At 48.5% G+C, this 286509-nt stretch overlaps 3 protein-coding genes across 10 annotated transcripts; 2 read left to right on the top strand and 1 right to left on the bottom strand.

The window, feature by feature from the left end:
- Positions 1–440: 440 nt before the first annotated feature.
- Positions 441–43955, top strand: Kif3b (kinesin family member 3B). The gene is made up of 9 exons (XM_021150026.2): positions 441–521; positions 27493–28960; positions 31584–31685; positions 31888–32010; positions 32094–32212; positions 34055–34168; positions 34782–34887; positions 40156–40334; positions 40642–43955. The coding sequence occupies exons 2-9, from the start codon at positions 27557–27559 to the stop codon at positions 40736–40738; spliced, it is 2244 nt and encodes a 747-aa protein (XP_021005685.1). The 5' UTR covers positions 441–521; positions 27493–27556; the 3' UTR covers positions 40739–43955.
- A 12038-nt stretch (positions 43956–55993) lies between these two features.
- On the top strand, positions 55994–117374 carry Asxl1 (ASXL transcriptional regulator 1). Of its 2 annotated transcripts, XM_021150019.3 has the most exons (13): positions 55994–56148; positions 62546–62628; positions 64755–64757; positions 67131–67239; positions 105127–105247; positions 105323–105420; positions 106451–106544; positions 106967–107119; positions 107241–107404; positions 107499–107595; positions 110121–110226; positions 110777–111401; positions 112607–117374. In XM_021150019.3, exons 1-13 carry the CDS (start codon positions 56092–56094, stop codon positions 115439–115441), a joined length of 4545 nt encoding a protein of 1514 aa, XP_021005678.1. In that variant the 5' UTR covers positions 55994–56091; the 3' UTR covers positions 115442–117374. The 2 variants fall into 2 exon arrangements, with proteins under 2 accessions (XP_021005678.1, XP_085689319.1); XM_085833193.1 differs by lacking the exons at positions 55994–56148; positions 62546–62628; positions 64755–64757 and adding an exon at positions 101152–101228 and having other exon boundaries at positions 67171–67239.
- Positions 117375–122004: 4630 nt separating this feature from the next.
- Positions 122005–243086, bottom strand: Nol4l (nucleolar protein 4 like). 7 transcript variants are annotated; one of them, XM_021151050.3, is made up of 12 exons: positions 204647–204929; positions 204120–204196; positions 196104–196259; positions 190500–190611; positions 183383–183492; positions 148941–149082; positions 133738–134015; positions 131089–131274; positions 130817–131008; positions 130493–130615; positions 129774–129975; positions 122005–125208 (listed from the first exon to the last, which is right to left on the bottom strand). In XM_021151050.3, exons 2-12 carry the CDS (start codon positions 204141–204143, stop codon positions 124991–124993), a joined length of 1743 nt encoding a protein of 580 aa, XP_021006709.1. In that variant the 5' UTR covers positions 204144–204196; positions 204647–204929; the 3' UTR covers positions 122005–124990. The 7 variants fall into 7 exon arrangements, with proteins under 7 accessions (XP_021006709.1, XP_029330166.1, XP_029330167.1 ...); XM_029474306.2 differs by lacking the exons at positions 204120–204196; positions 204647–204929 and adding an exon at positions 242238–243086; XM_029474307.2 differs by lacking the exons at positions 204120–204196; positions 204647–204929 and adding an exon at positions 242238–243086 and having other exon boundaries at positions 133756–134015.
- Between the last annotated feature and the right edge of the window lie 43423 nt (positions 243087–286509).

Here is a 286509-nt window from a genome sequence, read left to right as displayed (position 1 = left end):
AAAAGTGGAGAAAATCAGGAATATATGAAAGGCAGACTGTGGGACTCGATGGCCAAATGAAAGTGACAGGCAGGGAAGATTTTCCTTCATCCCTGGGTGGCCTTAATTGGGAGCCACTCAATACTAATCTGAGACCCAGATCAGAGAACTGACCTGAAAGAGCTTTCAGAAGGGGAGGATGAAAGCGCGTAGTGTGACCAAGATACTGGGCTCTGTTTCACAACTGGAGAAACTGAGGCACCCGAGACCAGAGGACCGAGTCCGGGTGTCTAGGAGGGTCAGAGTGTCGGCGCGCGCTGGGAACCTGGGAAACGCCGAGGCACTCCAGGTTCCGCCCCTCGGCGGGCTCCTCGCTTCGGAGGCCCAATAAAGTTATTGAAATTGACGCGGTTGCTAAGGAAGTGGGTCGCCGAGCCGGGTTGCTAAGGAAGTGAGCGCCGCGGTCTCTCCCCATCCGGGGCAGCTGGGAATGGCTGAGCCCCGGGTTCGCCGCCGCCGCCCGTTCTCGGCTGCGGCCGCAGGTGAGTTCGAGATGCGGGGTCCCCGCGGGGCGCCCAGCATTATCCCGGTGTCGTTGCTCTGCGAGCCGCAGCATCCTTTGCCCGGCCTCTGTGGTATCTCTGACCACCCGGCTTCTTCTCGGGCGCGGCCGGTACGACCCCCCAGTCTCGGCCGCCGGTGCTCGCTCCTCACGGTCGGTCCGGGGCCACAGTCCCAGGCCCTGGCTGGAAAGGCAGCTCAGGATGCAAGAACCTGAGGTCCGAGCCTCAGGGCGGTGCCTGGCTCGCTGTGTGACCTTGGACAAACCCCTTGCCTTCTCTGGCAGCAACAGACCTGTCTGCCCATTGGGGTCTTGACACTTGCTGAGGAGACGTGTATATGAAAGGGCTCCAAGTGGGAAGAGGGTGAACGGCCAGGGTACTCTATGTGGAGACCAAGAGAACTGTTTGAAGTCTGAGTGCTTGAGTTTGAGGCTGGATAGCGTGGCGTTGAGTCTTCTCATCTGTAAATCAGATCATGGGATTGCCCTTCCGTGGGAAGCAGGGCGTCTGGAGTAGCTTGGGACACGATGTTTAAAAAACAAAACAAAACATGTTAATTGCATATAACGGGTTTCATGATGACGTTTCATCCGTGTGTATAATTTATTTTATTCGTGCTCCGCTCCCACTGACCCTTTCCCTTCACTTTCTAGTCCCTTCTAATTCCATGCCCTAGCGCAGTTTACAAGAATTCGGTTCTTTTCAGGAGCATGGGCGTTTTACCCGTGGCTACACTACAGAAGAAAATGCCTGCTACTCCCTCAATCACCAATAACTCCTGTGAGGTGTTAGGTTTGGGGGTGTGGTGGTGGTGGGGACACAGCACCTCAGTCAGGAGTGGGTGGCTGTGTTGTGAGCCCCTCCCCCTAGCAACCGTTAACTGCCCATAAATCCTCGTGTAGGGGTGGGTCCTGGTGAGCCCCTCCCCCTCCACAAAACACGTGGTTAAGAACTACTTATCACTAATGGGATGGAGCCTTTCAAGAAGGGGAAGATGGCTTGGAACCAGAAGGACTTAGGTGTATAGCTTGCCAGCGCATATGGGTATTCTAGACACCCTGGCCATTCCCCACCCACAGTTTTACTTTGTAGTCTACTCAGAGGAGGGAAGTTATTGACCTCTTAAAAGGTTCTGTACTTGTGCCATGCCTGTCACCCGGTATATTCATAACAAGAATAGGGGTATTTATCTCTTCTGAGAAGTGCTTAGAGCAGTAGCGATCATTTGCAACTTGATGCTTAAGAAGTTTTTTGAGACGTATTATCTCATTTAGTCTTCACAGACTGTGTCAGGCAGCTGGTGATGTCTCCCACTCTTGTAGATGAGGAACCTGTGCCTGAGAAAAGTGAACGGCTTGCCTAAGACTCTGAGGCTTAAGGTGTGATGGAGCTGGACGGCATTTTACTCCCCGCTCCCTGATGCCTCTGCTTTCTCAACAGTAACTGCTAGAAGGCCACAAGGGTATTTTGGGTTGCTCTAATTGCTTTGGCTAGAAGTTGTTCTCCCAATGGCACGGAAACAAGATCTCAGAAAAAAAGCTTTGCATGTTCTAGTTTGTCCCTAGCATATATTAATTTTATCTGATAAATTTGACTGACTTTTTAAAAATACCATTACTGTAGTTCGTGTGTGTGTGAGTGCCAGCCTGTGCTGTGGTGTGTGGAGGTGAGAAGTCGGCTTTGTGGAGTTGACTCCTTCCACCTTTCGGTGGGCCTTGGGGATCAAACGCCGTAGACTCAGGTTGTCAGGCCTGTGTGGCCAGTGCTTTCCCCGCTGAGCAGTCTCCCCTGCCCCATGTGATGTTTACATTCGTGTGTATGTGTGTGTTTTGAGCATACTTACCCTCCCTACTCCTGCTGATACCCTCTCTTCCCACATTGTCTCCCCTTCCACAGCTCCCCACTTTGATGACCCAGCCAGTCTAATTAGGACGGCTTATGGGAACACACATGAGGATTTATTTATAAGAGCACAAGTAACTTACTAGTGTTTCCATAGCTGAAGAAGTGCCTCTTTCTCAGTCACCATGGACTGCCTGTAAGTCCTCAGAGACCTTATGAAGCCCTCCCCACCCCTGTGACTAAATATTGATGGGCTCAGTCTCATAGACTTCTGCACAGATAGGCACAGCTGCTAAGAGTTCACAGGGCCACAGCATGTCCTACCCAGAGGCAGCATTCCACACACGCCACTCCCCTCTTCTGCCTCTTACATTCTTTCTATCCCCTCTTCTATGATGTTCTCTGAACCTTGAAGCGGGTGAAATGTCCCCATTTAGACTGAGCGCTCAGTAGTCCACTACTTCCAGCACCTTGGCCACTTATGAGCCTCAGTAGCCACCGCCCACTGCAAATGAAGCGTCTGTGAGCAAAGCTGACTCCATTACTAATCTATAGGCATAAACCTAAATATTTAGAAAGCAGTTTGACAGATACATCATAGCCATTTAGGAGCTCAACAGCAGTGACTCCCCACTAGGGCCTGGGTCTTCTCCACACGGGCTTTGACTAGGCTATAGGAATTGCTGTCTATGGAGAAGGCCGCAGTGCAAGCTGTTGGTTAGCCTGTAAATGTCCTGGCCCATCTTGCTGGGCAGGTCGTTACTGCAGGATGAAGCATCCACAACTGAGTGACACTGTTGATGGGAGCTCTTCCTTAGCAGGCTGCATAGCATCTTCTGCCCTGTGAACCATGGCCAGCAGCGGGGAAGCGTCCAGCTGAGTTTCAGCTTGGTTTCTCTTTGTCATGAAATCAAAGCTTGTACTGTCTTCAGCAACAAGTTCTTACATCTCATAATGGTGGGCAACCAACAGCAGTTGCGATAGCCTGTTTGGAGTACCTCGAGGACATCCCTGGTGATTTGAATGAGACCACTGAGACATCCAGCCCTGTGGGTTGAACAGCTGCCTGCTTCTTGGCCTGTACAGTGAGTGACAGCCGTTGGTGGACTACTGCATCTCCTTTTAATAATAAATCCCCTTTTATAAACGCTCTGATCCTCCATTCTGTCTGTTCCTTTAGCAAACCCCGACCAACAAGACATAGTAAGGTAGTCCACCCCTGGCACTAACATTTTCCTATAATAATTTGTGGCTATGAATCGCTCGGCACATTTGATAAATGTTAGCTGTCATTATTTGGGCTTAACTTAGCACGTGTACTGTATTTTGCATTCTGATCGTGGTTGGTGAGTGAGTATAGTGTGTGCTTATAATCTCAGGTCTGTCAGTCTTCAGAGATGATCAGAAGCATGAAGCAGTTGCCATTGTGGCAGTGTGTGACTGTGGTGTCATTGCAGGATTTCTCCATGAACTAGGACCTCCTTACCAGGATGGGTACAAGGAAAGGAGAAATCTGGTGCAGCGGGATGTGCTCAGGCAGTAGAATGTTGCCTAGCATACACGAACCCTGGATTTCTCCTCTAGTGCCAGGTAGACACTGGCATGGTGGCTCATGTCTGCAGTCCCAGAACTCGGGTGCCGGAGGTGGAGTTCAAGGCCACCTTGCCTGTATATCAAGTGTGGGGTCAGTTGGAGACACTTGAGGCCCTGCTTTTGTTTTAAGGAGGAAACTGGCTAATTGGAGGTTTTGTTGTTTGGAACCAAATTCAGTAAATGTTTATTACATTTCTCTATCCCAGGGATATACAGGATACTGTATCTTCATGGCCTTCAAGGAACCCCGAGTTTAACTTGCAAATAACTTCATTTGACAGTATTTGATCTGCCTGCCCATTGGGTGTCAGGCCTTGCACATGCTAGGGCACCCCACTAACCAGCCCACCTCTGGCCTCTTGGTTTTTGTTTAAGGCCGACTTGTTGCTCTGGCCAGCCTCTAATTCCTAGGCTCAAGTGATCTTGTCACCTTAGTTTTCTGAGCAAATGAGACTGTAGGTGTATGTTAACACATTTGCCTTGACTTGTCTAAATGGATTCATGGATTGTGTTTGTGTTGGCCATAGAGTAAAGCCTTACTGTCTTCTGCTGTGTCCTGAGATGTCTGCTAGGCACCCGGGTGGGAGCTAGTAGTGGGGTGGTGGGGGAGTGGGGAACCTCAGATTGCTCCTACATCTTTTTCTTTCCCTGTTATCTTTCCCTTCCCCCTCCCTTTCCTTTCTCCTCTCTTTTTCTTTTTCCATTATTTTTAAAGATTTATTTTCTGTGCACTGGTTTGCCTGCATGTATGTCTGTGTGAGGGCACCAGGTCCCCTGGAACTGGAGTTACAGTTGTGAGCTGACATGTAGGTGCTGGGAGTTGAACCTGGCTCCTCTGGAAGAGCAGCCAATGCCCTTAACTGCTCTGCCATCTCTTCAGCTCTCTTTCCATTTCTTCTTGTCTTTCCGGGGCCTTGTTATGTAGCCTAGGTTGGCCCCCTGCACTTGCTCTCCCGAGTGCCAGGTTCATACACATTTCAGGTCACCAAGGAAGAACCTTGTCTTGTGACAGTTGACACACTGCTGTCTGTATGGATCTTGATGCTCTGGAGTTCTGAATTGGGCCTTTATTTGGTCTCACTGGTACCCTTGAGGAAAGCAAGGTGCAGATTAAACTCTCCAGTGAACAATGGCAGAACTCCTAGGAAGAGAAGCCATGCTGCCGGGCAGAAGCACACCTCACACTGGTGTCCAGGTCTTCAGACGCCAGGCACAGTGCTCTTGTTGTGTTCCTGTGGCTTCGTTTGTGGGACATTTGCTGAGCAACAGGTATTTGCTGTGCAGCCCTGTGCAGCCCTGTGCTGCTATGACAGCAACGAGATGGCTGAGGTCCTTGTCTCACAGCGTTCAGCAGGTGCAAACCCAAAACCAAAAAGTAGGCAGACAGGATTTGAACTGGAGGAGCACAGTGGGAGCAGTGGCGCAGTAGTATGCTGGAAAGGCATTCTCCAGGGATGGGGAGGACACTGCTGTGTTAACTGGGGGAGGCGGTGACATTTTTGTTGAAGTTTGATCTCAGGAAGGGGCTCACTGTTTGAAGGTATACCAAAAGGATAAAGACTTCAAGGTGGTCCTGAGCTAATTCCAGAAACTGCAGGAAGTGGCTGTGATGGGGTGAGTGGAGAGGTGGCTGGGAGCAGGGGGAGTCTATTCTAGAGGAGTCTACACGCCATGGGACCACTGGAGGCTTCTCAGAAGGTGTCATCATCTAGGTGTTTTTGTTGGTGTGTGTGTGGATGTTTTGCCTGCATGGATGCCTTGTGTCTACAGAGGCCAGAGGGAGTGTCCAATCTCCTGGAACTGGAGTTACAGAGGGGTGTGAGCTAACATGTGTGTTCTGGGACCTGTGGAACAATACCTACTGAGTCACCTTTCTTTCTCTTTTTTTTGGGGGGGGGGGGTTGTTTTTCTTTTTTTCTTTTGTCTAGATGAAAAAGCTCTTTATCTCACAATAATAACATACAGTAGGAACAATTATGAAATGATTATAAAAATTACTAGGTATGTTACATTCCAAAAGCCAAATCTGTTTATATTTGGCAATTTAGATACAGTATTTTATCACCTATCCTATCTTAATGAGTTTACAATTCTGTATCTAAATCATTTTCTATTTTAATTTGCATTACCATCCTAAAAACATTTTTTCAGGCCTAGAACATCTTCAGGTGTTCTTTCAGACATATATTTTTTTTAATTTATTATTTTTATTTTTTATTATATATTTTATTTTTATTTTTTTTATTAATTTTTTAAAATTTTTTTTAGCCACTGCCCAGCCCTGAGTCATCTTTCTAGACTTTAGAAAACCTTGTTGGTTTAAATAAGTAATTAATTTTTAAGACAGGGCCTATTGTAACCTAGGTTAACCTGATTAAGGATGGACTGGAACTTCTGATTCTTTTGCCTCTCTCCTGTGTACTGGGGTTATAAGTGTATGCTACCATACCAGATCATGTGGGCCTAGGGACTGAATTCAGAAATTTATGTATGCTGGATAAGGCCTCTACTAACTGAGTCACATCCCTGGCCCCTAGTTTTCTGTTTTTTTTTTTTTTTTTTTTCTTGTTGTTTGTTGTTGTTGTTGTTGTTTTTTTTTTTAAGATTTATCTATTGTTATATGTAAGTACACTGTAGCTGTCTTCAGACACACCAGAAGAGGACATCAGCTCTCATTATGGATGACTGTGAGCCACCATGTGGTTGCTGGGATTCGAACTCAGGACCTTCAGAAGAGCAGTTGGTGCTCTTAACCGCTGAGCCATCTCGCCAACGGTTCTGTTTTGTTTTTAAATCACTCTGAGGGCTGATGATAAGGTTCAGTGTAGAGTGTTCTCACTGTGTGCATGTGCCCTCCGTTCCAGCACCAGTGTCACAAAAGGAGGGCAAAAGAAAGTGAAGTCACCTGGCCTCTCTGGATTGTGAGTTTGAGAGAGCTTTAAGTGCCAGCCAGACTAGGTAGAAGGTTAGTAAAATGGTGGTGACCTTTTAGGGTGGTGGCAGGGGGTGGCTATGTTTTGGAGGTGGCCAGTAGGGTGAAAGGATTAAGGGTGACTCCCAAGTTTTTGGCCCAAGCAGTTAGGTAGATTTAGAGGTGCCATCTGCCTCTGAAAGGATTAGAGGTCTCTGGTGAGGGGCCCTGAGAGGAACAACTGAATTATTCCAAGAGGCCCAAGGTACTACCAGTGCCTTAGCCCCTGCTGAAGGAAGACAGCCTGGAGGGTCTTACAGTGTCCACCTAGGGCATCCAGGTCTGCTTTTTCCAGGCTGGCTCGATGCCTGTCTGTGGAGCAGTAAGTGGGCGCTCTGATGGGGTCCTGCTTACCTCTCTCTGGCTGTTTCAGTTGCTGTCCTAACCTGGGGATCTTGGCTGATAGAGGTTGGAAGGAATCTAGCCAGCTCTGGGGGAGAGCATAGACTCACTAACACAGCTCACCCCCAGCACCTCAGATGGCCATGCTCTCCCTGCCAAAATGCCTCTTTCCTGGCTGCTGAACAGTAGGTCTTAAGGTTCAGAGCTTTTTAGACAGGGGAAGGCTTTATAAAGCTGCTGTATTCTGCCAAAATTCCTAGAGGACTCTTGAACGTAGTAGCTCATCCAAGCAAGGGCTCCAGGCCTCATTTCCCATGTACTAGGAAAGGCCTTTGTGCATTTGGCCATCAGGGAGGCCTGTCAGCATTGTGGGACTCACAGCTGCACACACTACGCCAAGTAGCTCTGGTGTTTTCGTTGTTCCTTCTTGAGTCTCATGAGCAGATCCTCAGTCAGTGGTGGCCACATGGAGTGTGGGTTGTCCCAGGCTTCAGGTAAGGACATGGAGATACCTAGAAGTCAGTCCTATTTGCTAGTGTATTCTGTACCTGCTAGGGGTTAAGGTAGGAAGATTCATGCTGGTTTAAGTGTGCTGCGCATGACAGAAGCACTTCTTTTTTTTTTTGATTTATTTATTTATTATATGTAAGTACACTGTAGCTGTCTTCAGACGCTCCAGAAGAGGGCGTCAGATCTCAGTACGGATGGTTGTGAGCCACCATGTGGTTGCTGGGATTTGAACTCCGGACCTTCGGAAGAGCAGTCGGGTGCTCTTACCCACTGAGCCATCTCTCCAGCCCCCAGAAGCACTTCTTGAACATGCATAGTCTAAGCCTAGATTGGAAAAATCAGGGTCTGGATTTCACCAGGATCCACTCACCCAGATCAGAAGCGATGGTCTCCTTCCATTTCCCTCCAGTCAAGCCACAGAAACCAAAAGCAGTGCAGCAATGGCTGAGAAAGAGGAGCTACTGAAAGTGCTGAGGGTGGGTGAATTATGGGTGGAGCTGTTCAAACAGCTGGATGATCTCAAGGTGGAGCTGTCCTAGCTGCAGGTCACTAAAGTAACTGTTGTTAGCATCCTCTGTGTAGTCAAGATCTGAGCTGTCAAATCGAACTTTTGGGGTCACCTTTCTTAACCTTTGGAGAGAAAATCCTACAAAGACAAGAAGTACAAGCGCCTGACTTAAGACCCTAGAAGACAGGGGTCATGCAAGGGCAAGAAGCCCCTCACCTAGGCCCCAGAAGACAAGAGACCTACACACCCCTTACCCCCTTCACCAGGCCCAGAGCTGAAGACAGTGCAGGAGCTGCAGGAGGAGCTGTGCCTGCACACAGCTCGAAGGACACAGCCAAGGCCTGAGGTCACCCCAACAGTAAAACACGAAGCTGGCTCAGAACAACACCCCCACCCCCCAAGACTTGGTGCTAACAGCAAGCTGATAGTGTGTTGCGATAGCTAAGCTAAGGCTTGCTGAGCCCAGCTTGCAAGCCCTGCTTTCATTTGGTCTTCAGCAGTCTTTGTACAGGAACTGTTCCTCCAGTTCCCAGAAGAGGGAAGTAGAGACTGTGAGAGGCAGATACTTCCCCAGAGATGCTGATCCCGCATCCACCGCTCAGCCTACTATTCACTTCTCTAAGAAAGTTATTTATTAATTACAATTGTGCATGTTTGTGTGTGCATGGTATGTGTACATGAGGACATGTGTGCCGCAGTGTGCCTGTGAAGGTCAGAGGACTTTTGTAGAGTCAGTACATCTCCTACCTTTCTGTGGGTTTCAGGGGTCAAACTCGGCCATCCACTGAACCATCAAGCTGGCCTTCTACTGCTCCCTCCCTCCCTCCCTCCCCCTGTTCCTTAGAATGCAGAGCCTCTTGCACGATAAGCACATGCTCCACCACTGAGGGACATACTCAGCCCCATCTGCTGTTTTTCAGATGAGCAGTGACCGCAGCATCCATTTGTCCGAGGTCTTTCTCTTCTGTGCCTGGGTAACTAGTTTGAAATGCAAATAGCAACCAGGTGCGGTGGGACTTGGTTATAATCCTGAGTGCTACTCAGGAGGTAGAGGCAGAAGGGTCAGGAGTTGTTTGGGGTTACACAGTTCCTTTGAGGTTAGCGGGCATTATAAGAGACCCCATCTCAACAAAGAAACCAACCAAAAAGTGACTTCAAAGGATGTTTGAGGAGATGGGAAACTCCTTTGACTGTTTTAGAGTAATGGTGAATCTTCTTCAGTATTTGATGGATGAGGCTACAGACCCAGCTTTGGGCTAGATAGGCAGGCCAGCCTTATCCTTTGAAGTAGTCTAGCTGCTGCCGGCCTCACACAGCTGAAGCTGGAGTCTTGAGCTTCTTTTCCCAGTCACTTAACCCTCAACTCACTTAGTCCTGCCTGTTACATATACACGAAAGAGGGGAGGGTACAGAAGTCCTTCATTCAGTGCCTTTAGAAAGCTTCTTGGTGGGCCGGGCGTGGTGGCGCACGCCTTTAGTCCCAGCACTCGGGAGGCAGAGGCAGGCGGATTTCTGAGTTCGAGGCCAGCCTGGTCTACAAAGTGAGTGCCAGGACAGCCAGGGCTACACAGAGAAACCCTGTCTCGAAAAAACCAAAAAAAAAAAAAAAAAAAAAAAAAAAAAAGAAAGCTTCTTGGTTAAGGGCTGATAAGATGGCTTAGCTGATAAAGGTGCCTGATGGCCTGAGTTCAAGTCCAGACACACAGTGGACAGAGAGAATCAGATCCTGCAAGTTGTTCTCCTACCTCCACACATGCACTGTGACCTTCACCCATGGGTGCACAACAAAATAGATGAACACAGTATTAAAAAAAAAAGGCTGTGGCTCAGATCTTTAATCCAGCACTCAGGAGGCTGAGGCAGTTGGATCTCTGTGAGTTCAAGCAGTCAGGGCTAAATGGTAAGACGCTGTCTGAAACTCATCCCCCAAATTAAAAAAAAATATATATATATATATTTAAGAAGATCTATTGGTCAAGCCAATGCTATCACAGAAAATTCTGTCACTTGTATTGTGACATGGGGAAATCAGTCAACCTGCCTGGACCTCAGTGTCTGTCTCTCTCTTAGTGTATGTTTAAGTATGTCTGTAGCTGCATACACAAACACATGACTGGGCCTTGAGGTGGACATCTTCTCCCTTGGTGCCTCTATGCTGGGCTTTCTCCCAGACTTTCTGGGTGGGGCGCTCAGAGCGTTTCTCCAAGCATACAGTGAGCCCTCTTGTTAGTACCACAGGTCTGCATTGCTTCTTGAGGTGGGAGTGTTTAAGGATCAGTTAATCCTGGTGACACATTGTGTCTCTTCACTCTGTCACCTGATTGCAGACACTGAGCTCATTGCCGGCAGATCTATCTTTAGTATACTGATGTAGTTAAATCATAATTTGCATTCGAGATCTCTCTCCCACCAGTGATAATGGGGTGGGGTTGGTTGGTTTTTAAAATTTGGGCCTGTTACAGCACTTTCATTTTCTCATACTAGAGCACAGGATAGATGTGGGTGTGGTCCAGGTGAAGTAGAAAGACAACTGAGGTTTGGGACATTAATAAACTGTCACTCATGCTGGAGTCTGCCATAGCACCTTTGCACAGGTTTCAGTGGGGCTGTGTGGGCTTCAGTGTAGGAGACACGCTGGGCGGAATAGGAGCTGCCTCTAGCAGCCCAGGGGTGGGAGCAGTCAGGACTCTGCTGACAATCCTGGAAGCTGAGCGCAAAGCTCGCTGGTAAATTGTGGAACATATAGTGTCAGCCCAGGTGACTAAGATGATTATGGGCAGGTGGTCTTCGGTTTTGCAGGCTGAGCGGGAAGGAAGTGGAGATGCTCTGACAGGCACCATCTCCCCTTGCTGATGCTCGCTCTGCAGCCCTTTTTAAGGGGAAATTTTCCTGTTTAAGAAAATAAAATTTCCAGGAGGTGGTGGTGCACGCCTTTAATCCCAGCATGTGGGAGACTGAGAAAGGCAGATCTCTGAGTTAGAGGCCAGCCTGGTCTACAGATCAAATTCCAGGAAAGTCAAGACTAGACAAAGAAAACCTATCTTGGGGGTGGGGGAGAAGGAAAAAAAATTCCAATAAGGAAAAGTCAAGGAAATCATGGTAAGGTCCTACCACTAAGTTCCTCTTGGACTCAAGCTGGCCTTAGCTTCCCAGCATGCTTGACTCAGCCTTCCCAGGAGCTTGAGTTGGTAGTAGGTATTTCAACCATATATATTTCAACCATAATTAAAAGAAATTATTCAGTGAGAAGCCAGAGAGTGTTTTTTTTTTCCTCCTTTCCATTTTGGAAATCTCAAGCACCATGACCGGCACCCCCAGCCTGCACTAGCATTAGGACAGTGCCTTCACCTTATCCCAATGTTCTCAACCTGTGGGTCTCGACCCCTCTGGGGTGAACCGATCTTTCACAGGAGTCACACACCAGATATTTATATTACAATTTATAACAGTAGCAAAATCACAGTTATGAAGTTGCAATGAAAATGATTTTATGGTTGGGGTCCTCACATGATAAGGAACTGCATTAATGGGTCACAGCATTAGGAAGGCTGAAAACACTGTTTTAACGTCATCTACTGCATGCTGATTATTTTGAAACAAATTATATATGCATAACTTTACCTGAAAATTCTCGTATCTATCTTAAAAAATAAACTTTTTTAAAAATTTATTTATTTTTTAAAGATTTATTTATTTATCTGTAAGTGCACTGTAGCTGTCTTCAGACATTCCAGAAGAGGGCATCAGATCTCATTACAGATGGTTGCCAGCCACCATGTGGTTGCTGGGATTTGAACTTAGGAGCAGTCAGTGTTCTTAACCGCTGAGCCATCTCACCAGCCCCAATAAACTTATTCTTATAATATTTTTATGTGTATGTGTGTGTGCCTGCATCATGTATATATGTGCAGCACATGCATGTGAAGGTAGATGTCAGACCTCCTGAAACTAGAATTACAGGTGGCTGTAAGCCACCTAATATGGAAGTAATGGAGAGGCTCTCTGATTTTCACCCCCATAGCCATGCACCTCCCCCCCACCCACACACACACACAAGAAGTAGAGAACATGCCAGGTGTGGTGGTGCACATGTGTAATGTCAGCACTTGGGAAGAGAATGGAGAAAGGCCAGGAGTTCAAAGCCATCCTTAAGCAGGGCATGGTGGTGCATGTCTTTAATCCCAGCACTCGGGAGGCAAAGGCAGGCGGATTTCTGTGTTCGAGGCCAGCCTGGTCTACAAAGTGAGTTCCAGGACAGCCAGGGCTATACAGAGAAACCGTCTTGACCCCCCCCCCCCAAAAAAAAAGCCATCCTTAGGTACATAGCTCGTGATAGCTATCCAAGGCTATATGAGACCTTACCTTAAAGGAGAAGGAGACATGAGGTGGCTATGAAGCCTTGTAGGAAATTTCTGAACGTTTTACTGTTAGATTCAAGAGGGGTCTTCTGCCCCACTCCCAGACAAACGCTTCTGTGACAGGGGGTAGGTACCTCTTTGGATTCAGGGCTGACTATTTAAAAGAACATGGTACTTGCAACATTGGGGGAATGAATAGTAAGATCAGGCACTGCTGATCTTACTGGGATGCTCTTTCACGTCACTCTCTGACAATATGTCTGTCTTCAGATGCTCAAACCAAAATCAAGCCTTGTTTCCTCAAGCAGGGAATGGCTTTATTGCTTCTTTTCTCCTCAGTTATGTACACGAACCCATCAAAAAATCTGAAGAAAAAGGCAGACAGATAAAAGAAGGCTTACAAGCTCACTAACCAGAGAGCAGCATGGCTTCCAGTCCTGTTGCCCCACTCCTGGGTATCATTCTTCAGGGCACCCATTCTTCTTCAGGGCATGCTTTCTACCAACCAGCTTCACTTGACAGAAGAAACAAAGACTTATAGAACTTTAGTTTTATAGACAGGTTCTAAAAGAGGCAGCACTTGGCTGGTGAGATGGCTCAGTGGGTAAGAGCACCCGACTGCTCTTCCGAAGGTCAGGAGTTCAAATCCCAGCAACCACATGGTGGCTCACAACCATCCGTAACTAGATCTGACTCCCTCTTCTGGTGTGTCTGAAGACAGCTACAGTGTACTTACATATAATAAATAAATAAATCTTAAAAAAAAAAAAAAAGGGGGGCAGCACTGGCTGGGTTGTCACCTCCTCTGTAGGTCAGACTGGCCTCAAATGCACAGAGATCCAGCTGACTGCCTCTCCTGGGATTAAAGGTGTGTGTGACCCTTTACATGAGATTCAGACAGAGCTGTGGAGTACCAGAGCAGGTGCTCATTTTTAGGCCTATCAAACGCTAAGGGTCAGGCTTTGATTTTTTTTTTTTATTATAGCAGGCAGTTTTCTAGATTTATATTTATGTGTTTGTTTTGCCTACACGTGTATGCCTTGTACCTACAGAGGTGGTATATCCCTGGCATGGGGTTTACAGGTGGTTGTGAGCTGCCATGTGGTTGCTGGGAACTGAACAAGGGTTATTGGCAAAGGCAAGTGCTCTAACTGCTGAGCCATCTCTTCAAATCCTACCCTACATTAAAAAAAAGATGGATTTTTATTTTTATTTGTGTGTGTGTGTATGAGTGTATGTTTAGTTGCCTTAAAGAGGCCACAAGAAGGAGGTAGTTTCCTGAAGCTGGAGTTACAGGCCATTGTAAGTTGCTGTGTGGGTTCTGGGGACTGAACCTGTGCCCTCTGTAAGAACAGGCAGAGTGCTCTTAACCACTGAGCCCTCTCCTCAGCTCCCTAATTGAATTTACTAGGTAATCCATTAACATTATTCACAGATGTTTCTGAGATAGGGCTCATGTGTCTTGTGTGTCTTAGCCAGCTCCTAATCCTGTGTAACTGAGGATGTCTTTGAATGCTGGCCCTCCTTGCCTCCCCCTCCCGGTGCTGGGGTTGTAGCTGTGTGCCATCATTTCTGGGTTTATTTGGTGCTGTGAATCAAACCCAGGGTTTCTTTTATGCTCAGCAAGCTTCTACCAACTGAGCCGCATCTCTAGCCCATGATTTAAAAAGGTCGATTAGATAACATATCACGTGATTTAAAACCCAGTAGCTTTGAAAGTGCAAACAATGAAGTTCTTTTTCTGCCTTGGCCCTCAGCCACTTGGCTCATTTAAGGAAAAGCAGTCTTACCTGACAGCCACTACTGCTGTCTGGCTCTTGCTCTTCCCTCCTATAAGTAGAGGTTGGATTTTGCTGTTACTTTGGTATTTTGAGACAAGATGACCAGGTGTGGCTCAGGCTGGCCTTCAAGTTACCATTGTTTTGACTACAGGTGATACTACACCTGGCTTCTTTATTTTATTCACTCATGAGAAAATGCAAAATTAGCCAGGTAATGGTGGCACAGGCCTTTAACCCTACTACTGAGAGGCAGAAGTACTTAATGGCTGTGGGTTCAAGACCAGCCTGGTCTACAGAGCTAGTTCCAAGACAGCCAAAGCTATACAAAGAAACCGTGTCTCCGAATCAATCAATACACTGTTGCACAGCTATAACCCCAGCACCGGGAGGTGGAGCCAAGGAGGGCAAGCATTCAAAATCATCCTTAGCTACACAGGGCTGGAAGCTGGCTAAGACACACAAGATACACCAGCCTTACCTATCTCAGAGAGAGGTAAGTAGGTGGGGAGTTGTGGTTGGGTGGGGGGGAGAGAGAGAGAGAGAGAATGAGAATGAGAATGTAAATGTAGAATTATTCCCTCAATGCAAGTATTATGTTCTTTTAAATAGTCTGTAAGGTATGTTTTATATCTTTTATAACTAGAGATGAATAAATTCCTCTGTGTGTATGTGTCTACCTTTATTTTTCAACAACAAAGTCTTACTACCTTATACTGGTCTTAAATCTCTGAGCCCTGGTGGTCCTCCCGGCTCAGCCTCCCTAGTGCTGGAGTCACAAGTGAGCCACTGTTCCCATCTAGAAACATTATAACTCCCGTTGTGATAATGGCATCCTGGGCACCAGGGTGCAGAATGTACTTTCGGGCTGGTGTGCCCCAGGATTTCAGCGTCCTTATACAGAGACTAATGCTCCCCTTGAAATCCCCTGTGGAGGATTTCAGAGCCCTGATATGGAGACTAATGCTCCTCTAGGTGAAGTCGGCCTGTGGAGGTGGCTTAGGCTGGTGAAATTGTTGCTTTTCTCTCCTTGTGGTGCTTTTCTGTCAGAGCACATGATCTATGACACAGGCTGCATTTCCAACACTCCGTCCTTGAACTCTGGGCCAATCTGTTGGCTGGCCATTCCCTGGGCTCTTAGAGGACCTGAGTTGCGGTGTATTGATTAGAAATGTATTAGTGTGCACTCTGTGTGTCTGTGACTGCTTCTTGCAGAGCTGTTCCTGTAGATCTGCCAGACATTTATTTTTATCCCCGTTTGAAGAGGCCACACACCCATGAGAGGAGGACTTGGGAGATACAGCTATGTTGGAAGAACAGGAAAATCTGTATTCCTATCACTGAAGTGAACCACGGCTGATGTTTTGTTGAGTGTTTATCTATAATCATGACAACATGAAACCAATGTAATCCTATAAACAGCTTTTTCATGTATAACCATTTTCTAGTCATTATAGAGCCTTGCTAAATGTCTTTTTTCTGCTTTAATTAGACTTTATTATGCTTTATTAGACTTTTTTTTTTTGATAAAACTGCGTACTTGTAAGATAAAATAAATGTAAGTCTTCGTTATATTTTGGAGGTATGAGGAGACAAACTCTTACCGTTTTGTCCAGACTGATCCTAAAGTCAAACTCAAGTGGCCTCTGGCTGGGCATCTGGGGTCAGCCAGTACTAAGTGTCTTTTAAAAGATGGACCAGTGTAGTGGGCTTTCCTTTGCTTTGCTTTTTCCTTTTGAGACGGTTTTACCATGTAGCCGTTGTCTTTCATGGAACTTGTTTTGTGACTCCCTCCCAGTGCTAGGGTTAAAAGCTTAGCTGGGGTCTCATTTGCTCTTTTTAGGTTTAAAAGAGAAATGATCAAACATTGCAGGTGAAGTTGAACCTGTCCTCCCCTCTAGTTAAATTGTCTCACTTGTTCCCTCCATTGTCCAGTCTGGACAGCTGACAGTCATCCTCTGGTTTAGACTGTTATCTATAACATGAAATTGGTTGTTTGGTGTTTTGGGGGACAGGATCCCATTTGGTGGGTGAGTCTGGACTAAAACTTGTCAATTCAAGGACTGGCTAACTTTTTCTACAAAGGTCTAGATGGTAAGTATTGTGGGTTAGGGGGTAGGGAGCGTATTTTCTCTGTTAAAGCCACTGCACTGCTGATTTGTAGTCACCACAGCGCCAAGCATATGCAGAGTAGTCTCACGGCTGTGTGTCAGTGAGCTGTGTTTACAGAGATGCGTGTGGGCCTGATCTGGGCTTTGTAGACCTCTTATGTATTACTTTGTGTGTGTGTATATATATATAATTTATTTATTTTATATATGTGAGCACACTGTCACCTTCTTCAGACACACCAAAAGAGGAACATTGGATTCTATTATAGATGGTTGTGAGCCACCATATTATTGTTGGGAATTGAACTCAGGACCTCTGGAATAGCAGCCAGTGCTTTTTCTTCTTTTTCTTTTTAAAGATTTATTTATTATTATATCTAAGTACACTGTAGCTGTCTTCAGATGCACCAGAAGAGGGCATCAGATCTCGTTTCAGATGGTTGTGAGCCACCATGTGGTTGCTGGGATTTGAACTCAGGACTTTCAGAAGAGCAGTCAGTGCTTTTAACCGCTAAGCCATCCCCCCAGTCACCTGTTTTGTTTTGTTAAAAAAATCTTCAGCCTTCTTTTTTTTTTTTTTTTGGTTTTTCAGAAAATTTCAGAAATCTGCCTGCCTCTGCCTCCCAAGTGCTGGGATTAAAGTCATGCTCCACCACTGCCCGGCATCTCCAGCCTTTTTATTTATTACTTTACTGACTGTTGTTCTGGACTATCTGCAGTGTGGATGTACTATATTTTAATTTTTGATTTCCCAATAAACGGATGTGAGGGTGTACATTTTGTTTTCTGTTATAGCACTACTGGGGGCTGCAATTGTAGCTTAGTTGGTGGAGTATTTGCATAAACTAGACATGGTGGTAGTCAGAAGTTCAAGCTGACCTTAGTTAGGTAGTGAGTTGAGGCCTTGGCTACATGAGACCCTATCTCAAAAGCAAAAAAGAAGCATCGTTTCTGTTTGTTTCTGCACATGTGCAAGGTTCCATCAGGACAGGACTATGTACAGAATTTGTAGTTGCTGAGGGCTTTGATGCTGCAAACTGAGCCAGGAACTCCATGTGTTAAGGACAGCACCACTGGGCTGGGTTTTTTGTTTGGTTGGGTTTTTTGAGTTATATTCATTTATTTTGTATGGGTGTGTTTGTGAATATGTGTGTGAGAATGTGTGCATAAATGTGCCTGTCATTGTGTATATGTAGAAGTTGAGACAACCTTTGGGAGGCCATTCTCTCATCCTACCAGAGATGAAAGTTGTCAGACTTAGCAGCAAGCCATCTCACTGGCTGTCCCTGATTGATTGATTGATTGATTGATTGATTGATTGATTGACACAGGGTCTAACTGTGTAGCTCTGACTGAGCTGGAGTAGACCAGTCTGGCCTCAAACTCACAAAGATTCGCCTGCCTCCACCTCCTGAGTGCTAAGAGTGTATCAGTGTGCTGTGCTGGCCGCTGCCCTTGTGGGTTTTGTTTGTTTGTTTGTTTTTGTTTTTCAAGACAGGGTTTCTCTGTATAGTCCTGGCTGTTCTGGAACTCACTTAGTAGACCAGGCTGGCTTCGAACTCAGAAATCCACCTGCCTGTGCCTCCCAAGGGCTGGGATTAAAGGCGTGCGCCACCACTGCCAGGCTCTTGTGGTTTGTTTTTTGTTTTGTTTTTTGTTTTTTGTTTTTTCCAGACAGGGTTTCTCTGTGTAGCCCTGGCTGTCCTGAAACTCACTCTGTAGACCAGGCTGGCCTCAAACTTATCCTCCTACCTCTGCCTCCCGAATGCTGGGATTAAAGGCATGTGCCACCACACCCGGCTGTTTTTGTTTGTTTGTTTGTTTGTTTGTTTGTTTTGTTTTTTTAGCACCACCCTGGTCAATAAAATGTGAACTGGGGGCTGGGAGTGTGGTTCAGTGGTAGAGTGCTTGTGTGGCATATACAAAGCTGTGGTCTCAGTGACCACACTTACACTTTAAAAAACAGAACTCACCTAATGTACAATGTGACCAGTTTGTGACCTCTGTCCTAGTAACACACAGTTGCTCAGAATGCAGTTGACACCAAATTCTAAACTCGGAGGTGAGTCTCCATGACAGCCAGCAAGGGCAACATGAGTCCCAAATGAAGTACTTAGGGAAGAGTGTGGAAGACTATGGCTCCCCTGAGAAACACATAGCTGATCTTCTCAGCAGGCACAGGCCACAAGGTTGGAGAACTTAGCTTGGCACAGCCAGCCAGTGGGCATTTGCCCGGGACGCAGGTTCTGCCAGACAAGGTCCCCAGGAAGCCGGTGGCTGGTGGCTGACCCAGCTGCTGGGTTTCTCTCAAGATTTATCACTGTGATTAGAGCTGCAGGAGAACAGAGGCAGGTAAGAGAGAGTGCAGCACGGTCCTGAGAATGCCCTCTCTTCGGAGGAGGACCCAGACCAAGATGCGACGCCCCAGAGGCAGGAAATTGAATTGAAATAGAATTAGTCTTCCTGAAGTAAAACATCAATAATACATGGCTACCAGCCTAGCAGGGTGAGCTCAGAAAAGAAATGTGTTCAGAGTTGAGGAGATTACAGAGAGGACTCATTATGAGGCGTTTCTTCCCTGGTTAGGAGTTTGGAAGATGAATGCGGATCATTAAACACTTCCTTCGTTTATCATCATACTTTACAGCTCAAAAAGTAGCTGTAAGGAAGTGGGCAGGCCTGTAGGTCGTCTTTGCAGGGGAGTTTTATGAAACAGACTCAGGCCACGTGTTTTCACAGGTGGGAGTGGGACAGGCAGACTGCATCCTCAGGAGGACTCCACCCTCCTCAGGAGGAGGCCGTGCACAGGAGCCTGTCTGCTCATGCCCAGCCCTTCACCCTCCACACTCTTCTCTCCCTTATAGCATGGAGGTTCTCTGTCCAGCTGCTGGGTGCTACATCTGAAGCTTTCCCAAGGGAGGCTCTGAGGCCACTGTTTGCCTTGGTACCCACACCAGCTTGCTAATCTAGAGAGATGTAGCAGGTCCTAGTTTGCTTTGTGTTGCTGTGCTAAAACACCATGATCAAAGTAACTTGGAGAGGCAGGGGGATTGTTTGGCTTATAGGTGACAGTCTGTCATGAAGGAAAGCTAAGGCAGAAACTCAAGGCAGGAACCAGCATGCAGGGCCGTGGAGGGACTCTGCCTACTGACTGCTCAGCCTGCTTTCTCATACAACCCAGGACCACCTGGCCAGTGATGCCACCAGCCACAGTGAGCTTGCAAGTCAGTCCTAGGTCCTGAAGATGCCCCTAGGCTTGCCTTCAGGCAGATCTGATGGGAATTTTACTGGTTGAGGTTTCTTCTCAGATGAATGTAATTGAAGAAAACTAGCCCCCTAACCAACACAAGAGGCGACTGGGCACAGTTAGAGCTGGGGACATTGCACAGAAGGAAGAGCCATTCCAGCACTTGTTCTCTGTTTTCTTTACTTTTTTTAATTAGATATTTTCTTCATTTACATTTCAAATGCTATCCCAAAAGTCCCCATACCCTTCCCCTCCCTGCTGCCCAACCACCTACTCCTGCTTCCTGACCCTGGCATTCCCCTGTACTGGGCATATAATCTTCGCAAGACCAAAGGCCTCTCCTCCCAATGATGGCTGACTAGTCCATCCTCTGCTACATATGCAGCTAGAGACACGAGCTCTGGGGGTACTGGTTAGTTCATACTGTTGTTCCACCTATAGGGTTGCAGACCCCTTCAGCTCCTTGGGTGCTTTCTCTAGCTCCTCCATTGGGGGCCCTGTGCTCCATTTTCTTTATACCTTTTAACTGAATTCATCAGTTAGTTTGTTTGACCTGACTCACCTGGAAAACTCTATGTAGACCAAGGTGACCATGCTGGTCTCTCTCTCTCTCATAGAGATCCACCTGCCTCTGACTTCCAAGTGCTAGGATTAAAGGTGGATGCCTGAGGCCCACAGAGACCAGAAGAGGGTGAGACATCATGGAACTGGAGTTATAGATGGACATGAGTCACCATGCGGTTTCTGGGGGCTGAAACCCCGTGCTCTACAAGAGCAGCCAGTGCTCTTAACCTCTGAGCTGCCTCTTCAGCCCTTTTATGTTGGAGACAGGACCTCAGTCTGTAGTCTTGGCTGGCCTCCAACTGCCTTCGCCTCCTGAATGTTTTCTTTATAGATTCTTGGTTCCATGTGATAAAATTCCCAATTTTGACTAAAAGACTATAAAGAATGGACTAGCCTTGTGCAAATTTCTTTAAATGGCATGAGATTTAGTTCTTAGTGAGTACCAGTGGGTATTCGATCTCATTTTTTTTTTTTTTTGGTTTTTCAAGACAGGGTTTCTCTGTGTAGCCCTGGCTGTCCTGGAACTCACTCTGTAGACCAGGCTGGCCTCGGACTAAGAAATCCACCTGCTTCTGCCTCCTGAGTGCTGGGATTAAAGGCGTGAGCCACCACGCCCGGCTGGATCTCATTTTTTTTAAATGGAAAACTACAAAATAATTAGTAGAAAATTGTTGTTTAATAGACAAAATTAAAGTTTAACCGTATAGTCTCTGCACATAGGGACTCTACACATATAGTCTCTGCACATATAGTCTCTGCACATAGGGACTCTGCACATATAGTCTCTGCACATATAGGGACTGCACATATAGTCTCTGCACATATAGTCTCTGGACATATAGACTCTGCACATAGGGACTCTGCACATATAGTCTCTGCGCATATAGTCTCTGTACATATAGTCTCTGCACATACAGACTGCACATATAGTCTCTGCACATAGGAACTACACATATAGTCTCTGTAGATATAGTCTCAGCACATATAGACTCTGCACTCTGCACATATTATAGTCTCTGCACATATAGTCTCTGCACATGTAGTCTCTGCACATGTAGTCTCTGCACATGTAGTCTCTGCACATATAGCCTCTGCACATGTAGTCTCTGCGCATATAGTCTCTGTGCATATAGTCTCTGCACATGTAGTCTCTGCACATGTAGTCTCTGCACATGTAGTCTCTGCACATGTAGTCTCTGCACATATAGCCTCTGCACATGTAGTCTCTGCACATATAGCCTCTGCACATGTAGTCTCTGCGCATATAGTCTCTGTGCATATAGTCTCTGCACATGTAGTCTCTGCACATGTAGTCTCTGCACATGTAGTCTCTGCACATGTAGTCTCTGCACATATAGCCTCTGCACATGTAGTCTCTGCGCATATAGTCTCTGTGCATATAGTCTCTGCACATGTAGTCTCTGCACATGTAGTCTCTGCACATGTAGTCTCTGCACATATAGTCTCTGCACATATAGTCTCTGCACATGTAGTCTCTGCACATGTAGTCTCTGCACATATAGCCTCTGCACATGTAGTCTCTGCGCATATAGTCTCTGTGCATATAGTCTCTGCACATGTAGTCTCTGCACATGTAGTCTCTGCGCATGTAGTCTCTGCACATATAGTCTCTGCACATATAGACTCTGCACATGTAGCCTCTTCACATGTAGTCTTGCACATATAGTCTCTGTGCATATAGTTTAGTCTCTGTGCATATAGTCTCTGCATATGTAGTCTCTGCACATGTAGTCTCTGCACATATAGTCTCTGCACATGTAATCTCTGCACATGTAGTCTCTGTGCATATAGTCTCTGTGCATATAGTTTCTGTGCATATAGTCTCTGCACATGTAGTCTCTGCACATATAGATTCTGCACATATAGTCTCTGCACATATAGACTCTGCACATGTAGTCTCTGCACATATAGTCTCTGCACATGTAGTCTCTGCACATGTAGTCTCTGCACATGTAGTCTCTGCACATATAGACTCTGCACATATAGTCTCTGCACATATAGTCTCTGCACATATAGACTCTGTACATGTAGTCTCTGTACATGTAGTCTCTGCACATGTAGTCTCTGCAGCGACCACTGATGACAGTGTCAGAAGAACTTTCTGTTTCTCTCTTTGAAATTCTGAGAGTTGAAGCCATGGTATCCCACATAGTAGGCATGTGCTCCTCTGCTGAGCTCCACCTCCACCCCCAAGCCTGTAATACTGATTTTGACCCATCATCATTGCAGCATACAGATACAGTAGAGATGCTGTAAGTACCTTTGCCAGTTACCCTAAAGAAAGGCAAATGACTCCTGTTTTTGCAGAACTTACAGAAAACACTTTCAAAAAGAGTAAGAGATATTCTAGTTTTTCATTCTAATTTTTAAAAGAATTATTTATTTATTTTATGTATATGAGTACACTGTTGTTGTCTTCAGACACACCAGGAGAGGGCATCAGATCCCATTACAGATGGTTGTGAGCCACCATGTGGCTGCTGGGAATTGAACTCAGGACCTCTGGAAGAGCAGTTAGTACTCTTAACCACTGAGCCATCTCTCCAGCCCCCTCATTCTAATTTTTAAAAAAGGTTTATTTATTCATATGTTTCATGTATATGAATGCTCTGTCTTCATGCACACCAGAAGAAAGCATCAGATCCCATTACAGGTGGTTGTGAGCCACCATGTGGCTGCTGGGAATTGAACTCAGGACCTCTGGAAGAGCAGCCGTCTCCTAACCACTGAGCCATCTCTCTAGCCCCTTCATTCTAATTTTTATTTTTACCTTTTGTGTAATAGTTTTCCCAATTCTTTGAGAACACCATGCAGTGTACCTTGACCGTGTTCTTTCCTAACTTTCCCTCCTTTTATTTTCTCGCAGATCTCCCTTCCTCCATCCCTCCCACCTTCTTGGTCTTTTCTCTACTTTTTGTCTTTTTCATAACCCACCAAGTCCAGTTAATGCTGTTTGTATACTGATGGATGTGCCCATCCACTAGAGGGCGAGTGACCTAGCAGGGCCAGCACTCAGAGCCGACTCACGCTCCCCAAGCCCTCGACGGGTCAGTCAGTGGTTCCTCAGTAGGGTTCTAGAATGCTGGCCAGCTTGATCTTGTGCAAACCACCAGAGCTGCTGTGAGTTCCTGAGTGTAGAAGTCCTGTCAGGTCCAGACCTCCTTCATTCCTGCCTTCCCTGACCTCTGTTCTTTACTGTCCTTTTGCCTTTTCTTGCATAATGGTCTCTGAACCTTGTGCAGGGAAGGGGGATGTAGAGGAACCATGTGTGGCTGAGCACTCCACAGGGGCTGCTTATTCTCTGCACCTGACCATTTGTGAGTTTCAGCATTAACTGACATCCCTTGCCCAAGGGAACTTCTCTGAAGAACTGAGAGCTGTGCTCATGTATAGATATGTAAATTCAGAGTGCAGACATTATGTCCACTTATGCAAGTAGGGGCAGTAGGTTCACTCCTGTGGAGTGGGCCTGAAGTACAGCTAGAAATTATTTGGCCATTCCCATATTTTTTTGTGCCACTGTTGTACTCATGGACGCGGTGCCCCTGTAGTCTGCAGGGGTCGAAGCTGCAGAAGACTGCTGAAGCTCCCCACCCTCCCCCACCCCAGCAGCCTTACAGCACTGTGAAAGCCAGCCTGCAAGAAGCAGCTTCCTCATCAGCACCACTTGATTTCCTCATCCCCTGTGACTGAGTGTGTGGTGTCTTCAGAAGCAGGCTCTTAGCATTCAGTTCTGGTGGGCAGCCAAGAGCACTGACAGTAATCTTCACTATTTGTGGGTCTCTGGGACACCCTGATCAACCGCTTGAGGGAGGTATCCCAGGCGTGGCACTGGACGTTTCTATTTGTCAACTGTCATCTTTTCAGGATAGCTCCAACTCTTCTCTATGCTGCAGTGTCTACCAAGTACATACATGCTTTACTCAGCAATTCAACCTCTTGGGATTTATTTTTTTATGTATATTTGTCTACATATGGAATAGTTGTGTGTCCTAGGTTTTTCAGGGTGGACTATCAGGAACAGGTAAAGTGTATGTATTTTTTGTTCAAGACAGAATTATGTAGCCCAACCTGGCCTCAAGCCCATAATCCTCCTGCCTTTACTGAGTAAGTGCAGGGATTACAGGTATGGACCACCGCATCCAGCAACTTAAGTGCATTTATAGCATAGAGGTTAAATAAGTTATAATGTATCTATACAATGGAATACCATGCTGCAGTCATTAAAAGATAAAGCTCAGCCGGGCGTGGTGGCACACGCCTTTAATCCCAGCACTCGGGAGGCAGAGGCAGGCGGATTTCTGAGTTCGAGGCCAGCCTGGTCTACAAAGTGAGTTCCAGGACAGCCAGAGCTACACAGAGAAACCCTGTCTCGAAAAACCACAAAAAAAAAAAAAAAAAAAAAAAGATAAAGCTCTATTTGTTGAGGGAACAAACTTGAAGGTAAGTTGCAGCAACATGCAAGCCACTGTGGATTACTGTCCATAAATAACATCATATTGTTGAAAATTATGAGATTAAATATCTAGTAATGGGTCTAGAGAGATAGCTCAATGCCTTAAGGGAACTGGAAACTCTTCCAGAGAACCTGAGTTCAATTCCCAGCAAGCACCCTTACAGCAGCTTATAGCCATCAGTAGTAACTCCAGCCCCAGGGGATCCAGTGGTGCCTTCTCGCCTCTGCAGGCATGTGATGCATAGATAAATATGCAGGCAAAACCCCCACACATACATATAAGAACAATAATGAAGGGAAAAGATATAATAACATTTGTGTGAACAGGAAAGCTGGGTGGCTGGAGAATGTCAAGGGAGAGATAACTGCCTCTAAAAGGATTTTTGAATAAGAATTTTAAAAACATGAATCTATTATTTAGAAAATTCCCTGCCCTAAGATTATCAGGAGCCCGAAGTCCTGTGTCTCTTGGCTTTGATCTGGTCTCTTCTAAGGACTCATCCAGGCATGTGTCCTCTGCCCTCTGAGTTTCCAAGCCGCAAATGAGCTCGTTTTTCTTTTTCTTAAAAAAACAAACTTGTGTTTACCCTTTTCCTCCTTGCATTCAGAGTCTACTAAGCTGACGGCTGGATTTAGACACTGCTTCACAGCCTCACTTATGAGCACATTTTGCATAAGCCACCTCTTATTGATTCTTAGAATGGAGAAGTATGCCCAGCTCAAGCTAAGGTATTCAAGCATCCAGCCCAGAGCACCGTGAGTCTTCTCTCCCAAACTGAAGTGTGTGGCCAGACAGCTCCCATCAAGACTGTAATACTGGATGCCCATCGAGCATGTTCCATGCATGCCCCCCATTTTTGTGGTGCTGCGGGGTAGAACTCACAGTCTTGTACATGCTAGTACTGTGCCCTGAGCTACCCTAAACAAGGTCTTGTTATGAAGCGAAGACTGGCCTCTACCTCAAAACCATCCTGCTTGAGCCTTTCAGACGCTAGCATCCCAGGCTACCTCTGTGCCCAGCTTTTCCCCTTCCACTTGTTTAGTTCTTTACTTGTTCATTTTCTTGTGTACCTTTCATGCATTTATGTTGGTGCTGGGTTTGACTTAGCCTTTGTTTGCTAGCATTTACTCTATTGTTAAGCTGGACCTCAAGATTTTCCATTAGGGTTCACTATTTTTTGGGGGGTTCACTCTTATGTCCCTTGTTTAAGCTCATACTGTGTAAACTACACACTGTGCTTCACTTATTTAATTAATATATCTTGGTATGAATTTACTTAGGTCACATTAAAAACTATGCCAGATTCCTCTGTTTGTATTTAATCACCCTCTCTTGATGGAAACTGGAATTGTCCCCACTCTCTGGCTATCACAGTGTCACAACAAATTACCTGAAAGAGATATGTCTCTACATAAGACACTTACCTGTGGGATAAAGTCTTAGAATTGTTTAGTCAAAAGGGCTATACATTGAAAAATTGAAAACAATTTTTATTACATTTTATTTGTATATATGCATATGTGCACAGTTGTGGAATATACCAAGATTAAAGAATATCATATTGAAATTCTACCATGTGAGTCTTGGGAACTGAATTCGGATCCTTAGGCTTGGTGACGGGTTCCTTAGGCTTGGTGACGGGTTCCTTAGGCTTGGTGACGGGTTCCTTAGGCTTGGTGACGGGTTCCTTAGGCTTGGTGACGGGTTCCTTAGGCTTGGTGACGGGTTCCTTAGGCTTGGTGACGGGTTCCTTAGGCTTGGTGGTGGGTTCCTTTACTCGCTGAGTCCTCTTGCTGGCCCTTGCACATTAAAATTTTTGATAGTTTCACCTTGTTGTCCTTAGGGATTTAGTAGTTCATAAATAGAAGGTCATCCAGGCTTTTAAAAGACTTCCAATAAGGGCTCGAGAGGTGGGTCAGTGCTTAGGCTTGGTGACGGGTTCCTTAGGCTTGAATGCTTGATGCTCTTCCAACAAAGCAAAGTTCAGTTTCCAGTACCCCTGTCAGGTGGCTCAGAGCAATCTGTAACCACAGCTTCAGGGGATCTTACAACCTCTTCTGGCCTCTGTGGGGTCTGCAGTTGTGCACCTTTCCACACAGAAACACACATACACATAACTTAAAAGTAAAGTCAGTCCTCTGGAGTGAGGGAGTGAGGGAGGGAGGCACACGCCCTTTAATCCCAGCACTTAAGAGGTAGAGGCTGGCAGATCTCCGAGTTCCAGGACAGCCTGGTCTACAGAGTGAGTTTTAGGACAGTCAAGGATACATTGAGAGACCCTGTCTTGAAAACTAAAAAAAATCTTAAAAAGAAAAGAAAAAAAAAAAAAAAACCAACAACAGTGGCAATAAAACAAAGGTGTGATAGTTCAGGCTTGAAATCCTATCACTTGTAATCCTATCACTTGTAAGAAAAGATAAAAGCATCCTGTAGTATAAAATATTGATTGAGGGTGAATACAAATTAATCTTAGTGGACCGGAGTCTTTACTGCTGAAGCTGGCTAAAGTCCCAGAAGAAATGCCTAGTGTACTAGAGTAACTAAATATGGCTACCAGCAAACCTTCGGGTAAAGATTGTGTGCCCACTGCTGTCAGGCAGACCCTAGTAACAAGTGTACTATGCTCACTACTTTTGTCTTTTTTCTAGAACCTTAGCATCCTGAGCCATTTTGGATTTGTAGCCCTTGAGGCTAAACTGGTCAGAGTTCATCATGTCCAAGTTAAAAAGCTCAGAATCAGTCCGGGTGGTGGTCCGCTGTCGGCCCATGAATGGCAAAGAAAAGGCTGCATCTTATGACAAGGTGGTAGATGTGGATGTGAAGCTGGGGCAGGTGTCTGTGAAGAACCCCAAAGGCACATCCCATGAGATGCCCAAGACCTTCACCTTCGACGCTGTGTATGATTGGAACGCTAAGCAGTTTGAGCTCTATGATGAGACGTTCCGACCACTCGTGGACTCTGTGCTGCAGGGTTTCAATGGCACAATTTTTGCCTATGGACAAACAGGAACTGGGAAAACCTATACCATGGAGGGAGTTCGTGGTGACCCTGAAAAAAGAGGGGTCATCCCCAACTCCTTTGATCACATCTTCACCCACATCTCTCGGTCTCAGAATCAGCAGTACCTGGTCCGGGCGTCTTACTTAGAGATCTATCAAGAAGAGATCCGAGACTTGCTTTCAAAGGATCAGACCAAAAGGCTAGAGCTCAAAGAGAGACCGGATACAGGAGTGTATGTAAAGGATTTGTCTTCTTTTGTCACGAAGAGTGTGAAGGAGATAGAGCATGTGATGAATGTGGGAAACCAGAACCGGTCTGTCGGTGCTACAAACATGAATGAGCACAGCTCACGGTCGCATGCAATCTTTGTCATCACGATTGAATGCAGCGAGGTGGGCCTGGATGGTGAAAACCACATCCGGGTAGGAAAGCTGAACCTTGTAGATCTTGCTGGCAGTGAGCGGCAAGCCAAGACTGGAGCTCAAGGGGAAAGACTGAAGGAAGCCACCAAGATCAACCTGTCCCTTTCCGCCTTGGGTAATGTTATCTCTGCCCTTGTAGATGGCAAAAGCACCCATATTCCATATAGAGACTCAAAGCTGACCAGGCTTCTCCAAGATTCCCTTGGTGGCAATGCCAAAACTGTGATGGTAGCCAATGTGGGGCCTGCCTCTTACAATGTAGAAGAGACCCTGACCACTCTGAGATATGCCAACCGTGCCAAAAACATTAAGAACAAGCCAAGGGTCAATGAGGACCCAAAGGATGCTCTGCTTCGAGAATTCCAAGAAGAAATTGCTCGGCTCAAGGCCCAGCTGGAAAAACGTTCCATTGGCAGGAGGAAGAGGCGAGAGAAGCGGAGGGAAGGTGGTGGCAGTGGTGGGGGTGGGGAAGAGGAGGAGGAGGAGGGAGAAGAGGGTGAGGAGGACGGGGATGATAAGGATGATTACTGGCGGGAACAGCAAGAAAAACTGGAGATTGAGAAGCGGGCCATTGTAGAGGACCACAGCTTGGTTGCAGAGGAGAAGATGAGGCTGCTGAAGGAGAAGGAGAAAAAGATGGAGGACCTGCGGCGGGAGAAGGATGCTGCAGAGATGCTGGGTGCCAAAATCAAGGTACTGTACCCTTCCGCAGTCCTTTCCCTTTCAGTTCCTTTTTTCTTAGATCAAAAATATTATACAGTAAGACTTTGGCATGATGACAACCGCCTTTAATCCCTACACACTGGAGGCAGAAGCAGGTGGATCTCTTGTGAGGCCTATATAATAAGTTCAGTACAGCCTGCTACAGGGTGAGACCACCTGTCTGCAATAAAAGTCAAAACCTAATTACATGTATGATAATTGTCATGTATGTGTGCACTTTATGAAGACCAGAAAGAAAACCAGTGCCCAGGCATTATTGCTTCCATTAAGGAATAGGATAACTTTTTCCACCACCTGCTCCTCTTCTTCTCCTCCTCCTCCTCTTCTTCCTTCTCCTCCTTCATCTTCCTCCTCCTCCCCTCTCTCTTTCTCTCTTTTTCTCTTTAAGAGCATTTGTATTTTAAATTTTTTGATATTTGTTTATTTTTTTGAATCAGGGTTTTTCTGTGTAGTCCAGGCTGGCCCTGAGTCACAGCAGTGCTCCTGTTTTAGCCTACTCAACAATAGAGTACTATGCCTGGCATTTTTTTTTTAAGGTAGGGTGTTGTGTAGCCCAGGATAGCCTTGAACTTGATAGTAGCTAAGAATGAACACAGGCATGTGCCACCATGCATGTTTTATGTGGTGCTGAGTATCACAGCCCTAAGTGCATGTGGGACAAACACTGCCACTTGAGCCACAGCCTCAGATGCTCCCCTCCCCCAGGGCAGTCATCAGGAAGCCAGTGTTTGTTGTTCCCTTGCTTGTCTAGTTTCACGTGGGCTGTTACTTAGGTGCTACCGCAGTTTGCTTTTACTTACCAAACTTCTGTCCCTACGAACCTGTACTGATGCCTGCTGTGTGGTTGTGTTCATCACTATTACTGCTCCAAATACTCTGTGATGTTCGCTCCACTTTCCTCTTAATGTGGGCTATTTCCATGTTTCCTGCAACCATTCTTGTGCTTGGCTCCAGGAGACTATGTACATGCAAGAAATTGCTGGTACCCTTATATTCTACAGTGAGTATTTTTAAAGAATTATTTATATTTTATGAATATGAATACACTATAGGCTGTCTTCAGATACTCCAGAAGAGGATATCAGATCTCATTACAGATGGTTGTGAGCCACCATGTGGTTGCTGGGAATTGAACTCAGGACCTCTGGAAGAGCAGTCAGTGCTCTTAACCACCGAGCCATCTGTCCAGCTCCCTCAGTCTCAAGAGACTCTTGCTCCTGCCTCATCCCGCTCCCTTGCCCATGCCCTGCTGCACAGCAGCTTCCTGCCAGGGCTTCAGCCGCTGCTCTGCTGCTCTCGTCCAGGAATTCCTCCTGTTGCAAGGGTGTGGTCCTAAAGCAGTCTGGCTGTGCACTCCTGTTTGGCATACTGTCCATGCTCCCTGAGGCTCTCAGGGCCATGCCTGGTTTCCTAACTGGGATCTGAGGCTTTTACTCTACTCCGACCTCTCTTGGCTTTGTCAACTTCCGAATCCTACTCCTGGGCTAACAATGGGGGTAGGAGGCTGGTGAGATGGCTCAGTGGGCAAGAGCACCCGACTGCTCTTCCGAAGGTCCAGAGTTCAAATCCCAGCAACCACATGGTGGCTCACAACCATCTGCAACGAGATCTGGCGCCCTCTTCTGGAGTGTCTGAACACAGCTACAGTGTACTTGCATATAATAAATAAATCTAAAAAAAAAACAAAAAACAAAAAAAACAATGGGGGTAGGAGTGTTTTCTTAGTAGATTTTTATTTTTACTTCAGCTTTTTGTGTAGCTGTCCCTTCAGACAGGAAGCTGTCCCCAACTTCCTCTGAGAGCTTGACTCCTCGACCTTTAGTGTGCCTCTCCCCTTAGTTCCTCACACTTCCCTCCTGAGGGCATCCCAGAGCGTCTGGTCCAAGCCTGTTTACCTGTCTATGTCTCGGTGGGCTCCGAGCCTCACAGTCCAGCCTCACTGCCAGCAGCACCTCGGTCTGGAGCACACCAGCTATGTTTAGTTTGTGTACAGTGGGGTTAGTGCTGTGCATGAACAACCCAATAAATGACTCGGTTAAACAAAAGCCCAAACCCTGAAAAGCACATGTTTCAAGCTGCCAGACCTTCAGTGTCGTCAGATGGGATCCCATCCTGCTATGGGCAAGGCAAATGTATTTTCCCCCAGACTTTTTTTTTTAAGATTTATTTATTATTATACATAAGTACACTGTAGCTGTCTTCAGATGTGCCAGAAGAGGGCATTAGATCTTATTAGGGGTAGTTGCGAGCCACCATGTGGTTGCTGGGATTTGAATTCAGGACCTTTATGGAAGAGCAGTCAGTGCTCTTACCCACTGAGCCATCTCCCCAGCCTCAGACTGTTTTTTTGCTTGTTTGTTTTTGGGGAGGTTTTGGTTTTTTTGTTTTTTGGGTTATTTTTGGACAGGGTCTCAATATGTCCCCTGGGCTGGCCTGTAACTTGCAATCCTCCAGCCTCAGTCATATGTATGTTGGGAGCACAGGCATGGACCATTATGCTTAGCCAGGCATGAGCCTGTCCTCTAGGTCTTCCTGTGAGGGGTTATGTTCTGGGATGGACCACAGGATGGATTTTGCTTTGTTCCTCACTCAGGCCATGGAGAGTAAGCTGCTTGTCGGAGGAAAAAATATAGTAGATCATACAAACGAACAGCAGAAGATCCTGGAGCAGAAACGCCAGGAGATCGCAGAACAGGTAACCTTGCATTCTTGTATGGGGAGGAAGGCGTACACTGACATCAGGCCACAGAGCAGACAGCCGTGGGATGAGAGCAGCTCCAGAGGGAATGGACAGGAGCTGTCAGCCCATGCTAGCCAGAGCCGACTGGGCGCATCCAGCCCATAGTGTGTAGACATGGTCACTAGGGCAAGCTGATGGATTTTGTGGTGTTGCTCAGAAACGTCGAGAAAGAGAAATCCAGCAGCAAATGGAGAGTCGAGATGAGGAGACTCTGGAACTGAAAGAGACTTACACCTCCCTGCAGCAGGAGGTGGACATCAAGACCAAAAAGCTCAAAAAGGTAGGAGATAGGTGCTGGGAGCCTGGGGGAGGGGCGCGCCTTCCTTGGTCAGCCTTTCCTCAGCTGTGTCTCTCCGGCTCTAGCTCTTTTCCAAGCTTCAGGCCGTGAAGGCCGAGATCCACGACCTCCAAGAAGAACACATCAAAGAGCGGCAGGAGCTGGAGCAGACACAGAATGAACTCACCCGGGAGCTAAAGCTCAAGTGAGTACCTGGCAGGCTCTGCCGGCGACCAGGTTCAGGAATGACCGTCCTGAGGACAAGCCGCCTGCTTGCCAGCTCACCCTCAGCCACCCCACTGTCCCCTGCTTGGTCCTGACAAGGTCCTTTTTATTTCAGCCTACTTTCGTGAGGTCACCACACAGTCTCCCTGTTCCTTCTCCCTCATCTTCTTGCCCCTTTATTGTAAACTTTTTTCTCCTGATCTAATGACATCTGAGTACTCATCAGCCAGAGTACTTTAAGACCATTCATTGTTCTCATGAAATCGATGCAGTTTCCTGTAGCCTAGTCTGGCATCAGATTTGTTGTGTAACTGCAGCTGGTCTTGAACTCTGGATGCTATATGCCATCACCTCAGTGCTGAAGATCAAGCCCAAGGCCGCATGCAAGCACTCCTATTGAGCCATGAGCCCTGGCCCCTGAGCAGTGTGTTTTAATGCTCTGTAGATGATAGAGTGTCACAGCATGTCATCTCAGCACTTGTAAGGTTGAGGCAGGAGGATCACAAGCCTAGCCCAGACCACACAGTGAGATCTTGTCTTAAAAATAAACAACAATGAAAAGCCAGCTCTGTTGGTGATTTTAGTGTTTCTAATAAGCCAACAAGATGGATCTCTGGATCTTTCTTTCTTTCTTTCTTTCTTTCTTTCTTTCTTTCTTTCTTTCTTTCTTTCTTTCTTTCTTTCTTTCTTTCTTTCCTGAGACAGTCTTATGGTGTAGTCATGGCTGATATAGAGCTTACTAGGTAGACCAGATTAAACTCACAAGAGAGATCCTCCTGTCTCTGCCTCTGCCTCCCTCTGCTGGGATTAGATTTTTTTATTAATCAAGTTTTAACTTTCGAACAGAGCAATTAAAATTCAATGTGCATAAGGCTGTTTAAGAGATGACTCAGTAGTTAAGAGCACTTGCTACTCCTACAGAAGACTGGGTTCCCAGCACCCACATAGTGGTTTATAACCATTTCTAACTCTAGTTCCAAGCAAAACAAACAAACAAACTCATGCATGTAAAATAATCTAAAAAAGTTCAGGGGGAGGGGCTACAGAGGTAGCTCAGCAGTTGAAGGTGCGCAGAGTGCAGCCCTGGTGACTTGGGTTTGATCCTTAGAATGCACAGAAAGGTGGAAGGAGAGAATTTACTTCACAAAGTTGTTCTCTGACCTCCACACACACTCTTCTCAGGAATCATCTTTATTTTTTATGTTCAATTCTTCTTACTTGGATGATTAGAACGGACAGTGTTTTAGCTTGGACAGCAAGTCGCAAGGGTGAGCGAGCTTCCATCCCTAACTTACATTCAGCATTGTAAAAGCCCATCTACTTTGGGTAGTAAATATTTGTTCTAGGATGACTTCTATGTCACCTTCCCCAAACACACACACACACACACACACACACACACTCACATCCTTATTCTGCTCGTACCTGAGTAGGAATGACCTGTCCATATTCCTGGGACAGACCTGTCATTTCTGTACTGCAGTCTCTTTGTATCAGTTGAGGACCAGGTGTCTTTCATGTTTGTATTTCAGCTCTGTGTATGATACTGGCCTATAGTACTTGCTCAGTAAATGTTTGCTGAGTGACTTGACTCTTGCCATATATAGCTCCATATATTCATGTTCACAGATAGTCAGCACTTTGACTTATTTTGTTATTGTTGTTTTTGGAAAACGAATTTCACTCTAGCCCAGGATGGCATCATAGATTCATGGGAACCTCCTCCCTCAGCATCCCAGGTAGCTGAGACTGTATGGGTATGTGCCATTGCCTGGCTCTATGTGCAGTTTTCATCTGTATTCACCTATGTGTATTCTTACAGGCATCTTATTATAGAAAACTTTATTCCCTTGGAAGAGAAGAATAAAATTATGAATAGATCCTTTTTTGATGATGAAGAAGACCATTGGAAATTACATCCTATAACCAGACTGGAGTAAGTCATTGTGGACCTAAAGTAGACTTGCTTGTGGGAAAACAAAGAATGTTGCCAAGTGGACTGGGGCACTGGGGTGTGGGGAGAGTGCACTAAACCTGGAGCTGGCCTGCTCATGTTGTAGCACCACAGGCCCAGGAGGTACAGGCCTGGGTACTCATTTTAACATTAGAAACCAGGAGGCTTTGTCACTCATGAACTAGTTAGGTATAGCGTTTCCCATGATCTCAAATTTTCTTGTCCCCTGTAAAGTGAAATGTGCTAGGCCACAGGACAGGGGTTATGCTGTATGCTACCTGTCAGGGATGCAGGAGTGGTAGTACTGGTAGCTATGCTTGTCTGCTGTCTGAGAACAAGATAGTGACTGGGGTCCTTTCCAGGTTGAAAGAAACATGATGCTCACATCTGAGTCAGATGGCACCTCAAGCAAAAAGCTAAGCAGTTATCGTCAGGCATCGTCTATCAAGCCTTGGTCTCAGGAGTTCCTGCTTTGAGTTCTTACTCTAGCTTGGAGTACTTATCAGAGTACTCACTGAGTGCTTAACCCCATTGGCCTTGTCTTAGGCTGTGGGGCATAGTCCAGCAGGGCCTCAACATTGTCATCTGTTTTCAGAAACCAGCAGATGATGAAGCGGCCTGTCTCTGCTGTGGGATACAAGAGACCTCTGAGCCAGCATGCACGGATGTCCATGATGATTCGGCCAGAGCCCCGGTACAGGGTGAGGAGACTGTTGGTTGATTTTAAAAAGTTGTTAAAATTACATTCATTGTTTTAATATGTGCATGTATGTTTGGGGGGAGGGGAATGCATGCACATGCCACAGCAATAGTCCAAAGACAACTTGTGGACATTGGGTTTCTTCTTTTTCCACAATATGGGTCCCAAAGACCAAACTCTGTTGTCAGGCTTGGCAGCAAACACTTTAACCCACTGAGCCAGCTCACTAGCCCCAGTGTTTGTCTTTCTATGTTTTTTCTTCCAGAGGAATTTAGGTTTGAGAAGTCCTCAGACACCATCATGCCAAGTCACAGGGATTATATCTGACTTTCTCAGAGATTTGAGGACGTGTACACTAATGAACACAATGATACATGATGTAACAAGTAGATGATGGAAACTAAACGGAAAGGCAGGGGGTTGGGGCTTACTCCATAAAGTCCTTGTCTTTTGAACAGGAGGACTTGGGTTCAAGCCCCAGAAACCACATAAAAACGCCAGGTGTGGTAACAGACACATTCTCACTACATTGTAGTGTGTGTGTGTGTGTGTACATGCACTAAACCTACATTGACAGACTTGATAGCACACATTTTTCTCTTTAGCCATTTTGCCAGCTGTGGCAGTGTATCTTTGTAACCCCAATACTGGGGAAGTAGAGACAAGAGGACCTGGGTCTCACTGGCCAGCCAGTTTAGCCCAGTTGGTGAGCTCCAGGCCACTGAGAGACCACGTCTTAAAGGAGGCTGGCAGCTTTCCTGAGAATGATGCCTGGGCTGCTCTCTGGCCTCTATAGGCAAGTATACATGCCTGCACCTGCATTTTCACACACAGTTACAACAAGAAAGGTGAAGCAGAGTGAGATTTAGAACTTCAGGACAACGGAGGAGTGGGGAACAGGTACATGAGCAGAGAAGGATGCCCTGGTGGGCAAGTATATGAGAACGTAGAAAGATGCAGGTTTAATGGTGGGATATGGGCCTTTGCTAGGGAACTGCTACAGCCATTTAACATTTGTGTCAGTTGCAAGTCACTGAAAGTGACATATTGAGCACTGTTTAACAACCCCAAAATATCTTGCAATAAAATGCTGCAGATTTTCTATTTGCAAACACTTTCTGTGTGCTAGACCTATACCTGAGGTCTGATTGAACTCTGCCGAGGTCTCTGTCTCCAGTCCTGTTGTTTAGAGGGTAGGTAGGTGGCAAGTGATGGACTGGGAGGCGAGGTCTGTTATAAAACAGTTTTACAAGCTGGGCATGGTGTCTCACGCCTTTAATCCCAGGCACTTGGGAGGCAGAGGCAGGAGGATTTCTGAGTTCGAGGACAGCCTGGTCTACAGAGTGAGTTCCAGGACAGCCAGGGCTACACAGAGAAACCCTTTCTCGAAAAACAAACAAACAAACAAACAAACTAAAACAACAAAAAAAACCAGTTTTACTATTCCTGAGGGCACATATCTGCAATCCAGCATGCAGGATGCAACTAAAGGTCAGCCTGGTCTATAAATATAACATGATTCAGGCCGTCCAGGGTTACAGATGAAAACCTTATCTCAACAACAATAGCAAAAAAATAAAAAATAAAAAAGTTGGTGCTAGAAGAATATATATGAATTAAAAATCTGGTGTGTGAAATGCATGAGCATTGAGCTACTTACTTCTGAGCAGTGAGAGTGTGCTCAATTTAAAGTTCCTTCATTTTACTTAATTGTATTCTGCAATTCTTTTTTTTTTTAAATTTATTTATTTACTATATATAAGTACATTATGGCTGTCTTCAGACACACCAGAAGAGGGCGTCAGATTTCATTACAGATGGTTGTGAGCCATTATGTGGTTGCTGGGATTTGAACTCAGGACCTCTGGAAGAGCAGTCAGTGCTCTTAACCACTGAGCCATCTCTCCAGCCCCTGTATTCTTTTTATAATGAAGATTTTTACAGGGTCACATTCTGTAGCTTAACCTGGCCTAGTATGTAGTTCAGAATAGCTTCAAACTTAGGCAGTCCTCCTGCTCCAGTCTCACAAGCACGGAGAATACAGATGTGAGCTATCATAACTGACTTCACTTAAAAATTAAAGAAAACAATACAAAACAAAACTCTCCTTTCAAGCCAGAGCCAGATGAACTGGGTGCTTTTTTTCCTCCTGGTGCTTAGTCATTTAAAATAGAGAAAGGAAATGAAAACGTGCTTCTTGTGTGGGGTTTACAGGGAGGAAGAGGGGCGGGGGCAGGCAGAAGCCTCTGAAGCATGTTTCTAGCAGTTTCAGATGTGCAAAGTCTGCCAGGTTTTTGTAACTGAGTCAAGAAGATGTTTTTAAAGTGCCCAAATAAAATGTGTGTCTTTCCAGGGCACAGGTATGACCAAAAGTGGGATTGAAAGCAGTAACTCTCGATGTTTAGTAATCAGCCGGCTTTACTGGAGAAATTCTGTGCACTGTCTGGATATTTAAAGCTGATGATTGCGGCCCATGACCCCCACCCTCACCCACACCCCGGGCGCAGCCGTCGAGTGGCGCAAGGACGCACCCTCTCTGTATACAAGTTGTCTTCAGAGTTAGGCAGGGCTCATTCACCGGGTTGCTCTGTGATGGAGGCAGAAGCGAGTCCTTCAGTGGGGCAAGCACATGCTTGTCCTGCATTCACTTCCAGGGACACAGATGCTGCTGCCTGCAAACAGCTGGAACATCTGTGTAAGCCATTAGTGATGACTTTTTACCTTTTCACATCTTGTGGGAGATATGTTTATTGCAAAGAACAAAAGCAGAAAATCAGGGTAGAAAATTAAAAATCACCCATCTTAATTAAGTATGATGAGTCACACCTGGAAGGATGAGGCAGGAGGACTGCCATGAGTTTCAGGCCACCTTGTATACACAGGATAGAAGGATCTCTCTCTCTCTCTCTCTCTCTCTCACACACACACACACACACACACACACAGAGAGAGAGACAGACTGACAGAAAGACACTTAGAATAATAATCTATAAGTAGCATAAGGCAAAACTGTTATGTTATAAAGATGAACATTATATAATCATAAAAGTTCCAAGAGAGTACTAGCAGTTACAGTCTGCAAAGCCCAGAAACATGAAGCAAGACTGGATGAACTGAAGGGAGAAAAGGACAGGTCAAATATAATTGTTGGCAACTTCACTGCTACATTTTCAGTAATGGATAGAACATCTCAACATTAAAAAAAAAGGGGGGGAGGCGGATAGATGGCTCAGTGGTTAAGAGCACCGACTGCTCTTCCGAAGGTTCTGAGTTCAAATCCCAGCAACCACAACCACTACCATTCATAATGAGATCTGACACCCTCTTCTGGTGCATCTGAAGACAGCTACAGTGTACTTAGATATAATAATAAATAAATCTAAAAAAAAAGAAAAAAGAAAAAAGAACATCTCAACATGTAATTAAGGAAAAAGTAGATCTCGTCAACATTAAAGACAAACCTAACAATCTGTAAAACACTTGTCTCCTTCACCCCCCCCCCAATAATTCAAAACATGCATTATCTTAAGTACACACCAGATGTTGTGTTCACACCAAAGAATTCAAAGCACATGTTGTCCTACTCAGCCATAATTGTCAACGTGACACAACCTAGAATTGTCTGAGAGGACAGTTTAGAGTGAAGAACTGTCCAGATCAGATTGGCCTATGGGCAGGTCTGTTGGGAGGTATCTTGATCATCAGTTGATACAGAGGGCCCAGCCCACTATGGTTGCCATCATCCCTAGGCTATATATAAGAAACCTAGCCAAGCTGGGCGTGGTGGCACACACCTTTAATCCCAGCACCAGGAAGGCAGAGGCAGGCAGATTTCTTAGTTCGAGGCCAGCCTGGTCTACAAAGTGAGATCCAGGACTGCACAGAGAAACCCTGTCTCAACCCCACCCCACCCCCCCACCCCCAAAAAAAAAGATTTAAAAAAAAAAAAAGAAAGAAAGAAAGCTAGCCAAATATGAACCAGTGAGTGAGCTAGCTGGTCAGCAGCGTTTCTCTATGGTTCCCATTGTCCTCAAATTCGTGGAAGAGCAAGCAGGCCTGCCTTCAGGTTCCTGCCTCAACTTTCTGCCTTGAATTCCTTCAATAATGGACTATGATCTTGAAGTGAAATATGGCTCTCTCTCCTCTCTGTCTCTCTCTGACCCTCTCTTTGTTTCTCTGTATCTGTCTCTGTCCCGGTCTTTGTGTGTGTGTGTGTATATGTGTGTGTGATCTCCTTCTACCCTTTGTATACAAGGTGGCCTGAAACTCATTATAATACTAAATACTACTAAAGAATTTTACATAAATCCTGCCCCTCCCACCCAGGTTATTTTTGGCCATGACAGTTGTCACAATAATAAAAAAGAAAGTAGGACACATGTTCACACAAAAACTTGCACATTGTCAGTGCAGTTTTTTGTCCATTATTTAAAAGTCAGAACCAATCAAATGTCTGTCAGCTGATGAATGTACATGAATTGGGATATTTATGCAGTAACTTTTATTGGCCATAACAAAAGGAATGAAGCACTGACCTGGATTGCAATACAGATGACTCATAAACATAAATGAGAGCTCTGAGTTTGAGGCCAGCCTCATCTACAGAGTGAGTTTCAGGACAGCCAGGGCTACACAGGGAAACCATGAAACAAAACAAAACAAAACAAAACACCCAAACAAACAAACAAACAAACAAATCCCTTTCAGACCTACCAGGAAAAAATTTGTAAGACATATTTTCTGGGGTTTTGAAGATGGTTCAGTTGGTAAGCGCTCTCCTCCATACAGCCGCGAGGACTTAAGTTCAAGGACTTACCCATAAAAGAAGCTGGGAGCTGCAGGATGCACCTGCAGTCCTGGCGCTGAGGTAGGCAAGAGGACCTCCAGGGCTTGCTGCCTCCAGTCCAGCTGACTCTGTAACCTCGGGTTCACATCACTATCCTGTCTCAGAAAACTCAGCTGACGTGGATGTGGTGATGATGCACTCCTGCAGTCCCAGCCTCTGGGAGGCACAGGGAGTTGGGAGTGAGTTTGACATGTGTGTGCAGATCAGAAAACAACTTGTGGGAGTCAAATCTCTCTCTCTACTCTGTGGGCTCCAAGGATTGAACTCAGGCCATCGGGCTTGGTAGTCGGCATCGTTAATTGCTGAGCCATCGTCTTGCCAGCCTCCCTGGGAGGCTCTTAGTGGCAGTAGCTTGCAGTTCTGTTCTCAGAGGATGTCTGGCTCCCTTGCACCTGCTGGTGACCGCTGTGCTTCCTGCCACAGGCGGAGAACATCATGCTCTTGGAGTTAGATATGCCCAGCCGGACAACCAGAGACTACGAGGGCCCAGCCATCTCTCCCAAGGTTCAGGCTGCGCTGGATGCAGCTCTGCAGGATGAAGATGAGATACAGGTGGATGCCTCATCCTTTGAAAGTACTGCCAACAGAAAACCCAAGGCCAGGTAAGTAGCTTCAGGGACCTGTGTTTGAAAGAACATTTGAGCTAGGTGTAGTAGTGAATACTTTAATCCCAGCTCCCAGGAGGGCATGGGCCTAGTCCTTGTTTATTTTGGCCTGTACTTGCTGAGCACCCCAAGTCCCTCCTTCCAGATTTCACACTTCTCCTGGCAGGTGGGTTGGCCAGGCCCAGAGGGCCTTGTTAGTTTAGTGGTTACAGTTCAAAGACTCCTGGTTTTCACGCCATTGAGGAAAGGCCACCTTGGAACGTGCATAACCATTGGTAATGTCCCATGTGTTTGACTTTTGCAGGCCCAGGAGTGGCAGGAAATCAGGATCCTCCTCTTCCTCCTCAGGAAACCCTGCATCTCAGTTTTACCCACAGTCTCGGGGGCTGGTGCCCAAGTAGCCCAGCACCCGCTCCCAGGATGGGAACAGCATTGTCTTCTGAGAGAAGAGCGAGCACAATACTGCAGACATGACTTGAGCCTAAACGCAGAACCATCCCCCCGAGGAGGAGTGATAGCTTCTTTGCAGATTAGTTAACTTAATCTGCCCGAACATGCTGGTCCTGGTGTGGCACTCAGTTCCTCTGGGAAGTGTCCTTTAATTAGCATCTCAGAATGCATGGGTAAGGTAAACTGCAAAGTCCAAGTGGACAGCAAGAGAATGACCATGACCTTGCTTTCCTTCCCTTCCCACCCTCCCTTCCTCTCCTCTTCTCTAGCCTCTTCTTCACACCAGCCTCCCTTCTTGTTAAACAATATGGAGTCGAGGCCTCCTTAGGACTGTGTGTGGAGCCTCGGCCTAAAGTGGCAGTGGAGCTGAGAAATGAAAGCCCTAGAACTTGAATAGGTGCCTGCCTCTGTCAGGTGAAATGAGATATCTCACTTGGAACCAAGCCCAGGATGGCACGATGAGCGAGCGATCCAGCTTCCGGGCTCCTCAGTAGGAGTAGATCTACCTGGAATCGGTTGAATGGGGCAGTGGCTTCCAGATCCTGTTCCAGAAGGACTTGGTGTTGGAAGCAATAGAAAAGACATTCCCTTTGTCTCCTGGGAGAGTTTGGGGAAATAGCTTTTTTAAAATCTCAAAACCATGACCATCCTGTTAAAGACCTAAGTCTATAAACCAGTGCCATGTCCATCTACCATGTCACTTTACTCATTTGTCACCGTCTTTCCCCACGTACACATGCTCTGTCTGAGTGGACTCATGTAGACCCACCTACAGAGTGCGCCTGTAGAGTGTGCCTGGAGGTGGAAAGGGGAAGCCAGCTCTGCCTTCTCTGATGGGAGCTGAGTTGGGGGAAGGCATCAGCAGGGCACTTGTGAATTGCCCACAAGGGTCCATACTGTCCTGGGAGCAGAAGAGTGAGGAGGCAGATGCAGACTAGCAGCAAGAGACTCAGCAGGAGGAAGGGCAGGTAGCTGTGGAAGCAAAGGAATCCTGTCTGCCTGGAGCAGAAGCCACTGACTCCTGCGAGTGTGGCTCCCCTGGGTGGAGAGGAGCCCTAGGTGCTGGCAAGAAGAGGCTCTGAGTAGGCTCAGAGGGGAGTCCACACCTCCTGTTTACATAGACTAGTTTGGTTTATAAGTTTTAGTTTTTCATGTTACGGCACCTCAAGCTTTGCTTTATGTTGGTCATTAGGTGGCAGTTACTCATTTTCCCCAAGAGAAATAAATGCATGAGTGTGTGGGGCTGCCTGTGCACATTCGTGCCTGTGCTCTGGGTGTGTCTCTAAGAGAGACTGAAAACTTGCCCGGTTTTAGAAATACTCCAGCGTCCAGTGTTTGCCTTTGTCTGTGTGAAAGGCCCACAGAATGACTAATCCAGGCTAGAAGCACGCACGCCCCATGAAGTATCTTTGAGTCCATGATCCAAACCTGAGGGGACAGTCTGAGTCCTCAAGTCTGCCACACTGGTGTACCTTGCTGGCATGGTGCCTCAGGAAGATGGCAACTCAGGTGGCTTTGAGATACGTTTTAACTCAGCTACTTGGTCTCCAGGTACATTTCTGGACAGAGCCCATGGAAGGAGGAGTAACGTGCAATGTCTTGGCATTCTTTATCACATCACGGAGATCCATGGATCTTCTTGGTAGCTTCCTTTCTGAGCCCAGAGCCCTATTCAGTTCCTAGGATGGAATGGAACCTGTCTCATCTTTTCTTGATCTCAAACCCTGCTTCTTCCTTGGGTCCTAAGAGTTTGCTTGTTTGACTAGGAACCAAATGAGGAGACGTGTGCTCTAAGGTGGCTGTTTGCTGGTGACACTTGTCTCTTACATTTCCTCACAGCTAGTCTAAATTCTGTAGGCTGAAAACATTTGTGTACCAAAACAAAGGATTGCAAACTTCAGGTACGATCATACCTTAATGCTGGTGTCGTGAAGTGGTTAATGTGCTAGTGGCGGGGGTTAAGTGACACATAGAACTTTTCCAAGAAGACAAAAGGAAAAAAAAATCTGGAAGACATGATTATTAAAGCAAGCCTGCCCTGTCGTCTGCTGGGTTCCTACAGTGGTCTGTGGACACCAAGTGGAAGGCCAGCCACGTGGTGATGAAGCTGTCCCTTCCCCGACAGCGTCTGGTGCTTCTCTTTTCTCAATACGGATCCGATACTGAAGAGAGCAGATGGTAAAAATGTCTTGCTGTCCCCAGAATGCTGCTGCTCTGAGTTCTGAATTGAGCCAAGAGTCTAGAGGATATGTCAAGCTCACTGAGGGACCAAAGCTTTATGCTGTTAGTTATCTAGCTGAGGTTCTGGAAGGCCTCCATGCCTGCAGTAGCTACTGTAGTCTAGAAGCAAATCTTTAAAAGGATCTAAGAAGACCATCTGGGAGGAGTTTGAGGCTGCGCATACAATCCTCTTGGGACTCTCTTCCTCTGTTCAGTAGAATGTATCTGAAATTGTAACAGATGACACAATTTCCAGATCCTTACAGTCAGAATCAGAGTCCCCAAACCATAGGCATGAAGCACTTTGTTAGACTGACCTACATTGACTTGCTCCCTGTCTGATGCCTGCATGCTGCCTGAATTGTTCCACCTACATCTCCATGACCACGGTGCCAGAGTGCAGTACAGCTCAGGCACAGGCCACTTGTCTGCTCTTCCCGACTCTCGTTAAGTCCTCCTTCACTGAATGTAGACTCTGCCAAGTTCCTGAGAAGCGTCAAACCCCTGCTAACGTAGGCTATCAGTTCTGCCTCACTTTGGCTTCTCGAGTTTGAGGGGTACTGTGAGCATCTTGGACCATCCAGACACCATCCGTGAATGAAATGGGGCTACTGATGTACTCCAAAAGCCATAATGAAAAAATCTCAGAGGGATCTAGGTAAGAACAGAATGCCCCACAGTTACCATGCAAGACTTGGTCTGATACTTTAAGATTCTAGCACCTTCCTCTCTGCCCTGATATGGGCAGGCAGGAGGTGGGTGGGGCTTGATGGCTCTTTGGAGTTCCTGTTGATCTTGACCTTCTCTTTGGCTGTCTTTAGATACAGGATATGCCAGTACTTGGGACTCTCTAAGTTTTACAATTGATATTTATTTGTATTATCTCTTTGTCTAGCAATGTAAAAGTGATTCTAAACTAAAATGTGTAATTAAAATCAATCAAATTTATTGTATCTACAAAGAGGTGTCCTTGTCAGTGATTGGTGCCTTTTTGAATGATTTGCCTGTAGCTGAAGCGCTGGGATTTCTGTGTAACGTTTAAACTGTTACAGAATAGGAGGAGAACATCAGCACTGAATTATAACACAGACATTTAAAACTACAGCTCGGAGAGGGACCTGAAGGCAGGGCTGAGGTGTGGCTTAGAGGCAAGACATCACCAAAAGGAAGGAAGGACAGACAGAAACTGTGTGTCATGTTTTTGTAGTAGCTCCTGGCCTGAGTTACTTGGGCCTTGGCAAGAGGCATGCAAATTTTCAACTTTGTATTTTGCTTTTTAAAGGTATTATATATTATATAATTTACTTTAAAATATACCCATATCTTTTTTAAAAACAAAATGACTTCCGTTGTTTACCATCAGGAAACCAAAATATTAAAACTGGACCTCATGCTTTGTAAAGTCTCAGATTCCAAGGCACGCTGGGTGAACCTCAGCAGGTCGAGCACCTCCTCCAGAGAAGCAGGACCGGCAGGAGGAAACATGTATTAGTTCTACTCTTCTGTTACTGTGATAAAGTCCAGTGGCCAAGTGTAACTCATAGAAGAAAGTTTATGTTGGCACACAGTTTCAGAGGGCGAGAGTCTCTCATGGAAGGGGTGCATGACGGCAAGCAGCAAGAAGCTCTGAGGTCACATCTCAACCACACAGGCAGCCGAGAGGAAGAACTGCAAGTGGGCAAGGCTATAAACTCTTAAAGCCCGCCCTCAGTGACATGCCTCTTTCAGCAAGCCTCCTCAAAGTTCCACATCGTCCCTAAACAGCTGCCAACTGGGGACTGAGTTTTAAATTCATGCACCTGTAGGGGATGGCTCTCATCTAAAGCACCAAAAGCTTTGGGCTCTGGGCTGGGTTTGAGTTCTACCATGGACTTTGCTCTTTGAATGTAAGGAATTTAATTTACTTCTCTAGCTTCTGGAGCCCCTGTCTTGTCAGGTGGGGTGAGGATAGCCCAGTAGGGCTCTTTTGATGATTAGCAATATAATGTAAGTAACCTGGCACAGTGTGTGTCCTGGAGCAACGTTCAACAGTGGGCATTGCTAGGATAGGGCTCTGTGTTGAGGAAGATGTGATGAACAGTCTGTAGGACAGGAAACCAGTAGTCAGAACTGAGCAGTCCAGCTTTACAGGTGATATTACACAAAAGGGTCAGAAGCCATCTTTAGCAGACTCTAAAGAAAAGCAGCTCACCATTTAACAATTATCAAGTACCTACTGTGTACCAAGCCATTCGGGTACTAGTGGGACCAGACTGAGATATGGCTGGCACATGGAAAAGAGGTGGTGCTTGCACTTCAAAGCAGAAGGATTAACCAAAGGCATGTAAATACAGGCTATAATCCCAGTACTCAGGAGGCAAAAGCAGTTGGATGTCTGAGTTCAAGGCCAGGCTGGTCTACATAGCAAGTTCCAGGCCAGCAAAGGCTACATTAGAGAGACCCTGTTTCAAAAACAGTAAGACCCAAAGTATATAAATACAGAGTTTTCATAAATTCCATGAAGTAGCGTGATAACATAAGAGGATTGTGGGTTTGTAAATAAAGGGCTTCTGAAGAAAGGGCACTGACTGTGAGGAGGAAAGGACAGAGGTGGGCTGGACCAGGGAAAAAGGAAAGGCTTGTTTTAAGACTGCAGTTGCCATTTGATTGAAGTTCACTCTGAGAATTTGGTATCTAAGAACCATGTGGTCACATCTGCCAGTGAAGTTGTTAGTGACATTTGTCAAGGATGTAACTGTAGCTCTTGCAGCTGCTGTCATTGCAGCCGTGGTTTTAATCACTGGGTTTGTGGTTAACTGGGCCCCGGGTGCTTCAGTTAGGCAAGCCAACTGGGTACTTGTTTGAAGGATAGGCATGTGCAGGGGCAGAGGTCTCTTGCTGCAGCTCTGGGGACCATACAGTCCATTTATACCTGCTGTATACCTGTGTGCTAGGGGGTCTTGTTGTCCAGGACACGGAGAGAAAGTAAGATGTATTATGACTCTTCTGAGCAGTGTGTGTGTGTAAAGTGCATGGCTTTGATTTCGCAAGCTTGGTACCTTTGAGGTTGGCCCCTTGCTTCTTGACTCTGTTGCAGTTTCATATATGTGCTTTCTGCCTAAAAACATCATTTCTACCCTGTGTGAATAACTCCCACTCATCTCTTAGGCTCCAGGGTACGGTTTTTGAGGGGAGTTGTTGTCGTCGTCATCTTCTTCTTCTTTGTCGTCTTCTTCCCTCTCCTTCTTCCTCTCCTCCTCCTCCTTTTATTGGAAATTTTATGTATTTACATTTCAAATGTTATCCCCTTGGTTTCCCCTCCAAAACTCCCCTATCCCATCCCCCCTCTCCCTGCTTGTATGAGGGTGCTCCCCCCCACCCGCCCACCCACTCCTGCCTCCCTGCCCTGGCCTTCAACTACACAGGGGAATCAAACCTTCATAGGACCAAGGATGTCTCCTCCCACTGATGCCAGACAGTGCCATCCTCTGTTATGTATGGGCCTGGAGCCATGGGTCCCTCCATGTGTGTGTACTCTTTGGTTGGTGGTTTATTTCCTGGGAACTTTGAGGGGTCTGGTTGGTTGATATTGTTGTTCTTCCTATGGGGCTGCAAACCCCTTCAGCTCCTTCAGTCCTTCCCCTAACTCCTCCATTGGGGTCCCCATGCTCAGTCCAATGGTTGGCTGCAAACATCTGCTTCTGTATTTGTCAGGCTCTGGAAGAGCCTCTCAGGAGACACCTAGATCATGCTCCTGTCAGCAAGTACTTCTTGGCATCTGCAGTAGTGTCTGGGTTTGGTGTCTGTATATGGGATGGATCCCCAGGTGGGGTAGTCTCTGGAAGGCCTTTCCTTCAGTGTCTGCTCCCACACGTTGTCCCCATATTTCCTTTAGACAGGAGGGAGCTATTCTGGGTTAAAAATTTGGAGATGAGTGGGTGGCCCCCGCCACCAACCAGGGGCCTTGCCTAACCTCTGGATATGGTCTCTACAGGTTCTCCCTCCCCGTTGTTGGGCGTTTCAGCTAATCTCATCCCCTTTGGGTCTGGGGAACCTCTTGCTTTCTTGGCATCTGAGACTTGATGGTGGCTACCCCCAGCTCCCCATCCCCCATTGCTACAGCCCTTGGTTCAAATTCCTAAGTCTTTGTTTATCATCCCAGTCTCCTCCCATACCTGATCCTGCCCCTCCTTTCCTTTTCCCTCTCCTCTACTTTATTTTTAAAGTGTCCATGTGTAGTCCAAGTTGACCTTACCTTGAGATCCTCTTGCCTTAATCTCTAAGTGCTGGGATAACATGTCTGCGCAACCTGCCTGACTTTCAGGAACCATGTTTAAGTCACCTCCACAGTCGTCTTGGTTTTTCTCCACTTCTGCCTGGCTAGAAGGTCCCTTGTCCCTTGCTCCCTTCTTAGCCCTTTTCCAGCTTAGCACTTGTGCAGTTCTTGGCCAAATTCCTTGAAGAGATGACCTGATGACCTCTTCTGGCGCTTAGATGGCTGGGATAGATAGGTCTGCTGTCAGAAGGGGAGTGGCGTGCTCCAGGAGGAATGGAGGAAAGCTTTGTAGAGGAGATGACAGGTAATGAGTGGGTTTTGCCTACTGGGAAAAGACAGAATAGCATGCCAGACAAAGGGACAGGAACCAGTGCCTGGAGCGTTCGTGGTGACTGGGGAATATGTAAGGCCCGGAGTGATGGAGGACCAGGTGAAGAATAGCTCAGGAGAATCTCAGATCCACCATACTTTCTGTAGCTGCTGTGGCAGTGTATATACACCCCGGGAAGGAAGCACAGCTCTGCTTGTACCCCAGCATGCTCTACCAGTGAGCTTTGAAAGTTATTTCCCTTTGCAATAACAGAAAGCAGTTTTGTTAAATGCCCACAGTAAGCCTGTCTGCCACATGAGTTTTCTGGGCTTGGTTGGCAAACTTTCCACCAGTTTCCTCTGATGCAGTTCACCATGTAAGGCATTCCGCTTGACACCACAGTTTTGGCCCCTAGGAGTAGGGCTAGGGAGACAACTTCCTTGCTGGGATTGAGAGCAGGTCAGTTAAACTCCTGCCATTTGCTTTGAAATATACTTGTCCAGGCAAAGACGACTTCCAGTGGTCGTTCATAACCGCCCTGGATCACACCCTTCCCAAAGCTGGTGGCTGAGCAGTGGCACTGATCTGAGATTTTCATAAAGAGCCTCCCTTTTAGGTTTCCTGAGACAAGGTCTTGTCTAATCCTGAATGGCCCAGAACTCATGGTGTGAACTTAGTATGTCTCACGCTGGTTCGGAATATGATTGGTCTGCCTCACACCACCACATTTGGCTCTAAAATGATCAGTTGTAGAACTGTGCCAGGTGGTCAGGAGCAAAATGGCAGGCCCCGGGGCACCTCAGAGCCAGGCTCATGAAAGCTAGACTGAAGTGCATGGCTGCCAAGTGGTGGTTCTCCTCTGCCAGATGCAACTTGAAGGTGGTAATGCTATGTGATAAAGTTGGCAGAGAAGACTTCACATGACTCTCACTTACATACTCCTTGGTATGTATGCTTAAATGCAGTTTGCATAATTGCATATTTAAGCACTGGAGTCAAACCAAGTGCTATAAGGTGGAGGTGCCAGGTCATGTTGAAGAGGAATGACTCAATGAAAGGATCATGTCACTACATTAGTAGGAATGGCCCATGAACAAGAGAGGTCTGAAGCCACAGCCTCCTGGACTTGTGTTACTGCTCTCAATAAGCCACTGTGGCTGTCTAGGTAGAACAGACCCTGCAGAGCTGCTGAAGAGATTAAACAGCCATCCTTCAGGCATGCAAGAGGAGGTGTGTATTACTAAACATCACATAGAACTCGTAGTGACAGCCGGGCGATAAAGTACCAGCTCCTCCCGAAGGTCTCCTGTGTTCCTCACTACCTCCTATTTGTTAGTCTCTAGAGAAACATAGTTTTGCTTTGAGCCAGTGTTTCTTGTAGCACAGAATTATGTGCCCAAGAGTGATCCTGAATTCATCCCTGCCTATACATTCCAACTGCTGGGCATAAAGGTTTGTGGTACCACATCTGGCTTTTGTGACAGTTTGACTATGTAGCCAAGGATTGCCTCAAACTCCTGGCAACCTTCCTACCTTATCCACCAAAGTGCTGGGACTGCACGTGTGCCATCATGTATAGAGATAACAATTTCTCTTAGGATCCCAGTAGACCAGGAGGCCCTTGAAGTAGTGACCTTATTTTTCTTGTCTTTGTGAGGAATTACAATCAAAATAGGGCCATAGAAATGTAGACTATATGATTAAAGTGGCAGGTCAGTACAGTGCAGTGCAGTGCAGTGGACATCTTTAACCACAGCACTCTGGAAGCAGACAGAGCTCATTGAGTTCATAGCAAGTTCTAGGCCAGCCAGGGTTACCTAGTAAGAACTGTTTCAACAATAAAAAATATCAAGTGTCAGAGAGAGGAATGAAGGGGTCCAGTTTACCCATCTGAGAGCAGTGGTTTGGGCCTTTCAGCTCTATGGAAACAGAGCAGGAGGGTGAACAAACTCGATTAGTTTGAATCCTGGCTCAGGATTGAGTCCAGGAACAGAGACAAGTGGGATTATTTATTGTTGCAGTATTGGGGATCAAAGCCAGGGCCCTGTACAGGCACATGTAAGCCAGTGTTCTGCCTCTGAGAGACATTCTTAGACTTGGACAGCGCTTTTCTTCCCTGAACTCCAAGATAAGACAGCACTACTGCCATGGATCCTGTTCTCGTCCATCAGAGCTGCAGAGGTAGCTGGGAACACCCTGGGCTCTGTTACAGAGGGCTTGTGTGTACCTGTGTTAAGAGGGCAGCCAATGACAGCTACCATCACGCCCTGGAGGTGCTTTCATTACTAGGTAGAAGATGTGACAAATGACTTCAATAGTTAAGTGAGAACAACCCACTATCTCCCAAATGACCTGGGTTCACCATTTCTGATCCTGTGGGTTTGGGATCCAGCTCATTTGGGTGATTCTGTCTGGGCCTCACATGAGTTTGCAGTTACCATTGTTGGCCAAGGCTGAAGTCATTTGAAACTTGTCCTGGGTAATTGTCTGTAGCTCTCAGGCTATAGGAGTGTTCTTGTGACATGGTGGCAGGCTTCCCTGAGAGTGCAATCCCACAAGACAAGGCAGAGCTGTGACGCCTTTTGTCTAAAGAGCTCAGTGATCATACCTGGAATTCCAGTACTTGGAGGCTGATGCAGGGGGACTGCTGAGGCTAGCCTGGGGTACTGAGTGGGATTCTAGCTTCAAAAAGCAAAATAATAGCCACACATAGTGGTACACACTCTTGGGAGGCAGAGGCAGGTGGATCTGAGTTGAGGCCAGTGTGGTCTTCAGAGTGAGTTCCAGGACAGCCAGGGCTACACAGAGAAACCCTGTCTCAAAACAACAGCAGTAGCAGCAGCAGCAACAACAACAACAGCAAAACAATAACATAAGCAGCCCCAGGCAATATCACTTTATAGTGTCAGAAGATCTATGGTGACTCTGAATGTCTATTTCAGGCATTAAGAGAGGTTAAAAATTAGAAATGAGTTAGAAAACTAGAAAGTTGTCTGTCTCCCTGGTCCACCACAGTGGGAAGAAGAATCTGTTATTACCGACGTTCTCCACTAATGAAACTTTGCTGTTACATCCAATGGAGCACACATTCTAGACTTGGAAGATGTGACAGAAAAAATATATTTACTATATCACTACTATCATAACTGCCACTTTAAATGTTTTATTGTTTTTGAAGTAAAAACTTTTAAAGTTAAAATAATGCAATTTTTTTTTGTACAGAAAAATTACCAGTAAACTTCTTAGTCTTATAAAACCTAGAGAACTACTGTAAACATTTTGGCAATTTAAATACCTTCTCCAGAGCATGGGAGACTGAAGAGTAGAATTTAAAAAACTGTGACTGGCCCATGATTTATGAGTTAAGTCATGCATTGTGAGGGTAGATTTGGCAACACAATGAGGCTGGGAATGCCCTGAAGTCTCTACTCTGCACTTGTGGAGATCTTCCTGGGTAAAATCTTATCTTAGTTTTTTCCTACATGAGCCCTTTCCAAAACTGTTATGAGACCATTCAATAGGGGATAATTCCTCAGAGACTATCTACAACAAAAGAATTACTGAGAATGGTTCATACACCAACAGTTTGACTGCCTACTATATGCCTGTACTGGTTAGTTTTGTGTCAACTTGACACAGCTGGAGTTATCACAGAGAAAGGACCTTCAGTTGAGGAAATGCCTCCATGAGATCCAACTGTAAGGCATTTTCTCAATTAGTGATCAACGGGGAAAGGCCCCTTGTGGGTGGGACCATCTCTGGGCTGGTTGTCTTGGGTTCTATAAGAGAGCAGCAGGCTGAGCAAGCCAGGGGAAGCAAGCCAGTAAAGAACATCCCTCCATGGCCTCTGCTCAGCTCCTGCTTCCTGACCTGCTTGAGTTCCAGTCCTGACTTCCTTTGGTGATGAACAGCAGCATGGAAGTGTAAGCCGAATAAACCCTTTCCTCCCCAACTTGCTTCTTGGTCATCATGTTTGTGCAGGAATAGAAACCCTGACTAAGACAATGCCCAAGACTATGGCTAGCATTTGGGGTATACAGAAAAAAAATCCAAATTGATACCAAATGTGTAGTTACCAACCAAAAGCCATGCAAAGAAATGCAATGTGCAAAGGGGCTGGAGAGTTCCACATTAGCTGATCATCTGCAATGCTGAAGCTGAGAAATAGTCATCTCATCTATTCTTCTGAGATGGGGTCTTCCTGTGTTATCTAGGCTGTTTGTAAACTTCAGGGTTCAAGTGCTTCTCCTGTGTCATCCTCCCAAGTATGCAAGCATGTGCCACTTGTTCAGATTACCCATTGAATTTTGTCATATTCTCTGCTGTCCAATAACAGTGCTTGGTTGATGAAGTTCCATAACTTATTCAAGGCCACACAACTGGAGAACAGCTACAGTTTCAAACTCAGACCCACTGGAGTCCAGAACCAATTTTTTTTTCAATTCTTTAAAAAAAAAAAAAAAAAGTATGTGTATCGGTGTTCTGCCTGTGTGTCTGTACACATGTATGAAATAGGCAGTTGTGAGGTACCATGTGGATTCTGGGAATTGAACTCATGTTCAAATTGGTGCTTTTAAGTTCTGAGCATCTCTCTCTCCAGCCCTAGAACTAGTGTTACTAGATCACAGTGAGAATCAGGGATTCTATGTCCTTTTGTGTGTCTCTGCTGTTTCTTGCTTGTATTATTCTTAATTTGTGCGCTTTGTTCATAAATTTGAAAACAATGACTCATCCCTAGACTGGGCGGGGTTGAACAGCAGTTCCGTTTATCTTACTCAGCCCATGGCACCCCTGTTAACTTTCAAAGGTCACCTGTAATAAAAGTACAGTTATATAAACAACTTTAAAACACACTAAAACAAAACATGTATATGCTTGCTGCTTCTGACAAATTTATGATTCTTGTTAACTAGGAAAAAAATAAAAAACACCACCAAAACCTCTTAAGGCTTAATAACCAAATCTAACTTTCAAATATTTTTTCTCTCCTTTCTTTGGTAGAGTCTCTTAGATTGGCTTCAAAATGATATGGAGCCCAGGCTGCCTTTGAGCTTAAAATCTTCCTGCTTTCATCTCCCAAGTGATGAAATTAGACATGAGCTGTCTCACCCATTTCCTTTTCTTTTTTTTTTTTTTAAAGATTTATTTATTATATGTAAGTACACTGTAGCTGTCCTCAGATACTCCAGAAGAGGGCATCAGATTTTCTTATGGATGGTTGTGAGCCACCATGTGGTTGCTGGAATTTGAACTTGGGACCTTCAGAAGAGCAGTCGGCACTCTTAACCACTGAGCCATCTCACCAGCCCTCACCCATTTCCAACACGTACCTTATACAGACCTCTGGACGTACTACTTTCTCTTCATGCTTAATGAGGATATTGTCATTAATTTGATTCTCCAAGGGTAGAGAGCTTGAAGTATTCATGTGATCCCCCAGCCTGCACCCCGAGCGGGAACTAGGCAGTTGCGTGCTGATACAGAGCGAAGAGGCTTGACACAATGTTGCAATATGCTTTATTTGGCTGTAACAGGTTAACAAAGCAGTAGGCGCTGAAAGCACACTGAGAAAAGCCTCGGGGCCAGGAGTGCACATACTGAGTGGGTTTCACTGGTTCCCTGCTCTAATCTGAGGCTGAAGTCAAGGTATGTATTTTCTTTTCTGGAAACTCTTGTTTCTGAGTTCATCTGCACTGTCAGAGTTCAGCTCCACTGGGTTGAATGACTAAGGTCCCTAATTCCTCACTGCTGCTGGCAGGTTTAGTCTTGATGCTGCTTACATTCCTTTGCTTTCTGCTACTTCAAAGCCAGTACCAGCAAACTGAATTGCTTCACATTTCCAAAACACCTATACTTTCTGGGACCCACGTGGCCCACTCAGAAGTCTAGGATGATCTTCCTAAGGTCTAAAATTGATCTGCAAAGCTCCTTTTTCCAATGAGTGTAATGGAGTTGTGGGTCCCCACCCATGGGTCAAGCCAAACTGCAATACTTAATAAGAACTTGTCTCAAAACATAAAGGGCTTGAAAGGTAGGACAGTGGTAAAGCATCTACCATGCATCTTGAGCTCAAGTCCCAACACAACAAAACACAAAGCCTGCATTTTACAGTCTTCCCTATTCAACCCTTCCAAGTGTGTGGTTTTGTTGGAGCCATGGATCAATTCAAAACATCTGAACCAAGTTTCACTATCCTCTCAGAGGTGATTGTCTCAGCTGCAGATTGAAAAAACAATTATAAGCAAAACTACCAAAGGCCAGGGGTAGTGGGGCATGCATTTTAATCTCTAATGTATTAATGGGAGGCAGAGGTAAGACAATAGAAGCCCATTGACGCCAGCCTGTCCATATTGTGAGTGTTTTGTTTCAAAATAAAAAACTAGGAAAATGGTGTTGGGATATGCTCAGGAATTGTGGGAGGTCCTCAGTTCAACTCTCTCCCCACCAACAAAGTCCTAATATACACCTAATTTAATCCCAGTACTTGGAAGGCAGTGGCAGGTGGATCTGAGTCCAGGGCTAACCTAGTCTACACAATGAGTTCCAGGCCAGTCAGGTGTCTGTCTCAAAAACAAAACCTAAAATTTCAAAAACAGTAACAATAAAATAATTTTAGATGTATTTCTCCTCTCCCTTTTGGGATGAAATGAGAAGAGTGTTTCCATTTATTGAATTTGAGCCTTGGGTGAGCAGTAATAAGGACCGCTGAGTCCTTTAGGTACAAGGGTTGGACTGCTGGGTGATTTCTTCGTCTCAGCACTGGCTGCCTGTGTGCTAACACCACAAGAGTACAGGGTGTTTCCTTACCCACATAAACCTTTAAAAAACTGTAAAACCTGGCCATCAATCCAGTTCAAGACTGTAGAGATGTTTCTGTACTTTGAGCCAACAAACACTGAAAAATAATGTTCTGGGTGCTTCAAACCTTATCATCCTTTCACTGTAATCAAGGCACAGAGGCTCCATTGCCCACTGTGCGCTTGTAATAACGGCTCTCATTTATTCTACAGCAGAAGCCAAATTACATGAGCCTAATAATATCAGGATCTTCCACATTCTCTCCAACCTTCTAGATACTTCATGCTAATTTGTACCCCATCAAGGTTGTGGGATACTATGCTAACATAGATCAAACAGGCTCAGTGGGGTTAGGAGGAGTCAAGGAGTCACAACTAGGATTCTAAATCTAGGTTGGCTGACCTTAGGACTTGACCTCGCTCCGGGCAACTGCTTCTAAATATACACTCAGGTGCATTTAGATTTCTGTGGATGGACCTTAAGTGTTTACCTACTATCGGATCATCAAATTCACCTGGCGGCAACGCTGCTGGAAATTGCAGGTGCATTCTCTGCAAACACACAGAGGTATTACAAGAGGAAATGGGTTAATCAGCTAAGTCGGTCAATCGTGCAATAACCGTTTTACTGATATGAGTGTCTCTTTGCTTATTACTATGCGCCAGTTGACTCATTTAAGGGTGGGCCAAAAAGAAAAGTCCTGCTTTTTGTCACCCACCAGAAGTCCAGAAGAGAACTGTGTATGCGGTGGGGGATGGTGCAGTGGAAGCAGGGTAGCGGACTACCAACTCCGGATCCGAACCCGCAATGGACTCGCCTCCAGAATCAAAAAAAGCTTTGAACGGGTTAACCGCGCGCGGCCAGGGGGGGGAGTCCAGCCACCGCCCCTTCCCAGCACCACCTCCCAGAAACCCTCAGGCCTCCGCTAGTTCCCGAACCTCGCGAGACCCCGCCCCATCTTTTTCTGACCGACTTCCCGCCCCCTTCTTTACCGAGCTTGGGGCGCAGCGGGGTACGGAAGAAAGTGGGCGGAAAACAGGAGCCCGGGGCACTCCGGGAAATGTGGTCCAAGCACTTGAGGCAGCCATTTTCTTCCGGAGAGAGGTAGGCCAGGAAGCCAGTGAGGACTACAAATCCCAGCCACCCTTTCGGTTTGTTTTTGTTCAAAAAAAAAAAAAAAACCCACACTCCCCCTCCTCACTCTTCTCTCTCACACACACGCGGGCACACACATACACACACATACCCACGGCAGACACGCACGCATCCGAGCGTCGAAAGGAAAGCCGCGTGTCGCCATCCGGGCCAGCCCGCCACTAGTTCCCTCTTGGGTTTCCCAGCAGCGCGGGAACGCGGAGGCCGGAGCCGTGACCTCTGACCCCGTGGTTATGCGGAGCCGCCGCATTCCTTAGCCATCGCGGGGCTGCCGCTGCCGCTGCCACCGTGGGCGACTGACGCAGCGCGGGCGCGTGGAGCCGCCGCCGCCCCTCCCCCCAGCGCCACCCTCGCGCCGGGGTCTCGCTCAAGCCAGTCCCGGTGCGCCCGCCCTCTCCGGCCGCACCCGAGCCCTCGCACGCGCCGCCGCCGCCGCCGCCGCCGCCACGCGCCCCCCGCCGCTGCCGCCGCCTCCGCCCCAGCCCCGCGCCGCCACCGCCCCAGTCCGCCCCGCCCGAAGGACCCGCGTGGAGCCGCCGCCGCCACCGCCGCCGCGGAGGAGGAGGATGAAGGACAAACAGAAGAGGAAGAAGGAGCGCACGTGGGCCGAGGCCGCGCGCCTGGTGAGCCGAGCTGCCCGGGGGGCCGCGGCGGGGGGCGTAGGGGGTGGGCTCCGCGCGGCTCCCGGGGCGGGGGAGGGGCGAGGCCCTGCCCACCGCAGCAGGGGGCGGGGCCGCCCGGGTGTGGAGCTCCCGAGGTCCCGGGCCCGAGGAGGCTGGGACGCCTTTTCTCTGCACCCCCCACCCCCTTGAATTCCTGCGGAGGGGCGAGCTGGCAAGCGGCTCCTCCCCCCTCCGAGCGCCCGGGCGCCAGTCTCCCCTCCCCCCACGTTGGCAGCAGCTGCAGGGGGTCCCGGGGAAAGCGCCCGTTTATTCTTCTGCGGGGAGTTAGGTTTCCGGGAAAGGTCGGAAGTGCTTCCCCGGACTTCTTCGTGGGCAGTGGAGTGTGGGTCACTAAGACACGGCAGGGGTGAGAAAAGTGCCCCTGGTTTCAAGGACGCAAGATTTTTAGAGCGTTGGCAATTTAAACCAGGTGTGTGTCGGAAAGCAGTCGCTAAGGACCGATGTGAACCCTGAGTAGTGGTTCTCAAACTCGAGTGCCCGGTGGGACCATACCTGGGGACTTTGTTTCAAACACTGACACTGAACTCGAGATTCCGCTGAGAAACCGTACTTTTAGTCAGCTGCTTAAGCGATTGTTATGCCGGTGACCCTCGAATATTCAAATCACACTGAGCCCTGTGACTACAATAGGGGTAGGCAGTTTGCAGAGGAGCAGAATACACTTTGCGAAGAATGTGTATCTGTTTGAGGTTTCCCTTCTGAGGGTTTAGTTTAAAAAAAAAAAAAAAAGTAAATAGGTTTTTGAGCTCGCTACCTGCCCAGAGGATTTGTGGCTTTTCTGTTTCCCAAGCTTCAGTAGACTTGTGCGATAGCTTTCTTTTGGACTCAAAATACAAAGCCAAAAGACCGGAGGCATGTTCTTATGAAATGTTGCTGATGACAATTGTAATGGTTTATACTTTTCTCGGAGATGTCACTTCCTCAGACTGCCACAGTGCAGGGTTATGGGTGCATCCTGCTTTTGTGTTGACGCCCTGTATTTTATATGTAATTGTTATAATTTAGTTTTAATGGTGGAGTGAAGCTCAGCTTTCTTCTAGCCGTTCCTTTTACTGGAAAGTGAGTTCTGTCTGCCTCAAAAGTGTTGGAGGTTGATAAAGATCTAGAGTGAACCCTTTTTTTGGAGTCTGTGAAAGCCGGTTATTCATTTACCCATGGCTGTTTGAGCTACCAGAGAATTTCCACTGGTATTCCTGATCATCTCTCTTCTCCTGTTACCCTGGGAACAGAAACAGGGATTGTTTGTGTGAAAGATGTAGTTTATTTTTTGCTTGGCATATGAAAATTGAAACTCCGAGGTGGTGTATTTTTCCTTCTGTGATTCAATCAAAACTAGAACTTTGCCTAGTATTTATGATTTTTGGAACTTAATGATTTTTTTTAAAAGATTTATTTATTTATTTATTATGTCTAAGTACACTGTAGCTGTCTTCAGATACACCAGAGAGGCCATCAGATCTCATTACAGATGGTTGTGAGCCACCATGTGGTTGCTGGGATTTGAACTCAGGACCTTTGGAAGAGCAGTCAGCGCGCTCTTAACCGCTGAGCCATCTCTCCAGCCCTAATGATTTCTTCATCCATGCTTCTCCTTAATAAATTTAAGTCTGAAGGAGCTTAGGAGAAAGCAAAAATGTAGGTCTTTTATTTTATCATGGAAGTTGTTGGATCTTGACCATTGAAGTTCTGAGTTTCTGTGTGCAGGTGTTTATGACTCTGGGCACCCAAGGAATATTTGCTTGCCAGAACCCTACTTGTTAGAGGTAGGTGAAAGTACCTTCCAATCCTGTGTTGTTTATGTCCTGACAGCTCTGAAATCTTCTCCTCTCAAAGCTCTCTGGGCTCTTATTAATTGAAAGGCTCTAGCAGTTTGGAATCCGCTGTTATTTTAAGCCTCTTTAAGTTCTTAAATTTACTGTGGTTTGAATTCCAAGGTTAAGGTTGCTATTTCTATTTTATCATTGGCTCACCTTCAAGCTCAATTATCTGAAGTTATTTCTCTTTTTCTACTGTGGCTCTTCAGTTAAAAATAGTAATCTGAACAGGAATTTCTTTGTGGTGTAGTTGTACATTTGAAAGAGGACTTGTGGGAACATGGTATGCAATTTTGCATATCTTTTATGTGGTTTGTATTTTAGAATTTTCTGTGCTTTTTGTGGGGGGTGGATGGGGGGGGAGTGCAAAGTCTTCTTCCCATTTAAAAAAAAAAAAAAGTCCCGCCACACTGAGTGCTGGGAGTTTCTGCTTTTACTTCATAAAGGAACACCTGGCAAGCAGTGAGTTACAATGGCAGTGCAGTCAGTTTTGCCACAGGGTTACTATTGGTAACTGCTTTTGGACAGTTGAAATTAGATCACGTTATGGCGACTCACGTGCTTGTCAGGTGGGGGTTTATAATCGCTCTTGGCCTTGCTCAAATTGGGGAGTAGATAATGACCTTATATATGCCATTCTGATGTAGGAAAGCTTACAGGATTCTGGAGAATTCTAGCAGAATAGCAGACTCCTGCAGATGGGTTTTTGCAGTTGTTAGTTTTAAGAAGTGGACATTCTTCTCTCAGATGCCTTACAGAGTGCGTGGCATCTCTAGCTATCGGAAGTAGAGATGTGGAATAAATATGCCATCTTGTTAGGAACAATTTGGGAGAAACAGCCAAGGAGATTTTCTTTTAAATTGTGTACTACACTTAAATAGATTTCTCTGGCTTTTGAGAAATGCTACATTGCATGCTTTGTTTTTGCTCTGATTCATGACTGAACATTTTTTTTTTTTTAAAGACTTATTTATTATATGTAAGTACACTGTAGCTGCCCTCAGACACTCCAGAAGAGGGAGTCAGATCTTGTTACGGATGGTTGTGAGCCACCATGTGGTTGTTGGGATTTGAACTCCGGACCTTTGGAAGAGCAGTCGGGTCCTCTTACCCACTGAGCCATCTCACCAGCCCCATGACTGAACATAATTATATCAAACATTTTTTTTCCTTTCAAGTAGAGAGATAGTTTTTTCTTTCCTTCAAAAAAATATGTGGTTTAGAAAGACTGGCAATAGAGCACTGCTGGATTGTTCTGAAAACTAGTGGTTTATATACAATTTTAATGAAATGAGTACTTTATATCTTCAGATGTAACATCTCTTTAGAAGTTTTTTTCTTCTGTTTTAAGATTCTCAGGGTCTTTCTGGCTGCTGTTTAAATAATTGGTAGGTATTTTTTCAGTCATGCTTTTTTTTTCCCTTGTAGGAGATTTGCAAGATTTGTGTCTGTGTCTGTGTCTGTGTGTGTGTGGGGTTGAGATTGATTGATTTACACGCATGAGCAGAACTATAGGCTTACATGTTACAGGAGAGGCCCAGAGTTAAACAGGTATATTGGTTTCTGTCTTTTGTTTAGGAATAAATATGCTTAGTTCCTCACTTCCCTTTGAAGTATCTTGGCTTGGGAGATTACTTTTACTGTGGAACAATGGGTTCACTGAAAAAGAGATTTGACTCTGCTGATATGTTAGGGAGTGCTTCCAGAGGGAAGGTAGTTTCTGAGCTGAGCCTTGAACAGTTAGTGAGATGTAGGCAGGCTTGTCATAGAGGCAGAAGCTGCTGAAAAAAAAAACATGGCTGAAGGAGGAGAGAAAAACTACATGGATGTAAATATATTTGCAAAGTGTGCAAATGGGGTGGAAACAGAGAGGAATTGCAGGTACGAGGTGTGTGGGCTGGTGAGGCAGTCTTGCTGGGGGTAGATCGGTCATTGAGAGGCTTTGTGTGCCCAGCTTCTGGGCACCTACGGGTGCTTACTCAAGTTCTTTTCAATTTGAAAAATGACCCTGAGAGGAAAGTCTCAATACTTGAAGAGTGAGAGATCCCCCTTTGGCTCAGGTTGTATAGGTACATAGGTACTTGCTTCAGTTTGGAAGAATAGAATTTAAATCTTATCCTGTCTTATTCTAAAGCCTGCACTTTAGTGGCTGGGTGGGTTCTGGAAACATACTTTCTGCTGCTTATGGAGAGACAGCGTTGCTGAAGATGATTTTGAAATAGGAACATGATGAAGGTAGACTGTGTGGTCTGCTACAAGGCAGGTTCCGTGTGGGTTTTTTTTTTTTTTGTTTTTTTTGTTTTTGTTTTTGTTTTTGTTTTTCGAGACAGGGTTTCTCTGTGTAGCCCTGGCTGTCCTGGCACTCACTTTGTAGACCAGGCTGGCCTCGAACTCAGAAATCCGCCTCTCTCTGCCTCCCAAGTGCTGGGATTAAAGGAGTGTGCCACCACGCCCAGTTCCGTGTGGTTTTAAGTGAGGGATAATCACAAACAGGAATGGATTTGAGAACAGGGCTGGACTCAAGGATATAATGGAAAAGGCTGTTGTGTTGGGTCACTGGCTGTGGTAGTGAGCCAGGTAGATAAGAGTGAAGGGTGCCACATGTGTGTTGCTAAATTAGGTGCCAATTAAGGTAAGGAATGTAGGGAGAAAGGGTAAGGATGGAGGGGGAGATAAAGGAGAGTTGCTCAGGTGAATTAGCGTTGAATGAGTTAAGAATGGACAGTTAGACTGATGAGTCATACAGAACTACTTGACTCTGACACTTGGGAGAAGTCTAGAGGTAGATAGGGTCGGAGTCATCAGGGTTAGAAGCAGCACTAGTAACTGACAAGAGCAGTATCAAAATGAACAGAGGGGCTAAGGAGGAAAAAGGGGAGGTTTGCTTTAGTATTTCCTTCTCCAAACTCTGACTTCCTTTAGTGATAAGGTCTTTTGTAGCCTTCCTTTGGAACTTCCTGCCTGCCCACCCCACCCCCATCCCCCTTTAATAAGTGACAGAGAGAACTTGGGTGTTACACTTGTTAGCTTGGAGTGCCTGCAGCAGCTGCTCAGGTGTCGAAAGTGAGATAATGAAATGGCAACGTTCTTTTCCTATTAGAGGAGCATTTCTGAAACAGCTCAACTTTGTGAAGATTGCTGAGGAAGTACATTAGTTACAGACCTAGTTACTGATGGACTAACACAGGCAGGAAATTAGGTTCCTCATTGTTATGTGAGTCACAGAGAAAACTTACAGCATCGTGTTGTCGTGTGACAAAATGTACTGTGGCAGTTAACCCCAGAATTTTCATGGTTTAATGGGAAAGAACTGAAGCTGGGCATGGCACACACTTGTAATCCCAGCACTTGAGAGGTGGAAAAGTAGACTCAGGAGTTCCAGGTCATCCTTGGCTAAATGGCAAGTTCAGAGTTAGTCGTAGGTTGTCTCAGAACAAAACTGAACATATAGCTAGGCCTGGTGGTGTACACCCTTAACCCCAACACTTGGTAGACAAAGGCAAGGGGGTCTTTGTAAATTTGAGACTGACCTAGTCTGCATAGTGAGTTGCATGTCAGATGGGACTGCATAGTGAGACTGTATTTAAAAAAAATTCATACACACACATACCCATATGAGATAAGGGAATTAGTCAAAACTTTTTTTTGGAGGCAAGTTTTTATTATGTAGCCTGGCTGGTCTTGACCTCAGTATATAGACTGGGCTGGTCTTGAAGCCACAGAAACCTGCTTCTGCTGGGATTAAAGGCATGTGCCACCACACTTGGCCTCGCAAGGTCCTTGAGTAAATTTCAATCTTCTCATGTATTTTGCAGAAGTTTTTTGTTTGTTTGTTTGTTTTGTTTTGTTTTGAGACAGGCCTCATAAGAGGTTGCCCTGCCTTCTGAGTGCTGGGATTAAGGGCATGTGCCACTGTTGCTCAGTTACAGTCTATATTTAACGACATTAAACTATGCAGTTTCCAGAGCTGCTAAGGTCTTATATATTATTACACATGTTAAAGTAGCTGTCCTTAGAATTGAGAATTAGAATATTTTCATGTAATTGCTTTTTTTTTTCCTAATTGCAGTGAACTTTCAATGTACTGCTAAGAGTGTGATTTGAATCTGAAGTAATTGTTTTAATGCCATGTTGGGGCTTTGCACTTCTGCCATCGAGCCATATCTATAGCTCCAGAGTCATTTTAATAGTGGTAAATCTTGGGGACTGGAGAGATGGCTCAGCGGTTAAGAGCACTGACTGCTCTTCCAGAGGTCCTGAGTTCAAATCCCAGCAACCACATGGTGGCCAACAACCATCTGTATTGAGATCTGACGCCCTCTTCTGGAGTGTTTTAAGACAGCTACAGTGTACTTACATATAATAATAAATAAATCTTTAAAAAAAAAAGATATCTGTAGCCAGACTTTAAAAAAAAAAAGATAGTGGTAAATCTCACCTGTCACTGACAGCTCCTCATAGCAGGCCATGCTACAGACTAACGAAAGTTTCACACTGAAGTCAGAACGTTTCTGTTTTTTCAGGTGTTAGAAAACTACTCGGATGCTCCAATGACACCAAAACAGATTCTGCAGGTCATAGAGGCAGAAGGACTGAAGGAAATGAGGTTTGTATTGCTCTTACTGTTTAAATGACATATGTGCCTGTGAGAGTCATCTGTTGGTCTCTCTGTGGTTGTGTATGTAATGGTAGTGTATCTGGTGTGTACTGTGAGGGTGGGAGTGGAGTGGTAAACATCTGTTTTTTTACATCAGAAATACAGTATCTTTCACAAGACCTTACCTAGGTCTTGACTTACAGCTAGAATTGGGTTCTTCTTTTCTTTTCTTTTTTTCTAAAAATTTATTTTATTTATACGAGTACGCTGTAGCTGTCTTCAGACACACCAGAAGAGGGCATCAGATCCCATTACAGATGGTTGTGAGCCACTATGTGGTTGCTGGGAATTGAACTCAGGACCTCTATCAGTGCTCTTAACCGCTGAGCCATCTCTCCAGCCGAGGGTTCTTACTTTCTAATACAGTTTTTTTTTTTTTTTATTTTATTAAGGTAAGGTCGCATTGCAGGTTTACCTTCTTGTAGACTCTTGTTTTGCAAGTTTTGGTAATAGAGAAGGAACAAATATATATACTCTTTTCTCTATACTCTCTATACACAGTATACACAGGCCTGAAGTCTTTTCCTTTCTGATCCAAGAAAAATGGTCTCAGTGGCATTACACCCTATCTATCTACTCACTAATTTAGTCATTCACTCCTGTTTCTAAATCTCTTGCAGCCCCAGGTGGCGTCCAACTTGCTGCTCAGCTGAGGGCTTGCCTTGAATTCTGATCCTCATTTTTCTACCTTGCCATCCACAAGTAGCTAATTTAGCCAGTTGTGATACAAATATACTAAGGAGTAATTTGTGGAATTTGATACAATGTAGTTTTCCTGGAGAACAAAAAACACAGAAGTAGTTGGAGGCATAAAAACCAGGGGTGCCTTTAATTCGGTTCTTTTCTCATCATTATACCAATTTCTCCTTTTTTACTTTTTTTATTTATCTATATCTGTCTATCCATTTATTTGAGACAGGATTTCCCTGTGTAGCACTGACTGTTTTGGAATTTATTCTGTAGACCACGTTGCCCTCAACTCAGAGATCTACTTGCCTCTGCCTCCCAAATGCTTGAGTTAAAGTAATGTGTCACCTCTACCCAGCTAAAAAAAAATTTTTTATTGTTATTGTGTGTGTTTTACACTAGTGTATGTCTAAATGGTGTGCATTTAGTGCCCATGGAGGCCAGAAGAGGCATCGGGAGAACTGGAACTGAAATTACATACATTTGTGAACTGCTAATGGGTATTGGAAATTTGAACCCAGGTCCTCTGGAAGAGCAGTTAATGCTCTTTTTTTTTTTTTTTTTTTTTTTTTTTGGTTTTTCGAGACAGGGTTTCTCTGTATAGGCCTGGCTGTCCTGGAACTCACTTTGTAGACCGGGCTGGCCTCAAACTCAGAAATCCACCTGCCTCTGCCTCCCAAGTATTGGGAGTAAAGGTGTGCGCCACCACGTCCAGCTCCACCTTTCTTTTTAATGTGAGCGAGGAAGGGGGGGAGTCCATAGAAAAGCAGTCCTTTTTGGGGGGCTTGGAACAAACAGCATTTTGTCTGTGGTGGATATTGCATACATGCTTATGTATGTGCAGGGGCGTGGCGTGTGTTAGGTCAGAGGACAACTTTGGATGTCATTCTTCTTTGCTTTTTGAGAAAAAGGGTCTCTTATGGGACCTACTGCTTACAATTTGGGCTGTGCTGGTTTGCTACCAAGCCTGTCTCTGTCTCCCCAGCACCAGGACTGCAGGCGCCTGGCTACCATGCCTGCTCTAGGTTTTTTTGTTTGTTTGTTTTGGTTTTTTAACATGTAGTTTTTGGGGTGTGAAGTCTGGTGCTTGCTTGAGAAGCACTTTATTGAAGGAGCCCTAAGCCCTAATTTCTCCTCAGCCCTAAGCAGTTAGTGTATTATATTGCTAATCACATTGTAGCCATTTAAAATGAGAAAAGTTATTTCTCAGGTTGCATATTCTTTAGCTAATGTATTGTGGGGTGGGATGCTTGGGGTTGCCTCCAACCTATCTATTTGACTCGTAGCTATGCACTTTACAGTGTGATAATTATGCTTTATTTTCCCTCCCATGTGCTATTCTCCATCACGCTGATGTCTTCCCTGCTGCTGGATCACTCTATCAATAGAAGGTAAATTAGTCCCTTGTTTGTGCTTTTTGTTTTTCTAGGAATTGTAGCACTCAGGATGAGTGACCAGCTCTGTCGTTGTAGATAGGTGTAGTGTGTAGTACTCACAGAAGGACTTGGCCAGGGTGTTATCTCCTTGTAGGAGATGTTAACACAGCCAATTGACGTTCTAGATTTTGTACCCACTTGGCTTTTTTTTTTTCCTCCACTTGGCTTTTAGTAACTGCTTTTTGTTGAAAGTTATTTTTAGCATTCAATGTGTTTCAAAGTAGAATTATTTTTTCAATGGCTTTTTTATACTCATTTTTTTTTGTTTTTTGAGACAGTACTCAATTTATTTTTAACACTATGTAAATTAACATTGCTAGTTTTGAAAAGCAAGGGGTTAAGATACATTTTTTTAAAAAACATAGCAAGGAGAGGGAAGAAAACATGCACAGGTAAACCCTAGCACTCACAGTCCAGGGACAAATGTAATAATAGGCATCTGTCTAGCTTTGATACCTTTCTCAGTGTTAAGATTAGTAAATGTTGTATCTCGTGAAGTTGTCATTTTTAGCCTTTTATCTAGTTGGATATTTAAACATTATGCTAACTCCATTTGATGGCTTTTTTCTTTGTAACGAAATCCGTAGATGAGACTCATCCATTCCCTTTCACAAGAAAGAAAATCAATTTGTGGGTAGAAAATATTAGAAAATATTTAAGTGCAAAAATAAAGTATAGGCATATTATCAGGATTCAGTGCCATTTAGTCTGGTGTTCTCATAAAGCTATGTGGCAGTGTTTGGGCTGATAATATATATTGCAGTGTAGACACTAGAAAACCTGTTTTTGTTTTTGTTTTGTTTTTTTCCGAGACAGGGTTTCTCTGTGTATCCCTGGTTGCCCTGGAACTCACTTTGTAGACCAGGCTGGCCTCTCACCTGCCTCTGCCTCCCAAGTGCTGGGATTAAAGGCGTGCGCCACCACTGCCCAGCTCTGTTTTTGTTTTTTATTCAAAATGTTTATTATATTTTACTTAGTGTTTGTGAATATTGGGGAGGGGGCATATAGAGGTAAGAGAACAACTTACAGGAGTTGGTTCAGGTCTTCAGGACTGGTAGCATGTAATGTGTTTTTCGGGTTGGGATGTTAACTCATGGCCGCCAGAAGAAAGTATCAGATGCTAAAGGTACTGATATCTGTTGGAAGCAGCCGAATGTGGGTGCTGGAAACTGAGCTCCAGGCCTGTTTAAACTGCTGAGTTATCTCTCCAGCCCCAAGAACCAAAATAGTTACTTTTTATTTTTTATATATTTGGTTTTTTGATATGGGGACTTCTATTAAGTAGTTCTGACTGCTCTGGAACTTACTATGTAGATCAGGCTAAACTTAAATTCATAGAGATCAGTCTGCCCCTACCTCTCTCTCTTGTGCTGAAAGTAAAGGCATGTGCCAAAAGTTTTGTGGGGTTTTTCTGTTTTTGTTTTTGTTTTTTGTTTTTTTTTTTTGGACAAAGGGTTTTTCTGTGTATTTCTGGCTGACATGGAATTAACTCTATAGACCCGGCTGGCCTCAGACTCAAAAATCTGCCTGCCTCTGCCTCTGCCTCCTGAGTTTTGAGATTAAAGGCGTGTGCCCAATGTAAAATTTCATTACAGTGTATTATGTTTCTGTTTTTGAGCAGATTTTCATAATATAGACCAATATGGCCTGGAACTGACTATGAATCCAGACTTTGGCTTCTTACTCAGCTTTTTGAGGGCTGAGGTTATATGAATGAATTACCAGGCTAAGATATGCGCTTTAAAACTTGTTAACATAGGACTTGGAAATGTTTTAATTTTCAGTTTGTGTGTATGGCATATATACTTGGTTACACTCGGAGGCCAAAAGAGGGCATAGGTATCCCCCGTAGCTAACAGTGTTAATAGGTTGTGAGCCACCCACACTGGGAGTCAAATTCTGGTCCTCTGTGAAAGCAGCCAGTCCACTTTTGTTTTTGTTTCTTCAAGGCAGGAGACAGGTTTCTTCACTCTGTAGGTCAGGCTGGCCTCAAATTCAGAGATCTCTGCCTCCTGGGTGCTAGAATTAGAGGTATGTGCCACCACATCTTGTCTCTACATTTTTTAGAGTTTGGTTCGTATTGTCAGGAAACACTAAAGATGTGCTTGGTGTATATTGTGAATTGTTATGCTCTACAACCTAGATTCTGAGCGGGACTTCTGTGAATTTCAGTTGTTTCTCTTCACTGCTTTCACAATAGGTTTGTGAAAACATTGCTTCTGTTTTGTTTGCTTTACTTCCTGGTTTGGAAATTAATTAGAGGAGCTGGATATTTGGTAAGTAGACACCAACTTTTGTGACCTATTTCTGTCTTTTCACTCTTTGCAGTGGGACATCTCCTCTTGCGTGCCTCAATGCCATGCTACATTCCAACTCAAGAGGAGGAGAAGGGCTGTTTTATAAATTACCTGGCCGCATTAGTCTTTTCACACTCAAGGTAAAATGATTTCTCAGTGCAGTGGTCTTCAAAACTTTGTGCATAAGAGAAACCTGGTGGGTTTGGAATGGTGCTGATGGATTGATTGATTGTCTTTCCTAATATCCAGTCAGGTATCACTAATGTCTTGGTCTTCAATGGTACTCTGAGATGCTGTAGTCTTTTTTTTTGGGGGGGGGGGGGTTGGTTTCGAGACAGAGTTTCTCTGTGTAGCCCTGGCTGTCCTGGAACTCACTCTATAGACCAGGCTGGCCTTGAACTCAGAAATTTGCCTGCCTCTGCCTCCCAAGTGCTGGGATTAGAGATGCTATAGTCTTAACAGACTGTTAGGAGCTACTAAGTTATATCAACTGTTGTTTCTGTGTTCAGCTTTGCTTGTCTGTACCTTAGTAGATACATGCAATTGAAAGATATGTGTAGTGAAAGATAAGTGTAGTGAAAGATATGTGTAGTGAAAGATATGTGTAGTGATGACTACAGATGTGCCTTAGTAAGGATTTTGTTTGTAATAATACTGTCAGGGATAAATTACTGTGCAACTCTAATGAACCTACTCTATGGGAAGTAACCGAAATGTGAGTATCAGCATTTACTAAGTGACACTAATTACAAGGAGGAGGAGTTCAGAATAAACCTTATTTACTGAAGGAATAATTATTTTTCTACCATTTCTGATATATTTGACTGTCATTTAGGGCTGATATAAATAATTTAGATTTTGTGGACCTAGTGGCTCTGTCAAAACTACTCAGCTCTGCTATGGTATCAGGAAAACAGCTATCTCCTCTGACTCCCGCTCGCTCTCCCTTACTCCCCCCACCTCGCTCTCTCACTTTCTTACTCTCTCCCTCCTTACTTTCACACACACCTTTTCTAAAAAGAGTTTTAATGTATACCAGCTTTTATTGCTTTTTCTTCTTATTTCATAGAATATTCTTGTTTTAGAGACTGACTTTCTTTGTAGTATATTCTGGCCTTGAGCTCACTTGATTGCTCACACTGGCCTGAATGAAGCATGCGTATGACTTTTGTCATACAAGTACTGGGATTGCATGGGGTTGTCACCATTGCCTGGCTTTACAGTGTTGCAAATATGGAAAACACCTTGGTAACAGAGAAGGGTTGGAGGGATGGGCGGGATGGCTTCAGTGGTTAAGAACACTGGCTGCTCTTACAGAGGACCAGCACTTGATTCTGAGCGCCTATTTGGTCCCTCACAACCTTCTGTAACTCAGTTCCAGGGGTTCTAGTACCTTTTTCTGACCTCCATGGGTACCAAGCATGCATGTGGTGTTCAGACATATAAAGGGAATAAATTATAAAACAACAGTAAAAGAAAGAGCACTACACTTATGCAGCCTTACATTGTAAAAAGTACCGTTTTTGGGGAATTGGGGAGATAGCTCAATAGGTAAAAGCAGTTGTTTACTCATGAAGTCTGGAGTTCACTCAGGTAAACAGCTAGATGTGCATGTGGTGGTATGGGACATGGGAGAGATGTACCACTCCTCACTACCTGTGGCAAGGAAAGTGGACACAGAGGGCATGAAAGCTGGCCCCAGTGGATGGTCCTGTTCCTCCCCTGGTGGCACTGGGTACAGGAGTGCTGGTGGGCTGATCAAAGTAGCTACCACCTAGGCCTAGATCCTGGGCTTTGAGTTGGCTCACCCCTATATCTACCCCGTCTAGGAGATGGTGGAACTTGTGAAGGGGTTGGTCCTGAAGAAACAAAGCAGCCGGATCTCTGTGACACAGGGCAAGGGCAATAACAGGATAGCCTAGAGGAGTCCTGGTGGTGAGGGACCAATGACTCATTGTAATGAACATTTACAAGTAAGGATGTGTGGACAAAAGGATATATTAGGCGACACACTATAGCTTCCACAAGATGTTTTTTGTTTTGTTTTTTATATTGTTTTCTTTGGGGGGTACACTGGAAGGCCAGAGGGTGGGTACGAAGGGACAACAGATGAATGGGATTGGGGTACATGATGTGAAATTCACAAAGAATCAAAATAAAAAGTTTTAAAAAGGGAGGATGGGGAATAGAGAGATGGCTCAGCGTTTAAGAGCATTGACTGCTCGTCCTGAGGTCCTGAGTTCAATTCCCAGCAACCACATGGTGGCTCACAACCATCTGTAGTGGGATCTGATGCCCTCTTCTGGTGTGTCTGAAGAGAATGGCAGTGTACTCATACACGTAAAATAATAAATCTTAAAAAAAAAAAGCTAGGCATGACTTAAATGCCTGTCATTAACCCTAACACATTGTTGGCTTAGAGACAGGAAGATGGTTGGGGCTTGTGGCTACAAAATTAGTGAGACACTGGACCTGAAGGGAATGACATGGAAAGTGATAAAGCAGAACAGGTGTTGTTCTTCTTTGGCCTCTCCGAGGGCACACCTGAACACGTGTGTTTATAGTTGTATACAAACATAACACACAATGAACAGTTTAGGATGGAGATGCAGTTAATTGTAGAGTATGTCTGAGGTGGTATGTTAATCCCCTTGCATTTTTCATTAGTGGAAAAAGCAGAGGGGGATAAATTGAAAGATAATTGTTACATTCTTTTTGGGTTTGGGTTTTTGTTTTTGTTTTTTTGACACAGGGTTTCTCTGTGTAGCCCTGGCTGTCCTTGAACTCAGAAATCCGCCTGCCTCTGCCTCTCTAGTGCTGGGATTAAAGGCGTGCGCCACCATGCCTGGCTCATTTTAAGTATTTTTAAAAATAATACTGCTCCTTTGTAGATTAATACTGTAATCATTTTGTATGTTGGGGTGTAAAAAACTCATTTAAAATTCAACAACCTATTTAGACAATACCTTTTGTAGTTCTGTAACCTTTAGGGGGAAAAGAAGGCATTCTTTCTAATGCTTAAAATCCTAAAGTTTTTAAGGAAGGAAAAAATGTCAAGTCATCCCGTCTGTTTTCACTCTGGCACATAGAATGCTGGATCTGTACTCCCTCTCTGTATGGCAGTACTTGCAGCTGGGTTAGGAACTGGGACCCAGGTCTCAGTACGCCAGGTAAAAGAAAGTGTGTCTTCAGGTTTGCAGCCTTTGGCTACTTTGTCTTTCAAAACATCTGTTTGTTTGTTTGTTTTTTGTTTGTTTGAGACAGGGTTTCTCTGTGTAGCCCTGGCTGTCCTGGAACTCACTCTGTAGACCAGGCTGGCCTCGAAGAAATTCGCCTGCCTCTGCCTGGGATTAAAGGCGTGCTCCACCACACCTGGCACTTTTCTTTTTTTAAGTTTTGGTTTTATTGTATTGGTGTTTGCTTATATGTTTGTAAGGAAACCACTCAATACCTAGAGCTTAGAAGAGGACAGGATCCCCAAGAACTATACTTACAGATGGTTGTGAGCTAGCTGCCATTAATCCCTGAGAACCAAACTTGAGTCCTCTGTAAGAGCAAGTCCTGCTCTTAACTACTGAGCCATTTTCTTAGCTCCAACAAAGGCTTAGTTTGTATTTTATTTTATTTTACTTTATGTGTATAGTGTTTCATATGCATGCATATCTGTATATCACGCGTATACTTACCTGATGCAGAGGCTAGAGGAGGACATTGGATCCCCTAGAACTAGAATTGACTCTTAGGAGTTGTCATGTAGGTGCTGGGAATTGAACCGGAGTCCTCTCACTTAGTACTTATGACTGCTGAGTCATCTCTATCCATCTGCAAGATTGATTTCTAATGTCAGCAGATGCTTTCATAGCTATAGGTAGAACTGCTCCAATGGGGGCAAGAAAAAAAATATTAGACATTAACTTGCTGAACAAGAAGAAAAAAATAACCTAAAAGCTACACATTCTGTTTATAACAGAAATGGAAATAAGCAAGAGGAAATAGACAAATCAGCTGACTTGAGTGGGGTACCATTATCTTAACAATTTTCAGATCCTGAGATGAGCACTTTTGTTATGCCTGGTTGGTTTGAATTTTTAGTTTAGATTGCCTTTAAATTTTACTGACATTTCTTACTGTTTGCTTTTGTTTCATGTTAGAAAATTGGTTAGTATGTGTCAGTGCTACTGCCCTGGAAGTGTAGGACAGGGTGATTGATGCGCACGCAGGCCTTCTAGTCTTAGACCTAAAGTGTGGGGGTGGCGGGATGGAGAACTCAAGGTCATCTTTGGCTACAGAAGGTTTGAGGCTCTCAAGACCGTGTCTCAAAAACAAAGGATTGGATGAGAAGTTCATCAAGGTCAGGGTTTTAGCCAGGCATGTGGTATGTTACTTGGAGTGTAACCCTGAAGAGTTCAAATTGATCACACAAAAATATGTAAAGCCCTTTTATGTCATAAAATGGGTATATAAATGGAGATTTCAATTGCTGTGAATTGAAACAATAATGAGGGACTGGAGTGTTTTCTCTTGTGGTTTCTGTCATTACCACTTAAGCAGTGACTTAAACTCCTAAGCCATCTTCTGTGAACCTTCGATCTCTTTTGAGTGCTTTCTGGGTTAGACATCAATAAGACTGACTACCATTATAGCATCTTTCTGTATGAAAAGTAAGCTAGCTATGGGTATTTTTCTTATTTATGATGTGTTTGCATTATTGGCTACTGACTTCTTTCAATTGTTTTTATTATTACTATTATTGTTTGAGAGAGAGAGAGAGATACTTGAGGTAAGAGAACCATTATGTGAAGTTGTTTTTCTCTTTCTACTTTTATGTGTGTTCTGGGGAACAAACCTAGGCAGTTGGTATCTTAATTAATTTTCTTTTTTCTTTCTTTCTTTTTTTTTTTTTTTTTTTATTTTTCGAGCCAGGGTTTTTCTGTGTAGTCCTGGCTGTCCTGGAACTCACTCTGTAGACCAGGCTGGCCTCGAACTCAGAAATCCGCCTGCCTCTGCCTCCCAAGTGCTGGGATTAAAGGCGTGCGCCACCACTGCCCGGCCTTAGTTAATTTTCTATAAACAATTTATAAAAGACAGACTATTTGGGGCCTTCAGTTTCAGAAGGTTAGAGTCCATTACCATCATTGGCAGTGAGCTTTGCAGCAGGTAGGCAGCATGGTGCTGGAACAGTAGCTAAAAGCTCACATCTTTATTCACAAGTAAGGGAGACACATTCTGATAAAGATAGGGATCTTTTAAAACTCAGAGCCTACCCAGTGATTCACCTCCTCCAACAAGGCATAGCTCCTAATCCTTGCCAAATAGTTGTACCAACTGTGGACCAAGTATGGAGATAACTGAGCCTGTGGGGATCATTCTCACTCAGACTGCTACAGTTGGCTTGTGCCAGCAAATACTTGACTTGCTCAGCCGTCTCACTGGCCCTGCTGACACTTGTTATCACAATACTCTGCCGTAGGCAGTCTGTTCAGAATGGTACCATTTGCTCTGGTTAGCTGATGTAACAGCTCAGTCTTGATGGAGGTCTTGACCTCTCGCCTTAGTTGGTGAAACATTGGAGTACTTGAACATACCTGTCTGAAAGGGGTGTATACAATTGTCTGGATTTCCAGCAAGAGGGAATTTGACTGTTTTCAGAGTCTGTTCTAAGTCTTCCTTAGAATCTGTTTTATGCTTTGGTGAGATGAACTGCTTTTTTTTAATATAAGATTTTATTGTTATATTTTAATTCTGCATGTGTATCTGTCTGTATATGCCTCAGGAGTTCATGTGCCCATGAGGCCAGAGTTGTTAGGCTCTGTGAAAATAGATTTATAAGTGGTTATGAATTGATCAGTGTGGGTGCTGGGAACTCAGTTGGGTCCTCAGCAAGAATAGTCTGAGCTTTTTAACGACTGGGCCATTACTGTAGCCCCTGTCTACCTACCTTCCCTAACTACCCATCTGCATAACATTTACTTACTTACTTACTGGTGTATGTGTTTGGTAGTGTGCATGCCACAGGGCACATGTGTGGATGTCAGAGGAGAACCTACAGGGAATTGATTTGTTTGTTCCTTCCAGTGTGTAGGTGGGATTGGGGAATTCTGGGACTCAAATTCATGCAGCAGGCCCTCTGAAACTTGAACCAAAATCTTGCCTTAAGTTGTTTGTGTCAGAAACTGGTCACAATGATGAAATGCTAACTCATAGAAAATTGATACTGGGCTGGAGAGATGGCTCAGCAGTTAAGAGCAGTGACTGTAAAGGTCCTGAGTTCAAATCCCAGCAACCGCATGGTGTTTTACAACCATCCGTAATGACATCTGACACCCTCTACTGGTGTGTCTGAAGACAGCTACAGTGTACTTAAATATAAATAATAAATAAATCTTAAAAAAAAAAAAAGCTGGGTGTGGTGGCGCATGCCTTTAATCCCAGCATTTGGGAGGCAGAGGCAGGCAGATTTCTGAGTTTGAGGCCAGCCTGTCTACACAGTGAGTTCCAGGACAGCCAGGGCTACACAGAGAAACCCTGTCTTGAAAAACCAAAAAAAAAAAAAAAAAAAAAAAAAAAGAAAAAGAAAAAAGAAAAGAAAATTGGTACCAAAGAACTAAAGTATGGTGGTTAGTGTTGCTAATTTGACAGGGTCTGGAACTTCTCAGGGACAAGCTTCAAGACACATTTGAACATGTTTATGAAGGATTCCGTTTATTGGGTTCATTGAGGTGGGAAGTGTCACTTTAAAAGTAGATCCCACCATTTCCTGGGTCTCCCAGCACAGTGGCTCTGTGAATAAAGACCCTTGTTACCAAGCTCAATGACTCGAGTTTGCTCCCCAGAAACCTGTGTGGTAGAAGGTGAGGTGAGAACCAGATCCTTTTGAAGGAGATGGGTGAGAAGGGAAAAGGGAAAGAGAAAGCTTAGCACTAACATTCTTTGTTCTCTTCGGACTGGATGTAATGTGACCAGGTACTTTATATATCTGCCTTATGTCCCACTGCCATGATCAACTGTGGGCCAAAATAAGAGTAAATCTTAAGGAAAAGAGAAGAAGGAAGGAAAATGCCACTACATTCAGTGTAAATGCAGCCGCCCTTTACCCTGCTGTGTCCTTCCTTCTCCAGGAATCCCACTGTCCCTTTTATATTCTCAGGGCTTCTGTGGTCCTTCCCTCTTACTTAAAGCATGTTCTAGGCTGGCAAAGAATATATCTTACTGTTTTACAGTGTCCTGAGACTTTGACGTTGAACATAAAAGTAATGATCTGATTAATTTGGCAAAGGAATTTTCAAATGTTCGGGAATTGGTATGGTTCTTGTTAGCAGTTTTTAGCCAGATTTATAGTGAAAATTAGTATAAAGATTTGAGAAATACGTAGACAAAAAGTGCTCATATTTAAAGCTATAAACAAGAAGGGTATTATTAGAGAAATTAGTGGCATTAAAAAGGTGCTTTGTGCCAGGGGAGATGGCTCAGCAAGGTTGCTGCAAGCCTCACAACCTTTTTCATTCCCAGCACCCACACAGTAGAAGGAGAACAAGTCATCTCCCTGCAGAGCATCCTCATACATCTCTGTGCCCTGTGCCATGCAAGCATGCACAGACATCGTATGTGATTTGTTTTAAGAGAAAAGAGGGCTGGTGAGATGGCTCAGTGGGTAAGAGCACCCGACTGCTCTTCCAAAGGTCCAGAGTTCAAATCCCAGCAACCACATGGTGGCTAACAACCATCCGTAACGAGATCTGGTGCCCTCTTCTGGAGTGTCTGAAGACAACTACAGTGTACTTACATATAATAAATAAATAAATCTTTAAAAAAAAAAAAAGAGAAAAGGCCAGCAGTTTATACTGGGACAATAGGGAAGATGCCTCTGAGGGGAAACTCCAATCTTACCTTTGACAGGCTCCAGAGTATAAAATTTTATTTATTTATTTTTTTGGAAGGATCATCTCTCCAGGCATTCAGAGTTTGAAGGGTCCCAGATGCTAATTGAACTGACAATAAACTTTTACATTTTTCACAGGATGCTGGTTTTGCAGACTTGCAGATGCAAGAGTTATAGACTCATGGAGGCTTCCAGTGAGGTTTCAGAGGGAGGGCTGATAATGCATCAGCATCCATGCTGGCAGTCTGGGAGAGTGATGCATGAAACTCTAGTAGACTCCTTTAAGTATGAAGTATGAAGCTTTACCTGATCGTGGTGGTGCTCAGATGCCTGAGAGAAACAGTTTCAAATTATTTGGGCATTATGGGGCAGTAGAAGCTTGAACATTAAAGGATATTTTGTTTAGAAAGATACTGTCTTGTGAACCAGTGGCTTTAGAAATTTATGCCTTAATATCAGCTGATTGTTTTAAACTTCTCTTTTATCTACATGCTAGTTTTTCTCATGAAGGTATGACCTGAAAAAATGCTGTTTTAAAAACTTGGCCAGGTGTGATGTTGTATACCTTTAATCAGATGCAGAGGCAGGAGGATCTCTACATTCAATACCAGCCTAGTCTGTATAATGAATTCAAGGCCTGCCAGAGCTACATAGTGAAACTCGGTCTTAAAAAAACAAATCAACAACCAACAAAAAAAGCCCTTCAAAAACTAAAACTTATCATCACATACTAAAGTATAAAGTGGCTCCTGTCCAGGCTGCTGCTTTCATTTCACCCTTTGAGAAACAACTGCTTTGTACCTTTCAAACCACGTAACAGTCAAAGTGTTGGGTTTTTTTTCCCAAAAAACACCTTGTGATGGTGATGTGTTTGGTTTGACACTTGTCAGTGGTTCTCATGGCATTGATAAAGATCCAAACCCCACTCAACAATCCCTGGCTTTCTTTCAGTTCTCTGGATGTCTCAAACTTCTAGTTTTAGGCTTTCCTATTTCAAACTCTTCATTTTGCCTGACTATATAGTTTAAGAACTAACATATATGTTGTTTCTCAGAACTTTCTCTGGCCTCTAAATTGAGTTTCTTTTCTAGGATCAAAGCTTTTTATTTTATGCATAAATCTTTTTCTGAATATTCGTGTGTGCAACACATATATGCTTGGTGCCCTCGGAGATCAAAAGTGGGCATTACATTCCCTGGAACTGGAGTTATGGATGGATGTGAACTACCATGTTTGTGCAAGAGCAACAAGTGACCTTAACTTCTTGAGTCATTTCTTCAGTTCCCTGGTCTAAACTTTTTATCACAAGTATCCAATTTCTGTGTGTGTGTTTAATTTGAGTACCTGATAAATCTCTTCTGATTATGCCTTAGATGCAGAGATGCTATACTATTTTGCTTTTGACTATATCTCATAGTTGTTTCAGTAAAAAGTAAATGATTATTATACAGATAAGCCCTGCCCCAAAAATCAAAAAAAAAAAAAAAAAAAAAGATATAACCCACGCCTCTTCTTACCTTGTACCTGTTCCTTTGATGTCACAGTCTTACTCAAATGTCAGTGGCTCTTGGTTGAGACTTTGGTGATAATTCATTGCTTTGCGATTTTTTTTTTTTTTGCTTTTGTTTTTAAATCTCCCTTGTCTCTTGCAGAAGCAGAGAAGTGGTTCCTCTCTAAATACTTGGTGCTAGAGTGAGAATATATGTCTCCTCTGTGTGTTCTGTATATTCTTTGCATATTCAGGTACATATTCTGTATCTGTTTACATGTGTGAGAGCAACTCAGAATTAACATGTACAAAACTAATGTCGTGATTATTTTTCCTACCACTGTCTTGGCTATACATTAATGGAATTTCATCCTTAAAGTGGCCAATTTTGAAATAACCATGAGGATTTGAGGCAGAATAGTGCATGCAAAAGGCATGGGACTCTAGAACCCTATCTTTGAAGTTGCTCAGATAGAAACCTTCCTTTGGAGTAGCTCTTCACTGCTTGTCCAAGGAATCAGCAATTCTTGGTGCATCTACCTTCAGAAGATAGCATTTAGCATTCCTACTGCCATGACCCTGTTTATGGCCCCCATAGGCTCATATGTTAGAGTACTTAGTCACCAGGGAGTGGAACTGTTGGAAGGATGTTAAGAGGTGAGACTCATTGGAATATATGTACCCTTGGGGGTCAGCTTTGAGGTTTAACAATCTTCCACAAAGCCCCAGTCTCTTGCTTCCTGCTACCTGCAGATCAGGATGTAAAGCTCAGCTCCAGCTCCAGCTCCAGCCTGTTTCCTGACGATGACCATGGACCAACCCTCTAAAACATATGCCCTCGTTAAACTTCTTTCAAAAGAGTTGCCTTAGTCATGGTGTCTCCTCACAGCCATAGAACACTAAGACACCTATATTAAAGATTCTTTAAGGCCAAATAGTTGAATTCTGTGATTATGGACAATTAAAATGTTGCTACAGATCAGAGCAGAAAGATGTCTTGGATACTTAGTCCTTTTGTAAGTCAGTGATGGGCTCCTCCTGTGTGATGAGCATCCTTGTGACTATATAAACTAGCAGTTCTCAACTTGTAGGCTTTGGGCCCCCAAAAGACCATTGGAAAACAAAGACACTTGTGATTCATTATAGTGCAAAACTACAGTTATAAAGTAGCAAGAAAAGTAATTTTTTTTTTTTTTTTTTTTGGTTTTTCGAGGCAGGGTTTCTCTGTGTAGCCTTGGCTGTCCTGGAACTCACTCTGTAGACCAGGCTGGCCTCGAACTCAGAAATCCGCCTGCCTCTGCCTCCCGAGTGCTGGGATTAAAGGCGTGCGCCACCACGCCCGGCTCTAGAAGAAAAGTAATTTTATGGTTGGAAATCACCACAACATGAACTGTGTTAAAGGGTTACAGCATTAGCAAGGTTGAGAACCACTGGTCTAAACTTTTAAAAAGTTTTATTATCAGACTACTAGGTTCTTTCAGTCCAAGAGCTAGGACATCATTAGATAACATCTGAATCCTTAACTGGGTTCCCCTGTTTGCTGGAACCTGTCTATCTGTGGTACCTACCAGTAGCTTTGGCTCATACAGGTGCGTAACTAATACAGTCTCATGTAACCATTTTCACAGTGGACCGCGTGTCCTCCAGGGAAATTTGAATCTGCGTTTCAGGGCATAGTCATTTATACTTACCTCAAGAGTGAACTGTCTTCTTCCCTTTGAGATAATAACTGTTTTGGTTTTTGTTGTTGTTGTTTGTTTCTTGCATTGATACAAGGAACCTCTATGGGGGAAATTTTTGTTGTTTTAAGCCAAATCTAAAATCTAAAGAGATTTTACAACACTGTTGATTAGACTACACCATTCCTCTACTCAAAATTTTCCCGTCCTATTTTCTGTCTTCACTCATAATAAAGGTCAGATTCCCTAATGAGGCTTACAGTACCCTAATTTCATCAGCTCACTCGCTCACTGTTCCCTAAAAGCCCTGGGCTTCATGGGGATCCTGACCGTGCTGGCATTCTTCCTCTCAGGACCGTTCCCTCTGCTCTTTCATCTCAAACACTATCCTCTTTCGTTATGTCTTAACTTATTTTTCTTTCATTTATTACATCTTGACTTCAGTCTCCTCGCCTTCCTCTCCCATTTCCCCTCCCCAGGGATATCCACCAGACATCCTGCCTGCATTTTTTTCCCCTAGATATTCATCACAGTCTGACTGTATGTTATGCATAGATCTCCTTTGGTTAGGGTATAAACGTCCATAAGGGAATGTCTTCTACTTCAGTGAAAGAGACCAAGACAAATCTTGTAAGAGAGAAAACATTTAATTGGGGGCTTGCTTGCAGTTTCAGAGGTTTTAGTTCATTATCATTATGTCAGGGAACATGGTTGCAGGCATTTGAGTAGTAGCTGAGAGCTTTATATCACGTTACGGATGGCTTATTAGTTGTAGTTCTACATTTCTCAGAGCTTGCGTGATTTTATAACTTGAGTTATCAAACAAAAAATATACCTTATGTCATTTCACATAAAAATGCAAGATCCACGTAATATTCTTCCATTTAACCCCTTTATAGTTTTGTGTGTTTATTCATGTATTACAAGCTTGCTATAGCATGCACATTTAGGTTAGTAAACAACTTGCAGGGTTTGATTCTCTTCTTCTGCCACATATGTCTTAGGGAACTCAGGCTCACAAGCTAGATGGCAAGTACTTAATCTGCTGAGCCATCTCCATAGCCAAGATTCTTTTAACTAAAGAAAATTCTAAGCTGAATATTTTTTCCCTTTGAGCATTTCAAAGGTATTAATTAATTCCTTGTCTCCTGATTTGCATGGTTTCTGATAGGAATCTGTGATGAATATTATAGTTGTTCTATTACACTCTGAAGATTTTTTTCATTTTGGGGCTGGAGAGATGGCTCAGCGGTTAAGAGCACTGACTGCTTTCACAAAGGTCCTGAGTTCAAATCTCAGCAACCACATGGTGGCTTACAACCATCTGTAATGAGACACTCTTCTGGTGTGTCTGAAGACAGATTTTAAAAATTTTTTAAAAAAAGATTTTTTTTTCATTTAAAAAAAATGTAATCTTACTATGTATATGAGAAAGGAAAGTGGGGGTGGAGGGGTATGCCACATGGATGCCAGGCAACAGCTTTGTAGAATCAGATGTTTTGAATGTGTTCATGTTTTCTTTAATAGTATGGCTATTTTCTGTCTTTCTGTACTACAGTATTTTATGTGTGTATTTATCACCCAAACCCTAGGTTTGGTACCCAGAATCACAAGAAAATAAATTTCTCATAACTCAGTGATACTACTTGTGCATAACTTAGTGATAGTATTAGCAAGCACAAAACCCTTGCTTTAATCTCTACCACTGAGGGGAAAATTGTTAGTACTTGAGTTGAAACACTGCCAATCTCAGCAGGTTCCCACTACTGTCCGTAGTCCATTGCTCCTCTGTTGACTTGTTTTTGTGAGCATCCTTTAGAGATCTCTTGTAGTACAAACTACTTGGTGTATTTTATTTAAGTCCCTGTTTTTGGATTAATTTCTCACAGGCAGCTTCTTCCCCTTGATGGTATTTCAGTGTCTTAATGATTTGGTTTTGGTGGTTGTTTATTAGATGTTTTAGATTTATTTATTTTATATATGAGTGTTTTTGCAGGTATATTTGTGCGCTATGGAGGTATAAAATCTCATGGACTTCAGATGGTTTTGAGCTACCATGTTGGTGCTGGGGGCCAACTCAGATCCTCTAGGAGAGCATCAAGCCCTCTAACATCTGAGTGTGTAATGATTTATAGTCGATTATGAAAGTTGTCTAATTGTTGTTATTTACAGCTACTCATTTTTTTTCCTCACTTTTGGAGACAGGGTCTCATTATATATTTCTGGCTGTCCTGGAACAATGTGGATCAAGGTGACCAGGCTGTCCTCAAACTCTGCCTCCCAAGTGCTAATAAAGGCATGCACCATCGTGCCTGGCTTAGAGCAGTTTTTAATGTTTGCTTTAGACATTTTTGTTTTTAGTGCTATGAAGTTTGTTGTAGTGTGTGTTTGAATAAATTACTCTTGGGAGACCCACACCTTTGAATTGTAGCTACTTGTTCTAAGGATCATATTTCACCGTGTCAGACCTTCCCATTCTGTCTTCCATACTTCTTGTGATGGTTAATCTTCATTGTCAACTTGACTGGATTTACAATCATCTAGGAGATACACCTCTGGCTGTGCTGAGTGTTTAACAGCTTTTTGAGATATTTGTCTTTGAGTAGGTAGCTTCTTCGTTTTTAGCATCAAGGAATTTTTTTTTCCTTCCTTTTGGGCCTGCCCTTGTTTTCTGTGTCTGGGATATAGGAAGCTTTAATGTTGGGCCTGTCTGCTATATTCAGTGGATGTTCTGTTCCACATTTGTTCATGTTGTGTAAAACTGCTGTAACTCCCTGAGGCAGGAAAGTTTCTTACTGGGTCCAGCTCAGCCTTGGTGGGGACAGATTGACAGCAGACATGGACCTCCATGAGTGTTGATGACTGCCATGGCCATAAGGCTTATTGTATAATAATGCACATATTTTCTTATTCCTCTGAGGAATGTCCTCCCTCTTAATGTTAATAATGACTCCTTGATAATCTGAGATAGCATGGGTCTGGGAGTTAAGGTGTGACTGATGTCTCAGCAAAATGGTAAATGTGAGACGCTCAGGATAGCCCTTAAGGCTATGGAAAAAAAAAAACTCTTAAATACATGAGTTCAAAAATATATAATCTCAACTATGTAAAAAAAATAAGGATACAATATGAATTATGAGGGAATTCACGAATCTAAAGGAATAAAGGCAGCCGAATTAATGAGTCAGCTTGTCAGAAAGATACAAAGACAGACAGATAAAAAGGCAGGCAGATTCCTGAGTTTCAGGACTAGCCTGAGACAGCAAGGATAGGTTCAGGAGTGGTAGAAATGGTTATTTCAGGACCGGGTCCCAACTAGCTAGATTAGTATCTGTGCTTAACAGAGGCAGGCAGATCTCTGAATTCTTTGGCAATGTTGAAAGTAAATGTGTGCAGCTCTCACCTATAAGGGGCTGGAGTCACAGGATTCTGATGTAAATGAGTGGATTGATATGTAAAATAAAAGACTAGGTTTATAAAGAGCTACGCAGGGAAAGTTTTTATAGAACAGCATGAGACCTGCTTGGAGAACTATCTTAAGCAGAAAATACAGAGAGAGCTGTCCAGAAATCTCCAGAAAGAGAGAGAAAGAAGAACAGAGAAAAAGCAGGCTGAGAGTTATCTCCAGCAGAACATAGGTCCACCTTGAACCCATGATTTGATTTCAAGTCATTTAAATGTTTGATCACTCCCAGACACCCCTTCCTCAGACTCCGTCTCCAAGCCAAGGCTGGTCCTTGGCAGTTTCTCAGTTTATTAGGGTCATGAGCTGTAGGTGGCAGCGCATGTAATGTTACATCAGTGGTATTATTCATATGTTTGTCAGGTTTCTCTCCTACTCAATGTATAAAGACAAAATGCTGTGACTTAGCAGGTAATGTATGAGAATCCAGGAATTTAGTGAAAAGACAGTAAGGCGTATGTACAGTGATCATGGGAGATAAGTGTGGTGATATGTGCCTATAAACTCAGTGTTCCGATGGGCCAGAATTGGTTATTTCCATTTTTTGGGCTTATGATGAGGCACATCTTTGTATTTTGGCAGAGCAGAACTACTTAGCTCATGTCTTGTATACAAAAGAAATACAATGTGGCTTCCATAGTCTCCAGGGCATGCCTCCAGTGTTCTCAAACCTCTTACTAGAACATGGTTTTGTTTCCTTCCCAATAGCACCAACACAAAGGATCAATCCTTTATCACTGCTGTTAGTCTTAAGTTCTCAACTGTGGTATGTAGCAATCCTGACTTTCTAATGTTTCCATGACACTATCAGGGTGATAAATTGCAGATCAAAATCAGTTTATATATTTCTCTTACTTGTATATGTCTGTTTTGTCTACTTGGTTCAAACTAAGGTACCCTCCTACTTCCCACCCCACCTTTTTTTCAGGGTCTTGCTCAGGCTGGTCTTAACTTGTGGTTCCTCCTTTTCAGCCTTCTAAATGCTGAGATTACTATGCTCACTTCCACCCTAAATTTTTGGTGAAAATTCACAAATTATACTGTTTTTGAGTTTTTAAAAGTTATATCTACTTACTTATTAGTATTATCACATGTGATAATCACAACAGTTTTTGAAAATCACTTTTTCCTTTTATCCTGTGGGTCCTAGAGATTGAACTTGGGTCCTCAGACTTTGCAGCAGGTGCTCTTATTAAGCCAACACCTGGCCTTTATGTGTGTCTCTATCTTCATGTGATTTTGTTGTTGTTGTTGTGTGTGAGTGTTTTTTACTAGACACAACTTGGAAGAGAACCAGAAGTATATTTGCTATTTGGTTCTGTTTTAAATGGAACTGTTATTAAATTACATTTGTTGTGGCTCTATAGAGTCTTTAGTTTTAGTCAAAAATTGACAGAATGGTTGGGCAGTAGTGGTGCACACCTTTAATCCCAGCAAAGGCAGGCAGATCCCTTCATTCGAGGACAGCCAGGGCTATACAGAGGAACCCTGTATGGAAAAAAAAAGTCAGAATGACTCTTTATATGAATTAACTTGTTTCTGAACCTCAGTCTATGAAGTGATTATTATAGCTAATAGTTAACTGAGCTGTTACAGAATTGAACTCAGCTTTTCATGTGATGTCACTTTTTAAAAAGATACTCAATTTGGAAATAGTTCTAAACTTACCAAAAAAGTGACCTTTATACATTAAATGATACAAAACAGAGTCCTAGCCCATTTACACAGATTAATCTATCAATATTTAGCTCTTGCTAGGACTGAATGTTCAAGCTTTTCACATTTGTTTCTACATTTACTGAGATACGTGATGGTTTTAAAGATCAGTCTGAATCTCACCGTCTTTGTATTTCTTTGACAAAATTCACTTGATTGTGATCTATTTCCCTATTATATTGTTGGATTGAGTTGCCAAAATCTGTTAACAATTTCTGTGTTAACAATACCATGCTATTCTTGTTGAAGACTTGGAAAGTATTGCTTCCTTCAGAGTTTGGTAAAATTCACTAGTTAAGCCATCTGAGCTTAGTGTGAGTCATTTACTTGTTTACAAGGTTCTCATGTAACTCAGGCTGGCCTAGAACTCACTTTGTAACTGAAAATGACATTGAATTTCTGGTCCTCCTGCCTTTACCTCCCAGTTACTGGGATTGTAGGTGTGTACTACCATATTGGTTTTCGGCATTAAACCAGGGGCTTTATTTTTATGCATGTTAGGCAGGTACTCTGCAAACTGAGTTATAATCACAACACATTTAAGTTTTTATTTTTAGACAGAGTCTTAATCATTGTATCCTTGGTGGCTTCGAACTCGATATATAGATCAACTTGGTATTTACCTGAGTCCCTGAAGATTTACTTAGAAATTTCCACCAAAGCTGGGCATGGTGGCTCATGCCTATAACAGCGGTATTTGGGAGGCTTTGTAGTAGTATTGCTGAGAGTTGACAGCTATTTGTCGTAGGGTATGTGTGATTTTGAGTGTTAACTGTAACCACTCACACTCCTAATGTTGGTGGTGATCTTTCTCTGGCTACTCAGGCTAATGCCAATGGTTTCTTTATTTTAGTGGTCTTCTCACAGAAGGAGCAGTTGGTTTTATTTACTTTTTGTCTGGTTGTCTTAACATCATTTTTATTTCTTTGTTCTTAGTCTTGACTTGAATTCAACTTGTTTTCTTTTTCCCCTTTCCAGTGTTTTATGATGGGAGTTGGGTTATTTATTAATGATAGACAACATCTTTCTAAGTTTCTTTGATTTCATTTAACTTATTTAGAAATGTGGTATTTAGTTTCCTAATATTGGTGACTATCCAGAGATCTTTTGATGGAAATATGTAATTACATTGAGGTATGAGATCATGTTATATATGCTCTGAATCTTCTCAATTTTTTTGAGGCTTGTTTATGGCTGATAATTTGTGTTCTCATAAGTGCCTCATAGGCACCTGCGTGTGTGTGCCACTGTTATGGCAACAGTGTAAAAAGTTTTACACTGTGTTTACAACTTGGGGTTAACAGTGTTGTCCAGGTTTTTATTGTCACAGATCGTATAAATTTATAGAGGGCATTGATAATTTGAATTATGTAGTTGGGAAAAATAATAATAATACAAGCCTAGCTACTCCTGATGATAATAATAATAATAATAATAATAATACAAGCCTAGCTACTCCTGAGGTTAAAGCCAGAAAGTTTTGAGTTCAAGACCTGCCTGAATTACATAGTGAGTGAGTCTGTAGCGTTTTGTTGTTTTTTTGTTTGTTTGTTTATTTTTGCAGGAGGGGGTTGCTTTTGAAATTTTGAATTTTTTTTTTTTTTTTTTTTTTTTTGGTTTTTCGAGACAGGGTTTCTCTGTATAGCCCTGGCTGTCCTGGAACTCACTTTGTAGACCAGGCTGGCCTCGAACTCAGAAATCCGCCTGCCTTTGCCTCCTGAGTGCTGGGATTAAAGGCGTGCGCCACCACGCCCGGCTTTGAAATTTTTTTATAATACACATAAATACTTTTTGACAAATTTGTCATTTTGAAATGATTGCTTTTGTATCTGGTGGTGGTGTTTGATCTGAAGAGTGTATAGTGTATGTGTGTGCACACATATTTGTGAGCCACTGTCAGAGGTCAATGTTGTGGGTATCTTAAGTGTAATTAGTAGTGGAGGTCCAGGGTGGGTGTTTCTAGGTTTTTTGCCTCTTACCCAGGAAATTAAAAAGAAAGGCTCACACAGATTTGCGAAAGAAGCAAGATTTTTTTTGTTTGTTTGTTTTTTGAGACAGGGTTTCTCAGTATAGCCCTGGCTATCCTGGAACTCACTTTGTAGACCAGGCTGACCTTGAACTCAGAAATTCGCCTGCCTCTGCCTCCCGAGTGCTGGGATTAAAGGTGTGTGCCACCACGCCTGGCCCACAAGATAATTTTGTTGGGAGCAAAGTTGTAGCACAGATTAAAGATAGAGATATTACCAGGATTGACAGCAGACCATGAGTGGAAGCATCAGTGGCTTAGGTGATTGTTTGAGGCTCAAGAAAAGGAAGAGGACATTAATTACTAAGGAGTCAAGTATGGAGAGTTTTCTTTTGAATGATAAATTATGTAACCATTTCTCTACTGTGCACACCCTTTCCTATAATCCTATGACTTTAATCATATGCACATCCAGCTGAGAGCTTAGTTGTAAGATAATGTCCGTATCCCTGGGATTCTCCCAGAAAGGTTAGTAAAGGACGTGATTTTGCCTTACTGTGCATACACCAAAAAGTAGTTCAGGCCAGATTGGCATTTCTATTTTTCATACTCCAGTGTTCTATGAATGTGCTTGATTAGAAACTGTCCACATGTGATTGTTAGTGGGTGTGTGGGGAGAGTATTGTTTAGAGGTGGAAGTAGGGGCAGCCCGATGAAGATGGAGGGCTGAAGAGTTCTGAGCTTGCTGGACATATTGTTTAAAGAAGCGGGTGGGGAGAGTGTGCATAGACAAATGAGCTAAACTGTCTTCTATGCCGTAGTTCCCAATGGCATGACTGCTGTCCACATTAGCTTTAGAAACAGTATTTCCCATTTGAACCTACTTCTCACAGACTGGTTAGAATGGCTAACCTGCTAGTTCCTAGGATCTGCCTGTTGCCAGCCACGCTGGGCTCTAGTTACTCCAGATGCATGTGGCTGTGCCAGGCAAAAAGCCTTAGGGATGGGGAACCAAGCTCAGGTTTTCTTGTTTGTGCAATAGTTTACCAACTGAGCCATCTTCTCTGACTTCCCAGTCTGTACCTTTTCCCAGAAATGGTAACCAGCACTCCTGCTTTTTAAGTGTTTACCCGTGATATATTTTTCTGTCCTTTGACTTTATATTTAAAATGAATGGATTTACAGATAGATATGATATATTATTACTATTTGTTTCTTTTTTTTTTTGACAGTTTTGGTTTTTTACAAGATGAGGTCTCATTAACTCAGGCTGATTTCAGACTTAGAGTGGCCTTCGGCATCCCAAGTACAGAGACTGACAATTTTAATTTTTCTTCTTTTAAGAGAAATGTATGTCAATATTGTGCGTCTGTGTATATGCCACATGTGTGCAGGTGCTGGCAAAGGTCAGAGCCATCCGATGCTGGAGCTGGGCACTAACTCAGGAACCTCTAGAGAAGCAGCAAGGACTCCTAACAGCTGGCAGTCTTTTATGTTTGCCCAAGAAAAACATTATGATGTTCTTTTTTGCCTGTATATAGCTTTCTGGTATCCTTTTCTTTCTGCCAGAGAACTTTTTATTTTGTTATAGCATAGCAGGATCTATGGTATATTTTAAAGCTTTGGGTATTTGAAAAAATGTTTTCCCCTATAGGCTGTCTTTGATTGATAGAGAACTTTTATGTGGACTTTTTTTTTTTTTTTTTTTTTTTTAAGACTTTGTACCATGGCTTCTGTGACCTGATGAGAAATCTTGTTTTAATTGTTCTCAATGCATCTTTTTGGCCTTCCTGGTTAATTTTAAGATGGGAAAAAAAAAAAGGCTCAGCATTAAAGCATACTTGCTGCTCTTGTAAAAGACTCAGATTCAGTTCTAGTACCCACATGGGGGTTCATAACCATCTGTAACTCCAGTTGCAGGAGACAGCAGGTACATATACGTGGGGCACAGATATAAATGCAGATAACATATGCATACACATAAAAGTATAGAATTTTAAAGTGTGTGTGCACATGTGTGTGTGGGCAGATTGCTTGTTGCTGGTACTTATATGCCACTTTGCATGTTGTAGGTTAGAGACAACTTGAGAGATTTGGTTCTCTCCATCTTACGAGTTCCAGGATGGTGCTCAGTGGCAGATACCTTTTTATGGAGGCTCAGCTATATTGCTCCACCCCACAGGATTTTCTTAATTTTTTTTTTTTACAATCTGATTGTGATGCAGTTTAGCATAGTTTGCTTTCTATTTCTTGGTCTAGATTTTATTTCCCTCCTTGAGTGGCATTGGTTAATCCTTGATATTCTGGATCCACTTCTGCTCCATTTAGGACTTAATGACATAATGTTGGATGTTTGAAATTGTCCCACAACTTCTTATCTGCTGTAATTTTGTTTTAAACTTTTTTTTCTATTGTGGGATGTTCCTGCTAATACATTTTTGTCAGTAGTGTTTAATCTGTTAACTCCATCCACGTATACTTTGCCCAAAGGTATTCAGGTACACTTGTATGCCTGTAGAAGCCAAAGAAGAATTTTGGGTTTCTTTCCTCTTGTGCCATCCTCACACCCTGCCCCAAACCACACCCTAGCCCTGGAGCTCTACATGTGAAACTTGCCTGGCTGGCCAGTGAGTCCCAGGGCTCTACCTCTCTTCATGTCCCCAGAACTGAGGTCTTAGGTGCATGCCACCTACCTTACCTGGGTTTATTGTTTGCTTGGTTTTGAGACAAGGTCTCACTATGTATATTTTACTGGCCTGGAAGTCTAAATGTAGATAAGTCAGGCTCACCCTCTAACTCTCAGAGACCTGCCTTTAGCTTCAGAGTTTAAAAGTTGTCTTGGAAGTATGGTTGGGTCTTTTGTCTTTTTTAACTTGGTCCTTGTAATAGAATTCAGGCCTTTACTGACTGCACTGTTCCCAAATCCCCAGTTTTTAAAAAACCAAAACAAAACATTTTGCCCCCTAGAAATTCAGTTTATTGTTTCCCTGTCTGTCTAATGGGACACTGCTGAACACCTGATATAGTTATGGTTGCACTGTTTCCCCCTCTCCTCCTATCTTATTTTCTTTAGTTCTAGGGGTGGTATAGGTGGGGTGGGACCTCCCAGCCTGGCCTCTTAAGTCACTACATAATTGAGAATGACCTTGAACTTCAGATTTCACTGCCTCTTAGAGTACTGGGATTTTAAACATGTGGCTAGTTTATGTGGTACTGATAAGTAAACCCAGGGCTTTGTGTGCTAGGCAACTTTGCCAACTGAACTACATTCCAGCCCTTAAATTGTATTCTTTCTGCAGTGCGTTTGATGAGGAATTTCACAGTTTAAAATTGTCAGCTCTTCTGTTTCCTTGGTGCTTTTTGCATTTGTTTCTCTGTAGTGAAACTGCATTGCCTTTATGTCTGGCTAAAACTGCATAAAGTCTGTTCTTCAGTTTTAACTTTGTGAAACACCCTGTACAAGGAAAAATGACCTCAGAATGTCGGTGTGCTGTAGGGTTGATACAGTCATTGACAAAGTGCACTTGCTAACTGAAGCTTCATGTTTTATCTTTAGACTTAAATTATGCCCTCTGTGCCTTTCATTTTGGAATTGTTGGCCCACTGGTGTGCCTGACTCCCTGCTTCTCAGCCCTCTACCCTCTTGTTTGGGATGGGGGTGGGGGCTGTTTGGTTTTGGTGTATGTGTTGAGACAATTTTAGCTATATAGTTCAAATTAGTACAGCATTAAAGGTCCTCCTGCCTCAGCTTCTCTAGTGATGGAGTACAGTATAGGTACATGCTTCCACACTTTACTCTGTGTTAGCTGTGCAACAAGCCATCCCACAACTTAATGTGTAGAACAACCTGTTAGTTTACTTACACTTCTTTGGTTGCTTGGTCTGGTTACCTACTAGCACAGATGATCTGGAAGCTAGATGAGTTAGAAAGATCTCTCAAATGATCTCTGATAACCTTTGTCCTTGAGTATCCTCTTTCCTATGGAGGAGGGTGGTTGTAATTTGTGTTCAGCAATAGGATAAGCAAAGGTTTAGAGGCTTTGCACATTTGGTTGACTGTAACCCAAAGATGTTTGTCTGGGTAGGCCTGAATCAACCTGAATCAATTATATGTGGGTCTGATGTTCAGAGATGGAAGATTTGAACAAGTCTGCTGGCTTTGAAGATGTGTGTTGGCATGCGAGAAGCCAAGTGGCAAGGACTGAAACACTGAGAGCAGAAAGTCAAGTCTTCACCAACAGTCCTGGGAGTGACTTTAGTCCTATAATACAAAATTCTCTACAGTAACTATGTACATACATTTCGAGAGGTCCTGAGCTCCAGGAAGGAGGTAACCTCTACTGACGCCTGACTTGAACTTTGTGCACCCCTCAGCAGAAGCTCCAGCCATGCTTGGGCCCATAATTCTTGTCCCCTAGAAAACTGAGATAATAAAAATGTTGTGTTTAGGTCTGTGGTAATATGTCATGTGAGGTAGCATGTAATAGCCCTCTTCCCTTGTATGCTTGTTGGCTAGAGCTACTGGGAAACTGCCACATGAATCACTAAAAGGTTCCTACTGTCTGCAAGAGAGCAAGCCCCCATATGTACATCTTAAGCCTCTGTGTCAAACAGCGTAGTTTACAGCCAAAGATGGTTTGGATTCCCCATATCTGACAGTTCTCACTATGGAGGTGGGGAGTGGAGAGATCTTTGCTGTGGAATAGGGATAGGCCAGCTATAATAGAGCATCCTTAGTGTGTTGTGCTTCTGCAGCAAGGAATTAGTTATCTGGTCCAAAACCAAAAATTGTCAAGGGTGAGCAGCCTACCTACATCAATCTGTTGGTCATATCAGCTCCATAGAGCAGCAAGACATTTCTTTTTCTGAGAGGAATTGCAGTCATATTATAGAATAGAACATTGTCAGAACCGTTCTTAAAACTTACCATGTGACTTTTGCCATTCAGTGTGCTGAATGTGAGATTTATCTATTGCTGTTGGATATAATAGTTCACTGTTACTACTTAGTAGGATTCTGTTATAATGACTTGATAGGTATTGATCCACTCAAGAAAGAACATTTGGGTTTTATACCTTTGGATTATTTTATTTATTTTGATTTTTTTTCAAGACAGGGTTTCTTTGTGTAGCCCTGGTTGCCCTGGGACTAACTCTTTAGACCAGGCTGGCCTCGAACTCCCAAGTGCTGGGATTAAAGGCGTGCACCACCACTGCTCTGCTTACCTTTGGATTATTACAAGATTCTATGACTATCTCTTTACCAGTCTTGTATGGAAACACACTTTTGTTTTTCCAAGAACAAAGTGGTATTAAATGGCCAAGCTGTATGGTAGGGATACATTTAACTTCATTGTGTGTATGTACGATGTATATGACTGTGTATTTCTTTGTGTGCATGTATGCAAACAGGTATAAAGCATCTGTGTATGTGTGTGCAGCCAGAAGTCAGTGTCAGGTTCCTTCAGCCATGGCTCTCTACCCCAATCTGGAACTCACTGCATCATGTAGACTTGTTGGTTAATGGGCTCCAGGAATCCACCTGTTTCTTCTGCCTCCCAAGCCATGAGATTCAGACCTGCAAAAGCAAATGTTTGCCTACTGAGCCATCTCTCCTGTTCTACATTTAACTTAAAACAAAGTAAAACTTTATTTCTATAAGGGAATCAGAAAGATAGCAGTATTCTTATATATTCTCTACATAGCTCTCTCCAGTATAAATGTGGCCCAAAGAGTGGCTCACGCCTTTAATCCTAGCACTTGGGAGGCAGAGGCAGGCGGATTTCTGAGTTCGAGGCCAGCCTGGTCTACAAAGTGAGTTCCAGGGCTATACACAGAAACCCTACTTGGGAGGCAGAGGCAGGCGGATTTCTGAGTTTGAGGCCAGCCTGGTCTACAAAGTGAGTTCCAGGGCTATACACAGAAACCCTATCTCAAAATAAATAAATAAATAAATAAATAAATAAATAAATAAATAAATAAATGTGAGTTCCAGGGCTATACACAGAAACCCTATCTCAAAATAAACAAACAAACAAACAAATAAATATTAAAAGTGTACATATCTCAGGATAGCTATTAATGGTGCCTAAGACATTTATAGACCACAGTGTCTTCTCACACTGTCACAGGTTGGGCACATAATTGCAGTACATTTAAACTAAGAAGTTCACACTGGTACAGCACTGCTACTTCCAGAAGAGCCTTCTCGAGTCAGTCCATCTGTGTGTTCTTGTTAAGAACACAGCATTGGATGCAGTGCTGCGTTCAATTGTTTTGTCTCCTTATCTAAGAGCTCTTGCCTATGAGTCATATTCATATCCATAATTTACTAGCTATATATCCTTTTATTTGAAGCCTTGTAACAATCAAAACTTTTAGGTTATCATTTTATTATGGGCACTTCAGAGTGTCCTGGTGTGTTTGTGGGAGGCAGAAGACAACTTGAAGGAGTTGAGTCTGTGTTGTATGGAACCTGGGAATTAACTCAGGTTGCCATGTTTGGTTGGAAAGTGCCTCTACTTACTGAGTTATCTCTCTCTCAAAACTAGTCTCTAAATTTACTAATGTTAGGCTTTGTGTCTGGTTTCTTGCTTAAAATAATACTTTTATGATTCACTTGTAGGCTGAGAGTGAAGGTGGACTCCTGTAATCCCAATTCTTCAAGGGCTGAAGCTAACCTGGTATACATAGTGAGATCTACCCTGACTTAACATGGAAACAAATGTAATTATGTTGTTGTAGGAATGACTTTTGTTCCTTAAAATAAATAGATCAGGTAGGTGATAGGTAGATAGGAAGGTAAGTAGAGGTTGGGACTAGAGAAAAGTTTAAGAATGCATTCTGTTATTGCAGAGGACCTGAGTTAGGTCCCCAGTTCTTACTGACTCTAAGTACAGGTCAAGGGATCTGACACCTTCCTCTTGCTTCTTCGTGGGCACCGTACTCACATAAACACACATGTAATTGAAAATAAAAATAACCTTTTTGTTGTGGTGGTGGTGGTGTTTTGTGGGTTTTTTTCGAGACAGGGTTTTTCTGTCTAGATCTGGCTGTCCTGGAATTTACTCTGTAGACCAGGACAGCTTCAAACTCAGAGATCTGCCTTCCTGGCTGGGATCAGTGGCATGTGCCACCAGCCCAGCTTTTTCTTAGAATGCTGATTTGGCCCTTAAATAGTGTCTAAAGCCTGGTGTAATGCATGCTTAATCCCAGCTGAAAATGAGACTAAGGCAGAAAGAAGGTTGTGAGTTCAAAATCAGCTTGGTTTATACAGGGAGACCCTATCTCAAAAACAAAAACCAAGGTTTCGAGAAATGGCTTTAGCAGTTAAGAGCACTTGTTACTCCTGCAGAGAACCAGGGTTCATTCCCGGCATCCACATGGTAAATCCTCTTTAACTCCTAATTCCAAAGGATCTGCTGCCTTCTGCCTTGGGCACTATAGGAACATGATAGACATATATGCAGACAAATGCCCATAACGTATAAAAATATTTTTTCAGAAAATTCTTATTTAAGTTTCTGAATGTAGGGAAATACAGGTATGACTATATCAATTTCTTTTCTGCTCTTCTTAGTATTTGTGTCATTTCTGGGTTGGTTTCAATAATTCTATAAGGATAATTTTTTAATATACAGATATATCTTTGTATACCTAATGATTTTTTAATTGGATATATGATGGTGCAAATTTACCTTTTGGGTGTTATATGTTAATATTTCTAAGGTTTAAGGAAAAAACCCATCTTTGTTATTGGGAAATTGGGAAGATGGCTTACTTGTTCTGTCTTGGAGGGTACTCAGGTTCAGTTCTCAGAGACCATATGATGGCTCACAACCACCTTTAATTTCACTTCTGTAGGGTTGGCCTCCAAAGGCAGCAGACATGCACACAGTGTACAAACCATACATACAAGCAAAACATTCGTTAGACTTTTAAAATCTTCAAAAACAAAAATTAAAAGATTTATTAAGTTATGTGAGAACTGCTGCAGAGTTTATAAGGTCTCTGGCTAAGAAGAAGTGTGCCTGAAGCTCATTTAAGGGCAGGAGTTTCCTTGCTTCGAAAGTAGCTCCTTTTGTGAATCTTGAGACTGTTTTTGACATTTCTGCTCTGAGTAATGAACCACACTATGTGAGGTCTTGTATAAGGCCAACCACTGTTCTGTACTTCCTTTGACTTAAGTGAAATCTTGGGTAATTTCACTATACTTGTGAACAACACCACATTTGATAGCTTTTCTCTGTAACTCTCTGCAGCTGTCTCCTGTGGTATCCTGTCCTGTAAACGCTGGCTACCTGAGTCTTTCTGCTATCCCAGCTTTTTTTCTTCCAGTTAGGGCATCCAACACCCTTCTGCATAGTGCCTTTGAAAGTCTGTCCGGACAGTAATTGACAGTTATGAACTCATGTCCAGCCAGGATCTATCTTGTCTTTAGAAAATATGCTGCGATTATATCATGTGGCTGAACCTTTCTTTTTGAGAACTGTCATAGTCATAGCATGCAAAACAATGCAGACCTTGCTTAATGTAGTGTACTATCAATTAAATGTACCTTCTTGAAGGCTTTTAAAAACCTATTATAGTGTTATTACTTTTGGTACTTTGCCTGTAAACTATGGTAATGTTACCAGGAATAAAAAATTAAGGAACTTAACCTACACAAAAGAGTGGGTATGGCAATGCCTGCTTGTAATTCCAGCACTAGGGAGGCTGAGACTGGTGAGTCCTTGGAGCTTGCTGACTACCTAGCCAGCCTAACCAAATTGAAAAGCTCTAGATTTGATGAGAGAGACAGTCTTGGTGGAGGAGGGTGGAGGAGCCAGTGAGACGGCTTAGTGGGGCTGAGGTATAAAAGGACTTGCTACATAAACCTGATGACCTGAGCTTTATCCCTGGAACCCACATGAAGGCAGAATGAGAGAACAACCTTCCGAATGTCGTCTGACTTGTACATCTTCCATGGCATGGATGTGTACACACATACACACACACACATACACACTCTCTCTCTCTCTCACTCTCTCTCTCTCTCTCTCACACACACACACACACACACACACACACACACGCACATGCACAGGTGCAGGGTTGGCTGAGGGGAAGGAGAGGAAAATTAAAACAGTGGAGAGCAACTCTGGCAATCAGCTGTGCACATAAACATATCTAAAAGACAAACAAAAGTATGTTTATTGTTTAGTCCATCCTTCCACCTTTTATAATTATTCCTATTATTGTCACTACCCCAACATCCTTCAGGGCCTTCTTTTTAGCCCTCTTGGACTCTGTTTATTCTCCTGTAGTAATTGTCATCTGGAAATTTACTGCTTCCATATGCTAACCTAGGCCTAGTCCTAGGAGCGTCTAGTCTCAATACTATCTAATTTAGGTCTAGAATGTTTTAAGCCTCTGAGATTTACTGCTGAATCCACTCACCCTTTCTGGGCTCCTTCTGATTTCTTATTGGCTGGTTCAACTCAGTTGTTCTGGCTCAAACTCCTCTCCAAGATGACTGATTCAATCTGGCTTCTTCTTCAGCTTTTGGCTGAATTGTTCTGCTTGGCTTCTAACTAGCAATCTATTCTAATCTTCTGGCTCCTTCTCATGCTCTGTTTCATTCTGTCTTCACCTATGGCTAGCTTGTTCCCTCTCTGCAATCTGTCTCTGTACAACTGTCCCGGTAAAACTGTTTCTTTCCTCTTTTCTCTTGGCAATGCTCGCTCTCGAGTAGCCTCTCTTTTTCTGTGTATTCTCATGAGAGTTGAGCATATGCTATTCAGTCAAGTCTTTCTCCAGTTCATCCCTTTGCCTCTTAGAGATCGTTTTTGGATGTGGTGCTTCCTTCTACAAACTAATTTAACTTCACTGTTTGGGATTAAAGATTAAAGGTGCGTGCTAAGGCTGTCTGTATTCTAGCCAGAGTAGCCATGTTGCTGGATTAACATCCCTCTATATTGACTTTCTAAACTGGATTGGCACTCCTCTTCTCCCATGGATGGGCATTTCACCTATTTATGTTTTGTCCTTTATAAACAACCTCCTTGAGATACATGTTTAGGCGTTTCATCCTTTTTAGGCTCTGACTTCTGCATGATGCCAAATTTACACCCTTGCTCTGAGCCACTTAGTAGAAGTGAAGACTAGATTAGGGAAGAAAATAGCAAGAGTTCTCAATTTAAAATTTGATTTAGCCTTTTGGGTTTTTGTTTGTGGAATTGAAATATATACATACTCACACACTCTGTGTTGTATTGTGCAGACTGAGATTGTGTTCTGTCTGTGGCTCTTAGGAAGAAGTCAGATGGCTGCTTATTCTCTGCCTGACCCAGGCTTTCTCACTGTGCTGGGAACTGGGCTGATCATCTAAGTGCCATTGTCCTATGGAGCTGTTATATAAACTTGCAGCATTATCATTCATATTGTGGAGTATTATGCAACTGAGAAGAAAATTATGAAGTTGCCAATGAAATCATAATTCCCAGAATATATTTTTTAAAACAAAAATGCAGAGTATTATCTACAGTAGGCATTTCAGGGAGTGTATGACTAGAAATGGAAACAGAATAAAATCGATGGGTACATTATCCATGCACAAAAATGTACAAGAAAAAGCAAGCAGTGCAATAGGCCCTGGTTGGGTCGAATGAAGACGTGGAGTGAGATGGTGAAGGAGGGAAGGGACCAGTGACACTTCTTTAAATACTCTAAATATAGCCTGGGTTATGATGTTGATGCATGTCTATAATCCCAGCTATTGGGAGGTAGAGGCAGGCAGGAGTAGGCAGGAATTTGAGGCCAGCTGAGTTCCAGGACAAACAGGGCTACACGGAGAAACCCTGTCACAAAAAAGAAAGAAAAAAGAAGAGAGAGAATAAAAAAAACAAACTATTTTTTGAAGAGCCCAGTGTTCCCAGCACCTGTAAATTTCTTTGGCTGTGTAGCCATCATACTGATTTTTCTCCCTCTCCCCTCCCCTCCCTTCGAGATATAGGCCTCAGGCTGTGTTTGTCATTCCTCTTGTTTCTAGTATGGAGCTCTTGCAGGGGATGCCAGCCCTCCCTGTGTGCCCAGACTGAGGGGTTGGTTTCCCTGAGGCAGGACTTTCATTGCTGACCCAGGCAGATTGGAGGTAGTTGGTTACTTTGTTGGCATTCACATAGCTGTTTTCTTAGTATTAAATGTTTATTATTTTATGTGTATGGATGTTTTGCCTGCACACACATCTTTGTGCTGCTTTTCATGCCTGCTGCCTGTAGATGCTAAAAGATGACATCAAATCAACTGGAACAAGAGCTCCAGACTGTTGGGAGCCGGCATATGGTTGCTGGCAATCAAATCTGTGTCCTTGGGAAGAGCAGTCAGTGCTCCTAGCCATCGTGCCTTCTACAGCCCTCATGTGACAGGCCTTCCTTTATCTGCATCTTGGAAAGTCTCTTCACTTTTCTCCTTTTCTCTCCTAGAGCTCCTAAGATTCAATTTGTTGTAGTTTCTGTGCACATTCTCTGTGTAATTCATTTATGCAGAACACATGTGAATAGAGTTGCTTTTTGAGAAACAGGTATGTGGGGGAGGTGAGCTGTGATTCCACACCTTTTTATTCTGTGTTCTACACTGTGTTAGGAGTTTGGGACGGAGGCCCGAAGTTTTACCTTTGCTTAATTTTTAAAAGGTGAGTTTTATTTTTAATTATGGGCCTGTGCACATGAATGTGCATTCCAGGAGAAGCCAGAGGCTTCAGATCCCCTGCAGCGGGAGTTGGGGGAGTTGTGAGCCACCTGACCTGAGTGCTAGGATCAGAACGCTGGCTCTCTTCTACAAGCACTAGTCCCTTACCAATGAGCCATCTCTGCAAACCTTGACTTTACTTATATTTCATTCTCCAGAACTGCCTTTGAGAGAGGTGCCTGTGTATGACATGTCCTCTGTATTTTGAAATTGCATAATATAATATGAAACAGATCTTTTATTCCTTAGAGTGGGCCTCTTGCTATAATTATAAAACCTGGAAACTTGGGTCTTTTCGTTTGGGTACAGTTTTCAGGTTTTTGTTTTGTTTGTTTTATGTGGGAGTCAGTTCTCTCCTTCTACCCACAGCTGTTTCCTTGGCCTTTGAGTATAATTTCTTAAGGGTTTTTTATTATTTTTTTTGTTATTTGTTTTTATTTTTAATTTTGTGTTTTTAGGTTTACTTATTTTATGTGAATAAGTGTTTTGCTTATATGTATGTCTATGTATCATATACATCCTGAATGTGGAATTTAGTACAGATGTGACCTGCCAATGTGAATGCTAGGATCGAACCAGGGTCCTCTGCAAGAACAAAAGCTTTTAATCATTGTATTATCTTTACAGTCAGTTCTCTGAGAGATAGTACAGTATCTCTGATAACCTGCTTTTAGATCCCAGCATGTGTGTTTATGCTGCTTCATGATTTCCAAAGCATCCTGTGCTTGGGGCTCTTAGAGAATGTTTACTGTGATGATTTATCCTCTTTCTTTCAGCTTCTACTTTTGTTTAATTTTGGACATCTTTCCTCTAACAGCTGTGCTTGAATATCTGCTAGTCCTTGGTGAGTCCTTCATACTGAGAACTGATGGGCTCTGTGCTGTAAGCACTGAGTGACCAGAATAAATAGAAACCTACATGGTTGGGGGTGTGTCCATGGTTATTTGTGATTGAAGATGTGCTCTGTTAATTTTTTCAAGAGAAGGAACAATTTGGTACTTTGCTGCTGTTTGTTTCTGTCTCCACCTCTGTCTCTGGTACTAGGGATTGAACCTAGAACCTTGCATACTCCTTACCCTTGCTCCCTGCTCCCCTGCCTCAGCCTCTGTAGTAGCTGGGAATACAGGCTTAGGCCACTAGACCTGGCAGTCCTTTGAGTGCTTGGTAGTCAGCAAAGACCAGGTAAGGTGGTTTGGGGCTCTCTGGAAGCCCCCCGGGCACACAGCTATTGCGTATACTGATTGCCTTTGCTCCTGTTCACAATGTGGCACTTTACCTCCCTTGGGTTGTGCCTTTTGTCTTCTCTGTCAGAATTTCTTGAATTCAGACTAACTAGAATATAAATAAATCAGTTTTTCCAGAGCTGAAAGAGTATTGCTTGAGTGGCAGAGGTGATCTGAGGAATTGGCTTGTCCAAAATAATAGCAAGTTCTCATTTTTGGCAGCCCTGTGTTTTATTTCTGTCTGCAGTCGTTCGTGATATTTCCCTGTGCCCTGGGGCTGTTGCACTTCTGTCTGGCTTATTGTTAGTGGTTCTCCTCTGTTGCATTAGACTTTGACTTTTCTTCCCCCACTGAATCTCTTTTCCTCTGCCAGCATCTTCTAGATTCTGTATTCACTCTGCCGTCTTTTACTTCCCTTCTCTTTGTGCACTTTCATCTTTATTATTTCTGTTGATGCTTCAAGCAATGAAAGAAGTATGGTTTGTTTGCCATATTTAAACAGGAGTTCAAACTTTAGTGCAGAGATGGTGGGGAGTGACCCTGGCTTCCATACCTCTTTTCCATTCCCACCACCAGCCAGCCTGATTTCTTCCTATCTGTGGACATGAAAATGTGGACTATAGATTTTGTCACTAGAGGTGTGTTTTTACTCTTCTGTCTGTTGTTTAATAGTGTACCATATCAGTCTTCATTTTATTTCTGATACAGATATTAAGGTTTTTCAGAGTGCTTCTATTTTTTTATTACTAAAAACTGTTTGGGGCTGGGGAGAGGCTCAGCAGTGAAGAGCACTGGCTGCTCTTGAAGAGGACACAAGTTTGGTTCCCAGCACCCACTTCGCGGCACACAACCCTCTTTAACTCCAGTTTCAGGTGATCTGATGCCCTTCTCTTGTTCTCTGAGGGTACTGTAAGTACATGTTACACAGATATACAAGGTATCAAAAACACCAATACATATGAAGTAAAAATAAATGATTTAAAATTTTTTTAAATATATTTTTTATGAAAACAAGTGTTTTTGCACAGAAATTCTTTTTAATGTATTCTTTATATGAGTTTCTCTTCTGAAATACAGCCTTATTTTTTCCACATCGTGGCATGCTCAAGCATGTGGAATCTGGACTTTGATGAAATAGTTCATTAAATTTTCTTTACATTTTATACTTTATGAGAAAAGTGGGATTGTAAAACCTCGGTCTTTTAACATTTTTTTGTTATTGTTGTTGATTGCCTTGGCATTCTAAGAGGTAGCTCACAGTTACACCCTACCTCAGCCTTCCAAATGCTGGGATTGTATGTGTGTGCTACTTTGCCCATCCTCTTTCAAATATTTTATTGGGATGTGTGTGTGTGTGTGTGTGTGTGTATATGTGTATATGTATGTGTGCGTGTATGTATGTATGTATGTTTGTGGGTCAACTTGACACAAGCTGGAGTTTTCACAGAGAATGGAGCCTCTCTTGAGGAAATGCTTCCATGATACCCAGCTGTAAGGCATTTCTCAATTAGTGATCAAGGTGTGTGTGTGTGTGGTGGTGGTGGGGGTCCTGTTCATTGTGGGCCGTGCCATCCCTGGGCTGGTAGTCTTGGGTTCTATAAGAATGCAAGCTAACCACGACAGGGAAAGCAAGCCAGTAACATCCCTCCATGGCCTCTGCACCAATCAGTTCTTGCTTCCTGACCTGCTTGAGTTCCAGTCCTGACTTCCTTTGATGATAAACAGCAATGTGGAAATGTAAGCTGAATAAACCCTTTCCTCCCCAATTTGCTTCTTGGCTATGATGTTTGTGCAAGAATAGAAATCCTAACTAAGACAGTCCTGAGACTTGAACTTAGATTGTTAACATTTTCAGAAAATAGCCGGGCGTGCTTTAATCCCAGCACTTGGGAGGCAGAGGCAGGTGGATTTCTGAGTTCTAGGACAACCAGGGCTACACAGAGAAACCCTGTCTCGGGGAGGAGGTGGGAAACGGCAGAAAATGCTGAACCGTCTCTCTGGTCCAGTTTTTTTGCCTGTTTATTTTACTTGGTATGTGTACAGGTTTTGTTTTAAGAACATTAAAACGTATTTGATTGTATATTGCAGGTGGCACTAATATAGTGCTAATAATGTTGCTCTGTTCCCATTCTAAAGTTCAGGAAATTATGAATTCGGAAATAAATGTAGACTTGAGGGTTAACAGGGGGATGGACAGTGAGCCATAGTTAGTCCTGCAGCTGTGAATTGCAGATCACAGAGGAGAGTTTTATTCTTGGTTGATTAAAAACTCCTTTTTGGCTGGGTGTGGTGGTGCATGTCTTTAATCCCAGCACTCGGGAGGCAGAGGCAGGTGGATTTCTGAGTTCGAGGCCAGCCTGGTCTACAGAGTGAGTTCCAGGACAGCCAAGGGTATACAGAGAAACTCTGTCTCGAAAAAAAACCAAAACCAAACCAAAACTAAACAAAACTCTTTTTTGTCACATTGAGAATTCACAAAATTTCTCTCTTAAATTTAAACTGTTAGAGTGTGCTCACTTTAAAATTAACAGTATTTCCTTTGTTCTTTGACAGATCAATGTTGAAATAAGTTTCAAATTTAAAAGAACTATTTTTATATCAAATGTAAGAGAAATGATCACATCTCAGAGATGAAGATATGAGTCAGTGGGTAAGATCACTGACTGGACTTGCAGAGGATCTATGTTTAGTTCCCAGCACCCACATGGCAGTTCACAACTGTATAGATAACTCCAGTCCCAGGGAATCGGGTATCTTCTGACCACCTTCGGTACTAAGCACACTTGCAAAGCACAGGCATGCATGCAGAGAAAACACTCATATACATTAAAATAAACATTCTTTAGAAACAGTGAAATTTTGGGGCTGGCAAGAGGGCTCAGTGGTTTAAAAGCACTTGTTTCATTTATAGAGGAGCCGAGTTTGAGTTCCAGTACCAGAGGATCCTATGCCCTCTTCTGAACTCTGGGTATACAAACATACATACAGGTAAAACACTTGTGTACATAAAATAGATAAATCTAAAATAATGTTAAAAATTAAGTTGTAAGCGTACATAGTTTGCTTTAATAATTTTAATTCTTTCTTTCTTTTTTTTTTTTGGTTTTTTTTCGAGACAGGGTTTCTCTGTGTAGCCTTGGCTGTCCTGGAACTCACTTTGTAAACCAGGCTGGCCTCGAACTCAGAAATCCTCCTGCCTCTGCCTCCTGAGTGCTGGGATTAAAGGTGTGCACCACCATGCCCGGCTAATAATATTAATTCTTAATGATTGATTTATTAAAATTAAAACATAGACATTTTAGATGAAAGTTTAATGGGACCAAGATTCATCATAGTTTTCCCCTTTAGTGACCAATTCAGTGGCTTCTTAGTATATTCATAAAGTTGTACAATGGTTACCATGATACAATTCTAGAACATTTCATTACTCCCAAAAGAAACAAACCTTTTAGTAATGGCATTCATTGTCCCTTCCTTTTAGACCCTAGCAACTGCTTCATTTAATCATTGGTGCAATATTTAAAAGAAGCATCTCCCTGCTGAGCAACTTTTTTAAAATGTTTTCATATTATAATTATGTCATTTCCCCCATTCTCCCTCTGAACCTTCCCCTGTACCTTCTCGCTTGCTCTCTTTCAAATTCATGGACTTCTTTTTTTCTTTTGTGTGTGTGGGCTGTAGGTATATATTCCCAAATACAACCCCCTTAGTCTCTGTGATGTTACTTGTTTGACTGTTTTCAGAGCTGACCATTTAGTGACCAATGGATGTGCTCATCCCTGGGAAAGACTATTTCTTAGTTGCTGTTGTCCTCTGTCTAGTGTTGATGGCTGCTGAGCCTTCCTGTCTCCATTTCAGTTAGTCACTCAGTGTCATACTTGTTCAAGTTGTGTTTAGGCAGTCGTACTGATGAGACTTAATGCTGTAGCTTTTGATAGAGTGCGATTTTCTTCAATGGCCTGTGTTGCAAAAAGAAATTTCCCTGATGAGGGGTGTACTTTCCTAGCTAGACCCTGGAGAAAGATGTCAGTGCTTTTCTTTAATATCAGCAGAAGCTGGTGGCTCTGTGAATTGAGTACCAGCCTGGTCTACATAGTCTGTTGCAGGCTAGCCAGAGCAATATAGCGAGGCCCTGTCTTACAAAAGAGCTTTTGCCCTTACCTTGTTCTTGAAAAATACCTTTGATGTTTGAGGTCCGTTGCTTTTCTATGTGGAGGAGGGGAATGGGGAGATGGCTCACAGGTTAAGTCTACTTACAAAGGAATCTGGTTCAGTTCTAGCACTCACATGGTGGCTCACAACCATCTATTCATTCCACTTCCAGAGGATTTGACATGTTCTCTTCTGGTCTCTTTGGACACCATGCATGCATATGGTATGCATACATACACATGCAAGTAAAACACCCATTCACATAAAATAATAGAACCCACATGGTGGCTCATAACCATCTATAACTCCAGTTTCAGGAGATCTGATATCCTTCCAGGCATTCATGTGCTGTACAGATATATAAAATGTACATATACATAAAATAAATTTAAAAAATAAAAGCAAAACATGATTTTGCTCTCTACTTAGATTTGAACCTTCCTCATAATTTTGCATTTTTTCCCCCTGAGGTTGTATTTTCTCTTGTGGAATTCATGCCTGGGTACTTTATAGTCTGTGTATTCTAACCTCATTTGTGATGTTTTTATTGCTGCTAGTGTTGCTTGCCTTTTTGAGGATATTTATATATTTATGAATTAAGGGGGTTTCATACAACTACCCTAGGCTGTCCTGAGACTCATACTGTAATCAAGAATGACCTTAAGCACCCGGTCCTCTTCCTTCCACTTCCCAAGTGTTGAGGTTGCAGGAATTCATAGATGTTGGGCAAGCATTCACCGACTGAACTGTTCCCAGCCACATGGCTCGAATTTTGCATGTGTTCTTGACCCTTAGAGTCTGATCGGAGTCTGTAGAATCTTAGTTGTGGATATATTATACACTGTTCTGGAAACTGCTGTGTTTGTTTTCTAATCGTGTTTCTTCTTATCATGCATAGGTAGGAGCTGTGGTGTACTGTTTCAAGGCTTAGAGTTTAGTTATTTGTAATGAACAGCCCTTGCTTAGCCTTCTAAGTAAAGTACTTGCTCCTTGCCAGGGAAAGGTTTATCAGATACATGAAGAAAGGAAAATCCTACCTGGGATTTTTGTTTTCCAAAAATTATGTGTGGGTGCCCACAGAGGCCACAGGTGTCATGGAGACTCATGCAGCTTTGAGACACTGCATGTGCTGGGGACTGGATGGGATCCTCTGGAAGAGCTGTGCATGTTCTTGACCACTGAGCCATTTCCCCAGGCCTTGCTTGTCTTTTTTAATTAGATAACCCAAAGTGGACTGTTTAAGCTTCGTGAGCTTAAAGTTTAGTCCTAATGTCTTCACAGCATCATTTATATTTTAAACATTCTACCTATGAGAGAATAGTTACCGGTGTTACCGATTATTCCTTATCTTTTTTTCCAGTTGCTTTGCTATACTATTTATTGGCAGGATCTCATTGTCTAGTCTGAAGTTGGCTATGTAGCCCAGGCAGGCCCTGAACCTGCAATCCTCCTACCTTAGTTGATACTTAAATATTTAAGCATATGTAGGGCCTGGTCAAAGGCACTTGTTGCCAAACCTGAACCTGAGTTTGATCCCAGAGCCCACACATCAAAGGAGAGCGCTAACCTTGAAAGGGGTAAACCTTAACTCCCATGTGTTTGCCCCCCAGTAGTTTAAAACATAATAGAGGATTTTTATAAAATTATACAGATAACTAATAGGTGAATGTGAGCAAAACCCTGCATGGGATGTTTGTGGTGTTCTGTAACAGGTTCTCTGCAGATATGGTCTTATTCCTAAATATGAAGGCAGGGAATAACTACTGAGAACGTTTTTGTTTTTTAATGCTCAACAAGGCTGAGATGTTGGCTAGTGGTAGATCCTAGGTTTTATCTGCAGCACAGTTGGGAGGTTGGTACAACATCTTTAATTTATACAGAGATCAAAATTAAAACTATGAAGTCCCATTGCCCAGTCCATAAGATGGCAATACCAAATATTAGTGAATATTGTGGGACTAGAGCTCTCATACAGTGAGTACTATTGGGAGTGTTTAGGATCGCTAGTAAACATTGTTTTTTTTGGGGGGGGGTGATGACTGTGCATGCCTATAATCCCAACATTTTGGGAGGTGGAAGCAGAGGCAAGAGAATTAGGTGTTAAAGTTTAAACTACACTCTCTCAAAACAAAAAGAAAATAATATTTTAAATCTTAGGATCAGTGGAACAGTCATAGAGGAAGTTGCAAACCTATCTTCAAAAGTAGATGTACTGTGTGCCTGCACTGCCTTTTGGTGATGTTTCTCTGGGATCCATGGGCCTTTGAGCTGATCTGTGCAGGGGGATAGCCAGAGGTTCTCACATGGCAGCATCTTGGTTCACCTGGCTAGCTTTGGGTAGCTACACCAACCAGCCGTTTTACAACAGTTTTCTCAGTGTCCCAGAGATGGCTGCTTTAGGGAGCAGTTGGTCTCCTATGATCCACTGTTCAACAGTAATGGAAAAGAACTGGTAGCCCTCAGCCTGAACAGGATCCAGCATTAGACTGGTAGTAGGACATGTCTCTCTAAGCCTATGGAAAAATTTTGGGGTCATTCTGTCCCTTTCCCTCTGCATCCTATAATGATGGCAAATGCTGAGAAAAATCCAAGGAAATGAATATGAGCATCCTCTTAGCTTTTCAAAACCCAAAGAAACAAGCAAAAAACGAAAAACCATGTGTTTAGGAATGTCTACTTGTGCTTGTTGGATTTGAAAGGTTTTGGTCACTTGAGTCTTAACTTTCTGTCACAGAAAGATGCTGTGCAGTGGTCTAGAAATGCAGCTACAGTGGATGGAGACGAGCCAGAGGACTCCGCTGATGTGGAAAGCTGTGGGTCTAATGAAGCCAGCACTGTGAGTGGTGAAAATGATGGTAAGTGCTAGAGCAAGAGCCAGGAAGAGACTAGGCAGTTCCAAGGGACTAAGCTTTGGCTCTCTTGTCTTGTAGTATCTTTGGATGAAACATCTTCCAATGCATCCTGCTCTACAGAGTCTCAGAGCCGACCCCTCTCCAATCCCAGGGACAGCCACAGGGCTTCCTCACAGGTAATGAGGCTTACTGGTGACAGGATAGAAGAGTTATGTGGATGAAAGCAGACATGTGACAGGGTTTGTTCATCTTCAGCAGATAGTCAGGAGATGTGTTTGAAGAATGGAGAGAGTAAAATTCATTGTTATCTCTTTTACAGTGCTAGGGACTGAATCCAGGACTTTGCAGGCTAGGCAAACACTACCACTAAGCTATATTCTCAGCCCCCTGTCACCTCCATCTGTGACAAGTTCCTTATCTCTAGGATGGGGACAGCAGTGTGTGAATCTCCTCCCCCCCTACCCCCCGCCCTCCCCAAGCTATGGGAAATACTTAGTGTCTTGACATTGGCCCATACCTATACTAGCATTGCCTGGGAGTCTGTGTGCATGTGAACTGTTTTTAGTTTTTTGAGACAGGTTTTCTCTGTATAGCCCTGGCTGTCCTGGAACTCACTCTGTAGACCAGGCTGGCCTCGAACTCAGAAATCTGCCTGCCTCTGCCTCCCGAGTGCTGGGATTAAAGGCGTACCCCACCACCGCCCGGTATGAACTGTTTTTTAAACATTTTTTTTTCTTTATGTGTATGAATGTTTTGCTTACATGTATGTGTGAAATAGATGGATAGTCAGTCAGTCTGGAGTAGGACCTGAAAAGGAATCAAATCTCTTAGAACTAGAGTTACAGATGGTTGTGAGCCGCCATGTGAGTGCAGAGAAGTGTCCTTTGGAAGGGTAGGCGCAGTGTTCTTAAGTACTGAACCATCTTTCCAGACCCTACATGAACTTTTAAATTTTGTGTATGTATATATGTGTGTTCATTTGAACAGTTATGGAGATCAGAGGACAGCTTTGGAGAGTCAGTTCTCTTCTTCCCCTATTGGATTTTGGGATTGGAAAAAAGTCATCAGGTTTCTGCAGAAAGTACCTTTAGACACTGAGCCACATCACTAGCCCCTGACACGAGTGAATGGGGCAGAGCTAAAGGAGTGCTTGTAGTGCTCTGCAGATAACTCTTTTCTTCTTTTAAATTCCTTCTGGGAATACAGGCAAACAAACAGAAGAAAAGGACTGGGGTTATGCTACCTCGTGTTGTCTTGACTCCTCTGAAGGTAAACGGGGCCCACGTGGAACCTGCGTCAGGTATGTATAGTCTCAGTGGTTGTGGTACTTTCTACTAGGGTCCTGGGATCTGCTCTGTCATCAGCTTTTGATTTAGCAGTGTAAGACCAGTAGAGTTATTGAGTCCAAGAAAAGCCTTGATACCCCAGGAAGGCAGTGTATTGTATTGTATCGGATTAGGGCTTTGTGTTGGGTTCTGCCATGAACCCTCTTCTTGACTCCAGGGTTGGCCGTGAACATGTGATGATGGATGACTCTGCCAGTGCTTTGTAAAAGGTGTGGTTTGGCATTCTTTAGTGATATTTTAAGCCAGACCGTGATGTAATGGTTCCTGCCAACTCAGGGCTGGGAGCCAGAAGCATCCCTCTGTTGATAGCAGCATGTCAGGGAGAGCCATGGGGACAGCCGATGATGCTTTTGACAATGAAATGCTGTGCCCTCAGGATTCTCAGGCCGCCATGCAGATGGCGAGAGTGGCAGTCCATCGAGCAGCAGCAGCGGTTCTCTGGCCTTGGGCAGCAGCGCCATCCGAGGCCAGGCCGAGGTCACTCGGGACCCTGTGCCCCTCTTGAGAGGCTTCCGGAAGCCAGCCACAGGTGAGGAGGAGGCGTGTACTTTCCTGCGTGTGAGGGGCTCCCTGCAGGGCTGAATGGGGTTCTCTTAGGGCCTTTTCCCTTGAAACTGAAAATCCTTACTTCTTGCTTCCAAAAACCGCAGGGCAAATGAAGCGCAACAGAGGGGAAGAGGTAGATTTTGAGACGCCTGGGTCCATTCTTGTTAACACCAACCTCCGTGCTCTGATAAACTCTCGGACCTTCCATGCCCTGCCACTACACTTCCAGCAGCAACTCCTCCTCCTCCTGCCTGAAGTGGACAGACAGGTGCCTGTGCACAGCTCCTCTTGGTCTCTGCCTAGGCGGGCTCCTGGTCTCTCAAGTCACCTTATTGTGTTTATCTTATCCTTTGCCCTCCTAGGTGGGGACAGATGGCCTGCTGCGCCTCAGCGGCAGTGCACTCAATAATGAGTTTTTCACCCATGCAGCTCAGAGCTGGCGAGAACGCCTTGCTGATGGTGAGTAGACTTCATCACAAATGTCTTGAGATGCCTGTTGTGTGTGATTATGTTACGAACATTACCTGCTTTTCCAGCAGACCCAGGATCGATTCTTGGCACCGATGTAGAAACTCAGAATTGTCATGTCACTCTCATTCTAGGAGATGAATGTCCTCTTGTGGTCTCTAGGGCACCAGGCATGTACATGGTGCATGGACTTACATGCCTCAGACACCCATATACATCAAGGAAAAAAAAACTTAAGCTCTTACTACTTCAGGCCTTTGCTAAGGTCAAGTGTAAAATCCAAGTACTTTTTTGGTCCACTTCTTTTTGCTCAAAGGATGTTAATGTAAGGTAGGCTTTGCTCGTAGCACAAACACATGGTGGTTAGTAGTAGGACACATTGCTCTGAAAACACAACCTATTAGAGATGCCCATTCCACATCTTCTTTTATCACTAAACTGTACCTGCCTGTGCCTGTCAGTAATGCCTTGTGTGCGCATGTGTGAAAACAGCACCCACAGCAACTTAGTCACTTCCACCACGCTCTGTCAGAGGAACGTAGAGGAAATGCTAAGGTCTGGATTTAATTTTCTAAAGTAGCTTCATGGTGAATGTGTGGAGAGATCCAAGACTACCCTTGAGTTCTGTTAGTTAATATTGGCAGTTTATGTACCAAGTTGGGGTTTATTACAGCAAAACAACATAAAATAGGGGAAAGGCACACAGGTAAGATACAGGGACAGCCAGGCACAGGTTTCTGTGGATTCAAGTAGGACATAAATTAATATTTCAGAAATAAATTGTAATGGTGTGAAAATGTCTACCGGGGGGACTGGAAAAAAGGCTCAGAAGTTAAGAGCACTGGCTGCTCTTCCAGAGGTCCTGAGTTCAACTGCATGGTGGCTTATAACTATCTATAATGTAATCTAGTGCCCTCTTCTGGCCTGTAGGTATATATGCGGGCAGAACATTGTATATATAATAAATAAATCCTTTTTAAAAATGTCTACCAGAGAAGTTTGGTGGACTTTAGCACACAGGATTTTGTTTTGTTTTGCTCTTTAATTATGAGTATGTGTGTCTTTGGATATGTGCATATGAGTTCAGGTGCCTCCAGAGGCCATAGGTGTTAGCTCCCCTTACAGGTAGGTAGTTGTTAGCTACCTAACATGGATTCTCAGAACCAAACTCTTAACCACTGAGCCCTGGTACCCAGGGTTTTATTGGGAGCTGATTCTGTTGGACGCCATTGCTAGTTCTAAAAGGAAACCTGGTGTTTAGTTTTCACCAGCTTCTTTATCAAGAGGTATTAATATGGGCTGGAGAGATGACTCAGTGTTTAAGAGCACTGACTGCTCCTCTGAAGGTCCTGAGTTTAAATCCCAGCAACCACCTGGTGACTCACAACCATCCATAATGAGATCTGAAGCCCTCTTCTGGTGCATCTGAAGACAGCTACAGTGTACTTAGATATAATAGTAAATAAATCTTAATAAAAAAAAAAAGAGGTAATTAATATATAAGGCATTAGTTCCTAAAAAGAAAGCAGATGTCTTTAGCATGAATGATCTAATTATTCATCCAGAGCAGCACAGTGAGCCGCTCGTCACTTAGGGTCGGGAAAGTAGTTTAAATCTAGGTTCCCAGATGCCACCAAATGGCCAGCCTCAAAGATAAACTTTCAGGTATGCTAGAATGGTCTTTTGGTTTTTTTCATTGTCTTGATCAATGTGTTGCTTGCTTTTGATTGATTATAGAGGAGTAAATCTCTGTTATAGTAGAGGCATTAGTTCTGTCCTGAGTTAGGAGAATGCGCTAAGAAGTCCACTGATAGAGGTAGGAGTCATGTTCTTTTTAAAATTGCCTGGTAGGAGCTGGAGATGGTCCCATTGGTAAGGTGCTTACCGTGTAAGCATGAAGATCTGACTTTGATCCTAGGACCCTCACACACATACTTGCAAGCATGCACACACGCACACCACACACACACACACACACACACACCCCTTGTGGTGGCCTGTTGTACCTCAGCAGCAGTAGTAAGTCCAGCACTGTGTAGGTGGCAATAGGCAGGTTACTGGGATTCACTGCCCAGATAGCCTAGGCTAAGTAGTGAGTCCCAGACCAGGGAAAGATCTTGTTTCAAACAAAATATGTACCTTTGGGTAGAGATGTAGAGATGGCTCAGTGGGTAAGAGTACACCCTGTTCTTCCAGAAGACGTGTTTAATTTGTGCACCATGTTGAATGTTCTAGCTCAATGGGGTTTTCTACCCTCTCCTAGTCTCAGCAGGGATCTATCTGTACGTGCCGACATGACATACACTTACAGACAGATAAATAAAAAAAAATTCTGTAAAACAGACCAACTTTGGCCCTCCACATGCATGCATGGGCACATAGGTGGCAGGTACACATGCATGTATGTGCACACACAAAACAGTTAAATGTTTGTTATGGAACCAGAAGACTTAAATGTGTGTAGGGCAGGTATCCAGAATTTATTAAATGGAATAATAATGCATTTTTCTCTTTAGGTGAATTCACTCATGAGATGCAAGTCAGGCTAAGACAGGAAATGGAAAAGGAGAAGAAGGTGGAACAATGGAAGGAAAAGTTCTTCGAAGATTACTACGGACAGAAGTAAGACATTCAGTACTATGAGTTCTGGTCTGGGCTTTTTGTGAGGACAAAGGCAGTTGGCATCCAGATATCTGCCATTCATAGTGGCCATTCATATCTGTGGTTCTGTAGATTGAACAAACTAACTGAGGATTGTTTAAGGAGGAAACCATGGCTCAGTGTGCACAGACTAACAACTGCTGGATGTCATACTTGGTGAGACTAGGTCTGCAGAGACATAAGGGACTCAGCTACCCAACGCTGGGTTAGACTTAGACTATTATAAAGTATCCAGGAGCATATAGACAGGTTATGTTACAAACAAGCTGTTTTGTCTAAGGGATTTAGACATCTACAGGATGTCCAGTATACCAAGGGACAGATGTAGTATGCACATAAAAGCATGGAACTGACTGCAGCTTGACAGTGAAGCTATTGTGGTTTTCTGTGCTTAGTGCTATACACTATGCAGATTTGTTTCATCTGGCTAAGTTATCTGGGTGTATATTGTTCACAGAAATGAGTCACATGCTCTCTGGCCTGTAGTTGATGATGTGAGTTTGATTTGCAGATTGGGTTTGACCAAAGAAGAATCACTGCAGCAGAAAGAGGTCCAAGAGGAGGCCAAAGTCAAGAGCAGTTTATGTGTCTCTGGAGAGTCCGTGCGGCCGCAGCGTGGGCCCAACACCCGTCAACGGGACGGACATTTTAAGAAACGTTCTCGGCCAGATCTCCGAACCAGATCCAGAAGGAATATATACAAAAAACAGGAGCCAGAACAAGCAGGGGTTGCTAAAGATGCAAATGCTGCACCAGAAGTCTCGCTCTCTAAAGAGGCTAAAACCGACTTAGCAGGGGTGAACAGTCCCCCTGGGCCAGATGTGTCCTCTGCAACATCTGGACAGGAGGGTCCCAAGTGTCCCAGTGAACCTGTGGCTTCCCAGATCCAAGCAGAAAGGGACAACTTGGCATGTGCCTCTGCATCTCCAGACAGAATCCCTACCTTACCTCAGGACACTGTGGATCAAGAGACAAAGGATCAGAAGAGAAAATCCTTTGAGCAGGAAGCCTCTGCATCCTTTCCCGAAAAGAAACCCCGGCTTGAAGATCGTCAGTCCTTTCGTAACACAATTGAAAGTGTTCACACCGAAAAGCCACAGCCCACTAAAGAGGAGCCCAAAGTCCCGCCCATCCGGGTAAGAGACTTGGTACTTACTGTCTCAGGTGTCAGATTTCTTTCTAAGGAACTTTTGGGTAGGAGCATGGGAAAGGCAGAGGCTCTTTGGCCCTGGCATGAATTACATGGGGTACAAAACTTTCTGCAAGAAAGCTTTTCTTGGCTGACATAGAAAAATACACTCCTCCTTTTCCTCCTCTTTTTGTTTTGTTGATTTGTTTTGTCTGAGACAGGTTTTCCTGTGTATCCCTGGCTCTCCTAGAACTCACTCTGTAGACCAGGCTGTCCTTGAACTCCAGATCTGCATGCCTGAGCACTGGTACTAAAGGTGTGCACTACCACCACCCAGCGGACAAATCACTTTTTTTGTTGTTGTTGTTGTTAAAATTATCTCAAGATCAAAATCCTGGAGTTTTACTTTTTTGTTAACTGTTACATTGTTTGTTTCACGACCCACAGATCCAATTAGAAATTAAGTTTGAAAGGTGGGTTTGGGGACTAGAGAGATGGATCAGTGGTTAAGAGCACCGACTGCTCTTATGAAGGTCCTGAGTTCAAATCCCAGCAACCACATGGTGGCTCACAACCACCCGTAATGAGATCTCATGTCCTCTTCTGGTGTGTAAAGTTACCTACAATGTACTTACTACAGTGTAGTAAATCTCTGGGCTGGAGCAAGCAGAGGTTCTGAGTTGATTCCCAGCAACCACATGATGGCTCACAACCATCTGTTCAACTACAGTATACTCATATACATAAAGTAAATAAATCTCATATACATAAAAGGAAGGAAGGTAGGTAGATGGTAGGTAGGTGGCTTTGGTGGCCTATCTATATAATCCCAACACTTGGGGGCCTAAGGCTAGAGGAGGATTGCCATCAGTTCAAAGCCAGCTTGGGTTAATAATGAAAACCTTGTTTCAGTGGATACAGGAGCTTGCTGCCAAATCTAATGGGACTCACTTGATGAACAGAGAAAACTGACTCCCATAAGTTGTTCTTGTGGCATGTGTGCATATAAATAAACAATGAATGAGTCTAAAACCAGAATCTAAAAAAGTGGTGAGACTTTCTTGCAGCATAAAATGGCTCTTGATTCAAATTAATTGTTAGGAAAATGAGTTTTCTAGGTCATTACCTCTAAGATGACTTATATTTCAGTTTTACTTTGTAGCTCCTAAGTCAAGTCACCTGTTAAAGTTTTTATTTATGCTTTTCTTGCAGATTCAACTTTCACGTATCAAACCACCCTGGGTGGCTAAAGGTCGGCCCACTTACCAGATATGCCCCCGGATCGTCCCCATCACGGAGTCCTCCTGCCGGGGTTGGACTGGTGCCAGGACCCTCGCAGACATTAAAGCCCGTGCTTTGCAGGCCCGAGGGGCGAGAGGTTACCACTGCAATCGAGAGACGGCCACCACTGCCATCGGAGGGGGGGGTGGCCCGGGTGGAGGTGGCAGTGGGGCCATCGATGAGGGAGGTGGCAGAGACAGCAGCAGTGGTGATGGTAGTGAGGCCTGTGGCCACTCTGAGCCCAGGGGAGCCCCAAGCACCCCTGGAGAGAGTGCGTCAGATCTACAGCGAACACAACTACTGCCGCCTTGTCCTCTGAATGGAGAGCACACTCCAGCTGAAGCTGCCAAGCCCAGAGCCAGAAGAGAGGACTCAGCTTCTCTCAGAAAGGAAGAGAGCTGCCTGTTGAAGAGGGTCCCAGGCGTGCTTACAAGTGGGCTGGAAGATGCCTCTCAACCCCCTATTGCTCCCACTGGAGACCAGCCGTGTCAGGCTTTGCCCCCTCTGTCCTCCCAAACTCCAGTGGCCGAGATGTTAGCAGAGCAGCCTAAATTGCTTCTAGATGATAGAACTGAGTGTGAGTCTAGTAGAGAAGATCAAGCACCCACCATTCCCTCAGAGAGTAGTTCTGGACAGTTTCCATTGGGAGATCTATTAGAAGGAGGAAGTGACCAGGCCTTTGATAATATGAAGGAGCCTGTAAGTATGACACCTACTTTTATATCTGAATTGTCATTAGCTAACTACCTACAGGATAGGCCTGCTGATGATGGATTAGGGTTTGGTGCTGCAGGCCTACTCATAAGGGAAAGTAGTAGACAAGAAACTTTGACGGAGGCTTTTGCATCTGGCAGTTCTACCTCCTGGGTGCCCATTCTGTCAAATTATGAGGTAATAAAAACATCTGATCCAGAATCCAGAGAAAACATACCATGTCCGGAGCCCCAGGATGAAAAAGAGTGGGAGAGAGCTGTTTCCCTCATTGCAGCCACAGAAAGCGTGCCCCAACCTGAGAGCTGCATTTCACATTGGACACCTCCTCCAGGAGCTGTGGGCAGCACTGGAAGTGACAGTGAGCAGGTGGACCTTGAAAGACTGGAAATGAATGGCATCTCTGAAGCACCAAGTCCTCACAGTGAATCCACAGATACAGCCTCTGACTCCGAAGGCCATCTCTCTGAGGACAGCAGTGAGGTTGATGCAAGTGAAGTCACAGTGGTAAAGGGGTCATTAGGTGGGGATGAAAATCAAGACTGGGACCCATCTGCCTCACTGTCCAAGGTGAACAATGACCTAAGTGTGCTTACAAGGACAGGAGGGGTGGCTGCTTCTCAGAGCTGGGTGTCTAGAGTATGTTCAGTCCCACACAAGATCCCAGACTCTCTGTTGCTGTCCAGTTCTGAGTGCCAGCCCAGGTCTGTGTGCCCACTGAGGCCTGGCTCTTCAGTGGAGGTTACCAACCCACTTGTGATGCACCTGCTGCATGGTAATTTGCCCTTGGAGAAGGTTCTTCCTCCAGGTCACAGAAGCAGCCGACTAGAGTCATCACAGCTGCCACTTAGAGAACAGAGCCAGGATAGAGGCACTCTACAAGGTACAGGGGAAGACAATCGTCTAGCTGCCAGAAGCAACCCTGGTTCTGCACAAACATTGAAAGAGTCTATTCTGGCCCAGAGCTATGGAGCAAGTGCTGGTCTTGTCAGGGCAATGGCCTCCAAGGCTCCTGCAATGTCCCAGAAGATTTCGAAGATGGTTCCAAGTTTAGACTCACAGCATCCAGTGACAGAACTGACACCTTCCTCTGGCAACCTGGAAGAAATAGATTCCAAAGAGCATCTCTCTTCCTTCCTTTGTGAAGAGCAGAAAGAAGGCCATTCCCTGTCTCAAGGCAGTGATCCAGGTGCGGCCCCAGGCCAATGTCTAGGAGATCACACTACCTCCAAAGTGCCATGTTTCTCCTCTACAAATGTGAGCCTCTCCTTTGGATCTGAGCAGACAGATGGGACCCTGAGTGATCAGAACAATGCTGGTGGTCATGAGAAGAAACTATTTGGTCCCGGGAATACAGTTGCCACCCTTCAGTGCCCCAGGTCTGAAGAGCAGACACCACTACCTGCTGAGGTCCCTCCAGTGTTTCCCAGTAGGAAGATAGAACCAAGCAAAAACTCTGTGTCTGGTGGTGTGCAAACTACAAGGGAAAACAGGATGCCCAAACCACCACCTGTCTCTGCTGGCAGCATCAAGACAGAGCAGACATTTTTGAGGGATCCTATTAAGGCAGATGCAGAGAACAGAAAAGCTGCAGGGTACAGTTCTCTGGAACTAGTGGGTCACTTGCAAGGGATGCCTTTTGTTGTGGATCTGCCTTTCTGGAAGTTACCCAGAGAGCCAGGGAAAGGGTTCAGTCAACCCCTGGAGCCTTCTTCCATCCCTTCCCAACTCAACATCAAGCAGGCTTTGTATGGGAAGTTGTCTAAACTTCAGCTCAGTCCCACCAGCTTTAATTACTCCTCCAGCTCTGCTACCTTTCCCAAAGGCCTTGCTGGTGGTGTGGTGCAGCTGAGCCACAAAGCCAGCTTTGGTACAGGCCACACTGCATCACTGTCCTTACAAATGTTCACTGACAGCAGTGCAGTAGAAAGCATCTCTCTCCAATGTGCATGCAGCCTGAAAGCCATGATCATGTGCCAAGGCTGCGGAGCATTCTGCCATGATGACTGCATTGGACCTTCAAAGCTCTGTGTATTGTGCCTTGTGGTGAGATAATAAATTATGGCCATTGGAAACATTGTACATTTAGTGTGTGTATTTTAATAATGGTTGATCTTAAATCTGTATACAAAATATCACTGATATAATGAACTCTCTCTCTAGACAAGATAAATCTTGCCTCCCCATGAGATTTATAGTGCTGAAGCCCTCTGTCACTTGACACCCTTCTAGCCTTGCTGGAAGGGTTTTCAGGGAGATGGGGGCACTATGGTTGCCCAAGACCATCCAGCCTAAACCCTCTTGTAGTCAGGCAGTATAGTGTGGCAGGACAACCTGTCTGACACCTAAATGAACTTGAAATTGAAGCCGGAAGGTTGGGTTCTCCATGGATGGAACTCACCTGCCTGAACTGAGCAGGAATGTCAGTCTTCCACTGCCCCTCCCTGCCATCTTCTGCTACTTAGCTTGGGAGTTGATGGTTGCAGAAGCCACACAGGGTTAAAGTAAATTCTGTCTTTGCCCACCAGGGGATCAAACCCCTGCTGACCTTGATATCATATTTCTGTCATTTGCCAGTTGATGGAGCCAAGTTGACCTTTGGTTCTGGTGCTTCACCCAGTTTGGAACTTTAATCTGTAACCCATGGATCCACAGATTTTCTTGGAAGCTTGAATAGCCCTTCTTGGACAATGGGGTCTGGAAATAGGGCTGTCTGCTTATGGAAATGCTATCTGTAGACCTTGAGAGTCAACTGTACAGATGTTTGCAGGTGACTCCTGCTTGCCACCCACCCGTCATATTTGATTCTGTGGGAGTGGGCACCCATGCACCTGTGTATGTGAAAGTCATTTTACATTTCCAAGCAGTCTGTTTCTTATTTTTATATTTTAACTCTATTCTTGGATGTATAAAGTGAACTTTTTCGCTTCTGTAAGTATGCTCTATGCACCTCTAACGTTTTCTCCTGTATTTATATGTTGTACACAGTACTGGCCAATTCTGTAAATGGATGTATTGTACAGAGAACATGAACGTCTCTTCCTTATTTTACGTCTTCAGCACCCTTGATTAAAATGGTGTCGTTTACTTATGTGCACCAATTGTCAAAACCACTGAGTGCTGTGCTGCCTATGTGAGAAGGAAGTTACTGACTTGTGACCTATGCTTGGCCCTGTGCCTAGTCACCTGTCACCAGGGATTCTACTACAGTCTGCGCGCCACAGATAGCTGCTCACACACCATTGAGCAAACGTGTCTTGTTCCTTGTATCTCTTTTCTCCCAGCCCTGAGTGGCTGCGCTGCTGCCATATGTGACAAATGGTCCTCACCAGTGTTAAGTGCTCTGGACTCATGGGTGAGTTCCTTGGACGGCCCCAGACAGGCTTCTGGATCTGGCTCCAGGGGCATCACCTGTCAAAGCAATATTGGGGATCGCTAGGCTCCTTTCAACTTACTTTTCACAGTAGGTTTCAGGGGAACAAAGCCATGCCTGCTGCCTGCCTCTCCTAACATGGTTCCATCAAGTAGACACCCTTTGTATTTGACCTCTTCCCAGTTCCTGCCCTGTCTCTGTATCTTTACTTGAAAGTTGGGAGTCCTTGTTTAATTTAGGTCTGTCTTGTGTGACTGTTTCTGTATGAAGTATAAAAATTTGTGTGCCTTGAGCAAGTCTCATTTTCTTTGTAAGCTGCCTCTCCCACCATTTCATCTGAGGTTGCTGTCTTTTTGGTGGGGAGGGGTATAGGGAACCCATCAGGTATGAGTGAGGAGCCGGTAGTGAATTCAGTATTGGCCAAGTCCATGTTGTGTGCTCAGAAGTCTCTTTACCAAAGACCAGGAGCAGGAGCCAAGCATGTCCAGTCCTCTTCTGAGACCTCTGAGGTCTCAAAAGAGAAACTTGACAGTGTCTGGTCCATGGGGCTGCTCAGAAAAGCGCTGCTCTTGTATGTCTCATTGGTATTGGAAAAATAAACCTGTACAACCTGCACTTGACTCCCTGTCATCTGTGGCTGCCTGTGGGTGTGGGGAGGTGGGGTTAAGTGCAGAGCCAGATGGTTCCATCAAGTAGACACCCTTTGTATTTGACCTCTTCCCAGTTCCTGTGTGCAGTGAATTGGCAGCTCCACTGGTCTTTGGACTCTTGATTTTGGTGGATATTACCAATGGGTGTAGTAGAGCCAGAAAGCTAATGGGAGTGATGGGAACTATAATGGTCAAAGTTCCTCCTGCCAGGAACTAACTCATCTACACCACTCGCGACCTCCTGGCAATGACTAGTTCTGGCCTTGTTCATGGTGTGAGGCAGATACAGGGTCACTACTGTTTGAACAAGCCTGAGTGGATGCCTAGTGCTTCAGGGACAACTACTTCAGGAGTGCTTAAGTACAGGGTTTTACAATTGCATTTGAAAATAACCAAGCAGAACGGACGTGATGGAAGTGAACCTAGGCATAGCCTGGTGGGAGACACCTTATGGGCACTTGAGCAAGTTCTGAAGGGCAACAAATGCTGCTGGGCATTTGTTGGATGATACAGGCTCCTGCTGGGGAAAATGTCTCTCATTTCCTCTTATGTTGCCACATCAAACTGTCGTCATGTCTTTATAAGCTTAGAGCCTTGGCAGGGGACAGCATCTTGCCATTTGAATTGTTTCTAAGTCAGAATGAGGCAGTGGCTAGAGTACAGGCCATATCTTGTGCCACTCTTTGCTTGGGCACTGCCTGCCACTGTCTTGTCCAAATGGGTGCTAGTGGCATTGACATGGAGTGATTGGTACACTTGCCACTTAGGAAATACTTCAGGTAGGCCAGGATTAATAGCTCCATAGACGTAAAACTTTTAACTTGGGAGTAGCTGCTGCCTTGTGTCACCCTTGTCCCAGAGGGAGCTCAGGATGCAGGCCTGTGGGCTGTGCTGAGGTAGGGGTGCCAGGCAGGCTGTGAGATGACACTTGGTTTTCAGCCCCACTCTAGCTACTGAGTGCAGTGCTAAGATTAGAAGACCAATAAGGAAGGGACATGGGATACACAAGGTCAGTTTGACATCAATTACACTCTTGATGAAATAGGACCTTGTTTGAAAGGGGTGGGGCCTGTGTACACATTGGCAATATCAGTTTCCCTCAGGTTAGGGTGCTATTGTAAGCTGTAGAGAAGGTGGGGCTTCGTGACCTAGAGATTGCTACTTGTACCCCAAATTGGGCAGTACTTAAGCTTGTCTCCATTACATTAATTTGAAAGCCTGGCACAAAATTTCGTAGCACAGTACTATTGGGGTGCTGTCTTGCCATTCTAAAGACACTCCTAAGAAGTGCGTCGGCTGCATGCTGTCAGGATGCACACCGCTGTTGACAGAACCAAGTGCTTCATGCAGTAGTCCCTAGAAGGAAGATGGTAGACCTTCGCAAAGATTGGCTTAGATTGTTGATACTGTTGGCTTATGTTTGGTACTAGGCTCTCCCAGTATGGTGGTAGGGTTGGGTTTTTTTTTTGTTTGTTTTGTTTTGTTTTTGGTTGTTTTTTTGTTTGTTTGTTTGAGTGGGGGGACGAGGAGCATTGGCTTGTTTGTTTTGAGACAGGGTTTCTCTGTGTAGCCCTGGCTGTCCTGGAACTCACTCTGTAGACAAGGCTGGCCTCTAACTCAGAAATCCGCCTGCCTCTGCCTCCCAAGTGCTGGGATTAAAGGCGTGCGCCACCACTGCCCAGCCCGCTTTTTATTTTTAAGATAGGGTCTCATACAAAGACCCTCTATATGACCAGGAATTCATTATGTAGATCAGGCTAGCCATTAACTAGCCTGCTCTAGATTCCTCTGTCTTCTGAATGCTGGCTGGGGTTGAAGGCGAGCCTTGCCTAGTGGTAATTTTTTTTTTTAACACTGTTTGATATATCCCAGGTTTGATCCTGCCTCTGCTACTTTGCAGGTGCTAGGTATGAATCTGTTTTTGTGTGGTGCTGGGGAATTCAACCCAAGGCTTTGCACTTGCTAAGCTAGCCCTGTAGTGAGTCACATCTTATGCCTCTAGGGCATTTCAAATGATTTAAAAGGACAAGAGATGTGTTGTCCCTATTGGATAAAGGGGAGGTTTGCCAGTTACTGTTGAGTGAACTTGTCAGTGCTTTAAGATGACATTTCCCAGTTGATGGTGTCTTGTGTCAACTGTTAACAGCAATGGTCTGAAAGCATCACCTTAAGCAAGAGTATCCAGTATTCTGTCCTCCAGCCGGTTCCCTGGGATTCCAGTGTTCCGTAGCAGCCTCACTGAAGAGGTAAGTGTTCACACTATCCTGTTCTATGAAGGTTGTGGGGCGCTTGTGGTCCCTTGGAGAATCTCAGCAAGTTTTGGCAGGATGGGAACTTTATTGGCATTACTGAGGACTTGCTGGCCCTTGACCCCTATTACCTCTCAGAGGTATGTGGAGGTGCCATGCCTAACCCCTTATGTTCCGCTCAGGTGCACAGTGAGGGCTGCAGACCGCTCATTCTCAGCCTCTAATATGAGCAGTTGGCTGCTTTATAGAATTTTTGCTTGAGGTTATAACAACTGTTAATGTAACCAGGCATGGTGGGTCATCAGCTTGAATCCCAGCACTCAGGAGGCAGAGGCAGCCAGATCTCTCTAAGTTAAGAGTCCAGCCTCATCGTCATAACAGGTTCCAGGACAGCCAGGGCTCTGAGGAGACCCAGTCTTTAAAAACAAAAACAAAAAAAGAACACAACTGGTATTTGTAAGTATCTGCATATATATTGTTTGAATTCATTTTTTTTTCCAAACTCATGATAATCAACTTATTCCCAGCCATTTTCCTGTAATGTTTCCTAAAAGCTTAACCTAAATGACTAAATGATCAGAGGGGTGAAAAGTATGCAAATCTGTACTAGAGGAAGTGGCCTTTGTTTTCTTTCGAGGTAAGAACTCAAGCTTTGCCTAGACTTGGATGTCAGTTACTGAGTGTTTAGAACTAGAAGTTTTTTTTTTTTCCAAGCTCTTAGCAGTTGCTAAGGAGCTTAGATTTGGTCAGTTGGCCAGGCACCAAGCCAGTAGGACAGGGCACAGCACATGTTTCATTGTCACACAGCTGCAGACTAAATCTTGCTTGGTTGATGACTGAACTTAGGCGAGACATGGCACTTGGTATACCTCTGTGGCACAGTCTCGAGAGGGTTATGAGGTGACTGAAACTTGATTGCTTCACAGGAGACCTGTCACCAGTGCCGGGCACCTGATGGGCACCCTAGCCGAGTATCTTCTCCCTTTCTAACAGGCTAGGTGCCAGAAATGAGATTGTAGGCTTATTTGTCTGAGAAAACCTATCGAGGATGTCTGTGAACCAGTGATTGGCTAGGGAAAGGTGAATCTATTCGTAGGATGATGTTTCTAAACTAGATTCAGAAGGACCAGGACTGGGTGGCAGCGCTGCTGCTGTGACACAGTCGAAGCTCAGTGTAAGGTTTGTTGTTCAGTGTTTATTAAGTAGATTCAGTCTGGTATATGATATACAGTCTCAAAAGGAAAAGGATTCCACATACTTATGACATCAGTGCATTTAGCAGTAATACCATGGAGATAACCGCTCATTAACAGCTCATTGGTCTTCTGGTAAGTGAGGGAAAGAGGGCGTCGGCCTGTGCTAGTCATTCCACAAACAAAACAGAATTTAGTAGCTGCATCACGTAGAAAGACACATCCTAAGAATTAAAGTAGTAAGCCACATTTACTGGGAAACTCACTATACAGAACACAAACACTTTATAGAGCATTGAGGAGGAGGGTCCTCACCTGCTTAGAAGAGCCACATTAAGTTGCATAGGTGCATATCTGTAAAAATATAATTTAGCGGTGAAACCATTGATTAATAAAGTCACCTTTAAAAGTTGGTGCCATCCACTGCTTGCGGTAAGTGCCTTATGCTTACTGTCTGGAGCCCCTGACCCTCCCCTGAAGTGCTGTGTCATCTGCACTCAAAGTCACAGTCTCACCTTACATGGAACTCACGCTCTTCCAAAGTGTGTCTCAATCATGCCAGCAGATCGATGGCCTCTTGTGTTGACCCTAAATCCTGCCTGGCTTGCTCCTGAAGGCCCATGAGTCCTCTTGACCTTCATACTGCCTCCTGCCCAGAGAAGAACTTCCTCCCAGAGCTGGGCAGTAAAGTCCTGCATTAATGTCTCCACTGTGTGCTATCCCCCACCCAGCTGGCAGGAGGTGCTGCCTTGATTCCTAAGGGAACACATGATAGAGGCACGGGGCATCTACCAGGCAGAATGTGTTGGCAAATCTGAGTTCCAGGTGGTGAAGGTTTTTGTTTTTTAGGTGGAAACGGGTACAAAGTGAGAGGTTTTGTTTTGTGGCTTTGCTAAGCAGATGAGCTAGTGAGGTGCAATCTTCCTCCTCGAGCGTGCGTCTTGCAGAAAACACAGGGATGGGGCATCTGTACATGTAAACAGTACACTTCCACTGAGTCCAAAATTAGGAGCAAAATACAAAGGTTCACATTGGTCTTAGGTAGATACAGGCAAGAGAGGATTGAGCTGTTGCGCTCAGAAACAACAAAACAAAGTCTCTAAAGCACCACTAAATTATATAAAATCAGACCACGGACGGATTGAAACTGGTATTCTGGTGAAATACTTTACTATCTTGTAAAAAGTTTTACAAAAAATTACAAATTAAAAGTATCAACCCTCTGAGTTCAAAGCAGCATTTTGAGAATGAACTGGTAGTTAATCCTATAACCACCTGTGGAGTCATTTGTGGCCCTTGAGAAATAGGGAGGGACAGATGGGTTCCACCTGTTCAAAGTCCTCCAAGACCCCCCTGGCCCTGCCTGCCTCTCCCCAACACCGTCCTTGGGAATAAACTGTCCATTTGTTGAGTGGTGAGAGGAAAAAAAAAAATGCTTTCAAATGGGTCCTGTATACTATCCCTGGTCTAACAGATGATCATCCACCACTTCTCTTGATAACCTGCAGGGATCTGCCCGCAAGGACTCGGGGGGGCAGGGGGGTGCATCCTGCACTGGCATGTTCACTGTGACTTGAGATCACCAGTGACTACTGTGTGCCTGAGGCTTCCGTCACACTGCAGTGGCTGCAGGACAAGGCTTTGGGAAGCTCCTCCTGGGAAAAGGCGGACCACAGTCAGGAAGGGAGGCTTGACACTGCATCTTTTAAAACAAAAGGAAAACAGAACAAGTTCCCTGACTGAACTAGGTAATGGAATCCTGTGTCCACACTAACTTGCTCCTGGTATGGCTGCTCTGAGGCTTTGGGGACCACTTCTCTGGGAAGAAGCCCAGGTCAGCATGCCAGCATCTACTGTCTTGCAGCCCCTCTGGAAACCATCAGCACTGGCATTGGTTTTATTTTTCTTGAAAGCAAAACACATGGAACCTATGTTCACACTGTACTCTAGGAGCAGGCTGCTAGTGGCTGGTCAAGACTGCTTGCAGTTAGAAAATACCACTTAGATATAGATTATGCTTGTCCTTACAGATGTGTCCTGTGGGGATAGAGGGAGGAGCCCCTGCCTAGTCTCTTCTATCTTCTTCCAAAAATGCAAGCCATTTGTGTCTAGCTTGGGTACTGCCTCTGGGAGCAGACACAATGCGGTAAGCAATTGATAACAGAAATTCTAGGGCGGCGATTGTCTCTGCCAATTTTCAACATTTTCACAAATTGCCTGGGGTAACATTTTGCAAAAAGATCTACTGATTACTTTGTAGTATTCACACACAAAAATAAATATTTACACAAATTCAAACATCCAGGAGTCCTACTGAGCAGGTGGGGAACTGGGCACATGTTTGGCCAGCTGTGGGGAGGCCTGGGCACTGGAGTTTGTGCTGTACATAGGGGCTCAGGTGTCCTGGCCCAGTCCAGAGGCCTGGTGAGCGGGCACATGAAGGCAGAGGTGGTGTGGCTGGGTAGGCATTGTAGGCCATGTGAAAGACCACATTTAACCCCAGTGTGGAAGTGTGCAGGGTGGGGAACCCTGCCTTACAGCCCTGAATCTGAACAGGTAGGGTATCTGCACTGGCACTGCCTGCCTACCCATTTGAAGGGTAGTCTGTCAGGCTGCCACAAGCAGTCCCTGCCATAGACCAGTTTGGGAAGGGCACTCGCTCTGGGTCCAAGAGTGGCTCTTTGTGGTTAGCTTAGTGTCCACTCAGCCCTGGCTCCCTTGAGGCCTCCTAGCTCTGAGGGAAGAAAGGCAACAGGGCTTCTGCCATCTCTGGGCAGGGGCAGGCAGCAGAGTGCTGCTGTCATGGCTACGGAGTGTTGAGGGAGAGGCCCCCTGGCCTGCTGAGGTCTGGGTGAATCCCTGGTTTTAGCAGCACTGGTAGGTATTGCACAGAGCAAGAGGAAGTGCCTGTCAGGGAGGAAGGAAACCAGGTCAGCTTTTTCTTGTCCCTTGTCACACTCCAGGGACTAGGTTTCTTACAGGACAAGCCTTTCCAGAAGAAAGTTTGATCCTAGGAGAATGCAAGTAGTTCTGCACTTCCACCAACGATCTGATCCCTCTACTCCCATCGTGAGGTGAGGAGTGGAAACCATAATTCACCCTTGGGCACACAGATGCCTGGCCAAGAGAAGTGGCCCCTCAGCAGGTTACCTGGGGGCTGTGTGGGGCCTGGACCAGCTCCAGACACTCTATCCTGTCAAGCATCTCCAAGAGCCCAGGCTATGGCAAGCTGCTGGTTTTAAGGGCCAAGCCCCTCTGGGCTCTGGTTCCTGGACACTGGGTCTCATTTACCTCCCAGAAGATAGCTACATTGTGTGGGAGTTGGGGAGACAGCCATTCAGAACACACTTGGAGCACGTCCTGGAAAAGCCCACGCTGGAGTGTGAGGTAGAGTACAGGTGACCGTGTGACTGGGACTCTGTCAGATGGGATGGGTGGCTGCTTTTGTTTGTAGTGAGTGTTGGTGAGGTCCCTCTGTTTGGCAGTGTCCCTGTGGCAGCACTGGGATCTGCAACAAGACAGCCTAGTGGTGGAGTGTGGTGGCCTTCCCAAGGGTATGCTGGGCACTCGGGACAGTGAGCTGGCCCCCAACTCTGCTGGCCCCCAGCTCACATCAGTGTAGTGATATGGAATGTTAGGTACAGGGATCCATCCTTCTGATTAGACAGACACAGACTGGCAATCTGTACAAACACAAAAGAATCCATTTCAGAAAAATAAATTACTAAGGGGAGAGAAAGGGTCCACTTTTGCTCTTCTCAATAAATATGCAATTCTGCTCACCTAAGACTTGAAAGGTAATTATTGGGGGGGTTCTAACATCATGGTCCACAAAGGTGATTCTAAATAGAGCTGCAGCCCCTGTGCCTTTTCAGAGGAGCCTCAACCCTTTTAGAGCTGCCCCACTGGCCTCTTTCCAAGCAGGTCAGAGCACCCATGTGGTGAAATTAAAAAAAAAAAAAAAGAAAAGAAAAGAAAAGTGTCCTTGTGCCCAAAGTCTCAGATGCTTGGAGTGCAGCTAGAAACAGCTCTTTTGGATCCCACCTCTTTCAGAAAACAGTGTACCAACTGGTGAGGCAGGAAGCTGGGTCCAGGCTGGGACAGCCTCCTGGCGTCGTGCACTCTGGGGGCCAGCAGGGTCAGTTCTGCTGTAAAATGAGGTTTTCCAGTTCATCTGCAGAACGCAGCAGGAAGGCTGCAGACTCTCGATAGCCTGCGATGAGCTGCCGCACAGCACTGATCTCCGTGGGGCTAAGCTGGGCTGTGGGCATGGTCCTGCTGGTGCTGTTGCTGGAAGGGGTAGGCGTGGGAGGAGTGGGGGTAGAGGCCCCACCTTTCATGCTGAGGTCTGTGGGCCCTGTAGAGAGGGAAAGATGATTTAGAGTCTAAAGTTTATTGGAAGGTGAAGCCCCTGCCTGCATCTGGGCATAGATTGGAAGCCCTGGTCTACATCCCCAATGGCTATATTCCCAGTATTTAGAATGGGGCTTTGACATAACAAGGGTTCTAGACTAAGCTTTATTGTTAACCATATGACAGGCAAAAGAGAGGTGGAGATTTCTACCCAAAATCACATGGCAAATGAACAATGGAATAAGGAGGCATGCATCAAAAACACAGGCTTTGTTATCAGGCATAGCACAGCACAGCACAGCAGGCTTCCAACCTAGCTTCCTGCCTCTACCTATGCCGCCCATCAGACATACATCCCAGCTCTGGCTTCAGGTGAGGAAGAGGCAGCTTGAGCCACTGAAATGTCTCCTATTAACTCCTGAGCCCTGCCGCTCTCCAGGAGGTAGTCATGGTTGGAACAGGAATAACACCCAGGAAGCGACTGTGCTCCAGGCACTGTGAGAAAGCGCTGTTGGCATGTTTTGGAGGCCGTGAACACCCTGCCCCTAGAGGGTTTTACAGGTGCGTGTGGATGGAAGAGAGGCAAGGCTCGCTTTGCCTCAGCACCTCAGCTCCTCTTCCTCTGAGGAGCTTCACTGTCCCAAGTGAGGAGGCTGATGCTCCTGGGACAGAAGGGCACGGAAGAGGACAGAATAGCCTGCTGTCTGTCCTCCACTGGCTGACTGTGGCAGAACAAACAAACACACAAAGCAACCAAACCCAAGCTCTTACGATCCCTGGGGAGAAGGGGACTACAGCCACCTCTTTGCCCCATTAGAAGCTCCATGGAGTAGGCTGCCAGCACTGGAGTTGAGCAGGTGTATGCTCAAGTCCTTCTCTGCCACCTCATGGGCAATTTCAGAACTTCTCCGAGCGAGCTTCTGATTCCAAAACAAAGCAGGGAGCCACTTCTTGGGGACAGGAGCTTCCATAAAGCTTGGGGAAGCCCAGACAGCCCAGCAGACAGGCGGTTCAGCCTTCTGGAGAACTAGCTGCAGAGCCTACCAGGAGAGGCACCTCAGCTGGCCTACTGGACATGGAAATAAACTCCCACTAGACATGGAAGTGAGCAGAGCTTGATTGTTTTTGTTTTTTGTTTTTCGAGACAGGGTTTCTCTGTATAGCCCTGGCTGTCCTGGAATTCACTTTGTAGACCAGGCTGGCCTCGAACTCAGAAATCCACCTGCCTCTGCCTCTGCCTCCCGAGTGCTGGGATTAAAGGTGAGCGCCACCACGCCTGGCGTGAGCAGAGCTTGAAAGGCCTTGTAAGTATTAATCCCAGCACTCAGGAGGCAGAGGCAGGCGAATTTCTGAGTTCGAGGCCAGGGCTATACAGAGAAACCCTGTCTCGGAAAAAAAAAAAAAAAAGGAACGAAGAGACTAGGGAATGAGAGGCCATGTCCTTGGTGACCCCTTGCCACAGCAGATAGTTCACTTTCCTGGCTATAGCCCCTTCTTCCTGAGTCCCCTACCTGCATCCTTCAACCTGAAAGCCATCTACAGGAGTATATGTTGTTCTGGGCCTACTTCCCTGTAGGTTTTGATGGCCAGGCTTGTTCGTTGCTGCATTTATACGGCTGTATTAGAGATGGACAAAACCTTGTCTTTGGAGACATCTACACTAGAAGTAACATCTAAGGATAAGTTGTGGAAACAACTGTTGCTAAAGAAAGTCAGCACAGCTCTTTATTGGGAAAAGTTGGCCTCTGTGGTTGTACTGTTTGTTGTTGTTTTTTAATTTTAATTTTTATGTGCATTGGTGTTTTGCCTGCACGTGTGCCTATGTGAGGGCGGCAGATCTCCTGGAACTGGAGTTACAGACAGTTGTGAGCTGCCATGTACATGCTAGGAATTAAACCCAGGTCTTCTGGAAGAGCATCCAGTGCTCTTAAAACTGCTGAGCCAGCCGGGCGTGGTGGCGCACGCCTTTAATCCCAGCACTCGGGAGGCAGAGGCAGGTGGATTTCTGAGTTCGAGGCCAGCCTGGTCTACAGAGTGAGTTCCAGGACAGCCAGGGCTATACAGAGAAACCCTGTCTCGAAAAACCAAAAAAAAAAACAAAAAAAACAAAAAAAAAACAAAAACTGCTGAGCCATCTCTCTAGCCCCTGACTGGACAGTTTGTAAACACAGTTATTTTTCCCCTCTGACCAGAGAATGTAGATAGTTTGCTAAAAAGTTTCCTTGGGGATAGGGGTGTAGTTCAGTGGGTAAAGTACCCTCCCTACCACAAAAATGAATAATAATGCTCTTGGAATTAAGATACAGGACAGTGAAGTCTGTTACAATCAAATATGGGAGGAAGAAGAAGATGTGTATGTCAAAACAGAGCCCAGCAGGTGAGTGGCTTCCATGGTGGCAGCTTCTGCCAGCTTCTGGATATCCCAATTGCAAGACTCGGAGGGGATGAAATAGGTTTGACTTTCTCTGGTTGCTTTTGATCTAGGCAATGCCTGCGGGTAGCAGAGGCCACCTGCCACTGTCAGAGGTGGCCCCAGGTTTCTTTTCCCCCCTCTATCCCCAAATCTCAGCTCGCTGTTCACTGCTGCTTAGAGAGTTCCCCAGCCCTCCAGTCCCCGATCTGATCTGGAACCATTTCTGTACAGGTTCCAGTTACAGCTGGATTCTCAGGTTGCTAGTGGCCCCTAGTGGGCTAGTATGGGCACAAGCTGCCTAGCACCCCAGGCTAGAGGGGCGGGGTCTGATTTTATCTGAGCTCATTTCTATCTCCAGTGACAACATGAACAAAGTGGGGAGGTTGAGCCATTAGCAGAGCTGTGGTAGGGTCCAAGCCTGAAAGGCTGTGACTGGCAGGACAGTGGGGAGGAGGGATGGCTCTGTGACCCAGTAGCTACTGCTTATTTTCCCCAGCTGCTGGAGGCAAGAGTGCTCATGGAAAAAGGCTGTTCCTAGCAAGGAGGAAAATGACCAGATCTCAGTCCTATCCATCTTTAAGGAAGCAGGATGTTCAGAGATGGGATTCATGGAGCAGACAGCTGCCTCCTGATCTCAGCTCTGGCTGTTGGTCATGTCTTTCAGGACTCATACACTTGTGAGAGGCCAGGGAGCCACCACAACTGTGGTCCTAACACAGGCCATGCTGCATGTACCAGGTAAAGTTTTATCATGTGCTGCCCGGGCGTGACTGGGCACCAGGTCATACCTTCCTCCATAGCCACTTGGTCCTAGTGTTCCAGAGCATTCTAACCTTCCTGATCCTGAAACCCACGTCAGATACTCTAACTCTAGCAAAGGGACTGTAAGGAGAGTGGCTGTGGACCAGCCATTCTACCCCTGGTGTGCACCATGCTGGCCTGCTCTAGGGATTAGGCAGCCAGCCGCTTATTTTAGGTTAAGACGCATTAGAAGGGATGAGAGGTTAAGCCCAGGCAGGAACCTTCCAGACACCAGCACTTCCTTCCCAGTTGTGGGGCACAGTAAGCATGCAAGATGAAGCAAGGGGTGGGTGGAGATGGTCTGGCCTTTCTACCAGGGCTAGGAACCGGCCCTCTTCCTTGCTACCCAGGAACAGTCAAGGGGTCTCCTAACCCCAGAGCTCGCCTGCCAGCAAGTGCTTTTTCTTCTACCTGCCCGCTTAAGACAGCAGCTTGATGTCTTCACTTTCCTTCACTCCTTGGCCCCTGAATAACACAGAGGCACACTGCCTCTGCCCTGTCCCTGAAAACATTTTCATCACAGGGTTGGGCAGAACAGGATGATGGAGGCTAGACACAGTCACAGCCCTTGTATGCCTAGTAGCCCCCTGACCCTTCTCTCCCTGTTGCCCCTGCTAGAGAAGGTCTTGATGGCTGATCTGCCCCCATGTAAGACAAAATACCTCATGCCACCAGAGGTGTAGGAGGAACCGGTCTTCCCCCTCGTTCTCCCTCCCTTGGGGTGGCACCTGCAGAGATTCCTGGGAAGCCCTTGTCAAGCTGCCCAGTTTAGGTATGGAGCAGAAGAACCAACCTAATGTTTAACCATCTCCCAGACGACTTAAATGGGGGCGCCATGGGTAGAGGGGCTGAGGCTAGACCAGATCCTGGCTCTGCTGCCAACTCACAGGGGACTTTCAGGGAGTGGAATCAGAGAGGTACATTTGTAGTGATTGGCAAAAGCAATTACCATTGGAGATGGAAAATGGAGCCCAGGCTTTCCTGACCTCATCTAAAGACTGACTACTAATGGGGGAGCTGGGCCATTGTCCCGCTCTTCCCAAGGGCTTTTATGTAGAACAAGCTAGACACTGCTCTGGTAAAAACCAGGCCTGGCCAGGCATGGTGGCGCACACCTTTAATCCCAGCACTCGGGAGGCAGAGGCAGGTGGATTTCTGAGTTCGAGGCCAGCCTGGTCTACAGAGTGAGTTCCAGGACAGCCAGGGCTACACAGAGAAACCCTCTCTCAAAAAAAAAAAAAAACAAAAAAAAAAAACAAAACAAAACAAAAACCAAAAAACAAAAAACAAAAAACCAAAAAAACCCAAAACAACAACAACAACAAAAAAAAAAACCAGGCCTGACCACTACTTACCATTACTGTGATTTCCTGTCTGGAGGGAAGCGGAGGGCTGCAGGTTGCTGCTCAAGGACCCATAGCCACGGTAGCTGTAATTGAGGCCACCGTTGACATACACGGGGTCCTGGGAGTAGGCAGAGGCTGGCAGTGAGTAGGTGGAGTGGGTGATGGCTGTAGAGTCCCGAGAGTGCTGTTTATCCAGGGCTATGGGTTCTTCCTGCAAAGGAGGGATGACAGTGCTGGGGAACCCAGGGGACAGCAAGCCTGGTCACTGTTCTTGTCATGAGGTAGGAAGAGGCTGTTTCCTGGGACCCACTGATGTGATCTGGGCTGGGGCATCCTGTTGTTTCTCTCTCCCTGGGCACTTTGCCTCAGGGATCGCCCCTGATTGCATCTCTCTATGAACATACTAGGTTGACTCTACGCAGTGTAAAAGATCCTCTCTGTATGAGCCTAGAACCTGTATCTCTTTAGTGCTGGGATTATAGGCGAGCACTTCCATACTCAGTCAGCCTTCCTTCCAATAGGTCTGCAATCGTAGTAACAAGGTCCTCCAGCACTCCCCACCCACCTCTTGGCACCCTCCTCTCTCCATCCTCTCTGCCCACCACAGTGCTGTAACTGTAGGCTACACGATGGCTGCCCTCCCACCTCTCTGTCCACCCCCGCTGCAGGTGTAGACGGAATGAACAGTGGGTGAGACTCCTTTGCACACAGCCAGCATGAGCGCATACTTGTGAGGACTGGTAGATCTCCAGGCGCATCCTCTTGGCTGCCTTTCTTGTCTCACTCTCACAGGCAGCTGCTAGGATGTTCTCTGCCATGGCTGAGGTCAGGTGCGGAGGAGTAGGTCTGGTCTGCAGGCAGAAGAGACAGTGCTGGTGTTTGGGCTGGAAGGGTCCTGGTCAGGGGATGGCAAAGCAGGGGTTTGGACTCCAGCACCTGACTAACAGCCTGTTTTCCTCATTTGTGAAACAGGCCTACTGGGAAGTTGGGGTAAGGGGTCTGGAGGGCAGTGATGGTGCCACAAGCCAGGGTGGCCAGGAGGAGGTGCTCACCATCTCCATGCCGTTCTTCTTCATGCGGCGGCAGGACTTGAGGTATGTGCGGATGCGCTTGCGGGCCCGCTCCTGGAACTCAGGGAATTGCCGGCTGCAGGACTCAATGATGGCCTGGATCTTCTCCTTGGGCTGCTTGGAAATGGGCACCATGCGGTCCAGGTTCTCATCCACGAAGAGCCGCACAAACATCTGGGGAGACACAGGCTATGGGAGAGGGCTGACCCTGCCTTAGACCCATCCGTGTCCCACCAGCCCTGCCTGGTGCTCACGTTGAAGGCCTTGAGCCGCTCGGGGTCCATGCCCTCTGAGTCATTCATCTTGTCATTGTCCTCATGGTCATCATGGTCATCGTCATCGTCATCTGCTGCAGGGGCCCGGCCCACTGTCAGGTCCTCAGGACAGCCACTGACTTCAGTCTTGATGGAATCATAGCTCCCGGAGCTGTATGGGGGCGACTGAAACCGGGCAAAGCAGAGACAAATCAGATGGCTGCCTACTTGGTCTCCCATGGTAAGCTTGGGGACCAGGTCAGCAAGTGAACCCTACTTCCCACTGTGAGCTGAGAGCAACAGGTCTGCCCTCAGTGACCCTGGGCTACTGTCTGGAGGCCCAACTAAAGCAACACACAAGGAGGGCCTTGCCTTTCAGAGGCAAGGGGTAAAGTGTAGGAGCCACTTTCTTGGTGGCAGTGCCCACATCACGACCTGCCATGCTGAGAGAAGGACACCAGAAAAGATTACAATCCGCCAGCCTCTCCTGTGTGCCAGGATCTGTTTGGGCTTCCAGGGTTCCTCCAGGATCCCCAGGGGACTGCAGCCTTGAGTTGACAAGTGAGCTGTCACCAGAGCAGCAAATGTGCAGTCTATCAGGGGGAGGTGCAGATGGGCTGGGAAAGGGAGCCAGCCAAGGCAGTAGGGCCACAAAGCAGGGTGCAGTCCCCAGCTCCCAGGCCAGGCTGTTTCTGCCTATCTCCCAAGAGATTGCTCTGAAGCCTGGGGAAACAGATGTTCAAGAAGGGGGGGAGCAGAGACAGCCAGCCTGCTGCAGCCCAACTGTGAATGGGCAAGGACTTAAGCACTCTGCTCCCACACAGATCCTTCCCTCCATCACACCATAGGCAAAGGTGGCAATCGCTTCCTTGGTTGGTGGTAGTGCCCATTCTAGGACTGGTCATATTATGGAAAGGACACAAAAAAAAAAGATTCCCATGAGCCAGCCCCTTCTGTGTGCCAGGATCTATTTGGGCTTCTGGATTTTCTCAGCCTTCAACGACTGCCTGTTTTTCCTTGGACTATGGCTTCTGCTTTCTTCTGCTTCCCAGCTACTAGGTTGCCCCTTCTGACCCAGCTCCATAACATCTTCCTATCCTCAGCACCCTGGCTCTGAGCTGCTGTCATTTGCTTTTTGAAGTCTGTGGCATGCCCTGACTTCAGCATCTCTTTTCTCAAGGACATTGGCATGTAGTGGGTAAGTTGGGCCCAGGAGAAAACACAGTCAGTCAGGAACAGTGATGTGGCCACAGCCTGCCTAAAAGGACCTGGTGCTTCCTGAGGAGCAACTCAAGAGAGACAAGTGGCCTGGCGCCTCTGGCCCTCAGGCCCCTCCCGCCATGACCACACAAAGACCTAAGGGGCAGAATTCCAGCCCTCCAGAATAACAAACAGTCTGGGGTCAAAACATGCACAGGGCACAGGGCACAGGGCTGGCTACTGGCCGGCTCTGGAGCAGTCACATCTGCAAGTGATTCTTTAGCTGAATCCTCTGCCGGGCCAGAGCAGAACAAGCAAACTGTCAGAAGCCCTCAGTGCCCACCCCTGGGCCATGGTATGACCATGGTAGCAAGTGGGTTGAGGGCTCTGCTAAGTCAAATTTGCCTCCGCCCTAGGACAGCTGCTCTGTCTGGTCCCTGTACCTACATCGGGCTGATCCCTATGGGCTCTGCTACTCATGTGGCACCAACGCCATCCTGTCCCTTTAGATTGTGTCCTGAGCATTTATTTGTCCCATCCCACCCTGAAAAAGAGACAGGCCAGGGCAAAGAGTCTGTGGAGAGTAGGCAGGTGGCTGCAGAAGGGCAGAGTTGAAGAGGTGCCCCAGGAGAGCTGGCACCTGTCAAGAAACTTTAATGGCCCAGGATAGTGTGTGCAATTATGGGCCATGGCAGGCCCTCCTATACCCATATATCAGCTTGCTCAGGAGAGAAACTCCACATCCCTTTGTGCATCATCTGAAAAGATGGGGTCAGGCAGGCAGATCAGCCGAGGGGTCTGAGGCCTGGGCTGACTTTTCTCAAGGTGTGTGGTGGGGAAGGAGTCCACAAGCCAGGGTGCCTGTGCGGTTGGTGCCCTTCTCCACCTTTAGGCAAGCTTGGAGGGCCACACTCAAATCACCTCTAACAACTGAGCCCTTTGTAAGGCCTTTATGTTTTTATTATTTAGGTCTTCCTATGGTAGCTTGAGCTGTCCTGACCTGAAACTCTCCATGTAGCCCAGGATGGCTTCCAACTGAACTCCTGCTTCAGGCAAATTCTGAGAAGTAGAGTTACAGGCATGACTACCATGCTCAGCAATGTCTTATACTTCTGTCACAAATGTGCCATTTGCTGCTGTTCCTTACAGCAAACTGTGTTCTGGGGGAGGGAATAAGCCGCAGGGACACACATTACCTGCCACTTCTCTGTCAAAGTAGGGAGCATCAAACCCATTTCACCGACAAACACCTGTCAGTAAAGTGATACCGACTTGGGGCAGGTACCCTGAACCATCTGCATTCTAGTGTGGCTCTAGGAAATGAAGGGACCACAACTACAGCCCTGGCTTGATGTCACACCCGGGTGGCTCAGTTCCAGCTCCACTCCAGTCTTTATGACCTCCAGCCTCCCAATACCCCAGCAGCACACAGCCTATAGCCCCACACACCTCGGGGGTGCTCTTTACCCCATACTTGACGCGGCTCCGCAGCCCATCAGTGCCGCAGCCATCTGAGGGGTAGGACGGCGTGCCCAGAGCTGTGCCGGGCGGGAGCTTCTCACACAGGTTAATGGGCTGGTCCTCGGCAGTGGCGGTGAAGTCCATGGGGGCTGCAGCTCCGTTGCCATTCATCTCAGGGAAGGCGGGGTCCCCCTGTGTGCTGCTGGAAGTGGATGGGTTCAGGGTAGAAGAACCATTGCCGCTGCCACTCTCAGAGGAGGAGTCATCTGGAACCAGAGCACTGGGTGTGAGGCCTGTCCCTTCACCCCCTGTCTCCAGAGGCCCTGCTGGGTGTAGTGGCCTCTGCACCTCTCCCAGAGTACCTGCATTGTTATGTTATCCTTGCAAATCGGAAATGGGCTCTGCTTTCTATCCCAGATGCTCTGGGATCTGAAGTGAGACTCGGGCTTAGCACCTGTGCTGAGGCAAGGGCAGGGAAGTGGGGCCACTCAGGGATAAGTGCATACGCAAAGCTACAGGTTTCTCTTCACCTCCAAACATACAAATGCCAGAGGCAAGCTCCACTTCAGGCAGCCTACCACAGGTCCTCAAGACACTTCCAGAGCTTCAGAACTAGCCTCATCTTGCTCCAAACTGCCGCCCCCGCCCCCTCCCTTCCAACTTCTGCACAGGGGAGCTTTGACTTTCTCCTTCCTCTGCCTGACAGCCCCACTACCAAACTCCCTATTCATCCCTGCCTTCCTATACAGAGTCTGACCACATTTGTAGATCTGCCCTCTGTGCTTGGCTAAATGGCCTCAAGATAGCCCAAAGCCAGCTGCTGAGTCTGGGGGCTGTATCTCCTGTGTTTTCAGATGGTCTTCCTGCATTCTTGATGCAGGAGCCCCCTGCTGTAGAGAGTACAACATTGCAGGATCCAGAGGATAAACTTCAGCTCCAAGGGAATAAATATACATTTTTAGATAAATCCCAGACTTCTTTCTCTACAGGTCCCTGCCTCCTGCTTCATTAGCTGGGCCACAGCAGCTACTCTAGACCTCCTGGGGTCACTGTCAGGTGAGAACCCATGTGGATACCAATGGGGCTTCAGTTGAAGAAATGCCTCAAGGTGATCTAACTGTAAGGCATTTTCTCAATTAGTGATCAAGGGGGAAAGGCCCCTTGTGGGTGGTGCCATCTCTGGGCTGGTAGTCTTGGGTTCTATAAGAGAGCAGGCTGAGCAAGCCAGGGGAGGCAAGCCAGTAAAGAACATCCCTCCATGGCCTCTGCATGGCTTTCTGACCTGCCTGAGTTCCAGTCCTGACTTCCTTGGTGGTGAACAGCAGTATGGAATTGTAAGCCGAATAAACCCTTTCCTCCCCAACTTGCTTCTTGGTCATGATGTTTGTGCAGGAATAGAAACCCTGACTAAGACACCCAGCAAGGGGAGGAGAGGGTGGCAAAGGGAACCCTGACCATATCCTGAACCGCTCTTTTCTCCAGGATGGGGGGGTCTCTCTGACCCCACCCCTCTCCCTGTAGCCAGCAGATTATGAAGACTTAGTCCCCAGTATTGAGCACTGGGCACGCGCACCTGAGCGTCCCCATGGTGACTGAGCAGCTCTGGTACTGCAACCAATCACTTGCCTCTCAGCTGCCTAAGGGGGGGGGGGGCGGTCTGCCCATCAAGTAGCCAGGGCCTTGAGTAGAGGGGGATGGGGAACATGTAGTGCAGTGGCATTCCTCCCCCTCAGCTGCTGCAGGTCACCTGGGCAAGGCTGTGCCACCCAGGCCACCTTTAGGCAAACTGCTCCACCTTCCCTTTATCCTGTGAGCTTCATTCCAAGCCCTATATCTGGGACCTCCCCGCCTTAGCCCTCTGCCCTCGAAGATGGGCTGAGATTTTCCTCTGACAGTATAGTCTAGAAGGTTAAAGAGAAAAACAAACTGCCTAACAGCATTAACTGAGCAACTACTGTGTACTGGTCCTGTTCTAGATGCAGGAGCAGTGATGACTAAACCCAGGGTGCTGGTATGCCCGGGGTACCAACTACATCTTAAGAAGTTTGATAGTAACTGGGAAATTGAGGTATGACAGGTACCACCTGCTGAGCATCTATCCAACCCCACTGCTGCAGCGCTTCTCGCCACCCAGGCCACTACTAACCCCTTCCTGGACTTCTTGTTCTAGCCTCAGGACCTTGCCCTGCCAGCTCCCACCCTAACCCCTTAGCTGGGGTCTCTAGGCTTGGTTAGAGTATTGTCTGCCCTGCTCCTTCCGGTAGGGCCCATTTCAGAGGGCTTTCATGGCCTGACTGCCCTGCTGCCTCACCTGGGAAGGAGGTGCTCTCCATTGTCCTAAGTACCACTCATACAACCACTGGTATGGCTCCGGCACCTGAGGTCTGGGGAACAAAGCTGAAAACCCACCTTGGCTAATTAGCTTCTGTCTGTTCTTAGCCACTTCCAAGTTATGCCTTCTACTCTGGTACCATCCCCCCCAGGCCACTTGATCGACCTGGAAGGGCACTCACTAGATGCCTCCTCTGGAAGGATAAGCTGCTCTTCATCAGACACCATGCCAGCAGTCACTCACTGCATTTACCACAGGCACCAAGGCCAGCTACAGTGTCATACCCTGCATGGGGACAGAGAAGGACTGCCTTGTCTGCCTGCCTGGAGCAAGCAGCATGTGTGTGGCTGTGGAGCTGCCCAGGACACACAGGGCAACCTTGGGGTCCCAACCAAGGTCCAAGTCAGCTGTGTTGAGAAGCTGCCAATACTACCGCCTCGGCTGCAGGCCCAGGCTCACACTGCCCAACTTTCTAGAAAGAATAGGCGCTGGTTGCAACAGGGGCACCCATCTGTCTATTGTCAGATACCATCCCAATCTGGTAAGGAAAGTGGTTGAGTAGATGAGGCCCCCAAAACACCAGAGCTTGGTAACTGCTGTGGCCATAGACTGCAAACACACGGAAGAAACTGAAAACCCAAACCATTATGTAAATATCCAGAATTAAAAATCTCAGGGACCAGTGCACACTATTAGCATTTTTAAAAGCCCCTAGAAGCAAATAGGTAAAGTGTGATCTAGCCATACAATAGAAGACTCGGCCTTAAAATGAGTGAACTTAGATACATGCTGCTGCAACATGGAGGACCCGTGAGGACGTTACGCTATGTGAACTAAGACACGAAAGGATAAATAGTGAATGATTCCACTTAACTGCACAGGCTAGAATAGAGCCATTCACAGAGGCACAGAGTGAAGTGAGGAGGGGGACGACGAACTGCTGTCTGGCACAATGAGAAGTTTGAGAAATAACGCTGCTGATTGTAGTTTGAAGTATACAGCCCAGAGGGCTTATATTTATTTTACCACAAAAAACTCCAAGCTAGTGGGTCCTCATGTTACCCACACTGCACCTGGGGCAGGACACAGCCCACATCTGAGGTGGAAAAACAATTGCAAAAGCCCACAGTCTGCAGTCCTCACTAAAGCTCCTGTTTTTAATACAGCTTGATCCAGCGTCACCTAACAGGAGGCCTGAGTTTCCCACCTGGAGGGAGAGGCTGGCGAGTTTTAGCCTAATGCAGAGGAGCTAAAAACAGGGTGGGTATCACCAGTGTGAACTCATATCTTGGCTTCTCTTTCACATGGCCCTTACATCAGTAACACAGCAATCATGGCATCAACTCTCCCTGGCATGAAGCAGGCACTCAAAAGTGAAAGTGGCCTTCTTCTACCCAACACCCGCTTCCTTCTTCCTCACCTGCTTCCTAGGCTGTGTCCCCGAACTGACATTAGAAGTGAGCACTGCAAGGGGGGAAGGAATCGATCTGGAAGCGCATCTCCTGGTCCATGCACTGCTCTGCCCTTCCTTCAGAGCTTCCGTGAACATCCTCTCCCCAGGGAAGGTTCCCACCGTGCCTATCCCATCTCATCCTGGCACAAGCTCTGGCTGCACTTCTGCACAACTCCTCCCAAGGAAGTTGGCCCTACAGCCACACGATTGTAACCGTGGCACCCTTCTCCCACTGGGCCACAGGGTCTACCGCCCTGCTCTCCCCTTGCAGCTCAACCTGCCATCTCGCTGTGGCCTTGGCCTTCTGTACTTCCGTCACCTCTTGCTGCTACACTGTCCCTGGCTCTCCGGACCTTGTCCTTCACTTCCTGTTCCTCTACTTCCGGGTCTTTGCTTAAAGGTTACTGTGTCAGGAAGCCCTCCCCCACCCAGCCCCCACACTGACATGCTAACCTCTTTACCTAGTTTCCAGCACATTACCTCCTCCTCTCACTGTTCATCGATTGTGTCCGTACCCGGCAGGTAAGGTGCCCCTGGGCCTTGGCCGAGCTCTGGTAGGTTAGGTCTGGATCACTCCTGCTTCCCTGTAGTCACACCCCTGCTTCTGGCAAGGGTCCCTGTGTCTTCTATGGTTCCTTAGGCCTGGCCAGTCAACAGAACCCATTATAGTCACTGGTAAAAAGCCATCTAGCCAGGCTGTTCCCACAAAAGTCAGACTTCAACTTTTCTACCTGGGGGCAGCTAGATTTGCTAGGCAGGGGCCCCGTCCTGGGGCAATCTAGAGACAGGCTGACACAAACTTCCAAAACCTGGCTCTACCTTAAACCAAAGGTAATCTTGGACTATGTGGTTATAAGAGCAACAACTTCCTTATTGTCAAAGCGAGCTGAAGGCCACTTTACATCATGTGGGGCTGCTTTGGTCTCTGAGTAAATGGGGCTAGGGGTGAGGCCCTGGGAGCTGGACTTAATGCTTCCCACCTATCCTGGGGCTGTTGGTACTGCCCCAGGAATGAGCCAGTCTCACCTCCTACCCCACCCCCACACGGTTCAGGAAGAGGGGACAGAGATCCAGCAGCTAGGATCTGATCCACTGCAAATTCTTCCTCACTCTCAAGAAACATGACTTAAGAGGCACCCAACACCCTTTGCCTGAATGGCATATGGTGGGCTGGGCCAGTGGTTTCAGCTTGCCTCACTTTCAGCCTGACCTTGGGCACAACCACCTCCTGGGCTCCTCTTATCTGCAACCCAGGGAGTTGCCCATGACACCCTCTTAGGCTCCAGTGTTTTATGACACCGTGAAATAACCAGCTGGCCCCACAGCACTAAAGGCCCTGGCCCTTTTGAGACTATGGCCTCTCCTCTGGGGTATTCTTTAGGATCTACTCAGACCTGGAACTGGAAGTGGAAACACAAGGTGCTCAGGTGACCATCTTGTCCCCACCTGGTCCTCCTTTAGGGCTTGCACCTACCTGAATCCAGAACAACACTGGCAGGGTTCAGCTGGCCCACCTGTGGCTGTGTGAACAGCCTAGAGAGCTGCCCTGAAGGCTTTCGTGAAGCAGGAGGAATGTATCCCCCTTCTGTCCATTTCTACAAAAATGGGCATCCACATCTTGGCAAAGGGTGACTGACTCCCCCAGGCTGAGAGGACCCAGAGCCCACCACCTGTGCCTGGAGAGCCCGAGGGCAGGGGAGGCCTGCCATGCCCATCCACTGTAACAGGGCGATGTGCTGCTATTCAAATGGGAGAATTAGTGATGAATGGGGGAAATTGTTCCTCCTTCTGTCCCGTCTCCAGAAGGAGACAAAAACTCCTTTTACCTCAGCAAACAATGCCCTTATGTGGGCGCCAGCGCCCTGCAGCCTGCACAGCCCCAGCTCTGTGCAAACCGCCAATCACCACTCTGGGCTCTGGGGCCACAGCCAGCGGGTACCCTTCCTCAGTGGGCAACCCACACCAACTCCTAAGCAAAGCTGGAGAAGATGGCAAGGCCACAAGAGCCTACATATTTGGTCCACAGGCAAGTTGCTTGCTGTAGCAGCGGTGGAGGACTGGAGGAAGCATGGGCCCCTTGGTGAGGCTCTGGTCGAAGCAACAGCCAGGCAGGGCTGAGGATGGGCATCAATAATTCACACACAAAAGCTGGGAGCCAGGAAGGAGGTAGGGAAGGTGAAGTGCTAGAGTTGGCAGCACCATCCCCCAACAGCCCCCACCCAGGCCATAGTCGCTGAAGGTCTAGAAGGAAGCTCTGGGCTGCAGCCTGACACACTCACTCCTCTGAATTTGGGGTGTACACCTCACTAGGGCTCTCTACTTCATTATTCACCCCTGCCTGCTTTGACAAAGGCCAGTGGCCTGGGTAGTGTTTACACAACGCATAGTTCCAAGAAGCACCAAGCTCCTGGAGCCCATCTGTGTTCTCTGAAAGCAGGCAGAGGGACCAGGGGTCAAATGGGGGCCAAGGGATCCAACTGCCCTAGGTGATAAGGCTACATTGGGCATGTGACCAACCTCATGAGGCCCATATTCTCCCTTGATCTTCAGGCTCTGTGTCACCCAGCTGTCTCTCTTAAGCTCCCTCTTTCTTCCCCTGTGGCTAATCAGCCCAGTAGGCCAAAGCTTAGGATCAGAGAGACCATGGGCCCCCTTCTCAGGCTCTATGCTTTTTTTTTTTTTTTTTTTTTTTTTTTTTGGCAGGGTCTCATAAATCCCAGGCTGTCCTTAAACTAGTATTAATTGAGGATGACCTTGAATTTCCGATCGTCTTGCCTTCACCTCCCAAGTGACTGGAGATGTGCACCACCCGGGCCCAGTTTATGCAGTGCTGATGAAGGAACCCAGGCTTTTATGACTGCTAGGCAAGAACTTACCAACTGAGCCATATCATTGATCCACTCATGTTTCTTAACACACAGCCCATAATACTGATAGCTGAACCCACAACACACGCCTCTACAGTGCACCGGCAGGCTCAGCATCTCTGTCTTAATCTTAGGCACCCATGCCTAGGCTCTCAGTGACTCTAACCATGCAAGTGCTCATATTTTCAAAGTAGGGTGGGGGTTGTTTGTGGAGTTTGGTGGTGGCTTTTTATACAGTGCTAGGAATGGAACCCAGAGCTTCATGTATGCTAGGCAAAACCATGAATGTTAACAATGTATTGTAAAGTCAGTTGCAGTGGTGCAGTCCTATAACCCACTGTTATAAAAGGCTGAGGCAGGAGCACCAGCTCTGATTATGCATAGGAAGGTCAAGTCTAGCCTGGATTATGGAACAGGACCCTGTCTCAAAAAAGGAGATAGAGTTTCTTTTACCTAATAAACCCAATATATTTCAACAAGTAGTCAGTAACATGTTTCTGTTTTCATGATAAGGCGTGTCTTCATGAGTGTGTCTTCATGAGTGTCACACACCTTTGCACCAACCTTCAATGTTCAGCAGCTGCGAGTGAACAAAGTCTCACACAGCCCAGATCTACAGATCTTCAGGGATCCCAGGGTCCAGGCCCCTGGAGAAGTTCCAAGCTACAGATAACAAGGTATTAGAGCAGGGGACCTAGGAGCTGAAACCACTTTTGCTGGTGGACATGGACATCAAGTATGCACCAGATCTGAGTGTCAGGCTCCTCAGTAAAGGGCCAGAGGCTCCTGTGGTCGTCACCAGTCTCCCAGAGTGAGCAGCAGCACCCAGATGGCTTCACAAAGAATGCCTCAGCCCACCCCACCGTGGATTCCCCCAATACACACTGGCAAGTTACGCCCAAAGGAAATGCTCCCATATGGAACCCTTGTTGGTCTGTCTTCCCAGGCCCATCACTTTCTCTTCTTTCTGCAGGCCAACCACTAGTACTGAGAAAGACCAACTTGAAGTGCAAAGCTCTAAGTTAGGCTCCCTACAGCCTACTATTCCCAACCCCCACAAATCATTTGTTCTGAGCACAAGCAGTGCCACTTCAGGCTACTGTGTGTGAGTAATTCACCAGGCAGAGCCCTGCCTGGGAGCTTGTGTGTGGAGTTGGCAGGCCCCTGGCAACCCTTCCTGTCCTCCCGGAAGCTGGTCTAGGGCTGGTGCATCCTAGTCCTTAGGTCAGGATGATGACGACAATGACAATGTGGCCCAGCTACTTCCTGGTTCCTGGGAGAGTCATCCTCAAACAACTTAGGCCAGGGTGGTACCTGCCTGGATGGCCCTACCCAACCCCTCTTCAGCACAGCGGAGCCACCCGAGCAGAGGAAGGGATCTAGATATTGCTAGATGAGGGGAGTCTGCTGGTAGTAGGCCTAGAACCTGCCAGATGTCCCCAAGGCCAGGGCTAATCTCCCAAGTGGGGTTGGAAGGGAGTGCAGGGTTGTCTCCACCCCCCTTGCTTAGCAGTAACCTTCATCCTGATGGGCCCCAGAACTTCTCCTGCCCTAGTGTCCTTGCCAGGCATCGATGGGCCCCAGTAACAGGCCCAGGGCAAGACCAAGCTCCGCCTGAGCCTGTGGTAAAGGAGTCTCTTGGAGCTGTCTCCTAGCTCCTCTTGTCTTTGCAGGCCAGGTCGGCTGTCTGCAGACCAACCAGCTTGATGGACACTTTTTGTGACCCAGGACTGCTTTATGGCCAACTCCTAGAAGAACTGGAACTCTTGGGTAGGGGAAGAGAATTGCTGTAGTCATATGGTTGGTGCCTCAAATCAGAGCAAATAGCTCTTGCTTTACAGGGGGTGAAGAGGCCCCAGGCCTGGCTTCCAGCCTCACAAGACCTCACTTGAGACAATTACAGGGTCAGGGTGATGGACAAGATGAGGACCCACAGTGTGGGGCAGAGTAGTAGCTCACTGTGGGCAGCGAGTGGTGTAGATTGGTTGTAGAATGCTGTTGGCCATGCACAAGGTCCTAGATTCAATCTCCAATAATGCTGAGATTTCTTTAAAAACAAAGATGGGGCTGGAGAGACGGTTCAGAGAACTCTGGCTGCTCTGCAGAGGACCTGGATTCTATCCCCAGCACCCACACAGTGGCTCACAACTATCTGTACCTCCAGTTCCAGGGGATCTGACACCCTCTTCTGAACTCTACTGTCACCAGGCACACATGTAGTGCACAGGCATATATGTAGGCAAAATATAAATAAAATAATAAAAAGTTTTAAAAAGAAAAAAAAAAAAAGAGCCCAATGTGGAGTCGGGCATGGTAGCGCAGGCCTACAGTCCCAACACTTAGGAGGCCATGAGAAGGACTGGAGATTTAAGGCCTGCCTGAACTGCATAATGAGACACCCCTGTATCAAATAAAGAGTGTCTAAGGCTATCCTAGGAGGCTGTAGTGGGCGCCACTCCTTCTCTGGGCAATAGTAACCAGAGCATTGTCCAATCATGAGGACTGAGTCCACAGTGACTAAGCTGTAAGGACCAAGAGCTCCACACTCCAGCAGTGGGAAGACCCAAGCTGGCACAGGTCTGGTCCTACAGCCATTCATCCCTTTCTCTACCAGTCATGCAACCGCTGGCCTGAGTTGTCACTTTCTAGGAGTGATCTGGGAGGCACACTGTCACCTGGCTGCCTATCCCCAGACAGCAACACTACCTCTCAGCTGTCTCCTCTGCCTGTGTGCAGGGAGCAGAGGAAACCCCAAATGAATGTGCACTGTTGACATGGGCCTGGCCATGTCAAAGTCTCAAACCCATGCAAACACTGGAAAGCCTTCTCCAGGCCTTCCTTCGGGATGTGCATATGAACACTGACAATGTATGTAGGAAATGTCCAACTCCACTTTCCACCCTGGATGTTTGCAGCCTGAAGACTGCTCCCCTACACACACTGATCCTACCAAGATTAGCCAACCCTGTCCTTGACCAAGCTGTGTACCACAAACCCTGCCTCCTCGGTCCACTGTATGCAGTAAGCTCTCCTCTTTGTTCAACTCTATATATTATAAACTTGCTGCACTTTTTCTATCCCAGAGCTCAGACCACCCAGTTCCAGCTTTCTGTCTGCTGTCCATCTGTCTTTTCTGCTTCCCCTATTCAAGTCCAACTTCCTGGAGAACCATTGCAAAGACACAGCAGCTGTGAGTCAACAGGCAGGGTCTTCATGGACTCAAGAGTCCAAGGCAGTCCCTGGACCTGTGGTGGGAACGGGGCAAGCTGTGAGAACCCAGGCCCAGCTGCTCCACCAGCTTTGGTTTTGAGACAGGATCTTTGCTATGGAGCTTCAGTTGTCCTCAGACTTGCTATGTAGCTTACTCCAATTCACCATCCTCCTGCCTCAGCACTGAGGTTATGGGAGTGAACCGCCACGACTAGCTCTGGCTCCCTTTCTAAAGTACCAAGATCTAAGGGTAAGGGACACCACTCTACGTTTAGGAAGAATGCTGTGGGAAGAGACTCATGGGACCTAAGGAGGCCAAAGAATCAGGACTGGGTCAAGCAAACCTGGTGAAAGGCCCAGAGTCTCTGGGAGAGGTGGAGGCCTTTTGTATCACAGTGATCACTGACATCACATGGTTTTATTAGCCTGAACGTGCCAGTGGGCCAAGAGCCTCACAGCCTGGCCCATGACCCTTCCCAGTGTCCACACATCATGCAGTCCTCACAGCTCAGTAAGGTGGGCACAGGAATATTATCCAACTACTAGAGAGAGAGAAGTGACTTGCTCACAATCACACAGAAAGAAAGAACAGAGGCAAGACCTGGACCTGTATCAGAGGGAAGCCAGTGACTGAGTCCTTCTTTCCCCTGATCTTCCCAGAGCCCTGGGGGGCGGGGCGGTGGGGTGGTGCTTGGAGGACAGCATCCTAAGAGATGGATCTAGCCAGGAGAAGAGGGCTGAACCACTATAAAGTTTGAGCCAGGGTCTCTAGGCCCTACCTGCTTACAGCTGATGCCCAGCTGGCTGAAGGCCCCACTCAAAGCAGCAGGAGCCAGAAGGCCTGAAGCCTTGGTCTTCAGACAAATAGATCTAAGGCCACAGCAGAGGACAGGGCCCACCTACAGGAAGCCAGATCCAGGGAAGTTCTCGGGCCCACAGAAGTAGCCCTGAACCCTCCTAAGCTGTAGTATGGCTGTGGCCTCCCTCACTTGCCTTTCTTGGCTGCAGCTTGGGATCACAGGAAGTGAGTGTCTGGGCATTGGGATCACAGGCCCACTCTGCTTCCTCTGACAGACAGGCTGCTGCCTGGTGTCTCCTCTAGAAGCCCTTCTCTGGCTCCCATCAGTCCATGGTCACACAATAGTTATTCACTGAGCATCTATACATGGCAGGGGCCGATACAAAGTATAGGACAAATGACTCTAGCTGGTTACTTCCTGTGACTGGACAAGCTATTTCCATGTCCCAGACCTCTCTGGAGGAACTTGGTGCATAGGACTGGGGGCTGGGGCCACAGTGGGCTCGGATCACTTGGCAGACTAGACAACCTTTCCTACAACAGAAGCAATCAGTGACAGGAGAGGGGAAGCCATTACTTAAGGAAAAGGTAGCACAGTGAATGACAAGGGGTGGGACAGCCCGAGGGAAGCCCCCAAATCTGGAGCATTTTTCCTTTCTTTTGTTCCTGTCCCAAATTCTCTGCAATGCACAAACTAGTGTTGTAAGGGAAACAACAAGATCTATTTGTACATCCATAGCTGCGACTGGAAAGGTGACAGCCCAGCACGGTCCCCACTTCCCTGTGCTTGATGCTCTCTAGCCAAAGCCAAGACTCTTTGGAGACCCCGGAGAGACTAATAACTTTATGGGTCACTTAATCAAACTGCTGAAAACCCTTCCCTGACTCCACCCCGGACAGTGCTGGGCACCAGGAGACAGCACTGGCCTGCAGGAAGTAGGAGTTCCAACCTAGCTGAGGGAAGCTCCCATGTCCAGCAGGTCCCCAGGGACAGGCTGTAGGAGGGCCTCATCTGAGAAGGACACACATTAGCCCTGAAAGGCTCCAGTGCTCTGCATAATTCCTCCCAGGCAACCCCCAACAGCCTGTGTGCAGAAGGGCGGAAGCAGGACCCTCCACTGTCCCCTGGCGAGAGCTTCCTGTCTGACGGTGGAGGTGGGGATGAGTAATGTCCGTTCCCTGCCCCCATGCGTCCCTCCTGGAGGGCAGGCTTCAGATTTTCCATTCAGGAAGGGGCACCGTGAGAGTCCGAGTAGACTCGTGGCAGGGGAAAGGAAGGAGGAGCTGCAGACAGGGCTGGGATCCCGGCCCTGCACCACTGCCCTTCAGGACCTGCTTGCTCACCTCCTGATGTGCACACACTCACCTTCATCCATCGACTCACTCAGTCACCAGCGCCTCCCCAAGACTGCCTTGTATGAGCAAAAGACATGGGCATTACACAAAGAATCCCACAATGGGTCCTGATAGGATGATAGGCTCTTCAGCTCCAAGGCAATGCCAGACCTCAAGTGTCTCTAGCAACTCATAGGCCAGCAGCTTTCCCAAGCTTTCAGCACACACAGAGCCTTGACAGACCAAAGTCAAAGTTCAAAGCCAAAAGCAGGTCTTGGGGTCGGCATGGGCAGGAGACAGGAGGAGGTGTGTGTTACCTTTAGTGTATGAGGATCTTTGAACCTCACACAAAATGCCCGCCAAAGCAGAGGAGGAGGGAGCCTCTCCTGGTGCTGACAGACTGCCCTGTGAGAGAGGACAGGATTAATGTCCTCACACTGGCAACCATGGCCCCAACTGAGAAAGTACTATGGAATGAGGCTTGCTGCCACCACCCATGGCTACAGAGACTCAAGAACAGGACCTCAGCAAAGAGAGTGGAGAAACTACCAGAAGAAAGCCTGGAGAGAGGGGCTGAGATGGGGCTCTGAGGACAGGAGGGTGGGAGACAGACACAGGTGAGAGGTGAGAGCTGGTGTACTCTCCACTCTGGGACCTGCCCTGCCAAGGCCCAGCCTCCTCCTGCCGTTGTTCAAACTTAAAGAGAGAAGCCAGGAGTGGTTTGTGACCCCAACACTCAGGGCTGAGAGGAAAGGACTGATTCTAGTTTAAGGGGGGTCTAGGTCATACAGCAAGACCCTGTCTCAAAAACAAACAGAAACATAATTTAGAGAGGGGCCCTGACTGACTAATCCCTAGAGGTATAACCTATACAAACAGTCTGGCTTCTTGCCATCGCTCTTGATTGTATCATGGGTCGGGTCCACAAGGGTGGATGTGCCCAGGAGCCCTGCAGTCCTGGCAGACTAGGGCGCTGTCTCGGGAACAAAGAACCCAACTTGCCCCTAACAAGGAGGGGCCCCTACTTCCCTGGCTGCCAAGCTCGAGGGCAGTCTCTATAAATGTCAGCTTGCCTTTTCATTTGGGCCACAAACATTCAGCAGGCCCTAGTAATGGGCCAGACGTGCAGCTGGAGGAGCACAGGGCAGAGCAGAGGCTAGCACTAACACAAAGCGCAGCGTACCTGACAGAAGGTGGGGGCACTCAGATGCCTATCCAACCAATGTGCTCCAGAGGGTTTTCTGGGATAGACACACAAGCAGACTATGGCTGGGTATGGAGTGCATTACCAAAGCCACCTACTGGGTTTGTTCCCACCCCTCATAAAGAACAGTAAGAGACATGGTCTCACCAGGGCTCACTCATGGGGGCCAGATTTCACCTCACATCTACACTCTCCACACATTCTGAGACACAGCTGGAAGGCTGTACCATGACTTCAGGCTATGCTCATGACCAACCAAAACCCCGTTCGTGGGAAATGCTCTTTCACCTTGGTCCCGAGAGACGAGGCCAGGTGGCTGATGCTCAGTACTGGGTTTAAGCTGCTCTCTGGCTACGACATCAGCCTCCAGATCTGCCACTGATTCATTACACTGGTGGGTCATGGGCAGCACCATTCTCCCTGTTCCTAGTTTTCCTGTTTGCCCTCATAAACACTAATTCTACCTATGTTGTTATGTCCAGTGCCTGAGATAGATTTGACTCTACCCTGCAGCAGGTGGCTGAGACAGCTTAACCCCAGCAGTCTGTTTCATCTGCACTGCATCTTCACCAAGTTCTAGATTACAGCAAGGGATACCAAGGACAATACAGCCCTTATAGAACCCCCCCCCCCCCAGTTAGTTTACTGACTCCTGAGGAAGGACCTCAGTCCACAAAGACACCAAGTTAGTGTTCTCGGGCAGTGGCCAAAGGGTGCAGCACACGAACAGCACAAGCAGACCTTTCAGAGACAGAAACAGCCTTACAACTCAGGGCTTAAAAACAAGTTCTACATCTTTCTTGGGAAGGCATACCCAAGGGTGCTGTGCTAGCACAGCTCTTAGTAGGCTGCTGGGTGTGGCTTTCAGCTCAGATGAGGCTGGAGGTCAGCTGCTGGGTTGTCCCAGTCCCAAAGCCCCCAAGTGGTGGCCCCCATTGGACTCCACCCATGGGAACGCCAGAAGGCAAAAGTAGTCTGCAGGCTCGCAGCATGAGGGGGTCCTGCTGACCTCGAGACATCAAGGCACAAAAAGCCTTTTCTTTCCCAGCAGCCAGCCTCATGCCCCACTCCTCACTCAGCCACCCCTGTACTACCCAGCCCCAGCCCCAGCCCCAGCCCCAGCCCCAGCCCCAGCCCCTCAGCTGCCTGCATGCTAGACTCCTCCCAGACAAAGCCAGACTCAGGCCAGGAGGGAGGACCAGCGTGTGGGTTCTGCCATGGAGATGAACTTTGACCCACACCACAAGGCTCCTACCCCTTATTTACTCTTTAAGACTCACCCTTTTTTTTTTTTTTACAGAGTTAACATTACACCCCTTTTCAACCCTGTACCTCCCTCCCACATTCCAAGCCCTGACCTTCGACCCTCCTAATTGCAGCTCCTAACACCCCAGTTCTCCGAGGCCCAGCTTTGGGCTCATCCCTGAATCCTAGTCACCTCCTTCCTGGAAACAAGAGCCCTACCAGGGAACTCTGCCTACTGGCACTATCCCACCCTTGCAACCTGGTCAGGCCAAGCTGGCACAGGGCCTAGAGGCCATGCCCAGGCTCTACATGGAGCCATGGAGTGGACCTTTGATGTCTGACTTTGTCTCTCCAACCCCAAGAAATAATCCAGAAATCCTGGCCAGGTACAAACTATCTGGCCACTGACCAGGTAGTCCTGTCCCAAAGCCAGCCAGGCCACAAGAACACAGCTTTGGGTCACATGCATTCTTGATCTTCCTAGACCTGAATCATGGTAATTCTGAAAACCTCATCATGAGCATAGATAAGAGCAAATAGATAAGAGATTAGCCCCCACCCTCACCCCTCATATCTCCCAACCTGGGGGCTCTGAATGAGAGAACAGCCTGCTCTCTCTGGGGCAGTGGGGATGGCAGAGATGCTGACAACACCAGCTTTCAAGTACAACAGGAACCACAAGTGTCACCTGGGTCCCACCACCCAGGGCACATGCAAGCCACTCACAGGGCAATGAGGGCACTCACCATCCTCCTGGCTATGGAGGTTCTGTGGGCTCCGCATCCTCTCCTCTTGGCTGGGGCTCAGGCTGGAGGCCAGGTGGGGGTCAGCTGACATCCATGCGGAGTCATTCATATCAAAGTCTTCACTGCTCACAGAAGTTTCATCCTGAGCGGGACAGAGAAGGCAAGTGTTCAACAGGAGCAGGTATACAATGGGCCTGGGTACCCTTTTGGGCAGACTAGGAAGGGTCCCAGAGGGCACAGGGAGCCCCCAAGAACATGCAGTGAGTGCTGGATGGCACTCTCCCTGACCTCCTGAAGTGGCTCAGGCTCTAGTTCCTGTCCTCGGAAGCCAGGGCTAAGGGCCGGTGCTGTCTGTAATTGAAGACAATTAAGAGGTCTCACATCCTGTGGGGCAGATAGCAGAGCATGGCTCTTACTTACCTTGTGAGCCAAGGTTGAAATGAGCGTGGTAAACAAGAGCCATCATTCCCCACCCCACCCCCACTGTAGCCTGAGGAAGAGGGCTCACTCAGCACAGGGCCTGCACTCTAGAGTGAGACACAGGGCACCCAGGAGGCCAAGGTGGCAGTCCCCGTCAGGCCTGCAGCCAACTCCTGTGGAGCATACATGGAATTCCTTTCTCCCACTCCCCCATCCCAGAGGACATTTCTGTCTTCCTCCTTCCTAACCTTTGCTGTGCTTCAAAGATATGCTCTTGGGCGGCTTCCAGAGTTGAGCAGGCCAAACCCAGAAGTGTGGAGAAGGAAGGGGGTGGGGCGGGCCAGGGTTCTGATCAAACCAAGAAGGGACAAGGAGAGAGGGTGCTAAGGCCTTCCAAACATAAGCTAGCCTGCTGGAGAGGACTGAGCCTGCTCTTCTCCCCTGACTGCTGGCTTCAGTGTGCCCTTGGCCAGTCATCTGGGAACCCCTAGGATGGGGCCCTTTTAATCCAGCCTTCCTCCAGGAAGGAACCCCACCTCCTTTCAAGAGCAGCAAGCAACTGTGTTGGGGCTCCAGTTGTTACACATGGGGAAGAAGGCCCAGCAGTGCCACATGTGGAGTCCTGACTCTGTGCTCCTGCCCCAGCAAGACACAATAGCCTCTGTGGGCCCACAGCAGGGCGCCCTCAGAGGGCCCTCTCACAGACATCTCTTTTATGGTGAGCAAACACGCTTTGGTTTGAACTTTCTTCTGCTGTTGTCCCTGGGGCAGACACATCTGCTCCAAGTGCTAGGGAACCGGAGGTTGAGCCTCCCTCCCTCCCCCTAACCAAGCCTGCTGGCAGGCAGTTTCCTGGAATTCACAGCTTCTAGGCAGCAGTGTGGACCCTCTGTGCTGAGTCCAGAGGACAGAAGCTGAGCCACAACACTGTCAGTGTGCATGAACACCCTTGGAATCCTGGGGATGGAGCCCAGTGTGAGCTCCCTCAACAAGCACTATTCATACACTCTCGTCCACTGGGACACCTACTACACACACAAGCTCATCTTCCTACAGCCTGCCTTCATGACAGCACTTGTGCTCACATCTACAGGGCATGTGTGCTCAACAGGTTCTCTCTGCACAAAGAGTACAACAAGGAAGGCTCTCGTGGAGGTACAGAGCAGGGATACAGAGCGGAGGCTCTCTGTGTGCCTCGCTGGCCCCTTGAGAAACAGAATCAGGGTTCCTTCCCTGGGCCCCTTGCACAGGCAGAAGCAGAACTCACAGCACTGTGGGAATCCATGAATTAAGTGACTGTCTCCTAGTAGTAGTGTTTTGTCTTTTGAAACTGAAGCTACTTGAGCCAGGCCATGGTGATGCACACCTTTAATCCAGCATTCAGAAGACAGTCAGGAAGATATTGCAGCCAGCCTATAGTAATTATAGTACTGTTCTATAGTAATTCGAGGACTACACAGAGCAACCTTGTCTCCAAGAACAAAGACAAACCAACAAACAAGAAAAGAAAAAGAAACAGGATCTACCTATATAGTAGCCTAGGCTAGCCTCCAGGTTATAATCCTCCTGTCTCAGCCTCCAGAGTGCTGCAATAATTTACTCAAACCCATTCATTCATTCATTCATTCATTCATTCATTCATTCATTCCCTGGATACCAACTGTGGGCCAAGTGTCTTGCTAAATGCTGAGAATCAAGCTGTGGTGTGGATCTGACTTCTGGCCCTCCTGAACTCCCCACCCACGAGCATAAGTGCCTTCGCCTCGGTTGTTGCTTGTGCGCCACAGCTCTTCTTCCTTTCTTTTTCCTGGCTTTTTGAGAAAGGCTTTCTCTGTGTAGCACTGGCTGTCCTGGAACTCAACTCTGTAGACCAGGCTGACCTCGAACTCAAGAGATCCACCTGCCTCTGCCTCCCAAGTGCTGGGATTGAAGGTGTGTACCACCACCTTGCCACAGTTCCTCTTCTTAAATAACCTTCCCATCTGTCCATGCCATCAGCTGACTCATAGCACAAACCTACCGTGGGGCTCTCTCCTGTCCCATCCCAGGGCTCTGGGTCCTTCCAAGAGTAAGGATCAGGCTGCCAGTCCTCTGAATTCCCCATGAGACTAGCAAGATTAGTTGAATTGACTAAACTCTCTGGCAAGATGTAGTGTTTAATGAGGATGCTGCATTAACCTGACAATTAAGAGTTCTGGCTGGAGCCAGGCGTGGTGGCTCACGCCTTTAATCCCAGCACTCGGGAGGCAGAGGCAGGCGGATTTCTGAGTTCGAGGCCAACCTGGTCTACAAAGTGAGTGCCAGGGCTACACAGAGAAACCCTGTCTCAGAAAAAAAAAAAAAAAAAAAAAGAGTTCTGGCCGGGCGGTGGTGGCACACACCTTTAAGCCCAGCACTTGGGAGGCAGAGGCAAGCGGATTCCTGTGTCCAGCCTGGTCTATAGAGTAAGTTCCAGGACAGCCAGGGCTACACAGAGAAACCCTGTCTCGAAAAAAACCAAAAGAGTTCTGGTCCCACTGTGCAGTTCTTGAGGGGGATCATGTGAAAACTGGAACCCTGGCTGGCTGGTCAGAGGCTGCATGCTTCCCTTAGTTACAGCTGCTAGCCATCCTGCAAAGGACCTATTGCTGCTTGGCTCAGACAGCTGAACTGTTCAGGAAAATGGGTTCCACCTCACTCTGCCCAATAGATGGACCACATTTTACACTGACAACAAAATTACCTGGAAAGAACAAAGCATCCAATATCTAAATGCTCCCAGGCTCTGGGACAAGGGTTTCATAAGTTTTCTGCATGAGGCACCCCCACAGGGCAGGCCTCTCTCCAAGTCTAGTCACACATGTGCCCCAAAGGCTTGCCCAACTGCCCACAGCAACAGAACCAAGGGCAGAACCAGGATTTGAGTCCAGACAGTCTGCACCTAGAGCCATGAGATTACACTTTCCACCTTTTGATCAAAAGTACCTGATTCCTTCCTTAATGACAAAGTGCCTCAAGAGAATACCCAAAGGCAACTCCCCGGCATCAGGACTAGGGATGCTCAAGGGCACGGGCACATGCACATACACACACACACACACATGCACAGAGTTGATGCAAGTAATTGAACATCCACTTTGTGAAGAGTAGCCCCAGGGCTAAGGAGGGCTCCTACCTTCAGACTTTATCTAAGGAGAGGACTCAGCTAAAACTTCTGGCCCATTTGTAGGGATAGGAAAGCATCTCTCCCCCACCCCCCAACCACCACCACCACCACCACCACCACCACCACACACACACACACACACACACACACACACACACACACACACAGAGTTACTGAACATCAATGCCTCTCTCTGGAGATTTGTCCAGAGGCCCTGGATTTCTGCTGCCCCAACTACTGCTTTGTGAAAGGTGGTTCTGAGAACCCAGAAGCTGACTGCTGTGGCTTTTTTTTTTTCTTTTTTAAGTGGGAAATTAACCCTATTAAACCTAAACGTTTCAGAAAACAAAGAGCTGAGTAAGCTGTAGCTGTGGAAGTAGCTAGATGGCCACAACTACTTTTAACACCCACACTTTCGGAGCTAACCTAGAGAGAAGCTTCTGCAAGCTGCTGCCAGCAGAACCTGGCTGTCTGTGGGCAAGGCCAGCCACGGCACAGGGGCAGACTCAAACTCTCTACTATCTCCAGAGCTGAGGCTGGCAAGGCAGGCTAATTACACAGACAATTACCAGAGCACACAGTTCAGACCCATCACCCAAGTCCACAGGGACCTGTAAGAGGGAGGGACGCAGGGAGGAAGAAAGAGAGGCAGCCAACCCAAGTCAGGAGTGGTGAAGGCTGAGGCCTGCCAAAGATCCCAGGCACTCCCCCTGTTTCTCCAAAAGGTCATAGGTAGGTCACTTCTTGCTCCCTTCTTAAATCTCAGGAGAAGCTGGGCTACTGATTTTTCCCTCTATGTTAAATAACTTCAATGGGATATTCATTTGAAAATGAAAATGTGCAAACCATGCTTCTAAAATCCCTCTCCTGAGATTGTGTGACTGAGCAGGCAGCTATGGCTAGGTTCCCCTACCTAGCCTTTGCCCTTTACATCCTGAAGCCTGTAGCCTTGGCCACTTGGCAGTTAAGGTTCATCAGACCACACACCACAGAGTGTGTGCCATCATGGGTCACAGAGCAGTAGGGCCAACCTTCCTAAAAAGGTCTTGTCTTGGCTGGGCAGGGAAGGTAGTACCCAGTCAGCCTTTAGGATACACCCCCAACCTGGGAGTCTTCACTCTGGGCAGACAGAGAGGAGCTGACCAAACCCTTGAGCCTCTTATCTTCAGTCTAAAACTCAGGAGCCAGTTTCTACCTCCTTTTGCCCCTCACCACACACACACACACCACCCCCACCACCCCCACCATGCCCAGGCCTTTCCTCCTCTCCAGCCCTCTGCAGCACCAAACACACTCTGCAGCCCAGAGGACTGGAATCTGGGAGCCATGCTGAAGGAAGTGGAAGCAGGCCTGTATCCATGGCTGTAACTATGGGCAGGTGCTATCAGTAACCTGATTATTTTACAGCTGGGGTCAACTTCTCTGGAACTGGGTTCCTGGTGCCTCTGAAGCTCAGCCATTTGCATCTTACAGGACTTGGAATTCTGGGGCGTGCCTCCTACAGTATTTTCCAGGCCTTCCCTAAGAGCTGTAACTCTATCTCTACCACTCACTTGAGAAAGAAAGGGAGGAGGATTTAGCGAGAATTCAGTGCCAGTGAAGGCCATGAGGCCTGATCTGGAGCCACGGGTGTGGGTTTCAGTCCACGGTGGGGGTGGAAATGTACAAGGATGCTCTTAGGCCAGACAGGAAACAGACAGCCTCCCCCCGCCCCCCACATTCTGCACTGCCCCCAGGTTTTTGGGCAGCTGGAAAGAACACCAGTGTGGACAGTTGCTCCAGCCCTGGCTCTCAAGCTAGCATTATGTACTAGGATGTGGCTTCTAGACCATCTGTGAGCCCAGCCAGGCCAGAGAAGGCTCAGCCCCTGAGCAGCTTGGGATGAGGGTTATGTATATCACTCAGAGTGGACCAAGAAAGTGCTGAGGCACATTTGATCCCAACTTAACTACTTCAACTCACCAGGCACTTATTAATGAAACTGAAAACTCTCAGTACCCAGAGCAAGCAAAGGTTCCTGCCCCAGTTGTGATGGTGTTACATGAAAGAAACAGGAGATCTGAGTCAGCTCCTGGGCACTTGGAGCTTCCAAGGTTGCTGTGGAAGGCTGTCCCCATCAATGTCCACTTGGCCACCAGAGGAGGCTTCCTGAGACAGCGCACACAATGCAGTCCTCACTCACAGCCCTCCCCGCTTACTAACCATACCAGCACTCTCCGGGGAAAGGAAGGGAGGAAGGCTTGCTCCAGCCAGCCAATCACTCACCACACGCACACTCTCACATTGTGCTTCGCCTGTTCACATAGCCATGTGCACGCTCTACTGTCCTTGCCAGAGTGGATGCCTGGCTGCTGGAGTGAGCATTTCCCACACCTTCCCACTAGTGTATGTATGTATGGGCTTTTGTTCCAAGGTAAAGGCAACCGACTGTTTTCCCAGCATTCCTCACTATGAGACCCCCAGCTCCTGCCATCAATAGGGACCTGAGTTTCTTGGGCAAGCAGGGTTCTTCCAGCCAAAAGAATGGCCAGAGGGGAACAGCTCAGAGCTAACCCTATCCAGGAGTATCCTTCCAAGAAAAGGACTCAGGCTAGACTAAAAAGTTCTTGAGCAACTAGAGGATGGACCGGCTCCCCATTGCCCCAAGGTGGCTGACACCCTGGGGAAGAAGTTCCTCAAAGTTAGCCTCCTCAGCAGAGAGGTAGGCTGGGGTGCTGTTTGTCACTGGTAGGCAGAAGGTACTGAGTTGAGGCAGAGAGAGCAAGCAGAAGGAGGTGCTGCCTTGAGACTGCTTTAAAGGACAGCTCAACAGAGAAGCCTGGATTGCATTCAAAGACATTTGGGCTCAAATGGCTTTCCAATGAAAGGGTAATTTACAACCTGGGGTTAAGCTACCCACTGGGGCCTGGGCCATCAATGGGCCTTTTCCCCCCACACCAACGCACAGCTCAGAAGCAGGCATATTTCAGAGGTCAAGCGACCTGGCTCCACCATCACAGGCTCTCTGCCCACAGGAGTAAAGACAGCACGGACACTCTCCCCAGGCCCCAACGCTGGTGTGTGCGGTGGGGGAAGGGGGTTTCCAGCTGATTCTGGGATAAGTAGGGCTTTATCTCAAGGGAGAATCTATTTCAGGCCACAATCCTCAGAAAGAGGGGGAAATCACAGAGTCTAAACACCATTTCAGGTAAAATCACGAGGTTATTCATCTCCCCTCAGAGCAGACGGAAAGAAAAATCAATGTTTTAGAGGGGGAAAGGGTTCCATTTGAATTAATGGGTTTGTGGCTTCTCCATTGATCTGCGCCTCTTCACACTTTCTTTTTGTGCTTTTGTGCTCTGAAGGAGAGGGGAGGGAGAAGGGACTGGCAGGGAGGGGGCTCTCGATATGGAAAAGGACGGTCTAACCTTAACCTTTCTCGGGGAATAATGCTAATTAGCGAGGCTTAATGAGAACTTCCCCCAGGAAGAACGGCCTGGTAAAGGCGGCCGGACTCCCCGCAAATGCAGCTCCGAGTGAGAGTGGGGTCACTTCTGAACCCAAGAGGCTGGAAAAGGAAGGCGAACTGCACCACCACAACCACCACCACCACCACCACCACCCCCCCACACACACCCGGCCTGCCAGTGTAACCTGCCTAGGAGCCCTAGGTGAAGGGCGGCGAACAGCCAGAGGGCGGAGGTGCAAATCCACTTTAACCCTTGCACGCGCTCTCTGGAGGCCCCCGCGCAATGTGCCCCTTCACCAGGGGTCCCCGACACCCTAGTTTCTTCTTCAAGGGTGCACACGAGATGGGCTGTCGGTCTCGTGGTGGAGCGACAGGAGCCTGCCAAAGTGGACTCAACTGTGCAAACCGCGTCTCAACTCCCCGCGCCGTGGCAAAGGAGCCCCTCCCTACCACTCTACGCTTCCCGTCCCCACATCCCCAAACACAGTCCACTTCCTTTCTCCCGGAGGCAGAGGCCACCCGAGCCTGGCCCCCGCCCCACTGCCAGCGAATGTCTACCTCCCGGGGACGAGGTGCGGAGCCCGCTGCAAACGGCGTGGCCGCTGCACAATACCGCGGCGCGGCTCACACAATCACCGCCCCCCCGGACCGGCGGCGCGCACGGCCCGGAGTGGGGTGCGCCCAGCAGCCCCGGGCACTTGAAGCTAGGTGCACCTCTAGGGCGCCCCGCAAGCCCCGGAGCGCAGCCTCCGCCCCTCCCCGCTCTCCGGCACACTCGTCCGCCCCCAGCTCCAGCCCACTCCACCCAGGGCCAGCAGCTCGCCCAGCTCTGGAAGCTCCCCGTGAGTCCTCCTCCTCGGAACCCCCCAGTTCCCCTAACCGCAGCTCAACGGCCAGAGGCAGGGCAGGAGGAGGGGGCGGCGGCCGAGGGCCCGGGACCAGCAGGGTCGTGGGGTCCCCCAGGACTCCGTACCTGGGCGGGCGGTGAGGTGCAGATCGGCGATCTAGCTCTGGGAGTGAACCGGGCGGGAGGCGGTGACAGCCCCACTGCTCCAGCTGCTGCTGCTGCTGCCGCCGCGGCCGCCGGAGGAGAGGGGCTGGCACCGCCGCGGCGCGTCACTGCCCGGCCCGGGGGCGGGGGTGGCCAGGGGGAGGGCCCAGGCGAGCGGCGGCGGCGGTGGCGGTGGCGGCGGCGGCGCCGCGGCCCGGGAGGAAGGGGGAGGGGGAACCGGGTACGGAGAGGCGGGGGAGGGGGCGGGACCGGGCACGGGGCGGGGGCCGGGGGGGAGGGGAGCACAGGAGGACGCACTCAGGGGGAGTAGGAGGAGCAGCAAGAGGAGGAGGTGGAGGGGAGGGAGAGAGGGAGGAGTGGGCATGGGGGGGAGGGGGAAGAGAGGAAAAGGAGGCACCCGGGGAGAGGGAAGAGGAGAAAGGAGAGTGGGGGAGAAGAGGAGGAAAAGAGGGGGGGGGCGTTGGGCCAGGTATGGGGACCAGGGTGCGCAGGACGCGCCGCTGTGCGCTCCTGGGTAGAGCTCCCTTAAGGGAGAAGAGCTTGGAGGAAGATCCCTTCAGGGCGCGCAGCCGAGGAAAGGAGGCGATGGGAGCTGGGCTCGCCCTGGCTCCCTGAGGCTGCGGACTTCAAGTCCTGGGCGGGGTAGGGACGTATCCTGCAAGCTGTCTGTGTTCAGAGCAGGAGAGGGAGACTTGGCCCAAAGAAAGTGACTAAGGCAGCATGGTCGAGAACTCTTGGTGCCATGGGGCCTCCGGACAGCCCCCGACCTTATGCGTCTCTCAATCCCGGGCGACACGGGTGCTCGTTGTGCAGGGCTGCGGGACCCGAGTGTTCAGCCTAGGAGGTCCTAATGGGACGCTGACAAGGAAAAGCCAGGCACGTGGCCGACTCTGGGTCGGGCCCCCGCCCACATCTCAAGGCCCCCTTTTCTCGATCAAGTTCAAGCTTGAGCTCCTCAGCACCCTACCCACGGGCCGCCTCCTCCCCTCCCCTCGCCTCTTCTCTATTCTGCACCATCTCGCCTCTCACTCTTCCTTTGTCTCTTTCCCACCACTTAGTTTGCACCCGCCCCTGCACCCCTCCTCTTTGCCCAGCGGCCAGCTACAATGTCTAGGCTGCGCTCACCTGTTCGACCCAAACATTCCGGCGACCCGGAGCGCCTGCCACCCGCTCGCTCCCGGCTCCCTCTGAGGCCCCCGCCCCACTCTGCGGGTCATTGTGCTCTAGCAGACCACTCGGTGCCGGCTTCTTACGCCGCGCTGGCTACAGTTGTAAAGTCATAGCATAATATTAAGAACGCTGCCTAGATCTGGGCGCGCACAATCTGCGTGGTCTCTGCAGGAAAGGGAAGACGCACGCCGACTCAAGGTGCGGTCTTCCTCGGGGCAAACAGACCTTCTGCTTCGGCTTCAGAAGATAGAATGGGGCGGCGCGAGGTGGCCAGAGCGGTGCCCTGAACCTCCGAGCAACCTCAGACTCGCCTGAGACCTAACAAGCCAGTCTCCAAACCGCAGAATTAAAAACCTCGACAGAGAAAAATGGGTTAGGGGCAGACGCCCCCCAAATTCCCACCACCAGTTCCAAATCCCAGGTTAGAACACATGGGCCTCGCATAAAGCTTGTGCTTTAACAAGGACAGAGATAGAGACGTTCGTGGAATTCTGTAGGGAGATGCCCCGCCCCCCAAAAGAAACCCAATAAGGAGCCCACCTTCTGGTTCCTCTAGAAGGAAGGACAATTTCTACAGATTCCTTTACGCTACAACCCATTTACAGTGGAGCCTGCAGAGGAGAGCAAAGGAGACAGCCACTGCGATTGTTTGTAATTTTGAAACAGACTGCCTTTAACCCTCCAACTTTTCTTTTAAAAGCCCCTTTCTTTCTTCCTCTGAAAGCGTTGCATTGTGAACAATCTGTGATAGACAAGACTCCCTCTACAGGTTTGGTCTGTAACTACAACCACAGGTTCGGAGCTCAGTGTTCACGGATTAGTAAAGATGACATACACTTCAAATTAACAGTACACAGACTGCATTCTGCACATGCTAAAGATTTTACTGTCAATAGGAAACCCACGCTTTTAAAAAAAGGATTTAGGCCTGTTACTCATTAGCGCCTTTTACTCCTGAAATTTAATGTGTTTTCAAATCAATTCACCGATTCCTGCTTTCTCTGTTAGACCTTTACTTCGTATCCTTTGAGGTGTGGGAGTCTAGGGTCTTGGCTTTCCACATGCCAATTCGGGCTCAGGATTTTCCTGCCTCTTTCCAAAACATTTCTTGAGACCTTTGACCTCGCCTGGCTTGTATCACTATTTCACTGCAGCAGTAGACATCTGGGCTTGAAACATAAAGCCACAGGCAGCTGAAGTTCAAAGGTGGAATTGAACCCAGATAACCCAGCTTTCCTCAGACTCATAGAACAGTGAAGCTCAGGAGGGCAGGGCCGCTAATGCACACTCATTTACCAACCATTCTTGCAATACAAAACCCCAAGCCCCATGGCCCACAGACTCAGAGGGGCCTGCCAGGCACCTTGGATATCTGGGCAGCATTTCTGAATGCCAGGAGCCTCCCAAGATTTATCCTTACAGGGCTGCCCCTCCTTGAGGAACCTTGTGTTGGTGGTTTTCAGTGTCCTTGTTGCTCTGGTCAACTCCCACTGGCCTTAAAATGGCCACACTGTGGGTCTCCACAAAAAAAAAAGTAGATGACCCAGTTTTTTGACCAAGAATTTTTCCAGCTCCCAATGAGGGGAGGGTCCATAGCACGGGAGGAAAGGCTGGCCTTTGCCTTTGTGTCACCTCCAGGCCCAGCAGTGGACACTATGAAGCACCTACAAAAGCAGAGGCCAGGCCAGGGGATATGAGGAAGGACAGGAACTTAGTCCAACCAGAGTGGACACTGTTCAAGCATCTGAAAGCATTTGAAAAGCCATTTATCACCACAAATTACTTCTAAATGACAGAGGGGAAGGAGTACCTACCCTCTAGAGTGATAGAGCATTCACCTCCCAACCAAGACATCAAATCAGCTGCCCCCAAAGGGCAGTTATCTGCCTAGAGTGTGTGCATCTTCTGAAGGTGACAGGAACTGTGTTGGTTATTCCCTGTGCCAGGTCCCTCTCACCAAAATGTTGAATCTGAACTCAGACAAGAAATCCAGAAAGACAGGGCAGTGGTGGCACACGCCTTTAATTCCAGCACTTTGGAGGCAGAGGCAGGCAGGTTTCTGAGTTCGTGGTCAGCCTGGTCTACAGAGTGAGTTCCAAGACAGACAGGGCTACATAGAGAAACCCTGTCTTGAAAAAAAAAATCCTGAAAGAGGGCTCTCCACAGACAAATAGTCCTGGACTATTCAAAAACACCCATGAGTGGAGTGTGTGGCACATGCCTGGAGTGCTGGTTACAGGAAATAGGACAGGGGCAGCATTACAAGTTTGAGGCCAGCCTGGTCTCTATGTCAAGATGCTATCCCAAGAGCCAAAATACAAATAACAAAAAAAAACACTTATTGTTATTAATGTAACTGTTGTATGCGATGAAACTAATGGATGGGCTGAGGGGAGGGTCAGGCAAACTCATGAAGTGGACCAGCTGCTCCTGACAGCAAAAGCTGGCAACCGGGTGAAGACCTTGAGACATGACCTTCCAGGCAGATACAGATTTGTCAACTGGTATAAAGGTCCTGGAAGCTCTGTGGTGCTGAGCGTTACAGTGGAGGAGGGGGAAGAGCTCAGGGAGGGGGAGACCACAATGACAGGGCACACAGGACCCAGGATGCACAAGTGTGCCCAGTCTGTACACAGCTGAGAGGCTTGGGAACTTCATTTGGCCTGCTAAGGCAATGCAAGCTCAGTTAATGTAAAGGGACATCAGAGGGCAGATAGCATAGAAGCAGTCTCCTAGGGACACTGGCTCAGCAAGTATAACACTGAGTCCCCACCCCAAGTTCCTTGCAATAAACAAAGAGAAAGGAACTAGACCGAGGGACTGAGGGACCGACTCAAACTCTGACACCACACAGATGAGGCAGCAAGCTTCAGCCTCTGTAGTACTGCTTGACAGAAAGTCTTCTACTTTGAAATTAGAAACCCGAGGCTGGGAATGTAGTTCATTTGTTAAGAGTATACGTCTAGGGGGCTGGTGAGATGGCTCAGCAGTTAAGAGCACTAACTGCTCTTCCAAAGGTCCCAAGTTCAAATCCCAGCAACCACATGGTGGCTCACAACCATCCGAAACGAGATCTGACACCCTCTTCTGGTGTGTCTTAAGACAACTACAGTGTACTTACATATAATAAATAAATAAACCTTAAAAAAAAAAAAAAAGAGTACACGTCTAGCATGACTAAGGTCTTGCATTCAATCTCTAGGACTGTATAAACCGGACATGTCTATAATTCAGCATTCAGGATGTGTCAGCAGGGAGAACAAGAGTTCAAGGTCAGTACCACCTACATGGTGAGTTCAAGGCCAGCCTGGACTACATGATACTCCATAAAAAGTGTGAGTATGGGGAGCTGGCAGGGTGACTCAGTGGGTAACCGTGTTTGTTCTCAAGCTTCAGGACCTCAGCTCAATCCTTTGAGTCTACATGGTAAAGAACAAGTTCACAAGTAATCCTCAACGTTCACACACACAAACACCGTGGGATTCATGCCCCCAAATAAACATGTTTTGTTGGTGTTTAAAAAATAATAAAGACATGGTATGCACTCACTGGTAAGTGGATATTAGCCCCAAAACTCAGAATACCCAAGATACAATTCACAGAACATATGAAGCTTAAGACCAAAGTGTGGATGCTTCGGTCCTTAGAAAGGGGAACAAAATGCTCATTGGAGGAAATAAAGAGACAAAGTGTGGAGCAGAGACTGAAGGAAAGGCCATACAGAGACTGTCCCACATGGGGATCCATCCCATATATAGTCACCAAACACAGACACTATTGTGGATGCCAACAAGTGCATGCTGGCAGGAGCCTGATATAGCTGAGACTCTGCCAGAGCCTGACAAATATAGAAGTGGATGCTCTCAACCAACCATTGTACTGAACACAGGGTCTCCAATGGAGGAGCTATAGGAAGGACCCAAGGAGCTGAAGGGGTTTGCAGCCCCATAGGAAGAACAACAATATGAACCAACCAGAGTTTCCAGGGTCTAAACCACCAACCAAGGAGTACACAAGGAGGGACCCATGGCTCCAGCCGCGTATGTAGCAAAGGCTGGCCTTGTCGGGCATCAATAGGAGAAGAGGCCCTTGGTCCCATGAAGGTTAGATGCCCCAGTGTAGGGGAATGTGAGGGTGGGGAAACAGGAGTGAGTGGGTGGGTGGGGGCGCACCTTTATAGAAGCAGGAGGAGTGGGGATGGGATAAGGGGTTTCTGGAGGGGAAATCCGGAAAGGGGATACCATTTGAAATGCAAATAAATAAAATATCTAAAAAAAAAAAAAAAAAACAAACAGAGGAGATGGCTCATACAAGTACCGTGCTATAATTTTATGTCAACTTAATACAAGTCATCTGAGAGGAGAGATCTTCAATTGAAAATATGCCTCTGTAAAAATCAAGTTTTAATCCCAGAATTTGGGAGGCAGAATCAGGCCAATCTCTGAGTTCAAGGCCAGTCTGGTCTACAGAGTGAGTTCTAGGATAGCCAGGGCTACACAGAGAAACCCTGTCTCAAAACAAACAAACAAAAAAACCCAAACCAAAACAACAAACAAACAAAAACCTAAACCAACAACAACATAAAACCCCTCAGGCTTTAGGCAAGCTGTAGGCATTTTTTAAATTAGTGATTGATGGAAGCGGGCCTAGCTCATGGTGGGTAGAGACACCTCTGGGCTAGTAGTCCTAGGTTCTATAAGAAAGCAGGCTCAGTTGGTGGTATAGGCCTTTAATCCCAGTAATCTGGGAGGCATAGGCAGGCTAATCTGAGTTCCAGGCTAGCAAGTTCCAGGATGGCCAGGGCTACACAACAGAAACCTCGTCTCAGAAAACCAACAAACAAAGAAAACAGAAAAAAGTAGAAAAGAAAGCAGGCTGAGCAAGCCTTTAAGTAGCATGCCTCCTAGCCTCCTCTTGGCTTCTCCATCTATGATTGCCTCCAGGCTCCTGTCCTGTATGAGTTCTTGCCCTGACTTCCTGCAGTGATGGTCTGTCACCTGGTAGTGTAAGCAGAATAAACCCTTTCCTTCCCAAATTGCTTTTGGTCACAGTGTTTCGTTACAGCAATAGAAGCCCTAAAACAAGTACTCATGCAGGCCTGGGGACTTGAGTTTGTATTTCCAGAATCCGAGTAACAAGCTGGACTGGCTGTGCATGCCTGCCTGTAACTCAGAGCTGGCATGGAGGAGCTGGAGACACTAGTCTATCCAAAACTCAGCAAGCTCCAGGGTGAGGGAGACACCCTGCCAGCCCTCAAGGAGAGAGAGAGAGAGAGAGAGAGAGAGAGAGAGAGAGAGAGAGAGAGAGAGAGAGAGAGAGGGAGGCAGAGAGCAATAGAGGATGCCTCTGTGAATACACGAGGGGCGTGTGCGTGTGCGTGTGCGTGTGTGTGTGTGTGTGCGCGCGCGCTCTCGCATGTTGTGCCTTTCCTTCTGCTGCCTTTTAATTTTTGGTAATTGTTTTTGTGTTTGTTGTTTTGACATAAGGAAAATGTACAATCATATCATCAGGGTTAGCTGGGTTTTCTCTTCACAGCTTTGGAGGCGAAGATTTTTATTGCTATATATTCAGTGGTTTTGTTATAATACATCTGAATACTCTCTTTTGGAACATCTATGTCTATGTAGCATTAAGTCTCCTTTTCTTTTCTTTTTTTTTTGAAAGATTTATTTATTATTATACATAAGTACACTGTAGCTGACTTCAGACGCACCAGAAGAGGGAGTCAGATCTCATTATGGATGGTTGTGAGCCACCATGTGGTTGCTGGGATTTGAACTCAGGACCTTCAGAAGCGCAGTCAATGCTCTTACCAGCTGAGCCATCTCACCAGCCCCTTTTTTTTTTCTTTCTTTTTCTCTTTTCTTTTCTTTTTTTTTTTTTTTTGTTTTTCGAGATAGGGTTTCTCTGTTTAGCCCTGGCTGTCCTGGAACTCACTCTGTAGACCAGGCTGGCCTTGAACTCAGAAATCCTTCTGCCTCTGCCTCCTGAGTGCTGGGATTAAAGGCATGCGCCACCATGCCCGGCAAGTCTCCTTTTTAAATTTATCTCTACACAATTACTCAAACAGAGGTTCAGTTTCAGTCTGCTATTTTATTTTATTTTATTTTATTTTATTTTATTTTTTGAGATAGGGTCTCATATTTCAGGCTGGCCTTGAACTCACTATTTAGTTGTAAGGATAACTCTAAACTTTGTATCTTCCTGCCTTTACTTCCTGAGTGCTGAGATCATAGTGTTACCATGCCTACCTAGGCTTTTAAGTTTGGGGGTGGTGCTCTTTTTTTGTTTGTTTGTTTTTTGTTTTTTGAGACAGGGTTTCTCTGTATAGACCTGGCTGTCCTGGACCTCACTTTGTAGACCAGGCTGGCCTCGAACTCAGAAATCCGCCTGCCTCTGCCTCCCAAGTGTATTAAAGGTGTGAGTCACCACTTACACATGTACTTAACTGAGCTATAAAAGCTCAACCCACACTTTCTAAGTGGTCTAATGGTTTTCTCAATGGTCTGGTTCATATTCACCCACCTACTACCTCCCCAGAGACTCACCATATAGTAAGGCTGGCCTTGAACTTTTGATCCTCCTGCCTCTCCCTGCTGACCACTAGATTACCATGGGCCCTCCTTCACTGTCTTTTCTCTCTCTCTTTCTCCTCTTCTGTTAAGGACCAGAACTAGTACCTTGTGAAGTCCCAGCCCTTTAGTAAAACTACTATTTTAGATTATTTTTTCTTTATTTTTTTTTTTTTTTACTTTTGATGGGGACCATACTATGTAGCCCAGGTTGGCCTGAAATTTATAGCTATCTTATGCTTCAGCCTTTCAAATGCTGGAATTACAAGCCTGAACTACCATATTTAACTAATACTATCTTTCTTAAATTGCTCATGCTAAGAGTTGAGAGGCAGTGCTCGGGCAGAGTGCTTGTCTAATTGCATGAGGCCCATGATATGATCTTCAGTCCCACTAAATAGACAAGTATCTCACCATTATCCATTGGTTGGAAATGATACCTTTCTGTCCTAGTCATCTGTCTTTATCTGCCTCACTGCTCTAAGATAGCTGTTAAGTCACTGGAGAGACAGTTTACTGGTCCTCTTCTTACAGAGGACACAGGGACAGTTCTCAGTACGCACATGGCTGTTCACAATCACCTTGAAACCCAAGTCCTGTCCTCCTTCTTGCCTCCTCAGGCACCAGCCACATACATGGTATGAACATTCACACAAGCTCTTACACATACACATAAAATAATAAATATTTTAAAAGGGATCTATTAATATCAGATGAGGCCGGCATACACCTCAACCCTATAAGCTCTCCATCTGCATCATAGTGGGGAGTAAATGTGGAGATGTGCTGGGTCCAGCACCCGCTTGGACAAAGAAGGGCAGAGGCTCCTCAAGGGTGGGCAGAGGCTCCTGAAAGGTGTCTCTTCTCTCAACTGGTGACAAGTCTGAGGTGGGCAGTGTCTCCATTTTCACAACTCTGGGTAGAACAGGTAGAGGAGTGGCTCATTCCATTCATTTATTCTCCCTAGCATCCAGTTTAGCTGGCTGCAACCTTTGAGCTGGCTTGGGCTCCTTGCTGAAGTCTAGGGACAGCAGTCCAGTCAGCGAGGAAGCCTGACTTGGGGAGACGTGTGCTCCCCACAGCCATGACCACAGGTCACTTACTCTTCCATTACTCTCCTTTCCAAAAGTGCCTTGTTTGTTTAATGTGTATGAGTATTTTGCCTGCACGTATGTATGTGACTGAAGCAGGCCAGAAGAGGGTGAATCCCTAAGAACTGGAGTTAGGGGTGGTTGTGAGCCACTGAGTGTTTTCTGAGAATTGAACCCAGGTCCTCTATAAGAACAGCAAGTGCTCTAAAGCACAGCCTTCCCTCCAACCCCCAACTGCCTTGCTTTAAAACCCTCTGATCATGTCACACTCATACTCTGAAACCTTCTATAGCTTCCATCTCCTGTTCTGTTCAAGGTCTTGCACAGTTCTTTGCCTAATCTTCAGGTCATTTCTGGGAGCTCTGTGGTGACAGAGTCACCATCTTCTCTTCATCCATGAGCAACTCTCCATGCCTCTGTTCTTGTGTGTTTTCAAGTATATGCTCCTTCTACAAACATGTACAGAGCCCCTAACCTGTGCCAGGTACCATGGCCAGTGCAGTTAACATGGAAGGAAGTGATACAGAGAAGTCTGTCTCTGGGTACCTGCAGGCCAGCAGAAAGGGAGACAGGCAGAAAACCATGTGGTTTTTTTTTTTTTTTTTTAATCAGATGCTGTTCATAGAAGGTGTGCCGTCCTATCTGAGTGTGACAGTCAAGGGGTTGCAGGGAAGGAAGTGGCATGTCCAGGAGGTCTCTGCTGAGGTGACATGTAAGCTGAACTGACAGATACACAGGGTGGGGAGGGGTTGCTAGGTAGGGAGTTGCAGACAGTCAACAAAGCCCTGCCCACTGTCCCCAAGCCTGGCCCCTGCTGAACTCAAGAGTGCCAAGGTGACTGACAGTCTGTCCAGAGGCAGGTTCCTGTCAGTGTTGTCCTGTGATGTGGAACTGACAGTTTTCTGCATTGCGCCTCTTTCTCTCTCCGACTGCAAGCTCAGGGACTGAAGCAGGCCCTCTGACAGCAGAGTCCGCACCTCATTCCCCAAGGCTGGGATTCTGATATGTGAGTGGAGTCCCAGGCTTCTTCTCCCTCCTCTCACGGCTCCTTGGGAGAGGCTCCATCATGAGGTCAAGCCCCCCTTCCTTCACAGACCTTCACTTTCGTGAGTTGTATGAACAGATGGCCCTAGCTGGGCATGGTGCCGGGCCTTCCCTCAAAATGCTCAGGAGGCGGGGAGAAGGAAGGGATACATAGTGAGACCCTGTCTTTAAAACAAAACAAAGTCAATATGACCCTAGAGTGCTCCTATCAGGGCCTTTCCTAGTTGTCCCCATCAGAAAGTTCCAGACTTCTGTCACCACAGCCAGGAAGGAGAATGACAGGAGCCTACTGAGAGGAACAACTTCTGGTGCTGTCCATGCTCACTATGCTTGCGAGTCTGCGGGCTGGAGCACGTGCTTCAGTCGCCTGCAACAGGCAAAATCCAATCTGTGCTATTAAAAGTCAGGCTAGGAGGGACACAGGGTCTTTGTGGTATAGACAATGTTACTCCTTGGTCCAGACCTTGCTTATAGGAGGTGGGAAGTGTGTGAGAGCACAGGAGCTGCTTACTCTGTGCTCATTTGCATACGTGTTGTTATCACAGGAAGGCTGGAGACAGTGAAGAGGCTAGCTGGTGGGCAGAGGCCTTGGGTGAAAACAGTCACAGAGCTGGAAGCAAGGAGCATTTTGGGGTTTGGATCAAGGTTTGGGTCTCTAGGATGCTTGGCATGCCTTGCTAAAGTAGGACTCCTGAGCCAAAACGCCAGTAGGATGCTGAGTGAAGACTAGTGACAAAGTTATGAGTTGCCAGTCACTGATGACAGTCACAGTTCAACAAAATCAAGCCCCCTGCTGTGTGGCCCACTGTAGATCAGCAGCCCTGAGCCTCTCTGGGACCCTGCTGACCTCTGGCTGACTCTGCCCTGCTGACTTGTTTTCCTTGCTTTGCTTCATCCCCGACTTGGGAAACGGCAGAGTCAGGACGTGGGGATGGATGCCCTTGCGCTGACTTGATTTCATGCAGGTTACTTAGTGCTCTGCAATGAAGTCTTAGTTTTCCTGCACTAAGCAACTAACTTCCAGTGTTCCTGCTCTCTCCTTGTGTCTGGCTGCCCCATTTCCTTTCCCTCTTTTCTCCTGCCCCAAGAACCATCTTATCACCAAAGGCAATGCCAAGTTCAGGTGAAGCCATGGCAGGTCCTACTGCAGAATCTAGCTTACCTCGGACCTGTACACTTTTCCCCAGTTATACAGGATAAAGAGTCAAAGTTGTCTCTCTCACAGTCTCCCCCTGCTTAGAGAAGCAGCAACATACCTAGAGTTTGTCCTGAAGAGGCAGAACATGACTTGGCACACTTCTGGGGAAACTTCTGTTTTGCTGAACCAGCTTTGCACTACCTGCCTGCCTCTCACCTTGGATGGGATAAGGTGGTCAAAGCCCAGGGAAGAGCTGAGCAGCACTGTCACCAACCACTGACACCAACCCAGACTGCAGACCGCAGAGCTGGACTTGCAGCCCTCTCACTTCAGCAAAGAAAGAACCTCACACTTTGCCACACCAGCTGTTAGAATTCCTGACTAAGATACTGAGATACAGGGCTTCTGTCTGGGGATGGACCAGGCAGCCAGGAAGCCAGTTCCCATGTCCCTTCTCTACAGAGTGTGGACTCCTGTGAGATAGATAGTATCCAGGGCCAGGCACCCCTGGCTTGTCTTGTATTGTGGGGTTGGAGAGACAAGTGTACAGTCCCTTGACTTGCAGATACAGTGGGAAGGACAACAGCAAACCTCTGGCAAGGTTCTAGCCCTGGGACAAGACTGTGAGAGCCACAGCCACGGTGTTCAACACCTGCATTTAGGTGCCTTAACAGGAAGGTCTTAACCTCACAGTCATTTTAAATGACTTCAGGCTGGCGAAGTCTGTGGGGTTGGTTACTTATGCTCTTGGGGTAGGGGTGGGGGTTGTGGTAACTACATCCTTAAGGTTCTCCAGGTCCTGTTATTAGGGAACAGCCAGGAGTGAGGGGGAAATAGTGGAGACGAGGGTTGGAGGTGGACTCTGGGCTTCATTTAGACTTGACACTCCTGTCTGATGGCAGCCAACAATAGCTCTGGACCCCTTCACCCCGTTTCCCTTATAAAGGGACTCCACAGTGAAAACCAGGCTCTGCTAAGTGCTGAGACCCAGCCCAGCACTGCTGCTGATAATAGAACAGGGACCCTACTGCCACAGACTGGAAAGTGAGGCAGCCATGCTCAGAACTGGGGCCAGTAAGTGATTACTCTCACTTGCTTCCATCAGGTCAAGTCCTGCTCTACTCTGCTCTGCTCACAGCAAGTGGCACGCAGTAAACTTTGCTCCCATGTGGCAAGCCCTGTAAGAAGTTACCTTTGCAGGCTGTTCCTCTGCTCCTCACTCTCTCCATCCTACCCCTCACCCCCACAGTCCTACCCCAGAGCCTTTGTACCCACTGTCTCTGCAGGAAAGTCCAGAAGACTGGCTGGTTCTCATCAATCAGGACTTGGCTCACCTCAAGAGTTTTCATTCTCAGGCGCATACAGTCTTATCCATTTGACTCTCTACCCCAAACACCTCTCTTTTTCCTGGTTTTTGTTTGTTTGTTTGGTTGGTTGTAGTTTTGTTTTTTTCTTGTTTTTTCTTTCTGATGTATTTATCATCTCCAAAGCCTGTGTGTACCCAGGATGTACAGGTTCTGTACGCCCTTCACTGCCAGAGTCCTGGTGCCAGCAGCTCCCAGCACTTATTACAACAACAAATGACTTCTGAGTTAATCAAGGAAGAGAGATCCTCAGAAGCACATACAACAGCAGCAGAATCATGGTGTGTGTGTGTGTGTGTGTGTGTGTTTGTGTGTGTGTTTGAGGGCTTTTCTCTCCATCTGAATGGGGGTGGCAGAGCTACCAGCCTGCTGAGGGTCTACACTGGTTCCTCTTCATTAAACAAAGCAGCCAGCACAAATCCAACCTCAAAAGAGAGTGAGTCTGTTAATGAGGTAAACACAGTTACAACCAGGAAAAAGCTTGGCCGCGGCCTCTCCAGGTCCACACAGAGCCATTATCTCTAATTGATCTGCAGACATCAGCTGCTGAGGCGACTAAACCCCTCCTGCATCCTCCAGGCCTGGTTACAAAGCCCTAGGCTGCCACTCATGGCATGGAGACAGCCTTGTGAGTTCCTCTTTGCTGAGGTGACAGGTCTGCCTGAGACCCACATGGAAAGGACTGTGAGAGCCACAGCCACTGTGTTCAGTGCCTGCATTTAGGTTCCTTAACAGGAAGGTCTTGCCTTCAAGAAAGGTTGACAAAAGCCAGTTGGGGCCTGAAAAGCCCTGATGCGCCATAGATCTTACTAGCAGTAGAAGGGAAAGATACCCCAAAAATGGGGTGAAGAGTTTACTCCCACCAGGACAAGGGCACAAAAACAGTGTGCAATAAAGTAAATCTCAGGCCCAAGGCACAAGATCACAAATTCCCATTGGGTCTCAGAGGCAGGTCACAAGGTCGACTTTCAGTTCAGTGACCATCTGGACCATCTGAGCTGCTCCTTCCTGGCCCAGCCCAGGAAAGACGCCTCCTTTCCTGCTGGGCCACTCATGTCCTTAGGGACAGAGCTGGGCTGAGCTACTCAGCTGCCTTACAGGCCAGTTTACAGCAGAGCTCTGAGAGGACAGAGCTTCCCTTCCTTTATGGGGCCCAGCTAGCAGCTCTGGGCCTCCTTCCTGGCTTCCTCACAGACACAGATGAGCTGTGCACAAGCTAAGCCCACACTCAGGACTGCTGTTCATGGCCCACGAAGTCATGGTGCCTGCACTAGTAAATTACAGGCACTGCAGACATTTTTCCTGGTTAATGAAGTTAAAAGGCTCTCCTTGGAATCCTCAAGGCCTGGACAGAGACAGGGACTTGAGAAGCTGCCAGAAACAGCAGCCCTTTTGGGCCCAGGATATCAAGCCCATGGAAGAAAGGGGATGTGGTTGTTTTCTATTTCTTTCCCACACAGCTCCAGGGACACTGCAGGGGATCAGTGGCCAGGCCTCAGTGAACCGGAGCTGTCCCAGTAAAAGCACAGTCATTCTCTTAGGGTATTTGGAAGTCATATTTCTAAAAAACACATGTAGATATTCCATAGTATATCAACCAGGAAGATGATAACTCTTAAGCAAACCAGTTACTCCACAGTGAGCTCCCGCCCTTTCCTCAGCTGCTTCCTCTTGAGGTTAAGAATGCCAACCGTGGGGCTGGCTCAGTGGGTAAGAGTGTTTTCTGTTCCTACAGAGGACCTAAACTCAGTTCCCAGCACACGACCACTCACAAACATCTGCAATTCCAGCTCTAGAGATCCAATACCCTCTTCTGGCGCTGAAGGCACTGCACATACATGGTGCTATACATATACATGCAGGCAAACACTCATACACATAAAGAAAAGAAAAATGCCAGCTGTGCCAAGCTCATCCTGTCTTCAGGTTGGTGGGAACACTAGCTGGCCTGTTTGCCACCCCCAGACCCAGCAGTTGTTAAGTAAGCCTGCTTGTTCACTAACAGGCCAGTTCATAGCAGAGCTCTGGGAAGATAGTTTCCCTTCATTTATGGGACCCAGCTAGAAGCTCCGGGCCTCCATCCTGGCCTCCCCACAGACATAGATGAGCTGTGCACAAGCTAAGCCCACACTCAGGACTGCTGGCCAAGCATATCGCTCAACTGTCTTGTGGTCAAGTCAGGTGGGCTTCCAAACAACAAGGAGAAGATACACTGAAAAAGCATTCTCTCCCTACAAATCACTTTTTTTTTAGTTTAGTAAAATGTTGAAAAGGAGCTGGGCGGTGGTGGTACACGCCTTTAATCCCAGCACTCGGGAGGCAGAGACAGGCGGATTTTAGAGTTCTACAGAGTGAGTTCCAGGACAGTCAGGGCTACACAGAGAAACCCTGTCTTGAAAAACCAAAAAAAAAAAAAAAAAAAAAAAAAAAAAAGAATGTTGAAAAGGAAAGCAAACAAGAGAGTATCGATTCTTATGAGAATTGTAAAGCCTTAATACTTAATAGAGGCTAGAGTAGGAAGAGGCAAAGGCCAGTGGACTGAACACAAATGAAATCCAACTGGACGAAACCTGGTAATGTATAAAGGTGGTCTACGGCTCGGGGAAAACAGGTTCCTCCTCCTCCTCCTCGTCATCATCTTGTGTGCTGGGGATGGAGCCCAGGACCTCATATGTGCTAAGCAAATGTTCTATAACTGAGCTAAACCCTCAGTTCCTAAGTAGGTTATTTAAATCAAGATGTTGAGACAAAAGGGTTTAGTGGGGTTTATACATTACAATATATTAGTGTAAGCTCTAAATGGATGAAGATCTAGTATTTAAAAATGAAAACAAGGGTCTGTGAGATAGCTTGGTGGTGGATTCGAGAACCCACCATGGAAGGAGAAAACTGGCAGGCCCCCAAAAGCAGTCACATGATCTCCACATACACTGTTGTATAAATATACCTTTATACACATGCACACATAAAAGAAATAATGCAATAAAAAATTTTAAGTGAAACTTAAAACATGTTTGTCTCTGTCCACCTAGGGGGTCTAAAAGAGGCCACTCCAACAGCAAGCACACTTATTACCTCAAATTTATTTTTAGTATGACTCTCCAAGAAAAGGAAGCAGGCTCCCTGGGAAAAAATGGCTGGTTCTGGAGCTGGGGCAGGAAAGACGAGATGAGTTGGTGTGTTGCAGTCTCAGGGAGTCATGACAAACCAAAAATCAAGCCAGAATCCAACCCAACCCAACCACAGAAAGCAGACCCAGACAGGAACTCATAGAAAGGCTGCGGGAGCCAATAGAAAGTATTCTCTTGGCCCAAACTGAAGAGAAGTAGACTTACAAAATGGAGGGAGGAGCACTGTGCGCAGAGTAAGAAGTAAGTGGCCCAGTGGCCATACAGAGAAGAGATAAGGAAAGGACAGAAAAGCACACTGATGGGAAGCCATGGCTGGTGCAGACCCTTCATTGTCCCTCCTCAAGAATATACAGGGCAACCCTAGGGAAGAGACCCAGTAAATGCTGCTTCAGCTAGATGCAATCAAGGCCAACATCATCATGTTGACAATCAGAAGCTGTCTGTGATGTGATGAGAGCCTCGTGCTGTGTCTGTGTTCTTCCTTGGAATGATCATAAACATTAGCGTTTATATTGAGAAAGACATCAGAGAAAATCCAAAATCCCACAAAGCACATGACCAGCACTCAACACAACTGTCAAGCCAGGAAAATCCAGAATAGTGCCACAGCCCAGGGGAGCCCTAACACACCTGACAGCTCAGTGTAATAATGTATCCTGGACAGAAGCAAGTGGTGAGGACTCAGGGAATCCTCAACTAGCCACTGACTTCAGTTAACAGTGTATCAATGTCTGCTCCTGAGCTACTGCCACTGTAACATGTTGCTAACCATTGAAACTGCTAGCTGGGTGGAGGGGAATGTGGGAATCCTCTCATCTCAATTTTTCCATAAATCTAAAACTCTTCTTAAGCATAATCTAATCACAAGAATGGAAACATGGAAGTACTCAAAGGAAACGCAGGGCTGGTATGATTGACTTTTTTGAGACTCAAATGTAGACAAGAAGCGGGGGAAGGAAGGGAGGAAGGAAAGAGGAAGGAAGGGAGAAGGAAAAAAGAAAGAAGAAAAAGAAAGTGAATCTGAGTCCATAAAAATAAAAATGACAAATGCACTCAGCACTGGAAAAATCAAAAGATACAGAGCCAAGGATGAGGAAAAGACAGCCGGCAATTCTGGGGAGGGCCAAAGGAAGCAAGTGCAATCACAGAAACCCAAGGGAGCAGGTTGGGGCACAGTGGTCCACTGCTTTCTATGTGACTCAAAAAAAAAAAAATCCTCCTGATAAAAGTAGAAATGAATACAAATAAACAAAAACAAAGAAAAGATAAAAGGCCCCCTGAGAGGGAGGAGGCACTTCTGAGGGCAAGCTGCCCTGGGGTCACAGGCAGACCCTGTCAGCACATCCCCCACAATGTTCTAAGGAGCACACTAGCCTGGAGAAACCCAAGCAGCAGACTCGGCCAAGGACAGTATTTCAGTTGCTTTTTGTTTTTCTTGCTGCAGCTCAACCCCACCCCCGAGCCAGAGATTTACAGAGGTGGGAGATTGGTGTTCTGGGCCTCCCAAGGCAGCAAGCTGAGCCCCCTGGGCTTCATGTGACAGAAGCCACAGAAGTCTCTTTTTAGGAGACCAGGGATGGGGCCAGCAGGAACATCAAGTCTGGGGTAAAGTCCATGTCCCCCACCCTCGCACAAATGAGCCCAGGGAAGAGAGTGAGAGTTGTAGAGAGAATATCTTGTATACTGTATGGCTGCATCACCTGTCAATTAAAAAATCTCTAGCCTATAGGGAAGGGGAGAATAGAAGCTGGGACTGCAGCGAGGCAGAAAGAATTCTGGAATAGAACTAGGCACAGAAATATTCGCCCAGGAAGATGTGAGGGAACAGATCCATCTTACCTGAGCATAGGCAACCAGCAGAATGCAGGTTAGAGTAAATGGGTTATTTTCAGTTTGGCCTAGTCAGAGAAGAGTCTAGTTACATGGCCAAGTTTTCTGTAAATATATTTTGAATCTGAGTCTTATTTCTGGAAGCATGGGTCTGAGAGGAAAAGCTAGGTCTAACTCTTACAGAGAGTGGCCTGGCCAAGGCGCCACACAGCCACAGATACCATCAGGCCCATCTGTACTGCTCAGATGCAGATGCTGGCATTTTAAGGCATTAATGATAAAAACCAAATGTGGTCAGAAACTAAGGAAGGCAAAGCCAGACTGTGTGCCATAGCACAAAGATGCTGCCTTACAGCATTCTGACCTCGCAAGCCAGGGGCTCTCAAAGAAGGACTCTCATCATCCCCAGGAAGGGTGCCTTTCAACCCTGGCACATGGCACCTTCCAACCATTAATGTTTGTTTACTGAGCATAACAGCAACACCCACACTTGCTCTAGTTCTCATTCCCTGTCTGTACCATTAATAAATACATCATGTAAATACCAAGTGGTTGGATTTTTCTATTTAAAAAAAGGCCATCTGAACCTTGCCTCTGTGCTGGAAGTTAGGCATGCATACACCGCACTGTGATTCACTGGTGTTTGATCCTGTTCCTATTAGAGTTGGTGGTAATTTACGGGGGTACTAAGTACTCAGCCCAAGGCCTTGTGGGCACCAGGCCACTCCCTTTACACAGCACCAACTCCAGCCATGGTCTTCATGCTTTCTGGTTACTCTGGTTACTTTACATGCTTCTCATTCCTGCACTGACCCACTCTTGGGTAGGCTGAGCAACTTCTGTTTCTTTTCTTTTTTCTACTGACTTAGAAGTTCTAATTCTAATTGTTCCGTAAAGAAACAAACCCACACTTCTTAAAAGCACTTGCTCTTGCAGAGGGCCTGGGCTTAGTTCCCAGAACCCACATAGGCGCTCACAACCATCCTTAACTCCAGTTCTAGATCTGACACCCTCTTCTGGCCTCTATAGGTACTGCATGCACATGGGGTACACAGACACACGAGTAGACACTCATGCACATAAAATAAATAAGTCTTAATATAAAGACCACCCAATTGCACACACAATGAGCTGTAGCAGGAGGCACGAGCACTTTCCCATTCTGCTAATCCTCCCAAATGCTCATGTGGCCTGACCTGTGGAGACAAAAGAAGTCTTCAGGCTTCTAACCCTCTCTACCCAGAGCAACACCTAGGAGTCAGGCACAGTTTAACTCACTGTGACCCAGGACCTTTGGGTCTGCTATTTTCTTTGATTATCCTGATCAAAGAGGAGGTTGAAAAAGTTTATGAGACAAAAAAGAGGAGGAAGGGTTCAGAGAAAAGGGACACTGTCTTGCTTTTTAATGCCTCCCTGCTTCAAAGGATAACTAAAAAGTGATGTGTTTGTGTGGCTGGAGAGAGAGCTTAGCAGTTAAGAGCACTTGCTGCTCCTGCAGCAGACCTGGATTTGACGCTAGCATCTAACTCTACTTTCTGAGGATCTGATGCCCTCTTGTGGGCACTAGCTATACATGGTGCACATACAAACATGCAGGCGGGCACACACACACACACACACACACACACACACACACACACAGAGTTTAATAATAAATAAATTTTAAATGAGTGATGTACTGAACAGTACCAGCAGCTCAAATATCCATCCATTGATGGATGGATGAAGGAAGTAACAGTCCCATACAACGAGATTTTCTCAGCTGTCAAAGGATGAAGTTCTGATATAGCCTTTGACTTGAAGACATAATAAGCTAAAGCAGCCAGGCAAGGTCACCAAGCCAGTACAAGCAAGTCACCTATGCTGGACCTGTAGGAGACAAAAATCATAAAAACAGAGAGTAGAACAAGGATTTTTCCCGAGCTGGAGAGACACTGCGTGTCTCCTTTATGAGCACAGGGCTTTGTTAGAAGTGATGGAAACACTCTGGCTCAGGGCTGGGAGATGGCTCAGGTAGTGAAGGGCTTGCCACAGCCCATCCTAAGAAGTCGGATGTGGTGGTGCGTGTTTACAACTGCAGCAGCAGGGGTGCAGATATAGGGTGGGCACTCTGGTTAGCCAGCCTAGCTTACTTGGCTAGTTCAGGCCAATGAGAGACCCTGACTAAAAAAAGGTGGTGGTGGTGGTGGTGGTGGGACACCTGAAGAATGATGTCTGAGGTTATCTACAGGCTTCTTCCTCCACACTACCTCCTATCTGACTCTGACTCTGTCTCTGTCTCTGACTCTGTCTCTGTCTCTGTCTCTGTCTCTGTCTGTCTCTGTCTCTGACTCTGACTCTGTCTCTGTCTCTGTCTCTGACTCTGTCTCTGTCTCTGTCTCTGTCTCTGACTCTGTCTCTGTCTCTGTCTCTGTCTCTGACTCTGTCTCTGTCTCTGTCTCTGTCTCTGTCTCTGACTCTGTCTCTGTCTCTGACTCTGTCTCTGTCTCTGTCTCTGTCTCTGACTCTGTCTCTGTCTCTGTCTCTGTCTCTGACTCTGTCTCTGTCTCTGTCTCTGACTCTGACTCTGTCTCTGTCTCTGTCTCTGACTCTGTCTCTGTCTCTGACTCTGTCTGTCTCTGTCTCTGTCTCTGACTCTGTCTCTGTCTCTGACTCTGTCTCTGACTCTGTCTCTGTCTCTGTCTCTGACTCTGACTCTGTCTCTGTCTCTGTCTCTGACTCTGTCTCTGTCTCTGACTCTGTCTCTGTCTCTGACTCTGTCTCTGACTCTGTCTCTGACTCTGTCTCTGTCTCTGTCTCTGTCTCTGACTCTGACTCTGTCTCTGTCTCTGTCTCTGTCTCTGACTCTGTCTCTGTCTCTGTCTCTTCTCTCTCTCTCTCTCTTTCTCTCTCTCTCTCTCTCTCTCACACACACACACACACACACACACCCCTGTGAGGAGAATAGATGACTGTAATGGTTGTTTATCAATGTGATTTGATGAAGTTGAGACCACTTAACACACTTAAAAATAGTTTAAATGTAACATGTATATGCAAAAGCCTATGCTTTCCCCCCCTTTTTTTGTTAGCTTTTGTTAGCTTTGCTCTCCATTTTCTTGGGCTCTTCTAGCAAAGGACCAACTGGCCTCAAACTTACTATACATCTGTTGATGACCCTGAATGTCAGAGCCTCTTTCCTAGTGCTGGGACTGCAGGCACAGGTTATTGTGGCACTGAGGACTGAGCTCAGGGGAAAACACTGCATTAGAGTGCTATCTGAGCTACAGCCCAGCTCTTAGGTAGTTTTTGCTTCCTTCTGAAGTGAATGTGGTAGCTGAGGGCTGTGGAGGTGGGATGGGGGAGATGGCTCAGTGATAAAGATCTTGCTTAGCATGTGTGAGTCTCTATGTTTCATCTCAGCACTACAAATAAGAAATCAATAGCTTTATAAAGTGCTTCTAATGTGCCCAGCCCAGTGCCTGCTGTGTCTTCCATCACTTGACCCCCTTGGGGGCAGTGAGATGATTCAGCAGAGAAGGGTAGCCACTGCCAAGTTCTCAGCTCAATCCAAGGAGCCACCTGGTGAAAGCCGAGAACCATGCTCTGCAAGTGTCCTGTGACCTCCACACTCCCCATATACACACACAAAATAGGCAAAGAAATTTAAATAAAAAGGATGAGCTAGAGAGAGCTCAGTAGTCCAGAACAAGCTCTTGCAAAGGACTCAAGTTCACAGCTGGTGGCTCACAACCACTCACAACTCCAACTCCAAGGGGTCCTATATCTCTGGCCTCCCAGACACCAGCACACATGTGCACATGCCCACACACAGACACACAATTTAAAATGTCTTAAAAAATGATGATCTAAGTATGTTCCTTTGACCTTCAAGTAACTGGAGGACAGAGAAGTAGAATGCCTTGGCTAGGCCGCACAGCTTCTAGGTGGTAGATCTGCTGAAAACCTAAACCCAGGTTGAAGTGGGGGTGGTGCTCTGTCCTGACTGAGAACACTGCCCGCTGTTTGCTTTGCAGGGAAGGAGGGAAAACCATCTGAAGACTCCAAGTGGGTCTACAGGTTCCAGGTGAAGAAGACTCAGAAAATCCTCTGGCACAGGTGACTGAATGGGAAGTAGTTCGAACTGCACCACTTCTCACTGCCATGAGAGCAGTAAAACCTTTGAGACATCAACACTGAGGGAGGAAAGGCAGTAGTAGACTGTTTTTTTTTTTACCTCTGGACAGAACATTTGCGGGGGGTGGGGGTGGGCAGTGGAGCTTCCAGGAAATGAAGCTAGCACAGGGAAGGAGGCAAGGTGGCCCTGCTTCCACGTGTGACTTGTATGGTAGGATCTCCCTTTAAACATGTACCTCAACAGCAATGGGGACAACAGGGGCCACTGAGGCACAGGAGTCACAAGGCAGACATGGTATCCATGGGTCCCTGCACCCTCACTAGGTTCCTCTTCCTGTTTCCTACTTTCCCATCTTAAGGCAGGCTCTCTCTCAGCTTCCCCGACCCTCGTTCACAGCGCTTTCTCTCTGCTTTCCATCCAAACACCTCTATCTAGGCGCCTCAAACAGGCTTGGGGATGGGAAGGACATGGGTTTCTAATTATTTTACTTACTGTGGTCTTTTCTTTAAAAATTGTTTATTGCTTTACAACGTCACTGTCCTCAGACCCACTAGAAGAGGGCATTGGATCCCATTACAGATGGTTGTGAGCCACCATGTGGTTGCTGAGAATTGAACTCAGGACCTCTGGAAAAGCAGCCAGTGCTCTTAAGCATTGAGCCATCTCTAGTGACTGTGATTTTTTTTTGTTTTTGTTTTTGTTTGTTTTGTTTTTTGTTTTGTTTTTCAAGACAGGGTTTCTCTGTGTAGCCCTGGCTGTCCTGGAACTCACTTTGTAAACCAGGCTGGCCTCAAACTCAGAAATCCGCCTGCCTCTGCCTCCTGAGTGGTGACTGTGATTTTAAGCCTGACCATCAAATGTGTAGCACGAGAGTGATATGCAAGTTCTTTGTACAAAGGATCAACCGGACACACCAGACACAGAGCAGGCACCAGTCGACAGTCCCTCTGTGTTGAGGACCCACTAGCACTCACTGCTGAGATCTCTCTGCAGGCCCCACACAACTAATTGCCTTGAGTTTCCCTTGTCTTTCACAGAGCACAGGCCAGGCCAGGCCAGGCCAGGCCACCTCCTTAGCATCTTTACCAGTGCCTAGATCACAGAACAACAAAAGACAGATGAATGGAGGGTTGGATAATATATGTGTGAATATGCAAATGAGTAGATGACAGAATGTACCCACTTCAAGTGATACCTGGAAACTTCACCCGGAAACTTCACCTTCCAGAAGAAGAATCAGCAGCAGAAAAGTTAAAAAAAAAAAAAAAAAAGGGAGGCATGGCATGGGAGGTGGCATGGCATGTGTGAGGTGGATGTTGGGGCATGGGGTAGGGGTGGAGTTGCTATGAGAAGTGGGGAGTGGGGCGTGGGGTTGGTGTGGGAGCTGTGGGGTGGAGGCATGGGGTAGGGGTGGGGTTGGTGTGGGAGGTAGAGGTGGGGGTGGGGTGGGAACTGTGGGATGAGGCATGGGGTGGGGGGTTGGAGGGTGGGATGCAAAGCCAGCAAGGTGCTTCTGGAATGGGTAGAAGTGGAAAGGGTTGGGTGAGGTTGTTGGGATCTTTGTCACTGTCCTCAGGCTTTTGTGCGTTTTGTCTTGTTGGGTTTTTTCTTTTCTTTTTCTTTCTCTCTCTCTCTCTCTCTCTTTCATTTTTTCTTTCTTTTTTAAAACAGTTTCTGTGATATTTAATTACAAAAGAATGAAAAAACAAGAAAAGGCAAAAGGCAGTAAGCGGTGACTCTGCCCTGAGCACACTCTGGAGGGGACTTGGAAACTGACAGGTCACTCTGTTCTGACTTAGCCTGCACCCTGTCTAGGATGCAACCTTCTTGTGGAAGGCTCTCAGCTGTTCCCTCATGGCTTGCCACATCTCCATACCCTGATTCTTCTAAGAAGATAAGTTTATCAACTGTACAACCAGCGTGGCTTCAATTCTGCATCTCTAGAGGAGTTTGTGAGAATTTGTGGTTTTGAACCCAGCTAGCTTTGAACTTGAGATCTTTCTGCCTCTACCTTCCAAGTGCCAAGATTAAAGGCATGGGCCACCTCACCTGGCAGAAAAATAAAACCTTTTCTGACACTATATCCCAATTTTTCAGCTCCTTGTAGCCACTCTGATGACAGCTCCTGGAGTAATTCTCTTTGAGGAGGTCCCTGTAGAGAATGCCACGTAGCCCAGACCATCTTGTGAATTGAGGAAACGTAACAATATTTGCTGCACTGAATCAGACCTCAAGAAGAATCTTCCTCCTCTGTGTTATTGTTACCCTTGGAGTTTTCTTGTGTGTGTGTGTGTGTGTGTGTGTGTGTTGAGGGGTAGGGTTACCAGGTGCCAGGTGTCCATATTTCCTAGTATCTTTATAGAGAAGGACTAAGTGCCCAGCATATTAACTTGGATCAAACACTGGCCAGCTGCAAGAAAACCCCGCTCCCTCTCACTGTCTTCCAGAACAAGGTGAGGGTGTACATGCTGCATATGCCCCGCTTCCCTGGTGTCTCCTGGAGCGCAAATGTTGGAAATCCCCAAAAGGTCTGATTGAACTGTTGGTCCTCCAGGGCGGTGATTACACTGACATTATCTATCCTGCCCCAGTGCCTGGGGACTGTTTTTGCCTTCCTCATAACTCACACTAGCAGCTTGCAAATACTACAGGTGCCAGCTATGGCCTCTGTGGTCAGAGCGAGGGTCTTGCAAGGGACGTGGGATGGGACAGGCAGAACTCAGGCCAAATAGTCCTCCACTTGTCCTAAGGAGGACCCTGTCTGCCTCCAGTGTGTGAAGAACAGGCTACTAATGCAAGGATATGGATTTTTAGTTTCAACTCAAGAAGGGGCATCAAGGACTCTGATCCTTGGCCCCTTCTTTGCTGCTGTAGATAACAATCCACAGCAGTGATGCTTGTTTTCCGTTGTGCCAGCCGTAAAGCAGGGCAGTGGAGACCGAGGCTTTGCCGCTCCTTGCTGGTCATAGGGAGCTGGAGATTGACAGGTGGGTGGGAGGCTCAAAGAAAGATGGGACATTGCCATTGCTTCACCTGCCAGTGCCCAAGTAGGGCCTGCCCTCTCCCCCTCCCCACAGACAGGGAAGCTGGTCACTCTGAGTCTCTGCACTCCCCGACCCAGCTGCAGCCAGACTTGCTGAGCACTTGGCGACAATGACTCCCGCAGTCTTCTTGTGGGAGTAGCTTGAGTTTGGCCAGGACAATCAGTCCATGAGCTTTGCCTTGCCAGATACTTGCCCAGCCTTCGTTGAGTGGCTGAGAGTTGACCCTTTCCCTCCCACATTCTGGTCCAGTGTGCAGCCTCTGGTAGGGACTTGTACAGACTCTGTCCTTCCCTGACCTGGCATAGGGGGGCCTTTGCATAGGCTTCCCCCTATGGTATAGAAATTTTCTTTCTTTTCATATCTAGTATAAATGGTGGCATTCTTTCCTGCGGCAAGACTTCCCTGCCTGCCACAGACCCTCCAATGTACATCAAGTACCCATATACCACACATCCCAGAGGACAAAACCTTCCCAATAGCACCACTGTGTCCAGTTGTCACTTCCCCAATAGCTATAGCTACCTGCTAGGCACTAGAGCCCAGCTCACAGAAAAAGCCCCACCTTTGTTAATCCCTCTCACCACCACCTTCTACCAACATAAGAGAAACTACAGTTAAGATTTTAAAAGCAAACAAAACCTGACAGGATTTACAGAGGAGGCCACATCTGCACACCACACTGACCACGTTGGCCCCGGCAGTGACCCAGATCCAGCTGCCTGTCCCAGGAGAGAAAAGGCCATGTGGCACTGCTCTCAGCTGTCTGTGTGGTTTCTGTGAGCAGTGACACTGTGGATGGTTATAGGAAAACAAAGGGCACAATCCCTCCTCCTCCTCCTCAGTAGTCACCAGAGAACTGCACAGTGGGAATGAGATTTCCTAAGCTCTAACAACTGCTACCCCACAGCAGAAACCATGCAGTGCCCCACCCCCACCCCAGCACACTGCCATCAACAGCAACCATCCTAGGACAGTCACTGTTGGATGAGAGGGAAAACATGGACGTGAGAGGTGCCCCCCACTCCCCCGCAAAAAAAGCTGGCTTCCTTCCTTTAGCCTCAAGAAACAGGACTGCGGGGGCGCGGGGGGGCATCTCTGCAGTTGAAGCCGAACAGCCTGAATGCTCACTGTAGGTAGCACAGGCCCAGCTGTGGCACAGACTCACCCTGCCACATCAAGGTCCAGCCACAAGCCTTCCCCCACCCCCACATGTTCACACTGTCAAGGAGGCTTGCGATGCAAGACAGCATAAACCAAGAGTTCTGACCTGGATTCCATGTGGAAACAAGTGCCCCTTCCCTTAGTTAAAGCCTTGGGGACTTGATGTAAGCATAGGTGGGGGCACTTGAGATGAAGTAAGGAAGGAGTGCCCTGGTTTTGGTTGCAGCAGAGGGAGAGGACAGTGCTCACCCAGATTTTCTTTGAAAGACAGGCTATTTGCTTTGTAAGAGGTCAGCAAGTGGAATGTGTGGGGAGTTTTCAGAGCTTGTTTTCATGGTGCCTGACAGCCCTTGGCAAACCTCATCTGGGAGTCTTGGACAACCAGGGAGCTCCAAGGCCTTATCTAGCCCGATCTAACCTCCAAGGCCCATCATCTTCCTGGGACCCAAGAATGACAGAGGCCACTGGCAAGCAGCCAGTGGTGTAACAGTGGGGAGACCCTGAGAGTTGAGGTCTGGGCTCTGCAGCATTTGTCCCTAGCAGGCCCTTGAGAGAGCCTGGCAAGGCTGAGTCTCCACGTTTCAGAAGACACTCACAGGGTAAGCATGCTGCTGTGAGACCAGATGACCACAGAACTGTCTTTTTATTTGTTCGTGTTTATCCAGGCTGCTGTGGGCCACAAGCCCTGGAAAGTCTCAGCCACAGCCAGCCAAGGTCAGCCTCCTGGCCTCTGAGGGAGAGAGCAGGCACCTTACCTGCTCCTGAGAGTTCATCACTCGCAGCTTCATCTGCTTCAAGTAGGTGGAGGTGAGGGGCATGTTGTAATCAATAATGCCAGACACCAGAGGGGATGGAGGCTCATTCTCTGCAGCAAAAACAAAAGGAAACCCCTTTCAGTCCCTGCCTGGAATGAGGGTGTGGTGAGAGGCTGCCTCCGTCAAGGAGAGGGCTAGCGGCCACTCGCTGGTCACCTGTCCACCTGTGTGCTGTGCAGCACACAGTGTTGAAAATGCTTGCCAGTTAGGTGCCAGTTTAAAAAAAAAAGTGAGACTTGGCTGTTTCAAAAGAAATGAAAGATCTGTCACACAGGATTCCTGTGACAACCATGTGGCCCTGTAGCTGCCACTTCTTACAGGCAGGATATGTGTGTTTTGCCAGGGCACAGCTTTGCTCACTCAGGCCACCTGCCAGGACCCTGCAGGCATTAAGTTTCCAATTCTGGCCAGAGTTGGCTCTTGCTGGTAAACACCTGTCTCTGCCTGTCCCACTCCAGCCTCAGCCCCACAGTGTCCCCTCACCAGAGCACTCTCCGAGACCAGATGGCTCACAGATCTGAGCCAGGCCCCCAGTACCCTCCACCCTCCCAAATCCTGGTGCTTCCATAATTGCATGCAGAGGAGGATTTTTTTTCCTCCTGCTTATTGCTCTGCTGTCCCAAGGATCAAAGCTATGTGTGCTCTTTTTGTAGAAAATCTGCAGTGTGCAGAAAGATGTGAAGAAAATTTAAAAGCGTAATTGCACCAAGCAACCTGGCATATGCTTCTGTTTATTTTTCCTTGTGACTTTTCTTTGCATACTTGATATCATAATGTACACAGAGAATTATAGTTCACTTTCCTCTCAAAAATGCATTTCTTTTAATTAAGTTATTTGAGACAGGGTGTTGCTTTGTATATAGCCCAGGCTGACCTTGAACTCATGATCTTCCTGCTTCAGCCTCCTGAGCACTAGAAGTATTTTTTTCCCTACACATGTTGCTATGAGTCTTTTCCCGAATTTGCCTAAGCCGTATCCATATGGTTGGTTGGGTATATAGACTGGTGTAGCCAACAGTTCAGGGAGCATCTCTGGCAATAGGTACTAGTCTGTATGCTGGTTTTTTCCATCACAGAACTATTCTAAGAGACGGGATTTATGGGTCAGAAAGAAAAGATGACCTTTGAATCCCTGCCCAGGGTACCCAGGCCAATGTCCTGGCTGGCTATTTTCTGGACTTCTCCTGTCCACAGAGGCCTCAGGATCTCCATTTCACCAAAGGGTTAGGATCTGAGCTGGGTAAAACAAGAGCGACTGCCGCTGTGCAAAGCCTGCCCACCTCTGTCACCACCACACCCCAGACACTGCTGCAGAAGAGGCAGTTGACAGGGCCAAGGTGCACAGGTGATTTTCTCCACTTGCCCCTCTAGATCTAGCACCCAAACCAAGGAGGACCCTGCACCCAACGCTGTGCCACGTGAGGAGGCCGCAGGACAGACAGACACTTGTGTGAATGTCTAGAGGTGTGAACACAAGGAGTCTGAAATGGTTCCGTGGACATTAGTAAAACAATTCATCTTTGACTTGAATGGGAAGAGGAGAAAAAGCCTCAGAAACACGGAGTAGAGGCAGAGTCATCCCAAGAGGGGGCCCTGCTATGTGGCCTGGGCAGGAACAGCCTGGAAGAGACTGGTCCTAGACCAGACTGAGCCCAAGACTTCTGTATGCCCTTTAATGTGGTGATAACTATATTTTAATGGACTTGGATAACTTATGGAAACATACACTTCACGGGCAGCGGACCCTACAACAGGTGAGAGGGGAGAGGCACTCTTTTCCTTCTAAAGCTCTCAAGTCTTTCTTACTTACACACAAATAAATTATAACTAAAACTGTTTGCTGGTCCCCTATGAGTCCAAGTCCATACTGTGATTCTGACTCAAAATGGTAGCTATCGAATCCATGCTAGTCCACTTAAAAAACCAAACCAAACCTGAGTGCAGCATTATTAGTGCCTGCCACTAGCCTGCTGCTACACTGCCCAGATTTCACTTCACACTGAATTCAAATCCCTGACATGGCACTGAATGCTGTGCTGATGGTGGGGAGGGCTGTTCCCTATTTTCTATCTTTTCTGGGTGGAGTAGGGAATCCTATGCACATGGGCCTAGCCTGTTGGAAAATGGAGCTGGCTCTTGTTCCCCCTTTTCTTCAATAGACCACCATCAACCTAGACTTGACTTCCTTACCCCCAGGGAGCTTTTAGGCCTTATTCAACAAAGATTGGCAGGGCTGGAAGCAACACATTAGGTCCTCAGTATTCCAGGGACACTGAGGTGCAGTTAGACAGAAGCCATGTTCCTGTCTCCAAATCCTAGTGTTTCTGGCCAAGAAGTGTGAATTCACTTTAATTTTCTTAAAGGGTAAGGTTATCTGGCATGAAGTTGCTAAACAATATGGAGGCTGCAAAGGGCCACCCACCCCTCAATGGCCCTGCTCATACAGGGGCTTCTCTGCTCTTGGCCGTCCACACAGGGCAGATGCCCTGATGTAACTTAACTTACATCATACCTGAATGCCAGGGATGGTTATCAAAAAGCACTAATAAAGCCGATGACAGTTTGGCTTAGGAGGAAAACCCCAAAAGAACTGTGTCTCGGATGGTGATCTGGAGCAGAAGGAAAGGGTCTTCCCTGGTCTGTGCTCCCCAGCATCTCTGCAAATCTGAAGATGCTTCTGGGGCCTCAGAAGAGCCAGGAGTGCTGAAAGAGGGTGACAAGCTGCCTGTGGCAGGGAAACAGGCAAACAAAGCTATCGGGGAACACCTGTGCTGGTGGGCAGACCAGAGTGAACACCCTGTTGGGGCAGCAGTGTCAACGTAGGCAGGGCATATGTCCAGGGAGAAAGGGAGCCACAGAGCTGGCATGGGAGGTCAGAACTGGCTCACCATGGTGAGGAGGATGGCAGAAGGGCTGGGGGAACCCTTTAAGCTCTGGATATGGTAAGTGGAGCAACAGCAGATGCAAACCAATGGCGCCCCAGTGTGGGAAGGATGCCATGCCAGGCAAGTTAAAGCAGAGCGTAAATGTGAAAAGGGGGATTGCCTGGGTTGTCTGGACAGTGAGGTCCTCTGTGCCAACACATGTGGTAGTCATGCCCAGGCCACTGAAAACAGCCTGATGCCACTGCATTGGGCACTGTTACTATGGTGAGAGGAGAGTTAAGAGCTATCATCAACATGGAGGCTAAGTGATCCAGCAGGCTGCTACGAAGAGAGGCTGAGAAAGGGCCACCCAGTAATGTTTTAACACCTCCTTTCCAAGAAAAATGGAAACCAGCCCACGTGCTCAGTCTGATTCTTTGGGGCTTGGGAAAGGATCAATAACTTGGGCTCTGCCTAAGATAAGACAAGCCAGGTCAAGCTTAGCCTCCACAGTGGGAACCAAAGGTACCTGTCAATCAACACAGATGCCACATTCTCCAGGTGCCCGCTCACTCTCACAACCTTTATCTAGAGAACTCCTCAGTCCAGAGATGACACAAGTTCCCAGGTACTGCTGGGTACTAGAGGATGAGGGGCAGAGAAGCTGTAAGACCAGCCAGCCTTGTAGAGTTCAGACTAGGAAACAAAACGGGCACCTCAAGCGTAGGCTGAAGGAAGGCAGTCAGTGGACGGGCACACTCCAGAGGGCCTGCACAGAATCGGAATCTCTCCTCACTCACAGTTACTGCTCACTGCATGAAGGGGAAGAAGAGGCTGTGAGATAAGGAGGGTGAGCAGGGGGGAATGGGCTGTATGGGAGTCCATTAGAGCCAAGAGTGCTTTGGAGTAGTTCAAGAAAGCTTTTCTAAGAGTACAAAGGATTTCCCAGGCAACAAAACAGCACTTCCTAAGGTCTCCATACAGACCCACAGACCCACAGATCCACAGACCCAGGAAATGGGTGCAGACAGGATACCACCACACAGAAAGGCTATGCATCTCCCACTGTCACTCAGTGAGTCTGTTAACAGGGAGATGAAAGGCCAGCCAACAAGGCAAGACAGAAGAGCCAGCAATGGACAGTAATGTGCCTGGAAAGCACAGGAAGGAGGGCTCCACAGGCTTGGTCCTGGGAACTGCACACCATTGACTTGACTTGATGGTTCCAGAGGCAGCACAAGCACAACCTGTGTGTCTGTGGCTCACAGTTTGCAGCCATATCACAGTGTGTTGTCACAGAGAGAAGGCAGGAATGTACCCTCAGAGCTTCCTCTGCCCAGGAAATCAGGCTGGTCTGAGCATCAGTTCCCACTGCAATTGGTAGGAGAGGTTGTGGTGTAGAGGCCCTGGAATCCAAGGACTGACTTCCAGACTCACTGCAGCTTGCTCTGTTTATGTTCCTTGTGTAGAGTGGGGAGTTGGGGGCTGCTGGGCCTCACACTCTGCTGGGGACAAGCTGCTCACTGGGGCCACTCTGCTTCCTCCTTTTCTTTCCAGCATGAGGCCAGGAAGCAAGGCAGTCTCCCAGCAGCCCCAGAGGAGACTCCATCCTGTCCCCTCTCCCCCCCCCCCCCCCTACCTTCCTGGGACAGGAATAACAGGCCCTCTGGCCACAGGGAAGGGAGGGCTAGCAGGCAGTGGTGCAGCCCAAGGAAGCACTATGGGTAGAATTTGACCTTGGGCTCCTGCCAAGGACAAAGCTGACAAGGATTTGGGGGCTGATGCCTCAGACCATGGAGCAGGCAGGCGTTCTCTATGACAATCTAGAAGTCAATCTTTCCCTTTTAAATCTAGCATGTGGATGGGCCCCGGCTAGTGTGCTCAGGGTGGGGGTTGGGCACTTCTGACTTTACCTTTGCAACCTCTGGCTCAGAGTCTAGGGAGAAGGGGAAGAAGCTATCTGGGCCTGAGCATCATAACCTAACAATGGGCCCATGTTCCCAAGGTATCCACAGAGCTCCAGGGCCGTGCACAATGGCCTCCTTTTCTATATCTGCATCACTACAGCCCTGTGAGGAAGACATTCTTCCCACTCTGCTGAGAAAGGCGGTTCTGCTTCCCTCTCTTGGGAGTTGGAGAGGGAAACTGGGTGAGTGATTTCACCCAGCACCTCTTCAGGTCTTGGTTTCCTTGGCTGTATGCCAGGAGTGACAACTCATAGCTATTATGAACAGGGGATTCTCAGAGAGGTTCCCTAGCCTGCTGTGGGATACACGGGTCCCCCTGGCCTGGGGCCCACTCTTCCATGGGTTGTGCTCTGATTTCCTCTCTGCGGTGGGAAGGTCAGCTGCCTGGGACTGAGGATAGGCAGGCACCTGTCCTCTTTCCTGTCAAGATTAGCACCAGGAGAGAGGCTCAAAACAGTCCTCAGGCTGGTTTATATTCTATTCAGTTCTGGGCTGTGAGCAACACCCTCCCCCCTTCTCCTTTCTTGAGCTGAGGGTAGGAAGGGCCCTCCTAAGGTGGAGGCAGCCAGTGGAGAGAGGAAGCGCATTGCAGTTAGGCTGCCTGCACATAAGTCCCCAGCCTGAGGACTTTGCAGCCTTTGGGGAGGAACACCCTCCTCATCATAGGAAACAGCAGGAAAGCCGGAAGACTACAGTTCCCCCCAGAGCAGTCTTGCCTCTTCAGGCAGCAGTTTTGTTGTGCCTGACTCCTCCGGTTGCTATGGAAACAATTAGGGCAGAAATAGGAGGGGACCAGCATACTTAGGTGGGCAGGATCCAGACTTGCAGTTTGGGGCATGAGCAGAGAAAAGGCCCTCAGGCCCATTTGCAGGCCAAAGATTATCTTGGCCTTGGGGCCAGGCCACGAGTAACAGTGACAAGCATCCCTTAGGGGCACTTTCCCATATTAGAGGCCTGGGCTAAGCTCAGGGATGATCTCTCAAGCCTTATCAGTCCTTGGAGTAGGGACCCTACTGACTCCTTGCACAGAGCTGAGACCCACACTCATACAGCCAAGCCTAGGAGCCTACTCTCAACAACAGAATCAGCATTAGCTCTGGACCTTCACACCTTGGAAGCTGTCTTACTACCTGCTAGGCAGCTACTGCTTAGAGGCTCCCAGGCAGCAAAGCCTCTCGATCTGGTGAATCAGCTGCTGTCATCAGCTGCTCAGGTGCTTGTTGCCTGTGTCCCTGTCACCGGGCTGTCACAGCACAGTCCACTTGTTCTCCCCAGGTGGGTGCCTGCCCTTAGAGGTCTACCTGCATAAGAGGCTTCCTGTCCACTCCTACTTTGTCCTCATGGTCAGACAACTGCCCCCACCCCTTTTGTCCTGTTGACCGTGGCTCATAATTTGCAGGCCTGAAGCCAGGGGAGGCACAGTATGTCATGGGAAGGCCCAGAATCTTGATTAGTGTACCTCCCCCAGCCACAACACACTAAGCCACCCATGCCACCCATGATAACTATGGTCAAATGTTCTGGCCCATGTTACAGTCAAAGCCAGCTGCAGGCAGACAAATTGATGGGCTGTGTAGGAAGATGTTGGAGGGGAACCCTTGATGGTTTCACTGGGCTGAACAGAGCAAAGGGCAGCTTCAGCTAATCACAAGTGGTCTGTCCATCTTCAGTACTAATCAGGCCTCACTGATCTGAAAGGAGGTCACATGAGGCAGACCTTGATGAGCAGGCACCACTGGCAGGAGTGAAGGGTCAGTAAAGGGTGAGAAGAACCTGCCTCATGGGATGTGTGTCTGTCTTCAGAGACCCAGATCCATGTGTACATGAGTGGACAACCAGCCCCAGGGGCAAGGTCAAGTGGCTAGGAGGGAAGAACCCAGAGAACAGGAAGGTTGGCCACTTAGAATTAGGTGAGAGGAGAGAGGCTAGCCTAAGACATGAAGGGCAAGATGGATGGGTTGTTGATTCTAAGAGAAGCTTAACATTTACAAAACCAATAAAGAAGCACTGTGGTGGTACATACATAGTCTCAGCACTCGAGACACTACGGCAGGAGGATTGACAGCTTGGAGCCAGCCTGGGCTATACAGTGAGACTCTGTCTCAAAAGTAAGTAAGCAAGCAAGTAATTAATAATTAGAAAGTTAAACAAATCCAAACAAGGCTCCTGAGGCAGTGCCACCACCCACATGGCCTCTGGAGGACCTGTCCGCTGCGTGGCCCCCACCTTTGGGCTCCGGGCCGCTGGAGTTAAAGTGCATCCTCTTCTGGCATTCCGTGCAGCTCATGAGGAACCGAGTCACAGCCTCTCTGGGGAGGAAGGCGTAGGTCTCCGCGATCTGCCAGAAAACAGTTTGCACATCATGTGCCACCTTGTAGGCAACTTAGTCGCCAACAACATTGAGGGGCCAATGGCCTCTGTTCCTTTCTGTAAAATGAGCCACTTGTTTTTAAAACTTGAATAAAGGAGATTTTAAAATGAAAATTAAAAGCATTTAAACATGATCTAGTTTTAAACCTCTAATAAACAATATTCTTCTCAGAACATTTTATGGCTGCCACTAAAAGGTGAGCTTGTGAACACTGCTCTAGAATACAACAACCTCTCCTCTTAGAGATGTATAAACTAAGACCCACTTGTAAATTCACTGGCCTAGTAGCAAAGTCCAGTGTTCCACCACTGATGTCCTGGGCTAACCCACAGGCCAAGGACCTTTTTAGGCAGAGCTATAGAACGCTGGTTCAGGGCATCCAACTTTCCACATGTTCCTCCTGTAACTAAGGATTCTGTTGAGGCCCGTGGCTCTTGAGAGGTAGGACTGCAGGTCACAGCACCCCACACTGAGGGAGGAGATCTGGCTGGAGACAGGGAAGTAGAGATGGAATGGAAAGGGTATGAAAAGGCTGGGTAGGAAGCAGGGAAGGGTGGGTGTGGACCTGCAACTCTAGTAAGGGGGTCAGCTTTACTCTAGGTTTTGGGAAGCTCTGATTCCGGTTTGGCTGTCCAAGGGGTCCAAAGTGTCCTATTAATGCCATCTTTCCTCTGCCAGAGGCAGCCTGACAGCTGATTTTCCCGTGCTCTGCCTAGAAGCCAGTTCTCCCGCTCTTCTCCACTAAGGGGCAGTATCACCCAAGCATTCCCACCCTTAGCACAGCCCAGAGGAAAAGTTGACTGAGGGCTTTAGGGCCACTCTGGACTCTACTGGGCCCTGCTCCTTCCATGGCCAATACACAGCCTGCTTCTACAGGGACTAGAGACAGGATTCATGGACACAATCTCAGCTGGTCGAGGCAGCCCTCTAAGGAACAGCCTTCAAGGCTCCAGCCCAGCCGCTGGCCTGCTTCACGTCCTACAGAGTTCTACAGCTACTGCTGCCAGCTGCAAACTAGAGTTAATTTTGGTGGCACAGTTGTTACTTCTCAGCTGATTTGATGCTCTGCAGAGCAGGCAGTCTCTTTGATGAGTTATCTCCCTTCTAAATTCCCTGTCTGATTGCCTTGCTCTGGAGGTCAAGGACAAGGGCGAACCCTGTGTCTCTGGCTAGAGCCACAGATGGGAGAGCCACAGTGGAGGAGGAAGACAAGGTTGGCCCACTTTAGAGATGAGCACTAGAGGGTGGAGGGCTTTCTGCTAGGTAAGTACACATCTTCATTCTAGCCTAGAGCTCTAGGAGTCCTTTCAGAGGATGCCAAGTTGGGAATAGTGAGTCTGTTCCAGGCAGAGCCAGAGCTGGGGCTGACTGGCCAAATGATGGGGTCCCAGACTCCCCTGAGATATCGCTCCCAAAGTTAGGCCTCAGAAGAGCTGAGTAACCGGTTATGGGGATGAGAGCTGCAGTCAGCTAAAAGGAAAGTAAGGCTCCTGCCAGGGGAATAAGGTTGCTTCCTCACCTGCACTGGAAAGGCACAGACTCAAGAACAGCTCCTGGTCGTCAGGCTGCTCTGCTGAGGGATGCACACAGGGTGAGCATAGCTATCTTGGCTTCCTGGCCTTCAGAGAGCACAGGAGTCTGTCTCCAGAGTGCAATGGTGACCACAAGATCTGATCTTGGTTTGGTCCCCAGCAGTGGGCCAGGGAGATATATCTTCTGGCCCTGGGTCCCACAGGAGAATGGGAGAGGTAAAAAGTCCTTGGAGCTGTCAGAGGGTGGGGCAGTGTCAGAGGAAGCTAGGAGTTAGTTCTGTACTACATAGGAACCCATATGGACAGAACACCCTCCCTCTTATATTTTCCACAGAATCTTTTGGTTCAACCTTTGGTTGGTCAGGACTAGAAATGGAACCTCTATTTCTGTTTGTGTACTTGGATGCCACAGGCCCATGGAACACAGGACACACACACATAGACTCACATAGACACACACACATAGACTCACTCACTCACAATAAGACCAGAAAGGCAATCCTCACAAGCTCACAAGATGCTCATATCAGGAGGATGGTGGCTTTCAGATGTTTCAGACCCTGTTCTAGAAATAGATGCACGTGTACAAAACAGAGTAAGTGGGCTGCCCTCATGTTCTGGGAGGAGGTGTTCCAGGCTCCCTCCCTGTCCCAGGCAGGACCCTTCCCTCAGCTGTCCTGTGCTGCCTGCTGTGCTGCTGCTCTCAGTCTCCTGAAACCATGTATGGATTTCCCTTTTCTATTTTTCCTAGTGTTAAAAACTGAGAGATTTCACAGGCAGGGAGAACAGAAGCTATTTGCAGAGTCGCTGACTTGCAAGGCCTGGTTTTCACTCCCCAACTCAGAAGCCAACAGAGGCTGGAAGGAGGGGCAGGGTGTGGGGGGATTTGCACCACTTTACAAGATCCTCCTTCTGCCCTGTGGTGGATTAGCACGTGGTGGGCCTGGAGCAGCTGCTGACCACATCTGGCCCCAACTCCAAAGTGGCCTGGGTGGCCAGATCCAGGCTCTGCAAGCTGAGCTGGCCGCTAGCATCCCTGGAGGGGAGGAAGAGGTAAAAGGGTTCTTCCAACCTAGATTGGCTGAGATGGGGGAAAGCCCTGGGGGGGGGGCTCAGGGAACTGGGAGCAGCCTGGAAACTTGACCAGTGAGACTCCTAGGATCTTTGGATACTCAAGTCTCCCTGATGGAGAGGCTATGACAGGGTTCCCTGCTCAAAAAGCCACTCCTACTGTATCATCTGATGGAAATGCCTTCTGCCCAGACTCTCAGAACTACAGGCTTTAAAGCACATAACCTGTCCTCTCTAATTCTTTGCTAAACAGTTGCTGGAAAGATCCTCTTCCCTAATGAAGAACTGGCCTCCTTTAGTGCCCCAAACAAGGCTACCCACTTCCCTACTGTCTCCCAACCTCAAAGGCACCTCAGGCCTGTAAGAATTCGAAAGTCCCTGTACCTTATAGACAAAAAGCAGACCCGGGATTTAGGTTTGGCTAAATACATGGTGACAGATCCAAAACCCACTCATCCGAGGGCTTGATGAAAGCCTGCAGTGCCGGGCAGTGCCTCTCTACAGCCATGCACAGGGTTTGCTTAGGGGCTTTTTCTAAAGGGGGGCTCATGTCTACCGAGCAAGGCATAGGAGCTAGGCAGGGCGGAGGGAAGTGAAAGCAGACAAAAGGGGGAGCACACAGCATCCAGCTACCATCTCTGCCCCAGAAACAGGAAGATGGTAGCCAGGAAAGGTGGCAGATGGGAGAGAGGGAAGGGTGAGGAGGTATGGAGGGAAAGTGGAAACACCAGCTCCTTGTCCTCCAATTGCTGCAGGAGAGCCCTAGCCTGCTGAGCTCAGCCTTGGCCCTGTGCTGAAATTCCAGCTATGTATGCAGCCCAGCCCGCTCCATGCCAGTCATGTGCCAGCTCCAGGCTGGGCAGGGCAATGGGGCACATGGCAGTATATGCACCAGAAGCCAGAAAGTGCAAAGGCCTAGCTGTCTGCTTGGTCCAGGAGCACAAGAGCTGTCAAAACCAGCCCCCCTCAGCTTCAGCCTCTAGGTCCTAAAGGCCACAGATCCCATTGAGGAGTACCTGTGGACAAGGCTTGCTGCTGGGCACAGAGGAGCCAGGGAAGTCACCAGATTCAGACAGCCAAGCCTACATGCCTAACAACAGCCAGTGGCTGGCTTGGCAGTTTGCCTCAGGAGACCTATAGCAAGGAAGGATGGGTACTGGTCAGCTACCTGGCTCTGAACTCCAGCTGAGCGACTTTAGACAGCTGTGGTTCTCACCTTAAAGTGGGGCTCATGTGTCCCTGCTTTATGGCTGTAGCTTTTACATGGCTCAGACTTAGGAGGTCTGGAAATTGGAAAGGGCTAATGGTAGAGCCGGGCACACATGGAAGTTCAGCACCACAGCAGGTTCAGCGATAAGCAAGTGCAGTCTTCTCAATCCCAAGGAGACCCTAGTCCCAGACGGATGGTATTCCCTTTTGTGGCCTCATTTAGAAAGACCCTCAGCCTGGCATTCTTCCTCACAGGCACATACACTGACTAGCAGGAGGAATGGGAAGACAGGGTGGCCATGCTGTCTGTGCCCCTCAGCCTCTTTCCTCACTGCTCGGAGGCTCCCAGCAGAGGGAGAGGCAGATCCTAAAGAGAGGCAGCTCAGTGACTGAGGGCACTGGCTGCCCTTCCAAAAGCAATCCCATGGCAACTTAGAGCTGTCTGTGACTCCAGGCCCAGGGGACCCAGTGTTGTCTTCTGACCTCCATGGGTACAGCACTCACATGGAACACAGACATATGAAGAGCAAGGAGTCAAATACCCATCCAGGACAAAGACTGTCAACTGAGGACAAGGGTTTCTGGAATTTGGGATTCTGTGAATTGGGACACATGAGGAAATAATACCTATACATACAGGCCACCTCCACTACAGCCCAAGACTGTCCACACACGGATACAAGCTGCCTGCTACTTAGGCGTGACCCTGTACAGGTGACTTGAGGTTCTGGGTCTGTTCCTTTAAGTAGGAAATGGCCCATTGTGCCTTAGTCACAAGATGGCCTTTGGTGCTCAGCTGAGGATAAAATGTCTGGCTTGTGTGCTCAGAGCTGTGCTTGGGCCATGGGTGCAGACGTACATGTAGAGCCAATGGGACAGAAGCCTCTGCGTAGCAGGCTCCTCCTGAAGTTAGGGCTGCTGCTCTCCACTTCCCTGCTGTGGACTATTTCTCTAGTAGTTGTTCCACTCCTTTCTGCCCTCCTAAAGGTGGCCAGTATAGACTCTCCCTTTCCATGAAACTCAGCCCTCAGTGTCCAGAGCTAGCACATCTTCACTGAGTCCCCCAGTGTCCTTGTTCTATCACAGCTGGTCTTGGAGGCATTTCTCCTTTTGTACACATCTTTTTGCCTTTAGCCTCTTCACCCCAAATCCAACTGTGACCTTCTGAAGGTGTGAAGCAGGTCCTCAGACCCAGAGCCTCTGGCGAACTCACAGGGCTAGCTTACAGTGCTGTGGTAACCTGGCTAAGCTCACACAGGAGGCATCTAGGGCAGGCTGACAAGCGCTCTGTGCCATGCTGTGGAGGCACTGGCCCCTGCGATTCTTATTATCTGTGCTCCCCCAGCAGGCTACAAGGGGCTGAAACTGGGGAGAGGAGGGCTTCCTCTCTGTCCTGCCCATCTCCTTTTCTCTCCCTCCCTCCCTCCCTTCAACCTGCTTCTTCTTTGTGCTCTGACCGCAGAACCCGCCCCTCACCCTGAGAGCCATCTCTGGCTGCCGTGCCCTTGCCCCATGCCCCCCTGGATCCCCAAAGGCCGCTTCATCACGCCTCAGCTCCCAGCCCCGCCTCCCGCCCAACATGTGCGGAGCCCATGGCCTCCTGCCAAAGCCTGGGGCTGCCAGCAGAGGCAGAGACAGAAATCTCACCGCTCGGTAGGTTTTCTTCTGCCCAGCGTGCTTGGGGGCTTTGCCTGGCTCTGCGGAGCTCTCCACGTGCATCGAGTAGATGATGTCAAAGAAATCTTCCACCACAGCAACGCGTTTCAGAGAGATGCCCTCGGGCTCCGACAGGCCATCTGCCCCCTGTGACAGGGTGGACAAGCTGTGTTAGTGTCAGGGCTGATGGAGGGTGAGAGCTGGGCCCAGAGGCCAGGCCACAGGTAGGGGATGGGGGCAGGGTCTTTGCTGCTTCCCTGGCCCAGCATGGCCTCTAACAGTTCCAGTTAGGAGGTAGGGAGGAGAGGAAACCCACTGGATCTGGGGAGAGGGTACAAAAGTCAGGGTGGCTGAGGAGGCTACAAAACCTACCAGCAACAATGGGCAGAGAAACACAACACAAGAACAAATTAGGAAACCAAGAGGTTCCATGTTCACAATTCAGACAGATTGTGCCAGACTCCCAGAGAGCTCTTGAATCATATGCTGTGCCAAGACCATCCTAGAAGTCTCTGGGGAGGGGGAGTGCTAAATAGATGCGGCCCCATCAGGAGCTTGCCAATTAGCAGTAACCTTTCACTGTGGTCCTGGGCTGGGGTTCCAGGAGACCAGCTACCATCACCTAGGTGGCTCCTGCCTTTGCCCAGGCCTTTCTAAAAAGCTTTTCATCACTTTCCTTCCCTATCCCACCAGCTGAACGCCAGCCACAGTGCCCAGGCTCTTTGTATGGGGAGAAGCACAGAAAAACAGGCTGGAGAGCATGGAGATGTGGCAGGGCTGGAAGCCTGGTGGTCATGGGCCCCAAGCCTCTTATTAGACTGTCAGCTGACTCAACAAGGTGTGCCAAGATGGAGGCTGAGTTCTTTGCAGCAAAGAGCTGTGGAAGGCACCTGTGCCCCACTCCCAACCCTGGTGAGGAAAGAGGCCAAAGGGAGACTCCAGGGCGTGAGTTGTAGGTGGGGCCAGTAGTGCTCCATGAAAGTGTTTCCTGGTCCACAGAGATCTGGGGACACCAGCTCTCCCCTCTCACACCTCATGGGCAGACTGGGAAGACCCTAGGGGACTTCAGAGAACAAATAGTACGGGCAACATGCCCAAAGCTCAACTCCCAAGATAAAATCATTCCCCAGAGGATGCAGGACAAGGGCAACAGCCCCGGGGGGCATGGCCTTTACACCTGGCACATGCTAAGTGATTGACAAACAACTGCTGCTGGGCAGGTAGTAGGTTAGCATGTCATTGAGACATGTTTGGAATGGGTGTGATGGTACATGCCTTCACGTAGACCTCAGTGAGTTTGAGGCCAGCCTGGTCTATCTAGCAAGTCAGACATCCAAAGCTACATAAAGAGACCTTGTATCACACATGCACACACAAAAGCACTTTATGGCTGGCCGAATTTCCCTGAGTATATGACAGAACTGAACATTACAACCCTGGGAGGTTGTGATGGCCAGGACCTGCCTGGGAACAGTCAGGCCCTTAGACATTCTAAGGAGAATACAGGTCTTGCCAGCATGCCATAGACTGGCTTCAGTTTTATCCCTTGTCTTTCCAGACAGATATGCAGTGCTGGCAGAATGGGAAAGCCTTGTGGCCATTGGCCTGCTTGGGGCATCTATGGTGTGGGCTGCTAAACCCTAGAACTCCTAGGCAACATCTCTGCATGATGACCCTGGGCTGTGGCCTCACTAGCCTGACACAGCCCTCTAGCCAGTCAGTACCCATTTCAACCGGGACTGCTCAGGGGGCAGGCATCTTTGTAAGCACATATGCGCATGTGCAATGCGTGTATTCGGGGAAAATCACACGCTGACCCAGCCTCACTGCTCTGCAGTTCTGCAGCTCAGACAAACTCCCAACTTCCCAACTTGCCTGATGGTCACTTAGGAGACGAGCTGTGAAACTACACATCTCTTCAGGTTCACATCTGCCAGACTCACCTTCTGTCCTTAGGGAATCCCCACCCTTTGAAGTCCTAAGCTCTTTATAGGCTCACTGGGTGCCACTATGTCAGCCCTGGGAACCAAACTCAGGTACTTTGTAAGAGCAGCAACCACTGAGACATCTCTCCGGCCTCCTCTAGAGGTTTACAATGGCAAAAATAATGATAATATTAAATAAATAAAATAAAAAATAACCTCAAGAATAAATACAACTGATTTTTAGTTCTCAGTCTGGGTATAGCTATACAAGTGTGTAGACAGTGTCTTAAAAAGTCTATTAAGAATACTTGCGGGGCTGGTGAGATGGCTCAGTGGGTAAGAGCACCCAACTGCTCTTCCAAAGGTCCGGAGTTCAAATCCCAGCAACCACATGGTGGCTCACAACCATCCGTAACGAGATCTGACTCCCTCTTCTGGAGTGTCTGAAGACAGCTACAGTGTAGTTACATGTAATCAATAAATAAATCTTTAAAAAAAAAAAAAAAGAATACTTGCGACCTTCCATTATCTTCTATAGACCCACTCATCTTTAATTTATTACTTATTTTTGTTGTTTTGAGTCAGAGCATTTGCTGGCCTGGAAGTCACAATGTAGACCAGAATGGCCCACAAAGACCTATTTGTCTGTCTGTCTGTCTGTCTGTCTGTCTGTTTCTCTCTCTCTCCTGAATGCTGTCATTAAAAGTGTAAGCCACCATGCCCAACTTCTTAACTTTAATTTTGAAAAATTATTAATTTCTAGGCTGTGTGGATAGCTCTAGGGGTAAAAACTCTTGCTGCAGAGCATGGGAGCTTGAGTCTAAATTCCCAGAACCCACCCAAAAAGCTGGGCATAATCACCCAAGTTCCTGAGACTCCGTGCTGTTGGTACTGGGGAGACAGGAGGAACTCTGGGGTTGAATGAAGACCTTGTGTCAAGAAGAGTGGAGAGGGGCAGAGGAGGGCACCTGGCATCCTTCTCCAGCCTCCATGTGAGCATATGGGTATACACCACACACACACACCATCACCACCACCACTACACATACACACACACACCACCACCACCACCACCACCCACACCCACACACACACCCACACACACACACACACACACACACCACACCACCACCACCACAACCTCCCCCCCACACACACCACACCACACCACCACCACCCACCCACACGCAAAAATTAAAAAAACAAAATAGATGCTGTCATAAAAAACTAGTTTGGGGCTAGTGATTTGCCTCCGTGGGTAAAAGCACCTGCCACCAAGCCTGATGACCCAGTTGGATCCCTGACTGGCATGTAGCAGTAACTGACTCCTGAAAGATGCTCTCTAACCTCCTCCACATGGCACTGGTACAGCCCACCCCCAAAATACATAAAGTTAAAATTCAATTAAAATGTTAATATAAGCTGGGTAGTAGTGTTATACACCTTTAATGCCAGCACTCAGGAGGCAGAGGCTGAATTCGAGGCCAGCTTGACACTGTTTTCTCATCTGTAAGGTGGGCAGTCAAGTCCACCTAATTGGACGTTCTTAGGATCAAGTAAGAATTTGTGTGAGGGGATATGTGTGCCTGGGCTCATGGTTCCCAGCTAAAGCATTGGCCACAGAACAAGACCAGAGTTCAGATCCAGGTAACTATAAGCAAGCTGACGAAGGAGACTTGTCTTAACAGTAAGATCTAGGTTTGAGAGCTGCTCTTCCAAAGATCCTGAGTTCAAATCCCAGCAACTACATGGTGGCTCACAACCACCATAAGGAGATTCTTCTGGTGTCTGAGGACAGCTACAGTGTACTTATGTATAATAATAAATAAATCTAAAAAAAAGAAAAGAAAAGAAAAGAAAAAGATCTAGGTTTGACCAAGAGACCCTGCCTCAAAAAAATAAGCTTTCCATTCCAGCACTCGGCAGGGCAGAAGCAGATGGATCTCTGTGAGTTCCAGGCCAGCATGGACTGTATAGCAAGATCTCCACACAATATAATAAAATTGGGTAGGATAATGATGAGTGAGAGCATCGGCCTCCATCCTCCACAGGCGCAGGCACACACACACACACACACACACACCACACATACACACACCCTACAAACACGCACGCATACACACACCACATACATACCACTCATACCACACACACACATACACACACACCACACACATACCACACACATATACACACCCTACACACAAATACACACACATACACATACCACATACACACCACACATATCACACACACATTCCCACACCCTACACACAAATACACACGCATATACACACACCACATACACATCACACATAACATACACACATATACCACACACCACACATATACCCACACACACCACACACACGCACACACAGAGAATAGCCAGATCCATTACCCAGTGCCTGTCCTGTCCCTGGCCTAGCCACCCACCTCTATTCTTAGGCACACTTGGGTAAGCAGTGGCTTTGTACCTGGTCTAATGTGACCATAAAATTATCCCAGGGAAACTTCAGGAGAGCCATTTATCAGTAACACTCTCTCTAAAAATTGATTGCCCGGTCAGGTGTGGTGGCACACACCTATAATCCCAGCATTTGGGAGGCTGAAGAAGGAGTTCAAGGACAAGTCCATGGCACACTGGCAAGACCTGTATTCTCCTTAGAATGTCTAAGGGCCTGACTGTTCCCCGACAGGTCCTGGCCATCACAGGGTTGTAATGTTCAGTTCTGTCATATACTGGGCTGTATAGTGAGTTCCAGACCAGACTGGGGGCCATATAGAAAAAAAAAAAAAAAAAAGACTGCTGTTTCTCAACTCTGGGTCCTGTAACCCACCTATCTCTGGTAGGGAAGGGCCTGTAACAAACAGAAGTCAGTTAGCACAAGGTTTGTAGAGGCATAGGGACATACACTGATAGCCCTCCATGGACATTGTGTGTGTATGTAACACCATAAAGGAAGAACAGCAGAATGCCTGTCTGGTCTTCAATGACAACTGCAGGAAGAAGGTGACAAAGAGATCTGACAGCAATGAATATGCCCTGTATCCATGAAGGTGATGACCTTTATACTAAATGTGGCAGGAATATGACCTTTATACTAAATGTGGGCATCCAGCAGGAATATGAGAACAGCTAATTAAGGGAACACAAAGTGCCTTCCCGATAGCTTTGGGAACCCCGCCCATTCCCCACTTTCACCCTGTACTGCGAATTTTGAGCCCAGGGCCTTGTATATACCAGGCTAAGTGCTCTGTCACTGAGCAGTATCTCCAGTCTTCACCATAGCCTTGGGATGCTCTTGACAACCCACTTCCGCCTAGTACCCAAGTCAGCATCATTTAACCCATTGCTATAAACAAGCAGCATACTGGACTAACAAAGGAAGTTCATTTTACTTATAGGACTGGCTCAGAGGGGACTTGGACTCTCCTGACTATCCCAATTTATACCTGGTCCCTGGGGCTTTTTTCCTCTGTAGGGAAGAATGTTGTTATGGTAACATGCTCCATCTACTAGAACCACCCAACTTCAGAACATCCAACCCGATCCAAACTAGTCTAAACCGGACACGGCCTTCATTTTAAAAAACAGGGAACTACAAATTTCTTAAGACACTGCCAACTCCCTTAAAGTCAGCCCATTTGAGTTCTGATCCAAAAGCTGGGTTGCAAGCAACTGAAACAATCAAGAAATGTCCACTTTACATGTAACAGATATTTCAAAATATTTAGGACTCTGATCCTCATAGTGGATCCTACATAAGCAGCATTAGACTCATACGAGCACTTGTTAAAAATGGGCGTCTGGTTTCTTCCTCTCTTCCTTCTCCAAGTGCATCCTTTCTCTCTTCCTTGTCCTCTGCCCTGTGGCAACTCCCCTGGCCTCAGTCCTTGGGGCCAGAGAACCTGGTGAGCAGCTTCCCAATAAACCTGCCCTTAATATGAACTGAACAGAAACGGGTGCCTGGGGCTGGGGCTCAGTAGTGCTTGTCTGGTATGCACAAATCCCTGGGTTCAATCCCTGGCACCACATCGACTGTGTGTGGTGGCTTACACCTATGACACCAGCACTTCCCAAGCAAAGCAGAAACATGAGGATGTCAAGGCCATTTCTTGACTGACTGGGGAGCTCAAGGCCACCCTGTCAAGTCTATGCTCTGAGGTTTTAAAAAGATTTCCATTCCCAGATGACTATAATGCCAAAGATTGTGAGAAATGCAGATTAGAAATATCTTCATGATTTAGACCTGTGAGTGAGTAGTAGTTTGGGGGTGGGGGTGGAGGGGGGGTGGGACTGGCCCATTAAATACAGCCATGTTCCCTGGTTCCAGGCCTTGCAGGTTAACATTTCATCTCCAGAGAGGACTACCTTTCATAATGGGGAAGGGGGTTGGTAGGGAAGGAGACTATTGTCAGGCAATATTATTATAATTCAAGAAATCTGTCTAGCAACTTAGTATGGATTCCAGGTGCACAGGCGGGGTCCCTCAGCAAGCCTGACCCTGGATTTTGACCTCTTGGCCAAGTTCCTTTAGGAGGGTCTTGGCAGGTGTTTTTCTGGCTTCCTTGGTTTCCTCAGTGATCAGAGCACCCAGGGAAAGGAGAGTGTGACATCCAGGGCTGCAGACCACTGAGAGGGACCAAACCATCACAGCAGGTCACTGGGCTCCTGCTAGGCGGCCCCATGGTGATCCTTGAGAGCATCCCTTAGGCAAGCCCCTTTGATGGAATTTTGTTCAACTCCCCCAGAAGCCAATTAAATAACCCCTGGCCTTGAAAGCAAGTGCAGTACAATTCTTTTTTTGTTTTTGTTTTTGTTTTTTTCTTGTTTTGTTTTGTTTTTTTGAACAGGGTTTGTCTGTGTAGCCCTGGCTGTCCTGGAACTCGCTTTGTAGACCAGACTGGCCTCGAACTCAGAAATCTGCCTGCCTCTGCCTCCCAAGTGCTGGGATCAAAGGTGTGCGCCACCACACCCGGCTGCAGTACAGTTCTTAATGGGTGGCAGTTCTCTTGTCATCTCTACAACTTTGAAGTTGTTGGCTAGTAACAAGTTACATACTTATCAAGGTGGGAACCCTGCTTCAGCCACCGGGCACCTCTGAGTATAAAATCATCACTAGAATATGGGACTAGGCTTTCCAGCCACAAGGAGGCCAAGGCTGAGAAAATGTGACTAAATAGGGGGGGATATTTCTCAAGTGGGTTCCTCCTAAGGGAGAGGAAGGAACCACAGAGAATGTCCTTAAAATATGCGCCCTTGGTGCATTCCAGATCCAACTCTTAACGAGGCATGAAAATCAACGAGATTGCTGCTAGAGGCCAGCTTCAGTAGAACACACCCCAGGAGGAAAAACCTTTGGCTTCCACTTGTGTGGGAGTTTGGGACTTCAGGGGGTTGATTGCACAGGCAAACTTGATGATGCTGCTGCACCATCACATCTAGGCCAGCCAGTAAAGAGGCTGAGACAACAGCAAAAGCCACTGGGCTCCTTCCAGATCTGACGCGTCCTGGTCCCCATTGTAATCAATTTGGCCAGGACTTGAGTTGGGGAAGTTTCAGGAGAGGTACTTGCCAAAGTTCTATTCCAACCCCGAGTGGAAGTAAAAGGACCACCAATGGGGAGGAGTCAGCCCCTGCTGCGGAGGAGGGGCTAGAAGGTGGAGAGATTTAAAACCCACTGAGAGATGGAAACATAGAATGAAGGACAATCACCCAAACCTCTAAAGTCTCTCTCAGCGTCCCAGGAGAATCTGCTGATGATTTGAAAGGGGCGATCTGATGGCAGAGGAGGGCCCTGCTCAAATACGGCAGGTACAATATTTTTATTTCTCCTCACTGTGAATACTACCTAACCAAAAATCTGCAATCCCTTCAAAACAAGGCTCATAGTAGAATTCTCTGGTCCCCAGTGCCAATGTGCTCTGCAGACCTGGCTGGGGCAGTGGGAGGGACCCCCTCCTCCCCATAAATAAATGCATAAGCAAGGCACTGAGGACTCAATGTGGCACCTGCCTTTTCTCCACCCTTGTGCTCAATCTCCAACTGTTACTGCGGAGCACTGCCATTGAGTCGCACCTGCCATCTGGAACAGCCTCGCATATTCCAAGACCTCCTTTCTGCTTCGCTGAACCTCCATCTTCTTTCAAATCACGCTGAGGACCGAAATGCACACCCAGGGCCACAGGGAAAGTGCTGGGGTGGACCCCCCAAACCACAGCGAGGGGTGCCACATCCTCCCAGCTAGCGACTCCCAGTAGCGTTTTTTTCTTTTCTGCTCTTCTTCCCCGTCCTCCTTTCCTTTTGGCTCTAACTTGGGGGTTCTTTAAAGTGTTGGGGAAGGGGAGAGAGTACAGCGAGCCAAAGCCACCCTTTTGGGGAGAAGGGCTGGGGAAGTAGGTGGCTGGCAGAGGTGAAGCCGCCCCCGGGAGACAGGGCAGGGTCAGGGACTAGCTGCTGGGGTTTAGCTCATCGGAGCAATAAGGGTGCTCCCAGAGGGGAGGCAGAGCCCGAGGACAATCTGGCTGTGCCCTCAGACGAGGAAGGGGTGGACCTCAGTTTCCTCATGTGTGAAATCACACCAAATCCACCACGGCTTTCACTACCTCACAGGAGGGCTGCCGGAACCCCACACGAAGCACAAACATGCCTGCCCTCTCGAGACATTCATAAATGACCGCTGTCGTCACCACTGCAGAGGGGCGCCCTGAGAGACTCTGGGGACCCGCCTCTCTCGGGAGTCTCAGTCGAGGACTGGGAATGGGGACCCGACCGCTGAAGGGGTTCTAGGCAGGAGGAGGCTCTGAGCCCAACGAGCCCCGTGGGCGGGTCCCTCCGGACCGAAGCGGGCGGGCCGGGGTGCGCTAACGAGCAGGGGCCCCAGGTGCGGGCCCCACCCCGGGCTGGGGGACCGGGGCGGGGGAGGGGCGCGGCCCGCGCGCTAATGACTGTTGACAGCGCGCGCAGGGGCCGGCGGGCCGCGCGCGCCGCTGACTGCTGCCAGGGCGGGGGGCGGGGCAGGGGTGAGCCCGCTCGCACTCCCCACGGCGCACGCGCGTGCGCCCCCGGAGGGACGGGGCGGGAAGAGATGCGTGTGTGCGCGCGCGCGCGTGCGTGTGCCGGCCCGGGTTCGGAGGGCCTGCTGGAGCGGCTCGCGCGGCTCCTCGCGGGCAGGCAGGTAATGAGAGTAACCATGGCAACCCACCAGAGGAAGTGTATTCTGCAGGAGACGTTAATCCCCTCTCCCCGGAGCTGGGACAGCCTGACTTTCCATTCTCACACAGTAATTAGATACCAGCTGTCAGTGCAGGGGGACGGCTCCGCGGCTGCAGCCCGGCTTGGGGGTGGGGGGTGCACAAAAGGGTGGGGGGGGGGACGCGGGGATGGGGACGTTAAAGACACAGGGACGCTTTGCGTCCGTGCGCCCGCCCGCCCTCTGGCCCGTGCCCGCGCACCTGGAGACCCCGCCCGCTCGGGGGACCCGCCCATCCACCGCGCACCTGCTGCGCGCGCGCCCGCCCGCCCGCCCCTCCTCTCCCTCCCCTGCTCCTGCCCCGCCTCCTCGCTCTCCGCACACCTGCCCTGCTCCGCCCTCCGTCCCGACGCTGCCCACCTGTCCTTTGTGCGGGGCGGTACCACTGAATCCTTCAGGGAGGGCCCGCTATGTGCCAGGCGCTGTGCCAAGCTTGGGCTCCTGCAATCCCTCCCAGCCCCTCTGTGGTGAAGCGCCTCGGGGCTCCTCTCCCAAGGCTCAGCGGGGTGTGGCCGTTTGCCCAGGATCCATGCAAACTTGAACACCCATCCTAATGCCTCCCAGTTGGGCACAGAGCCACAATGACTTCCTTCCCTTCACATCCACATCTGTTACAACCCTGGGGACATCCCAACTGTTCTGGGGGTCGAAAAGATCACACTGGTGGCTGGCATCGTGTTACACCTACTATGTGCCTAACATTTCACCTTCCAACAGCCTGGCAATTTATTTCTCCCATCTTACAGGTGGTGAAAGATGGCAGAAACTACTGCTGGCCTTGCAGTCCAGTTTAGCCCTACTTCAGAGTACTGAAGCTACTGGGATCTCTTAACCCAACTATGGATTTGAAGTGGCTACAACCAGCTCACATCTTCCCGTTTTCCTGGCTTAGCTTACTCAAGTCCTGTCTCCAGCGTTGTTACAAGCCACCCCTCCTAGTCACTGAAAAATCCAAGAGGCTTCTAGACCTGAAGCTGCTGCTCCTAATTTTTGTCCAGCCTTCAGACACCCCAGGTCTCAGCGCAGCCTTTTGGAAGTCATCCCCTCTTCACTTCACAGAAAAACTAAGACAAACCAAGGCAGGAAGCTGGCCTATGGGGTGATGGAACCTTTGGGGAAAGAGGTCAGTCTCCTCAGACTCAGTTGAACCCACAGGCCCCACCCCCCACAATCGGGGCGGGGGCATGCCAACGAGAGGCAGGAAATACAGATAAGCAGAGCCAGCTCTCAGGACCCAGTGGCGGCAGTGTCTGGGGCAGGAGGACGCTATTTGATCCCTTCCCTACTGCCCTGGCCATGACCCCTTCTCTCTCTCTTCTCTTCTCTCTCTCTCTCTCTCTCTCTCTCTCTCTCTCTCTCTCTCTCTCCATCATGGATAAGGACAACCAGCACCCTAGGCTGCAGCAGAGAACCCAGTGTTCCTCAACCAACTGGGCCTCATTCCAGTGGGGGAGGCCAGGGCTTTAGGGATGGGGTACCCCTGGGGCAGCCCCGCCCTATATGAATGGGCCTTGGCTTAGCAGCCTCCATCTCATGGTTTCCTGCCTCCTCTCTCCCCATCTCTCAGAAGCAGAGCAGCCTAAATTTGGCTCGAGGAGGGAATGGGGGAGGAGGCAGCAGGCTGGTGCTGTCAGAGGCCAGGGCGTAGCTCCCCGTCTAGCCGGCTGGCATTTTTGCTGTCTGGAGGAGGGCAGGGGGGCCTCCGGCAGGCAGCCCTCTCCCGGAAAGGGAGATGTTCGTACCTTCTGACACACACTGAGTAATGTGCAAACGACATGCAAACTGGTTTCAAATCAGCATCTCAAGTCAGGCAACAGCCTGGTGCTGCTTTGGGGATGAGAAGAGGACCAGCAGCCCTCTTGCCAGGGGCTCTATCTAGTAGGGGTCAGGGGACACAGATCGTCTAGGGCTATGCCTGGGAAGAACTCAGTTTCTGGCCTGTTAGATAACCCCATTCCAGTGGCTGAGTCCCAATCCAAGGGCAGGGTTCTGACTTTCTCTGTTTGCACTGCCAGAGCCGAGCACTCTGTTGCACGGTAAAAGCAGCCAGCCTGTCCAGGTGTGACCCCAGCTTGCCACTGAACAACTGGGTCAACTCCTCAGCAGGGCATCTAGGTGAACAGCCTGTGGGACAGGACATCGCTGTGTAGAAAGCCACTGCGCTTCCCTAGATGCTGGGCACGAGGAAGTGACCTGGAAAACCCTGTGCTTGGAAGCGGACCTAGATTCCAGGCTCAACAAGTGCGCTGCTCTGGGCCCTCCTGGCTCCACATCTGGGGAATGGGTTCAGAACCTCATGGTCAGCTGTGATGTCCATGGGCTAGCCTTACACACTGTAGGCATACTGTGTATAAGCACTCTATAGGTCTCCATTGACACTCCCCTGGCTCTGCCTCCAAACTACCAGCTCTGCCCCACTCTGCCCCAGGGGCATCTCTTCTCTCTGACCTTCTTGAGTTGGTTTTTGTTTTTTGTTTTTGTTTTTGTTTTGTTTTGTTTTTTGAGACAGGGTTTCTCTGTATAGCCCTGGCTGTCCTGGAACTCACTTTGTAGACCAGGCTGTCCTCGAACTCAGAAATCCACCTGCCTCTGCCTCCCGAGTGCTGGGATTAAAGGCATGTGCCACCACGCCCAGCTGGGTTTTTTTGTTTTTTGTTTTTTGCTTTTTAACTCTTTAGGCAACTCCGAGCTCCATGCTTTGGTGACCTTGGACAAGTCTGCTTATTATGGTCTGTATTTATGAAGGGGTAGTAAGAGGTGGATAAGGGGCTGTCTGGGTCTTAAGACACAGTAGAAGCTGGGCGTGGTGGCTCACGCCTTCAATCCCAGCTCTCGGGAGGCAGAGGCAGGCAGATTCCTGAGTTCAAGGCCAGCCTGGTCTACAAAGTGAGTTCCAGGACAGCCAGGGCTATACAGAGAAACCCTGTCTTGAAAAACAAACAAACAAACAAACAAACAAAGACACAGTAAAACCTGACTGGGCACAGCTCTTCTTTCCAACCCTTCACCATCCCCATCCCTCTGCACTATCGGGTGGTATGGAGAGTTGGGGGCCCCTCTTCTTGGTAACTCTGTTTAACCCTAGATAACTGCTCTCCTGCTCCTCAGCTGGCGCTGATATGAGCTGAATCCAATTTCCTGCCACCCAAAAGCCACTTCCTGCCAAACTTGAGCTGATACCAGAAGAACTTGTTTTCTGTACACAGAGCAGTCCCTGGTGGGACTGCTTCTGCATCGGCCAGTCCACCTGGTAGGACTGGGTTGTGGAGGATGGGGCCTCTGCCCTCTCACCTACTGCACCCACCTGTACTGCCAGCCACCCCAGCCAGGTGTCCCACTGGACTCAGACAGGCATGTTTAGGCCATGGCACATAGCCACAAAGAACCAGTCTGAGAGCACTGTGTGTGGGCAAGACCACAGGAAAGGCGAGTTGACCGTCAACAAAGGAATACACGCACAGTTCCATACACCGACCCATGGCCATATGGAGTCACAGGACAGTCTCATATAATTAAATGCAGTCACACCCACGGTGCATGGATCCAGAACCCTTTGCTTCATACACACTCACCGAAAGCGAGCATGAGTGTCTGCCTGGGCAGGGCCTTGGGCTAACCCTCGTCAGAACAGCTGGAATTGTACCATCATTGTACACACATTACAGATGTGTAAGCCAAGGCAGCCCATAGGGGCACCATCCACACACATACTGCTTCCTCAGCCTGGGGTGCCTGCCTTCTGGCTTATTCCTTTAGAACTGTCTAGTCACGACTCTTCCACAAACCCAGGCAGTCCCTGCTCACTTCCTCAGAGTCCGGGTCATCTCCCTTTCACTTAAAGGGACAAAGGAGACACAGCATTTTGTTGGCTTCAGCCATGTTCTGTTCTGTGGCTCAGAGGGCATGCTTAGGAAGAGCCTAGTAAGGACAGACCCTGGACTGGAACCCAGGACACCCTGAGGCTGGAGCTAATTTCTGTGTTACTGTGCTTTTCATACTTCCAGAAGCCCCTTTAGCAATGGTGATGGATGAATGAATGAATGAATGAATGACCCAAACTCTCAAGATACCAGGCCAGTGATCCCCAGGCTAACCTCCTTCATTTCCTGGCACTGTGGACAGGAGCCAAGCTCCAGGCCCCTTGGATAGTGGCAGGGCTGACGGCCGCCTAAAGCCGGCTGTCAGAAGCTTGTCTGGCCAGAGCTGCCAGCAGGGGAGACCAGCTGGCAGTGCAGGGTCCATCGGCCCAGGCCTGGAATCTGAGACGCCCTCAGAGGCCCAGCTCCTCTTTGGGCCCCCACAAACTGGCCTTTGTTCTTGGGCTAGCCAAGACCGGCAGCTTGGGCTTTCTCTCTGCCTGCCTGCGGCACCCGCGCTGCGCTGGCGAGGTAAATGGGCCAGCCTCCCCTCTGTCCACGTCCAGGACGTTGCTTCAGGACTAAATGGAGATGTAATTTTCTATACAAATCCATGACAATTTAGATGGAGTGATTGTAATTGGCTTTTCAATGGAGGTTTTGTCCGGCGCTGGTGGCTAGAACTGGGTGGCCTGTTTGAGGCAGGCTCCATTTAAATGACAATAAAGCCATAATATTGAGGACTTGTCCAGCGCCCAGTGCCCCTCCTGAGCCCTTGGGGAGCCTCATGTTTATGGATCTGCCCCTTCCCTAGGGCTGTCTGGGCAGGAGGGTGCTGGGGTCACCGTGGCTAGGAGACAGGTGGCTGCATATTCGGGACCATATCCCCCAACTACCTACCAGTTCCCTCAATTCATTATGAACATCCACAGAGGATGTTCGAGCCTCCCACTAGCCAGTCTGTGCCAGGGCTGGAGGCTAGCCCTAGTGTTGGGGTGCTAATAATCTCCCAGGTAAGTCAGCCGGAATGTTCTGCAATGCCTCAATATGTCATGGTGTGGCCTGACCCTCTTGAGACTGGCTTCTGGAGTATCTGAACCTCAGTTTCTCAGCCCTGCGGTGGGGTGCAGTAGACATCCCAGAGGGGACAATATGCACATGGGCTCAACCTGGCATGTGAAAGGTACTATCTATAATCATTGCTGGGACTCACTCACTGCGCCCGCTCAGGCAGACTGGCTAGTGACTTAGGGGGTCTCTGCAAATTTCCACTGGCTTCTCTTTAACAAAGGGCTTTTCGGGGAGTTGACCCCACCAGGTTCTGCAGATTAATGCTAGGGTGTGTTCAAGCACCTAACACAGGCCAGGCTCCAAGAATGACAGTTCTCCTCACTACAGTTTCCGCCTCCAGCAGCATCTATGGAGAACTGCACTTGAGTGTGCAGGCCCCACAGCACAAGAACCAAGCCGACAGGAGCCCCTGTGGGGATGTCTCTGCTGCCTAAAGATGCTATGGGAAGGACTGATCTCGAGGAGGCTACATGAAAGAAGGCTTCACAGAGGATGTGATAACTGCCTGGACCACTCTGCCAACCAAAAAAGTGTCTACATTTACCAGGCAGATGCTGTAACCTGGTTACTAGAAGGATCTATTCTCACCTGTCAGTGAGGTGTGGTGGCCACAAAGATGCCATTAAAGTGACATGTTTAAGTCACTCTAGAAAGTAAGCTGCCTAGGCAAAAGGCTGGTAGGTGGGAAGGGAGCTGCCATCATTAATAGCAATAAGTGGGGTAGCACAGAAGCTGTGCTCAGCGTGTATGGAAACCCTGACTTTACTCCCAGTGTCACAGGCAGCCATAGAGAAAGTTTAAGCAGGTAGTGACACAATCCAAATTCTTATTATTTATTTATTCATTCAGGGAGGATGTCACATTTTCTGTCAGAGTGACCTAGGACTCACTATTTAGCCCAGGCTGGTTTGGAACTTGTAGCAGTCCTCCTGCCTCAGCCTCCCAAGTGGTAAGTGTGAGCCAACAGAACCCTTCTGACTGTTCATAGAGACTGGGCTGGAGAAAGGGATAAGGAAGAGAGCGAGGCTTTAGAACCACGAGTGGAACCCTGGGAGAAAGGAAGTGTTGGCTCTGAGAAACACAGACAGTGGGTACGGGAGGGGTAAATGAGAAGGCAGGAATGTGGGCCGTGGCAGCGGGCGGGGATGCCAGCACCAGGAGACAGACGTGTGGCCATCGAGGTGGGAGCGGAGGCTGCTAGAATACAAGCATAGGTGGTGGGAAGGTACAGTGGAAAAGAGGTGAGGGCCAGCCCCCGCATTCCCACCCCCACCCTTCCCACCCCCATCCACACCAGGCCGGGACTCGGGCTTTTTTGCTTGAAGCCAATGGAGCTAGCATCAACGATTTTCTCCAGGCAGGAAAAGACCATGTGTGAGTTTTGAAAGATCATTTTGGCGACAGGGTAGAGGGTGGGAAGTGGCAGGTGGGCGAGGCTGGAAGGAGAGAGCAGACAGAGGCAGAGGGGCACTCAGAGGCCTCAGGAACACCCGGGACACCTTCCAACTCCAAGAGTAAAAAAAACTGCTTTCTCAAAGAGGACTAAAACTAGTGCAAGTTCGGACAGCAAGTCAACACCCTGGCCGCTAACAAGCGTCAGCCCAAAGAGTTCACTTGAGCTGTCAGTCCCGGAACTACTATGTCACCAGGAGGTGGCACTGTGATCATTCCCATTTTCCAGATGAGGAACCAGGAACTCTACAATTCTGTCACTCGCTCACACAGGGACACACAGCTGGGACTTGACCCATACACACCAGAAGCTAACCAGGAGGCCACAGGCCCAGTGAGGGCTATGGACATGTTTCAGGGACCTGAGTGAGTTTTACAATTTTTTATTTTTTTTTTATTTTTTTTTAAAGATTTATATTTATTTATTATATGTAAGTACACTATAGCTGTCTTCAGACACACCAGAAGAGGGCATCAGATCTCATTATGGGTGGTTGTGAGCCACCATGTGGTTGCTGGGATTTGAACTTCGGACCTTCGGAAGAGCAGTCGGGTGCTCTTACTCACTGAGCCATTTCACCAGCCCTACAATTTTTTAATTTACTGCTAATACTAAAAAGTTGAAGAGCTGGGCGTGGTGGCGCACGCCTTTAATCCCAGCACTTGGGAGGCAGAGGCAGGTAGATTTCTGAGTTCGAGGCCAGCCTGGTCTACAAAGCGAGTTCCAGGACAGCCAGAGCTATACAGAGAAACCCTGTCTCAAAAAACAAACAAACAAACAAACAAACACCAAAAGTTGAAGAATTCCATGGAAGGAATATGCCTGAACCTGCGATTTCTTTCTGTTAGCATGCCCTGGGATCAGTTCTGGGATCTTGACTCTCTCCTAGTCATCTCAGTGATACCAGGTTTGCAGCAATAGCTTGGGCCTCTCCTCTGCCTCCAGATAGCCAACTGGACAGCTCTGAAAGCTAGTGCTATCCAGGGACTCTCTGGGAGACCAGGGAAAACATGTACTCATCCAGCAAACCTTTGTCATTGGGTCCTTCCTCGAGTCCACAAGCCCAGCCTTCACCATTCACCCTGCTGCACCGAATCCTTCCCCAGTGCCTCCAGTCTGGGCCAGGCATCTGGAGAGATCCTTGACTTTCATCGTACACCCACTTCCTGTCTTTTTCATCTGTAAGCTTATCTAGTATCTAAGGGCATCCTACCACCTGCTGACACTGAGCACAGGAGCTGGAGAGAAGCATGTACTAGGACCAGCCTCTGCTCTCACTCTCTGGGACTATTCTGTGAGAAGGGTAGGACAGAACAGGCCACTCCATTCCCACTGTCCTTCCAAACAGAAGCTGGAGTCTGGCAAAAGCTGGAGTGATAAGACACTGTGTTAAAAGTATAATTCTGGGCGGGGCGTGGTGGCGCACGCCTTTAATCCCAGCACTCGGGAGGCAGAGGCAGGCAGATTTCTGAGTTCAAGGCCAGCCTGGTCTACAAAGTGAGTTCCAGGACAGTCAGGGCTATACAGAGAAACTCTGTCTTGAAAAACCAAAAAAAAAAAAAGTATAATTCCTAGCTGGGTGTGGTGGTATACACCAACTCCAGTTCTTAGGGGCAAAGGCAGGCAGATCTCGGTGAGGTCAAGGCCAGCCTGGTCTACATAGTGAGTTCCAGGTCAACATTCAAAAAAATTTCCTTTTGCATCCCCAAATTGAAGGTGTGGCTCAGAGGCAAGGCACTAGGTTAGCAAGCATGATGCCTGGTCCAGGATGGGCAGAACACAGAGAGTATGGATATCTGAAGCGGTAAGTTTGGCTTTCAGCACCGGGGGTTCAGTTAGGGTTCTGTGAGATGGTCCCACAATATCTTCTAGGGCCTAGCATAAAAGCAGGTACTTAAAACCCATTTGCAGAAAGGACAACTGATGAGCAGTGAGTCCTCCAGACGGGTCTGAGAGTCTTACGATCTTCCCTGTGACCCCAGGAAGCAGCAGCAACCCCTTTTTATTGCTGAGTAAACTACTTCCAGGAGAGGCTAAATGACAAAAATGACCAAGGTCACACAGCTCATAAGTGGCAGAGCTAGAGACCTACCCAGGCTGTCTGACCCCTGAGCTCTCATTCTTCAGCTCTGTTCAGGCTGCTTCTCAAGAAGAAATAAGGTTTAGAGAAGGACAACTGCTCAGGTAGCAGATGAGGGCACGCTGAGCAGGGTCGTCAGCACCATGGCCCTTCCCTAGCTTCTAACCATACATCTGATGTCACCCAGACCTCCAGGCCCTCAGGCTACTCTGCTGGCTCCCACAACTGCCACCTTGGGACCAAGGCAAATCTGACATTCCGACTACCCCACCCTGCTGCGCCACAGAGGATGTTCGAGCCTGACACTGTAAGCCAGAACAAAAACCTGTGCCTGGGAGGTCATAGGTCCCATTAGGGAAGCAACTTCTGTGATTTTCTTTTTTCCAGATGGATGCGATATGCCACCAAACTGCCTTCTAAACATGTGTTTATGCCTATGTCATCAGCTTCGTAACCATGGGTGAAGCGTCTGACAACACGTGGCTGTTACTGTGGCACTGCGGCCCATCTCTTAGCCCTAAGTGGACACCTATAGCCAACCCCTCCAAGGCTCAGAAATCATTGCAGAAGACAGAGGCAGGAAGAATATAAGAGCTAGACAACTCAAAATCGCTCCAGGAAGTCCCTGAAACTGAGCAGATGCACTAGGTCCCTCCCTGCCAGAGTAAACAGTGAGCTGAGAGCCCTTCTCTGATGGAAGGAAGCTGAGCTTCGGAAACCTGCCCAGCTGCCTAGAAGAGGTTTAGATCAACTAAAGCACCTAGAAAGGACACTCTCCAACCTACTGAGTTGTCTGCAGGCTGTGCCCCAGGTTCCCAGCTTTGTAAGCTGTTACCCATGCTGGGATTGGTTTTGGTGATGCAGCTGTCTGATTCCTTTCTGCTTCTGTGAGTAACTCACCCATGTTACTGTACTACAATTCTAATAAAACTCATTGGTTCACCAAAGGGACTTTGGTGGTACCTGTACTTGGGTCTACCATGGTTTCCCTGTCGGGGTGAATAGATTAGATGTGTGTGTTACATCTCTTCCAGAAAACGTTTGTCACACATATCATTGTGTCTGACCAAAGCTATCCCCCTGCAGACCATTCAAATGTCCATCTCCCTGGAAGGCTTCACACACACACACACACACACACACACACACACACACGAGCGCACAGTGTCTCTCTCTCTCTCTCTCATACATTCTCTCATACTCGGCCCCCATATTTTCCCTTTTATTTCCGTTGGTGCTTTTCCAACAGGGACAGTGATGGGGTCAGTGTCCTTCATAACCCAGAGAGCAGCACTCACATGAAGAGGCTGAGGAACCGAGAAGGGAGACACTGACTGAGCCACAGCTGAACACAGTCTTGCCTGACTTGAAGTTATACTTCTAGGCTGGAGTATGGCTCAATTGTAGAGCACACTTTGTGTGCTCACATGTGATCTCCAACTCCCAAGCACATCTCCCTTGTGGGAGTTAGTTCAGAAGTGGTCAAGGCCCTCTGAAGACACAGAGACTGAATGGAGGTGTTCAAAAGTCAAGAGCCCACAGACCACGTGACCTTGTAAGGTATGGATTTTCACTCTGGCTTTCAGGATCATTGTTCAGGGACCAGGTACATGTTTGCATGTTTGATGCATGCCAGCCAGTGCAGTCAGTGATGGCTTACATCTTAGACAGGTGGTTGGTGGTGACAGCTGGTGCCTCATGTCAGTAGAGGGAAACATGGCATCATGTCCAAAGGCAGACACTCTTAGGTGGAGCAGTTCTACCTCTCAGTAGGCTCACTAGTGTGGAGTGGACATTTATATTCACAGACGTCCACTGAAGTCATGTGAAAGCAAAGTACTGGAAGGATTCAGAATGTCTATCAATGGAAAATGGGGTAAATAAATTATAGTATGTCCATAAAGTTGAATATTATGCAGCTATAAAAAAGAATGAGACCGTCCTTTTATGCTCTTACTTGCTCTTGTGCCAACAGTGCACAGATTTACTGCTTAGGAGAAAAGACAACCAGAAGAATGCAGAGACTAAAACTCTTAGAAGAAAACAGGAATGAATCTTTGTGATTAGGCAATGGTTCTTGGATGTGACACAAGAGTAAAAACAACAGGAAAAATCAGACAAATTGGACTTCATTAAAATCTGAAATATTTGTGCCTCAGTGGACACTGTCAAGAAATTAAAGGCAGGACACAGGAGGTTGAGTCATGGGACTCACAAGTCCAAGGTTAGCCTGCATGGTGTGTTGACTCTGCTGAGAGAAAGACACAGACACACAGACATACACACATACAGACACACAGAGACACAGACACACACAGAGACACATACACAGGCAGGCAGACAGACAGACAGACAGACAGACACACACACACACACAGAGAGAGAGAGAGCAGGATGACTCAGGTGGTAAAGACACCTGCTCCCCAGACTAATGGCCTGAGTTGAATCTCCAGAACCCACATGAGAACCAACTCCCACAAGTTATCCTCATGTTCCCATCCACACCTACACAAAATAAATGAATGTTAATTTTTTTTTAAAACCTGCCTGAGAAACTTACTGAGATCCTGTCTTTTAAAAAAAAAGGGGGGGGGGAGGCCAGGAGGTGATGACACACGCTTTTGATCCCAGCATTTGGAGGCAGAGGCTGGTGGATCTCTGTAAGTTTAAAGCAAGCCTAGTCTACAGAGCAAGTTCCAGGACAGCCAGGGCCACACAGAAAAACCTTGTCTCAAAAAGGAAGTTAAAATTCCACCAGGATGAACCTCTATGTCTCAGTGGTAGAATGCTTGCCTACCATGCACAAGGCCCTAGTTCAACCCATATCACTGAAAATAGAAGGAGAACAGGGAGAAAGAGAAAAGGACAGGAAGGACTGGACAACTCACAAACTGGAAGAAAAATTCACAAATAAGTTTATCTGAGGGGCTGGAGAGATGGCTCAGTGGGTAAGAACACCCGACTGCTCTTCCGAAGGTCCAGAGTTCAAATCCCAGCAACCACATGGTGGCTCACAACCATCCTTAACGAGATCTGACTCCCTCTTCTGGAGTGTCTGAAGACAGCTACAATGTACTTACATACATATAAATAAATAAATCTTTAAAAAAAAAAAAAAAAAAAGTTTATCTGAGAGGGACGTGTATCTAGAATGGGTGAATGCTCTCACAATTCACTAGTAGATGACACAATTTTCTTCGTTTTGTTTTAATGAGCAGAAGATGTGAGCAGACTTTCCTCTAAATCAAGCATACAAATGACCAAAAGACTGTTAGCGTCACCAGCTACCAGGGCAGGGCACATCAAACCCACAGTGAGATGCCTCACACTTCGAGGATGGTCTAATCCAAACAGCAGGGAATAACAAGTGTGGTCCAGGATGCTGAGCAATTCCAGCCCTTCCATGGCTGCGATGCTAGGAGAATGAGAAGGTCAAGTCTTTGGATGCTTGAACATGGGGCAGCCACGGGACCTTAGCAAGTCTATTCAGAGAACTGCACACTAGAATGCACAAGACTGTTCACAGCCATATGGCTTATGACAAGCAAAATATGAGAATAGCTTGTGTCCATCAACAGTTAAATAAAATATGGTATGCCTATAAAATGAAATATTACTTGGCAATAGAAAGGACTCTGTAACATAAAGAACCCTAAAAGCACAATAGAAAGAAGACTGTCACAAAGGCATGACAAGGGAGGTCCTCAGGGACAGGAAACAGATTAATGGCTGACAGCCTGCAGGAGGGGCCCAAGAACAGCAAGTGGTTGCCCTAGGGGTGTAGGAGTCTTTCTGAAGTGGTGAAGATGTGCTAAAAGTTGGTTGTGATGTGACTTAGAATAGTAAACACCACTCACGTGCACTTGAAATGGGTGAACTGTCTAGTATGGTGCATATATAGACGACATAGTTTGTGTAAAACATAAACCCGGAATGTCAAGATGACTTAGTAGGTATAGGCATTTACTACCAAGCCTGAAGACCCGTGTTTCAGCCCACATGGTTCAGAGAGAACTAACTCCCTCAAGTTGTCTTCTGGCTTCCGCAGGCATACACAATGGCACACGTGTCCACACACATATACACGCACAAGCACTAAATAAATAGATGCAGCTTTTTAAATAGTAAGAAAAAAAGAGAGGAACCAAACCTAGAAACATCCTTGCCTGTGTATATATATGTATGTATGTATGTATGTATGTATGCATGTATGTATGTATGTATGCATGCATGTATGTATGTATGTATGCATGCATGCATGTATGTATGTATGTATGCATGCATGCATGTATGTATGTATGCATGCATGTATGTATGTATGTATGCATGCATGCATGAATCATCTCTACAGGGACCAAGATGGCCTTGGGGACACTGGGGAAGAGCAGGAGCAGGAGGTGACCTTGTTTGTCACTGTATCTGAATTGGATTTGTGAGATAAAGAAATTCTAGTACATTTGGAAATGTTACTCTTTGGAGAAAAACAACAACAACAACAACAGAGCAATGACCTGCAGCCAGAGGATAAGTTGAGTGGGGCCAGGTAGCTCTGAAAACCTAGGGAGTTGGCAGAGAACCCCCCCCCCTTTAAAGTTTGCCAAAAAGGCTGACACTCATCCTTCCTCCTTCCTCACACAGGCCCTGCTTTAGTCATTCCTGTTTCCACCAGAAGTTCACTTTAGAGAGGCCAAGAGACAGAAGCAGAGGCTCAGAGAGGGAAAGCGAGCAGTGAACAGTCACACAGCCAGAGATGGGTGTGTCTGTGAATATCAGCTCTGGCCAGCGCCCATGCCTTGGGGCCTTGACTATGGCATCTGCCAACACAAATGCTCTGAGCCCCAGGGGGACATTACTGTTCCCCTTTTATTGGCCCACTCAACAGGTCTGAGCTGAACTGAGGAGGAATCCTCAAGGACTCACCTCAGGTCAGCAGAGGTCCCAGGGCACAGGGAGCAGTGACCTACCACAGGCCATGCAACAGGTACACAGTGAAGCCAGAAGTGGAAGACACAGACACACACACACACACACACACACACACACGCACGCACACAGTGTTAGATGTATAACTATTTGGCAAGTCATCTACTACACAAAGCAGAACACCTCCCAAGCCTGCTCCACGAAGTGGAGTCATCCCTTCACCACAGATGGGACTCCTGGCAACTACCCTGCAGTCCTGGCCCACTCTGGTGTGTATGGAGGTGTATGGAGGGACTGAAGGCATGAAAAGTCCCAGGTACCCCAGCAATTTGGATATGACTCTTGGTGATGTCACCAAAGTAGTCCCTTCATTTTACTGATGGAGAAACTGAGGAGCTAAAGGGACCAGTAATCAAGGTTACACAGAGACATCCCAGCCCATCATTCTGCACTGTCCATCCCCCACAGCATTCATCTGCACTCAAGCCCTCCCTGAACCCTAAAGAAGCCACGTAGACAGGTGGAGGCTCCAATTGGTTCTAACCCCTTCTTCAGCCGATGAGGCAGAGGGTCAGTGATGCTAGGCCTGGCCAGGCCTCCACCGCTGCAGGATGAAGTCTGGGCTTGGTCCTCAGAGAACCACAGAAGGGTTTTCAGCTAGGCACTGCTGTGGTCTGATTTATGTCTCAGAAGATTGCTCTGGCTGCTAGTGGACCGGGGTTGGGAAGTGAAAGTGAGCCCGGTGGCTATAGGAGGCTCTGCTGCTGGGACCCAAGGCTGTGGGACCCAGGTCAGAACCAGTGAACCAAGGAGGGCAAGTCAGCTGACGGCAAAGAGAAAGTGTGTTCCTCATCTCTAAACGGGTGGAAAGCAAAGCCAACAACATCTCAGAGCTGCCTCAGGGGATTCAGTGGGCAGGACTACACTGTCACACTGGAGTCTGCTACCTCCAAGAAGCCTTCCTGGGACCTCATGGTCAAGTCTGCAACCCTTCTGTTTCCCCATCAGGTTATCCTGGGTCATTGGTTCCAAATTTCCTCATCCACATGAGTGTGAAGGTCCATTTGGCTCCAAATCCCAGTACTCAGCAAAGAGCTTGGTACTTAGTAGGACCTCCTACACCACCTTCTTTCTTCCTTCCTTCCTCCCTTCCCTCCTTCCCTCCCTTCCCTCCCTCCCTCCCTCCCTCCCTTCCTTGTTCTTTCTTTGAGGCTGGGTCTCATTTTGCTCAAGCTGAACTAGAACTCACTTTGTAGACCAGGCTGGCTTTGAACTTGTGGCACTCAATGGGTTCTGCCTCCTGGGCGCTGGAATTACAGATATAAGCCACCACACCTGGCCTCTTCCCTCCCTTTTCCTTCTAGCCACAATGCTCCCTGCCCTAGGTCTTTCTTCTTCTGCCATCTTTAGTGCCCATCTGGAATGGTGACACACAGTAGGTAGATATTTCTTGAGTTGAAGTCTCCTCATGGCAAAGCTGTGACGCACAGTAGGAACTCAGCCCCACCAAGGGCAGAATCCAGGGCAGAAACAGCAGTAGTGATGCAGGGGACTTGCCTTTCCCTCTGCATGCTCTGACACTGACTGGATCTGAGCTTGGGCTTACGTAGCACGCATGTGCACTGGTGCACAGACAGACAGACAGACACACACACACACACACACAGTCTAGAAAGGCAGCAGTAGCAGCCCCACAGCTGTTAAACAAAGCACCAAGCCAGGCATGCTAGCACTAGCTTGTAATCTTAGGAAGCTGAGACAATCTAGGAGTTCAAGACTAGCCTGGGCTACATAGCAAGACCCTGTCTCAAAACCAACCAAAAGAGCCAGGCGTGGTGGCGCACACCTTTAATCCCAGCACTTGGGAGGCAGAGGCAGGCAGATTTCTGGGTTCGAGGCCAGCCTGGTCTACAAAGTGAGTTCCAGGACAGCCAGGGCTATACAGAGAAACCCTGTCTCAAAAAAACAAAACAAAAACCAAAAAACCAACCAAAAAAGAAAACGGGAGTGGAGAGTGGAAGAGACAGAGGCAGACAGAGAAACAGAGATAGAGAGAGAAGTGGGGAGCAGGGAGGAAGGAAAGAGATAGGAAAAGAGAGAGGAGAGGAGAGAGATAGGGAGAGTAGGGAGGGAGATGGGAGGAGAGCTGTAACCTTCACGCGTAACTAGGCTTTCAGACTTTGGCCTGTATATGGCCCAGTTCCGCAGCTTGCCCTCATCGTGACACCTACTTGGTACTGACATACGCCTGTATTTGGCCCCAGAAGGACAAGGTGATTTTAGCCTTCCTTTTACCAGAGTGGGCCAGGCTGTCCCAGGGGGCCACTGCCAGCCCAGGCCTGCCCAGGCCTTGCTGCCCACATGGCCTCCCGGAGCAGCCAGGAGACAGGCAGCCTGCCCTGCCCTAGGGGACCCAGCCTCTCTTGACTGCAGGATCCAGACAAAAGCCAGTGGTATGCCAGGCCCCCTGGCCCCTGGGCCGCCTCCTTCCTCTCCTCTCTTCTCTCTAGGGCACAGCAGAGGTTATTTCCACAAAGGAGGTGAAGAGAGTGGGGAGACCTGAGGCTGGGCAGAAGGGCAAAGGCTGGAGCAGGGAGGGAATGACTGGGCAAGCTAATGGGGTGGGGGGTAGGGAGCAGTGCAATCCTACAGGGTGAGGTGGCTCAGGCACAAGGGTGGGGAGACTGGCAAGCGCAGCCTGGCAGGTCCCAGGTGGGCACCCAGTGTGCAGCAACTGAGGTCTGCTGAATAAGGACCATTTTGGATCCGGAGTGCTGCCAGGGTGGGGCCCAGCTGTGCAGACTCTAATCCTGCCAGCTCTATGTGGGCTTCAAATCCATACTGAGAGGACGGGGCACCCACAGATCATCTCCCCAGCTGAGTCAGGAGAAAAACCCAGGCTCACAGTGACTTGCCTAAGGCCCTTCACTTAAAAGCAGGGCACACACAGCCTCTGGCCGCAATGGATGCTTCGTTTCCCCACCCACTTCCATCCCTGTCTTTTTCCCCCATCCTGAGCCATGCATGGTGTTGCTATGTAACCCAGACTCACAACCTCACGGTCCTCCTGCCTTACTCTCCCAACCACTAGGTGTGTGCCACCATGCCCAGTGCCACCATCTCGTTATAAGCAATTAATAATAAGGACGGAACACTTGTATTTATAGGATACTCACTCTCTCTTGGACACTGGGGCTAGGGTATTGCCTATCAATCATCTAACAAGCCTACAAGGTAAGAACCATCACCCCCTTTACGGATGAAGAAACTGAGGCCCTGCAAGATTGGGGAACACACCAAAGAACAAACAGCCAAAGCATGGGCTGGAGCCAGGCTGTGAGCAACGACCTATCTGTCCCACAGGCTGTGGAACTGAGAGGAAGCTCTGCCCCAGTACCTGAGCGTGCTTGGCCAGCAATGGCTAGGCCACACCGTGCTTTCTCACACAACCCCTGACAGAGGGCCTCTCGTGCACAGCACACAGCACGGCTGAGCTTAGGGGCCATGAGCTGTGTGCCTGGGCTGCGGGCCGGCAGCCCCAGCTCCCTCGCCAGCAGAGCTCCGGCATGACGGATGTGCCCGCCGCCGCGGGGAGCCCAGGGTAGAGCAGTTGCCTGGAAACAGACTGCTCTCTCGGCCCACACTCAGACCTTTGTCACCATCTCAAGGACCTTTTTTTTTTTCCCTCCTCCTCCTTTCTCACTGGAGCCAGACCCTGCGGTGCAGGTAAGAAACTGCAGCCAATGCCACCAGCAGCCCCCGTCACTGGGGATCTTGGGAACCCACGGCCCCAGGAGAGGAAGAGAGAGGAGGTTCTGGGAGAGACAGAGGAGAGTGGGAGGCCCAGCCTGGCTGTGAAAAATTCTGCTGGGACACTTCTCTCCCTGACTTTATCACCACCCCCCATCACTACACACTCCCAAACCCCGCAGGCTGCCCTGAAGAAGCCTGAGCCCAGTTCTTTCTCCTACTGGAAGCCTAAAGGGTGGGGCCCAAGGATCTACCCAGGGCCAGGCCTCCCAGAGCTGGGGACAGGTGCAGAGCCCTAGCATGAAGACACTAATTGGCTCTTGGGCTGGTGGGCCTTGAGAGGGGATTAACTGGGCCCTAGGGAAAAGCCTGGGGGCTGGGCCACGCCCAGCCAAGCTTGAGGAGGAGAGAGACTACCGAAGGGTGAACAGCAAGGATCTTGGGGGCAGAATAGACTAGGTTCAAATTGCAGGTATCTCTCCTGAGCAAGTCCATTTCTTTGTGCCTCAGTTTCCTCTTCAGTGAGTGCCACAGGACTACTGGCACAGGCATGTCACAAAGACTATATTCTAGTCCCCAAACACTCAGGGAGATAGGAGACCACGCCCACTCATCAGATAAAAACAGAAACGGAGGCAACCTCAGGCACACTTTGCCCAGGCCATACACCAGGGAAGAGGACGGTGAGCATGCCCTTCTCTGTGTTCTTTGCTAGCGGGACTGTGTGCCCACTCTAAAATCCAAATGCCAAGCCATGTGCCCTGAGCCTTCTGTGCCTCCCCGATGCCAAGATAAAGCAGACTAATGGCTGGAGCTCTGGCTCACAGGCAAGGGGAACCTGGGTTCCAGCCCTAGCAGCAGAACCCTGGTTTGTGGGTGCTTCAAGGTCTCCCCACACCCCTGCTGGGGACAGCCACCCACTGCTTAGCTTCTTCTGAGGTTCGTCCTTCCAGAAAGTCTTTCCAACCCAGTTCTCCATGGGTCAGGCTGGGGACTCCCTCATCTATGCCTGAGACAGCTTCCAGAAGCTTCTAGGCAGACCATTGGGGAGAGTCAGTTTGGCTTGGCTTCAGGGGTGACAGGCAGGCCCCATCTCCTTGTCTTGACCCTCATTTATCGTCCACAGTGTCCAGGCTGGTATACTCTGCCCTGTGTGCCCAACATCACCCAGCCCTGGGCCCTGCACACGGCCATCACCTGAACCTCTATCTACTCCCCTGCTCCTGAGGCACCCTCCCATCTTCCCCAACAAGGCTGAGGGTCTCCCATTAGGTACAGGTCAGACCCCCTCCTAGGCCTTTCCACGCATCCTTGGTGCCATGGAGGGGTGGCCTTGCCATCAACTCTTCCCGAAAGAGTTCTGGTCCTGCCCTCACTCAACATCAGTCAGACCTTATTCCCGGTACATGGCCACACACATCTCTAGGAGTAGAGAAAGCCTGGCCTTACAGAAACCAAGCCTTTCTATTGCTTCAGGGACAGAGGCCTAACTAGGCTTTTCTTTCTGCCCGTGCCACCAACATGCCATGGCCAGGGCCCGAGGGCTGTCACTGGGCTGGCATTCCTTGTGATCCCACACCGAAGTTAAACCAAGCCCAAGGTAATGTCAGCGGCATCAATAAAGCAGCAGTAATACTATATGCCATTAGGCTTTTAATTTCAGCGCTTGGGAGGTGGAGGCAGGTGACGGGAATCTCTGAATTCGAAACAAGCTTGGTCTACAAAGCAAGTTCCAGGACAGCTAGGACTACACAGAGAAACCTTGGCTTGGGAAACAAACAAACAAACAAACAAACAAAAGCCAAAAATAATAATCTGCCATTATTTAGGTGCCAGACTCACTCCCCAATGTGAGATTCACATAATCTCAACATTAAGAACAGGGACATTTTCCAGAGAGGCAAAATGACTTATCTAAGGTCACACAGCCCAAAAGCCAGAGCAACAGGATTCAAGCCCCAGGATAGGAAAGCTGTGCTCCCCTGGGACCAGGGGTCACTTGGCCTCTGCAAACTAAAGCCAACTCCCATGCTTTGGTAGCCCCAGTTCTGACCGCCAGGCCTCATGCTTGTCTCGGGTGGCCACCCACTAATTAGCCAGGTGGCTTCAGCAGAGCAATTCTCCCAGGAAAGGCAGAGCTAGGAGCAAGAAAGGTAATTGCTAATTTGCAGGAGAGGAGACAAAGGGGACAAAGGCGCCCTTGGTGCGGCTAGCTTCCCATCCACAAGGACCTGTCACCAGCCAGGCCCAGCAGCATCTGCACACAGCTCCAGTTAGGGCTGGGTCACCTGACCACACCTGGGGGAGGGGGGCGGCGGACCATGGAAACAGGCACCTCCCACTACGTCCACCAGTTCTTGCTCTCTGGACCTGCTGCTCACTGAGTAGCTGTTGCTCTCAGCCCATGTCAGGTGAGAAACTGAGGTAGGAGAGACAATGGGGATGGACCAAAGCCCCAGCTTGGAAACCAAGAAACCAGATTAGAATTTGGCCAGCTCCCTCTGTGCTGTTCACTGTTCACGTGCGCCTGGCTTGTGTCTCCCTCCCTGCAGCTGCCCACATGAGGGCAGAAGCTACAGAATATGAAAGGGGAGTGGGGAGGGTGGCTCACACCAATAACCTCAGCCCTCAAGGGACTACAGAGGATGGCAAGCTAGACACCAGGACCCCCCTCCCCCGCACAGCACCCCGCACGTGTTCCTAGGGTTCTCAGCTCTGCTTCTCACGTTTAAGATAAACTCCTCGCTCCGTGAGCCTCTGTTTCTTCATCTATTAACATGGGTCCAGAAAATGGAGTTCCTGGTGAGCCAGGGAAAGGATGTCTGGATCCTTCAAGGGGTAAACCTAAAAGCAGGCTCTCTAGCTTCTCTCTCCCAGGAGTGGGATGGTCTGGTATCCTCTACAAGGCCGGTACACAGCTGGGCTAGATCCAGTGGCCAGAAGCCAAATAATTTGAGGACCGAGGCCACAATAACCAAGGAGTTGGGCTTTCTGGGCTGGATTTTGAATCAGGGCTGGAAAGCCAGGTAGGTGGGCCAAGGGAGAAAGAGGTCCCCCTGGGGGCCAGCACCTGAGGGCTTGGGGTCAGGCAGACCTGCTCCAGGTCCTGGCTTCTCTGCCTTGGACAGGTGTGTCCCTTCAGAATATGAGCTACCTTGGCTGTGATGTCCCCTAGTGTAGCTGCCCTGAAATTCAGACACACTGATGGGGCAGCTATCGATGGAGGCACTATGGTAAGACAGTCTGGAGACCCTGCCCTCCATTCCCTGGATGGGCACCAGGCCAAGCAGACAGTCACATGAAGCACTCCTTCCTCTTGTCCCAGACCTGCCCCACCCCCATGCCCCTGTGGCCTGCCTTTCTCCCAGCTCTGGCCTTTCACCAGCACCACACCACAGCCCTCCTGACCATGCCTTGCAAAACCTGCTCTGGACCACAAATCTGAGTGGCTGTTACTAGGGGAGGGCACGGGGTGGGGGGTGGGGGGAGGGATGTCATATGTTGCTGGCTTATATGTGCCAAGTAGACCTGCGCACTCTTGGCCACAGAAGAGCATCCAAGAGGCCCCAAGCATCACGAAGCTCCTGGAGCCAGGAGACCTTGGTGTTTGAATCCATCTGTCCTGCTGCTCACTATGACCGCAGGTAGCTCAGGTGTGTACTCCGGGATCCGGTGGAGTCATTATTTCTTGCCCCCTCTTCTTCATGGGACTCTTGAAGACTCACGTAAATAGACAAGCTTGCAAAATAGAACAATTTGAATCCTACAGAAGATCGGCCTCTAGTTTTAATCACTGACTGAGCATACCCTGCTGCTAGGGCCACGGCTGGGCTCCCGCATGCCTTCTGGAGGATTCTCTGGTCTCATTGCTACAGGCATCCTGTCCCCATGAAGGACACTGAATTTGTCTAAGGTCACACTGAAGATCACCAGGCAGGCAAGAGTCACTCCAGTGAGCCATCAAGGTGGCTGCGTTCTGCCTCCGGGTCACTGTAAGTCATAAAACCTACTCTAAGAGTCGAAGAGGGGTTGGAGAGATGGCTCAGCGGTTGAGAGCAGTGGCTGCTCTTCCAGAGGTCCTGAGTTCCGTTCCCAGCAACCACATGGCGGCTTACAACCATCTCTAGTGGGATCCGAAGCCCTCTTCTGGTGCGTCTGAAGACCATGACAGCGTACGCACATACATAAAATAAAATCTTAAAATTGAAGAACCAGTCAGCAAGGCCCCTCCCTGCCTGACTCCATCAGGAATCTGGTACATAAATCATTTTGGCTGGGCATAGTGGCTCACATTTAATCCCAGCACTTGAGAGGCAGAGGTAAGCAGACCTCTGTGAGTTCGAGGCCAGCCTTAGTCTACATAGTGAGATCCGAGACAGCCAGGGCTACATAGTGAAACACTCTCTCAAAAACCCTAAACAAACAGAAAAACAGATGTTCTTTTAATTCCCAAATACACAGGCAACAAGAGTTAGGCTTCCTCACTGCTCCTCAAACTCATGAACACACCCCTGCCTCAGGGCCCTGTGCTCACTCTTCCTTCTCTCTGGAAGGCTTTCCCACCAGACACCTACACAGCTTTTGGCATCCTTCAGGGTCTTGGTCAACTGCCATTATGGGACACCTTCCCTACACTCTTAAAAACTCCCTCTGCTCCATACTCGCTCTCTGGCATTCGCCAGCCCCTGACAAGCCAGGGACTCTCCCTGTTTACTGTGCTGTCAGCCCCGCCAAGTGACAGTTCTCTGGTGGCAAGGATTTTCTTTTGCTTTTCATTTTTATTAATTTGCTTATTTGGGGGTGGGGGTCGGGGGTGGGGATAGGGAGGCCCGCATACCAGGGTGCATGTGTAGAGATCAGAGGACCACTTTCAGGAGTCAGTCCTCTCCATACACCATGTGAGTCCCAGAGATCAGGCCCAGGTTGCCGGGTTTGGCAGCAAGCACCTTTACCTGTAGAGCCATGTCGTCAGCCCCTAGGGACTGTCCTTTTCACTTCCACTGTATAGTACCTGGTACAGAGCAGGCACACTGCAAAGGCTTGGACAAGTGAGTATAACGGAGGCTCAGTGTGGGAGTGGGGGATGACCCAGGACACTGAGGAAGCATAGAAGCCACCTTCATATCCTGGCCTTCTGCCTCTAGACCTGTCTCTTCCTTTCACTGACAAGGGATCAGCATGGATCTGCAAGCACAGGGAGCACCGGGCCTGGGTGCCTCCCTTCCTGAGAACAGTACCCCCTGCAGAGGGCCTGTGTAAATCAGCAAGGTAGGAAGGGCGAATCCTGCCAGAGCCCCAGCCTCTGCCAGCCATGCCCACTCCAAATCCCAGAATGGGTGAAAGACAGAATCTTCTCTTCTCTGCCTCCTGAGTTGCAAGGTGAGACACCCCCACCCCCTCTTGAGAAGCCATCACCTGTGGATAGAGACTTTCTCAGGTGGCCTCACAGAGGGTGGCTCTGCCCCCTCAGACAAGGTGCTATAGGGAAGACAAGCAGACACAAAGCCTGCTGGGACAGGTCAGCCTCAGCCCCCTTCCCCCTCTGTGCTGGTCCCAGAAAGCAAGAATGGGGCCTGAGGAGACCAAGGAGGTGGCCGCGTACTGCAACTGGCAAAGGGCCACAGCTGAAGTGGCTGGTGGTCAAGCAGCCTGCCTGAGCTCACTTCCGGCTCACGGGGGCCTTGGCAAATTGTGTAAGAGCTCCAGGCCATGCAGGACTGGTGCAGGAGGCAATGTGCAAATGCACAGGAAACGCTTAGGGCAGACGGTCCCAAGACCACTCACTGAACTGTGAGTTGACCCACTCCTATAGTCCTGTCATCGCCACCATGGCTTGCAGGTATAAGCTACCAACCCATTATCACCACCACCACCATGACTGTCTCATCATCTCTAGTGCCCTCATCACAACCACCATCACTACCATTATAACTACCTCTTTATCACCATCATCATCATCACTAGCACCACCATCAGCAGTTCACTATTACCATTCCCCACTATGAGCATCACCACCACCAGCATAAGCATCACCCATCAGCACCAGCATATCACAACCACTATCATCACCATCATCAAAGCCATCAGCATTATCACTATACGCCATCACCATCAACATTACCACCAAGGGAAGGGACAAGAATCAGGGTGAGGTGGCAGCAAAGGCCCTTCACTCCTCACACCCTCGGAGTTCTACTTCCCAGAGTAGCCAGATAGGGGGCAGCCGGTTGGCACTGGAGATTGTTGGCAGAAGTGACCACGGGGCTGGCACCATCAGGACAGGACTGGCTGCCAGTTCCCCAGCCTTAGCCTTCATATTCTTGGAGGTAGGAGGTCATGTCTGTGCAGTGCCCACCCCTTACTCCCATGCCCTGGTGGAATAACTGAGCAGGTCCTACTGCCGGGCGGTGAATGGGTGACCCAGCCCTCCTCAGGTCTTCGTTGGATGCTTCCAGGGTGTGTTCTGAGACAGTGCCGTGCGATTCACTCAGACTGCCTCACCCTCACCTCCCGAAGACTGGATTCGTGTGTGGGGCCTTGCCCAGCAGCCCTGTGACACTTGCTGGTGACTTCTGTGTTAGCCTTTGTTCTTTTTAAAAAATAACTGCAGCTGCTGCTGAATGCAGAGCCAGGAGCAGGGTCCTGGGATGGAAGTCCTTGCCTGCATCCCACTGCTGTGCACAGAAACTTCTGCCGCCAGGCTCTGCTGCACAGAGGAGGGAACAGAGGAGCAGGCTTGTTCCTTCATCCTCACCTTTGCCCACCACTCACACTGGCAGGGTTCTCGGCGCTGCTGGGATCCACAAGAGGCTATAGCATTCCAGGCTCAGCTGCAAATCCTCCTGAGGGCAGGGGCCTGCCAGCTAGGTCCTCAGTGAACAACCCCAGCCCTCCATCATACCCGAGGCACGGCCTCAGCTCCCCACATTGACCTCTCTTCTCAGGAGCCCAGGGCCAGAGCTGCACGGATTTTCAAAAAATCACAAGGTTGAGGAGGTACAGGGAAGGCCGTGCCTCGCCGGGGCCTCACCACAGATCTCTCCTTGGCCCCCTCCCCTCCTGTATCCATCATCACCTAAAGAGCTCTGTCTAGAGGCAGAGGATCTGCCCACAAGCCCCGAATGAAGCGGTGTGGTCCTGGGGCCCAACAGCATCCAGGAAACCCCTCTATAGAGTTCTGCCCTAAGATCTGGAGCTGTGGGGCTGACCTCATGCTGACCTCCCCAGTGGGGGGAGGGAGTGGGGCATAAAAACGTAGCTTTGGGACCTGAGAGGGGAATCTCAGCAAACATTGAAACTTACATGTTAAGTGTGAACAGCTATGCACACACAACAATGAAGACCACCAGCAGCAGTAGTGGCCAAGACGGTGGCAGCGACAGCAGCAGCCAGACCCCCATCACATGCCCAAGGTGAAGCCTTCCACTCTCACTGAAATTACCCTGTAATTACCCCACAACGTGCAGATGCAGAAACTGAAACAGAGAAGTTAAGCAAGCTGCCCACGCCACACAGCAAGTAGATGGTGGACTCGGGATCCAAACTTGGCAGCCTGGCTCTAGTCCAAAGGACACACAATCACTGAAGGACTGGAGAGCCTGGGGCAGGAGCTGGCCACTGGAGGTTTCTGCTGCATTACTGTTGCCTTAAAGCATGCACATACACATTCCCTGTAAGCAAGCCTCTCCCGAGCACCTGTGTGCACAGGGTCCTAGTTCTCCTGGGAAACCCCAACCCCTCCTTCCCCATTTCCAGAATCAGAGGCTCACAACAGTTTCCCCTGATCCCTCCCTGACTCCATGGCACCCTCTCCCCCACCCTGAGCTCCTGTACCATCCAGTCTCCTCTTGGAGCTGCAGGCAGCACAGTGACTAGACTGAAATTGCATCTCCTTCTGCCACTCCACTGTAAAGGACAGAGCCTCCTCCCCTTAGAGCTGGTACCAGCTTCCTGCCCTGGGCTGATGTGGAGCAACAATGTAACCCAGAGTTAGCAATCTGCCCTTTAAATTCACAGGACCCGGCTCCTCCTTGCAAGAGTCACTGTCCAAGCCTACATAACAACCCTGGGGCCCCTTGGGTATCAGTCCAGCTGTCTGTCAAAGGATAGGTGACATGGGGAGCCAAAGCCAGACTGCATCATATGGTCCCCAGTCCCTACTCTGTCTCTTACAGCTGTGCAGCCTTGGCACATGGACTTAAGCTCTCTGGGCCTGACTCTATCAGCAGTATGAGGATAAGAAAGACAGACGGACAGTTACAAGACAGCGTTAACATCACTCTTCCATTCTGCAGATGTGGAAATGGAGACCTGAAAAAGTTGTTTATAAGATTTCACATCTAGTAAGGGAATAGGATTTGAATCTAGAAGACCCCAGACTCCAGGGAGCATACACACAGCTCTGCCTGTCTATCTGTCTGTCTGAGACACAGTTTCTCTGTGTAGCCCTGGCTGTCCTGGAACTAAGAAATCTGACCACTTCTGCCCCCCCCCCCCAATGTGTGTGCCCCCAGGTCAGGGATACACACAGGTCTTAATGGGCAGCCTGGATTCCAGGATGATGGCTGGGTTCTTCCTCCCACCTCCTGAGAGACACCTTCCAACCAGCTCACCTCCTACAACTCCGTACCTAGGAACCAGGTCCCAATCAACCCTGGAGGCTGATGTCCTCTTCCTTGTAGCCCCTCCCTGCCATGCCCAAGTCCCTGTACCCCCTCCACCCCTCACTCTCTCCCACCTTGGCCCACTGCTTTGTCTTTGACCCTCAATCCCTGAGTCCCCTGCAGCTGCTGCTTACCACAGGACAGGCACAGCAGAGAACAGCTCTTAATTCCAGGGCTGAGAACTTTACTTGGAGTCTCCCCTTCTTCCCAGAGCTTCAACACAGGCAAGACCACTGGACTCACAGAACAGAAAATCAGCTTGAAGGGAGGCAGGGACTTTCTCAAGGTCACTCAATGAGTGCTAGTTAAGAACTCAGCCAGAAGCTGGGCGTGGTGGCGCACGCCTTTAATCCCAGCACTCGGGAGGCAGAGGCAGGCGGATTTCTGAGTTCGAGGCCAGCCTGGTCTACAAAGTGAGTGCCAGGACAGCCAGGGCTACACAGAGAAACCCTGTCTCGAAAAACCAAAAAAAAAAAAAAAAAAAAAAAAAGAATTCAGCCAGAGGCTGGCCACTGAGCCCAGAGGCCCAGAGGTCTGTGGGCAGGGCTGCGGCTCAGCTGCTCACTGGTCAGTCCATCAGAGCCCTGACAGCAGCTTCCTGTTACATGGCCATCACCCTGGGGTAGATGCTCTATACCCTAACCCAGAACTTACAAAGGAAGAATGGAACCCAAGGCTATTTCTATTCCATTTTATTTATACCTTTAAACTTACTGCGCAGTTGGGGTGGAAGAGACATCTCGGTCTTTCAGAGTACTCACTAGTTTTGCAAAGGGCCTGGGTTTGGTTCTCAGCACCCACATGACACAGCCCACAAACACTTGCAACTCCAACTTGAGCAGATTCAGCACTCTGATCTCCCTGGGCACCTGCACACGTATGGTGCATATAAACTCACACAGGCACACAAGCACACAGATAAATATGTTGTGGTGCTGGGAATGGAACTTAGGACCTTGTTCATGCTAAGTAAGACCAAGACTACTGAGCTACACTAGCCAATCCCATCATTCCATGTGATAAATGAGAGGATGCCCTCAAGACTGCCGGGTAGCAAATGCCAGAGCCCCCTGCCTCAGAGCAGCCCCTGCCTCCAGCTCCGCACAGCTCTACATCCATGAAGAAAGCCTCAGCGTCAACCTGAAGGCTTGCGAGTGCAGCAGGCACAGGTCTTGGGTTCTAACAACATCATCAAAACAAAACCACCCATAACCCCCAACTCCCGCAGCCCCTCAACCCAGGGTTTCAGAGAAGCTCCAGGTCCTTTGAGCTCCTGCCTGAGCTCCAGGAGTGACTTCTCCCATCCAGCCTCTCCTGCTGCCTCAAAGAGGTGTCACCGGAGCGGGGACAGGGGCCTGACTTTAGGATCTTTGCAGGATCCTCCCCTCCCCCGCCCCCATGCCTGAGATGTGGCAACAGCGCCTACTGTAACCATCCTAGCAGCTTTCCCACCTACCCACAGGGTACAGACTTTGTCAGTACAAAAGGCCAGGATCAGAGCAGACACTGTGACACAGACAGTCACACAGTCACTAGTGGGGTTGTAAAGTCAGGTCTGCCATTGGTCCTGTCATCCTCTGGTCTTCCCTATAGCTTCTCGGGCCTAATCGTGAGCACCGTGAGCCTGTGCAGATCCCTTCACACCCCCATGAGAATGTCAACCTCACAACTTAACTCAATTTTCTCCTCAACCCTAAGGAACCGCCATTAGACTCATTTTTCTGATGAAGAAACAGAAGTTGCTACCTAGCTGGGTGCTCAGCACTGGCTGTGCCTTGGTTTGCTAACCTGCAGAATGGGGTCATAACAGCCTCTCAAGGTGGCTAACGACTGCACAAGACTGGGGAAGCTCGGGCCCATGGACAGACCCCAGATGAGGCCCTGGATCTAGTGCGTTCTTGTCCACCCCTCACACCCTTCAGGCCTGGCCTGATGAGGAAAGGCGCCATGTCTGTTGGAACATTTGCTCGGCCCTCAGATGCTGAGAAACGCTGAGTCATCCACTCTAGTGAGCGGAGGCCTCTCAGGAGCGGAGGATGACGGGTCCCCACTCAGCAGGAAGGTTCCAGGCACGCAGGGTTCCTGTGCACATGGCAGCTCCTGAGCTGGCCCATTGAGGCCTGAGTCACTGGGGCTCCCCGCTGAGAGTCTGCTCAAGATCCCCTACCCCTCTACCCCCACCCCATCCCACCCCCTTCAGCCGCATCCAGAGACTCCCGTGCCTCCACGGCTTCCTAGGTATTTTCTTTCCATCCCAACACGCCACTCAACCTCAGCTGCTCTCATCTCCTACAAGGTGAGTCCCCTAGGCCCGCAAACTCCCACAGCTGCTTCTCTGACTGAGTCCCTCTCCCTCCTTTTCCAGAGCTCACAACCCCAGCTTCTAAATCAACCTAACTTTGCCGCTTACTCGGCTGCCCTGCAGGTGCCTTGCTCTCCCCAGAGTGCGTTTCCAGGTCCTTCTTCAACTGGCCCATCCAGGTTCCCCCATTACAGTCTTCAGGACTCTGAGGCTGTTCTGGTCTCAGCAGACTAAATCAGCTGCTATCCCCAGCCATGGGGAAAGCCAGCCAGATTCCATCCCGCAAAGTCCTCATCACCCCGGTCCACCTGGCAGCTGAGCCAACCTCTTTATCTCTTCTCTCACTGAAAGATACTTTGGGTACCTTAAGGCCTAGGTCAAAGGTCAGTTCTCTGAGGACTTTACAGACATTCATGGGTTGAAGATTGGGAATGGCTCTGGGGCCTCTGGGGCCCTGAAGTGCAGAACTGGACAGACAATTCTCAGAACCCTACTCAGAGGGAAGCATAAATAACCCTTCCTTGCAGGGAAACGCCCTCCCTCAGGAGCAGGGGCTATTCCAGGCCATTAGGATGCAAAGTAAACCAAATACACAGAGCCCTGCTAAAGTTGTCACCTTGAGGGAGAACACTGAAGCAGTACTGTCTACCCCAGCAGATAAGGATGACAGGAAGATAGAGAGATGGGGACAGCATCCAAGAGACCTCAAGGAGGTCTCTGTGAAAAGGTGACATTTAGCAAAGATCGTAAGAAGACCGAGCTTGCCAGCCACACAGAATCCTGGGGTCAAGGCGGGTGTGGGGTTAGCCAGTGCAAGGGCCCTGGGGTCTACTGCACTTGCAAAATAGCAGAAGCCAGCAGGGTGTGGCCAGATGGATGAGGGAGAATGAAAAGCTATAAAGACAGCAGGCACAAGGCCAGTAGGTAGCTAGCCAGACACACGGGGCTCTGGGACTTCCACCCTTACGTTGAGTGAGGTGGGGTTTTGTGGTTTGTTTCTGAGCTGAGTCTCACTATATTGCCCAGGTTGTGTTTAAGCTGTCCTCCTTCTGAATGCTGAGGGTCACATTACAGGTATGTGCTAATAAGTCCAGGAAGAAGGTAAAAGTCCTGGAGGGCTCTGGGCGGAACGATAGTGCCTGGCTTTTGCTTTTCTCGAAGTCTCCTCTGGGTGTATGAGTGAGGAAGAGATCCTCTGGCCAGAGTGGAGGTGGGAGCCAGTAGTAAGCTAATGCCCCTCCAGGCTGGTCAGGGCTGGGGACAGGGAAGGAGGCACAGATGTGGTGGTGCGCGAGATGCTGAAGACAGCACCAGGAGTTTTCAAATGAGACAAAGATAAGATGAAGAAGAAAAGGGTAAGGAGACAAAGATAAGATGAAGAGAAAAAACAAAAAGCAAACAACAACAACATCAAAACAAAACAAAACAAAAAAAAAAAAACCCTTCCTAGATGTGATGTGGCTCAGAAAGACAGGGTACAGGGGCCAGATGTGACAGAGGGGCTGAGCAACAGGGGAGGAGAGGAGGGGGCACGACTTGGCTTTCACAACCAGATTTTTGCTCAGCTCTGGATTCTGCAGGACCACCAGTGGATTCCCTCTGTGCTGCCTCACTTTTCCTATCTGCATCAGAGGAGCCCCAGGTCCCCGGAGTTGGCCAAGAGAAGTGAAGACTTAGAGGTTGGTGACCTTGTCCTCCAGAGCCAAGCAGCTTCCCTCCAGCCTCCCAACCCCCTGAGGCTGCCCAGGCCAGGCCTGCAGCTGCAGCTGATCAGGACCAAGAGAAGGGGAAAGGGGAGGGGGAGGGAGGGAGGGAGGATGGCATCTGCCTCCCTAGGCTGGGCCAGCAGGTGGAAGGGCTGATGGAGGTCTGGAAGCCTCAGAATGGCCCTAGGGCAAGGGCTCTGTAAGCCTGGGGTGGGCGGAGGCTGAGGACACTCTGCAGCTACCCTCCCACAGCTCAGACAGAGCCAGACAGAGCTCTGGCGCCTGAGCCCTGCTTACTGGGGGGGGGGGGGGGGGGGGGGGGGAGGGGGAGACCCAGGAAGGGCTTCTGACCTCTCTAGTCCCAGGTTTCAGGGGACACATTAATTAATTGGCACATGGTAGGGGCTTGGGTGACTGGGAGATCTGCTCAGACCCTGGCCTAATAGCTTAGTACTGGTGGATGGGGCACTCAACAGGACCTACTAGGTTGTGGTAAATCTCCCCTCCCCTCCACCTTCCTTGCACCCCGAAGAGGGATACAAAGGAAGGGGCTTCACTCAGTTCCTGCCACGTTTGCCAGACACCCAATGGCACAGCACAGAGATGCCTCCGACACAATCTCAAGGACCAAACCCTGGCAGCTGCCTACTGAGTGCCAGGGATGGGACTGGGCTGGATCTCCACCTCCACAGTTCTATTGGGCATCCGTGACAGCTTTCATCACTGTCTCCATTTTCCGGATGAGAAGAGTAAGGCTCAGAGAGCTGCGGCAGAAGCTCACTTTCCCTGCCACTTGCTGCCTGCCGCAGGCTTCATGTGCCTTGGGATGTGAGCTTCACACCAGTCCCACAGGTGAGGACAGAACAGGGATGCAGCCCCTTGGCCCTGTGGCTGCAAAGCCTTTGCCCCAGTCTCACCCAGTATCTAAATGCGGTACTTACTCTAACAAGCCAGTGGCCACAACAGGCTGCAGCCTGGCTTCCTCCCACCCCTCTGCCTCCTTCGGTGCTCAGGGGCCAGGCCTGGTTTTCACACTAGCAGGGTGACCTTGAGCACATTCCTCAACTACCGTCCTCAAGGACAGCAGCCGCTTTCCCAGGTTGTCCAGGTCCTGTATCCTTTGCCTGATTTCCAGACAAGGAAACTGAGGATTGAAGACCCAGGCAGGACACCTGGGAACCTGTAGGTACCACCGAGATCCTGTCCATGGGGTCTAACCTACTCACGTCTAGTTCCTACTCACGTCCTGTCCCAGAAGCCTCCATCCTGCCCTAGGAATTGGGCTTTGGACCTGGGGGTGGGAGGGGGCTGTTAAGGCCTCATCCTCCAGTCACTGTCTTTTACTTCGAGTCAACTGGCCAACAGGGACACACCAGAGTCAGGATGGCCACTTGGGCTAGCCTGGCTATAATATCACACACACACACACACACATCACGAGCAGCACACCACCAGCCAGCCAGGGCTTTCTATCAGAACCTCACACACAGTCACACCATGGTCTGCCAGCGCAGCACCCCAGGTGCTCCCACATCTGCCAACACAGCCGCTCACAGCCGCAGACATCACAAGCATACTGCCTCCCTCCACCTGCATGCACCCGTACCCCGGCATACACACACACACTCCCGCCAGCATCCTCCGCCAACACGCTGATAGGCATACCCACGGAGCTGACGTGTGTATGTACACTGCGCACATATGTTCTAGCCCATGGTCCCACACTCATGTACAGTGTCATCGGTGGTATAATCTCTAAGATAAGAGCTGCCTCTGAGAAGCCAAGGCTTGTCTGAAGCCAGCACCTTTTGTGCCCGAAAAGCCCTAGCCACAGGTCTCCACACTCCAACTGCTTCCAACCCACCCACCAGTGGCTCCCAGGAGCAGTTTCAGGGTCTGGCTTTCTGGACAGGAAGGTAGTGCCTCGGGTCACAAAGGAGAGGGCGGACTACTTAGCGGAGGAAGAAGAGTACACACTGTCCCCACCACAGAGGAGCAACCCAGAGCCAGAGAAGAGACCTCAGAAAGTCACGGCCTGGCACTCAGCATCCAAATGGCACTTAGCTCAAAAATGCCTCCCCAAGGTTCTAGGACCCTGTTACCCAAATTATGGACGCTTAATTAATAAAAAGGCTTCCTTCTGCCACTCCTGAGAAATATAAATGGGGCCTGTACCAGACACCACTGTCAACTCTGTCCCCAAAGTCCCCGGAGACCCAGGGTAACAAGAGACCTTTCTCCCCCAAGCTTTTCCCATTGTGTCCAGGAAAGCCCCAGACATCTTACATGGCACCAATCTACAGTACCAGACATCTTGACCAGAGGGATTCTTCTAAACAAATTCAGACTAAAATGTAAGGGCCTATCATGAAAGGCTTAGACATTTAAATTAAGTTAGGTAGCAGTATTCCTCAGAGTCAGAACAGAAATGTATATGTGACAGTACCCAGCCCCAAGGCCCACCCACTCACTAGTATGGCCTAGGGAAATTTCCTAAATTCCCTAAGCTTCAGTTTACCTCTCTGTCGGGTGATGATAATAGCAGTGTTGGCCTCTAAGCTGCTGTGAGATTTCTACAAGCTGAGGTGGCATCTCACTCAACACAGTGACAGGCACACAGTAGACCTACTGAGAAACAGGTGCCACATGGGCTCTGGCCTTTAACCCCAGCACTAGACAGACATAATCAGACAGAGCTCTGCAAGTTTGAAACCAACCTAGTCTATACAGAGTTCCAGTCTAGCCAGGGGCTACACAGTGAGACCATGTCTAAAAGAGGGGGGAAAAAAAGAAGGAGGAGGAGGAGAAGGAGAAAGGAGGTAGGAGAGAGGGAGAAAGGGAAAGGGGGACGGGGAGAAGGGGAGAGAGGGGGCTATGATGAAAAGGAAAGAACACTGAGGGAGGGAGGTATCCCACTGAAGGTCAAAGCCTGTTGTTGTTACTCAGTGGAAGCCTGTTACAGTGTTACACTACAGCATTAGAGGCCCTTTCCCGCCCAGGCCAGTGGCCGCAGGTGCCAAAGGTTTACACAAAAGCTCTGGGGAGGAAGACTTCAGACTGTGAAAATGCTTTCCACTAAATGAACGTCTTCTGCAAACTGGGAAAAGACCACCATTAGTCAATTTGGCCAGCACAACACCTGGGGTCCAGCTCGCAGAAGCCTGGTGTTGACAGTGAAGTTGGGCAATCACCGAGGGGACCCTGGAGGAATAGGGCACTCATGGTGGGATTCAGAGCATGTGCTGGGCCCAGGAGAGACCATGGTGGAACTCAGAGACCTGTGCCCCTGATCCTAACACTCCACCAATGGAGCCGCCTCTCCCTAGGGGCCTCAGCTTGTGTACTGGAAGTTGATGCTCTTGGGCTGAGACAATTTCTCTCCAAAGAACCTTGGGGTTCTCTTGACCTGGGAATTGGCAGCTGGCTTAGGGTCCTACCCCAGACTAATCTGTGACCCTCCCAGGTCCCAAGGCCAGTCCCACTCAGAGGCCAGGTGGAAAGAAGAGGAGCGGGCCATGTGGCTGGAACAGAATCCGAAGGTCTTCCCTCCAAGGGGTTCACTTCCCCTGCTTTTGCCACCAATGTGGTCAAAGCCGGCCAAACACAAGAAAGTACAGCCTAGCCAGGCTTTGCCCAGCCAGAGGCCCTGGCTAGCTCTTATCATAGAAAGATCTTATCCCCATGAGCACCAGTGAGGGACTCCGCCCTCTCTCAGTCTTCTGCCTGCACCTTCCACTTCCTGTGACAACCTGCACACTGAGACCAGCCTGCCTCCCCCAAGCTAGGCGGCCCTCCCGCGCCAAGCCCCACCCCCAAGTGGGCCCCAGCTGCAGGAGGCCCTGCTGAGTGTAATTCCCTGCGCCCTCCTCTCTGCCCTGGCCCGTCCGGACAGATTAAGCCTTTGTCACAAACACACCCAGAAAAGCTCAGGGCCAGATGGGACAGGACAAGTGTCAGATCTTAGACCCGAAGCCCGAAGCTAGCCTGGAAGCTGGGAACCGGCCCTGACCACAGCTTCTCCTAGAACTGTAGGGGGAGGGAAGGGGACCTGAGGAGGTTAAGAAGGCACACAGGATGGTGACTCCTCAACTAAGAAGCCATACTTGGGCTTATCTCTTGCTCCCCAATTCCCTGACATTTCCTGCCAGCCTTCCCTCTCTACATCACTTAGTTAGCTGTACCTGTCTTTCCCGCTAGTCAGGTGTCCCAGGAGAAGTTGCTCACCCACCCCAAATGCCCAGTGTAAACCTCAAAAGCCTGAGGACTACCCCCAAGGCCTGGAGACTCCAAATAAATGTCACAGACAAAGGTTTATAGCCCAATGACCTTCACAAAAACCTACACAAGACAAAACTACAAAATCTCCACTGACACCAGAAGTAAGGGCAACTTCAACTCCATGTGCATGTCTGCACATGTGTGTGTGTGTGTGTGTGTGTGTGTGTGTGTGTGTGTGAGTAAAGGCTGAGAGATGACCTTTACATCTTTCAAAAAAGGTCCCATTCAGTCCCTCCTTGGAAGAGGCCACGGCTGCCTCAGAATTCCCAGCAGGGTCTGCTTCTTAGACCAGCTAAAAGGAAAATGGACCTGGAAAAATTATAACGGCACCCGAAGAAGAGACCTGGTGGTGGGGCGGCAACGCTCTGGGCATCTCCAGTAGCTGGCTCTGGCTGGCTAGGCAAGTGGCAGGTAACTAACAGGTTCTCTGGAGACAGGCAGGCTAGGCAAGCAGGCATGGGGAACTGGAGGAACAGGCTGTCACAGGAGGGCATGCCTGTTGTGTTTGTCATCCCTCTGGCAGCCTGGGCAGGGAGGCCTGGGTCCCCGGTTCTCTGCCTCCCAGGCAGGTGGTCCCCTGGGGGAAGGTTTATTATTGGTCTTGGGGCCAGGGTGGAGGCTTGTCAGGTCCCTGCTGTAAAAGGCAAGTGAGGTAGACCTAGTGGGCTTCGGGAAAGATCTGAAGCAGCTAGCTAGCTCACCCAGGACCCAAGCCCAGGCCTAGCACCATCTTCTGCAAGTGGATGGGAAGGGGTGTTCTGGCATTGGCAGCTGTGTGGAATAAAGGGATGGACAAACCATCTCATGATTCCCACACCCTAAGGAAGTGGGTGACCCACAGAAAGACAGCAAGCCAGGTGTGGGAGCACCTCCCCTGAACCCCAGTAGTGGGTGGACTGGGGATCCTGCCTCAGTCTGAAAAGGAGTTGGGGAAAGACTCTAAGCTGCTGGGAAAGGTAGCCAGGAGAAAGATGAGGTGGGGACTGACCTGGAGAAGCCCTGAAGGCTTAAGGCAGGGATCTAGTTAACAGTCTGGTGGGTGGCTGCCCTAGGAAGAGCCACCTTGATTGGGGGGTGGAGGGGTGGACGGTCCTCGTGATGGGAAGAACCAAGTGGAAGTCCCAAACTGGCAGGTGGGAAGGGGTGACAGCTCACCTGCCCTTGAGGGCAAATGGACAGTGATTTGGATGGGGGAGGATCCTTGATCCATCGGAGCAGGGGACAATGACCCAGACTCCCTGGGTTTGAAGAGAGTGTCCATTTATTTGGGGTTCCGTAACCCACGCTGTAGGGACTCGGCCCACCCTCCCGCTCCGGGAAGCAAGCGGGCGCGCCCCTCAGCCCTGCCCCCTGTTCCCCGGCCGGCCGGAGGCGGCAGCGGCGCAGATGGGCTGCTGGCGGCCGCAGCGGCAGCGGCGCGGTTATCAGCGCTCCTCGCAGATGGGCCGCCAGCCCTCTGCGCTCGCGGCTCCCACTCCCCGCGGCCTGCAGCCCCGTCCCCTGGGCGCGGGGGGGGGGGGGAGGCGCCTCGGGCTCCACTCTGCCTCCTGCCTCCCTCCCTCGCGGTCCCCTCACCCCGCGGGCCCGGCCCGGGCGGCCGCCGGAGGGGGAGGGGACAAGTGCACTTTTCGTAACGACCGAATCAATTGTGTGTGAAGAGCCCGCTCCGGCCGGGGACAGGGCTGAGCGTGGGGCGGGCGCGCCGGACGGGGGAGGAGCGCGGAGGGGGGAGCGGGGGAACAGGGAGGAGGGAGGCCGGCGCGGGGCGGCCGGGCTCTAGTGCTCCGGCCGGGCGAGGCCAGGGAGGGGCGGCGGGGAGGAGAGCTAGGTTGGCCCGACCGGGCCGGGGACCGAACACACTACCCGAAGGTCTGGGCAACGGAAAGTTCAAAGCTCAGCAGCGCCCCGAGAGCAGCCGCCCCCCCCAGCCCCCACCCTCTGCAGAACAATGAGGTCCCGGAGGGGGGAGCCGCGGGGCCCAAGCCTCACGCCCTCTCGGGGCGCCCCGAACCGAAGGGGATGCCCCCGCCCGGCCACTGGCCACCAGCCTCCTCCTTTCCCGGGGCTGCGGTTACCCGCCCCCCTCCCCAGCGCCAACCCGGCCGGCCTGGGAGACGGGGGAGGGGAGGGGATGAATAGGTCATGCCGCCCCCGTCCCAGGGTGGGGGGAGCGCGGAACCCGGGGGGCGGCGGGGACGCCCCACCCACCCTTGGGAGGCTGCTCCTGCGCCAGGCTGCGGCTCTGGCTGCCCCTCCCCGGGCCAGTGCCGGGTGGGGTCGGGGCGACAGTGCCAGGGCTAGCCCCCTCCCCTAGTGCGGGGAGGCCCAGTGGACTCCCCGTCCCGCCGCTGCCCCTGCCTCCCCACCCCCGCAGCACCACCCTACACACACACACATAGATACACGCGCGCGCGCGCACACACACACACACACACACACACACACACCGCCCAGCCGGCCCGGGGGCGGGAGCGCGAGGCGCCCGGGACAGGCGGCCTCCGGGCGGGAGGGGGGGGGGAGGCTGGAGCTCCGTAGCAGCCGCCTGCTGGCTGGGGGGAAAGGGGGAGGGGAGGGGACGAGAGGACAGAACACGCTGGGGTGAGCAGCCCGGGACAGCCCGCCCGTCACGGCCATGGCCCGAGCAGCGGCGCAGAGGGGGGCAGGGACGCCCCAAACCCCGAGCGCTGCCCGGGCGGGCCAGGGAGGGCTAGTGAGCAGGGACGCGCACGCCTCGGGTGGGCTAGACACACGGACAACCCCAGAAACACACCATTCGGACACACATCCACACCCCCACCCCGCCCCCGCCCTCCCCAATCCCGGCCACGGGACTAGCCCGCGGCCGCCGCGCGCGCACTCACCGAGCCCGTCTTGACCGGCACATACACCACTTGGCCCATCTTGGGTTCCCGGCCGCTGCCCAGGCGGAAGCCCTTGGAGCGCACCCAGAACTGGAACTTGCCTTTCTCGCCCGCCGCCGGGCCGCTGCCCGCGCCGGTCCCGCCGCCACCCTGCAGGACCTCGGCGATCCGCTGGTATTTGCTGCGTGTCACTGTCTTGGTTTTGGCCGAGTCGCCGTAGGTGCGCAGGCACCAGTCCCGGAACTGGCGGCCCAGCTCCGAGTCCCCGGGGCTGCGCTCGCGCTCCCAGCCCCCGCGCAGCAGCAGCGTCGGCTTCGGCATCCTCCCGCCGCGCCCGGCGCCCTCGGGGGCGGGCCGGCCACTGGGCCGCCCGGTGCTGGAACTGGGCTGGGCTGGGCCGGGCTGGGCAGGGGCGCGCCGCGGCCCGGGCTGTCCCGCGGTGTGGCTCTGGCGCGGCTGCTGGATGGGCGCGGGCGGCGGCCGGACGCGCGGGGCTGCGGCGCGCTCTGTCCTGCTCGGGCGGCGGCGGCGGCGGCGGCGGCGTTGGCGGCGGCGGCTCCGACTCGCCTCCTGCTCCGCCTCCTCCTCCCCCCGGCCGGGATGCAGGAGCGATGGAGGCAGCTCCGGGCCCGGAGGTGCAGAGGGGGCGGGCCGCCCCGCGGGCGGCCAGGGGAGGCGGGAGGCGGGGAGCGGCCCCGGGCGCGGGGAGCGAGACCGAGCCTGGGCGCGGGCGGCAGCGGTGGCTGTCAGCTTGCGCGGCTCATCCTGCTCCTGCTCTGGCTCCGGCTGGGGCTCCCGCTGCTGCTGCTCTTCCTCCTCCTCCTCCTCCCGCGCCCGCCTCCACCACGCCGCGGGATCCCACCTGTTAGAGCGGCGCAGGCTGCGCCGCCGCCCGCCCCCCTCCCTCCCGCGCCCGCGCGCCCAGCCCCGCCCGGCCCGGCCCCTGGGGGCGCGGGGGCTGCTGCACCCGCAGCGGCCGGGAGGGCAGCAGCGGCAGGCGCGCGGTACCCAGCTAGGGATCGCGTTCCATCCGGCTGGTCCGGCCCACAGCCTGGAAGGCCGCACTCTGTCGGGACGGGCTGACTGTCCCGCAGGCAGTAGGGCACAGACCATAGCCCAGACACTGGCGTCCCCAGCCTCCCCGATTGGGTCGTCTTAGCCGAGGTAGCCCAACCCTGGCGGTGTGGGACAGGCTCCTCTCCTCCCTCCTGCAATTGGCCTGACCTCTCTGGTGTCAGTATGGGTGCCAGAATAGGAATGTTCCCCCGGGGGGGGGGGACCCCAAGCCACCACCCTTTGGACCCCCAAACTTTCTCTCCTTCCACCTCATCTGAATTCCCCCAAGATTGGCCGGCCTTGCCTTAGTGTAGGTGGGGGGTGGGTAGCCCCAGGCCCTATAGAAGTCACCTTGTCCGGTGGCCTTCCTGGTGCCAACCTCACTGAGCCTCTGAAGACCTTGAACACACCCACAAACCCATTCTGAGAAGCCTGACCTTCCCGGGTGCACCTTGGCCTAGAATCCCTTAGAGAATAAACTTAGTGACCTCACGCCCCCTCCCACCTGAGCAGATCTGGCCAGCGTAGAACTTCCTCCTCCCCTATGAATTATAAGCATAAATAAAGGTTCGAGTCAATCCTCGAAGATTTCTGCCTTCCTTTCTTATCAGGGCATAAGAAATTACTGCATTATCCTTTCTGCTGTCCCCTGGCGGCCACCCCCATGCCACCAGGCCACTCTTACAGACACATTATCACTCAAGAGTTGAGTCCCAGAACAGGATCATTTTCTGCCTAAGAACTCCAAGGTGCCCATACCCGAGTCATTAAGACAATTGTGTGCCAGGACCTGGCAGCTGTGAAGCCATCCCCATCTTAGAGAAGGGGGCCTCGGGATTCGAGAGGTGGTCTGATCTACTCAAGGTCATGAGAAAGAGGGAGATGGGGTGTGAGTTTCGGCTCAGTTCTGCCTGACACCCGCTACCATTTCACACACAGGCCTCCCCTCTCAGGTGGGAGCTACAGCTCGCTCCCCACACCCCTCCAGCCAGAGTCTCCAGATGCTCAGGGCCCATATCTGACTCATCCCTGAATTTCCCGGCCCTGGTACAGCATCTGGCACACAGTAGGTGCCAATAAATGCTGGGAAAAACCTAAGGGGTCTTCCAAGTTCCAACCTCTCTGTATGTCACATAGATTATTTTTAGATAATTTACATTTCCATGTTACTTTATATACGCCAACAACTCCACACTCACTTTTCCTCCTCATCTTCCCAAGATCTCTTTTTGGATCCCTGCTGCTATACCCACTTTAAAGAGGTGGCCACTGGGAGCTGGGTGTGGGAATAAAAGAGGCAGAAAGATTGAGTTCAAGGCCAGTCTCCATAGCATACATAGTAAGCTTCAAGACAGGTTGGGTTCCACTGGGGATCAGAGAAGGGAAAGTTCTAGCAAAAGATGACCAGTCCTGGAGTCTAGGGGCTTCTACATGACTTTTCAAGTGTACAGACATCCATCCCTCCAGCTGGCTCCCCACCCCCACCCCACCCCTAACCCCCACTCCCTACCCCCAACCCCCCCACCCTTCACCCCCGCTAAGAGCCAAAGTGTTCTGCCTGCCAGTGCTCCTGATCATTGAATAAGGGGGTGGCGGGGACATTGTCTCAGTCCACCAAATAACCACTAAGCCAGACCATCTCTCCACCAGTCTAGGTCTTTGCCTGCTTTCCAGGTCCCAAATATCTACTTGTTAGTCTTGGACTGAGGTCTAGTATGTCTGGTGAGCTTTGTGCAGACGTCAGACAGACTTGGAATCGAATCCAGTTGGGATTTGAAGTAGCATACTCAATGATCCTAGGCTCCACCCCACAGCTTCCATTTTTGCTGGGTGGCCCCAACTTTATCAGCTGTGGGTTAAGCAATATGTCATGGATAGAAATACTAAAGATACTAGATGTAAGGATATCTGCCGTATAAGGTACTCAATGAGGGTCCTCTTCTTCATGGGGAGCCACAAAGTATTAAGGGTGGGAAATGACATTTACTGATACTTTTTTTGGTGTTTCATTCATTCGGCAAACATTGGTAGAAACATGGTTGTGGGATTCTCACAGCCCCACTCTCCTGAAACTCCTCAGTGGGTGGGGCGAATGGCTTTCAAGCAAACCAGCTGTCAGTCATTGAAATTGCGGGAAAGGGGCCATGGTGGAAACAGCATACTATGGAGTACTATGGAGTAAATAATGCAGGAAGTGGCTGCTATTCTTAGGGGCTAGGCAGGCCCCTCTGAGGAGGTAGGCTTGGAGAGGTGCCTTCAATGGCAGGTGCCCTGGAGCCAGTCATGCTAAGATCCAGGCAAATAGCCTTCCAGGCAGAGGGAACAGCAGAGACAAAAGCCCTCCTGTGAGGTGGGGCCAGGAAGATGGCTCAGCCAGCTGGTGAAGGTGCTTGCCGCTGATGACCTGAGTTCAAGCCTCAGGACCCACATACTAGACAGAACCAATTCCCGCAAGCTGCCCTCTGACCTCCACATGGCATGTCCCACTGCCCTCCCTGAAATAGATAGATAAATGTAATTTAAAAAAATTTTAAACCAGACATAGTAGCACATACCTTTCATCCCAGCACTTGGGAGGCAGAGACAGATGGACAAACTCTGTGAGTTTGACGCCAACCTGTTCTCCAAGAGAGCCAGGACAGTCAGAGCTATGTAGAGAGATCTTGTCTTTAAAAAACAAAGCAAAACAAACAAACAAAGCCGGGTGTGGTGGCACTCGTCTTTAATCCCAGCACTCGGGAGGCAGAGGCAGGCGGATTTCGGAGTTTGAGACCAGCCTGGTCTACAGAGTGAGTTCCAGGACAGCCAAGGCTACACAGAGAAACCCTGTCTCGAAAAACCAATAATAATAATAAAACAAAAATTCTAGAGAGTTCCAGAATAGTTTTGTCTTAAACAAACAAACAAACAAACAAACAGACAAACAAACAAACTATTAAAACCCAAAACATTTTCCTAAAGATCTTTGTAAGAAAAATATCTTCTAGAGGCTGGTGAGATGGCTCAGTGGGTAAGAGCACCCGACTGCTCTTCCGAAGGTCCGGAGTTCAAATCCCAGAAACCATATGGTGGTTCACAACCATCCGTAATGAGATCTGACTCTGTCTTCTGGAGTGTCTGAAGACAGCTACAGTGTACTTACATGTAATAAATAAATAAATCTAAAAAAAAAAGATTAAAAAAAAAAGAAAGAAAAATATCTTCTAGAAAGCAGAATTGGTGAGCAGAGAAGGGTTGGAAATCAGAAATTTTGTCTTTTGTTTTCTGAGACAGTCTTAGAAGTCCGTGGCTGGCCTGGAACTTGCTATATAGACCAGGCTAGTCTTGAACTCCCAGAGATCCACCCACCTCTGCCTCTACCTCTGCCTCCTGAGTGCTGGGATTAAAGGTATGTGTTCCTATGCCCAGAAGACTGCAGGAGTCTCAATGTCCAGGGGGAGACTCTGGATTGTATCCTAGATGCATAGGAGCTAGTTAGAGACTAGGTATGGAGGGAGTGAGGGGAAGAGGGGAGCTTCAAAGCTATGAGATCTGAAGCCTGGGCTTCTCCTCATTGCTTCCCAATATCAGGCATATATAGCCTCTTGTCTCAAGAAGTGCTGGAAAGAGACTGAAGAGAGCTGAATCTTGGGGGTGAGGATGGTCTTCTAACCCCACACTCATCCCCGGTACTGTGGAAACAGATCTCTGGAACTCTGGCCTGTTCCTGTCAACAGCATCCTGCCCCCAGAGGATGCTGGGTCAGGGCATCTCCCCACAACTGCTCCTCTCTTCCTCTCCTTCCAGACCCCTGTCAAGGGGACAAAGGAAGTTGCCCATTAGCCAAAGACTAGTGAAATGCCCTGTTTGTTTTTTTGTTAAGGTGCATTTATTTTATTTTATGAGTATGAGAGGTTTGCCTACATGTATGTATGTATACCAGTTCCATGTAGTGCCTACAAGAGGCCAGAAGAGGGTACTAGATCCCCTGGAACTGGAGTTGCAGAAAGGTGTAAGCCTCCACGTGTGTGCTGGGAACAGAACCCACATTCTCTACAAGAGCAGCAAATGCTCTTAACCTCTGAGCCATCTCTTCAGCCCCTATCTGGGGTTTTTTGTTTGCTTGTTTTTCTGTTTTGTTTTGTTTTGTTTTAGTGAGGGAGGTTGTTTGTTTTAATTCTTGGACCAGATGTCCAAACCCTAGGCCTATAACCCCTTCCAGTTGGGCTAGCAATGGGTGAGGTCACTCAGCTCAGTAGACAGATCAGCTGAATCCCAGAAAAGGTAGGAAGCTGGTGGACAGAGCAGCTGGCTTTGTCTTTCTTTGATTACCTGCCTGTCATTGAGCTGTCCTATGTTCAGGACAGTGAGAATATAAACACACAATGGCCACAAGGCCTATAAGGCTGTTCTGGGAAGTTCCTGGCTTGGGGTCTGAGCCAAGAGATTCAGGCCCTGACAGAGGCCCACTCCCCTGAGAGCTGGAAGTAGCTAGAGCCCGGCCTGACACCACTCTTAGAAAACACATCCACCTTGATATCTCCCTGCCAGTCTGTCTAGCCACCTGGCTTACTACAGGCTCACCTCATCCAGAAAAGCCTTCTCGTCCCTCAGTTGACTCAAGGACTTCTTCTGGTCACTGATGGACCACTGGACTTTCCCCAGTCTTGGCTTGAACCCACAATTGCAACATCCTCTACTTTCTAGTACCCAGGGTAAAGTTTGTGACTTAATAAATAATTATTGCATGCACACATGCATGTGTAAATGAATGAACTGGTTCTTGAACGAATGAATGAATGAATGAATGAATGAATGGGTTCTCAAAAAGGAAATGTCAGACTGAAATCTACAGTACTTACCACCATACTGGTCTTGTCACACCATCCACATTTATCGTTCTCCTAACCTTGCTCTTGGTGACATAAGTCCCTTATCTGTAGGTTCAGTTTTAAAGGCTGGTAAAATGGGGATACTGATGATAGCCCCCTCCCCCTCTCAGGGCTGTGTGCAAATGAGCAATTGCTCAGTGCTAGCTCCGGCTATTATTATGTCCACCAACCATTCATTTGGACATTTGCTCCAGTATCTTCTATGTCAGACAGCTATTCAGTGTGGGAAATCAGTAGTCAGTGAGCCGGACACTGCTCAGCCTCTGTGGCACTAAGCTGGCTTTTTTTTTTTTTTTTTTTTTTTTTGACATAAAGTCTCAAGTGTCTCTAACTGGCCTCATACTATGTATCTGAGTATGACCTTGAACTTCTTTCTGACTCCATTTTCAAGTGCTAGGAGTATAGGTGTGTGTGGCATAGGAATTCTCTGTTTACTAAGCTACATGCCCAGACTGAGATTTTAAACTCAAGGGCCTTCAGTAGACGGAAGTCTTCATGGCAAAGAATAGAAGAGAGATTAGGTCTCTGCTTCTTCGGTGACCTGGGCTCTATGGGTACACAGTCAAGTGGGACAAGCTCTGCCCACTTTCCCAGGCTCTTGAATTCAACAGCCACCTTTTTAGAAGTTAAAACTGAAGGAGGCCGGGCAGTGGTGTTGCACGCCTTTAATCCCAGCACTTGGGAGGCAGAGGCAGGCAGATTTCTGAGTTCAAGGCCAGCCTGGTCTACAAAGTGAGTTCCAGGACAGCCAGGGCTATACAGAGAAACCCTGTCTCGAAAAACCAAAAAAACAAAACAAAACAAAAAACTGAAGGAGATATGGAAAGTAACTTATTAGGGGTTTCATTCAAATATCACTTCCCTGGAGGAGTGCCCTCTGCCCTGTTGAAAAGTCCCTTGGGCACTCCATCCCCTGCCTGCTTGGTCTGTCTTTCCAGACTCAGCATCTCCCTCCACTGTGACACCTCATGGGTGACTTGGGCTGTCCCACCCACCAGGATATGTGTTCCAAAGAGCAAGGACTCTGTCCTGTCCACTGTGGTATGTACAATGTTTATGACAGTGAAGAGACGAAGGAAGCCAGCCAATAGAGAGGCTCACACCTGTAATCCCAGCACTTGGGAGACCCAAGTAGGCCGATCATGAGTTTGAGTCCAGCCTGAGCTACACACTCTATCTCAAGCTCCCAAGTGAATGAGCCAGTGAGGAAACCTGAAATGTGTGCGCACAGTCAGCCTTGTAATGGAGACTTCTGATGCAATGGAGAAGCAAGGCCAGCAAGTCATTTCCCCTTCATGCAGCCTCAGTTTCCTCATCTGTAGAATGGAGCCAAGTGCCTGCTTGGCAGAAGCTTTGTGAGATGCCATCCCAACATGGGACAGATGGGTGTGCCATCAAGGTGACAGATGGAGCCCTCAATGGGTGAGGGGAGGCTAAGAAAAGGGGCCTGGAGGTTTCCTATGGGACACAAAGGAAGCTGACACTGGATCTGTCCCGTCACCTGAACTCACCGGTAATTTATTGATGCTGGACTCCAGCACCCAGTGGCATGCCAGGTCAGTTTCACAGAATGGGGTAGTGCCCTAGGACTCCCTCTGCCTCATCCCTGAAGGCCTGAGGTGGGGAACATGGGTCTGATTGGCACTAAAAAACTGCCTAGCGAGGACCCCTCCACACTCCCCACTGTGTGCCAGGCACTGGGGAGATGGGTCCCTGAGTTGCCTGAGTCACACTGGGTAGAATGGCTGTAATCGAACAGATGCTGAGGACTGCTGGGAGCATTTTTGTGTTGTATGCAGCTCTGTTTATTCATAGGTCAGAAAGTGCCATCCTGGGAAGACCGACTTCTGGTTTTTCGAGACAGGGTTTCTCTGTGGAGCCCTGGCTGTCCTGGAACTCACTTTGTAGACCAGGCTGGCCTCGAACTCGGAAATCCGCCTGCCTCTGCCTCCCGAGTGCTGAGATTAAAGGCGTGCGCCACCATGCCCGGCTTGAAGACCGACTTCTGGAAGGAGCATCACACAGCCAAGTAGGCTGCAGGAGAATTCAAACCCAGATCTGCCTGGCTCCAAGCCCCAAGCTTATGTGGTGTGGCTAGCTGAGGGGTATGTGAGACAAATGGCTCCAAGGAAAGACCTCCATGCCGGCCTGCTGCTGGCATGCCTGTGATCCTGGTTCTCAGGAGGAGCGCCATGAGTTTGAAGCCAGCCTGGACTACGGAGCAAGTTCAAGGCCAGCATGGGCTTCAGAAAGAGACTGTGTCCCAGAAAGGAGTGAAAGAGAGGGAGGAAAAGGAAAGGGCAGGGGAGGGAGAGAAGGGGGAACAGAAGGGGAGGGAAGGAATGAGGAGGAGAGGAGAGTCTGTGCTCAAAGTAAAGAAGCCTCGTCCCACTGATGGCCTCCCAGTCCCTTGCGGGGTTGAGTGGAAGGAGGAGGGGGTCATATGTTTCTGACAGGGAACGGGTGGGTTATAACTTGGGAGGGGGCCATGCCCAAGTGGGGTAGGGGAGCATGGCCCCTGAATGGGCTATGACAATGGTTCTCAACCGTCCTAATGCTGTGACACTTTAATACAGTTCTTCATGTCGTGGTGACTCCCAACCATAAAATTGTTTTGTTGCTACCTCACAACTGTAATTCTGTTACTGTTATGAATCCTAATGTAAATATCTGATATGCAGGATATCTGATATGTGACCCCTGTAAAAGGGTTGTTCAACCCCCAAAAGGGTCTTTGAGGTTGAGAAGCACTGGGCTATGGGAAGTCATGGTTGATGGCTGAGCAAAGAACCATTCTTTCCCCAGCCTGGGAGACTCAAAAGGGACAGCCAGTCGGGCTATTGGCATGTGGCTTTCGATGTGGTCCAGTGTCTATCTCCAGCTTAACATCCATCCAGTCTCCTTACCCTGTGGGCATTCTGGACTTGTTCTGATCAGGCCATCTCCATATTCTCCAGAGTTTCCTCGACACAGGACTCACACCATTTCCCCAGGTTTGGTGACTCTGGCTAGCCTTGCTTTCAGATCCAGTTCCTTGAGGAATCCATTTCAGTTGTGCCTTGACCTCAGAGCTACAAGGTGGGCTGGGCAAGGGCTGTCTTCCAACCACAGGGCAGCAGCTCTTGTGCATGGTAACTGTGTCACTCACCACCCCCCCATCCCCATCCTGCACTGCATCCCATGTCCTGTGAGAAATGTTTCCTTCCCCATCATCCCCGCAAGGCAGACCTGAGCATGACCAGAGGTCCTCCTAGACGCTTGAAGTCTGATTGAACAACGGAGCCTTAGATTTAAAAGCCACGACCGAAGCCCTTTTTATATCCTTCCACCTCTTGGGGCTGGGTTTCTTGCCACCTGAAAAGTCTGGTCTCAGTGACTTTGCCCCAGTGTCATGGAGTACAACAGGGGGTGTATTTGAGAAAAGAGACCCTAGGGGTTACTGTAGAGAGAAAACTGTTTCCTGTGCCTGGTAGCTCTGAGACACACAGTAGGCCCTCAACAAATTATGCCAGGCTCACTGTGATCTTGGCCTTCTCGGGCAATACTAAGCATACAGGTTCCTGGTCCCCCAGGAGAGTCATGGTCCCTAGAGACAAAGCTGCCAGTGCTAGGCCCAGGATTTCAGATGTAGCAAGGCCTTGAATTCCGGCCCTAGTGTGATTTAAAAAAAAAAAAAAGAAAGAAAAAAAAGAAAAAGAAAAAAAAATCTGATTTAGATGGGTTTTCTTCCTGAGTCTGTGCAGCCCCGAGGCAGTCGGCGGCCTCTCCCTCCAGCCTGATTGAAAAGGCTCACTCTGTTGTTTAGCTGAGTGGTCTCTTCCTGCATATCATTCCACCTCTCTGAGCTCGGTTTTGTAGGGTAGAGCACAGAATAGAGAGGAGACCACAGGAGAGCTGAGGCCCTGGGCTCTCTCTCCGCTGGAGCTTGCTGTCTCTGGGCCCCAGGAAGTGTTTGTCCTTGGGCTGTCCAGAAGGACATTGTCCCTAGAGAGCTCTTTCTAGAGGCTTCCCACTGACAAACAACGGTCTGCTGCCTTCACCCTTCACCCCCACCCCAGTCTTGGGTTGGGAGGGGTCTCTGAGCCTCCTACCTCACAGCTCACTTCAGATGGAGAGTCAGACACCATGAAGTGCATCACAGTGATTTCCCACATCCCCAGCAAGGAAGATGGAGGCTCAGCAGCTAGGTAGGTTTCACTTGGACGTCAGGAAGTACCACTTAACCTTGCCAGACGGCTACAACCCGGATAGTGTGTGACATTAAGAGCCTGAAAGTGGGAATCAGAGGCTGTGACTACATTTTTGCCTTTGTCTGTACGTCCACCGATGGGGACTATTTCTACTTGCCACAGAGGCTTGGGATGAGACAGCAGGGTGAGGCTGGAGACTGCAGCTGGATCAAATAACCTCTCTGGGTTCCTTTTGCTCTCTGTGTAGAGCAGATTCCTAGGGACAGGCCTTGCCTTGGTCTTGGGCCCAGGGACCCATCAATAAAGTGTTCGCCCAGGACCCTGGCTCTGCCAATGGCTACTCTCCCTCTTCTTGGGCCACTCGTGAGGCTGAAAGACCAGGGCAGCCAAGAAGCTTTGGAGTTAATCCTGGGCCTCCTGATTTATTGTCAACCTGGCCAGGTTCTTAACCCAATAGAGTCTCTGTTTTTCTATCTGTGCCATGAGTCACTTAGAAGGGTGCCCCGACCCCTCTCTCTCGGTCTGGAACCCCTTTAATCTGCTCTCCTCTGCGTTTCCTGAAGGCTTCGGGTCTGCTGAGACCCTGTCTGTTTGCTGGGGTTCTTCAGCTTCCTCCTACCTTAGGGTCTTTGGCATGCCCTCCCCTCATGCTAGAGCTCCCAGACTCCCACGGGGCAGGCCCCACCTGTATAGCCCAGACTTCATGCTGTCACAGCCACATGAATTCTGGGTTGATGATCCTTCGCTATGAATTCTGAGAGCAGGGACTGGCTCTGCCTGATCCCAGCCCCATCCCCAGCGCCAGCCCTGGGCAGACGACCAGCAAGCAGCTGGTGAGCCAATGGATGGATGACCTCCTGACCTTTGGAGGCAGGGCTGGGTCAACTCTGCTCACTAGGTACCTCTGCAGAGGGCAGAGGGGATCTAGCCTTGGGGCAGAGTTGAGGCTGCTAAAAACCTACCGTGTCCCCATACTTCAGGGAGCAAAGCGGGACAGGCTCCTTCAGAAGGTAGAGCCATGACGGGAAGGCTGTTTACGGTGAACGCACCCACCTCTCTGCTCTCTCAGAGCTTCCTGCCTTGTCTCGGGAGGCTTGACCGAGTCCTAGAACTGTGCGAGACACACACATCAACTCTGTTTGGGGGTGTATTGGTGGGAAGAAAACCACACAACAAGGGAGGGTGTAAAAACAACCCCTCAGGGTGGGAAGACCAGTTTACAAAGGTGGAAGATGAAGCCAGAGCAGGGATGGATGAACACTGGCAGCCAGGTGTAGTTTTTTTGTTTTTTCTGAGACAGGGTTTCTCTGTATAGCTCTGGCTGTCCTGGAACTCACTTTGTGGAACCTTGCCTGCCTCTGCCTCCCAAGGACTGGGATTAAAGGCATGCGCCACCACGCCCGGCTAGGTGTAGTTCTTGACTTCTGAGGGCTAAGGGGAAAGATCCCTGCCTTTGACCCAAGGGCTCCTGGCTTCAGATTACATCCCACAGAAGGACTCACAGGAAGTGCCCTAAAGGTCTGTTTAGCAGATGGAGACAGGCTGCGGAGTTTGAGCCCCAGCCATGCCACTCACGAGATGTATGACCTGCTTGCTCTCTTTCACTCTTGGCCTCTTACCTCACCTGAAAGATAGAAGAAATCTGGGCCAGCAAGACATCAGGACTCAGGACTTAGAGCAGGGAGTAGCCAGAGACATCCACACTCAAGCACCATCCTGACCACCAAGCCAGAAACAGGAGCCGTGGGCACCTCATCCTGAACCAAGGCTCTGGGCTGACAACTCTTGACCTCATGCCCCTGGGCCCACTAGACTGGAGTATGACAGGCACTTCAAAGAATCCAGTGTTCCTTGGATGAAGGGGCACCTACCCAGAGTCCCAGCACTCCAGAGGGTAAAGAAGGAGGAGCCCAAGTTCAAGGCCATCCTGGACTTCAGTGTGTTTCCTTGAGTTCTCTGTACCACCCCTGCTGTTCTATGAACCAGGCCCTTTGCTTAAGCCAGATCACCTGTGTGGAAGCCTGTGGCCCACCTGCTGTGATTGTCAAAAGCAGAGGTAGCATCCAGAGTGGCTCCTGTGGTCTCCTGGCTCTAAATGGCCCAGGGGGACTAAGGTGCACAGAGGTGTTGGCCCAGAGAGTAGATGCCACCAGCCAGTGTGACCAGTGAGGCTCAGGACCTGAGAAGCGCAGGCAGAGCTCCTCTTCCTGACTGGACATCAGCCAGTGCTGCTTGTCAGTCACACCGTGTGCTTGCCAGGTTCTTGGGGGGCCCAGAGCACTCAACAAACATGAAGTATGGAAACAAAATCAGAGTAGGGGAGGGGCCTACCCTAGGGGCTTCACCCAGATCTTTTGGAAGTTTTACTCTCCAGGTGCCAGTACAGGTACGTACCTACATTCCACAACACCAGTAGGACGTGCCTGTGGGAGACCTCTGAAGGCAGGTAGGGCTACAGGGAGGGCATATCAGGCACTTTACCCCAGATCTCACCAGATAAGAAAGAAGCAGTGGAGGCCAGGGAGCCAGGAATCCCTGGCTGAAGCTTAGAAACTTACAGACCCTCTTTTGGAATCAAAGGGACTCGGTCTCTCTTTCTTACAGATAGAGAAACAGACAAGTGAAAGGATGGGTTAGCTACATCTGGGACTACAAAATCAGGAAGACACAGAACAGAGGCCTGCCTGCTAAGTGAAAAGGGTCCATGGTCGGCACAAAGAGCCAGAGGCTGAGAGAGGCAGGGTGTGGGTGGGGGAGAAGGAGGCTGATACCAGGCTAAGTAAGTGGTCTGGACTCTGGGCCAGAATCATTTGAAATGATTGGTTTGGAAAGGTCTGGACACCGTCTGGCTAACGCAGGACTGATATGTGTTCCTGCAGTCCTATCCCAGGAGACAGGGACAGTCTGAAAGTTTGAGGCAGTCAGGACTACATAGTAGAATGCATATGACATATATGCATATGTCATATATGGTATATGGGGCACTGCTGGTACTGCCTGGCCTGCAGGAGGGTGAGATGGATGCCCAGAGCCCTGGCAGAGCCATGGCCCTCTCTTCTCTCCTTCAGACTCACTTGCCTACTGTTGACTCAGAGGCTGCTGGGCATCTTCGTAAGATGCATTTACACCTGAACCCCTAGTCCCACCTAGAACCTGCTTGGCCCAGACCATCCCATGCCAGTGACCACTGCCTGTCTCTTGGCTGAAGCCTACCGCGCTTGACCCTGCCTTAACAGCAGATCTAGCCACAGACACTTCTGACTCTGTCTCCCCACTCCAGTGCTACCTCCAGTTGAAGCCACAGGCAGTAGCTTCTGCCTCCCTTGTCTCTTCTGACCCACAGCTGGCCCCACGGTGACTCACCAGAAGGAGACCACTAAAATGAATCATACCACCAGCTCTCTGCTCCAAAATCCCCTGTGTGACTTCCTACCTCTCTCAGAATAAAGTCATCTGCCTCAGTCCCCGGGGCTCTCATGCTCTGGCCTCCTGTCCTGCATGGCCTTTGTGCCCTAGCCTCTCACCCTTGTGGCCCGCATTGCAGCACAGCTCCATAGCTCTCCTGGACCTAGGCATCTATCTGCACGTGGCATCCTCTGTTTGGCATGGTCTTCCCAAGGCCAGTGCTCTGTCATACCTGCATGTCAGTCAGCCACTGTCTCCTTCTCAGGAGGCCTGCCTGACCTCTCTCTCCATTTAAGATGATAAACCTGGGGTAGGGGGTGTGGCTCAACAGTAAAGTGGCTGCCTAGAACGCACTAGGCTACGGGTTCCATCTCCTGTACATCATACAGATCTTTCTGGAAAATTCCACATTGCTTTCAGAAATCCTGTTTCATTGTCATATTCATTCTGATTTTCTTAACTCACACACTCCAAAGAATGTTAGCTTCTTGAGAATAAGAGTCTTTGAATCACTCAGGCTCTGATTAGCGTTGTCCACGGTGGGTACCTTTGGGAAGGAACTCCATGTTGCTCAGCTCCTCTGAACCCCTGAGGACTTCTCCTAGCAGCTAAAGGAGGACTACCACTGAGACACAAGAAACTGGAGGTTCAGGGGCATTTGTGTGACATCACAAGGCCAAGTTACAGTAAGGCAGGCCCTAGACCCCAGGCCCAGCCTCCCCACCATGCCTCAGCATGGGCTGGGAGCAATTCTGAGCAGCCTATATGGTCATGGCCAAGAGAAGGCTGGCAGCAGGAACCAACAGCAACTTGAAGGAGGCAGTGTGGCGTAAGAAGGCATTGGGAAGGGCTGGCTCCATTAGGCTGCTGCCCAGTCCTCGGTGACAAAGGAAGTCAGCAGGATTGAAAATAAGTCTGCATTTTGGGAAGTGAAAGTGGGTGCTGAGTGAGGTTCACTCAGAGGAAACCTTGGGCCTCCTAGAGAGGCCAGGGGATGTGGGCAGCCTTGCCTCCTGAGCCTGGGGACTGTGGGCTAGGGCTAGGCTCTGTCCTGGCCATATCGATTCAGCTTGCTGAGCCTTGGTTTCCTTTTCTGTGCAGAGCCTACTGAAGCTCCTGCCTCACTGGGACCCGGAGAAGTAGAAGACCAGACCCTGAAGGCAAGGCTTCCAGAGCTGCCTCTGCACTTCCTTCTCCAAGGAGCACCCCCCCCCCCTGTCTCGTCTCAGAAAAAGACTCCCCCAACCAGGATCACCAACTCCTCAAATTGCCTCTTGCTTTCTCTGCATGTGTCTTCCTCAAGAAGAGCTGAGATAGCTTCTGGGTCTTCATGGGGTCCTTAAGGCACAGTTTAGGGACCTGACATACAGGAAGTGTCCCACGCTGGGGTCCAATAGGGGATGTGAGGGCAGACACTGACAGATGCCCTCGAAGCGGCCAGCCCCTGTCCTTAGAGGTCAGCTTGGATTGTAGTAAGAGGAGGTTACCAAGGGGTAGGATTCATGTTTGCCTGGGTGAAGTTTATTTCTTTTCAAAATGGAAGAAGCACTTGGAAAGGAGACTCACAGCATCTGTCCCAGGTCAGTGAGACGTGTATCACAGAGCACTACCCTCGACTGGCCAGAGTGTGCCTCAGCAGGGCCGCCCTGTTTTCCCCAGCCCCTGCCCTGGTGGGAACTAACTCTAGACACAGAACGTTCCCCCAGTGTAGGTGCAGACTCCTCCACTGCTGAACTCAGAGAGCTCTGGGGAAGGTCGATGCCAACTGTCTGCAGGGGTCCCGATACCATCCAGGCTTCCAGAAGGATACTAGGAAGGTTAGGCCATTTGCCTACAACAAATTAAGTCCAAGAAGGGAGGGTACCCAGCCTTCTTGACTTCCCATGTCAGGGTGGAAAACATGCCATCTGCTCAGAGCTGCTGGTAGCTCGGAGGGTGGGGGTGGGGGGTGGGAGAGAGTTGGGGGAGGGCGGCAGAGCATGCCTGGCACCTAGAATCCTCCCGCAGCAACAAGCAGGACAACTTCTGACAGGGATGAGAACAAAAGGGTCTCTCGGGACACCCCTCCCTCTCTGAGTCCTCACCCTTACTGGCTCTCAAGGGCTCCCAATGTCCCTAAGAGACTTCAAAGCAGGGAACCAACTCTGAGAGCCCCAGGCCTCCCTTCCTGCCTACCTTATGTGTGCCCTCTTGTAGGCTCAAGTGCCCTGTGCACTCACAGGGGTGGGAGGGGTTGTCATACCCTCACTTGGATGTTAGCTTTGGTCAGTCTCTTCTCACAGATGGACAGACTCTTACACCTGACAGACAGGACGCAACATGTGAAAGCAGCAATTCCATAGGCTCCCAGCCCCAGGAGGGAATAAGAGGCCTGAGGCCACTCATCCCCTCCCACTGCCACATCCCTGACAACTTGTCACACCAGCCTCCAGATTGGCACTAGCCTGCTCTGTGCACTAATCTGACCCCCCCTGACAAGCAGATGGAGGAGACCTCAGGGCACTCACCCCCACTACTTGGCTGTGTGACCCTGGGCAAAAGAATTGACATCTCTGGGCTGCGGGGTTTGGTCTATGAAGTAAGGAGTGTGGCTAACTACCCGGGCCTTGAGTTCATAATGTTCTTCTTTTCCCTTTCTGTCCACCATCCTCCTGGCAGCCTGAGTTTCTTGTGTTGATACTGATGCCCTGAGCTCCCTTGAACCCAAAGCCTATTTCTTCAAGCTGCTCGGTGCCTCTTCAACTTTGCCATGCTCCCTTCTGCACCTGCCAAGTCTCCCCTGGGCACTTGCAGGACCCCCTCAGACATCAGATTGATCACTCCACTTTAGGCACAATGTTGGTGGCTAGTCCTTTCTGAGAGCACAGTGCCTTCTGCCCTGTGTTTGGCCCATTATGAAACCTGTGGCCTGCTAGCAAGTGCCTAGGGCCAAGGCCATTTGTCAAGTGCTGGTTTGTCCCTCAGAGTAGTGTCAGCACCATCCCTCACATCACCCACGGGCCAGCTCTGGTTCCCTGAAGCTTCTCGCGGTCTCCCCCCTTCCACTTGGCCTTGCCCTCTGTACTCTATGGCGCTGGTGTCTTCAGGACGATGTTCCCAGTCAGAGTAGCACGGAACCCCCTCCTTCTGGCTGTTTCTGTACCCCCATGAGGAGGAGCCGTCTCTCTAACAGGTGCTACTTGCCTAGACTCAGCCTCAGCCTGCCATCACCGTGGTGTGTAGGGGTCCAGCCCAAGAGCTCCTGGGTCAGCATGAGATCCTGTAATGGCCCTAATTCACAGCAAAAACCATCTTGGACTCTCTAGGTGCAGGGTGCCAAGAGTGGAGCAAAGGAAGAAACCTGTGACCTTCCCAGGCACACTGGAAGGAGGGAGGGAATTCCTCCCAGGTTTCTGCTCTGCTACAGTTCTGCCTCACTGCCCCTGGCTACCAGCCCCACCCCTCTCTGTCTTGTCTGTCCCCTCCACAAGCACTTGCCCTCCAGGAAGGGCAGGCAAGGGCTGTTTGTTCTGTCCTGTTCAGTCCCCAGCACCGAGGACAGTGCTAGGCAGAGGAAACCCTGGTTAAAGCGAGGAGTGGAGTCCTCACCCGCCCAGGAGAGAAGACACAACAGCAGATACTTGAGTGTTAAAAAAGCAGAGTGACCACAGACTCTCCCCAAGGAAGTGGCATGGCAGAGGCCCAGCGACTTGTTCCAGAGAGGAACATTCTAGTACAACAGGCAATAAATGGGTGCAAAGACCCTGCCGCCTGGCCCATCCTGGATGAAGCAGAAAGCAGGGAGAGTGGTGGGAAGCGAGCCACTCCAAGGAGGACAGAGTGAGCAGGTGAGCAGAATCAATGTGGAAGGAAGACAGAGCCTCCCCCCACCCCCGCCAGAGTAAACTGAGGCTAACAGAGCTCTAAGTACCCGAAAAACAAGGAAGTGTCAGATGTAAGGCTTCTCTCTGCAGGGGGCCCCATGACTCTGCTCATTAATAGCTAACCAGGGCGGGGCCCTGCTGAGCTAAGAAGGGGCTGAGCCCTGAACTTTTGGGGCAAAGCCCAATAACAAGTGAGGAGATGACCTCCTCCTCTTGCAAGATACCATCTTGTCCCCTCAAGCAGGGCCATTGCTGTCAGATGAAGTTCGATTTTATAGTCATACAGACTGCCAGGACATCACCAGTCAAGGAGACAAAGACTAACGGTAGTTGTTGGCCAGTTACACCACTTAGAACCTTTCCAGGATTAGGTCACAACTAGAACCCCAGAGCCCTGCCCTCCCCAGCATCCCTGCAGCCCCTCAACACCCCTTGATAGCCAGTTACCCCATTCCCTCTATGGAGCCTTTACCCCAGCCAGTCCTTCTGCCAAAGACCCTGTCCATTATCCTCAGCTTTGGGCAGCAATTCAAAGGTCACCTCCTCAAAGGCCTTCCCTAGTCACCTGTCCCACAGGCCTGCCCCAAGCTTGCTCTTCATTACAGGTCCCTTTAACCACTTGATGGCTGCTAGCCCATGCTTTAAGTGCCCTGAACTCTTTGGGGTGTAAGTGCCCCCAAAATCTTGTTCCCTGGAGTCTCCCTAGGGCCTCACATACAGATAAGCAGTGAACGTTGTGGGATCTGAGAGCCTACTCCTCTGTATATAGAGGCAGCAGTTGAAAGTTCAGAGAGGATAAGCCACCTGCTTAAGGTCACACAGCAAATAAGAATGTCAGCCAAGGCCCAGCTCAGCTCACCTGACTGTGTCCAGTGCTCTCTAACTATTTCATTCTCGGGGCTCAGCCAGACCCACACTCAGTATCACCTCTACCTCCAAGCCCAAGTTTAGAGCAGAAGAAGAAGTAGGGAGGAAGATGGAGGGGGATAAACCGTGCAGAGGAAGTGTGAGAAATGCATGGCTCTTTGGAACTCCCCTGTTCCTGTCTGACAGACCAGTAAAGTTGGACACCTAGTCCAGGGTCTCTGGGCCTCCAGAACCCCCAAGCCCCCATTCTGTCTTATCTTTGCTTGTCTGAGCTAGAAGGGGTTAAGTTTTGTGCTTGGCTCCTGCCTTGCTGTGGACCGTGGCTGGGACAGAACATCTGTCTGTTGCTATGGTTGCCGTACACTTGAAGGGGATGGCTGGATAATTATGGCAGTGCCGCCGAGTGAGGGAGCTGATGCCCGGAATTGGCTCGGACCCTTGCCCACACGGTGCAGCAGCAGCCTTGGGTAGATACTCCGGGTCATGGAGGAGAGAACCTCGTGGCCTTTGCACAATGAGCAGGCCTGGCTACAAGGGCCCTGGGGAAACCGTGAGCTGGATAGACGCTGGTGGCCTTGGGCACCAGAGTGTGGGCAGCCAGCCTGCTGGCATGGGGGAGGAGAGCTCTGATAATTCCCTTGTGTTTCTGTGTGTCCTCCCCCTGGGGAGAAATCCTGCATTCTGTTCCTGGTCCCGCAAGTTCCTTGGAGCCCAGGGATAGCAAATGCGGACCGCCTCCATCCTGGTTTGATCTGCTTGCTTACTGGGTGACATGCCAGACCCTCGGGCTCTATGCATAGAGGACCCGGGTCTGTGTGGGACAGGATGTGTGGCTCCAGTCTGGCTCCTTGGATGGCTTGTGTGCATCCCAAGCTGCTGGACATTGGTCTGTATCTCATGATAAGATCTGGGAACAGGCAGAGAGGCTTGTTAGCCTGAGGTTCACACCCACAGATGACTCTGAGACAGGGACTGAGCTTCTGTTGTGTCCCAGGTCAGCACCTCCAGATGTGAGACAAAAAAACCCTGTCCAGTCCCCAAGGTCACCCCTAAACTTCCTGGCTCTTCTCCATGACACTGCCCCCTCCTCCTGGTGATTTCTCTCTTCTCCTCCCACCTGCCTCCCTCACCAACCAACCGATCAGTCACCACAGAGCCAGGCACAAGCCAAGCAATCTTTTGTGCATCCTCTCTGTGTAACTGCAAGGAGGGGCCTACAGGACCGGCTGCCTTCAGTCTTTCTCACCACTTTGGCAGAGAGATTCTAGAGATCCAGAGCAAGGAGTGATCTTCCTATCTTTCTCTGCTGGCAAGAAGTCCAGCCTGGTGGTGTCAAGTGGGGCCACTCTGGGACTCCCTGAACTCCTTCTTGGACTCCCTACCCTGCTTCCCTTAAAGGTGACCTCTGAAAGCCAAGAGAAATCCCGACTCCTTGGATCTGCACACATACATGTTAACTCACACACACTCACAGCCGAATCTATTCCGCATGCTCGGCCAGGCCCTGTGTCTGATTCAGTAAAGCTCGGTCCTGAATCTGCCCATCCAGGGACCCAGGGACACCTGCTACCACCAGTGCACACAATCCTGAATCCGACACTATAGATTCAAGCCCCTTCTAGCTGCCAGCACTTCCCAGAGGCCTGAGATAGACAGGGCAGGGGCCACACCCTCGAGGCACAGTTGAGGAAATGAGAGCACTCCAAGATTAGGGGACGTTCAAGGACACACAGCTATGTCCCATGAGGGGCAGGCCCTGGTGCCTGGAACTGCCGTACCTCACACAGAAGGCTGCCTGCCCGGCGTGGGATAGCTTTGGCCTTGATAGATGGTCACAGTCTGCACTCCTCAGGGCCTGGCAAACTGAATACTGGTCACCCCAGCTCAGGGGCTGCACAATTGGGTCATACCGCTCCGTGTGGGCTCCAGGCAAGCTCTCAGCGTGGTGTGGCTCCCAGGCTGTCTTGGTAGGTTGGAACCGTTCTGTCTAAGCTAGGGGAGACACCAGGCCTACCCAGTCCCTATTCCTCAGGGACTGTGGGCTGGACAGGAAGGCCCAAGTCCTCTTTAAAGGGACAGGCTTCAGCCACAGCCCAACTCCACACACTGAAGGAGGTGCTGTGGGCATGAATCAGCATCCCAGGGCCCTTAGACCATTACAGATGCATGTCTCCAGGCCGTCCTTTTTGTAGCCATGGGGATGGGTGGGTAGGGACCAGACAGAATTATCTGCAAGGAAGGACTGACGCCCAGCAGGACCTCCTTGGAGATCTGCAGGAATCAGGAGTAGCTTTCTGATACTTGCCAAAAGGCCTGCAGTAGAAGATTCTAGGCTCTTTTATGCCAGACATGATTCTTCTATTGAGCCTTAAGCCGATTTGGGTCACTTGGGGTGACGGTCCAACCTCAGTGAAGTGTGAATGCCAACCCTAATGTGCTCCTTATGCCCCTGACAGTCGCCCACTTTGAGTCAATCTCTGAGGGCAGGGTAAAGACTTGGGATATACATTATGGGGCTGGAGAGATGGTTCAGCTGTTAAGACCACATGCTGCTTTTGCAGAGGACACAGGTTCAGTTCTCAGCACCCACACAACAGCTTTTAACTGCCTGTAACTCTAGTTCCAGAGGACCCAATGCCTTCTTCTGGTCCCCATGGGCACTCTACACATTTGGTACACAGACATACATCTAGGCATATCACCCAATAATACATAGATAGTTAGATACATAGATGCATAGATACATAGATGGATGGATGGATGGATGGATGGATGGATGGATGGATGGACAGACGGATGTATTGATAGATATTTTTAAAATACCCCCTATTCCCACCCCCTCAGTTTCCCCTGGAACATCTTCCTTTCAACCACAGCCTCTCAAAATAAAGATCATGAACCTTATCTCCCAACATCCCCATCTCTTCCAACCCTGCCACTGTTCAACCAGCCCATGCTACACGCCCACCATGGAGACTTGGCCCACTATCCAAGCCCTGTAACCAGGCTTCCTGAGATATCCATTCCAACTTCAGCACTTCAGCATCCAAATCCTCAAGGAGGCCTTCGGGACCCTTGCCTGGACCAGGCCCCACTATGCGCGCCTTTACACCACCCACACCTCTCCAGTATTGCCACAGGTATTTGTAGGTGGCAGCCACCATCTGTCCCTTGCTGTGTGGACCTGTACAAGCCCAGACCCTGTCTGTCTCATTTCTCATTAGATCCCTGAAAACCAGCACACAGGTAGACTTACAGTCGGGCACAGTGAGTGTTGACTGAATGAACAAATGAGTAGATGGGTAGATTGAAACAGAATCAGGAACCAGAAGGTGGAGGCTGAGGTGAAATGTGTCATCCCTGGGTCACTTGATCCAGTGAAGGTAGAATCTAGGAGGAATCAGAAGGCAGAGAGGAGGAACTGTTGGGTGTCCAGACAGAGGACTTTGGCAGTGGCCTACCTGGGCTGGCACACACCTGCTATATCCAAGGATATAGGAAGGAACCTGGAGCCAGAGGCTGGGGAGGTAATGTAGTCTGCCTCAGCCTGTGGCTCTTGGAGCTTGTTCCTAGAGAGCTCTGGGCCGAGCAGTGCCTCAAACTGGTTTCTTCTAGAATACTCCAAGCTTTGTGGGACCCTGGATGTTTTGGATCCCAGTGTCCTGGACACACTGGGCTACCAATGACTCTGTACCTGATCAGCCAGTTCCCTCTCAGCCATGGAAATGCCTAGAAGTTGTTCATATCCTCCTCTACCTAGAACCTTCCTGTGGCTTCAAGAGGCCTCAGAGCCCTCATAGCAGAATCCCACCCATCAACACCATCTCTCCTCAGCACCAAGAGCCCTTGGTCAAATGAATCCCTGTTGAATAGGTCAACTACACAATGGAGGACAGAGTAGTGTCCCTGGCCTGTGTACACTAGGCTCCGGAAGTCTTCTTGGAGACAGCATCTTCCTGGTTTCTAGAAGAAGGAAATGAAAACCTCTATCCTGAATCTCCATTGAAGACGGTGCCTAAGCACTGCCGCCTCCCCGTCTTCTTTTCCGTACAACCTCTTCAGCATCCAGGGCTTGTCTGCTGAGCTCATTAGAGTCTGAACCCGAATGAGCTTTGCGAGGTGGACTCTGGGATTGGGTCTGTTTACCTCACCCATTCATATACTCTCTCCATGTTGAATGACTGATACCCAAATCTCCCCACATTTGAGATGTTTTCCAGGAAGACTGGATCAGAAGGGATGGTAACTGATGCAGGAACACTTAGCTACATCTGCATGTACACACCTGCGTGTGCAGCGCTGCCCAAACTGGAAGCTAGGGCTTCTGAGTCTAACTTTGAGTTCACTGGACTCTATTCGTGTCCCCTATAGGCTGAGGGACCAGAGCAGGTGGGACGTACAGAAGCTGAAGTCCACGGAGAAGTATCTCACTGGGGCTTAGCCCTGGGACTGTTGGACATGAAGCTGGTATGCAATCCTGCCTGCAGGCGGCTCTGGGAAGGAGTGCACCGCCCAGAACTGGATGAAAATCTCTTGCTGCTGGATCTGGCCCCACTGCCAAGCTCCTAGTAAAGTCCTAGGCAGCCCCAAGCTGAGTAGTTTTGGGAAATCATGGCTCATTATGTCTGGGATATGTCCCGTTTTGTTTTGTTTTGTTTTGTTTTGTTTTGTTTTGTTTTGTTTTTTTTAAGATTTTATTTATTATTATACATAAGTACACTGTAGCTGTAGTCAGGTGCACCAGAAGAGGGTGTCAGATCTCATTATGGGTGGTTGTGAACCACCATGTGGTTGCTGGGATTTGAACTCAGGACCTTCAAAAGAGCAGTCAATGCTCTTACCCGCTGAGCCATCTCACCAGCCCCCTTGTTTTGTTTTTGTTTTTGTTTTGTTTTTGTTTTTGTTTTGTTTTTGTTTTTGTTTTTATTCAAGACAGTTTCCCTGTGTAGCCCTGGCTGTCCTGGAATTCACTTTGTAGACCAGGCTGGCCCCAAACTCAGAAATCTGCCTGCCTCTGCCTCCCAAGTGCTGGGATTAAAGGCATGCGCCACTACTGCCTGGCGATATGTCCCTTAATACCCAGGTTTGCAGATGCTCCTTAAAGATCAAAGTTAGTTGAGTTTTCCCAATCAACGCCTTGGCTTGGGTGGGGAGCTTGGAGAGAAACACATTGCCGACCCAGAGAACTCAGTTTTCATAGAAACTGTACATGTCAGAGTAAATTGTCAAGGCATACTTTTGGAGCTGCCGGGTGGTTAATAATTCAGTATATTCTTCAGGACAATTCAGAATTTTAAGAATATATTCTTGGGATAGTTTTTCCAAATACTGTTAATGGCCAGGAACTTTTTCAGTTCTCTCTGCTGGAGAGCTATTAATGGGCCAGCCTGGGTAGGGCTCAGAGTGGAGATAAAGGCCAGGGACCCACAACCCATAACTCCTTGTGATGTTCAGGAAAATCTTGTCTCTCCAGAAAAATCCCACCACATTTTTTGTCACAGTTCCAAGAATGGAAGTGAGGACCTCAGAGCTCAAAGAAGGCAGGTTCTAGCCCCAGACTACACAGCTAGGAACTGGGCTTCAAACACGGTCTCAGACCAGGGTGCTTGAATGTCAATGACTCGATGCTGATTTTGGACAAAGAGTACACACACACACACACACATGCGTAAATTTCTTCATCCGTAGCATTATTTATTTGTTCAGAGGACAAATATTTACACAGTTTTTGTTTTATATCCTGAGATTGAATGGCTGAGGACATTTATCTAGGAAGGTACCCAGTTTGATTGCCAGCATCTCCCCACACTTGCATGTGCGCATACACACACACACACACACACACACACACACACACACACACACACAGAGGTGCTGGGATGGAACATTACCAAGACAGTCTGAGTGCTTATTCTATGGGTCCCTAGCAAATACAACCCATCACAAACGGTAATCAGCACTACCAGGAAAAAGAAGACACAATAAAGAGACAGGTGGAAGGGTGGCTATTTGAGCTAAGATAATCACAGGAGCTTGCCTGGACAGGTGACAGTTGAATAGAGCCCTGGGGTGGGCCTGTCCTCCAGTGCAAAGGCCCTGGGGTGGGCCTGTCCTGCAGTGCTGAAGAGCATCCACCGGCCAGCAGGGGATGTAGGGGCTAGGTAGAGAGAAGCTGTGGAAAGTGAGAGCCAAAGTCACAAAAGCCTGAGAGTGATGGGAATGACCTAGGGGTGGGGAGGTGTGCAGGGCTGTGCTCCATGGTGGTTGCTGTTTTGTTTCATTTTGAGACAAAGTTTCTCTGTACAGACCTGGCTGTTCTGGAACTCTCTCTGTAGACCAGGCTGCCCTCCTCCTCACAGATATCCACCTGCCTTTGCTTCCTGAGTGCTAGGACTAGAGGCATAAGTCACTATGCTTAGGGTTTTTTTGTTTTGTTTGTTTTGTTTTGTTTTTTAAGACCCTTTTTTTTTTTTTTTTTGGTTTTTCGAGACAGGGTTTCTCTTTATAGCTCTGGCTGTCCTGGAGCTCACTTTGTAGACCAGGCTGGCCTCGAACTCAGAAATCCGCCTGCCTCTGCCTCCCGAGTGCTGGGATTAAAGGCGTGCGCCACCACGCCCGGCTTTAAGACCCTTTTAAGCTGAGGAGGTAGCTCAGTTGGTATAGTACTTACCTAGCATGCTGGAAGTCTTGTGGGTTATTTTTTATTTTTATTTATTTATTTATTCTTGTCTGTCCCGCATCAGCTGGGCGTGGTGGCACACACCTGTAATCTTATCAGTAAGGAGGTGGAGGCAGGAAAATCAGAGATTAAGAGTCATCCTTGGCTACAGAGAAAGTTAGAGGCCAGCCTGGGCTGCATGGGAACTTGTCTCATTAATAAAATATGATGAAATGAAAAGACCCTTTAAAACCGGCTCAGTGGACAAGCCTGTAACCCTAGTACTCGAGAGGCCGAGGCAATGAGTCCTTTTGTCTTTTTAATATAAATTCTCCTGGAGACCAGATGGACTCACAGCTAGTACATGGCCAAGGGTGACTGAACTGCAGGTTTTCGGCCTCTACCTCCCCACTGCTGGGCGTCCAGTAGTGTACTATGACTCTCAGTTTATCTGATGCCGGGGACTGAACCAGGTTGTAACCACACTAAACAAGCACTCTGCCAACTGAACCATATCCTCTGGAGTTCAGGTTTGAGTCCTGGGCTGCACCGTGGGATCAAGGCCGTCCTGAGCAACATAAATATAAAACCAATAACAGGTAAATAAGGCTGGGGCCACTGTAGCTCAATTGTAGAATGCTTGCTTTGTAAGCACAGGGCACTGAGCACAACCTATGGTACCATAAAACAAACAAACAAACAGCAAAATAATAAAGCAAAAAATAAAATATGCCTTTAAAATTCTCTAGGTATAGCCAGTAAAGTAAAAAAAAAAAAAAAATTAAACAACAAAAACCCACCTCAAGGTAAAACCACATGTATAGTGGTAGAGTGAGTGAGTGAGTGAGTGAGTGGGCTGTCATCTACTCCTCCCCCTCCTCTCAACCTCCTCCCTCTCCCCTCCCCTCCCCCCCGCCTCTTCTCTCTTCTCTCTCTCTCTCTCTCTCTCTCTCTCTCTCTCTCTCTCTCTCTCTTTGAGACAATCTTCTTATACAGGCCAGGCTGGCTTCAAACTGGAGATCTTCCTGTCTTAGCCTCCCATGAACTAGGTGCACACCACCACATCCAACCTTATTGTCTACTTAGAAAAGAAAAAAATAAAGGAAGGAAGGAAGAAAAAAAGAAAAGGAAAGGAAAGGAAGGAAAAGAAAAAAAGAGGAGGAAACACAATGAGCAATGGCTTAGGTGTGGGTGAAATTGTCTGTGACAGATGAAAAAAAAACGGTAGAAACCATGCCTGCTTCTGGGTGGAACTCTGGTGCTTGCTCACTCTCTCGCGCACACACACACACACTCCAACACTCTTACATACAGACTTTCTTCTCTCTGCATCTTGTCTTGCACCTTTTAAATCTTGAGCTATGCAAATCTGTTACCTATACCAAAATCAGCTACTTTTTTGGGAAGCAAGTGATTCTTACCAAGGAAGGGGAGGCCTGTCATGGAGGGCGAGCCGGAGGTCCTTACTGAGGAAGACCCTTAGAAGCAGGCAACCTGGGAGCCAGGGCTGAAGAGCAGGGAGCTACCGCACAGGACCGGGGGAGGCTGCAGCAGGAACAACATTAGGTACAGGGATTCGAGGTGGACTGTGCTTGAGCCTGGGTTACCCACCTGCAGCCCGGCACTTACCCACTAGAGGTAGACAATCACGAGTTCCAGGCCAGCCTGGGCTACATAAGGAGACCTTGTCAGGACAGAAGTGGCTGGGCAGGAAATGTAGATCCTGGGTTCCTATGGAATGTCAGCCAGCCATGGAGGGATTTGGAGTGTGGTCTCATCCACCAAGAATCCTTGGGTACTCTGGAAAAGGATGTAGATCATGTAAACAGAAGCTGAGCCTTATGACCTGGCTGGACCACTTCCCAAGCATGGACTGTGTGCCTCCTCGGGACAAGGTCACAGGGAGACAGGGGTCCCAAAGCCGGCAGAGTATGGTGTCAAGATCAGCACCCCACCACTCCTGTTGGAGACAGGCCGCAGTAGCAGAGGCTGCAGGAGAAGGCAGGGCCTAGAGGCCAAGAGAGCAAGAAAGCAGGGCTGGCTGCCTCAGCTGCCCATGCCCCACAGTCCTGACTCTGGCCCCCCGGGCTTCAGCCATCTGGCTAGGCGGGCTCTGGGTGCCCATCTGGACACCGAGCTGACAGCACATTAGGCCGTTCACAGCAGCGGTTCAGACTCACTGGCTTCTAGTGGTTCCGTAGAGATCAGTTTGGGACACTTCTCTCCCCATGTCCACTGACAGAGAAGAGAATGGGGGTGGAGCACATTCCTTTCAGAATCTCTACAGCAGGAACCTGCCAGGGGCAGGCAAACAATGGATGGTTAGTGAAACCAAGACGTGGCCAAGGGCACCTGAGTGTTAACTGAGGGCAGGACTCACACCCAGGACTGAGGCACCCGGGAACCTGCTCCTCCCACCAAATCCCAGCCCCCCTCCCACCGCCCAGCTTCAGATGCCTACTAGGGGCTTGTAGCCAGGTCAGGGGTCAATGGAGCAACACTCTTGTCCTGGGTTCAGAGCCAGGGGATGCTAGTGGGCTAACTGGAAGGCACCCATGGGAACGGAGCTCCCCCTCCCTGTAGGGGCACAATTTCCTGGCTCAAATGACATGCCCAGCACCTGCAGCTCCAGCCTCCACCTGCCTATTGCTGAACACTTCAAGAGCAGTGAGCAGGTGGGGTGGGGTGGGGTGGGGGGACTGGGAGTGGGGTGGAGCTGGGCTCAGTTTACTGGACCAGCTTTGGGAAACCAGAGAGAGAAGAAACGCTGTTGCCAGGCTTTCGGGAACTTCTCCAATTTCTGCAGTTCCAGCAGCATCTAGAAGGAACCCAGGGCAGCCCCCTGCCTGGACTCTGATCCAACAGAGGCCACAAGCACTCCAAGGGTCACTGTCACCTTCAGTGATACCTTCTGCCCTTGGCTTGCTGGGAAATCCATGGTGGTACTCCCAGGCCTGAGATAGCCTCAGGCAACTTCATCTGGGTTAAGAAATGCCCCGTCCCACCCGCTTTTTCTTTCTTTTCCTCTTTTTAATATGCTCATAATCTCACAGAGAGAATTTATAAAGTCATTAGCATGTACAGCCAACTGGCAAAGAGGAGAGAGCACCAACTTCCGGCAAGAACTCTGCAAACTTCAACCCCAGTTGATGTTCACAACGGCAACCATCTTGTCTTCTCTAAATTCCTCCCACTGAGGTCAACCCTTACCACCTTCTTGTAAACTATTACAACAGCCTCCAGGCTGGTCGGGACCTTCCCAGCCACCTTCCCTATGTCAGTGTGACCTTCCCTATCTGGTGACCACAGGACCGGGTACTGATTCCTAGCCCTTCCTGGTATAGTTCAGCCTATGCTAACATCTGGACAACTGAAAGCACAGATGCTGATGTTAGCATGGTGGGACCTTGGACTTAACATCTGGACCCAATCCTCCAATAAAAAATGAATTATGCTGGGTGCTGGTGGCATAGGTTTGTAATCCCAGCACTGGGGAGGCTGAGGCAGAAGGATTATTCAAGAATTTGAGTCTAGCCAGGGCTATACTGTCAAGAAAGGGGAGAAGGTTCGCCAGGTGTGGTGGCCCACACCTTTAATCCCAGCACTTGGGAGGCAGAGGCAGGCAGATTTCTGAGTTCAAGGCCAGCCTGGTCTACAAAGTGAGTTCCAGGACAGCCAGGGCTACACAGAGAAACCCTGTCTCCAAAAAACAAAAAACAAGAAAGGGGGGAAGGGAAACCGGGTGTGGTAGCCCACACCTTTAATCCCAGCACTTGGGAGGCAGAGGCAGGTGAATTTCTGAGTTCGAGGCCAGCCTGGTCTACAGAGTGAGTTCCAGGATAGCCAGGGCTATACAGAGAAACCCTGTCTCCAAAAACCAAAAAAGAAAAAGAAAAAAAGAAAAAAGAAAAAAAGAGAAAGTGGGGAAGGGAGGGGGAGGAAGAAGAGGAGAAAAAGGAAGAAGAGGAGGAGGGAGGGGAGAGGAAGAGGAGGAAGAGGAGGATGAAAGAAGGGAGGGAGGGAGGGAAGGAGGAGGAGGAGACATGGGCCTTTGATACAAAGAGTTATCAGCTTATACAGAGCACTAGCCAGACGTGCAGTCAGTATTCAATGAACTTGCTATCTTCCTCTATGGAACTCCCTGCTGGGCTGTCTACACAGATGCTGTGTCCTCCACCTCAGCAGCCTGGTAAACTCCTGCTGATCCTTCAGCACCCCTCCCAAGTGGCATCCTGACTGGCCTGGTATGTGCTTTCCTTCCTGAAGACGCGTTTCTTATCCAGTGGCGAGCTTGCTGAGCTGGGAGTTTCCCATTCACTTCCTGATCCTTCACCTCTTACTGTGGGCTCCCAGAGGTGGTGACTGATAAAAATGACCAGACTAAGCCGGTCAGGGAGGGATAGGGTGACTGTGAGAGGGGATGAAGAAAGGAGGTAGAGAGGGGGATGAATGCTGGGCTAGAGAAGAAGACAGCTCTCCATTATTAAGTTACTCATGTATTCATTTGTAACACACACTAACCCTGTCTTTGCCAGGCTTTCTATGACTGTGACAAAAAACCATGACCAAAAGTGACTTGGGGAAGAAAGGGTTTATCTCAGGTTATGTGTCCGGATCACAGTGCATCCTGAAGAGAAGTCAGGGAAGAACTGGAGGCAGGGACTGAAGCGGAAGCCATGGGTGTGTGTGTGTGTGTGTGCTGCTTGTGGCTTACTCCCCGTGGCTTTCTTGGCCTGCTTTCTTGCACACCTCAGGACCACCTGCCCGGGGACGGGGTTGTCCACATCAATCATTAATTAATGTCATGTAGGATTGCGTCAGACTGCTGGCAGGCCAGTCTGGTGAAGGCATTGTCTCAGTTGAGCTCCCTCTTTCCAAATAACTCCAGTTTGTATCAAGTTGACAAACACCAAGAGGACAGAGCTAGGTGCCCTTCAGAGGCTCGCTGTAGAACTCAGGGTCTTGATGACCCAGGAACCCAGTCCAAGCTGAGTCCCCTCATGTCCCCAAATCTTTTCTGTTCCTCAGATCCTCCAGTGACTCTCTAGGATGTTCTTCTGACTTTTCCAGTGTCCTCTCTCTCCTACAGGAGGTGTCATTAATCCCTGTGACTGCCTGGGCCCTGCCCCACACAGGGCTCCATCTCAGGCCTGTTCTCACCTCTTTCTCCTCTTCCCAGTCTATGCCTCAGACTGGTGGGGACTCCAGGGATTAGCCTATTTGCACCCACCTCCTCACTGGGCTGTGAATTCCCACACCCCAGAGCCTGCCCAGCCCAGCTGGCATGAGCCCAGAAAAACCTTAGGGGGGCCCAGCAGAGCCAAAGGGGCCTTGGTAAACATCAAGGTCTGCCTGCCTCCTCCTGTTGTAACAACAATATGAAAAGACACCGTTTCTAACTGTAACACTGGCTCACACTTCCCACGAGCCAGGTGCCACACTCGCTCCCCGCTCTGCTTTCTTTAAACTCTGCACTGTCTACAGGAACACATCCTGCTACATCCTAGGCTTTCAAAGAAGAAAATCAAAGAGCAGAGAAATTGACTCAACCCCCTGAGGTCAGAGGCCGAACTCCTGGCTAACCATTGTACAGCACGGCCAGATAGCTCGGAGTGGTAAACGGGACTCCATAGCACTGTTGAGACAATGACAACTAGGCTGAAGCAAGAGTCCACACAGTTTTTTTTTTGCTGTGTGAATGTAGACAAGTCTCGTATCTCTCTGGCCTCAATTCTCCTGCCTACAAAATGAGCATAAACAATCCTCACTAATACAGCTTCCACAAGAGGGAAGAAGGAAGGCTGGGCCTCCTACAATAGGATGGGTGAGGCGATTTGGTGGTCTCAAGGCCCTCCCCTCATAGGCGAAACCAAAACAAAAACAAAAACAGAAAAACAAACAGAGCCAATCCTGCCAAAGGCAGCGGCAGCGTGGTGCCTCTTTGAGAGGACCTGGGTGACTGAGCCATAAACATCGTTCCTAAGGGAGCTCCAGCAACCACAGCGTGTAGCACTCCTGGAGAGGGTTGGCATTGTTGGTAGTTAGATTTGGTGTCCTGGGTCTGTGGCTAGCAGCTAAAGAGGGGGACATGCACGAGCCCAGTTGAGCCCTAAGTATTGGGAGTCTGGGCACACCCACCCGCCCCCATACCTGCTGTCACCGTCCCACAGGTCCTGGCAAGGGGAATGGTGCTTCCCCTGAGACTCCCCTGGGCTGTGCCAGCCTCCTGGTGCTGACAAAGCCTCCTCCCCTGCCCCCAGAGACGAATGAGCCTGTGAGAGTGCCAACAGAGGGAGCTGGGGGCTGTGCCTAGGGCTCATGCCACCCGCCCCGACCTTCCCAAGGCGCCCATGTCTCCCCCTGCCCCTTGGCCGCGGCTGGGGCGCCAGCCCCGTTGCTATGGCTGCCGCTCTGAGGAAGCTGCAGCTGGGTAATTATTGCGAACATCCATCCTGCCTCCTGCCCGCCCCAGAGCTGGGTAGCTAGCTGGTGGCCAAGGCTAGGACAGCCCCTCCTGGGCTCCCCACTGGCCACACCCAGCTAGCTTGGCTAGGTGCCCACTGAAGAGGAAAGGAGGGAAGACAAGCCGACAGAACAGGAACCGACTGAAGGAGCCCCCAAACTCCTGCCCTCAGCCTAGCCCAGCCTCAGAGCTGACCAACCAGACTGGCTCTTATTTTTCCAGCTGCATATGAAGCCAGCCTGAGAGCCTCCAGGGGCGAAGGGAAGCTGTCCCTGCCTTTCCCGGGTAGGGGAGCCTGTGGGAGTGTAATGACTCTGGCCTCTCACACAGCGACTGTCCCACTGTACAAGGAGTCCCCTGGGGCCCCACTGCAGGGCTCTGCCACCTCCTCCGCCCCAGAAGCTCGCCCTGGCCCTGGTGTCTAAATATAGCTCAGTCTGGCTGTGCTTGAAGTCACACAGACTCCTAACTGCCCTGGGTGGCCATGGGGAGGGTAGTGAGGGATATCCATTCAGCTACCCCAGACCCATCTCAGGAGCGCAGAGGGCGCCAGGCACCCAGCTAGGCTTGGTGCACATAGGAAGCTGGGGGGTGGGGGCTCTTGCCTTTTACACAATCCCCTCCAGTCCTGTACAGATATGATTAAGAAATTCCCTCTTAAAGAGAAGGGGAGGTCTCCTCACCCAGTCTGGGGACAGCAGGAAAGGGGGAGGGGGAGCAGTGCCGCAGAAGGCTTGCCAGAAGCAAAAGGACAGGTCAGAGTAGAGGGAAGGACAGAATGGCCTAAGGGAAGAGACCCTGGGATGGTTTCCTGTGATAAGAGCGTGGGGTGTACCACAGCAGCACAGGGCTCTGGGACAGTAGCTGGGACAGAAGGCTGCAGAGCACAAGGACACTGCTTTCCTTCCCCTTGGCCTCACTGTGCTCTGCACCGCTGACCTTGGAGGGTGCTTGGCAGAGGAGGTGTGCCCGGATCCCAGTATCTAGGAGTTCCTGAGACAGGAGCAGGCCCAGGGGAAGTAGGGCAGGTGGCAGGGCAGGGTAGTGGGTCATAGAGGAAGAGGAAGAAGAAGAGAAGAAGAAGAAGAAGAAGAAGAAGAAGAAGAAGAAGAAGAAGAAGAAGAAGAGGAGGAGGAGGAGGAGGAGGAGGAGGAGGAGGAGGAGGAGGAGGAGGAGGAGGAGGAGGAGGAGGAGGGAACAGGACGTAGGGGCAAGAGGCTGCGTGCCCTCCCATCCCCCTCCGAGGTCACAATGCCACCTAGTTTTGTGTCAACTTGACCCAAGCTAGAGTCATTTGGGAAGAGGGAATCTCAGTGAAGGAAATGCTGCCACCAGATCGCCTTGTGGGACATTTTCTTGAAGATGATTGTGTGAGGGAGCCTGCTTTATTGTGAGTAGTGCTACACCCAGGCAGATGGCCCTGGGTTAAAAGAAAGCAGGCTGAGTGAGCCTGAGGAGTAAGCCATTAAGTAGCACTCCTCCGTGGCTTCTGCTCCAGTCCTGGCCTCCAGTTTCCACCCTAACTTCCTGCCCTGACTTCCCTCAGTGATGGACTATAATCTGTGAGGCAGCATAAACCCTCTTCTCCCCACATTGCTTCTAGTCATGTGTTTCACAGCAAAACAAAAACCCTAACTAAGACAGTTCAGGGCCCCTCAAGGGGACATCTGCTGAAGGAGAGCTCAGGCTGGTGCACAGACAAACCTAGGGCAGCTGTCCATTCAGTGGGGAAAATGGCCAGGGCCCCAGTCTTTGTCATAGGGGCATCTCAGTTTTGATGTTCTTTAGGTGTCTGTCACACTTGCAGTCACAGCAATAAATCTCCCCCAATGACTTTCCCATTCCACAGCTCAGGCTGCCTTCCACTAGCTGGACACCGGGATAGAAGGAGGCAAGTGTCACTCCCAGATTGGGAAACTGAGGCTTGTTGAAGTGAAGAGATTTATCCAGGAAGAGGAATGAGGAGAGGGATGGGTGTCAAGTGCCCATCACTGGGGGTAGCAAAAGAGGAGAACATAAAACTCAAAACTCGGGCTGGAGAGATGGCTCGGTTAAGAGCACTGACTGCTCTTCCAAAGGTTCTGAGTTCAAATCCCAGCAACCACATGGTGGCTCACAACCATCCGTAATGAGATCTGATGCCCTCTTCTGGAATGTCTGAAGACAGCTACAATGTACTTATATATAATAAATAAAATAAGTCTTTAAAAAAACAAAAAAACTCAAAACTCAAAATCGGGCCCCACACCCTTTAGCACTATGCCAACTGGGAATACAAGCCAGAGGGCAGGCACGAGGGAAACAGATAAGGCCCTTGGGAATTGTCAAGTCAGATCGCCAGTTCTTCTATCTTATAGATCAGAAACTAAGGCTGTGGCCAGCCCCAGACCCAAAGCAAACTGCTGTTTCTCAGCTCCTGGATAGCAGACACTGGGTGATGGAGTCCTGCTGACCCTGGTTAAGGTCAGCTAGCCACCTAGTATAAGGTCTATTGAGTGTGCGCAGGAAGAGCGGGTACCAGTGCAGGAGAACCCTGAGCTGGCTGCAGCTACAGAGACCTGTAGCTTAAATTATGGCCACCTGAGTGAAGCAGGGCATACCGCAAGTCATCACCAGTCATTTGTAGGGTTCGTATTCATCCAGGTGTCAATGAGGCTGAGCGTCAGGCAGCAAAATAGAAGAGGTGGGCAGAACAGGCACCAAAGAGTATCTGGCACCTGGTGTGGTGGTACACATCTTTAATCCTAGCCCTCTAAAGCAAACTCAAGGATCTTTCTGAGTTGAGGATAGCCTGGTCTACATAGTGGTCAGTTCTAGGCCAGCTGGCCTACATGGTGAGACCCTGTCTCCAAAAAGCTGATGGAAGCTGGGGGTGATGATGCATGCTTTTAATTCCAGCATTCGAGGCCAGCCTAGTCTACACAGAAAATTCCACATCAGCAGGACTGCACAGAGAAACCCTGACCTGCCCCTCCACCCCTGGCCACTCCAAAATAATGGTATGTGGTGTGGTGTAGGGGGAGATGTAGCTGGCGAAATTGCTCAGTGTTTGAAAGTTCTTGCTGTTCAGAGGACCCAGATTCAGTTCCTAAGCACCCATCCACATTAGGTGGCTCACAACCATCTGTCACTCCAGTTCCAAGGGATCTGGGCATGCAGAAGTGTCTTACCTGTTTGCATGTGCTTCAGACACATACACATACCCAAGAAGCAAGTAACTAAATCCATTAATAAGCTACTTTAAAGATTTGTTTATTATATATATATATATGTATATATATATATATATATATATATATATATATATATATGAATACACCATTGCTCTCTTCAGACACACCAGAAGAGGGCATCAGATCCCATTACAGATGGTCTTGAGCCACCATGTGGCTGCTGGGAATTGAACTCAAGACCGCTGGAAGAGCAGTCAGTGCTCTTAACCACTGAGCCATCTCTCCATCCCCATAAACTAATTTGAAAAGAGTGCCTGGGGCTGAAAAGATGGCTCAATAATCAAGAGCACTTGTTATTCTTGCAGAGGATCTGGGTTCCGTTTACAAGCACCCACTTACCAGCTAACAACTGAGAGTAATTCCAGTTCCAAGGTATCTCACGCCCTCTTCTGCCCTCCATGGACATTGCATGCCATGCATGCAGGTAAGACACTCATACACATAAAATAAACATAAATGAAATTTAAAAAACAAAACAAAACAAAACAAACAAACAAACAAAAAAAAACCCAGGCCTGACATGTACTAAGGGCTGTAGACACACTAGCCAGAATGTTCCCACTACACAATTCTGGGGATAGAACTTGAATATCACACATGCTGAAACACCCACTCTATCACTAAGATAGCCTCAGCCCTAAGCTCCTTTATGGCTGTCTCTCTACAGGAGGTCTCTGCCCTGAGGTTTCTCTGTGAGGAACAGTACTATTGTTTCTACATAGATACTGAGAAGCTGAGGCTCAATGACTTAGTTTCTTTTCTACTGCTGAGAGAAAACTCCCTGACAGGAAGTGTCTGTGGAAGGAAGGATTTATTGTAGCTCACTATTCGGAGGTAGGATCCATCACAGCAGGAAAGTCAAGGTGTCGGGAACTAACAGCTAACAAATTCCGTCCACGGTCCAAGGTGGAGAGGAAAGAGAGCACGTTTATGCTCATCTCTTTCCACGCTCATTTCATTTTTCCACGCTCTTACCCCTTTCAGAGCCCAACCCTAAAGGATGCTTTCCACTTTTAGGATGGGTCCTCTTTCATTTCTTAACCAGGATAGGGCCCTTCTGAAGCAGACACTCCCGCTGGCCGACCTGATCTAGACAATCCCTTATTAGACTCTCTTGTAGAGGAGTATAGATTGTGTTGAGTTGATAAAAACTAGCCTTTTTAATGTAACAGTGCCCACTTTTAATCCCAGGAGGCAGAGGCAGGGAGATCTCCCGGAGGTTGAGACAGCCTGGGCTACATAGTGAAACTCTGTTTCAAAACAAAAACAAACAAGAAAGAAACAAACCAACCAACTAGTGAATGCCACAGCCTACCACTGACCTCTGCTCTCCACTGACCTCTGCTCTCTCGCACCCATAGCCTGTCACCACCACACTCAAGGCCCCCAGTGATCTTGCCTTTCTCCTCCCAGCCTGGAATCCCAGGCTCTTGTTCTCTGTCCAGCCCAGACTGTCTCAGGCATAGCTCCTGCAGCCTCAGCTGTCTCTGCCCATTGTCCACTAGCCAGGAGCACACTGGAGCCATGGGGACTCACTAGTCTTGGTCTTGAGTCCATGGAGCCCCAGTATAGTATCTTTGTCACTGACTGGATGGAAGTCACGGTGTCCATGTCTTTAGTGATAACAGCTGAATTAGTGCTAGAGCTGCTCTTGCTGACCACAGATGAGAGTAAGGATAGGCTCAGCCTTGAGCTACCCTGCGGTGCAAGCCTGGCCTCTAGTCATCCAGCTGTGCCACCACACAGAGACGTGGGCTTGGCTTCTACCATCAGGTGGTGACCACTAGCAAGACAGCTTTTGGGCAAGCTGTTCTTGCCAGCTGGAAGTCTCTCTTCATAGATCCTGCCCGACTGGAGCTGGTGATGTTCTACCACCCCTTGTATAGGGGGGCTTTTCAGAGCCAAGTAGATATTCCTAGCACACATGAGAGTGTTTGTGGCCATAGGCCCTGTGGCTGTGGCTGTTTGGCTCTAAATCTTGTGAAGTTTGGTGGGAGCCAAGCTGGTGTAGATATCACTGTGTGGCAACAGAGCAGAATGTCACACTGTGTCAGCCAGGGTTGGTTCATAGCCGAGCCTCTTGTTCACACTGCCCCACAAGCTCATGCCACTCCTCATTGTGAACAGTGTGGCACCAGCCCTGGGCATGAACTGGCCAGCACTGAGAGGTCCTTTGGCCTCCTTTGCTTTCTAGGTCCCAAGCTCTCCCTTCTTTGCGCCCCCCTCCTGGCCATCTCAGCCTCTGTGAGAATTCAGGTACCCAGGACACTGAAACACTGAAGACTCCTAGCAGGGCAAGCCATCCCCAGCTCCATTCTTTGTGAAGGAACACCAAACAAATGCCATTTACTTGAAGAGATGTGAAGTAGAGGACTTCTTCCCTTTGGCCCTGAAATCTTTCCGGGTGGAGGTCTGAACTCCTTACCAACCAGGGATGCAAGCCAAGATGACTGGCAGGTTACCTGACCTTTGAAGGTCGAGCCAGGGGGAGTGGTGAGATGGGTCACGGGCTAAGAGAACTGACTGCTCATCCAGAAGACCCAGGTTTGATCTCAGTACCCACTTGATAGCTCACAGCCATCTGTAACTCCAGTTCCAGGGGCTCTGGAACCCTCTCTGACTTCTAGGCACACATGGGATGCGCATATGTACATGCAGGCAAAATGCCCACACACATACAAAATAAAATTACAAAAACATTTTTTTTTTTTTTTGGTTTTTCGAGACAGGGTTTCTCTGTGTAGCCCTGGCTGTCCTGGCACTCACTTTGTAGACCAGGCTGGCCTCGAACTCAGAAATCCGCCTGCCTCTGCCTCCCGAGTGCTGGGATTAAAGGCGTGCGCCACCACGCCCAGCTTACAAAAACATTTTTAAAGTCAACCCAGACCCAGGAATAGTGACCTTTAAATTCCAGATCTAGAGACAGAGGCAATCAATCACTGAGAATTTGAGGCTAGCCTGGTCTACATAGTGAATCCCTGGCCAGCCAAAGCTACAAAGTGAGAACCTACCTCAAACAAACAGACAAACAAACAACAAAAAGTCAACCCAGGGCCCTGAGGTGGCTCAGCAGGTAAAGTTGTTTGCAACCAAGCCTGATAACCTGAGCTTAGTACTCAAGACCCACACAGTAGAAGAGGATCAACTCCTACAAGTTGTCCTCTGACCCCCACCTACATGCACACACACACACACACATGTATGTATGTATATGTATGATGTATATGTATGTATGTGTATATGTATGTATGTATATGTATGTATATATATGTGTGGGTGTGTATGTATATACACACATATACATATACACTGGTCCATGTCTTGTAGTCCAAGTTGTTAGGAAAGCTGAGGCAGGAGAACCACTCGATTCTAGGAGTGGATGGGATAGGGTGGATGTCAGATTTCATAGAGGGCAATTTGTTTTGAGTACCTATGCGTTTCAAGAAGCCAGAGGTTTAGTGAGCCTGCCCTTGAGAAACTCCTCAGCTTGCAGGGAGACTGCCAGGTTTGCTTACAGAAGCTAAACAGTGGGGATGAACGAACTGTTCACTGACCACACACAGACCGGACAGCCTTGGGGGTACAGTGGTAGAGCCCTTGCCCAGGGTAAACAGAGGCCTGGGTTCTATCCCCAGCATTACAAGGCTATGCACAGAGGAACGAAGGACCAGCTGATGTTATGGAGTTGGACACAGGCTCTGTATAGTGACAGGCACCTACAGTCCCAGCTACTTGGGAAGCTGAGGCAGGAGGATTACTTGAGCCTAGGAATCTGAGACCAGCCTGAACTGCAACATCCGAGACACTTGCCTCAAAGGAAGAGGAGGGGGAGAAAGAGGAGGGAGAGAAAGAGGAGGAGGAGGACAAGGAGAAAGAAGAGGACTCCTCAGCTACTGCAAAGGAGGTAGCTGTGGATGTAATGACACACAAAAAATGTCCATAAGGTGTTCAGTGAAAACTAAGGCATCTTTCATCTAGCATGGACGATAGAGTTTCCATGAGAAGTAGACCTAAGCAGACGTGTACTTAATACCAGGACTTGGACTTGGCCAAGCATGGCACTGAGGGCTGTGTTCCCACCACAGGAAAATGTTTTCATGTCTCACCAACTAACAAGTTTGAGGGAACAGAGCTCAGAAAATTGGGTGAAGTTGATTCTCTTTATCAGCTGTGTTTTATTAATGTTTGAGGGGTTTTTTTTGTTTGTTTGTTTTGTTTTGTTTTGTTTTGTTTTTTGAAACAGGGTTTCTCTGTATAGCCCTGGCTGTCCTGGAACTCACTCTGTAGACCAGGCTGGCCTCAAACTCAGAAATCTACCTGCCTCTGCCTCCCCAGTGCTAGGATTAAAGGCGTGCGCCACCATGCCCGGCCATGTTTGAGATTTTTACGAGAATCCTTTCCTGAAATATATACGAGGCCCCAAAACTTCGAAAGCAAAGAGCCTGGCCCTCCTCACTGGGAGCTTGAGGCAGGATGAGGTCTGACAAGACCTGGGGACAGCATCTTTATGAGCCAGGCAGGCTTGAGTGTCTCAGGCTTTACTAGGGTCCTCTTCCTCAATCAGCTGTGGCTTCCGCTCCCCAAAGCCAGAGTCAGAACTGGCTGTGTTGGCAACAGTAGCAGACTACCCTGGAAGGTGGGACCGCCTCCATTGCTCCGGGCAGGCAGGCCTCTGTGACCAGAGGATGACCTTGAACTGCAGGCAGAGGACTGAGCTGTGGCTTCTTCTTCCAGCAGGATGCTGTGTGGAGAACCAGCTGCATCTATCCTCCCAGCTAGCTTGCCCTTGAGTAGTTATGTCCTTAGTGTTTGGGCTCCCCACCCCCACCCCTGGAGGAGACAGCGGCCCATCTGTGCCCCTGAACACCCAGAGGTCAGCAAGGTCAGGGGTAAGATTGGGGAGGCCTCCCATAGGGCATGTCCTGGCTCCAGGAACCTAAGCAAGCCTGCTCCCCACTTTTTGAGGGTAGTTACTATCCTGATTTGTGTTTGGTGATGGTGCTGATGCTGGTGGTGGCTGTGTGTCTGATGATTATGGTGGTGTGGTATGTGTAGTGCGGCGTGCGTGCTGGAGATAGAACCAGGGCTTTCTTTGTGTGTGTTTGATAAGCCCTCACTACTGAACCATATCTTCATCCATAGCCTCATTATTTTTGTTGGAAAATGTAAGACACAGAGAAGCGAGGCTCAGAGTCATGCAGCTTGAAAGCAACTCACTGGATGTGAGTCTACCCACAGGCTCCATAGTTGACGATACTTTTCCTTCTACAGTGTGCAGTGTCTGCCTCTCCAGAATAGCCTTTTTCCCTTCTAGCACGGCACCCTTAGGTCCCTAGCCTCCAGTCATGGAAGCCTCACACATCCTTGGCACTGGGTCTGGAGCCCTGGGTCCCAGTTTGGTACTCTCCTACAGGCTGGCCTGCTTCATTCCTCTCTCAGCAAATCAGCGAATGGAACGTTCACCTGAACTGAAAGGAGCCAGTTCTACCCGCTTGAACTTGACCCTGGAGGAAACAACAGAAGAGAGAGAGAGAGAGAGCAACCCCAACCACGACTGGGTGGAGGGGAGCTGGGAACACTTCCATGGAAGCTTGTTTAGAGGCTCCAAAGGTGAGGAAAAACTTCAGGAGGCCAAAGGTAGTGGTAGCTACAGCCCTGGAAAAAGAGGCTGACCAGGGGTAGCATGAGGCCTTCAGAAAGTGCTGGCTGTTCTTCATAGCTGGGCCCCAGGCACTCCCTAGATCCAGAGACTCATGGCTCCTGGAAGGCCACCCTCTCTCTTCAGGCTACCTGGAGGGATCTAGGACCAGCAGAGCCACCTAGAACTTCTTGTGCTGGAATTGGTCATGTAAACAGACTACTAACACTTCGCCACCACCACCAATAACACAAAATAACAATGAGCAAGGTGGTCATAAAGTTACACATGAGGGAGGGTGCCGGCTACAATGTTATTATTATTAAAGAACAAGTAGACACAACCCCAGGGCCCAGAGCCAGAAAAGTCACAGAGCCACTTACTGCTTTGGCTGGAGCCACTGAAGGAGCTCAGTTCTGGGGGTGGGGTGGGGCAGGGTGGGGATGGGGAGGGGTTGTTTGCTTTGCTTTTGTTTGTTTAAGCCAGGTGTTGTATTGCAGGACTACAATCCTACCTCTTGGAAGAAGGAGGCTGGAGAATCGGGAGTTCAAGGTCAGCCTTAGCCACATAGTGAGTTTGAGGCCAGCCTGAGCTACACAAGATAGTTCTCAATAAAAGCATGAAATAAGTAGTTAAATCAATAAATAGGACAGGCAGGATGGCTCCACAGGTGCAGGCAATTATCACCAAGCCTGATGACCTGAGGTGGACCCCCAGGACACCCCAGGTGGAAGGAGAGGACTCACATGTGCCGATTGTCTTGACATCACATGTGCAGGAGCCATGGCATATGTGTATCCCCATGCAGAAATAGAAAAATGTTTAAAAAGTTTTATTTTTATTTATTTAATTTGAAGGTTTAAACAAATGAAAGAGTGGGGTCAGTGAGATGACCCCATTGGTAAAGGTGTCTACAACCAAATCTGACGACCTGAGCTCCATCCCATGACCGACCCACGTGGGAGAAGAGAGAAGTGATGCCACAGTTGTCCTCTCGCCTCTACACACACACACACACACACACACACACACACACACACACGAGATAATTCATTCCACTTAGATACATACATACATACATACATACATACATACATACACAGATAGAGATAGATGAGGGGCTGGAGAGATGGCTCAGGGGTTAAGAGCACTGGCTGCTCTTTCAGAGGTCCTGAGTTCAATTCCCAGCACCCACAAGCTGGCTTACAACTCTCCATAACGGGATGTGATGCCCTTTTCTGGTGTACAGGCACACATGTAGACAAAGCACTCATTCATATACATAAACTATATAAACTAATAAGCCTAAAATAAGTAAATAGAAGAGTTGCTTCTCACTCTGTAGCATCAGAGAGTGAAGTCCGGGACTTGCACACGCCATGTGCGTGCTCGGCCGCTGAGCCATCCTCCCAGCCCAAGCTGAAAGCTGAAAGCTGAAAACTGAAAGCCGAAAGTCTGCCTAGGCTAGAGGGTGTGTGTGCGCGCACACATGGACAAGATATCAAGGAGAAGGGAGGAGCTCTTCAGAGTAGATTTCTCTGGGAAGCTGACCTTCAGGGTGTGTTTCCTTTGTTTGTTAATGTTTTAATTAGCACAGATTAATTATATATAATAAGAGATTTCAGTATGACATTTTCACAATTGTATATACGATACTATGTCTATTTTATTTTTTTAGAGATTTATTTATTTTATGTATATGAGTACACTGTTGCTGTCTTCAGACACACCAGAAGCAGGTGTCAGATCCCATTACAGATGGTTGTGAGCCACCATGTGGTTGCTGGGATTTGAACTCAGGACCTCTACAAGAGCAGTTGGTGCTCTTAACCGCTGAGCCATCTCTCCAGCCACATGTTCTTTTGATTTTAATTTTTGTTTTTAATTTTAAGTATTTTTTGTTTTATTCTATGTATGTGAATATTTTGCCTGAATTCATGTCTGTTTATCACATGCATGCCTGGGGCCTTTAGAAGGTGTTGGATCTCCTGAAACAGGATTTATAGGCAGCCATGTGGGTGCTGGGAACCCAATCTGGATCCTCTGAAAGAGCAGAAAGTGCTTTGGACCATAAAGCCATGGCTATAACCCCTATCCTATGGCTTTTGTTTTGTGGGGTTTTTGTTTGTTTTGTTTTGTTTTGTTTTGTTTTGTTTTTTGAGATAGGCTATTTCACTGTGTATCCCTGGCTGTCCTACAACTCATTATGTAGACCAGGCTGGCTTGGGACACTCAGAGATCCACCTGCCTTTGCTTTGAATGCTGGGGATAAAATTGCATGCCACCACCCCTGCCTCCTGTACTGTATTCCAAGGATATCCATCTCCCATTAACTTGTCTCCCTACCACTCGTACTGACCCTTCTTCCAGCTGGTGTCCTTTCTATGTTCATGCTAGCTTGCTTCCTTCCTCCCTTTCTCCCCGTCCTCCCCCTCCTCCTCCCTCCCCCTCCTCCCCCTCCTCCCTTTCCTCCTCCTCCCCCTCCTCCCCCTCCTCCTCCTTTTCTGTAACCCTGAGACTGTCATTACCAGTTCCTTACAGGAGCATGGATAAGAGGTTATTCACAAGATCACTGGCTACACCACTGAAGAAAATCTCTCTTCCCGCTCCCTAGTGGCCATGAACTACCTGCAGCTCCTCAGGTGTAGTGGAACCTCTTGGATATTTTCTCCCTTCCCCACAATGATGTGTTTGTTTGTTTGTTTGTTTGTTTGTTTGTTTGTTTGTTTTGAGATGGTCTCATGAAGCTCAGGCTGGCTTCTATAATGATCTTAATCATGAATGCCAGAGCTACAGGCGCGCGCCGCAGCACTGGGTTTCTGCTGTGGTGGGGATTGACTCCCGGGCTTCAGCGAGCAGCAGAAAGGGTGGAACCACAGCAAACTGATGCTCCGAGTGCTTTCTTCACACGTCATACAGTCCAGGGAAAGGCCCCACCCACGATCCAGTGGGTCTTCCTACAGTAGTTAGTTAGTGCCAATAAGATAATCCCTCACAGGCACGGCCGAGACCCAGCTCCCAGGTGACTCTAGATTCTATCTCACTGAAAGTTAACGATAACCACACCTAGGAAACAGAAAGCAGGCTTTTTGTTTCTTTTGGTGGTGGAATTGAATCCAGAGCCCTGTGTATGCATGTTAGGCAGGTGCCCTTCCATTGAGCTACAGCCCAGACCTTCTTTTTTGCTTATTTGTGTTGTTTTTCGAGACAGGGTTTCTCTGTAGTCCTGGCTGACCTGAAACTCACTCTGTAGACCAGGCTGGCCTCGAACTCACAGAGATTTGCCTGCCTCTGCCTCCTGGGTGCTGGGATTAGAAGTGTGCACCACCACCTCCCTGCTTTGAGCTTTTACTGTTTTTTGTTTTTGTTTTTGTTTTGTTTTTTTTTTTTTTGGAACAAAATCTAAGGAAGACATGAGACTGACTCAATAAAAGAAAACCTGATGGTGGTGGCTGTGGCAGACGCCTTAGCTCCTAGCACTCAGGGCGTAGAGACAGACAACTCTCTGAGTTTGAGGCCAGCCTGGTCTACATAGCACATTTTTTTTTTAAAGATATTTATTTATTGATTATATGTAAGTACACTGTAGCTGTCTTCAGACACTCCAGAAGAGGGCGCCAGATCTCGTTACAGATGGTTGTGAGCCACCATGTGGTTGCTGGGATTTGAACTCTGGACCTTCGGAAGAGCAGTCGGGTGCTCTTACCCACTGAGCCATCTCACCAGCCCCCATAGCACATTTTTATAAGACCTACTTATTTGTATTGATTTATGGGTATGGGTGTTGTGCCTGCAAGTATGCCTGGGGGCCACATGTGAATAGTACCCACGGAAGTCCTGAAGAGGTTTTAGGTCCCATGAACTAGAATTTCATGGTTGGGAGCTGCCATGTGGGTGCAGGGAACTGAACACAGGTTCTCTGCAACTCCAGACAATGCTCTTAAGCACGAATCCAGCTCTCTAGCCCCCACCAGGCCTTCCCTTTATTTTTGTACTGGGGATGAACCTAGGCCTCTACCCTGTGAGCT

Source organism: Mus caroli, unplaced genomic scaffold (genome assembly GCF_978045245.1).
Source record: "Mus caroli unplaced genomic scaffold, Mus_caroli_1 scaffold_2, whole genome shotgun sequence".
NCBI classification, from domain to species: Eukaryota; Metazoa; Chordata; class Mammalia; order Rodentia; family Muridae; genus Mus; species Mus caroli.
Note: the sequence above shows the minus strand (reverse complement) of the source record. Positions and strands in the feature narration are given on the sequence as shown.

Bases quoted from the DNA above. Each gene is read 5' to 3' on its own strand.
- Kif3b (XM_021150026.2), top strand. From the start codon at position 27,557: ATGTCCAAGTTAAAAAGCTCAGAATCAGTCCGGGTGGTGGTCCGCTGT. The intron at 28,961-31,583 runs GTACTGTACCCT...TTCCTCACTCAG, and splicing joins TGCTGGGTGCCAAAATCAAG to GCCATGGAGAGTAAGCTGCT. The intron at 34,169-34,781 runs GTAAGTCATTGT...ATCTGTTTTCAG, and splicing joins CATCCTATAACCAGACTGGA to AAACCAGCAGATGATGAAGC.
- Asxl1 (XM_021150019.3), top strand. From the start codon at position 56,092: ATGAAGGACAAACAGAAGAGGAAGAAGGAGCGCACGTGGGCCGAGGCC. The intron at 105,421-106,450 runs GTAATGAGGCTT...CTGGGAATACAG, and splicing joins GCCACAGGGCTTCCTCACAG to GCAAACAAACAGAAGAAAAG. The intron at 107,120-107,240 runs GTGAGGAGGAGG...CAAAAACCGCAG, and splicing joins CTTCCGGAAGCCAGCCACAG to GGCAAATGAAGCGCAACAGA.
- Nol4l (XM_029474306.2), bottom strand. From the start codon at position 242,558: ATGCCGAAGCCGACGCTGCTGCTGCGCGGGGGCTGGGAGCGCGAGCGC. The intron at 196,260-242,237 runs GTGAGTGCGCGC...ACCCTGTCACAG, and splicing joins TGCCGGTCAAGACGGGCTCG to GGGGCAGATGGCCTGTCGGA. The intron at 190,612-196,103 runs GTGAGATTTCTG...GTTTTCTGGCAG, and splicing joins AGAAGAAAACCTACCGAGCG to ATCGCGGAGACCTACGCCTT.